This window comes from Colletes gigas, unplaced genomic scaffold (genome assembly GCF_013123115.1).
Source record: "Colletes gigas isolate AHSC1104 unplaced genomic scaffold, ASM1312311v1 Colletes_gigas_Sc00009, whole genome shotgun sequence".
Taxonomy (NCBI): Eukaryota; Metazoa; Arthropoda; class Insecta; order Hymenoptera; family Colletidae; genus Colletes; species Colletes gigas.
In genome coordinates this window covers 6,796,333-7,084,690 of record NW_025106638.1, presented here as the reverse complement: position 1 = coordinate 7,084,690, position 288,358 = coordinate 6,796,333, and the positions used below count along the sequence as shown (strand labels likewise).

The 288,358-nt window shown below is 34.8% G+C and overlaps 15 protein-coding genes across 31 annotated transcripts in view; 5 read left to right on the top strand and 10 right to left on the bottom strand.

The window, feature by feature from the left end:
• LOC122397364 overlaps positions 1 to 2,335 on the top strand; it is an 8,379-nt gene extending 6,044 nt beyond the window's left edge. Inside the window, exons 5-6 of the mRNA XM_043396485.1 lie at positions 1,878 to 2,039; positions 2,180 to 2,335. Of these exons, the coding sequence (XP_043252420.1) occupies positions 1,878 to 2,039; positions 2,180 to 2,335 (318 nt within the window). The remainder of the gene's footprint in view (positions 1 to 1,877; positions 2,040 to 2,179) is intronic.
• A 43,531-nt stretch (positions 2,336 to 45,866) lies between these two features.
• LOC122397455 (malate dehydrogenase, mitochondrial-like) lies at positions 45,867 to 49,241 on the bottom strand. Its single transcript, XM_043396607.1, has 7 exons — positions 49,194 to 49,241; positions 48,551 to 48,611; positions 48,190 to 48,485; positions 47,019 to 47,276; positions 46,342 to 46,474; positions 46,039 to 46,241; positions 45,867 to 45,947 (listed from the first exon to the last, which is right to left on the bottom strand). Exons 1-7 carry the CDS (start codon positions 49,239 to 49,241, stop codon positions 45,867 to 45,869), a joined length of 1,080 nt encoding a protein of 359 aa, XP_043252542.1.
• A 74-nt stretch (positions 49,242 to 49,315) lies between these two features.
• LOC122397454 (cytochrome b5 domain-containing protein 1) lies at positions 49,316 to 51,185 on the bottom strand. Its single transcript, XM_043396605.1, has 3 exons — positions 51,164 to 51,185; positions 49,612 to 50,000; positions 49,316 to 49,552 (listed from the first exon to the last, which is right to left on the bottom strand). The coding sequence occupies exons 1-3, from the start codon at positions 51,183 to 51,185 to the stop codon at positions 49,316 to 49,318; spliced, it is 648 nt and encodes a 215-aa protein (XP_043252540.1).
• LOC122397223 (GMP synthase [glutamine-hydrolyzing]) lies at positions 50,852 to 56,266 on the top strand. 3 transcript variants are annotated; one of them, XM_043396242.1, is made up of 9 exons: positions 50,852 to 50,982; positions 51,970 to 52,238; positions 52,332 to 52,544; positions 52,627 to 52,924; positions 53,174 to 53,651; positions 53,776 to 54,017; positions 54,099 to 54,269; positions 55,601 to 56,032; positions 56,105 to 56,266. In XM_043396242.1, exons 2-9 carry the CDS (start codon positions 52,018 to 52,020, stop codon positions 56,204 to 56,206), a joined length of 2,157 nt encoding a protein of 718 aa, XP_043252177.1. In that variant the 5' UTR covers positions 50,852 to 50,982; positions 51,970 to 52,017; the 3' UTR covers positions 56,207 to 56,266. The 3 variants fall into 3 exon arrangements, with proteins under 3 accessions (XP_043252177.1, XP_043252178.1, XP_043252180.1); XM_043396243.1 differs by lacking the exon at positions 50,852 to 50,982 and adding an exon at positions 51,050 to 51,315; XM_043396245.1 differs by lacking the exon at positions 50,852 to 50,982 and adding an exon at positions 51,777 to 51,898.
• A 5-nt stretch (positions 56,267 to 56,271) lies between these two features.
• LOC122397222 (DNA repair protein REV1) lies at positions 56,272 to 61,045 on the bottom strand. 2 transcript variants are annotated; one of them, XM_043396240.1, is made up of 7 exons: positions 60,525 to 61,045; positions 59,027 to 60,458; positions 58,495 to 58,936; positions 57,236 to 58,421; positions 57,113 to 57,118; positions 56,879 to 57,021; positions 56,272 to 56,705 (listed from the first exon to the last, which is right to left on the bottom strand). In XM_043396240.1, the coding sequence occupies exons 1-7, from the start codon at positions 60,609 to 60,611 to the stop codon at positions 56,552 to 56,554; spliced, it is 3,450 nt and encodes a 1,149-aa protein (XP_043252175.1). In that variant the 5' UTR covers positions 60,612 to 61,045; the 3' UTR covers positions 56,272 to 56,551. The 2 variants fall into 2 exon arrangements, with proteins under 2 accessions (XP_043252175.1, XP_043252176.1); XM_043396241.1 differs by lacking the exon at positions 57,113 to 57,118.
• Positions 61,046 to 61,628: 583 nt separating this feature from the next.
• LOC122397226 (mitochondrial 2-oxoglutarate/malate carrier protein-like) lies at positions 61,629 to 63,575 on the bottom strand. Of its 2 annotated transcripts, none has more exons than XM_043396257.1 (6): positions 63,349 to 63,575; positions 62,711 to 62,926; positions 62,458 to 62,588; positions 62,225 to 62,392; positions 62,046 to 62,145; positions 61,629 to 61,964 (listed from the first exon to the last, which is right to left on the bottom strand). In XM_043396257.1, exons 1-6 carry the CDS (start codon positions 63,405 to 63,407, stop codon positions 61,763 to 61,765), a joined length of 876 nt encoding a protein of 291 aa, XP_043252192.1. In that variant the 5' UTR covers positions 63,408 to 63,575; the 3' UTR covers positions 61,629 to 61,762. The 2 variants fall into 2 exon arrangements, with proteins under 2 accessions (XP_043252192.1, XP_043252191.1); XM_043396256.1 differs by having other exon boundaries at positions 61,634 to 61,964; positions 62,225 to 62,395.
• Positions 63,576 to 65,805: 2,230 nt separating this feature from the next.
• On the bottom strand, positions 65,806 to 68,085 carry LOC122397254 (zinc finger protein 277). Its single transcript, XM_043396305.1, has 9 exons — positions 67,800 to 68,085; positions 67,485 to 67,707; positions 67,234 to 67,411; positions 66,927 to 67,129; positions 66,687 to 66,849; positions 66,391 to 66,603; positions 66,172 to 66,314; positions 65,996 to 66,097; positions 65,806 to 65,919 (listed from the first exon to the last, which is right to left on the bottom strand). Exons 1-9 carry the CDS (start codon positions 67,810 to 67,812, stop codon positions 65,907 to 65,909), a joined length of 1,251 nt encoding a protein of 416 aa, XP_043252240.1. The 5' UTR covers positions 67,813 to 68,085; the 3' UTR covers positions 65,806 to 65,906.
• A 301-nt stretch (positions 68,086 to 68,386) lies between these two features.
• Positions 68,387 to 69,247, top strand: LOC122397161 (ATP synthase subunit g, mitochondrial-like). Its single transcript, XM_043396104.1, has 2 exons — positions 68,387 to 68,533; positions 68,908 to 69,247. Exons 1-2 carry the CDS (start codon positions 68,497 to 68,499, stop codon positions 69,165 to 69,167), a joined length of 297 nt encoding a protein of 98 aa, XP_043252039.1. The 5' UTR covers positions 68,387 to 68,496; the 3' UTR covers positions 69,168 to 69,247.
• Positions 69,248 to 69,336: 89 nt separating this feature from the next.
• Positions 69,337 to 75,158, bottom strand: LOC122397160. 2 transcript variants are annotated; one of them, XM_043396102.1, is made up of 10 exons: positions 72,392 to 75,158; positions 71,865 to 72,094; positions 71,574 to 71,790; positions 71,318 to 71,470; positions 71,077 to 71,241; positions 70,706 to 70,894; positions 70,447 to 70,621; positions 69,833 to 70,161; positions 69,621 to 69,757; positions 69,337 to 69,562 (listed from the first exon to the last, which is right to left on the bottom strand). In XM_043396102.1, exons 1-10 carry the CDS (start codon positions 75,134 to 75,136, stop codon positions 69,412 to 69,414), a joined length of 4,491 nt encoding a protein of 1,496 aa, XP_043252037.1. In that variant the 5' UTR covers positions 75,137 to 75,158; the 3' UTR covers positions 69,337 to 69,411. The 2 variants fall into 2 exon arrangements, with proteins under 2 accessions (XP_043252037.1, XP_043252038.1); XM_043396103.1 differs by lacking the exons at positions 69,337 to 69,562; positions 69,621 to 69,757 and having other exon boundaries at positions 69,986 to 70,151.
• A 1,419-nt stretch (positions 75,159 to 76,577) lies between these two features.
• Positions 76,578 to 77,499, top strand: LOC122397360. The gene is made up of 3 exons (XM_043396482.1): positions 76,578 to 76,719; positions 76,884 to 76,967; positions 77,207 to 77,499. Exons 1-3 carry the CDS (start codon positions 76,687 to 76,689, stop codon positions 77,405 to 77,407), a joined length of 318 nt encoding a protein of 105 aa, XP_043252417.1. The 5' UTR covers positions 76,578 to 76,686; the 3' UTR covers positions 77,408 to 77,499.
• Positions 77,500 to 109,076: 31,577 nt separating this feature from the next.
• Positions 109,077 to 113,500, bottom strand: LOC122397550 (squamous cell carcinoma antigen recognized by T-cells 3-like). 2 transcript variants are annotated; one of them, XM_043396789.1, is made up of 7 exons: positions 112,951 to 113,500; positions 112,699 to 112,880; positions 111,744 to 112,621; positions 110,740 to 111,370; positions 110,521 to 110,668; positions 110,150 to 110,419; positions 109,077 to 109,291 (listed from the first exon to the last, which is right to left on the bottom strand). In XM_043396789.1, exons 1-7 carry the CDS (start codon positions 113,396 to 113,398, stop codon positions 109,206 to 109,208), a joined length of 2,643 nt encoding a protein of 880 aa, XP_043252724.1. In that variant the 5' UTR covers positions 113,399 to 113,500; the 3' UTR covers positions 109,077 to 109,205. The 2 variants fall into 2 exon arrangements, with proteins under 2 accessions (XP_043252724.1, XP_043252723.1); XM_043396788.1 differs by lacking the exon at positions 109,077 to 109,291 and having other exon boundaries at positions 109,300 to 110,419.
• A 5,416-nt stretch (positions 113,501 to 118,916) lies between these two features.
• On the top strand, positions 118,917 to 131,483 carry LOC122397113 (serine protease gd-like). 9 transcript variants are annotated; one of them, XM_043396001.1, is made up of 7 exons: positions 118,917 to 119,287; positions 120,463 to 120,556; positions 125,508 to 125,732; positions 126,208 to 126,373; positions 126,731 to 127,132; positions 127,897 to 128,276; positions 130,310 to 131,483. In XM_043396001.1, exons 2-7 carry the CDS (start codon positions 120,509 to 120,511, stop codon positions 130,580 to 130,582), a joined length of 1,494 nt encoding a protein of 497 aa, XP_043251936.1. In that variant the 5' UTR covers positions 118,917 to 119,287; positions 120,463 to 120,508; the 3' UTR covers positions 130,583 to 131,483. The 9 variants fall into 9 exon arrangements, with proteins under 9 accessions (XP_043251936.1, XP_043251940.1, XP_043251941.1 ...); XM_043396005.1 differs by having other exon boundaries at positions 120,463 to 120,702; XM_043396006.1 differs by having other exon boundaries at positions 118,917 to 119,412; positions 120,522 to 120,702.
• A 206-nt stretch (positions 131,484 to 131,689) lies between these two features.
• LOC122397112 (PAX-interacting protein 1-like) lies at positions 131,690 to 143,504 on the bottom strand. 3 transcript variants are annotated; one of them, XM_043395999.1, is made up of 9 exons: positions 143,277 to 143,504; positions 142,555 to 142,739; positions 139,903 to 142,361; positions 136,701 to 137,145; positions 134,975 to 135,159; positions 134,609 to 134,850; positions 134,040 to 134,309; positions 132,165 to 132,369; positions 131,690 to 131,991 (listed from the first exon to the last, which is right to left on the bottom strand). In XM_043395999.1, exons 1-9 carry the CDS (start codon positions 143,370 to 143,372, stop codon positions 131,924 to 131,926), a joined length of 4,155 nt encoding a protein of 1,384 aa, XP_043251934.1. In that variant the 5' UTR covers positions 143,373 to 143,504; the 3' UTR covers positions 131,690 to 131,923. The 3 variants fall into 3 exon arrangements, 2 of the variants coding, with proteins under 2 accessions (XP_043251934.1, XP_043251935.1); XR_006259082.1 differs by lacking the exons at positions 131,690 to 131,991; positions 132,165 to 132,369; positions 134,040 to 134,309; positions 134,609 to 134,850; positions 134,975 to 135,159 and adding exons at positions 136,095 to 136,308; positions 136,464 to 136,606; XM_043396000.1 differs by lacking the exons at positions 131,690 to 131,991; positions 132,165 to 132,369; positions 134,040 to 134,309; positions 134,609 to 134,850; positions 134,975 to 135,159 and adding an exon at positions 136,463 to 136,606.
• A 626-nt stretch (positions 143,505 to 144,130) lies between these two features.
• On the bottom strand, positions 144,131 to 284,502 carry LOC122397492. Its single transcript, XM_043396667.1, has 9 exons — positions 282,647 to 284,502; positions 229,247 to 229,467; positions 221,677 to 221,907; positions 206,641 to 207,534; positions 173,067 to 173,397; positions 158,653 to 158,876; positions 154,807 to 155,968; positions 151,478 to 151,951; positions 144,131 to 148,195 (listed from the first exon to the last, which is right to left on the bottom strand). The coding sequence occupies exons 2-9, from the start codon at positions 229,378 to 229,380 to the stop codon at positions 147,602 to 147,604; spliced, it is 4,044 nt and encodes a 1,347-aa protein (XP_043252602.1). The 5' UTR covers positions 229,381 to 229,467; positions 282,647 to 284,502; the 3' UTR covers positions 144,131 to 147,601.
• On the bottom strand, positions 242,037 to 242,951 carry LOC122397453. The gene has a single exon (XM_043396604.1). The coding sequence runs from the start codon at positions 242,949 to 242,951 to the stop codon at positions 242,037 to 242,039; it is 915 nt and encodes a 304-aa protein (XP_043252539.1).
• Positions 284,503 to 288,358: the final 3,856 nt, after the last annotated feature.

The window sequence follows — 288,358 nt, the reverse complement described above, 5'->3', positions numbered from 1 at the left end:
TTGTGTTAAGAAACGATATTCTGCCAATGAAGAATAAATTGTATCCACTAAAAGAAGGAAGAATGACAGAAAACTGATTTATTCTTGTTTCATAACTATAAAACCGGAATAACGGGGTATTCTTATTAAACAAATTATACAAATATTACACTGAGAATACAATTGAAATAAGTTGTAACAATAATTTAGTAACATATTGAACCTACCTTATTTTCAAAAATTTCAATTAGTCGATTTTTCATACTTCTTACTAGATTTTGCATTACTAGATTTACCTGCGGTTGCAATTGCGTTTTTTAATTCGGATATATTTTGATACTGTTTATTACCAGCATAGATTTTTCGAACAACAATACTCCAAATGTTCTCTATTGGATTCTGGTTTGATAAACACGCTGGCCATTTCAAAACATCAATGTATATGAACGGCGGCGTTGTCTTGTTGAAAAGTCCAATTTGTTTCTTTATTTTCATTTACATATATATAAATGGTAACAATCGATTGTTTAATATTTTAGTATATTCGTTATTATTAATTTTCGTCATCGGGAATGCTAGAGGTAGCCATACAAGCAGAAAACTCCCTAAACTATAAGGCTACCACCACCAAAGTTTCGCCTTAAAAAATATTGAGGTTCCTTTCCGGAGGTCTCTTCAACACGAACGATGACCAACAAAACCGTCTAAATTAAACTTTTTTTCGTGGGAAAACATCATCTACAAAGTGATTAAATAAGTATGCAAAGAAATAGTTTTAATACGTAAAGTCAACGCGTTTAAATTTTGTTACATTATTCCAACTGCGATCAATGATTGTGTATGCAAACTCCCGTCTAGCTTCTTTATGCCGACTTAATTAATAATTGTGAAGCCTTAATGAAATTTTATCTTCTTATGTGCTTCTTAAGCGTTTTACTGGGGGAAAGCTTCTTCTTTGGTTTCCCTTTTTTTATTTTGTCCACATTGATCGGGATTTAAAGAAAAATTCATCACAACAATGTGAGAACAATTAAGTCTACGTACAATTTCACGTATTTTCACATTATATTCGCGAAAAGCTAAAATTTTGCCTTTTTCCTGCTCATTTAAATAACTTCCACGTGGCATTATTAACCAAATTAATATTATTACACTTCCAACACACTAGACAAAACAAAACTGACGAAATATCGAGAGAAAACAACATTCGAATGCTTGATTCTATAATTATAAAATAGTAACAAATCAGTTTTCTATAGTTCATTTTTTTAGAATAAATATAATTCAACTGTTTCTAAGGAAACATAGATTGCTAACGTGATCTCAAATATGGTATATTCCGTTTCTTCAAATTTCAACAAGAGTATACAGTGACTGTCACTTAAAATCGTACACCTAGCGGTTCAGCCGATATTTTTTCAATAAAACATGAAAATTGTACTAAATTATTGAAACTCGTATAGAGGTACATATGTAACGCTAACGTCTTAGTAGAACAATAATGGTGTTTTAGAATTATTTAAATTGAAATATCCCCTGAACTACTAATTTTTCGACGTCACACAGTTAGTACTTTTTTATAACGATTGTCCAGCTGAATCGATCGATGTATTAAAAAATATCTCGTTCCATTTAAAAAAACAAAGTTGACCTTTATATGACCTTTACGCGTCCACTCACGAAAAAACTAATAACATCAGAATATGCTCCACTCGATACCATTCAAGCCTCCGCTGAAACATTTTTTGTTACGAGTAACAATAGCGAGAAAATCAAGATGTCAAAATCGGGTGAGACACCCTGTATATAAAATTGAAAATTTTAGATTGGTTTTATAGTTACGACACGCAGTGTAGTAGAATTATTGCATGGGAAAAAAAAATATTTGTTTCGTTTAGTTGAAACGCTGGCTCCAGGCAGTCGCCGTAACCAGCGTATCGCCGTCGATCGAACTGGCAAACGCAACTCGCAGCACCGAGACTATCGACTGTTGGGCTTACGAGCTGTTCTTTCATCTTAAGTACCTTCAAGTGAATCGCGCACGACGGACCACCGACAAAGTAATCCTTAACGTTAATTGCAGCTCTTGCGTATCGTTGCCGCGGTGAATGCGTTAATTTCCCTTTCGAATCAACGCGACCGTAACAACAATCTTCAATTGCACTTTCAACCTTGTTAATGAAACTCTCGATTCTACCAGGTAATAGCCGGAGCTGGGTCAGAGCCTACGGACATGATTCACATCAACTTGTGGCATCGTTTGGTTCAACTTCGCGACAACTATATTATATTGTACGAAACGCTGGAAAATTATGAAAAAATTCGCGATCTCGAGCCGGAGAAGCCGCGAGAATAATCTGCGGCGGTTGTATTTCAAAAATTAAAAAAAAAAAAAAAAAAAAAAACACATTCCCAACGAACGCGTCGATTAATTTTCGTGCACGGAGCATAGTTTTTCCAATGTACGTTAACGCGAGCCGTACAACGAGTTCAACTCGAGTAGAAGGCCCTTCTATCGAACCCCTCGGCCGTTTCTTTCGACACGATTCAGCTGACATGGCACGCTATTGTGGCTAACATTTAAACTTCGTGCCGAGGAAGGGAACGCAGACAGTCTACGAGATTTTTGCTTCGCCGTGATTGCACCACCCGACCTGCAGTCGCTGCTCGCTCCGTCGACTTCTTTTCCACGAGTAATAACGTAACCTACTTTGTCAGATAAAACGTCAAACCCTTTTTACGGTAAAGCAATACTATCGGACAATAATATCTACGATTGCCCGATACATTACGAGGCTCGATATCGCTCGATTCCCGGTGTACGAATTTCGATCGCAACATATTCCGCAACGCGACTTTTTCTCGGCTCTCGAACGGAGAAAATAAAGGTTGCTCGGTAAGCGAATAAAAATGCGAAAGATCAACGTCTTACGACCTTTCCAGCGGCGCTGCTAAGAACCAGTCGTTGAACGCGATAGTATTATTAACCGTTGTGCCGCGGCGAACGTATGCTCGCCGCGTGCATTTGGGTTTTAAGCGTTCTTCGAGATCGTCTGTGATTCATCGGACGTGAGCAGCACTTGTCATACATGGATAAAAGGTCGATACTCCATTAAAATCTAATACTGCCACGAACGTTCTACGTGTGGGCTTTTAACTGTAACAACTGTAAATGTTTTAAATACCGCCAGTTAGAAAAAATCGTACGATTCTCGCGAGAGAGTCGAGAACTGAAAATAGACTATAATCACCCGATTCAAAGACACGCTGCATTTTTCTTTAGTACAAAGGATCTAATGTGGATTATACATAGTAGATATTATCGCTTATAAAATTTTAGCAAAATAATTCATTTACAATACGCTGCAGGGATAATTTTAGACTTTCTAATGATTGTTTAATTATATCTGTTTTTGTGTGTACGGAAGTTTGCATGACTAATCATTCTATTTATACAATTCTGAAATCCAAATGTTGTGCGGTGTCTTTCAAAATAAAAGAGAATGTGATTTCTTAAATATTTTGGTGACACATGCAAAGGAAACGATTGAATAATCATTGGACATGAAATATGACCTTTGATTAGTTTACTTACGAACATGATATCGGTGATTTTTCTTCTATTATTGCAATGTTTGAAGATTAGTATTAATAAGTAAGTCATTATAATTATGCGATTCAAGAGGCATAGGACAACTACTATGCCTATCGTTATCAATATATGATTTCAAAATAAGGAGACCAAATTATGCTACCATATTCCAGAATAGGTCTTGTCACAACACAATATAGAATGTTGAGTGTATTAGTTTTGTTGGAAACTCTATGAATAAGTCCCAAAGAGCAGAGACTACGCGAAATAATTTTTTCAGAATATACTCTGAAAGATAAGTTAGAAGAGAAAGTAATACCAAGGTCTTTAACATGATTAAGTAAAGCTAGTAAAATACCATTTAGAATATAATTGTAAACAATATTATCTTTCTTATTACTAATCTTAACAATATGGGGCACTTATTGAGGGACAATTTATTTAATGAACACCAATTCTGAAGCCTGTCAAGATCATCTCGAATTGATTGGGCACTTTGCTGATTATAAACATATTTATAAATCTTAAGATTATCGGCATATAATATAAATTTAAAGTGCTGGAATGCCTTGGAAATGTCATTAATATACAGGGTGTTCGGCCAAGCCTGGGAAAAATTTTAATGGAAGATTCTGGAAGCCAAAATAAGACGAAAATCAAGAATATCAATTTCTTGACTGAGGCTTCGTTAAAAAGTTATTAAAAAATTAAATTAAAAGTTTCAAATCATTCATGGAAAAATTATTTTCGATTGCGGGGGTCATTTACAGTCATTTTTTATCAATAGACATAACTTCGAAATACTAACCATTTTCGAGAAAAAAATTCGATAGCCGAATTAAAAAAATTACTTCCCTACATTTAAATTACGATATCTCTAAAACGGAAAGTGGGATCGACATAATCCGGAAAGCATTTTAAAAGGGAAGCTTCGTCGCTTCATGGAGAAAATACTAATAATTTCGAAACTGCACGTAATTAAAATTTTAGTAATTTCATTACGCCTTAATCGATTTTTGTTTAATGAAGAGTGGAATTTTTAAAATTACCCCTTCATTTCAATTCCGATATCTCGGAAACGGAAAGTCGAATCGACATAAAACAGGAACTATTTTAAAGGGGAAGCCTTGCCGCTTCTAACAGTGGTTCAAATATAGATAAAACATTAATAGTTTTGGAACTGTATCTGTGTAAAGTTTAACTATTTTTAATACGCGTTGTTAGACTGTTCTGAAACAGTGCAAATAGATTCTAGAGGCCAAAATAAGACGTAAATCAAGAATATCTATTTGTTGATTGAGGCTTCGTTAAAAAGTTATTAAAAAATTAAATTAAAAGTTTCAAATCATTCATGGAAAAATTATTTTCGATTGCGGGGGTCAATTACAGTCATTTTTTATCAATAGACATAACTTCGAAATACTAACCATTTTCGAGAAAAAAATTCCTTACTGAAAATATACCCCAAAATTTCTTGCGTATCTCTAAAACGCCACAACTTCTAAACGGATTGAAAAATTTTAATGTTTCAAAATACAAATAACGCGTATTTTAGTGAAGAATATGTAGAAATTCTAATAATATTGAAAAAGTTGTTCCTTAACCCCGTAAACTGAGAAAAACCCCATAAAAGTGGCCCAATATTCAAACAGCCATAACTACTACAATAGTGAATATATTTCAATGAAACTTTTTTCTGGAGTAGAGCTCATAGGTACCTACAAAAAAGTACTAACCAACTTTTCTGTACAGCTCCAACTAAATTTATTAAAAATGATAAACGGATTTGTAAGAAAAATCGACAAAGGGGTTCCCTAAAGTTTTCGGCGAAATTGAAAAATTTTAAATCGTTTTGGAAAAATTATATTTAGTTACAGGGGTCAATTACAAGCATTTTTTGTGAATAGACATACTCCGAAATCTTACACACTTTCGAGAAACAAATTCTTTACCAAAAATCTAGCTGCTGCACAATAAATGCAGCGGCAAATCTTTCTGTAGCGTAGGGAAGTGCCGACAAGTATCACGACGACTGGCATGATCGTACGAGTCATGGACCAATACTAACAAAGAGTCAATGTTACCTTTAGATTTCGCTGGGGCCTGGATAAACCGTCGAGTGGACCAATTATTCTTTCGCAAGATTGAGCTTGCGGCGAACCAAAGAGAGCTTATATCTCAGACCAAATGGATTTGTTCTTAAATTGCTTGTAATTAGGATTGTATCTGAGATATCGATCGACCGCGTGGTGCCGCGGTAAACTCGATCGCGACAAGAATGGATGACAAATGGGATCGGTAAATCAGTAATAAATATGGCGGCTGTCAGCCGGAAACCCTCCGGTTGCTCGGCATAGGGTAATAGAGAGAAACGCTAAAAACGAAATACGTTTCATCTTCGTGATCGTCCCTTGCATTAAAAGTAATAGGTCTTAAAACAATAGTATAGAAATTTTCAATTTCAATATTTTACAAACATTCATTTAGAGGCGTGTTCCATTTGTTTCATATGCAAAAATTTCAATAGAAATTTGAATATGCAAAATATAGTTGTGAGACTTTATATAGGAATTGATTTAATAATTTTTGCATGTGCCAGCAATGAAACTTGCCCTAATGAGCATGCATAAAATTCGAACCAGTTTGTGAGAGATTATGAACTTTTCGAAATGCAGTCACAGTTCCATTAAAGAGTTAACATTTTCAAAATATAGTATCATTTTGAGGCTTTATTGTTTTTTTATAGTAAATTATATTGGCCTACCAAAATGTTGTCTTTCTTTTTTTTGTGTACTCCTAGAAAAGTTTGTCCATCGCTGACGTAGAGGATCTTATCAAGTTATTAGTATCGAAATGTTGATAAATGTAGATGGTGTAGCTTAACTTTGCCACCTTAAATCCGTCTCTGGTTTTAGACGTATGAAAGATTTCAAAGGAATCGAAGGCAGATGCTTAAAACCCCTCGGCGAAACATAAAAATGTTTGAGAGTAAATATTCTCGGGAAAGTTTACGGATGATCACGATGCAAAAACGCTTTTCCCCATGGACTGATGGGACAGGTATCCGTTAACACATCTAGCTAAAGGTAAAAGTGTTAAACGAGTACCGACCCCAACTAACCTATGATCTTGGTTGATAGTTGATCGCGAGTTAAGCCTCGCTTCATCCATAACAGCCTCGAACGAAATCCCTCGTGTGGCTCCATCGTGCGAACGAACGGTAGTCACGACTCTGATTACGGACCATGTAAAACATCGGAGAACCGCACGAGAAGAAAAACAGCCAGCAGGCGCACAGAAGAAAGAGGCCCTGCGATAGAAGGAGAAAACTTAATACGAAATAAAGCTGAAGATCGGCGAAACTTTATTCCAATAACAGATAACGCAAAGTAGTTGATTCGCGATTAACAATGGAAAAAAAATTCTCAAACGTGAATATCTACAAACTAAATAATCGTATATATGTATAAAGAAAATTGTATTTATTAGAAACTACACTGCGGAGCATAACTATAGCACCACTAAAATTTTTAACATTTCCGACCTGTAAGAAAATAATTTGGAACAACCAATTATATGGTACGAAAAAGCATTGTGAATAATGGATTTTAGGTGAAATTCATTGAAGATGTCTACTTATATTTCAAGATTTAATCGATAAACGTTTGACGATCGGTGCAAAACAATAGAACCAGTTCATTTTTAACGCACTTCAAGGGTTTCTGTTGGAATTATTTTAGTAAACCCGGGAATTCTTAATTAATTGATACAATGCCACGTGGCAGCTACCTTAATGAACAAGAGCAACGTGCAATTTCAGCGTACAGAGAGCAAAAAATGGGGATACGTGAAATCGCACGTAAACTCGGGCGATCTCATAAAGTTGTACTGAATTTTTTACGCGATCCTACTAAGTATGGGAAAAATAAGAAAGGGGGACCTAAGAAGAAGTTATCCCCTAATACTGAAAGGCAAATTGCTAAAGTTGCGCGCAATACGTTAAAAAGCTGTAAACAAATTGTGAAGGAATGTGATCTCGGCCTTTCTCGTTGGTCTATCCAACGTGTCCTTAAACATAATTCAAATATTATAAGACAAAAAATGATATCCGCACCTACACTTCTGAAACGTCAGAAAATAGCCAGGCTTGAATACGCGCGAGAAAACAGGAGCAGAAATTGGAATAATGTAAGTTAAATTTAGACATTCGTAAATTGAGATTTTAGCTTCATATTCGATATTCCTTATTTAACTTACAAGGAACCATCGCGAACGGTCCGGCTTCGATTTTGATGAAACTTTGTACACTTATAAAACAGCCAAAAATAATCGACACGTATTTTTTTTTGACGCCCTACAAAAAAGTTGGCCAATACTTTTTTGTAGGTACCTATGAGCTCTACTTCAGAAAAAAGTTTCATTGAAATATATTCACTATTGTAGGAATTATGGCTGTATGAAGATTGGACCATTTTTATGGGGTTTTTCTCATTTTGCGGGGTCACGGATCAACTTTTTGCATATTTTTGCGATTTCTACGTATTCTTGATTAAAATACGCGTCGTATTGGCCAACTTTTTTGTAGGGCGTCAAACAAAATTATTAAAAATGAAAAACGAATTTTTAAGAAAAATCGACAGGTGCCTAAATTTTTCAGCGAAAAAAAAAAATTTCAAATCGTTCTAAAAAAATTATTTTCAGTTGCGGGAGTCAATTTCAATCATTTTTGGTCAATATATATACCCCCGAAATCCTACGCACTTTTGAGAAAAAAATTCGAGAATGTGTGAAATTTTTCAACAAAATTAAAAAATTTCAAACCATTCTGAAAAAATTATTTTCGGTTGCAGGGGTCGATTACAATCATTTTTGGTCATTACACATTCCCCCGAAATCTTGGGCATTTCGGAGAAAAAAATTCAGTACGGGCGGAACTTTAAACGTTAATAATTTCTTAACGAAGCCTCCATCAACAAATTGGTATTCTTGTATTTTTCCCGATTTTGTCCTCTAGAAGTAGTGCAAGCCTACAGTGCTTCATTAAAATCAAAGTTAGAACGGCTACTACCATAATGGATGTGCGCGCAAGATGTAAATCATCAAAATCTGCAAAACTGTAGGAGGCAATTTTAAAAAATCGCATACCAATGGATTTGGAATAAAATGCTCGTCATTTTTTGTCATTATGAAAATTTCAATAAAATGAAAAATTAAGTTAATAAATTTTTTTTTGTTATAAACAAATTGTATTTTTTTAAATTTTTTAACACCATGTTATTGTACATAAGAAACCATCAACCTCGCCGATTAACAATTTTTTTGTATGTCTTTCCGTTTTCGAGATAGCCATTTCGAACCAAAACTTCAAGGGGTGGTTTCACCCCTTAAACTCGAGTTACCGCAGCTAAAAAAAAATACGTGTCGATTATTTTTGGCTGCTTTATAAGTGTACAAAGTTTCATCAAAATCGAAGCCGGACCGTTCGCGATGGTTCCTTGTTAGTAAAGGTTATTTTCTCTGACGAAAAAGAATTCAATTTGGACGGTCCGGATGGATTTGATTCATATTGCAGGGACCTTCGTAAAGAACAAAAATACTTTTCGAAACGTAATTTAAGTGGAGGGACACTTATCGTGTGGGGTGCATTCTGCTCCTGTGGCAAGCTCAGATTAGCTTTTCCAACTACACGAATGAATAGCGCGGAGTATATTGGAATACTCGAAAATCATTTATTGCCTTTTATTCATGCAAACAATCACATTTCATGGACTTATCAACAAGATAATGCTCCAATCCATAATATCCGACAAACCACAGTTTGAAACGTTTGATGTCAATGTATTGAAATGGCCTGCATGCTCCCCAGACCAAAATCCAAATGAAAACATATGGGGTATCATGGTACGGCATATTTATGGAAATAATCGACAATTTTCGAACATTTCGGAGCTAAAAACAGCAGTTATTGATGCGTGGAATCAAATTAGCGAAGAAACTTTGAAAAAACTCATTACAAGTATGAACAATCGTATTTTTGAATTAATACATAAAAAAGGAGGTCCCACTCATTATCAAAACTGCTCGCTTTAATAAACTGAATTAGAAATTTAACACTTTATAGCCATTTAACCTTATTATTACGTTCCAAATACATTGGTGCTATAGTTATGCACCATTGCAATATTTCATTTATTATCATACTTCATGTTAAATAAATGTTATTTTTGTATTTTTTCCATTGATTATAATTTTTTTCTAGTCCTTTTCACTTGGTATTATTAACATTTAGAAATCATTAGTTAAACTACAAAACTCTTGAAAATTATAGTGGTGCTATAGTTATGCTCCACAGTGTACATCCCATTCATATGAAAACTTGACCACAGCAGAAGTAATAAAAGAAATTTCAAATGAATGTTCCGAATTAAACTGCAATTAGTTTAAAGCGTACAATAAGTCTTCAGTAATCTATTATATATTGTCTTTTATTTTACAAGGAAGGTATATCTTCGACTACAGCCGGGGACAAAAATAAGTGGACAGTTACTGGAAATTTTATTTATTATTCAGGGTATTTCACCTAACTTGACCACCTTAAATATATCGCTTATTTTGCACGATAGAAAAAATGTCAGGGGAGAAAATATTCTGTTCGAAAGCGCCAATACGGTGATGGACCGAATTTTTTTTCTCAAGGTCATTTTTTTCTAGTTTTCAAGGTCATCGTATTTTGTTTAAATGGGACTGTATATTTTCACTACAACAGTCTTATAGCTTATAAAAAGACGAATCCAACGAGGTGCAATATGTTGACCTTCACTTGATCTTTAGCGAGGAAATTATGAAATGTTTGTCAGTAACTTCAGTACGCGTTCGGGGACGGTAAATGAAGGAATTTCAATTTCATTGAAACAATCTTAAGTTAAATCTTTATTTTAGAAGGTTTTCAAAATGTGCACCATGAACATGGATACATTTTTGGTGGAGGTAAATAAATTTTTGCTGTACATTTGCTGTAGTTTGTTGCATTTGTCTTAACAATTGCTATCATATTATTAAGAAAAAAATATATGGTTTCATTTAAAAAAATTAGTTTGACCTTGAAATCTCCCCCACCATTCTACCTGTACAAAAATTATTTATATCACATAATTTGCGCCTTTAAATAAGACAACTTTTGTAAGAATACTTTTTTGATATCTTCATTACCTCATGAGATATTCCACCATTCGCGCTTAAACGTGACACCTGTATACATTATTTAGCGAATAATTGAAATTGATATTTGCATCTTTGTTGAACACGCTGTACTTAACGAAAATGACAACTATTTACTATAAGATAAAAATAAGTGGGCACTTAATAAATGAAATTAATACTTGGTATTACTGCCTTTTTCCATATAATCCTTCTAAGTTTTTCAAATTCAAACTGTAACCTTTCGAAAAAATCAACCTTTTTATTTCGCTACTCCAATAAAATTTTTGCGTTTAATAAACTTCATAAATTCTCTATAAGATTCAAATCGGGGCTCTGTAAAAGTAATTTAATATTGGAATCCTAAAAAAATCGTTTTTTATTCATTGTCTTGGTGGAAGGCAAATTCGTCGTTTTACTATTGCTTCTTCTAAATTTTCACTTGGAATATCAATATATTTGTCTGCATTCATTATTCATAATTCAAAGCACCCTCACACCACTAATGATCCACCACCAAAAACTATGGGTGTAATAAATGCTTTTTTATACATTTCATTTTTTTTTCTCTAGATTTGGTGCTTCTTTTTTAATAGCCGCAACTCAAATTTACTTTCGTCGTTCCAAACTATATTTTGCCAGAATGTTAGTGGAATATTTAAATATTTTTTTGCAAATACTAAACGTTTTTTCATATTAATTTTATTAATGTGTGGCTTACGTCTAGCCTTGGAACATCTTAATCCAGCTTCGAGCAGTCTTCGTTTTATTGTTTTTGTTGAAACTTTGAATCCAACTATTTCTGCAATAATTCTTCTTGATACAATCGCTGAATTCTGACAGCATTTATGTGCAATTCGACGGTCTTCTTGTATGGTGGTATAACGTTTACATCCATGACCTCTTAAATTTTTTACACTGTTATGTAATAAATATTTTTTATAAATCTCCTCTACTGCATTACTTCCGAGCTAATTACACGGTAACTTTATTTGTTACAGCAGTCCAAAACGATTAAATGGCGAATTCGATTTGAAATTTCTTCCGTTTTTGATATTCTAAAGTTTTTCTAAAAATACTTTTACTCGTACGAATTCTGAGTTGGTACTCAGTGCATATAAACGTGATCTCTGCCTAATGTTTGCTTGCAATTAAGACTAAAATGTTACATAAAAAAAAATCCATAAATGCTTTGTTAAGAAGTTATAACAAAAATATGAACTGTGAAGGATATGATAACACTGTTTCTCTCAGTTTAATATAGAAAAAGATCATTTCAACATCAATTCAAATGCAATGTTTGTGCATGTGTTAGGCTTCTTAGGTTAGGCATATGTGTTGACTTCTTAATCGGACCTATTTCCTTCCTGAGCGGTTCACGGGTTCTAACGTTTTTAACAAATGATCTCCCGCCATTGTTAGAAGATGTATCTTTATCATTCCGTCAAAACGGCTGCATGCAAAGATGGATGTCTAGTACATTATGACCGTCGTGTAAATTTCTTGCCCTCCCCCCCCCTAGGTCATCTGACCTTGCCCCTTTAGATTTTTACTTATGAAGCACTCTGAAAGAGAATGTTTACAATACAGAAATACGTACAAGAAATGAATTAATTGCAAAAATCAATATCGCATGTGAAGAGGTACGACAAAATCGCAATCATTGGAAGTCAACAATAAATTCAATAATATGTCGATGCCAAAAGTGTCTCAATAAAGGCGGGCGTCACTTTGAAATGAAAACAGGCAACAGAGTTTGCATCACATTTCATATTTTTGTCACAACTTCTTAAAGCATTTATGAATTTTTTTATTATATAACATTTTACTTTTAGTTTTACTTGTAAAACACACTGGCAAAGTATGTACAGAAAAATACGGAACATCCTGTATAATAAATAAAACTGAAGTTTCTAACTGTTATGTTAATTCAATTAAACTTCATCTTTACCTATTTTCAATAACTGTCCGCTTATTTTTATCCTCGACTAGTAACTAGTCTCAACGATACACCTACGGAAGAGATGAAAAATGCGTCGTTATTCGCCTTAGCGACCAACTCTTATCTGTATCCCTAATAAATACTTGGTTCCCAGAACCTTACCAGAACCTATGGCAACAGTGTTCGATATAATAGTAAATATTTTATTTGAAAGAAAACTGAATTAACCGGCTCGAGCGCGAGTCGTCCGAATTGTCTGAAATACACGAGTTCAGTTACAGCGAACGTTTCGTTCTAACGGTACGAAAACCGAAAACGTGGTATCGTCCGAAAGAAATCGTTTGATACATTTTGAGATTAAAATAGCAGATAGGAAGAAGCGTTCTCAAGCCCAAGGAAGAGCAGAAGATCGTGGTCGTAAGATCATAGACGAGACTACCAAGATCCAAAGGAACCGTTAGAGTTAACGATGAGTTCGCTTTCCTGGCTGTTCACGATCTTTACGCCTCGCAATTCCACGTGTGGATATGTCCGCGATACCACGGTAGCGCGTGGAGGCGGTTAACAAGATGAACGATCCGTCTGGAAAGCAACAACAAAAGAACATGATCGTATAATTTGCTCCGGATTTCGAGATGCTCGGTAAAATCGAGCACAGTTTCGTTTCGGGTCGCGAAAAATCCCCGAGCGTTCTCGAAGCGTTGTAAGCTCTTATCGGCCGTGGAAAATCTCGACGAAAAAGATCCCAGCGATCGTTTCCGTCGCACACCGATGTGTTCCTTTTTAAGATTTACGACGCGAGGTGAAAACGAGTACACGATAAAACAGCTAAAAAAAGAGCACGCCGCCGCGCGGCGGTTCGTTCTTTGTCCAGCGCGCTGTAACGTCGGAAAGAGCAAATTGTAGAGTCGAAGATAAATCTCGGCGAGATTTCATACCCTCCGGCACGCCCAAACGATGAAAGCTAAAAGCCCTGTCATTCTCGAAATCAAACCTTTGCTCTTCTCGTTCGTAAAACCACTGTTTACACGTTACCGCGTGCCACGGGTGATCCTAAAACAGGTACGTTAAATTTACCAGTCGGTCTCGTAAGTATTCTTATTTTTATCGTTTATAAAAGAAAATTGATACGTGTACGATTTATTATACAGTGAGTGTAAAAAGTATTCGTACACTAGTCAATTTGAACAAAACCTTTGCAGAACTTTGTTTATTACAGAAGTATGTTAACAAAAACATGCATACATATTCTTAGAAATCTCTGGAACAAATGTCATTAACAACAAATTATTTATTTATATTTATTATGAAAATATTAACAAATTTCCAGAAATTGACCTAAAATATACGCGTAATAAGTATTCGTACACTTCTAATTTTACAACAAAAACTATAAATTTTAGTACATAAACGTAACAAAAATCAGTCTATTTGCTATTTTAGTATCTAGTGGGATTTCCTTTAGATTGTATAATCGCTTTAAGCCTTTGCGGCATTGAATTTACTAAATTTTTGGTTATAGTACTAGAAATTTTGTTCCATTCCTCTAAAAGTGCATTTTTTAAATCTTGTTTCGAAGAAATGTGATGGTCTCGAATTTTTTCTTCAAGATGACTCCATAAGTGCTCTATCACATTTACGTCTGGAGACTGTGGAGGGATTTTTAATTGCTGCGGCACATTATATAGGATCCACAGACGTGTATTATAAGCATTATGCTTTGGACCATTATCTTGTAAAAATATATAATTGCCCTGTAACTGCATTTTATTTGCACTAACCTGAAGATGCTCTTTTAGAATATCGATGTACATTTTGTGATCCATGATACCATCGATAAAATGGAGGGATCCAATCCCGCTCGCACTCATAGAGCCTAACTGCCAAACTGTGACTGATCCTCCTCCATGCTTTACGGTCGGCTTCAAATTTCTTTTTTCGTACTCGGTATTTTTTTTCCGCCATACTGTACATCGTCCATCTGACCCAAATATGTTAAAACTCTCATCGGTAAATATAATACGGTTCCAGTGCTCCATAAGAACATTAACGTACTCTTTCGCGAATTGCAATCGTTTCTCTCTATTAATTTCATTTACGAAATATTTCTTATGAGCTACTCTGCCGTGATATCCTCTTTCCCGTAAAAAATTACGTACTGTGCTACTGCATACATTAATGTCCATATCATTTTTAAGTTCAGCTGTGATTTTCACCGCACTTATCTTTGGATTTTGCTTTATTTTTCAAATTATCCATCGGCTGGTATACTCGTTTATTATTCGTTTACGTCCGTTTCTTGGATTAGTTTTTACAGTTTTTCGATCGCCATATCTGTCAATGATTCCTTGAATCGTGGATCTCGGTCTATTTAAAACTTTAGAAATTTCACTCAGTTATTATGTACTTATTATGTAAATTTATAACAATTTTCCTTTCTTCTTCAGAGGTTTCCTTGCGTTTTCGTCCCATTTTACTGATAATTTCGTTGATAATGTTTGAATTCAGGATACTACCTATACCGACAGCGTCTCCAGACATACTGATGCTAAGTATGTTTACATATGATGGATTATCTTGTAATCGTTCTATGTGGAATGTTACGAATCAAAGACTGTACGAATACTTATTACGCGTATATTTTAGATCAATTTCTGGAAATTTGTTAATATTTTCATAATAAATATAAATAAATAATTTGTTGTTAATGACATTTGTTCCAGAGATTTCTAAGAATATGTATGCATGTTTTTGTTAACATACTTCTGTAATAAACAAAGTTCTGCAAAGGTTTTGTTCAAATTGACTAGTGTACGAATACTTTTTACACTCACTGTAAATGAACCGCAGACTATATGGCTTTTCAAAAAGGATTTTAGAAGAAAGCATTCTACGGTGCCGAAATTTGACGATGAAGAAAGGAGGAAAAGATTGGACAGAGTGCAAAGGGAGTACTTAAAAGTGGATACTGAATTTGGATAGAAACGCTCCTAACTACATACGTCCTAACAGAAGAAAGCAAATGCGAAGAAATAAGCAGCATGGCAGCGAAGAGGGCATTATGTTATGAAGAAAAATCAAGAAAGTCAGATAAGATGTTGGTGAAGGAGTGTATAAAGGAAATCGAACAGGAAAGGATAAGAGAAGAGTAAAATAAATGGGAGAAAAATAGGGTGGATCGACTAAAGAGCTATCAGCTGGAGAAATGCGTTATGGCTAGAATAAGAGAAGAGAAAGATGAAGAGGTGAAGAGGGTTGTGCAATAAAAAGAATAAAAATCAAAGAGAGGGAGGAAAGGAGAAGGAAGATAAATGAATCAAACTATAATAGAGAGTACAGCAGAGTAATGGTGGAAGGTAGGCCGGAATATTTGGTAGGCAAGAGAAAGAAAAAGGACAGATGTTTAATTGCGAGATTCAGATGCGGGAACGAGCTAAGAGGAAGATAGCACTGCAGAGAGGAAGAGGAAAGAAGGTGTAGAGTTTGCAAGAAGGTAGAAGAAAGTGTAACGCATGTACTAAGGGAATGCCAGGAAACTACGGGAGACACGGAACAAGAAGAATTTCTGTGCAACTAAGGAGTAGGTCTTAAAATTATAAAGGAAATAATACTAGGATTAAATAAATAAATAGATTCAAATATTCTTTATACGGATGCGCAGGACCACACATCTGGACCTATAACACCCAATATTCTATTTACATTTTGTATTTTACATGTTGGTTGTAATTTCTTTATACTCATGTTTATTTCTTTATACTCTTTTCGGGTATTAATCTTCCTATGCTTATTTCTAACTTATTTCTATTTCTTATAACTATTGTTTTTACTCTTATTTTTAATCGTCGTCTTCTAAAGATAATTTTATATATTATAAATCTACGCAAATATAGAAAGTATATAAACTATACAGTTGCGGGTAGAATTAAGTGGACAGTTAAAGGAAATAAGTATAAATTGAATTTAACCAAAGTAGTATAACTATTATGCACTTAAGTTTCATATGCAAGGAATTCGGCCATCTCTGGGAAAAATTTTTAATGGGAGATTCTAGAGGTCAAAATAAGATGAAAATCAAAAATGCCAATTTATTGGTTGAGGCTTCGTTAAAAAGTTATTAACGTTTAAAGATCCACCTGTAGAACGGCAATCTGGGAACAGTTGCATGCACGCGATAATGGTTCTCACTCACTTACTGACGTATCGACAGCCTTACAATTTTATGAGTGAAAACCACTATCGTGCGCACGCAGCTATTCGTTGATTGCCGTTCTACAGATGGAACTATAAACGTTAATAACTTTTTAACGAAATCTCAATCAATAAATTGATATTCTTGATTTTCGTCTTATTTTGACGTCTAGAATTTCCCATTAAAATTTTTCCCAGGGGTGGCCGAACACCCTGTATTATACATCTTTATGAGACATAGATTATTTAACGTATAATTGAAATTAATATTTGCATTTCTGTAGAAATAAGGTGTATTTAACGAAAATGGTTAATTGCTGAGGGACAAAAATAAGTGGACAGGTAATAAAATAAACAAAAATATAAAATCGATATTTAGTATGACCATTTATTATTTCATAAAAAGTCGATAAAACGTAACGGAAAAAAAATATTTATATCTTGAAATGTTAAAGAATATATGTGGAAAGTGGCGAAAAGTTTCATCAAGGTTTTCTGTTATAAAAAAATTGCCAAAGATCACCTCTTGTTTTAGCATTTTACTTGAGTCTCCCCCCTTAAGTGCATAATAGTTATAGTACTTAGATTAAAAATTCATACCTATCCACTTAATTTTGTTCGCATCTGCAACTATAGGAATATAAATGTATAAAATATGAATATACTATAGAAATATTGTCCTTAATTTGCAGGTACAAAAAGAAAATAAATAAATAATAATAATAAAACAAACTGCAGACGATGTAAGAACACTATGGCCTGGCCACGTTCCTATCAGAGACACACGAAATCGAATCGTTGTCGATTGTCGGTAGGGATAAAAGGTAAGCTGACCTCGTTCATTATTTGCACTCGCGAACACAGATCGGAACTGTCGTGCGCGGCGCGTAATTCCGCGCACACTATACTATCGTTTCACGAACGGCAAGCATAACAGGCGACCAACAATGCTCCTTTACATGGAGGCTCGTGCAACGGCACAGTAGAAAGGAAAATGATTTTATAATAACCATCAAGGCCTGCGCGTTGTATCCGTCTTCTACCATGTAGCAAAACAGAATCGTGGGTGTGTTCCTCGGGCATGCTGTTCAGGAACAATGTGACATTATGGTAAATGACTGAGACCATTGTCGTCAATGAACTCTTATCGTGTACTGTTACGTTTCGCCTAACAAGACCCGTTCGAACCTTGCCGAGCACTCGGAGCGTTTACATCAGAACCGTGGTAAGAACGGAAGCGCGTTGCTCCAGATTATCAAAATTGTTCACCTTCCTGCACGATTACTCGCACCTCCGTAGAAAGAATTCTCCTTCCAAGCAATACTCGCTATAATACTTTCTATAATGGCGGTGCACTATTACAGAAACCACGCTTCTTTTCCGCGGACAGTGGAATAATTTATTATCCAGGAAAACACGAAGCGCGGATCTCGAGTTTCAGTTGGCCGTCCAACCGCACTCGCGTCTCCTCATCTGCCGCGTTGCACATACGTATACGCAACGAGTGGTCACTCAGAGATACATACACTGTGGAGCATAACTATAGCACCACTATAATTTTCAAGAGTTTTGTAGTTGTAACTAATGATTTCTAAATGTTAATAATACCACGTGAAAAGGACTAGAAAAAAATTATAATTAATGGAAAAAATACAAAAATAACATTTATTTAACATGAAGTATGATAATAAATGAAATATTGCAATGGTGCATAACTATAGCACCAATGTATTTGGAACGTAATAATAAGGTTAAATGGCTATAAAGTGTTAAATTTCTAATTCAGTTTATTAAAGCGAGCAGTTTCGATAATGAGTGGGACCTCCTTTTTTATGTATTAATTCAAAAATACGATTGTTCATACTTGTAATGAGTTTTTTCAAAGTTTCTTCACTAATTTGATTCCACGCTTCAATAACTGCTGTTTTTAGCTCCGAAATGTTCGAAACTGTGGATTATTTCCATAAATATGCCGTACCATGATACCCCATAGGTTTTCATTTGGATTTTGGTCTGGGGAGCATGCAGGCCATTTCAATACATTGACATCAAACGTTTCAAACCATGCTGTGGTTTGTCGGCTTTTATGGATTGGAGTATTATCTTGTTGATAAGTCCATGAAATGTTGACTGTTTGCGTGAATAAAAGGCAATAAATGATTTTCGAGTATTCTAATATACTCCGCACTATTCATTCGTGTAGTTGGAAAAGCTAATCTGAGCTTGCCACAGGAGCAGAATGCACCCCACACGATAAGTGTCCCTCCACTTAAATTACGTTTCGAAAAGAATTTTTGTTCTTTACGAAGGTCCCTCCAATATGAATTAAATCCATCTGGACCGTCTAAATTGAATCTTTTTTCTCAGAGAAAATAACCTAAGTTAAATAAGGAATATTGAATATGAAGCTAAAATCTCAATTTACGAATGTCTAAATTTAACTTACATTATTCCAATTTCTGCTCCTGTTTTCTCGCGCGTATTCAAGCCTGGCTATTTTCTGACGTTTCAGAAGTGTAGGTGCGGATATCATTTTTTGTCTTATAATATTTGAATTATGTTTAAGGACACGTTGGATAGACCAACGAGAAAGGCCGAGATCACATTCCTTCACAATTTGTTTACAGCTTTTTAACGTATTGCGCGCAACTTTAGCAATTTGCCTTTCAGTATTAGGGGATAACTTCTTCTTAGGTCCCCCTTTCTTATTTTTCCCATACTTAGTAGGATCGCGTAAAAAATTCAGTACAACTTTATGAGATCGCCCGAGTTTACGTGCGATTTCACGTATCCCCATTTTTTGCTCTCTGTACGCTGAAATTGCACGTTGCTCTTGTTCATTAAGGTAGCTGCCACGTGGCATTGTATTAATTAACTAAGAATTCCCGGGTTTACTAAAAAAATTCCAACAGAAACCCTTGAAGTGCGTTAAAAATAAACTGGTTCTATTGTTTTGCACCGACCGTCAAACGTTTATCGATTAAATCTTGACATATACAGTTACTCACAAAATTGAGCGTACACCTATGTAGTTAATAAAAACTTGTGGGAAAATGAACATAAACAGACATATTTAAAAGTAAAAACGCATTATACATTTTACTTGTACATTTCAGCAGATAATGCGTGAAGAAACTTTTAAACAATATTGATTGTTCATCTATGTTTAACAAAAACTTCAAAAGTATGCTTATTTTATCGTCACAAAATTGAGCGTACAGTTTATTAGTAACTAGAAAACTAACTTTTGTAATACTTCTCATGGTTTACAATTCATTCGATTGTATCTAGTAACATAGTTCCGTTGCTATGATACGTTTGATTTTCATTTGTCATTGTTTATTAGCGAAAATTTGCACTATGGCTTCACAAAGATCAGAAACTGATATTTCTGTGCGAAAATTAGTTGTTAAATTGTATTGTCAAGGTAAATCTCTAAGGCAAATTGGCAAAATAATAGCTAGAGCCCACTTTACTGTACAAAAAATTATTAACAATTACAAATACAATGGTACACTGCATAATCAGCCAGGACGCGGAAGGAAAAAAATTCTGACTGGAACTGACGAGCGGTACATAATACGATAAATTAAAATTAATCCAAAAAGTAGTGTACCAAAATTAACAACAGATGTTTCATCGAGGATTAGAAAATCGATATCGACAGAAACTGTTCGTAGGGTGCTACGTGATAAAGGCTATCACGGTAGGGTAGCAAGGAAGAAGCCTTATATTTCTAAGGTGAATAGAATCAAGCGTTTGGAATTTGCAAAAAAATATGTAAGTTGTGATATAAAGTTTTGGAAGAACGTAATATTTTCCGACGAAGTTAAAATTAATTTATTTAATTCGGATGGAAAAATAATAGTATGGAGACAACCGAATTCAGAGTTCAATCAAAAGAATACGGTTCCTACTGTAAAACACGGCGGAGGTTCAATAATGCTGTGGGGATGTATGGCAGCAAGTGGAGTCGGTAATAGCGATTTTATTGAAATAACTATGGACAAACTAAAATATCTCGATATTTTGAAAAAAAATTTGAAATCGTCAGCTCTAAAATTAAGCATGCCAGTCATATATTATTTCTAACAGGACAATGATCCTAAACATACATCGTATATTAATAAAGAGTGGCTGCTATATAACGTGCCAAAATTATTACACACTCCACCACAATCGCCGGATATTAATCCCATTGAGAATTTGTGGCGAGAATTAAAATTAAAATTAAATAATTGTAGTTTTAGTAATAAAACAGATGCTAAACGCAAAATTGTAGAAATATGGAATAGTATTCCGTGTTCGACTACAGAAAAGTTAGTCGAGTCTATGCCAAAACGTTTGAAAGCAGTTATAGATGCAAAAGGATTTGCAACAAAATATTAAAATAAAATCTGTTAGTTATTTTTGTTTAACTTGATCTGCTGTATGCTCAATTTTGTGACAGTAAAACAAGAACAGTTTTGTTGCTTTTGCTAAATAGAAATGAACAATTAATTTTATTTAAGACTTTTTCCACTAATTGTCCTTCAAAATATATGAACAAAATAAATATTACGTTTTTACTTTTAAATATGTCCGTTTATATTCATTTTCCCACCAGTTTTTATTAACTACATAGGTGTACGCTCAATTTTGTGAGTAACTGTAAGTAGACAACTTCAATGAATTTCACCTAAAATCCATTATTTACAATGCTTTTTCATACCATATAATTGGTTGTTTCAAATTATTTTCTTACAGGTCGGAAATGTTAAAAATATTAGTGGTGCTATAGTTATGCTCCGCAGTGTACGTATACGTAGTCCTAGACGTGCACGAACCCATTCTAATCCGATCTGTGAAAATATGAATCGAACAATTGACGATCGATCGCCAAACCAACGGGTTTCTTTAGTTTCTTAGCCTTACGTAACCCCGTCTTTATTGCGCAATCAATATTTCGCGAACATAAACATTGTTATCTGCGTCGGCGCAAATCCCCGATCCGATGGCCCCGTATCATTTTATCCCCCTAACGGAACACGAATCGTAACAGTACTTTGTTTACCGAGGTACAACGACATTTTTGACGCGACCGTTACTCGAAGAATTGCCTCGAATATTTTTGTCGCTTTTTCATAAACATGCGAGTTCTTCGTCTGTAAGAAGACGTATTGCTACCGCAAAGTCAATGGCTGTTTAACAACCGGTGTAAAAGTAACATGCAAATCATGCTACGTGCACCAAGGTAAATAACAAACGAGCAGAAAGAGTATTGGCCCGAGTACTTATACTATGATTAGACATTATTATTATTAGCATTATGATTATTATCTCTGTTATTATAGCGGACTTCGGAAACCATCAAAAAGTTGATGACGGTGGTTACGCGGTAAGCCGCAGAGTACCGTGCACTCGAACTCATTGACAACCTATATCAGTAGTCATGATGCAACCTGAACTCGTCGAAGTGACGTGTTGTAATTCTAGTAAAGTCCTTCCGAAGATGGGCGTTTTTTTCAAAATATACAGGCTGAAAATTCGTTTCCATGCCCATATAGGTTTATTACATTAGGTCGTTAAGTACGAGGCTCGTTCTTAATTTGAGCCCTTAGAAAATCCAAGACCTGACACTCGTAGCATCAAAAATGGTTCGTTTTTAGTAAACATCGTCACTCACTAGACAACTGTTAAAGTTTCAGTTATATCCGCTAGATGGTTTCATTTTTATTGTCGATTGTAGCAAGGAACTTCCTCTTGCATCAAGACTGTACCGTTTCGATGGCCAAAATCATAGAATTAAAGTTCGAATTATTACAGTATCCACTGTATTCACCGGATTTGGCCTCCAGTGACTTTTTTTTATTTTCAAACTTAAAAAAATGGCTCAGAGGACAACGGTTCACGTCGAACGAGGAGGTCACCACCCAAACAGATGCCTATTTCGAGGACCTTTCGAAATCTTACTTTTTAGATGGCTTAAAAAAGTTGGAGAAACACTTGGAAAAGTGTATAAAGTTAAAAGGAGATTATGTTGAAAAATAAAAAAAAATCTACTTAAAATAATTTGTTTTTCTATCTTTTTCTAAGAACTTATTGAACGATCCTCGTAGCCGTAACTTCTATGACTTTTCTGTTTGAAAATATTTAAGTATTCCACATACAATATCACACACTTTCCTGGTAGTTTACTCCTTGCATGCAAAATAAGTGACATATTTTAAACCGTACTTTGGCGATCTAAAAAAATGATAATCTGATGATACAGCATCCGAAGACTACTGGCACATGCTTTCAATTAATCGTCGATGCCGATTTTGTCAAATTGAAAAAGAGACAATTTTTCAAATAAATTCTATTTAATTCAATATTTTATACGTAGAGTAATTATTTGTTACTTGAACAATTTTGTATTCGGATAAACTTTTATTCGAAAATAAAAAGCTCAAATAAAAATGGTTGAATAAAATTTTACTCAACTTTGATCAAATGATATTATTGAATGGAAAACGGAAGATATAGAATAAAAAAGTAAATTGTTTAAAAGAGGAGGAAAAAAACTTTTTTTTTGTATCTAACCGTTTTAGAGATACAGCTTTTGCCAATTTCGTGGGACACCCTCTATACAACCAAAATTTCAATATATTTTCCTTGATAGTGTTACTAAGGTCTTTTGCACAAACCATCTATTAGTTGTTTACATAATATATTTACTTTACAATAAAGTAACCATTGTCAAATATATTTCTTTATACATATTACAAATATGTAATAATAAGATACTATTGGCAACATTAATCCAAATATATATAAACAAAAGTCTTATCTACTTAAAAACTGTACACATATACAGATTGTAATAGTATTACAATACAAACTGCCACAGCGCTAAAAATATTAGTAATTTGTATGAAAACTGATATAATGATCCATTTTTACATTATACCATTAATAGTACTGATTTAAACTGATTTATTTACAAAATAATTGCTGTGATATATAAAAAAATACCGTTTTTATATTTAAATATATTCATAATAAAATTCTTTTTTTTCTAAGACAAAGTTGTGTGCAAAATATTTTTTCACATACCTAATAAATGAGAAAAAAGTTGTGTAAATTGTACTTTCATTTCGATTTGTCATGTTTTAAATGATTCAATTTTATTTTACGCACATCAGTCTTTGATTTAACTTCAATTTACTGGATATCTATACATGGTGGTCGGCATCTGTATGTCAAAAATTTAAGAGGTGATTCTAGTGGCCAAAATAAGACGAAAATCGAGAATACTAATTTGTTAATTGAGGCTTCGTTAAAAAGTTATTAACGTTTAAAATTCCGCCTGTAGAACGGCAATCTGCGAACAGCTGCTAGTGGTTTTCACTCACAAAACTGTAAGGCTGTCGATACGTCAGTAATTCTCATGTTAAGTGAGAACCACTAGAACCGACCAGTCGCGACTGACAGATTGCCGTTCTACGGGCGAAAGTTTAAACCTTAATAACTTTTTAACGAAGCCTCAATTAACAAATTAGTATTCATGATTTTCGCCTTATTTTAGCCTCTACAATCTCCCATTAAATTTTTTCCAAAAGGTTGCCGAACACCCTGTATAAGGGCGATCCGCAAAACTCGGTTAACGATCTGATAATGTAAGATTATAGTGTAGCCGCTGCATTGCTGTATATGTGTTGTACATCGTTTTTACGCATCTACGTTGGCTAACAAATCGCTCGATTGACAGTAATTATTGTCCTCGGTAATACAACACCAGTATCGAGGCACGGAATACATACCGTTACAGAGACCTCATTAGCGTAGCTGATCTATAGCTGTAGAAAGATAACGGTGGAAAACGTCCACGCCGTGAAATGCAACACTTTCCACGTTACCGGGGAACGCATTGCGCAACCACAGGTGTATATTTCGCTAAATGTTCATAGAAAATCGAGTATCTCCGCGGTCACACGATCACGTTTATTCGTCGGTGCAAAATCTGCTTCCTGATACATCGTAACAAAATCGTTATCTAATGTCATTTTTCAATCGGGCCAAAGTTTCAGATACCTTTTGCTTTTCGTTATTACCGAGAGTTTCAAATAGAATAATTTATTGATTTCCCTATGGTATTATTTATCTTACAAATTGGTACTCCGTACATACCGCATTATACCTACTGGAAAGTAGAAACTCGAAAAGAGAAGAGCAAACGTATTATGTTAACCCTTTGCACTCCGAATTATATTTCAATTTTGTTACCAGCAGCTCTCAACGCTTTTAAGTGTTTTATTTGAAATTTACCTGTTAGAATATCTGTTTTATTTACACTGTTGTTGTATTTTGTAATTTTCAAGTGTACGATATCTCTTTGGTTTGGACTTGAAAAAATGTCGAATGGGACTTAACGAAGGAGCTCCTCAGATCAAAATTGATGTCGAAACACACTCGACATAGGAGTGCAAAGGGTTAAAGTAAAGTTCGCGGGAGACAAAACGTTCCTTGCCATTGTAGAGCTCTTATGTTTTCGAGTTAGTATTCTCGTTGCATTGTTCGTATTTACGCTCGAAGCTTCGCAATTACAGTTGTCCATGCACCTTGCACATTGTATAGAAATATTGCACGGTAGTTGCAAAATTGGTATTCGCGGTGGGGTCCCCAGTGTTGATCTTAAATTACGCGGATCCTTGATAAAGGGACACCCGTAACTATCGTATTGTATAAACATTTTTTGACGTTTTTATCGTGTTAGAAGCTAATCATTATATTATTTTTAGCATCTTTAACTTGTTTACAGTAGTAGCATTACGAAAACAAAATACGATCGTGTAATGTTCGATATTCTCGTTTTGTGAGAAATTTATTTTTCCCATGTAGGATTATGAGAGCATGGAAAATGGCAGACGATAGATTCAAATTAACCGAGAGAGACGACGGTAAACGCTCCATTTGAAGATTCATGGCGTCGGAAATAAATGAAAAACCGATGCACATTTTTATCGGACGTTTTATGTTGCTCAATTAGGAATGATGTAATTAACGTTGTACTGTTTTTCTCTAATAAGATGCGCATGGATAGTAAGAAAATATTTTCACTTACGTATCGCCATAGAAAACATTATTTTCGTTCTAATATGATTCGAAAATTATTGACAATAAATCAGGCGAAGCATCCGCGTTGTTTGCATAAGTTTATTCCAAATAAATATTCTCCGCGATATAATATCATGTATCGTGCGTATCTCGATCGTTCAGTCGTTGAACGTCTAATAGAGTTATATGCAAGGTGGAACAACCGGTCCTAAGCGCCGTAATAGAATATCGAAAGCTGAAGACGAAACAGAAGAAGATTCTTGCAAAAATTAATTACAAAACTTGACTATAAACGTTTTTGCGACTGTTCCCATAATAATCAATCATTCAAACGCTTCTCGCGTCGTAAAACGTAAAAAGACGAAGAAAATTGCTATCAGAGGAAGCATTGAAAGTCAAACGCTTAGCCAATTTCCTTTCCTTTTCAGTTTTACTCGTAATAGGAATAGGGGACCTTTTATCGTCGTATGGTCACGTGTCTCAAAAAAGGCTGCAGGCTTCTCATTTCTGTATTTTTCCAAAGTGGAGGTTGCCTCGCTCGATTAACACAAAGTTCAATATTACGAAACGAACATATCTATTTACGAACTACAGTGAGTGTAAAAAGTATTCGTATACTAGTCAATTTGAACAAAAACTTTGCAGAACTTTGTTTATTACAAAAGTATGTTAACAAAAACATACATACATATTCCTTGGAAGAAAATCATAACTTTGCATCTGTGTAATGTTTTCCCTTTAATTCTTTTTAATTCAAATATAAAATAGACACAGAAACAATTTCTTATCTTGCAAATAAATAAAAGAACATTATTTTATTAGATTAATTCCGATTCTGATTCGGAGCAGATATCAGTACTTCAATAATGATTTTGATCATTTTCTCTGTTTCGGGCAAATTCGGACAGTTAAAATTGGCGTTATTTTTTTTTAAATCCAATTCAAAGTTAAGAAACATTTAACATCAAAAATTGGGACCAATTATTAATATTGTAAAAAGATTGTTTAGCAGTTTGGAAGGTACTATAATACTGTATGTAACTTGCAAAAATCAAATTAAAAACACAAACTTTCGGTAAATGGCACATGTTTAAGAAAATGTACCGTAAATTGCAATAAATTTTCGGCATCGATTTCAACAACTAATTGGTAAATTCGGTAAAACTTATGGATAGTGTTAAAATCTACATTCCTTTATTATCATTTTGGGATATAAGCATTTATAAAACATAGACTTTAGTTTTTTTACTTTTGTCCATTGCATGCCAAACGCGGCAAAAAGTGGTTTTATACAAATATACCCACAATGAAATAATGATTCACTAATCGTTAATGGGACACATGAGCCATGATTTAGTGTGATTTTTTTTATCATTTGTCGATTTTTGATACGACTACATGATTTTGAAACGTTCAATCTTAAAATCATCCAAAATTATAATAAATCGTTTATTGTTGCTTTGATTCTTCAAAGTAAATGATGAGTAATTGAATTAAATGTACTTAGTACGTATTTAAATTACACCAAAGTACACTTTTATATCTCCAACATTTTTTGAGTTATAACTAATTGAACATGTTCAGTTTTCATTTTATTTTTTAATTATGAATGCAGTGTGATTCAGTGTTCATTTTAGTTGCGTTTTGTAGAGTGAAGCCTTACCTTTTTTTTTTTAAAAAATTAGCTGCTACTAGCTGCTACTGCGAAAAATATAAAGATGATCAACTGTTTCGGCACGTGCGAGCGTCGGCGATTGCGAGTATTGTTACGATTCTCAAAAATATAGGGTTATCCAAATTGAGTGTCGCATCTTTAAATTGAAATAAAATACAAACTGGTTGAGATATTTCAGGTTTCTTTATTTTAATATAAAGTCCACTTCGAAACATTAATCGTGGAATACAATATCATTCAAATGACCGACTAGGCTGTTTTTCATGAGCTTGACTCATTTTGCCCAATTGTCTATTACACTATTACATAATTGGGGTTCTATTTCATTAATGGCGGCTATAATATTGTTTTTTAGCTCCACGTTGATACGTATCACGTGTTACATTACAAACTGAGCAGTCTCTTTGAAGTTATTCACAATTTGACGAATTGTTTTGTCAGAAGGTTGCTTATTTGGACCAAGAATTTCGCGAAGCGCACGAAAACAAACTCGAACAGAAATTGAACGTTTCTAATCATTTTCAACAATTTGTACACGTTGTTGCACAGTGTAGCGTTCCATCATGATTTGTTTATGCTTAGTGATGGCGTGTGTGAAATATAACAAAGAACAATCAAACCGTTCAGTAGTCCCATCTGTTGAAAGATGTGACACTCAATTTGGATAACCCTATACATCAAAACTAGGAAACAATGCATACATTTCATTGTTTTTGCTTCGAATGTTATAAAAGCATAAAATGATCACGAATTTGGAGCATTTGTCGTTTGACGTTCCTAACTTGTATGTTGTGAGTGAAATATTTAGTGTTAAAATAATGGAATTTCCAATTGAAATAGGTAGGTACAGATATATATATTTAAATTTCGCCATTTTTCTTCAACTTCTATATAGTTTGTTAATACAGTTTTCGTAGCAAAAGTTTCATTTTAATAGGGTGACATTTTTTTTAAATCCTAAGGTTCATCAGGAGTACGTGTGTTTTTAATGATGCAGTTTTATAACATCATGACACAGCATCAAAATCATGATTTTGAAAATAAACTAGAATTTTTAGAGTCTTCCTTAATGAGCCAGGATAATTATTCTGTGGAGTACCAGAAAATTTTGAAAACAGAAATTGCAACTTTGAAGTCCCGTTTCAGGAGAAGATGGCAATTAGCGAATAGACGCCACGACCTTTACGAAGAGAAAACGAAAGAATTTATGAATCTATGAATGATTCTTCATCTGATTCTTCATTCGTAATTTAAATACGTACTAAGTACATTTAATTCAATTACTTATCATTTACTTTGAAGAATCAAAGCAACAATAAACGATGATTATAATTTTGGATGATTTTAAGATTGAACGTTTCAAAATCATGTAGTCGTATCAAAAATCGACAAATGATAAAAAAAATCACACTAAATCATGGCCCATGTGTCCCATTAACTATTAGTGAATCATTATTTCATTGTGGGTATATTTGTATAAAACCACTTTTTGCCGCGTTTGGCATGCAATGGCCCCACTGTGCGTCGGTCCTCCTGGGTATCGTCAAGTTCAAGGATGCCTTCGAGGTCTAGGTTCACCAGAAACGGTCCCGTACAGCCGCGCGAAAGACAGAGCGAGGGATTCTTTTGTTTCTGTTCCACTCTCGTGTTTAAGGTTCGCGCGGCGATGCCACGAGCTGATACGTACATTGTTTGAAAAGTGCGTAGTAAATTGTCTTGCTACGTTCGTAGCGAACGACGAGATGCATTTCAGTGAAGGCAAGGCCGCGGTAGAGATCCTTCGGCTCGATGTTGCTGAAACTTTTCTACGATCCAGTATTCGAGTATTATATTGACGACGTAGGATTCCCATCCTCTCACCCTTGCCGGTCGTCAAGTTCAAGGATGCCTTGGGAGAGTAAGAGCAGCACCGCGGCGCACCGAGACCGTAAATGCACGAGCTGCAAGGGAAGATGGTTCTCCTAACTACACTTTTTGCGTTTCATCGCCCACCGTGAGTAGCATTCAAGCACCGATGCTGGAAGAAGATAATTATATTGTATCGGGCCATTGGAATTGAAATTATACGAAATGGGGATGCTTAGAAGCGATATTTTTACTCAACGACCCGCATAATTTTCCCATTCGTATCCCGAATACTCCTATCGACGCTACGGTACGGTATACTCGAGTTAGAGGGCCTCGATAATGATATTTATCGCGTCACTTTTCAACGGGTTGCTCTATCGCTGACTTACCATTAGCAGAGTATTACCTTTCACGAAGGGAATGCAAATTTATGGTAGCATCAACGTGCTGATGCCTATACGTACAATTACGGGCAAACTTGAACAAGGTTCGACTAGATAGTACGAAATAGTTTGCAAAAACAAGAACTCGTGCATTCCTTGACATAAAGCGGCTGTAAATTCTACGAGAAAACGAGACTCGAAAGCGGTTGTCAATCCATCGAGGTTGAGAAACGAGCTAACACCTGCTGCTGCTGCTTCAGATTGCTCGAGAAAGATCACTTTCAAGATTGTTGTTGCGTCAAATAAAAGGTGAAGAATACCAGAACGAAGGTAGTACACGAATTAAGAAACTAACGGATCATAATCGATGGAAAATAAACCAATAAAAGGAAACTGTTGGACAAAATGAACAGAAAAACAAGAAGAAACGAATATGCCTAATAATTCGTCCAATCGTTGCTACATCTACGCCATCTCAAATTTATGCATTATTAAAAAATTGATCGAGTGCACGATGCAGTAATTCGGGTACTACTAGCCAAATCGAAAGACTGCGCAAATTGAGTGTTACAGCATCAAAGAAGATGCAATCAAACAATTTAAATGGCATTGTTCAAATATTAACTCTTGTAAAAAATTTAATTACCACAAATACTGGAAACTACACTACCGTGTGATCGATTTTTTAATTAATCTTGCATATCAGTATATGTATACAGTGAACGTCAATATAAAGTTAACACTTAAAATTTTCAACTTCTCTTTGAAATAATTTAAAAGGTATGAAAGAAAACAGGAAAAAGGTGTATGGTATTGAAAGCTCAATTTGTCTTCTATAAAAAACATTTTTCTTTTCTAGTAATAATTTAACAATAAGCAAACATATAATGCAAAGAACAAAAAAGTCCATTTCCCTTGAGTCAATATAAAGTTACCATCTATAGGTATCAATAACAATTTTTCCTTTTTTTTTGTGAAATTAATATTTTGTTGAACGTCCGCTATTTTTTACAACTTCGGTCAATCTATTCCTCATAGATTTGACCAATGAAGAGGTATAATTTGCTGGAATTTGATTCCATTCTCCTAAAATGACTTTATTGAGAGTTTCTTTCGACGTTACCTTTCTTTTTCGTATTTTTCGATCCAGATAATCCCATAGATTTTCTATGGGCTGAAGGTCTGGAGATTGCGGAGGATGTTTTAATTGTTTTGGTGTCCTGTAAAGAAGCCATTCATTTGCCATGCGTCGTGATGTGTGCTTCGATTCGTTGTCACTTTGAAATGTCCATGTTCTTGATAAATTCAATTTCGTAACGGAAGGCTCTAAGTTTCTCCGTAATATTTCAACGTAATCCTCCTTTTTCATTGTATCTTCAATGAACACGAGATTTCCAACCCCGGAATCAGCCATACACCCCCAGACCATCACAGATCCCCCTCCATGTTTGACTGTATGGACTAAGTTCTGTTCCTTCAAAGCACTATTTTTACTTCTCCATACTTTCGGCGGTTTTCTGTCTTGATAAATTTCGAATTTGCTCTCATCAGTAAAGGGAACATCATTCCAGAAAGATTCATTATATTTCCGGTGATTTTTAGCATACTGTAACCGTTTTTTCCGATTCATCTCAGAAATCTTTGGCTTCTTCCTCGGAACTCTTCCAAATAATCCTGCTCTATTCAGAGTTCTACGGATAGTACTTGCACTACCGTTTTTTTCTTTGGATTATTCAGTTCTTCCGCTATTTTTACAGCACTCAAAAAAGGATTTTGTTTTACTTTTCTACTGCCTCACATCACTCTCATTGAGTTTTTTTGGTCGCCGTTTATGATCAATACTACTTAATAATCAGAGATTATTATATTTGTCAATGATCTTTTTCGCAGCCACATGGCATCCTTGAGCAATTTCTCTTAAGAACTGTCTATTTATATGCATTTCGATTGTTATTTGACGCTCTTCAACAGTTGTTTGTTTACCCATTTCAAGATTACACAAATAGTATCTCCTTCTGTTATTTTGCCATGGAAATAAAACACGGGAATTCCCCAAGATCATATTACTAAACAGTGATACCAGCATAACCAAAAATTGTTGCAATAGTTGCAACTATGTACATAAAATCAGGGGTTTTAACTTTATACTGGCTCAAGGAAAAGGGACTTTTTTTGTTCTTTATATTATATGTTTGCATATTGTTAAATTATTACTAAAAAAAATATATGTTTTTTATAGAAGACAAATTGAGCTTTCAATACCGTACACCTTTTTCCTGTTTTCTTTCATACCTTTTAAATTATTTCAAAGAGAAGTTGAAAATTTCAAGTGTTAACTTTATATTGACGCTCACTGTATGTACATACAGGGTGTTCGGCCACCCCTGGGAAAAATTTTAATGGGAGATTCTAGAGGCCAAAATGAGACGAAAATCAAGAATATCAATTTCTTGACTGAGGCTTCGTTAAAAAGTTATTAACAATTAAACTAAAAAATTTCAAATCATTCTGAAAAAATTATTTTTAGTTGCGGAGGTCAATTACAATTATTTTTGGTGAATAGACATACCCTCGAAACCCTACCAAGTTTGAAGAAAAAAATTCCTTACCGAAAATATAATCTGAGGTCTGAAATACAAATCTTTAAAATGTTATAACTTCTGAACGGATTGGAGAATTTTAATGTTCCAAACGGCAAACATCGCGTATTTTGGTGAAGAATATGTGGAAATTCCAAAAATATTTGAAAAGTTATTCTTTGACCCCGTAAAATGAGAAAAGGCCCCTGAAACTGGTCCAATTTTCAAACGACCATGACTCCTACAATAGTGAATATATTTCAATGAAACTTTTTGCTGAAGTAGAGTTTTCTGTACAGTGCCAGCCAAATTTATTAAAAATGAAAAATGAATTTTTAAGAATAATCGACAGCGGGAAGGTAAGTGCCTAAAACTTCAAATCGTTCCAGAAAAATTATTTTTGGTTGCAGGGGTCAATTATAATCATTTTTAGTGAATAGACATACCCCCGAATTCCTGCGCATTTTCGAGAAAAAAATTCTATACGGGCGGAACTTTAAACGTTAATAACTTCTTAGCGGAGCCTCCATCAACAAATTAGTATTCTTGATTTTCGTCTTATTTTGGTCTGTAGAATCTCCCATTAAAATTTTTCCTAGGGGTGGCCGAACATCCTGTATAATACTGGAACTCTGATATTGATTGTTAACGATTTCTATCAATTACACGTGTAATTGCGCAGTTGTATACGACTGAAACCGTTTGGATTATTTCAGGTGTTTTAACGCGAAAACACCGCCTCGCTCGATTTCAATCGCGAACGTTGAACGGTTCGTCATTAGAGGAAACGAAGGGTGTAAGCGGACAAACGTCGTTTGGCAAAACGTCAAGGCACGCAAAACTCCAAATTTAGATACATTCCGCGTTATTATTAGAGACGAAGTAAGACAGAAATAATCTTTGAGTATCGCGAAATCCTGCCAAGCGTCCCAATGATTGCAACCAAGGAACCGTATGCGAAGAGCCACGCCATTGGCACGCCGAGGACTTTTAAATCGTGAACGTATATCATCAAATTGCATCGCGAAAGGAGAGTTCGTTGCACCTATCCGAAGAATGTCGCACCTGACAACGAGAAACGTTGATAGACGAAAGATTACCTTTCCGCGGGTACGAGCGTCGAATCCGCAACGTACACTCGACAAGAATAACGAAACCGCACGCGGTCACCGCCACGCGACACCAGAATTTTTATCAAGACAATGACTATTTATTCGCGCGTGTTGCCTCCGTACAGTTACGCGAACGACCTCGTGAACCATGATGTCCGGACAAATTCTAAATTGCAAATATTCTTTCAGTAAGTCTAAGTATGGGAGATGCAGAGATTCGCAGTTCTCGCTTGAATCCACTTATGAAGCCATCGATTACCTTTCGTAATACGAATAACTTGCACAAAATTAATCGAAAAAATCTATTGTGTTGGACGTTCCCGTATCTCGAACAGTTAACAATATATTCACCTTTCCTTGCCAGATATAAGAAAGCATGTTCCTTTCTTTGTTTATCCAAATCTGACAGCAATACGCAGCATGTATTTAATTGTAGAATATTAGTTTATTGAACATGTAAAGATATACAAATGAAGTGCGTGAACAATAGGTGGAAAAATAACCGTATATTATTAACAACGCGATGCTTGTACTTTCCTGTATCGCCGCACAGTGGGGCCATTGCATGCCAAACGCGGCAAAAAGTGGTTTTATACAAATATACCCACAATGAAATAATGATTCACTAATAGTTAATGGGACCCATGGGCCATGATTTAGTGTGATTTTTTTTATCATGCCAGAAAATTTAGTAGAGAAGGGTGCAATATGGATGTTTTGAAAAGGTAGGATTAAATATCGACTATAAGTTACTGCAATACGTTACAATTAACAAAAAATCGAATATTATTTAACTATTTTTATTATGAATAGGCTTCTAGTCACGTCGGACCCTTTATTATCTAGCTTAAGAAAAAAAATTACAAAAAAATCAGAACCATACACAAAAGAGGTTACAGAAATGTTCCTCCCAATTTCGGAAACACAAGAGGAAGAGGAAGAAGAAGATACGAATGAAGAATCAGATGAAGAATCATTCATAGATTCATAAATTCTTTCGTTTTCTCTTCGTAAAGGTCGTGTCGTCTATTCGCTAATTGCCATCTTCTCCTGAAACGGGACTTCAAAGTTGCAATTTCTGTTTTCAAAATTTTCTGGTACTCCACAGAATAATTATCCTGGCTTATTAAGGACGACTCTAAAAATTCTAGTTTATTTTCAAAATCATGATTTTGATGCTGTGTCATGATGTTATAAAACTGCATCATTAAAAACACACGTACTCCTGATGAACCTTAGGATTTTAAAAAAATGTCACTCTATTAAAATGAAACTTTTGCTACGAAAACTGTATTAACAAACTATATAGAAGATGAAGAAAAATGGCGAAATTTAAATATATATATCTGTACCTACCTATTTCAATTGGAAATTCCATTATTTTAACACTAAATATTTCACTCACAACATACAAGTTAGGAACGTCAAACGACAAATGCTCCAAATTCGTGATCATTTTATGCTTTTATAACATTCGAAGCAAAAACAAGGAAATGTATGCATTGTTTCCTAGTTTTGATGTATTTTTGAGAATCGTAACAATACTCGCAATCGCCGACGCTCGCACGTGCCGAAACAGTTGATCATCTTTATATTTTTCGCAGTAGCAGCTAGTAGCAGCTAATTTAGGTAAGGCTTCACTCTACAAAACGCAACTAAAATGAACACTGAATCACACTGCATTCATAATTAAAAAATAAAATGAAAACTGAACATGTTCAATTAGTTATAACTCAAAAAATGTTGGAGATATAAAAGTGTACTTTGGTGTAATTTAAATACGTACTAAGTACATTTAATTCAATTACTCATCATTTACTTTGAAGAATCAAAGCAACAATAAACGATGATTATAATTTTGGATGATTTTAAGATTGAACGTTTCAAAATCATGTAGTCGTATAAAAAATCGACAAATGATAAAAAAAATCACACTAAATCATGGCTCATGTGTCCCATTAACGATTAGTGAATCATTATTTCATTGTGGGTATATTTGTATAAAACCACTTTTTGCCGCGTTTGGCATGCAATGGCCCCACTGTGCGCCGTTCAGAACCGACTAACCTACAAATTTAACTAAAGTGTAGGCTTCGATTCATAGAACGCTCTCATGTCGATCATTCATTAAACAGATCCGAGAAAGTTAAGCTCACTTTAGTGGTATAGTTTTCGCTATACTTGAAAATTTTATGTTTCTTAAATAACTTAAATAAATTTAATAAAGCGGAGAAGTTACTAACAGCCTGAAGGAGAAAATTGGCAACAACTCGAAAAACGTTTCTGTAGACGGGGACAGATCGATGCGTTCGATAGACACGAAGAGCATGAGTTCCACGACAATGAAAGCGTCGAGCCCGCGGATATTAATCTCGGTGGAAAGATATCTTGTTACCGCGATGCCATAAACAAGTCGATCTCGTAGCAATTCAGACACATGAACTACACCTTTGCTCTTAAGGGCTCCCGGCAACAATGCTCTCGCGTTGGCCGAAACGAACAGGATCTCCGTGGAGGATCGCAGAGGCGCCAATGGCGATGATGTAGGTGGATCTGAATGCACCATAGAAAGAGGGAGGTAAATAGTGAAAGGGGAAAAGAGAGAAAACTAGTGGACGATCTGCGAGCTTAGGCGCAGCCGCGGTGCAAAGTCACTGCACTCCTGTGCCCCGTTGCGCACCGTTGCGAGAACCCTGCGCCGCGCCGCACCGCGCCAATACGGCGAGCGAGCAGCCGTATTGCCGAGTGCAGCCGGTTTGCTAGCTCGAGGTATTTTTCATTGACAATGAGAGAAAATAGGATACATACCCCGTCCGCTAATACCCAGAGAGGGTAAAAAGTACGTTCCGTCTATTATTAGAACCGTACTTAAATAAGATTATGTGGATTGTAGGGACAGGTATGCGCGCTGACGGCGCACTATCTTCCGCCGCTCTATGGCAACCGCACGGTAGATAACTCTGCGAGTAACGCCGTAACGAATCGACTTAATATCGCCACGAAACACACCAATAACCGACCCGCGAACTATCGATTTCTCTGCGATGCACACCGTTCGACTTCGATTTCGCTTTATCGTAGAGAAGGAACGCCGACGGGGTAGCGAACCGAGTAGAAAATGCACGATCGTGTTCCGTGGACCAAAGTATCTCTGCGTGGTACCTTTCCGCGTTTCCTGACGTCGAAACGGCCAAAGTACGTTACCCTATACTCTATCCTTGTGCATCGAAACACCGTAAGCTCTTGGCGATATTCCCGTGCATCTAGCCTCGAGTGCTCCTCTGAACGCGGAAGCTTGTTGCGGGGGAGTGCGCATGCAGGATCGCGTCTTACGGCCGGTCGACCGGCCTCCTCGGAAGGTCGTGCCATTCAGCGGCCGTTCACCCGTCATCCCTTTCTTTTTCTGCTCTTCCCCTTCTTCTTTTTCCTACCTATCTTAGGTATAGGCAATACCCGCCATTGTTACCACATATACGTAACGCTCGCCGCGCCGCACCGCGCACCGCCGTGCGCGTAATCCGTCCGGTAAAAAAACGGTTCTGCTCGTCGGACGAGCTTGCACCGAAACTATTGTCAACGTTTGAACACCTTGACTCTTGGTTCGTCGCGATGAAAATTATTATTATTGAATATTTGTGTTTGGGATTTACACATTACAATGAACTTCCACAGTTACATCTCGAGCTTAATTTAAGGTTTAACGTAATATAAAATCGGTCACAGAGCAGTAACAAGATTAGCAAAAGGATTAAGACTAACCTATAACTATACACCTATCAAGCTAACTTAAAGACTAGATATAAATTGTCGCTAAGGTAATTTTGTCTTTGGCAGTAACTTTGGCAATTACTCATTGATTATGAAAGACCTAATTCTTAATACTGCAGACATATATAAATTCTTGATAACAGTGAAGTCTTATATTACAATAAATTGGACATACGTACAAAATGTGCTCCAAAGTCTCGTCCGCGTTGAGATTACAAATTGTACATTTTTCATATTCGGAAATTCTATACCATATCTTTCCACATTTTACATGAATTGGCTAACATGGGCTGATCAAGCAACAGGTATTTTTCAATGCCTCTGTAGCCTAGGTTCTTTACGTCTTTATAAAAGTAGCTGAAAATGGAGCTCAAAATCCTATTTACGTCCTTTTCGTGATTAATTTCCCTTAAAATCCTTAATATCTCAGGTCACGATGAAAAGTATAAAACATAGAATATATGTATAACGACGATTTAGGACAGGGTACAAAAGACGCATCGCGATTAGGACCTATCCCATGGACGATTCGAATGCAACAGATACGCACTGGCAAAATGGATACATTCAGAATAGCTGTCAGCTGATACGATTAGCGTCTTAACGCTTTCATACTTGGTATATCAGCAAATGGACTTAGCACGGACGTTCACCTCTCATCCATTTGTTCTCCTGCATCCTCTTATTTTCCTAACGCATCCTCATAACCGGTCCTAAGAACGTGTTGATCGTCCGAGTGAACGCCTACGGTGACGAATTGCCGGAGATGAAAAATTATCGTCGCGCTAATGAATTCGTGTACCTGACGTTAAATAGAAAATACTACGTTTCTATACCGCGTCATCTGTGACACGAGCATCGTTCAATTTCTTCGTTGAGAAAAGAACAACATGGAAATAGAAGATTAACGACGAACAAGGTGCATGGTTAGACAAGAGCGCTACCGGAGGAATTCGATTCCGTAGATTTTCTCACGAGCCACGCTAGCAACACGGGTTCTTCCTTGACGTTCTAGTACACTTGATGCGATTTCTCTTCTTAATCGCGACGTATGTCCTCCAGTCTTCGTCCTTGGCCAGAAGAACGCACGATCGATACTGCGCAATCTTCGATAACCTCTTTGATTAGAAGAATTCAATAAGAAAGAGAGCCAGACGGCGCCAGTCGTTGCTAAGAAAAAGTGGTCGTGTGAGGCGTTCTAATGCTCGAATACCAACAGGCTTATATATTTCTAGATGGTATAACCGTTCGTCGTTCGATCGATGTTGACAGTTATATCGGGGTATACGCGCGCTGGATCGCTCGGCCGATTAAAGGATTTTGCCGCCGCAAACTGTGTCGTAAAAATACCTAATCCCGAGCATACAAACACGTCGAAACTATATTACGACAATGTAGACAACGACGCGTGAGCAGGATTTAGAAACGAATGTCTCCGATTCGCGTTAACCAACAACTCGTTTTCGCGTTCGCGTGAAATAGTTTCTAAGAAACCGCTGCTCGTTAAATGCACCATTTAACGTCGGTTTGCTGCCATTACGCGACCGATTATATTTGTAATATTTCATAAGCCGTTATCGTCAATGTAATGAAAGCAATTATCGATAGACGCCACGTTTTTGATCTTGGACGGATGAAGATCGCGGAGGTATGAGGCGGGCAGGTGGGTATCGCCACTATTATGTCGTGAGAAACTATGCGATTAATTTCCTGCTCCGCGAGTTACCGGCGCTACCGACATACAAGCTGTAGTGGCAAGAACCACGCAGATACGTCTAGGCTATCCGCGATGAGCCAAAAGGAGCATCCGGTTTTTCAACTTACGCCAAAAACATTCCATAGCATTAAGAAATTTTACCGCTCGGAGCTCGCCACCTTCTTCGTCTTCGTCCAAGCAATTTTCATTCGCAGAAATTATCATAAAGATTAAATGCGAGATATAATGAACGAGGAGAGTTCATTTAATGCCTAACAACCCTAATAACTACCAAACATTATAGATGTGCTAATTCCGACCACTTTTTTAACATGCAAATTAGACTCTTAATCGCTAATCGTATGAAACAGACACTAGATTTATAAATAATAGACGTATTAGGTCGTCCCATAAGTACATGCCGTTTGATATTCTGAAATTGATCAGGATAAAATTTGTAATCTAATAAAAAACAAAGAAAATTTGTCAGTCGAGGTGACTTCTGAAATTTCAAACATAGCAACATCAACAATTCATAGAAATTTGAAACAAATAGATATTATGTCAACGTTCGAAGTTTGAAATCCACCCTAGCTTATGGAACAAAATTTTCTTGATCGCGGTAGAGTCTGGTCGCGTAAATATTTCTGTTGGCATATAATAAAACCGAATCTTATAAGGTATAAAATATAACAATCTCCAGGCTTATTAGTGGATAAACAATTTGAAAATGTCAACGTTTTAATGAAAAACGTTAAACTAAATTTGAATAAAATATCAAGCAAGTTTTGGAGCGACGATACAATGGCTTTGCCAGAAGAAGGGGAAGGTGCTGTTGAACGAGAAGAGGTTTACTATTTTTCATAAAATTCCATCATATGTTTAAAATATTATTTCAAGTTGCAGTAGAAAACTCGGCACGGATATATGGGACGACCTAATACAACGTACCAAAAGTCACTTAATGACTGATTGTGTTTCATCGTATTTTGTAATAAGTGAGTAAAACAAGTATTCGATATGATTGCATATGGGCCTAACAAGAACGTCCACCGTTCGCTTAGTTATTTTAACAATATGTACTCGAGTTTAATATACCTTGAAAACGGTGACGACAATTAGAAATCTGTATATTGCACCTAAAGAGTCAAAATATGATTGTTGATCTTTTCAAACAACATACAGAATAAGGCACGAATTAGTCCTCGCGATTTTGTAGCCCCTTCCAATAGGCTGACAAAAAAAATATGATGTTAATCAGTATTTAATCGACAAGAAACTGCAGTTGCTTAAATTTAAAAATAAATTGATTCTCGATAAAAAAAAATTAAGGTCATTGTTATATTTTTAAATGGAACTAGATATTTTTAACTTCATAGTATTGTAAGCGACATCGAGATGAATTCAACGACCTGCTACGCTATGACCTTCAGATGACATTGAAAGAAAAATTGTCGTGAATCGATTGCCACAATATTTGAAATTATTCGGCTATACATGACACCAAGACCTCGCATTTAGACGTAAACATTACGAATGCTCATTTATTCCACTTCAGAACTTAACACACAAAGTAAAAGGAAAATTTATACAAAATCTATAGAAATGTGCAAACAAGTTCTCTAATTGAAGCTATACATAAGACTTTATTACAAAGAGTAGAACTGTGCGTCGCAGAAGGTGGAATGCAGTTAGAACATTTAGTTTAATTATTAATTACATGCGTGTTTTCAGTTTGGTAGTGTATAAATTTTTATTTTATTTTGCGTGTTAAATTCTGAAGTTGAATAAATGAGCATTCGTAATGTTTACGTTCATTCGTTTACGACTAAATGCGAGGCCTTAGTGTTACGTATCGCTGAATTATTTCAGATATTGTGTATCTAAAATTCATCGTGAAGTAGGTCGTTGAATTCGTTTCGATGTCGCCTACAGTACTATGAAGTCAAATATATCCAGTTCCATTTAAAAATATAACAGTGACCTTAATTTTTTATCGAAAATCAATTTGTTTTTAAATTTAAGAAACTGTAATTTCTTGTTAGTTAAATACTGATTAACTTCGATAGGAAACATTTTTTTGTCAGACCATCGAAAGGGACTGAAAACCCGTGCGGACTAATTGGTGCCTCACCTTGTAAACTTTATGATTACACGAACGTCTTATCATTTGTTGACTTTTAAGTGTTTGTCGCTAAAAAAATTTCCCCTATATTTATCTTGCCATATTGTCCGCTGGTTTATTACATTTAGTGCGCGGACACCACGTTCGTTACCATCGAGGCAATCCTGATCGTTTATATTATCAAGGCCGACCGGTGCGTCCACGGTAAAAAGATGGATCGTTGCTCGAAACTATTTAAGACGCGCATTAGTCATGATCGATGTCTCATTAAAAGCGTCGAGTTATGCTTCGCGTCCACGCGCGAACGTGACGAAATCGAAGGAACGAATGACGCGATAAAAAGAAAAGTAAAACAGTCGATGGAACGTTTGATTGCGCGCATTCGCAAACGAGTTTAATAATCGAGAAAGTGTGCGCGTACCGATAGCGCTGGCAGAACGAACGAATTTGTGTGTTACGTGGTACGATTCAGCAAACGGTTCCGAGTTAAGTGAATAACTCATATTAATAATAATACGAGCTGTATAAACGCCAGATTTCTCTGATGTAACCGTCCCGTCATACTACTGGCCGCTCGACGTAGCTAAGGTTGAATCGCGTTGGAATGTAGAGAGTTTAAGACACGCTCAGACAGGATTTGCGATAGGCAACACCCGCGCCTTTTCCCTCTTCGCAGCTTCGCAATAATCCCTTCTGCCAAAGAGTTGCCAGCTGCAGTCGTCCGTACCTTGTCTGCAGTCGCCGCGCACACTTGGGAACGCCACGGCGTGTCGGGAATGCGGAAAGGACGAGTTTCTTCTACTTTTGTTGCACGTATCTACCTGGTAACCTGAGACGCGGTGATGCGGTGGCTCTTCGAAAACCGCGTCCACTTCTAGAATCTTTGAGACCAGATTGTATTTGTTCTTATCAGATCCAAACGCTTCCTTGGTCAGGCGACTCTGGTCATGTTGCTCGTTGTTATACATATAATAAACGAGTAAAACTCGTGCCGCGGTATGAAACCTGTGAGGATTTCTTATAATTAACGCACCACCGTTAGAACGGTGCAAAAATTTCGATATACAGTGGTGGACATAATTATTGGCACAGCACGCGATTTGGTATAAAAACGTTAAAAACTATTGAAAAAATTGTTTGTATCGCTTCTTTTTTGCATGTACCTTTATTTACAATATCTCATTTACCTATACACAAAGGCAGGACAAAATTAATAAAATCGAGAATAAATACTTAATTAATGAAAATCTGTTCTGTTATCGTCTGATACTTATAATTTAATATTTATTTTTTTTTAATAAATATTAAATAATTTAATCTAATTTAATCTAATAATAATTTAATATTATTTTTGATTATAATTTAATATTTTGTAACATGTCTTCTTCGTTTCACTATTTCTTTTAATCTATTTGGCATAGAATGAATCAACTTCTTTGTTAAATCACTGTAGATTTTAGACCATTCTGCTGAAATTATTTGTTTTAATTCCGATTTATTCGAAATATGGTGTTTACGAATATTTTTTTTCAATTGATACCAAATATTCTCAATTGGATTAAGATCCGGACTTTGGAGAGGTGTTCTTAAAGTGTGTGCTGTGTTGTAAACAATCTATTGACGAGCTGTATATGCCATATGTGCGGGCGCATTATCTTGCGGAAAATAAAAGTTTGCTGGTAACTTTAAGTTTTCTGTACTTTTCTTTAAATTCTCTTTTAAGATATTTAAATAAGTTTTGACATCTACTGAGTCTTCAATGAACACTAGTTTCCCAAGTCCGGATGAGGACATGCACCCCCATATACAGACTCCACCACCTCCATGTTTGACAGTAGCTTGGAGGTTCTTCACGTCCAATTTGGTGTTGCGTTTCCTCGTGCGTATAGTGGGTAACATATCGTAACATTTTTGTGAAATCCATATAATGTGGAAAATATTTACATATAGTGGCTAACGAAAGTATTCGAACGCTTACACCTACAACTTTTAGCACATCAAACATGTATATTAAACTAAAATGTTTAATATAATATGGTATCTATAGCAAGGAGAAGGTTTCAGCATTGTGTTAGGAAAATTAGAGAACAATTCAACGATACGTACAATATTTACAACATATTTCTTACAAACACGCACCAATGGATAACAAAAGTATTCGAACCTTGCATATATCGTTACATTAAATGTACATTAGTATTTTGTTGCATCACCTTTAGCGATGATAACTTCTCTGAGTCGACGTTCCCTACTATACACTAGTTTTTTTTTACGATACTACGAATGTATTTCCATATTTCGATTATTTTTTCTTTTAACATCTGTGTTGATGTAATCTGATATTTATTAAGTTTTCCCCAATTTTTGCCCACAAATATTCAATGAAATCGATATTCGAGCTTTGTGGTGTAGTGCTGAATGTATGGTGTATTGTAAAGCAACCATTTTTTCGCGATCCAAGTTGTACGCTTAGGATCGTTATCTTGCTAGAAATGGAAATCTTCCAATAATCCTAATTTCCGGGCGCTATCTCTGAAATTACTTTTTCGAATGTTCATATATCTATATTTATCGAGTATGTCATCAATAAATACCAAATTTTCTGTGCCATTAGCTGTCATACAGCCCCACACCATAACACTGCCACCTCCATATTTCACTGTTTGATTTAAGTGCTTTGTTTGTAAGTCTCTATTTAGCTTTTTCTATATGTATACAGGATGTTCGGCCACCTCTGGAAAAAATTTTAATGGCAGATTCTAAAGGCCAAAATAGAACGAAAATCAGGAATATCAATTTGGTTTCCGATGCTTCGTTAAAAAGTTATTAACGTTTACAGTTCCGCCTGTAGAACGATAATCTGCGAATAGCTGCGTGCGCACGATAGTGGTTCTCACTCATAAAATTGTAAGACTGTCGATACGTCAGTAACTAGGGTTTCTCATGCTGAATGAGAACCACTGTCGCGCACACGCAGCTGTTTGCAGATTGTTGTTCTACAATTAACGAAGCCTCAATTAACAAATTAGAATTCATGACTTTCGTCTTATTTTAGACTCTAGAATCTCTCATTAAAATTTTTCCCAGAGGTGGTCGAATACCCTGTATAATTTTGACCGTCCAAGCTGAAAACATTGAACTTAGATTCGTTTGAGAACATTATTTCCCCCCAAAAAGCATTAGCCTTGTTAACATAAGTTTTTGCAAAATGTAATCTCTTCTTTTGGTTTGCCTTACTAATGTAAAGTTTCCTTCTTGGTACTCTAACGTGAAAATTATTGTCCCACAATATCCGCCGACAGAATTGAAAATGAACTTTCTTATCGAATACTTCAGCAACCATATTTGACAATTCGGGAACGGAAGTAGCAGGATTTTTTTTTTATTTCACGAATTATAGCTGTTCTTTCTTGTTTCGTCAATTTTTTGGGACGATCAGAACGAGACTAGTTTGCAATGGTTCCTTGGGTTTCTGATTTTTGTATTATGTAATGTATTGTAGACTTATTTCTATTTAGAATTTTCGCGATTTGATTATAAGATTTTCCATCCTTATCTGATTTAAATATTATTTCAAGTTCATACTTTTGCATTTTTGACTTCTTAGTATTTCCATTCATTATTACACTGTACAGTTCAATGTTACTCTTACTCAAGCGACGATTTATGTCTGAATGTCTGTTGTTTAAAGGTGCTTTACTATAGATATACCATATTGTTTGAAACACTATAGTTTAACATATATATTTAATGTGCGAAAGGTCGTAGATCTAAATATTCGAATACTTTCGTTAGTTACTATATGTTATTTCGATGCTGTCACTTTCTTTTACAATCTCTTTTTTGTTCATTGATTTAAATCAATTTAAATGTAAACGTGACGATAATTAGAACAGTGTGAGTGATAATTAGGTTCGCCTCCCTCGATTCGTTACTTTCTCGTGAAAAGATCGTGTTTTACTCTTTCTTTGAAAGCTAGAAGTTATTTAAGTGCTGTAAATGCAGAATCGATAAATAAAGCAGCTGGACGTCAATGGAAAGCTTGTCGTCTTTTGAGCCATAATGAAATAAGGTTAATTCTAATAGGTGGTACAGCTGGATAAGATCGTAAATCATTTCAAGGCTACCTCCCGCGTGTCTTGCAATAACTATCGTCAATAATGATCAGCATGAATGAAACGGTAGAGGCACGACGGGTGAGAAAAGACGAATTTCCAGACGGAATTTCAAGATCGACAAACCGTCGTTTAAGATTGTTCGGGTCGGCCGACTCGAGTCGGAGCATGGTCATTCCAGAGCACTGTAAGTTACGAACGCATTCCAATCGTAAACCGCGAAGAAACATAAAATGTTCTCGTAGAAAAAGTCATTCGCCTCGTCCACGTTGTACGAGAACAACAAAGATTACAGCACGGCGCGAAATTTACGCGGAAAGACAGTAACACGTACTGTGCGCGGCTGTCAAGATGTTCCATAAAAGGAATTCAGGTTTGATTGGTTACTTTGCCCAGGTTGAGTATACTAATCATAAAAATAGGAATACCTATTGGCTGAAAATCTCACATTTACAAACAAGATCAAACAGAATCGCGTGTCGAACTCCTTTTATCCCCCTGCAGTCCCGTGAAACTTCTTATCAGCCGTGCATAATATTTATGTATTTGTACAAATAATTTCGCTCGTCATTTCAGTATTACAAAATTATTGCGGAGAGTGTGATACACGAGGTGTATTTGTGCAATTCTCTTCGGGTGAGATGTTCTCGTGACCAAGAGCAAGAGCCTGTAATACAATAAAGAACGGTATCTAATTTTTTCTCATATCACCCAAAGTCTCGTAAAACTTGTTAGCAAAAGAAACATAGATCCTTTACTTCTCCAAACGTAATGGCGTTTCTTAAAACGGGTATAGCTGCTTTAAGGAGCTTACACTCGTAATCGTTCAAAGGTGGAATACCCAAATGCTTCTGAATTCCATCCGGGCCTAATTCCAAAGGAGCAGCAAAGTACGTTACCTCTGGTATCGCACATGATCGAACATAGGCGCATTCCACGATACCACTTTGGTGGCGTAAAGCTAAGAGATCGGGCAATAACGAAACGTAACATTTTATATCCAATTATGAAACAAATCCCGCGTAAAGTGAAGTGTACGAGCACGAATATACTTTGCATACCTTTGCAAAGAGACATGCAAAATCTGGCTGCTCCAAAACCCATAGCAAATGATGTACTTTCTTTACCTGTACTCATCTTCGATATCTCTTCGTCGGTCGTTCTTACCGCGTTTGTCAATCTACTAGCTTCATCCTGATCAATGAATAAATACATCAGTTTTAGTATCAATAAGAATATTAAGATACGTTAACGAGGGATAGTCGACCTGGTGTAAATGTTATCGAAACACTTGTAATTTAAACCAAGACAAAATTTATTTTTTCAAACCATGTCAAGTATTTGATTATTCAAATAGCTTGAATATTTGGTAAAATTTCACAAAATTCAATCTGTTCAAATGTTTAAACAGCTTGGTTGCGTTCAAGTTACATCATTATCACCAATAATAACAATTATTACTTAGTGAGCAAACGTATTGAGTTTTTTTTACTCTTTCTTTCCTTTATGTAGCAACAACTGTATTTTGATACCCTTTTATTCTAAACTCGACAAAATTTTAATTGAAATAAATTGTTGTTCTTTCAGAAAATTTTCTTACTTAAATGTAATATTATAATTAAGTAAAAATAGATAATCAAGTTTACTTGGATAATTTGAACATTCAACTGTTTTGTTTTAAACGATTCAAACTAAGCTTAGCACCGATTGTATGTCCAAACTACTTGGACACATCTACCTGGGATATCTTGTTGCAAGGCTTTGCCTGAGAAAATATAGGAATACATGTCTTCGAGCAACTTCCACCAATCACAGGCACTGTCATGCATTCTGGTTCGATGCCTATAACTTCCGCGGCGAAAGTATTCGCTCTGAGACAGTCCAGACTGATTACGCCAAAAAGGCGGTTGTGTTCGTAAACTCCAGCTGTTTTGTACATTTCCATTGCCAGCGGTATCAAGCTGTTTATCGAATTCATTGCTATCGCGACCATAGCCTGAAAAGAACAAGATTAAAACGGCAAATAAGCACTTGACACGACGCACAGTGGTGCCATTTCCCGAAAATGCGGTAAAAAACATTTTCTGACTGATCACATACACTATCTTACGATGTATTGAAGATATCAAAAAAATGTTTTTACAAAAGTTGTTTTATTTAAAGGGGTGCATTATTTGGTATAAATAATTTTTGTGTAGGTGGAGTGGTGGGGGAGATTTCAAGGTAATTTTTTTTAAATTAAACTATATATCTTTTTGTTCATAATATGATGGTGGGGGAGATTTCAAGGTAATTTTTTTTAAATGGAACTATATATCATTTTGTTCATAATATGATAGCATTTGTTGTTATAAATTCAACAACCTACTACATGATATCATTACGAGTCAGATCAACGGAAATCACTAGTCATTTTTGCAGTAGCAGCTAGTAGCAGCTAATTTTTGTTTAGAAATGAAGGCAAGACATCAGTATTCAAAATGAGACCAAAACGAAACTTTCAGCTCGCTTCAGTCCTGATTAAACAATGGAATGAAAATTCAAAACGTTCAATTAGGCATAAGTCAAAAACTATCATACATATAAAAGTGTAATTTGCTACAATTCAAGTACATACTAGGTAAAATTGATTTCATCGCTCATCATTTAATTTCAAAAAACAACACAGTTATAGAAACTACATCGACTGGTGCAGTTAAAAATGTAGGTTTCCATGTAAAAAAAAAAGGTGTAGTTGCATCAATGTACAAAAGTGCATAAAATTAGTTGCATATTACGCATCGTCTGATACCATTTAACTTTGACTTAGAACATATTTTTCTATTCCCAACCGTTCAGGAGGTATAGCCTGTTCCAGTTGCGTGGGACACCCTGTATACGTTATAATTGTTAAGGTTCTGTTCGCTTACCTGGGGGCAAAATTTAATGACGTTTGGTAACAAGTCCGACAATGTATCAGCATTGTCTTTCAATATTTCATCTGGATTTAATTCTTTCCCGATTTTTCGATCTGCAACGATCATTACTATTTTCGCCCCTTCGAGCGTCTGTTTCAAACATGTTTCGGATGGATTGCAAGTGCTAACCTTGCATCCCGTGTCGATGTAATTTAAATCCAATGCGAGGCCATAGGTACATTTGTTATCGTAAATTGCCAATTCGTCGATCAAAGGCGATTGTTTTAGAAATAACGAAAGACAATTTCCTACGGTACAGTAATGTAATAAATATAAGATGAATGATTAACCTGATATAACCTAAATTATTTACCCGTTTTACTCGCAGCGCCAAGAACGGCTACTTTCATAGATTTCGTAGAAAAAGATTTAAACTGAGTAAAAAAACATGTTCTTAAAGTGGACTGCTTCGTTCTTACAAACAAAACAGTATTTTGTTCGATCGATGAACGAAAAAACCCTCCGCGGAGGTGTAAAACCAAGTTTCGAGATGTTCGAATTGCAGTCGGAAACATATTACTATAAAACATTTTCTTCTTACTGTTACTTCAAATATTCCTGAAAGATACTCAACATTATTTACCGATGTACATATTTGACACTTCGAACAAGTGATTGTAATTCATTGCATACGATTCTCTTATTCTTATGTTAAATTTCAAACATGATGCGAAATATGTATAAAACAAAATCAAATAAATGGACGACATTCTATGAACAAATGTCAAGAACAAGATAATAAATGAATTTATATTCTGGTACCAGGGTGTGTTTGTAAAAGTTCACATTCAGTGATAAGAAAACAATATTCTCCCAATAAAACGAAACATGTTGCACTTGTATGTATGTATGTACAATTTCGGACAAAAAAGGCTATCCGATAATGAAAAATAAATTTAGATAAATTTTATACACCTATTGATTTTTATAAATTTTATTAGAGTCCAATGTGTTACAACAAGAGGCCGTGGTGCCATCTTCTGTGTTCGATCTAAATCTCGCATGATGATACTATAGGAAACTTTTCTTAAAACAATAATTTGTCCTTAACAAATTTAGTGCGTCTCTTCCTAAATTTTTATTCTATGCCACAAGAACATTCGTCATTGTAATAACACATAAGACATGGAATATAGTAATCTTCAGGAAGTCTACAAGCAACAAAACGATCACGTTCGTCTGGAATGCCATTTTCTGTTAAGGTCAAATCAAGATTCAAATTTTTTCCTTCGAATTTCCATGTATAAGACTTTCCGTTTGCATTGTAAATAAGGCTGCGCTTTTGAATACGTTTGATGGAATCTTCTTCACAAACCTTTATTAAAGTCTTTCGTCAACTAAACCTATTTTTTTTTTCTAGTAAAGATAAATTACCATTATAACAAATTGCGTTCCAGTGAGCACGTTTAAAATTCTACATGGTCGTGCGTTTTTGGTTAAGTATCCCTTTCGATACTTTCCATCGAGCCACCAAGGACATTTGTAAAATGGCCGCCAAGTAGTCGTAGGTACCACGTGAGGTACTACATCCGGTATCGGTCCATGGGGACAATAAGGCACTTTGACTCCAGTAACGGGATGTACGTAATATTTTATATCATTTTTCTCATGATCAAACCAGTGACTTATATCCTTACCAGCGTGAGCCAATATTGGCTGGATTTCTTTTCTCTCAGCCCAAATTTTACAAAGATCAGTCAAATCATATACTCCACCATTATACGAGACCCAACAATCAACATGTGTATTATGTACCGCGATCTCTGTTGGTAAAAAAAATTCGTTATTATTACAAATATCGTTCATAGCGGTCATATGAATTTTATTGTTTGTTTCACTACAAGGAAAAAAAACTGAATCACGGGTGACATTTTGTAGAATCTAATATTTTCGTTTTCCTTTTTTATTTTTTATTTGAAATTCTGATTGTACGACTTTCATTTGAATTTAACACGTAACAGTGTACAGATGCCATTAATGCTGATGCATACTTCCATTGATTTATACTTAATGTAACATCAAAAAAATTACAAGAATATGGAATATTTTAAGATATCGTGTACTAATAATTTCAAAACCTTTTCTAAACTGTTGGAGCTATTCATTAATACGATGACATACTGATATATGTTTCCCTTTAAAATATATTCATTAATTGACCTATTTAGTGTCATTGACTTCGGTACGAATAAACAGAAATATTTACTTAAGAAATATGTACGTTTTGTCATATGTTACAGTTGCTAGTTATTTAAAATTTACTACATTTTTGTATAGTTATGTTATAGAAATACATAAAGAAGAATAAATGTAATCCTTAAATATGCCCAAACAATGCTGCTCAATAAATGTTAGATTTTGCTAGCTTCATGTTGTTTCCACTCTATAAAAACTAGATAGGTCATAGGAATGTTTGGTTATTAAACAAATGATTTTAATATAAAAGATTTTTAGCGATTAAATATTTATTTTGCATATAATTATAGCGTAAGCGTAATGAATATAATAACGTTTTTATATAAACGACGCAATTAATTTAGCGAATAATATATATCAGTAGTAACTTTTACGTTGTAACGTTGGATTTCCATGTTATTTCCAAGCTGAAGTCAGTCACTGTATTGTGGCTATTGCAGGCGATTGAATGGCTGCCTCGTCTAGAGAGTGCACATTCTGTTTTGCTGTAATTAATTTTACGTTACTTGGTGATTTACGTGTGAAATATTCCCTGCCTCGTATAATTTGGTAAGTCTTTCGATACATTTTAGTTACCTTTGAAAAAATGATTCGTATGTTATATGTATTAGTATAATACTTTCGTTTTTAAGAAACGTGCTCATAAAATTTACGGCCGGTTATTTATTTTTTGCTAAATATCATGTTTGGTAGTTTTTTTCCTAAAGATTGTCTAATTTATCCATCAAACCTTCCGAATTGTGCGCATACATCCTTTCAAATAAATTTAGAAGTTGGCTCCAATATCCATAATATACAGTTGTCAGAACTTATGCTGGGTTGTGACATACCCCAATAGCATTTTATACTTTCGTCCAGTGATATCATTAATTGTCGTTCAAGGTTTGTCAATCTATTTAACTTCTCTACTCGTGAAAGAAATAATTATGCAATATGTCTTTATTTAATTGTATGTAATATTTCCAAGTATTATATATGGCTTAATTGTACTCGCCTGTTTTCAATAGAATTACACTAGAAAAAATGAAATAATTAATACATGATGAAGTTGAAGTGATTTGTATAATTTATTTACATCATTTTCTAATAAGATCATAATGTTATTTTATATTCTGATGTACGGTAATCGTCAAAGACGATATATGTCTTTGTATTTTGAACAAAACATCAATTATGGAGTTCTTATTTTATCGCAAAATATTCAATACAACTAAATGTGTATAACAGTCGGCAAAGATTATTTTTCAACTTATCATTCCTAAACATTCTTTTATTAACATATTTAAACGAAAATTGATGTTTAATTATAGCAGTGCCCCTACCACTGTATAATCCTTCTATCTTTGTAACAGGAGGGTATTTATAGTACATTATATGGTTTTTGAACTTGAAAACACTTTTTTCAAATATTTGTTATTTGGCATTGAGTTACAACAAACTGTTGATATCTTTAGAAACGCTAAAGGTATTTTAATAGTAGTTACTTGATTCTAAATACGTATTTTATTTCTCATTACATTTACTAAATTCTTGTAGGGTTATTGAAATCATAGCAATAGCAATAGCAATACACAAAATTTTGAAATGGAAAAGAGCGCGGACGGGTTATTGTTTTGCGCAGAGAGAAATAATGGAGCTGACGAAGGAGCAATGAATATGGTATCAGCTGATGAAAGAGTGGCCATTTTGGATGCAGGTGCACAATATGGTAAACTGATAGATCGAAAAATTCGCGAATTATGTGTTCATAGTGAAATTCTGCCCCTTGACACACCTGCATTTACCCTTCAAGAGAAAGGCTACAAGTAAGAGTATTATAACTGCATATTAAGCCATTTCAATATGGCAGATAAAAAACATTTATAAACAGTTATTATTATTTTAATTACAAAATGTAGAGCTATTGTTATTTCTGGTGGGCCGAGTTCAGTATATGCAGAAGATGCACCTAGATATGATGCGGATATCTTTAGAATAGGAGTTCCAGTACTAGGCATTTGTTATGGAATGCAAATGCTTAATAAGGAATTTGGCGGTACAGTAATTCGAAAAGAGGGTAGAGAAGATGGTCAGTTGCCAATTGAAGTAGATTCCAAGTGCCTATTATTTAAGTAAGTGAGTTTAATAAATTTCTCTGATTTAGTATTCTAATCTTTGAATCCAATGTAAAAAAAGAGACTAATTATGTCTTAGGGGCTTGGAGAAAGCACAAATGGTACTGTTATCACATGGGGACACTATAGGTAGAATGGCTGATAGTTTTCGTATAATCGCTACATCACCAAACTTTATAGCAGGAATAGCAAGTGACAAAATGAATTTGTATGGGGTACAATTTCATCCAGAGGTAGATCTTACAACTAATGGAAAAATAATATTACATAATTTTTTGTTTGATATTGTTGGCTTCACGGGTAACTTTACACTTCATGATCGAGAGGCACAATGTATTCAGTACATCAAAGATACTGTTGGCAACAAAAAAGTTTTGGTAAGAAATAAATGTGTAACGACTATGTTTCTATTTGTATGCATAAAATTATTAATTTATAATAGCTTTAATGTAATTTAAATTTTGAACGCTGTTAACACAAATACATTGCACAAGATTCACAAAATCGATATAATTCTTAATATTTAAGTATGCATTATTATGGAAGGTGTATAAAAGATTAGAAATGTAGTATACCATAGGTATACTAAATGTGATTATCTATTAAAATAAAAAAAACGATCGTAGTTGTTAGTGAGCGGAGGTGTGGACTCCACAGTGTGCGCAGCACTATTACATAAAGCTTTAAGCAAGGAGCAAGTCATAGCTCTGCATATCAATAATGGCTTCATGCGGAAAGGAGAAACACAATTTGTGGAACAAAGTTTGGCACAATTAGGAATTCAGTTGAAAGTAGTCAATGCTGGGCACTACTTCATGCAAGGAACAACATCTGTACCCTTAGATAATGTCACTCCAGTATCCAATGCAAATGCTATAAATAATAAAGGAATATGTGGAACAGGAACTAGTCCAAGAACTAGATTAACCAAAATGTTATGTGCAACAATTAATCCAGAAGAAAAACGAAAAATCATAGGAGATGTTTTTGTAAAAGTAGCAAATGAAGTAATGGCAGAAATGGGTTTAAAGCCAGATGAAGTCTTTCTTGGACAAGGCACCCTTCGGCCTGATCTTATAGAAAGTGCGAGTGCATTAGCCAGTGGTAAATTGACATTTATAAATGCGTTATTTATATTTTAAAAAATAACATTTATTTACTACTTTTTTCCATACTTATCTAAGAAGCATCCAGTCAGATTTACATAAGATGCAAACGTTTCTGCCAGGTAAAGCAGACGCGATAAAAACACATCACAATGATAGTGAACTCGTCAGAGCATTAAGAGCACAGGGTCATGTAGTAGAACCCTTAAAGGACTTTCACAAAGATGAAGTGAGACAATTGGGACGCGATCTTGGACTACCGGATTCGCTCGTTACTCGTCATCCGTTTCCTGGACCTGGGCTTGCCGTACGCATCCTTTGTGCAGATGAACCTTACATGGACAAAGATTTCTCAGAGACACAGGTATCCCCTTTTGTAATACTAACGCAGATATGATATCTTACACTTACTAATCAAATTCGAAACATTTTTGTTCGATTCAAGGTGATAGTCAAAATAATGGCAGAATACGAACAAATGCTTCAAAAGAAACACGGACTACTAAATCGCGTAGAAGGGGCGACCAGTGAATCCGAACGGCAGCATTTGCGACGAGTCTCGAGTCATTATCATATCACTGCAACACTGTTGCCTATACGCAGTGTAGGAGTGCAAGTACGAAGATTTTATCATTTTCCGGCGTTTCTACAATACCGTAACTAATATATATACAGGGTATTCGGCCACCCCTGGGAAAACTTTACATGAGCGATACCGACGTTATCGACAGCCTTGAATTTTTGTTTGCTTATGGAAATACGAACACCTTACGTTGAATAAGATTCAAGGCTGTCTTATGAAAATCCAGAAGGGAATATCAAAACTCGCCCGACAAGATTTTCACAACGAAAGGGTGAATACACAATGTTGTGAACAAAAATTACCCACGATTGTCCACAGTGTCCGCAAGTGTCGACAAGTAATCCCTTTAGGCACTAACCACTATGCAATTAAATAAACACGCACCGCGACTATGTTATTCGTGAGTGGCTATGTATACGAGCGCCATGTTTCTCCCGAGTTACTTACGAATAGAACTGTTATTAATTTTTCAAATATACTTTAATTTAAAAATGTGAAAAGGAATCGTAGGATAAATGAAATTTTCGCATCGATTTGCGTTCACGTCAAACAATGTAACGATACTAGCAGCTGACTGTGCCATCGATCGACGAGGTTCATCGGCACATGTTCGGCCAGCTAGTCAGTCGTAAAAAAGAATCAGTCAAGATAGTTCACGCGACACATTTTAGACATATTTCATTCAGTTATGTATTAAGTAGCATGTAAGAAATACAGTGATATAAACAATCAGCGAATACTTACTAAATTCCTTTTTACATTCTTAAATTAAAGAGAATTTGAAAAATTAATAACAGTTTTATTCGTAAGTAACTCGGAAGAATCGTGGTGAACTTACACATAGCCACTCGCGAATAACATAATCGCCTTTAAGTTAGTGTCTAAAAGGATTATTTGTGGACTCTTGCGGACACTGGACAATCGTGAGGTGTGGGTGATTTTTGTTCACAACATTGTGTATTCACCCTTTCTCTGTAAAAATCTCGTCGGGCAAGTTTTGATATTCCCTTCTGGATTTTCATAAGACAGGTTGAATCTTATTCAACGTAAGGTGTTCGCGTTCCCATAAGTGGACAGAAATCTAAGGTAGTCGATAACGTCGGTAAGTAGAGATTTTTCATGCTGCGTGAGAACCACTAGCACTGGCCTGCCGCAACCTTCCGCGCGAACGCAGCTGTACACGAATTGCCATTCTACAGGCGGAACTTTAAACGCTAATAATTTTGTAACGAAGCCTCCATCAACTAATTGGTATTCTTGATTTTCGTCTTATTTTGGCCTCTAGAATCGCTCATGTAAATTTTTCCCAGGGGTGACCGAACACCTTGTATATATATCTCTAATAAATTTAATACATTCATTAGGGGGATCGAAGAAGTTACAGCTATGTAGTAGGTTTATCTAGCGAAGTAACCACGTCCGAAGGAATAGCTTGGGAAGATTTATTGTTTCTTGCAAAATTAATTCCGCGTGTATGTCACAATGTGAACCGCGTGTGTTATATTTTTGGTCTTCAATTGCATCATCCCGTAACGGATATCACACCAACTCATCTTACGTCGAATGTAATAGCTACACTTCGAGAAGCGGATCATATAGCAAATGAAATGTTAGCTTCTGGCGGTTGCATGGAGGCAATCAGTCAGATGCCAGTAGTTTTAATTCCCTTACATTTTGAACGTGACGCTGCTTCTCGGATACCTTCATGCCAACGTTCAGTCGTTCTTAGGCCGTTCTGTACTAACGATTTTATGACTGGCACCCCGGCTATTCCAGGCAAGGAATTGCCGATGCATGTAAGTATAATGAATTTCGATTAATTAAATTAATATATTGTAAATGTCAATCATATTTTTTTTCTTTTATAGGTGATGAAGAAAATGGTGATCGAAATATCTTCAATACCTGGTATCTCGCGTGTTTTGTACGACTTAACATCTAAGCCGCCGGGAACTACCGAATGGGAGTAGTAAACGCTCATCCCTAACTCACCCCTTTCTATTTTTTCACCATCCCTGCGCGTAACGATTACAAAGTAAAAAGTATATTTAAAAAAAAATATATATATACATATATATATATATATATTACAAAAATACGTACGAATTCGAGGTTTATGACTTCTTACCGATTTATATGAAACCTTTGAGCAAAATTCTTTCAAAAACATATGTTCTTGATTGTAAATTAATATGTTATCTAAAAAAAATACTGATACTGTGTTCAATAAAATTGAAGGTAAGTATCATGTTTGCTTGTAAATAGGTTTCTTATTAATCATTGTAAAAATATTAATTTATTAAATTCCGAAAAATTTACATTACATCATTGTTACACTGCAAAAGGTTGCATTTGATTGATGGTACCATTAGATTGCTGTTGTATTCAATCTGCATATAATGTTGAACGTATTTTACTGTTTTCCTGTATGTCCTATGCCAAATGCAATTTCCAGTTTTTGTCATACATCTAAAAAATATGAACATAAATAAGTTAATGTATTATGTCTTAATATCATTTTTATTTATCAATCGTAACCGAGTAAAACGATATCTATCCCTTGAAACTTATGTGTTATATTACTTAATATCCACCTATTATAAGGGTGAATATAATGAATCTTACATAAAATATAGATATACCTATGCATGGTTTTCAACAAGACGTGTAAATCTTCGATGCGTTTCTTCACTGGAAGCATGCTAAGAAATGTTGCAAGTGATAAGAAATCGACCTCATTCACAATTTTAGAATTAGTGACCCAGATTTTTATTTGCATCTTCACCTGCAACCGTATATTTTATATTTATATTAATCCCGCAGAATGTATTTGCAAAGAATAATATACTATAACGAGCATGCATCCCTTATACTACCTGAAACTATATTGAAATTTAACAAGATATTGTCACTATAACATTTTGTATGCTTTCCGATGAAGACGTTTCATGAATCAAATACAGTAATCTGTAGTGATAAAAATTAATCATTAACACTACCTGTTCTAGAGGTAAATTAAGTAAGCGATTAACAAGATCAATTAAAATGTCTTGATGCCCAATTGCACTTTCATTATCTTCCGTTATAGTTCGATTATGAGAAAGGATGGCTGCAGTTTCGTCTGCGCTAATTCGACTTTCATCAGATTCATTCCTTTTCAGACAAGGTATTATAGGATTTGAAACACTGTTACTGATTTTTTTATCTGATGTACTTTCACGCTCATCTTTATTTTCTATACTTTTGAACGCAGCCTGTATACCTTTCTTTCTGTTATGTTTGAAACATGTTATTTTAGAATTTTTACTATTATTCTTTGTTTTCGAAATACGCTCAATCTTTTTGCTTTCTTTTGTAATATTTTTAACTCTTGCCTCTCCACGGTTACGCAATGTTTCATCTTCTTTTATTTTTGGATAACGTTCTGCTTTTTTAGCCTTACAGTACATTTGTACATCGTGTCTTAAATCTTCGGATAATGCAGCTAAAAATTCTGGATCGACTTGTGAAAAAGATATATTTTGTTCTTCATTGCGACGAAGTTTTGTGATGTCTGATGTGCATATCGAAGATGCACAGTTATCGTCTCGATTTATGTTAATATTCAGTCTATTCTGATTCTTTTTAACACTATATTCATTAAGTATTTCATTTCGTATATCTTCAGGTAGTTCTATTAAAACGGCCATATCGATGTCTTCTATTGGTGGCATTTCTACTTTTGTTGATCTTGAAATACCAGGTTTAGTTTGCTTAAAAAAATTTTCATGAAGCGTTTGTATACATTTTTCTGATTTCTTCTCGTTAACTTCTAATGCGCTACTATTAGATTGTTTTTCATTATTTGTTACAGTAATGTAATTCTTGTTTTCATTAAAATCTAGAATTTTAGTTTGAATTTTTTCTGAAAATTCAGAAGGAACTACACTAGTCGGAACACGTATTTTTTGCTGATTATCAAGAATTACGCTTTCATGGACGAATGCGATAGAATTTGGATGTACTGAAGATTGAGTTTCACTGCTTCTATTTATTTTATCACATTGTTTATTTTTATTAATAAAACTTGTTAAGCGTGTATCACGCGATTTATTTTTCAGTATTTCTAGTCTGGTTATCTGTATGCCAATGCCTCTTGCATCTTCAGGCACTTTTTGTATTTGATTCCAAAGCGTGATGATTTCCCTAAATCGTATGCAAATAAATTAATTCTTCATTTACATACCTTACTCGAAAGTACAAATACACTTTAACTCACTTCGTTATGATATCAACGTCGTCGATAGCAGCGATAAGATTCTTTGATTTTGTTATATAATCACACAATCCGTGACCCATAAATTTTGCACTTTCTTTTGGCGCTTCTTTAGACCTAACTAAAAGTTTTAATGTAATACATCTACCTCTTGCATTAATGTTCTTCAATCGATTGCATACTTCTTCGGACAACTTTTTCAAGAAGTCTATTGCATCTTTATTACTTTCGAATCTTATTCCATAATTAACTTCAGCGGAGACCGATTTTCTAACATGTTCTAAATTAAGTTTTGAATTGTCTATACCACGACCCATATTATACAGCATTTCCCCCATTTTTTTACCAAATGTCTTTTGTAACATTGTTAGCGAAATCGCCTGTAATTCTGCGCAAGTATGCACATTAATACTATTTAATTTTTGTGTTGTTGTCCACCCAACTCCTAATTTGAATAATGAAATAAATTATTAAAGAATTGGTTTATTCCTACTGAATAATAATACTACACATAACAGCATCCATAGAATACTACCTGGCAAGTCTTGTACGTTGAAGGTACCAATGAATGTTTTAACATGTTCTGGTTTTATATAATACTGGCCATCAGGCTTAGCTTTTCTAGTTGCCAACCTTGCTAATAATTTATTGTTTCCAAATCCTGTTGATACAGGACAACCTGTTTTTTTTTTTATTTCTTGCCTGATTACAGCTGCAAACTCGATTGGTGTTAAACAAGATTCATGAAGTATTAATGCACAGTTTGCATACATTTCATCACAGCTGACTGCTTCGATATCTAATGTATACGATGCTACAGTATCATACAATGTGTAGGAAACTTCTCTGTAGCCTTCAAAATCATATGTTATTGTTTTTAAATTGGGACATATTTTTAATGCTTCCCCTAAGAACATGCCATTTTTTACCCCAGCTTTCCTTGCCTCGTAGGAACAAGATGCTATTTCCGACATTGAACCATGTTCGTCATTTTCATTTTCATTGTTGCTTGAAACTTCCTTACTACTACTTGCAGAGCGTTTATTACCTTTTGCATGCGTTACTGCAACAGGTAGACCTTTTAATTCTGGCTTATCTCTAAGACCCACCGAAACAAAAAAGCAATCCATATCAATATGCATTATAATAGATTCTTCATTAATTTCTGTCTTATTCTCCTCTTGTAAATAGAGCATTTCATTATTAAAACTGGATTGAGTGTCGGATAATGATCTAGTTAATTTTATATCTCGTAATTCTTTCAATCTAGTTAACCCAGGAAATTTTCCATTGCCTTTATCTCTTAATTCATTAACATATTCTTTAAATGTTGCTCCCATTGTTGAGATGTGATGTAATCGAGAATGGTTATAAAATTCAGATAGGAATTCTGAATTTTTTGTAGAAAGAACATCTCTTGAATTGAGAACTACTGGGACATTTGTATTATCTTGATTGGTACTAATACTTTTTATTATTTCACTTTTCTTATCATTATCATTTTTTGACATGTTGTCTGTTTGCATCTTATCATGTATATCAAATTCAACATTTGTCCTAGTTTTTGTAGCTTCTATTTTGTATTTCAATTGGGGTTGCATGTTTGTACAATTAGAATAAAGTAAATAATTTTGAATATTTAAAATCCTACCAGCCATTATACTATCTGTGATCCATTGAGGTTTACAAATAGGAATTGGATGTTGACTTTTTCTATACATTACTATCTTAGAATAAGGTAAATTAGATGCAATGATATGGGTTGTAGCTCCTGGTCTCATATAGTGGTGGTATATACCTCCATATTCCATCATTAAACGACGAAGTTCATCTGCCGTTGGATCTGTGTAACCATTTACAAAAATTGCAATTCCATTAAATAGATTCGATGCATGCTTAAACTCTTTGTTTGCAACGTTCCGAAATTGTTCCTCCAATTTTGCTTGCTTAGCAGCCATATAGCCGCCCTAAAATCATTATAGGATAGAAAAATCTATTTGGTTAGCTTTGTTAAATATATATTCTTTACATACCCAATCTTCAAATCCATTTTCCCCCCAAGCATCGTCTTTTTTCTTTTTCGACATTGTGATAAATATTAAATAAAATAAAATTACCATGCAATTTTTAAGTGTATAATTTTAAGACGTAATCATCATACTGATTAATATATATTATGTCTTAATTTGTTAAGCGTTATAAATTAAATAAAATGCTTCTTTTACACGGTATTTATAGAGCTCCACTTTTTATAACCTTCTTAAAAAAAATACTTCGTGAAACATCTCTATTTAACTCAAAATAACATTTAAATCTGTAAAAAGAATATTTAAAAAAGCGTAAATATGTTATCGTGACGCATTAAATAAAAATTGTTTATTTCAGTAACGTTTCAATTCCGTTCACACATTCGCGGCCGGTGTTGAATGTGACACAAGGTCACTTCATTTTAGCTTTATTAGCTGCTTTACTGAATATTCAAATTACATGATTTCCTTTCGAGTACTATTTTAAACCTATTTATTCGAATATCCGATGTTATAATGAAAACACATTAAGATACAAAAATAACTTTGTTTGTTTATTCAACAATTACTCATACAGTTTAAATAGTATATATTAACGGTAACTATACATGTTGCTGATTACTATAGTTTGTACGGTTCATTGCATTTTTATTTATATAAATTCTATAAAATGATATTTGCTGTATTATACACTTTAATTAGGTTTGTAATTTCATGATAGTAAACCTTATACATATAAACATTACAAAATAATAAAATATACATTTGCTATAGTAATAACAAGTAAAAAAAATCGTATCAAACGATTTATGACTATAGAAGAATGTTAATAGAATATATGTACTATTTTTGTACATCAAGAAAAAAATTCAGATTTCTCATTGTAAAAATATGCATGCAATGAATTACATGTGCAATTGTAATGTAATGTATGATCAATTTTGAATGAATCATTACATAAAATTCCAAGAAATAAAATATTTAACCAATAATAATATTTGTAATAAAGATAACATTCCACAAATACATTTTTAGCATGCATGTATGAAGCAAATAGCAAGTAACAATATAATATGAAATCTGTATTGGAAGAGCAAATGTTCTTCTATAAATATATGTTTTCAAAGAACTTGTTATAAAACAAGGCATTAACTAAGAATGATGAAGTAATTGTTTGGAATATTTTTGGAGATGCTGGTTTACTATACATATATGTATATACCAAACTGAAGTGTTATTTATAGTTATGCAAAATATGTTTTATACATTGTGTTCATTTGTTCTAAGAAAATAAATGTTAAAACAGTATGTGGACCTAAACGAGCATAATAAGGAAAGAAACCTTTCCACAATGAGAACAATCCCTCGTTTCGACAAACTCGAACTATGACATCTATTGCACCTTTAAATTCAGGCTTACCATCCACGATTTTCATATTTTGTATTCTGTAAGAAATTAATGATTCAAATATGTGATATCATTTTGAAAAATTATATTGCTAGTTTGAGCGCATTCACAATATTTACCTTGTTTTAGCAATATCAACTGGCATAGAAGCAGCAGTCGTTACTAAACCAGAAATCATAGAGCTCACAAAATACAATGGAGTATTGTCTTTGAAATACCCTATCCAAACGAAGAAAAGGCAATGCTATAGCAACTGATCTTTATTAAGTTAGCAATGTATGTTTATATGTATACAAACCAGTATTGATTAAAATTTCTTTAGTTTGAGAATAGGATGCCAATTGAGCTGCATTTACAACCATAGCTCTTCCCATTGTTGGTACAGTACCTCTCCATAATACTAAAATACCTTCTTCTTTGATTATACGAACCAGTGCATTAAATACATTCTTATAATTGCGTCTCTCTTCTAAAAATATAACACTGTTCAGTATTGACAAATTTCTAACAATGAACAAATTGTAGACATACCAAAAGGTAGTCTGCCATCAGCAGTCATTCTAATTAAAACAACTTCAGCAGGAGTACCCACAAATGCTCCTATACAACCTGCAGTACTACCTATCAATGCTTTTAGAAGAAAGCTGGGATGACTATCCTTTCTGAATATAATGATCAAATAATAACAAATGATGTATAACATATCTTTATATGTAAGAATTCTTATCTCTTTTATCAATGATTTTTAAAAACATAGTGTAACTATTAACAAAAGTATACTCACGAGGCAACTTCAGACAGCCACGAATTTACACCAAGTCTTGTAGTCGTATATGTACTTTGGCGTAATAACCCAGCAGACAAACCCGCATAGAAAGCTAGGAAACCTTCCTTTTCTATTATTGAAGATACTATTTTCATTGTTGAAGTTTTTGTACCACTTAATTGCATACGATTTTTTATTAAATCTATTGGTTGAACAAAACATGTTGCAGCCATTCTAGAATGGAACAATTGACTTCAATGGAAAATTTAAATTTTACTAGCAAACAAATAAAGAGAAAAGTAACCCGATACAAGTAGAAGCCAGAAATAAAGTGTAAAATACACAAAGTTATTTTTAATTTTATAAGTATGGGAGCTAATGTTACATATTTTGATATACCATATTCTAGAATTACATTCCCTTCCATGAATGAAAAATTATAAATCAATATGTAAATTTTATGATAATTAAAAAATTATATACGTGTACTATCTTATGATTTGTTTTTTGAATAATTATAACTAACAACTTAAAATAAAATTTCAAGTAAAGCAATTGTTTAGTAAGTATTTATTTTATTTGATTTTTTTTTAACATCGTTATTTCATTTACCATACAATTATTTGTAAAACAAGTAAAAGAATTGCAAAACAAACCCTGCAGTCCCTCCTATGAGAAAATTCACTGCATTTGGCACCGTCTTTTGGTTACTCATAATGACAACTATGTATGACACTTGAACTGTCAGTTAGATATAAATTCTTTAAATTTGATTAATTTAAAATGATTTAAAAAAATTAGTTATATTTTAATTGAACACGACGTTCGCGAGACCTTATAAACCGAGAAGACCAGCTTCGATACAGACCGCTTACGAGGCATGCAAAAATTTTAGTGAAAGATTATGAAGTGTTCTTGAACTTTTATCTTGTATCGACCATACGTAGAATTCCAAAATTGTACATTCAACGACATCTTGTAGTATATGAATTCAACCATGACTAGATTACTATAGTAAAAAGAAGTCGATAATATAGAATTTGTTTATAATTATAAAATTAAAATAAAGATATAATTCAAAAATTAAATTTTCAATATTTTATTTTTAGAATTTAATTTATAAATTTTATTTTTTTCAAAAAAATACATTATTATTAAAAATATTATTAATAGCGTACATGCATATAAATTTAATCAATTTATAGGTATTATTTATGGAATAAAAAAATGAATATAAATATAATATTAAAAAATTTACATTAGAAGTAATTGCTAATTATTATAATATGGTTTAAGAAAACAATTCTTGTATTTCTATTACATTTTCTATAAACTTTCAATACGTGTTATAGTATAAAATTTCAATATATTAATTTAAACATTTGACTATATGTATACTGCATAGCAATGTTACGATTAGATACAATTTTTTACATTTTTTATAGACATGATTCGTAAGTTGAACATTTCTATCCTTCTTAGGAATATTCTATTCTATCTCTCTAGGAACTAGGTTCATCAGCAAACGAACTGTAGTGTGTGACTTTCAATCGCATTCTTTTGTATTTTAATTCGACTGTGATACATGTCTGACATAATAAATACCACAGTGTCGACAATATATATGATGAACTAGACAATTCAATGGAAGTTTGTCTTTGATAAATTAAAATATCAGCCTTATAAGTATAGTTTCATAGTGTACTCTGCATATAAGGATTATTTCGAAAATATTTCGGGAAACATAAAAATATGCTTGTAACGATGAAAATTTTTAACCTGCATTTTTTATTAGAAGAAACATTTTACATCTATTGAGACAATCGATAACTAGTCGATACCGGATATCGGGAGCCACGAACCGTCAGTGGGGAGACCCCCCCCCCACTTAATCGATTGATTATTTCAATGAAATTAATCGATTGATGCTCAATTCTGAGCCGTACAGCTTTAATTCCGTTAAAAAGTAGTAGAATTTCTGTAATTTCATTTTCTACCTCACTTCCTCTTGTGTTTATTTCTAAATATTTTGGTAATGTTGCGAGTGACACGAAAATGATACTGAAAAATGGGCTGAAAGATCTACTCGTATACCTCGTGTGTACGTAGACTCTAAAATGAAATCTGACCGCACTATTGGAGGAGGTATGTGGCGATACCGTCGCGGTCGCGGAGCCGGAAGCCGGAAGCCAGAAGCAGGAGCTACGGCCGCGCCTTCTTTTTGCGCTTGCGATGGAGCGAACGGTTGAAAATAGTAGCCGCATCCCGTAGTTTCGCAATTGTTAATCGATCGGTTTTTGTTCGTAACGGACCTGGTTGCTACGCAAAAACTTCGATAGATTTATTCCGAGTTCGTCACGTGTCGCAAAATTATCGCCCGCTTCGTCACGGTCGCAGCCTCTGCATTTTACTGTTTTCCGTTATTCGTTATCGTTATTGTTACTCGTTTGTTCGTTATTTGTTGCACGTTTAATTGTTGTTATTTGTAGAAATAAACGTTTTGTTATCTGTTATCTGTCGTGTATGCGTTCGCACTTCCGACAGGTTCCTCTTTGGTTCCGTTCTCACGCGATCTAATGAAAAATAGTCGCAGTCAAGCGCGAGGTTTTCTTATCCCCTAGTGTATGTATATGTACATATATGTGGCGACACCGTCGCGGCTGCGGAACCGGAAGCAGCAGCTACGGCCGCGCCATCTTTTTGCACTGACTTTGGAGCCAACGGTCAAAAACGGTTGCTGTGTTTGGTAGTTTTCCGCAATCGTTAACCGTTCGATTTTTGTTCGTAACGGACCTGGTCGCTACGCAAAAACCGCGGTTGAGTCATTCCGAGTTCGCCACGGGCCACGAAATCACTGCTCGCTTCAGCACGGTCTCGGCTTTTGCATATTACCGTTTTCGTTATCCGTATCGTTATCGTTATTGTTATTGTTATTGTTATTGTTATTGTTATTGTTATTCGCTGTTCATTATTTGTTACGCGTTCGATTGTTGTGTTTGTGAAAATAAACCCTTTTATTGTCTGTTAACTGGTGTCCGCACGTTTATACCTCCCGCCTTCGCTTTCTGTTCTCACGCGACCTAGTGTAAAATAGTCGCTATCCAGGGACCCGACATATACATACGTATTGTAATAATTTATTATGATAGAAATTTGAATACATTTTTCTTGACTGTAAATATTTCGTCGTGGTTAATAATTATAATCACCTTGCTTATAAATTCATCCTGAAAACAAATAAGTTTGATATTATATTTTATCATGCTTAGGAGATATCTATTATATTTCATGCATATTTCATACATTGCTTCTGTAGTACTTTCAATATCATTTTCTTCATCGCTACTATCACTTATATCCAAATTGTATAAGAAGGAATCATTTTCACACATAGGAAAATAATATCTGAAATTGTATATTGATAAATAAACTTAAATTAATTTAATAGATTAAAATTTCACATTGTATATGATACTAACTCTGGTTGATCCCAAATCTTTTGCATAGGTACTTTAAAATGATTTTGTTGCTTCATGTGCTCCAAAACATTCTCTACTTTTGTTTCACAGAAAACACAACGTTGTAAATGAATTTGCCTTCTTATATAGTTTACCACTTTCACCTATGTTAAAATTATGGTTTAACAATTTGAATTTAAGTATTTTATTACTTTGTTTACCAAATGTATTAAATCTCACTTTTTGATAGAATGTTAAATTTCTTGAAGCATCAATAAAATCAAAATCGTGATCTGTTTCCATATGCGTACAAATAAGATGAAAATGTTTATTGTTATAATTGCAGAACAAACATGTTATACCAATATCTTCATCATTCCAGTCAGACCATGTTTCTTCATCTTCGTTTTCGCTATTTTGATCCTCTATTGCATCATTTTCTTTTGAATTAGTCTAAATGTATTAGAAATTATATAAAAATACTTATACGTATGTATGTAATAGACTATTACTAAAAATTTTAATCAATAAAATACCTGTTTATGCCTCCATGTTTTTCCAGGTTCTAAATAATTATTTATATAAAATTTATCGTATGCCTTATTATTAGGATTTATACGTTTGTGCAGTTTCTTACGCATGTGCTCTTTCAATGCTGTTCTGTCTTTAAATAATTTTTCGCAATATATGCATACCAAACTGAAAAAGTACTTAGAATATACCAATGTAATGCGTAATTGTTTTATGAATGTTTCCCCTTACTTGGTTCACCTTACTTTTCTATAGTGTTCTGAATCTTATCTAAAAATTCATCTATGAATACCAAATTATCCGGTTTTCCCAAGTATAAATTATGTTTTTGTGCCAAATGTTTTACATATGTAATGCGTAATCCTGAAAATTCCATTCGACAAAAAATGCAACCACGTTTAAAATTGGTATCTGTCCTTTCTCTGGATTGTTCTGTTAAAGCCCATTCCTTAAAGGGATACATTGTCTAATTATTCTTTACAAAATCTTACATGGCATTATGCAAAATCATGTGAAAACTCATGTAACCCATCAATTATAAATTTTTAATACCAATTTAGCTTGATGTATTTCGTCTCTCAATGTTTTATCCTCCGAAATGCAATCAGAAAGGAAAAAATATGATTCATTTTTACTTGGTTTTCCATCAGGTGTACAGTCCATCAACATTATTGTACAATATTTAGTTAATGGCTCTTCTTTAAATTTAAAACTCCAGTAATGTATATAGCTAAAATAAATTAAGTCATAAAATTCTAACAAATAAAACTCAAAATAAATATCTATATGAAAAGAATTTATACCTTTTTAGACTAGCAATGTTACAGACATCTCCTATTATAAGTCGATGTTGTTCAAACAAATGAGTTAAAAAACATTTTTCATTCTCAGGAAGAACAAACTTTATATCACATAAAAGACATTTTGTGGCATAAGGTTTATCATCTAACTCAATAAATTGAGATTTAAGTGTGGTATGGTCTTGCTTACAAACATCGCCAGGATACGATGAATCTTTATGTTTTTCTGCAATACAAAGTTACACAAACTATTCACAAATTTATTATTTTACACAGCTATTCGTCATAAAAATAATTAAAACTAAAATAAATATGTACCTCTGAGATTCATAACTACTGCAATTTTGAAGCTAAATAAATTATGCACATTAATTTATAAACTTTGATTTAAGTTCTCAAATTGCATACGTAAATAGGTTAGTTATCGAAAATCTTTTATAATACAAAGTTATCTACATAGTCAAATAGAAATAGCATTTATTTTTTTATTGACTTTGTTTAACAGATATATTTTTTATAAGTACGTGTTAATTAAACACAAAAAGATCAGTAACATCATCGCATGTTACCGATCAAAACTTAATTCTCTCAGAAAATCGTACAATCTGTGATCTGTGATCAATCACGTGTTTTCATTCGGTCTGTCAAAATAAGAATTTCCTATTGGACAGATTGGACTATGGACAGACACATAGTAGACTCTACACGAGCTATGCTGAATGAGAAACAGTAAAACCGCGAGAGTCTGATTTAGTCTGACATAGATGTAACGATTATATTAAATAATGTATGAAAGTATGAAAAGAAGTAACTGATATAGAATTCAAATTTCCCGTCACGCATACCCTACTCCTGCCCCCTATTGCTCTACATCGATATTTAGTTCCATAACAGCTTGCATTCATGGCGCTGCAAAGGACTTTGCTAAATCCTGAGAGCTGGTAACTCTGAGGTCTCTGACTTACCCCTGTTGTGCCGAAGTTCTATTTGACCAGGTTGCCTTTATACGTAAAAAATGGCAGCAATTACAAAAACTGTAAAATTGTGCAAGTGTATGTACATTATTTTTTAAGCAATTTATTAACAAATTGTAAACCATTATCAATATTACTTTCGTAGACGTTAAATTGATCATAATTTACTTACAACTAATTATTATATAACATCAATACTCACTTCATGCGATTAGAAAATTAATTATTTCTTTAAATACAAATCATAATTTGCACGTTAATAGCATTTCTTATAAGATTTAAATAAATAAGTCATATACATTTCTTTTGTAAAATATACTTTTGTTTAGTATTTTAAAGGTTATATAGCATTAATATACTGATTACTTTTATTATTGATGTATTTAATTATTTATGTAATTAATTTAAATGAATGATATCGATTATTATTTATGATTGTATATTTATTGCAGCTGCTGTAGTGGCAGCAAAGCCTTTACTTTCTTGTATGCAGTATTATGCAAAAGTAGAATTGGTTCCACCAAAAATTAGCGACATTCCTGCCATTCGAAGTGGTATCAATCAGCTGATCACCTCTGCCAAAACTGGAGCATATCGTAATCTTACAGTACGTGAAGCTTGGCTGAATACTTTGGTAACCATTGAAGTCTGGTGTTGGTTCTTTGTTGGCGAATGTATTGGAAAACGACATCTCATAGGATATAAGGCTTAAGAATGTGTTGTACTACAATTCACATAGATATAATTTCTGTATAAATTAGACATTCTCATAAATATAATACACTACAAAAAATTTAGGTTTTATAAATGTATTTTAATACCATTTGGTTAATCGTTTTCCCATATCAATTATATTCATTTTACACCATTTTTTTTTGTGTCTACTAATATATTATTACACAATATATAAAAATAGAAGATTAATTATAATTATTTACATGAATTCACAAATATAATTATGTTAATGTATGTTGTTTTGCATATTGCCATATACATATGGCACCACTGACATGAACATTTAATGAACGAATCACACCAACTTGTGGTATTTCTATACAAGTATCAAACAAAGGTATTAAATTGGCAGGAATTCCATCCTTTTCATTTCTGAAAATAGTATTTATATAACAATAAGAAAAATCATTAAACTGGTTTAATTACTTACCCTAAGACAAGAATTGTCTGTTTTTTAAATTTCATATTTAGTAAATTTGTACTATTAGCTGTTTGTTCCACACCTACTAAACACCATCCCATATCTTTCTTTCGTAACAGATATTCACTTAATTGATGAGGTTTTATCTAAAATATTTGTAAGTTTCTCGCTTATGAAATATAATTTTTATATTTTGTTGTAAAACATCATGCACAAAATACCTCTGTAATAGTTATCCAATTTTCAGCTGATACACTGAGACTTTTAAATTCTCTGTCCTTAATTTGATTTAAGTTAGCAAGAACTAATTCTTTAACATTGAAAATTTCACAAGTACGAGCAAGTCCTCCCAAATTTGGAATACGATCAATGAGACATGCTACAACTATAATTCCGCCTTCGTCTGATAATATTGTTTTATGAGAAATGAATTCTCGAATTGTTGGAAAAATGACATTATGTGACAAAGTCATGGCCATTGAAGGATTAATTTTCTTCTGAATATCGCTCAGTTCTTGGAGATGTATTTCAGAATATTTCCTAGGTGAGTCTGCATTAGTTATATTTTAAAGTATTAGAGTTTAATATTCTGTAATTGTTGGTAATATACAGATACAGTGTGTTTCACAATGCGTGATATACAATTTAGAATGATTCTATTTGCAGAAATAAATTAAAAACATAGAAAACAATATTTTTCTCCATTCACGTTAAAATTCACTAATCAAATACATTTATATTTTATTATTTTTTTAGTATTCTCAAAAACGAAATCTTTTCAGTATCACACCTTGTGAATCACTTTGTACATTGATCAACATATTTATCAAAATACCTGTGGATTTCGTTAAATACGAGGATGTTTCAGTTTCTGATAACAATGTGTTTAAATTATATAATCGAAGAGGATGGTTATGAGTTTCTTTAAAGTTTAGAATTCTAAAGAGATCTGGATCAATCCATTCGCTTTGATCCATATCCGTCAACCGAGGAAGTTCAAAATATAGTGTCTACAAATGCAAAAATTACTTACTATCTGTATCCCATAGTACTTACATTTCAATAGTTTAAGATATAAATTTTAATAATATTACCTGTAGACTGTAGTCTTGCATAGGATGAAAAACAGAAAGATAAAAGTCATCTTGAATTTTGCTAGAGTTTTTCATTAAATTTCCATCTTTTAAACTTTCGATCACAGTATTGTATAATCCTTTGTACTCCCATACGACACGATCACAGTTTAACTTTTCTAATATTTCATATAATTTTACAAAAATAACCTACATTAAGTGTAAATATTAATGCGTTAATAGAAGAGTTTCATAAAATATGAAACCCACTTCAGTAGTACATGGAAAACACAAAACATTGAAAAAAGTTTATAAAGTTTATATAAATATATGCTCTATTTGACTTTATTTTTGAATTAACAAACTATTATATATCTTACTGCACAGTTTACCTGGCTATAAAGACGCATATTATACTGCTGTCCTAAACAACAACGTGCAATGTATTTTATTCCTGTTGAAATAAAATTACTTTGAGAGTTATTAGGAAGTAGCTTTGAAATGTGATACACTATACATGCTACTGAACTGACACATCCTGGACGTGTTACGATCATCTACATGGATAGTTTATTAGTTAACATCATATAGATAAGATATAATCAATTTATATGATAAAATTTGTTTAAATACCTCTTCAAAAAATTCCCATAATTTATAATGAAATTCACTATTTTCTACAAAAATTTGTATTAGTATCCATTCTTGCATTAATCGCACACTGTGTTGATTACTTTCCAAGAGCATGAAATTACAGAGAAGTTCTTGCAATGTAGCAGTGTCTGTCTACAGAAAGAATTACTTAATATAAAATAATATTAATTTTAGCACTCCCTGTATAATATGTTTGTTTACTTATTATTTGCTCAATTATACAGTATTTTATTACCTTATTCAAAGTTGGCTGTAATATTAATAAGATTTGCATAATTCGATGCTTTATCTTATGTATGTATGAATGATTGAAATATCTTTTATTTTTATACTTTTCTAACTTCTGTAAAACAATTGGAAGAAATGTTGATGTATATTCTATGTCTGCACTTATTATCTTGTGTAGTAGTATTACAGAAAGTACTCTGATACTAGTATAATTATCATGACCTCTGTTTAATCAAATAAAAAAAATTAATAGTACAATGGTACTTAGAATAATATAAAATAATATGAAAATACTCACATCATTGATATATGTTGCGGATAATAGTTTTTATAATGTTTTGTAATGTATAAATATGTTTGATTTTCTACTTGTTCATCTCTTCTGAATACTTGTCCATGAAGAAGACATGATAACAATGATTCTTGTAAATTTCTTAAATTACATACATTTAACAATTTCATTTCATTTAATAAAATTTTTTTTAATTTTGGTGTATTGTTACTTTCTTCGATTAACTGATCAAGAAACTAAAATATGATAAAATGATTAATATATTAAAATTATTAGTATTAGATACCCCAGAAAGTTTGTGCAGTTTTTCTCAAGCTATCACTTTGGCAGATGGTGATCAGATATTTTATTACGTTTTACTGCTTTTTTAATAAAGACTCGAAAATAACGTGTAAAATGTTTGCTACAAGGTTACGTGTTGACTATGATTGAACTGATTAAATTGATATTAAAACATACCGCAATTTCTAAGCTACGAAAACCATACGAACTTTTTAGGTACTTAATATTTGGATAATATTTTATCATCTTACATGATTTACAAAGTTCATAGCATCAGGGAGTACCAAAAAATTGTTGTTTATAATGACTCCTATAAGATTTTTCATTGCCATAAAGTATACCTTATTCTTTGTACTTAACAATGTAGATCTCCAACAAATAGTAAAAATAGATTCTACATTCAATTTATTTTGTGAATCATTTATCCCTCCCTTTTCAACAATTGTCTTTAATATCAATGCTATTTCTGGTACAATTTCATTCCCTCCTACCTCGTAAAGATCCAATATATTTTTGAACCAATCAGTTTTTTGTAGCCATGATTCTATTTCTACTTTTGATAAAAATTGATTTGTAAGTTTTGCAAATAGTAAATAACAATCTGATGCGATTTTTCCTTTAGAATGTATTTGATCTTGATCATTCTCACATATACGAATATAAGAAATATCTAATAAAGGTAGTATGTAAAATGATGCAGGGTTTATATTCAAAATACTTTGAGTATAATGTAAAATGTATAATGCATACATATAGTGCACATTTGAATACTGTTTTATATTTTCGAGAATAGTTATACTTTCGTTTCTAAACTTTTCAATATAATTTAAAATTTCTTTTTGTGGTAGTATTAGATTTCCATTACTAAGAAATGAGATAATTACAGTCAAATAATTCTTTACTTCTTCATAATTGAATTTGTATGGTATACTTTTATTATTTTTAAGTAAAAATTTTAAGGCATCGTTAATATATAGAGACAACAATTGCATGAGACTTTTATTCATGTTTGTTGCATTTAAATTAAGTAAATGTGACATAACTTCTATGATATAAAAGATATGTGCAATATTTGCATAAGGTCTTATATCAATTCCATTAAGTGATGATAGCCACTTATTTAATATGCCTTCTACAGGGCATATTTTACATTCCAATATTAAATTTGCATCATGTAATATACATATCATAAAAGCAAACTTTGCTGGACTAATTCTAGATTGTTTATTGTGATACAAATTTTCTTCGCATATTAATTTTACAAAATTGATAACATCTGTTTTTATTAGCACATCTTTTAACCATGCTGTCATAATATTCCATGAATACGAGCCTCTAATGAGAGCTTCTTCAGGAGGAAATTCTGATAATACATCTATTACAATTTTCAAATCATTTATTTTCTTCGATGAAAGAGAAATTGTGTTCAAAAGTTCAATTTGTGATGCGATTCTTAAAATGTGGGAATGTGCATTTAAATTCTTCTGTACTAAGAACTTAACTCTAGTTAATTCATTATTTTCCCAATAATTTGAAGATTTACTTGAAACTATTCTTAAAATTAACATCATATAAAATATTGGTATTGGAGCCCACATTTCATTGTTTATTATTTGAAGGAGTTTATCAATGAATTCAATTTGTTCTTCTTTGACACGTATAAATAATGTTATAATATCATTTAATATTTCTGGTTCTTGTTGATAAGATTTGCATTCATATAAAAATGTGTTATTTAAAACATGTACAAACAATTTCAAAAATTGATAATCATGTATAATTGTATGTAATTCGCAAACATATAATATTCCTTGCTTTACTATAATATTATTTTCATGTTTCAATATTCTTTCGAAAAGTAGTTGTAGCCAACAATTGTTAAAACAGTCATTACATGATACATGTTCTTTGTTTCCTCTTATTAGAGCTGTTATATGTGTCAAAGCTGGCATTATTAAATGATACTGCTTCTCCTCTAATGCTTCTAATATCAAAAAAAATTTTTGTTTGATATTGGTTATTGATACATTTGTTTCATCTGATCGATTACAAATAAAAGGAACAATTGGTGGTTTCTCTAATTTTAACACACTTTTGTCTACAACACTTATAAAATCAGTTATTCGTTTCATTACAAATAATGCTTGTTTACGATACTGTTGTATAGGACATTTTAAACTGTTTATTATTAATAACCATAATCGTTCTGAGTAGCATAAATTGTGATACGTAGTATTTGCCTCTTTGTAATTTAATGAAAAACAAATATCTGTTATTATACTCAATGCATCAAGTGAATCTTTTAAATCTTCAAATTTATTTAAAACAAAGTCCCATATAGATGGCAAAATATTATCAGGGCCAAAAGTATTTATTAATTTCGGAAAAATTGAAGCAAACGATCGCCATTCTTTATTTTCTTTTATTTGTAGCCATAGTATTATATCTTTCAAATACAATAAACTAAAATGTTTCAGAAAATTTGATTCTATATTATTGTATAAAAATTGTCTTAATCGTAACGATTCTAAAAAACATTCAATTGTTTTCATATAAAAAATTCTACTTTCATTACTAGCGAAGAAATCAACATTGGATTTTTGAAAATTTAGTAAATGTTGTTCAATACATTTAAGGTCGCAGTAGAGTATTGTATATAACAATATAATATCGTATAAAATTAGTAAATCTGTAGAATTTTGTAGTTGCTTTTTCAAGAATAAAACATTTTCTATTGTTTTGAAACATAAGTTATTTGGAACTATTCTTGTACATTTATTTTGAGAATTAAATGTAAGCTGATATTCATAACATAGTAGCATACGGAATGTTTCTAACTTTGTTACATCTAAACTGTTTTTTATTATCTCTGCTCCATAATGTTGAATTAAACGGTGTAGCAATGGAAATGGATTATCTTTAAATGCTGTTTCTAACAATTCCAAGATTGATAAATCTGTTGTCGGAATATGGACATACCGGTCGTGTAAATCCATTTTAATGCAATACACTCGGTAAAGTCACAGATAGAGGTACTCTCTAGGTGCTCTCTCAAACTATGCCAGATCACGCGTACGTGAGCTCGTGGAGTTTCGGAAAGTCGACAAAGGCAAACTGACGCATGCCCTCTTTCTCGATTCTCCGAAGCTGCCCGAACTAATTTCGGACTGCCTCGTGAGAGTCGAGAGAGAAAGGCTCACAACGGCACACAATTTGAATTCTCGAGCCGAGACTGAACACTTAGACTGAATAAATATTACGACGCTGTACTCTAGTCGGTAGCCAAATTACCAATAATGTTTGAAGATACAGATAAGCGTACAATGTGATTGAATGTTTGTTTATCTTTTGTGACCCGTGTCACGTAATACACACACGTGATACAAAAGTATTCGAAAAATACTCTGAGACAATTTATTTTCTATTGCAGTTGACTTTGGGGGACCTTGAATGACCTTCATAATAGGTCATTGTATTCACCTTGGAACACTCTATCAGAATGTAAGTAAAAAAATATACTGTTCCATTTAAAAAAACAGAGTTCACCTTCATATCTCCTTGACGCCTCCATCTACAGAAAAATTGGTAATACCAGATTATGAGCCCTCCGATACCAAGTAAGTTTGGTCTAATTCATTTTCTTCTATCTTCAAAAACAAGCGAGTTATTCAGGTTATGCCCTTCCTTGTCTTACAATTGAAAAGACATAGAAACGCCGATCTTGTCTGTCTTCGTTGTTTTCAATTGCAAGACAAGGAAGAACATAGAAATGCACGTCGTGCCGCTTCGATGCTCGTGTGACCCCAGCCTAAGACCGCAGCGCAAGCAAACTGAACGGTAGGAATTATAACTGATTGTAGCGCATATCAATTATTTTAAACATAATTACAAGTGACTACAATCAGGATCGACGTGTGACGTGGATATGTATATGAACCACGAACAGAGGATATAGCAAGGAACAAGGTTTATTAACCCCTTGCCTTACAATTTAATTTCCAACTGTATGTGCCAAAAACGACACCAAAGTTTGGCTCGGTAGACTTATCACGTCTCTGAGACTTCATTGTAAGCTAAGGGGCTAAAAATGATATGTGTCACGAATACATACTCTTTGATTAACTCTAGTTCTTGTTAGCGTCACAGCTGATTTTAGTATTAGCCATGCGAAACGAGAAACAACGTGAGAGTCTGATTTTTTCATTTAATAAAAAGAGCATTTTTATCTATCCAGTGCAAAATTTGACTCTTGCAGCTTCATTGTCTCTCGGTCTGTATAGCTTGTACTAGATTTGACCTGTGATTTGACTGCGATTGTACCTCAATTACGATTGAATACGGACGCTTGCGCTTTTAACATGTAGCAGATGCTGCCACCATGTGTCGTAACTCTTAAATAGAAGTTGCAACCGCTATTCACCGCTTTTCAAACGTGCCCGAGAGCGCATATCGATTCTAGCGTGGTAAAGTAATCGTCGGTTTTGCACCAGCGTCCTGTTAGTAACGTCTTTTCGTATAAAACAACCAGTTATTTGTAACAGTTAATATGGAATCTGCTATTGTGCATCTTGAACAAAGTGTAAGTGTATTTCTTAACAATTTTTAAATTGTACGTTTTAAATGTCATTCGTACTTTACGTCGATTAGATTTCGAATTTGATCAACTTGAAAATGTCAAATGTTAAATTGTCATTCTCTTGCTATTATTTATTTGATGATTATGTAAACTTTTTGTCATGACAGGTTCAAAAGGCTGACGGGAAACTAGATATGATTGCGTGGCAAATTGACGCCTTTGAGAAAGAATTTGAAAATCCGGACAGTGAGGTATGTTTTGATTTAAACTGTTCGGAAATGAAACGCAACTTAAATTTTTCTCGTGCTTCGTGTTTTAGAATAAGTTTAAAAAAACGAATTCATAGTCAGTAGGTATAACTATGTTTCCTACTGTTGACTCTCAAGTTAACGAAAACAAAGTATAATGTAACTGATTCTTTTGCCAGTCACTAAGATCAACATTTAAATTGCCATTTTTAAGTTGCTGTTTGTTTTGTGCTTTTTAACAGATCTCTGTGCTTCGTCTATTACGGTCTGTTCATCAAGTTACAAAAGATTATGAAAACCTTCATCGAGAAATATTGGAAGTTCAACAGTTACAAAAACAACTTTCAGATTCTCTTAAAGCGCAATTGTCTCAAGTTGTTGGGCATTTTAATTTGCTACGTAATAAGATTGTAGGACAACATAAAAATCCACAATTAAAATAAGATTGGAACATTTAGTAATATTTTCTTTTTACTAATTTTTCAAATTCATTTCATTTGCTTGTATAAATTCTATTCAAATCTTTAAAAATATATGCAACGCTTTAAAGAAAATTTCCAATAATATCAATAATTAATACAATAGTTCACTACAACTTACGTAACAGGTTCATTTTTTGTACTATTTTGCTATAGAAGAATCAACAGTATATGACATTATTATCGGTAAAAGAAGAAATAAGTTGCTTTATTAATGAAATTAATAACTATTTAACTTTTAATTTAAGTTTATTTGAAATTAATACTTACGTATATATAGCATATTAGTAATAATTTTATTCATACTGTATTAGCATTTATTTATTAGAATTTCACAAAGCAATTATGATACATGCAATATTTTGATTTATTTTTTACTACAATAATAATTATAACAAGCTATTTATTTAAAATGGATAAAAGAAATATATGTTACAAAATTCATTTGCAACTTATACGATTTCTTGCCATTTAAAGACAGCTAATGTTACTATATTTTCCAGTGACCATTCACACATGGCCATATACATCTAAAAATTATTAAGTTGCAAAATATATTGAAGCAATTGTCCAAATTATTTTGATATCTTTATACCTAGTAGTTGATAGGTATTAGTCGTGCAAAAATATTGTTCCCACGATCAATCTATTATTGCTATAGTGATTTATTTGTAGGTCTTATTGCTTGTTTTAAATAGTATGGGATCAACAGGTATCGTCGACAAATAATTTATTTAACTTCCTCTGTGAGTGTGATATTGGGGCCAATCTATATGCTTGTATGTCCACACAGAATAGGAGAACCAGTAAGATTAAAAAACGTTACTTTTTATTTTATGCAAAGATACTTTATACACATTTTGATGCATCAATTTTTAATTGATATCAAGTTTTCATACCAAATGTATCATTTAGAATCATTATATTCTATAGAGTTTATTAGGAAATTATCGTATTTTAAAATAATTTTAATATTCGAATAATCCCTGCACAATATGTAGTATTTTATTGAATTGATAGAAAGTCTCTTGATACTTTGGATAAGATTATTTTAAGACTTCCTTTTGTATTTAAATATGTTTTATGACTCGATTTACATAGAATATATAATTATAATGCCAAATATAATATAATAATTTGTTTCTATCTATTACATACTGTAGTATTTGAGAGCTGAACATATGTATATGTATAATACTTATATACTGGGTGACAGCATGATAATATCTATATTTCAAACAAAATTTAAATTAAATTTTATTGTAACAATCTTCAAAATGAACATATAATATATAATTTCTACAAATGTCTTTGATAATCTATTAGCAATCTTTTCATTGTATATTTTATGCAAACAAATTATACTAATTAATTGAAAAGATCTCAATAATACATACTTTTACTCTTGGATAAAAAGACAGAATACAAGCGTGTTTCTGGTAGCATTTAATTGCATCAAAGACTCTTTACATAGCAAGTAATAGTATTCACCCTGTATGTAGTTACAGTATTTTACTTTAGTACAATACTATTTCTTTTCCAATAATGATTCTAATATTTCTTGCATTGAATGCATCATGTATACTTAAATATGTAAAAATTGAAAATAATTATTTGTAATCAAAAAATTAATTTTTCGAATTGTAATGTTAAAAAAGAAAATCTTTTATGTGTACAGAAATGATATTCGTTATGATTTGTAAAATTTTGTTTAAAATAGATTACATTTAGTGTATGTATGTACATGTATAGCATAGTAGATATGGCGAGTGTATTTTACAACACGAGGGTGATGAAAAAATGTGCAAAGCCAAGGGCGTGCATACATTAGGATATGGAGAATAATATTGCCTTAAGATACAGGTGTGCGTTCAACGAGCTGCGTGATCTATGTTGAAGTTAAGTGCACACTATTATGATACGTGTAAGTCACAAGTCTGTTGTTTAATAATATAAAGAGTAATGTATTTCCAATAATATTATTCGATTAACTATGTGCGTTTTAAGAAAAATGCTTTTATTCGATTCATTTAGGACGAAGGAAATAATCGTTGCCTTCTAAGTAATTCAGAATTAGCGTGTGTGAAATTAAATGTTTGGTTCTATTGTGAGCTGGTTTTAGAACATGTATTCAGATATAAAATAATTCTCAATTCGAAATCGAAGCAGGATTTATATATAAGAAACGAAAATCAAAATCTTCTTTAAAGAATGTTTATACAAGATTTACGTGGAATATTTTTTCTTAGCATTATTCTTCCATTCGTCGCTTGTTTATTTCTTTTTTAGCGCTTAAATAAGAATAGAATAATACATGTGTGTTCGCGTGACATTTTCTTGAATGGAGTAACTGAGTTTCATAATTGTGGAACTGTTAGCTATCCTCTTCGAACTTAAAAATCGATTACCTATTAAACGTAGCCACTCTGTAAGAAACTCCTCTAAGTCAATACTAATAATTCAGAAAAGAAAATATTTGTGATACTCAGTGACTCGTACGTTTATCAGAGCTAATTTATATTTCAGTTAACCAGCCGTGCGTCTCATTAGCACCAAACAAAAGGAACTTAGTCGTTATCGCAAAGCGTGTTAACTGAAAATATAAATAAACTCTTAGATCAATCAACCTCTAGCCTTTACCTAAGCAATTAGATCTGGTCTATACAAAACTATTTAATACATATGTACGTATATGTTTTGTAGCGATATCTGTCACAGCCGCGTAAGTTTTATTTTAATTGCAAGTATGAGGGCTTTGACGAAGATGAACATGTTATTAAAGTTAATGATTCGATTTTCTGAGATTGTGTAAAAGTAGAGCAATGCATCTTCCTCTATTAAACTCACTTTCTTCCTGTGCAAAATGTGTATTCATTTGTAACAGTACAGTATTAGAAACAATGCTTAAACAAAGTTAAATCTTTATATTGAAAGCTTGTGGTGCTTGAACTATACAAACTCTGCAAACTTCTTTTTTACGAAGATGAATAGGTTTATTTGTTTAAGTACATATTCTGCAAGGGAAGACTGAAGGAATAAGGTGACTTTTCTTATAGGATGATGTGTTGATATTTGGATCTTGAAAAGAATTTGGAACTTCAAGTTTGTATGTTCATCCCGTTAAAGAATAGCGAACAAACGAGTATTTATAAAAATGTAATGGCATGTTGCTTGTACAATTTATAAAATGTTACTTTTTAAACATGCGTGACTGTGATTAGATGATCGGCAGTTTAGTGCTCGTTAAAACTGTTTTTAGAATAGACGTAGGAGGTAAGTCAAGAGAAAAATGGTCTGGAACACATTCAAAACGTGCCAAAAAACATTGGTCAATTAATATAATGTACCGTTTAGTTTGTCGAACACAGATTTTTGAACATCCGTTTTTCTGTATAATCTACATATCACGTTTTCACATTTTTCGAAAGTCTATTTCACTTTTTACGCGTGATATTTCTAAAAGTACTCGTTAATCCTGAGTTTAAAATTAAAACAAATGTTGTCACTTGTGCAAGGAGTTTTTTATTAAAAACGTAACACCGTCGTTACCTTTAGATATATAGTATTTTTTTATTATTCTTAATGTAAGTCTTCAGTCTGTTAATAGAATTATTCTATTATAAGTCATAAATTAGAAATATATTTATTTTGACAATATTTAATATATGTCACAGAAAAGTAAATTAGATTTTGCCTTGATAATATCTGTACCTAATACCTGTTTTCTAATCTCTATTATTTCTACGATTGTGATTCATAAGTACACGGAAAAATTAAATTTGAGTACAACGAGCTTTGTTTTTAATCGAAGTCCTTGCACATTTACGTGTTTCTACAACTGTTAACAAATAAAACTTTGATGCATGTTGCACGCTTAGATAAAACAATACGCATAACTTATCGATCATTACGTTGTACAATTTTCATTCCAGTCTGGATTATTAAATATATTATTAATGTGACATTTTCTTTTTAATTTTAAGTCGTTTACTTGCTAATATTTGTAAATAAATTCTTTCATATTTTTAAAGCACGTTCATTAAAATTTTCAGACTGGAATTACGCAATACAATGTTCGAATCGAGTGTTGAAAATTTATTAACCGTTTAACCATTGTATTATACACGATTGCTCAAATACTTCGATGTATATTATACAAAAATTACGACACAAGAAAATTGTATCTTTTTAGATATTTATCACACTATTATGTAATAAATTGTTAACTCTGTAGCAAATCACTAATGAGAAGTTTTTTCCGTCCCCGATCATTCGTTCTACTTGTAATAATAACGCAATTTTTTGCATTTGGCACAAATTAGAAACTAGAATTTAAAAACATATCGTTAACAATAAAAATGATTCTTCGTTAAAAAAAAATCTTATTTAATGCATATTCAAATCACGTTAATGCGTTATTTAACAAATTTATATGTTGTAAAATCGTTGACAATGAAAAAAACCTTAATATTTGTAAAATTGTAAATAACTCTACTGTTATTGGGAATGCTATAAAACAACAGGTACACCATTTAATTATCGAATATTTCTATTTTCTTCGCTACAGATATCGAGACTACAGTATCGACTATATCGACACGTTAATAACGTATAAATGTTTCAATTAATACTAAAACTACCGATAATTATGGTGTATTTATTTGTACCAAAGAAATTAAAACGATAGATACCTGAAGAAATGTCTAACGCAATGAAAATAAATGTTTATTTATTCTTTTATAGAAAACTACGGTAAATTTTCAAAAATTCAGCCGAGTATTAACTTTACAATTTTTATTCGAAATTACGAATCGAAAATTTCGACCACTTCGATAGTCCTAGTGTTAATAAATTTATAAAAATATTCTTTCGTTGAAGTAATCATTATCTTTGATTGAAATAGTATAAAAGTGACGCGTAGGAAAGTATTTCTATCTGTTTATTGTATTCGTGACCAAAATTCGATGCAGAAAATGAAATTTTTCCTCCGATCTAGCGAATAAGTAATAGAACGGAAAATGCGGAATATTCCGAGGCCCGTGATCAAAGTGTTATACTGACCCGGAAACGACGCAGACGAAAATGCAAGAGTGGATGCACGAGGCCAAGGAAAGTGAGGTTTGCGAGCGGAATCGATCGGTCGGTCTTTAGCCCGAGGGTGTTGGCCGAGTGGCAGCGTTTATGGTTGTGAACGTACCATCGCGATTCATCGTGGCGAACCTTCTGAACCGGTCATCCGGTTGAATCACTCAGTCTGGTTAACAGGAAAACTGCGGGCGCATTGTTTCTCGGCACTCGACGAAAGTAATAATTCTACGATGGAGAACTCATCCGATTCGATTTGCTCGAAGAAATCGTTTTCTTTTTTTTTGTGAAACTGAAGAATATACAGGGTGTTCGGCCATCCCTGGGAAAAATTTTAAGAGGGAATTCTAGAGGCCAAAATAATACGAAAATCATGAATACCAATTTGTTGATTGAGGTTTCGTGAAAAAGTTATTAACGTTCAAAGTTCCGTCCGTACTGAATTTTTTTCTAGAAAGTGGGTAGGATTTCAGGGGTATGTGTATTCACCAAAAATGATTGTAATTGACCCCCGCAACCGAAAATAATTTTTCCAGAATGATTTGAAATATTTTAATTTCACCGAAAAATTTATCTATCTACTCGAATTTTTTTCTCGAAAGTGGATAGGATTTCGAGGGTATGTCTAATGACCAAAAATGATTGTAATTGACCCCCGCAATCGAAAATAATTTGCCCAGAGCGATATGAAATTTTTTTTTTAAAAATAAGTTTTACATTTTTAATAAATTTGTTTGACGCTCTACAGAAAAGTTGTCTAATACTTTTTCGAAGTACCCATGGACTCTGCTTCAAAAAAAATTTCAATGAGATACCTTTACTATTGTAGGAGTTATGGCCGTTTGAAAATTGGACCAGTTTTAGGGGGTTTTTCTCACTTTATGATGCCAAGGAACAACAACTTCAATATTGTTAGAATTTCTACATATACTCCACTAAAATATGCGTTATCTACATTTTGAGAAATTAAAATCCTCCAATCCGTTCAGGAGTTGTGACATTTTATATATTCGCATGAAATTTCAGGGAAGCATTTCTGGTCTCACATTAGATTTTCGGTAAAGAATTTTTTTCTCTAAAGTGCGAGGATTTCGGGGTATGTCTATTCACCAAAAGTGCTTGTAATTGATCCCTGTAACTAAATATAATTTTTTTAGTATGATTTGAAATTTTTTAATTTCGTCTATTTTCAGTACCTGCTCGAATTTCTTTCTCGAAAGTGGGTAGGATTTCAGAGGTATGTGTATTCACTAAAAATGATTGTAATTAAGCCCTGCAACCAAAAATAATTTTTTCAGAATGATTTGAAATTTTTTAATGACTTTTTAATGGAGCCTCAGTCAAGAAATTGATATTCTTGATTTTCGTCTTATTTTGGCCTCTAGAATCTCCCATTAAAATTTTTTCGAGGAGTGGCCGAACACTGTATAATAATACGACAGTTTGAAAAACTGTAACAAAATTTGATTTTATTCGATTCAAGTGTTTGAGATGAATTATAATTTTTTTTTAGTAAGAATACAATGGAACTCCATTTAAAATATTGGGTTGTTTCCGAACAAGTAATTTCGTTTTTCTTCTTCGTGAAAAGGTACAATTTTCTTAAAATATATAAATATTTTACTGAATTATGTACTGGCCATTTTGATCCAACACCTTTTGCCATCTTCCTGGTAGTAGCATGATTCCATGCTCATAAAATTTCTGACCTTTATTTATAAAAAACTGATGCAAGTGATTTTTGGCATCGTCGCTTTAAGTAAATGTTTTATCGTTTAAGAAATTTTGTAAAAACTGGAATAAGTAAAAGTGCCGGATCTGGCGAGTATGGTGGGTGTGGTAGCATATCCCATCCAAACTTACGTGAGGTCTGGTATTATCATAGTGGAACCCAAATGTCGAGCTTTGCAACGAAACCAAGTCGTTTCATGTGATCACAAACGGTCGAATTCGACAAATTTAACCTCTTAACAATTTCTCGTGTTGTTATTCGTCGATTTGCTTTAACCAATACCTTTATTTCGCTTTTGTATCTTGCATATCAAAGTTGCAGGAACGAAATTTTGCGAATGAGTTTTGGCACTGTCATTCTGTTAAAACATCTTCTCCATACACGTCACACAATTTTATTCTTACTCGAACGGCATTCTTACCTTTTTGGTAATAAAAAAGCAAAATATGCCGAAAATGCAGCTTCTGATTTTCCATATTTGACGGGACACCAAAGAAATACAATTGCACAGAAACATACAAAATCTTTTATAAACAAGCCTTGAAGTGTCAGCTGTGAAAATATAATAAATAATGAGAATACGATTTAGAATAAAGTTGGCTGGTTCAAAATACAATTAACGTGTCTGTTGGTAAGAAAACGAAACTACTTTCCGAACAACCCAATAACTTAACGGGAGACACGCAATTCATTTGATTAGATAGGTTCTTATAATAGAAGTCCATTAATTACAATAATAACGGAATTTTCGTTCGGGAAATATTTTCGTCGACTTTAGCTATAGATTTTACTTTCAACGAAGGTGTTTACGGAAGTTAACGAGTAGATTTTAGTCATTAAACTTTAATTTCGTTCTGTAATACGGCCTCGCGATTTCTCCATTGTTGAATTTAGCTGAAATTGGAGGAAAGTTTCCTCCTGCATCGAATCAATGAAAGTTTGTAGCTTGATTTTACATCGTTCGTTAAGTTCATACTTCGATCTCACGGCAGTGATTATATTAGGTCGTCCCATATGTTCGTGCCGAGTTTTGTACTATAACTTAAAGCAATATTTTAAACATACACTGCGGAGCATAACTATAGCACCACTAACATTTTTAACATTTCCGACCTGTAAGAAAATAATTTGAAACAACCAATTATATGGTATGAAAAAGCATTGTAAATAATGGATTTTAGGTGAAATTCATTGAAGTTGTCTACTTATATGTCAAGATTTAATCGATAAACGTTTGACGATCGGTGCAAAACAATAGAACCAGTTCATTTTTAACGCACTTCAAGGGTTTCTGTTGGAATTTTTTTAGTAAACCCGGGAATTCTTAGTTAATTAATACAATGCCACGTGGCAGCTACCTTAATGAACAAGAGCAACATGCAATTTCAGCGTACAGAGAGCAAAAAATGAGGATACATGAAATCGCACGTAAACTCGGGCGATCTCATAAAGTTGTACTGAATTTTTTACGCGATCCTACTAAGTATGGGAAAAATAAGAAAGGGGGACCTAAAAAGAAGTTATCCCCTCGTACTGAAAGGCAAATTGCTAAAGTTGCGAGCAATACGTTAAAAAGCTGTAAACAAATTGTGAAGGAATGTGATCTCGGCGTTTCTCGTTGGACTGTCCAACGTGTCCTTAAACATAATTCAAACATTATAAGACAAAAAATGATGTCTGCACCTACACTTCTGAAACGTCACGAAATAGCCAGACTTCAAGTTTAGACATTCATAAATCGAGATTTTAGCTTCATATTCAATATTCCTTATTTAACTTAGGTTATTTTCTCTGATGGAAAAAAATTCAATTTGGACGGTCCAGATGGATTTAATTCATATTGGAGGGACCTTCGTAAAGAACAAAAATACTTTTCGAAACGTAATTTCGGTGGAGGGACACTTATCGTGTGGGGTGCATTCTGCTCCTGTGGCAAGCTCAGATTAGCTTTTCCAACTACACGAATGAATAGTGCGGAGTATATTGGAATACTCGAAAATCATTTATTGCCTTTTATTCATGCAAACAATCACATTTCATGGACTTATCAACAAGATAATACTCCAATCCATAAAAGCCGACAAACCACAGCATGGTTTGAAACGTTTGATGTCAATGTATTGAAATGGCCTGCATGCTCCCCAGACCAAAATCCAAATGAAAACCTATGGGGTATCATGGTACGGCATATTTATGGAAATAATCAACAATTTTCGAACATTTCGGAGCTAAAAACAGCAGTTATCGAAGCGTGGAATCAAATTAGTGAAGAAACTTTGAAAAAACTCATTACAAGTATGAACAATCGTATTTTTGAATTAATACATAAAAAAGGAGGTCCTACTCATTATTGAAACTGCTCACTTTAATAAACTGAATTAGAAATTTAACACTTTATAGCCATTTAACCTTATTATTACGTTCCAAATACATTGGTGCTATAGTTATGCACCATTGCAATATTTCATTTATTATTATACTTCATGTTAAATAAATGTTATTTTTGTATTTTTTCCATTGATTATAATTTTTTTCTAGTCCTTTTCACGTAGTATTATTAACATTTAGAAATCATTAGTTACAACTACAAAACTCTTGAAAATTATAGTGGTGCTATAGTTATGCTCCACAGTGTATGTATAATGGAATTTTATGAAAAACAGTAAACCTCTTGCTACAAAACTTCGTTGATTTTTTATTAAAATGTAGTTCAACGTTTTTCATTAAAATATTGACATTTTCAAATTGTTTACCCACTAATAAGCCTGGAAATTGTTGTATTTTATTTCTTGTAAGATTCGGTTTTACTATATGCTAATAAAAATATGAATTGTTGATGTTAGTATATTTAAAATTTCAGAAATTCTCTGAACTGACAAATTTTGTTCGTTTTTTTATTATAAATTATAAATTTTATCCTCGTCAATTTCAGAATATCGAACGACACGAACTTATGGGACGACCTAATATTTCATCGACGTTTTACCATTATTTCAATGTTAGTCTAAGGGGTAAATTAAGTTGTAAAAATGAGGGACGGACGAAAGTTAAATAAAGGTAAACCAATTTACTTCTTCTACACCAGTTCCATTCGTCTGTTTTGATTCTTACATTTTGCAGATAAAAATCGGTTAAACCGTGAAGTGTACGATTTTAAGCGTTGTTCGGCGTATATGTACTCTGTGATGACGAAGACGAACAGTCCAATACTATATAATCAGCAGCTCGAGCGGATCCGCCGCGCCGATTAGAAATTCGCGAGAAATCGCGCGGACAGGGCCAACCTCCAAGACGTTTTGCAATTTCCTTTTCACAGTGTCTGCGTTGCACTCAAGAGCAAGGTACTTTCCACTCAATTTCCATCGCGTGTCGCGTGAAAGCGCAGCACTTCGGTATACAATGACAACGAACCGCTGACTGCTTGATTTGGTTGTTCTGCCGCGAAGAGTGAACGATCTCGCGCCGACGGAGCAGAGCTGTTACGTTCACGCAAGACTGACTAATTCGCGGAAAACTTTCTTCGAACCAAGTCAAACACAGTTCATTGAATTTTCACAATTCCTACCCAGCTTCTACGTTCCGCGATTGATGCGGTATTCTAGTTAGAGATCATACTTTTGAACGCATATTTTATTGTATACAATATACAGGGTGTTTCCTTAACTTTTGCCCACCTTTTTTCGAGCACTTCTGTTAATCTGACAAAAAAATGTTTCCAACAAAAGTTTATCAATGTCTTATGTACTACAAGATAAAGTAGTGAATTTAAAAAAATTATTATTTTTTCAATAAGAAATCGAGGACAACTTGATTTTTTTAAATAGCATTGCATATTTTTTACTTCATATTATTATAGCTTGTGTTAAGACGAATTCAACGACCTGCTATAGCATGACCTTCGGATGACCTTGAACTGAAAAAATTGAGTTCAATCAACAGAAACGAAATGCGTAATGAAAATGTTGTATGCCACAGAATTCCGTTGCGGCTTTACGATAATCTACTATTTACTTTCATCATAAGGCTGTTATTAGATTTTCAACCATTTACTAACTTGCTGGCAGTTTAATAGTGTAAGAAAGAGTGTATGCATGTGTGTATGTGGGGCGAGTGTGGACGTCCGAAGGCGGGCAACAATAGCCAAGGAGAGAAACAAAATGACGAGCGGGTGAAACAAAGGTCAAACGAGAGGAAAGTATTATTAATCCTGTCGTAACCCAGTCGTAGTATCGTGTGCCTTCTTATAATGTATCGTATAAAAATGAATAAGTTTTCAAAAAGAGAACGATATGGCATGTTAGCTGTTTTCAACGAATGTGGAAGAAATGCACGCAAAGCAGTAGTTTTATACAGAGAACGGTTCTTGAACAGAGTTTATCCTTCCACGAATACTTTTCGTTATCTTGAGAGATCACTACTTTGCTATCACTACTTTGACAAGTAGCGAACGAATTGAACATGTCCGTAAAAAGTGTTGATGTCATTTTGAAGAGGTATAAGTATCATCCATTCAAAATGACGTTAGTCCAGCAACTACGTGATACTGATGGACCTCGACGGTCGACATTTTGTGCGTGGCTATCTACTATTTTGAAAGACGACCCTGAAATATTAATGAAAATTCTGTGGACCGACGAATCATGTTTTACAAATAACGGCATCATTAATCGTCATAATCAACATCATTGGGCTGTCGAAAATCCACACTGGATACAAGAACGTAATTTTCAAGTTCGAATTAGTGTCGATGTCTGGTGCGGAATTTTATATGGCTATCTAATTGGACCTTATTTCATCGAAGGAAGCTTAACAGAGCAGCGATATCTTAACTTCCTGCAAGAAAAACTCCCAGGCTTATTAGATGATATTTCTCTCAATATCAGAAACAGCATGCATTTACAACAAGATGGATGCCCTGCTCACAATGCCCGCATAGTTCGTCAATATCTCGATTTTAAGTTCAGAAATCGTTGTATAGGAACACATGGTCCAATTCGCTGGCCACCGCGTTCTCCAGATATATCCCCCTTAGATTTTTATCTCTGGGGACATCTGCAGTCCATTGTTTACGAAAAACCAATTGACAACGTTCAAGATCTTCGAGAACGCATAATACAGTCATGTAGTAACATAGATCGGAATGTGTTAATTGATGTGACAACTAGAAGTGCAGTACAGAGAGCGGAGTTCTGTGCTGTAGAAAAAGGATTGCAATTTGAACATAGGTTGTAACAATGTTGTCACAAGTTATTATGAACTGGATTATCTAAACTTTAAAGATTCATCCTCATAACCGACCTGGTACCCTTGTTTTCGTTGAGTTTATTTAACCCTTGTGTAGACAACCAAAATATTCACCGTAGTCGTACAACCGGGGTACCCGGGTACCCCAAGTATTCTATTCTGATATATGACACTTGTAGTGATGATTTTACTAGCATTTATTTCCGATGCTCTTTATTTTTCGTTCTTTTCCTTCTTATAACACACCAAGTACTGTTTCAAAGAATTTGAGCGAAAAATTATTTGAAATTACAATATAATTCCATGATGAAGACGCCAGTGTCATTCGTATATGTGTATGCGTTTTCATCCTGTCTCTCTACGTCGGTGATTGGTGTGGCGCCGCGATGAAGGGTCTCTTATCTCGTTTATATAAACAAGTGTACGAACCCACGAAACAAAGTAGAGACTAAAACGAAGAACTGATCAGTTTGAATCAGCTTTTGGTACGAGAAGATTGTGCATCTTGGAGAAACTATCGTGTGTAGTTCTGTTCTTGAACATTCAGTGCTTTGTGAAATATAGTTCACAATTTGTGAAGGTGTAAAAATGGAAGAATTGACAACAGAAGATTATCCATAAGACTACTTTTTATATGTAATTCATTCCTAAAAAACATTGTTTATTTCGAATTGATGTCGACAGGACTAATGAAATACATAAATAAACATTGTTTTCTTGAATTGTGTATTTTTTCAAAAATCTGTCGTGTTGGTACTGTGTAAAAAAATATGATAATCGTTGGTCCTTCTAATGTTAGTATGCCATAGTAGTACAATGAACACATGTGCGTATTTTTTAGATTATCACGTGTGGAACAAGATATTTATTTAGCAACATTATTGGGAGAAGAACCTTCTTCGAACAGAAAGGGCAGCTCATGATAAAGCAGCTCCCATACGGGATATATGGGTAATGCTAAACGCGAATTTGGCAAAAGCGTACAAACCCTCAACGAATCTAACCGTTGATGAACAACTTTTTCCATATAGAGGTAGGACTAGGTTCACGCAATACATGCCATCAAAACCAGCTAAATATGGTATCAAGATCTGGTGGCTATGCGATTCGAAAAATTGTTACCCATTATCTGGCCAAATTTACACGGGAAAATCTACGTCAGGTCGCGAAATAAACCAGGGTGAACGGGTTGTAAAAGATTTGGTTGTTGCGTATAAAGGGTCGGGTAGAAACATTACCATGGACAACTTTTTTACAACTGTTCCCTTAGCGAAAGCTCTATTATCTTGGAAGTTGACGATTGTAAGCACAATAAGAAAGAACAAAAAATACATTCCCAAAGAAATGGTACCATCCAAATCACGCGAAGAGTATTCTTCCTTATTTGGGTACCATGAAAATATTACACTTTGCTCGTACGTGCCGAAAAAGGAAAAAGCCGTTATATTATTGTCAACGATGCATACTGGCAATGCTGTTTCTGGGCCAAAAAGGAAACCAGAAATTATTGAATTCTACAATCAAACAAAATCTGGCGTTGACACAATGGATCAAATGTTAGGGAGGTATACCACAAAAAGACGAACTACTCGATGGCCACTAGCACTCTTTTATAACATACTAGATATTGCCGCTCTTTCCTCCTACATTATACATCTCTCCAATAATAGCATGTTACATAAGAGAACAAATGACCGTCGTATATTTTTACGCCAATTAGGAGAAGAACTTTGTATTACAACCATTCAAAATCGAGCCTCAAATATCCAAATAATGCGACACTTTTCTACCAAATTAACAATAGATAGTATATTACTTCCATCCCGCACAATAAATGTTCCGTCTACGAGTTCTGCACAACCGTCGATTTTATTAGATGCAAGTGGAAGAAAAAAAGTTGTAGGATCTTGCCATATATGCCACGCAGATCCCGCTAAAAAACGTAGGAAAACTAGAAAAAATTGCCAGAAGTGCTCACAACCAGTTTGCGATGAGCACGCAAACACAATTACAATATGTAAAAATTGTTCTGTTGTTAATTAATCATTGTAATTTAAATTTTTTGTTTTAATAAATAAGTAGCATTAAGAATTGTGTGTCCTGTATAATTTACTTCTAAAATTTCCATTTATAATTCGCCTGATTATAATATATCCTATATGGGTACCCGGGTACCCGGTTGTCCACATAAGGGTTAATGATATAATTTTTTGAAATAAACTTATGAATTTGGCAATTGATGTATCTTAAAATAAAGCAATTTTCATCTTTGATCGTTTTTGCTGATTGGAGTCAATTTTCTCAGTTCAAGGTCATCCGAAGGTCATGCCATAGCAGGTCGTTGAATTCGTCTTAACACAAGCTATAATAATATGAAGTAAAAAATATGCAATGCTATTTAAAAAAATCAAGTTGTCCTCGATTTCTTATTGAAAAAATAATAATTTTTTTAAATTCACTATTTTATCTTGTAGTAGATAAGACATTGATAAACTTTTGTTGGAAACATTTTTTTGTCAGATTAACAGAAGTGCTCGAGAAAAGGTGGGCAAAAGTTAAGGAAACACCCTGTATTTTACACTCAGGGTGTTCGGCCATCTCTGGGAAAAATTTTAATGGGAGATTCTAGAGACTAAAATAAGACGAAACTCAAGAATTGCCAATTTGTTGATTGAGATTTCGTTGAAAAGTTATTAACGTTTAAAGTTCCGCCTGCAGAACAGTAATCTGCGAACAGCTGCGTACGCGTGATAGTGGTTCTCACTCAGAAAACTGTAAGGCTGTCGATACGTCAGTAAGTAGAGTTTCTCATGCTGAATGAGAACTACTATCGCGCACACGCAACTGTCCGCAGGTTGTCGTTCTACAGGCGAAATTTTAAACGTTAATAACTTTTTAACGAAGCCTCGATCAACAAATTAATATTCTTGATTTTCGTCTTATTTTGGTCTCTAGAATCTCCCATTGAAATTTTTCCCAGAGGTGGCTGAACATTCTGTGTATGGGAAGTCCAAATAGAAACTTACAAAGCACTTAAATCAAACGGTGAAATATAGAGGTGGCAGTGTATGGTGTGAGGCTGAGATGGTTAAACACCCTGTATATTAGTGTGGTAAAATTATTATTTACTTCGTGTAATTTTTAAGACACGTGTATACGCGTACTATTAATATTTTTATATGTAATTATTGGGTTGAGTCATAAGTAATTGTCGGTTCAGGTAGTGGATCATAATATGTTTCGGGAATTCTAAATTACCTGTAGCTCGTTTTCGCCGTTGTGCTTACCTTATTTTAGAGGGTTGAACAGTTCAGAAATAGCAGTCGACAAGCTCAAATCAAGTACTAGTACGATTTTTTGTGTAAGTGAAATGGAGTTCCAATCTGGTAATAGTGCGACGGCTGCAGCAAAAAAAATATGCGACGTTATCGGTGAAGGTGTAGTATCAGAACGTACAGTGCGAAATTGGTTTGCCAAGTTTCGTTCTGGAGATATACCAGTCTTCAAAACGAACCTAAACCGGGACGGTCAACGGATATCGATCACAGCATTTTGAAGGTCCTAGTGGAGCAAAACCCACGTCAAACAACCAGAGAATTGGCAGATAAGTTGAAGACATTCCAATCTACCATTTGTCGCCGTGTGGAAAAACTAGGAAAAGTCAGCAAGCTTGGCGTATGGGTTTCGCACAATTTATCGGAGAAGAACAAGGTGGATAGGATGGCGGTTGCCACTTCGCTCTTGTCAATGAACAGAAATGACCCATTTTTGGACAAACTGATTACAGGAGGTGAAAAATAGGTCGCGCACGAAAATGTTACTCGAAAAAGACAGTGGGTATATGAAGATAAACAACTTTTGCCAGAACCCAAAGCCACTTTTGGAAGCCACTTTGGAAAGAAGATTCTTCTTTGAGGTATGGTGGGATCGAAGAGGAATAATCCATTATGAGTTGCTAAAGCGTAATGAGACAGTTACAGCAGCCTTGTATACTGAACAATTAAACAGGGTCCAAGAAAAATTACAAGAGAGACGAACAGCACTTACCAATCATAAGGGCGTCATGCTTTTGCATTACAACGCTAGACCACATATGGCAAGAGTTACCCAGAAAAAAATTTTTGAATTAGGATGGACCGTGTTAGCTCATCCTCTTTATTCACCGGACCTAGCCCCTCACAGATTACCATTTATTTCAATCCCTACAAAATTCTTTAAACGGACAAAAATTCAATAGCGACAACCATGTACAGGAATTCATTCAGATGTTTTTCTTATCAAAACAAGCTGACTTTTTTGCATCAGGAATTGATAAGCTACCAAATAAATGGGAAAAGGTTGTATTTAATAATGGAGAATACGTTATAGACTAAGATGTTGTGTAACTCTTTTAATAAAGAAATAAAGTTAGTGCGAAAAAATGGCAATTACTTATGACTCAACCCAATATTTTATGTCAAATTTAAACGACGTCTTGGAGCAATATTACTGTCAATCAGTGTGAAAAATTCTATGCCAAAAAGATGTGCCGAAGTGATAAAAAGATTATCGGACAAAGTATTGAATTAAAAAGTTTTTCATTTTTTCTGGACATTACGTAGACGATTACTTTTTTCCGTCTAATTTTCCTAATAATACCAGGAACAAAATTAAAAATTTTTGAAATACATAAACCGATGACTGAGTTATTACTAAAATCAGAAAATTGTATTACATTTCGCATAAAAAATAAATAGCTCCTTTTTTTCATTTCGTCTGGATCTTGACTACGCTACTGTAAGTAGTACGTTAAAGAAATGTTCGTCAAGGTTGCTACATCCACACCCATCTAGGAAGCGGTTAGAAACGCGTTCGGAGGCCAGCTTTTCACTGAAAGGCGTGCAACACGCGCGTGGAGTCGTGCCGTGAATACGAGCGAATATGTACTTGGTTCTAATGACCTACTCCCACGTCGCCGGGGTCTGTGCTCGGCTCCGAGCAAAGTCGAGTTCAGTCGTCGGCTGACCGGGGTCCGGGCCTTTTCCGTGGGCCTTATACACTCGATGCTAGAAACGTGCACAGTGTCTAGAGAGCTGGGCCTTCGTTCCTTTCCCGCAAACGGTACGTGTTCACACAGACTTTTCAACCTCAACATGGGTTCAGTGCCGTGGGAATTGTCCAGATCTGGACACCTATCTAGACAGTGAACAAAATTCTCAAGGATAATAGTAATTATCAGGGGCAATGATCGTTATCATTGAATGGTTGAGACTTTGAGTGATCTTTAAATTATTTTTAGTGGTGTACGACTGCTTTGTAGAATTTTTACCAAACATTTTGTTTTCAGGGCATCACTTCCCATTTAAACTTTGTAGCTTTTAATAGTACTCCACGAATTGGAGTACTATTAGAGTATTGTATAGTTTACTTTAACGTTGTCTTGTTTATAGTTGGATCAACGCTGTTAGCATTCCTTAGTATACTTGATAGCTGCAATTATGTCTTTCGTCTTTATTCATCGAGTACGATCAAAAAACACGACAGTTTTTTAAAAATGTGGTGCCCCAAGGCAAAGTTTGACCCCAATCACAAAATACTTATTATCTCGGACAAGCAAAGCCTTCGATTATTTTAAGCAGTGTAAAATACTCGTTTCGTTGGATAACCAAAAGCAAAAAACAAAATTCGTGTTTTTATAGTGTATGACAGTGTTGTAAAATTTTTACTGAATATTTAGTTCGCGTATTATAAGAAATTCACGCGATACTGGTTATCTTGTTCCAGTATGCGTTCCTTTAATTATTCTGAGCGACGTATAACAGTGCTGCAGAATTTTTATATTTCATATTGACTCGTATAAATTTCGGTTATTTCGTTCAAACAGCTGAATCACCAATTCTGTTATTTACACAGTATATAGTGGCGTTTCAGAATTTTTGGTCGACTTAAAACATTGATCATCTCTCTCAAGTACCCGTTTTTCTAATTATGTTAGACAGCTGTTTACACATTCTAAAATAGAAACTTAAAAAGTGGTTAGCCACCGCCGCTCGTTTCTTTAACATACTTTTTCCAGCAGCGGTCTTGATTACAGATAGATTGGCGAATTCTTAACGAGAATAAGTAGAACATGTATTCTCTATGTACGTAGTAATTCATCTATAGTGCATGTAAAATAGCGCACACAGTATTGCACTCTATTATTCTGTATTATACTGTACAACGTAATTTCAGAATAATATTTCGCTTTACAGCGCGTCTGCGTAACGTTAATTACACGAAACTGTAGACTACAACGAATATTTTATATTTTCGTTTTACGTATTATTTGTGAAATATTCCATACAAAAAATTTTTAAAACAAAAGGAATTTTAGTATCCGTCGATGACCTACATTATACAGAACTTGTTAATTGAATCTGATATACTGGAATCGATTTTCAATTCCTATGGCTCCCGGAAGTATACGACGCTCTTGTTTATGGAAACTAACTTTTTTCCGCTGTTCATGAAAGCGTGTATTTGTTGCGTAGGCGTTCGCTCGTTTCCTGAATAGTTAATTAAACCGCGCCAATATATTACCATTACTTTACCTATATGATCGACTCGTGCTCTTCAAACTACCTAGTGATTCCATTCTTCTCTAATTCCATAATTCTCAGACCAGAATCGAAATTTTAGATTCATTTATAAATTAAGTTCCGATATTTTAATATTTATTAGACCAACAAAAAATAAGAATATCCTTATGGTTTATACAGGGTGTTCCGCCACCGCTGGGGAAAATTTTATTGGGAGATTCTAGAGGCCAAAATAAGACGAAAATCAAGAATACCAATTTCTTGCTGGAGGTTTCGTTAAAAAGTTATTAACGTTTAAAGTTCCGCCCGTATTGAATTTTGTTTTCGAAAATGCGTAGGATTTCGGGGGCATGTCTATTCACTAAAAATGATTATAATTGACTCCTGCAACCAAAAATAGTTTTTTTAGAACTATTTGAAATTTTGTTTTCGCCAGGCATCTACACTCTGTCGATTTTTCTTAAAAATTCGGTTTTGATTTTTAGTAATTTTGTATGCCACCCTATAGAAAAGTTGTCTAATCCTTTTTTGTAGGTACCCATTATCTCTACGCCAGAAAAAAGTTTCATTGAAATACATTCATTATTGTAGGAGTTATGGCTATTTGAAAATTGAACCATTTTTATGGTGTTTTTCTCACTTTACGGGATTAAGGAGCAACTTTCCAAATATTTTTAGAATTTTTACATATTCTGTACCAAAATACGTGTTGTTTGCCGTTTGGAACATTAAAATCCTCCAATCCGTTCAGAAGTTATGACATTTTAAAGATTTGCACTTCAGGCCTCAGATTATATTTTCGGTAAGGAATTTTTTTCTCGAAACTGGGTAGGATTTCGAGGGTATGTCTATTCACCAAAAATAATTGTAATTGACCCCCGCAACTAAAAATAATTTTTTCAGAATGATTTGAAATTTTTGAATGTAATTTTCTAATAACTTTTTAACGAAGTGTCAATCAAGAAATTGATATTCTTGATTTTCGTCTCATTTTGGCCTCTAGAATCTCCCATTAAAATTTTTCCCAGGGGTGGTCGAACACCCTGTATAGAACCCAATTTTGTGTTGGAACGATGCTAAGGACTTTTTTTTAATTAACATTGACCTGTTATGAATTCACGTCTAGATAGCTCGACTTCTTTTACATTATCGACCTCCACGCTATCTCGTACGGGTAGAGAGCACGGTTCTCTTGTTTTCCGTGAAAACTAATTTATAGCCCTAAATTTCCATTTTCCCTGCGCGTGCTGAGTAACTCGCGGATATTTCAAATTCCTCTACACGGTTTCGATTTGTTTTCTCGTTACTCGCATTCACCATGCGCTGTTTGAAGCCAAGGCTTCAAGTTTCTCGTAGAAGAGATATCACGCTCGTCGTCCAGACTTTTTCATTAACTTTAATGTATTCCAAATGTTTCTCTAGAAACGACTCTCAGAGCGGTGAACTTTTCCCGTATCGGGACCAACGGTCTAAACCCCTTCGTTTTCTCTAAAGCCTCGCAACGTTTTTTGCATTGAATGCTGCTACCTACCGATTCACCCATTTCACTGCCCAACTCACCGCAATTAGGTTTTTCTTTACTCTTTATCCATCTATAAATACAACATGATTTTAAAGTTACATATTATCTGCACTGACCCTCGAAATTGATCAAGTACTTGCCTTTATTATATTTTTTATTTAATCAAACTGTAATCTCTGATTATAAATTTTTGGAAATGTATTTGATATGTACCTTGAAGTTTTACATCAATACAGAAGGTTCTGAATATATTGAACATAGTATTTATTAAAACAATAATTAAACGATAGGCATAATGTTGGTCGTGATCAATGTTCTTTGCATTTTCCAAGAATAATTTCATTTCATTTTTCTAATACATTTTCTTATAGTACTGATAAATTTTAATTTGTTTTTTTAGATTTGGCAATTTCTTGTTTTAATTGACACCAAAGATTTTCAATGATATTTAAATTTAAAGCCTTTGCGACCACTCTCTAGGACATTAAACTATTTATTTTGAAGACATGATTTGATCAAATAAGCAGTGTGTTTCGGTTCGTAATCATGCTCAAAGATAACATCCCTTATAGTTACAATTAGTCTCGAGTTTGCATATGTCTTACCATGAAAGCATTTTAAAATGTTTACATAGTCCTTCACAGTCATACACAGTCATACAATCCCATCGTTTGAAGTAAGGTCAAAAATATTGTCTTTAACTGCAAATAGTTTCTCTACTAATTAAAAACTTGACCTTGTCAAAAAACTTGTTGAATAAATTAAGCCAATCAAGTTACGCGGTTCGCCTTGTATAATGGAAAGGACATGCATAACAATCTAAATGACTCATGTAAATAGCTCTTGAATATCGAATAGAAACTTAATTCAAATAATTATTTAAACATTTATTCTACTAACTCTATTCGTAGACACTTCGTTAGTCTGATAAATATTTCACCTGAGTCGTCATGCCTTTTATCTTGCCGTTCTATGAGTTTGCTTTCTAGATTCTGAATCATCATAATCATGTGCTATAGTACGGGCTACGAGCACGATATAGTGAGGTCGTAAAATCGGTCAGGCGTTAAAGTAAATATGTTCCAGCTACCGAAACAAGCTTTGCAATATATGTATATCAATACTTACATATCTTATGAGAAGATTATAGCGTAAAACCATAGTGAGGATTATATGAAGAAATTCTTTAATCAAGTGTCGATGTACCTTGTATGATACCGTTAGCGATTAGACAATAACACACTTAACGCGACGATTGTTGGAACTGTTGTGAGGCAGCGTAGATTCGGGTTACCTACTTTGGAAACTTTCGATAACAATATATTAAAGCAAAAACTTGACTCGCATTACAATTGTTCTTTCTCGTTCTTCAATTTGCTCTCATTATTTATCATTTATATTTGTCTTCGATTTTGACTATTTTATTCACAGCCTTTTCTCAATTATGCGGTTTAATATTATTTATTTGTTCCTTGATTAATTCAACATGTCGGTAGAAGCGTCGATATTTATTATGTCTTCTTAAATTTCTTGTGTGATACTTTAAAACAAAATGCAACGCACTGCCCTGAATGTCGCAACACCAATCGATGCCGATTCTAAAGAGTTTGGTTTACGACCTAGCTATGTATATCGTGACCCGTACTATACATCTAGTATTAGATTTATAATCTCGCGATCGTGACTACACTTCTGTCGACGGATTTTCGCAATGCAAAATTAACGCAATCTTAAGCTGGTATAATCAGAATTAGAGACATCCGTTCGCTTCTGGTGCTCGCGAAGAAGTATACCTCTCCTTTCCACAGCTGCTCGTCACGCCATTTGCACCGTTGCAGCAGGCCCAAACAGGCCAGACCGACAAGAAAAAGACTTTAGGCTAATAATATGTATACATATATATAAGGTGAGTTTGGTAACATGATGATTTCAAACAACTCATAAATTATTTGTAGCGCCAAAAAATGTTTTAAATAAAAGTTAAATATTTTTTAGAGGGATATACATATGTTAAAAATTATTTATTTTGGACCCTATTTGGTATAATACTTTTTCATGGAGAATTTAATGCTTTATCTGAATGCGAAAAGAAATATTAATAACCATTATATTTTAAAAACTGAAAGTGATCTTCATATCTTGATAAAAACAAACAAAATAACATAAGACACTATATGTATATCCCCCCTAAAAGACATACAACTTTTATCCGAAACATTTTTTTGTACAACAATAATTTATGAGTTATTTGAAGTGTCATGCTACAAGACTGACCCTGTATATCCATTTTGTACTCGCGTGTAAAAATGTTAACTGTCTATATCTCGAAAACGAAGCCTTACATCGTAAAATGATGGAAGACTTTCCCATTTCACTTCGTAACAGGAATTTACACGTTTCACATTATCTCATCGTTTTTAAACACCTTGCGTATCAAGACTTAGGCGTAGAATCTAGTATTTTATTGACTATTACCAATTGTGAACAAAATTACATATAAACAACCACAATAATTATCTAAAGCGTCATTCGACAAATTGAGCCGTAGTTAATAGTCGGATGACGGAGCTGGGTCGCTTGTGACCCACGCTTTCAAGCTTGCTAAACGTCGGAGAATGAACATTAGCAGATTTTTGTTTTCAGTGAATTTTCAATTGGCTGTAATATCCACGTTGTTCCACAATATCAGTCATAGCCACTCTGCAATCAGTATACGTACACAGTTTCCATGTTGGCTCCGATAACGTGTTCGTAGCGATGGTGAGCTCGTGGCAACCGGTTTGCCAGTTTCTCCTTTGTGACTGGTACTTCGTTGCCTTCGAGCGAGGAATGTCGTCGGGTTCCGCCTCAAAGCTTTGTTAAAATTGTGTTTTCGTATAACATTGTTTTGTCTATTACTGCATGTTGTTAGGTACAATGTTCATTCTCCTGTTACCGTGGAACAAACGATGAAATTACGGTGTACTAGCTAAACGAGCATGAAGTTGCTATTGCAATGATATTGTGTTAATTAAGATAAATCGAGAGTTTCCGTCGCGATAAAGTACACATTTCGGGAAATACAAGATCGTGATTGGTCGAAGAACATTTTACTCGAACGTAAGCAACTAGCATTGAACCATATTTCATTAAGATTCGTTCGTGCGTAATGGATAAGAAAGTAAAAGGAACTGTTTCATCGATGGCTCTTGGGGGTTTTCATGATCCCCAAAAATATTTCCTTTATAAATGAATAAGATAGCTCGTTTATATCTTTTTACAAATAGTTGTCACTGTCGAGTCGAAAGAAGTGAGCATGACATGGCGCGAACAAGTTGTGAATCCGCTTTCAATGAATATTTTCTCGATTTGTGCGAATTGAAAGCCACTTCGACACTTTTTCTAAACAGTTTCTTCTTTAAAAATGTTTTCACAATCAGACGCCGTGTACAGTTTTCGTATCAAGTAAAGAACTTTTCGTAAATATGCAAAAATATTGTGTAGAAAGTACTTTGGCTTTGTTTTCAACTTTAACCATCATTTAACGTTATTTAAAACCATAACATATTCTAACTAACGACAGTACCATATGTGGCAATCTCTCTTCTATCTTTTAAGCCAAGGCAGACCTTTCTAACTTTCTTAGTCTTCGCGCAATACTTAATTTTATTTCAAATTAAAGTTCTTTCGTTCTCGTTAGAAATAATAACAAAAAGATTTTCGAAAGATTAATATTACGTGACTCTTTTGATTGGAACCCTAGGCAAATGCTATATGATAATGCACTACTGTTTGTGGTGTTAATCTATTTACTCTTTAAGACCTATCTCTTATTTTTAGGACTTAACTATGTTAAATTTAAATTAAACAAATATCATCTGATTCTGAAGAGAAACATATTTTCCACTCCGCAATGAGCTTGTTATATGTTCTCTTTTCCCATGATCCAAGGATGGTAACTCTAAATGCGAAGGGAATTTTGTAGTGTTCTTTCTGCTTCACTCGATTTATTAGTCACGACGCCCACAATCACTCTTTTACCGTAATGAAGTTCTGCTCTCGCATCGTCTAACTGTTGGCTTCCACAAGGTTCGTGGAGCCGAGTTGTGTAGTACATAGATAGGTACAATAACTATTTACAAACACCTTTTTATTAACAAAATATGTATATAAAGATAACGTGTTAAAAGGTTCGTAAAGTTCTTAAAGTCTACTCTGTTCAAACTTGCGTTCTCTTGTATACTCTGGTAATTGTTCGCTTGTAACTGATGTAACTTGTAATTTGTAACTGACAAGTTCTATTGTAACTAATTGTTCTGTTCGTCCGGTTCTTATACATATACGGAGTTCAAAAATAGGAGGAGATTCTATTAATAAATCGAAAGTTTGCCCATCCCTCGTGGGCCAGTCCTCCCGAGACTCCAAATCCCACCCACTGAGGGTTCTACGGGGGTAGGTGTCCGCGGTCCCAAGGGGCAGGTAGATGGGCCCAAATTACCCCTTGAAACTAATTAAGTATGGCTTAATGGCTTTAGGATATGGAAATTCCTATTGTCAAAAATGATGACCAAATTAAGTAATTTTAGTAATATTGAAACTAAATGACGTGTCCTATAATATAAAATGTTTGGAATTCCAAACACTAATCTTAACCTTAACGGTCTCCGCGGCAATCTACGCGTAACGCGCCAACATTTGAATTGGCGGTAGAATGTCTACAATTTATTCGCGTAATAACGAAACGATGTAAAATTTCAGGGGCCAAGTTTTCATCGTCGTAACTATGGGTCTCCGGACTTTTAGTTTAGTATTGTTCGTAAGCGTATTAGCCATAAGAGAAGCTTCGTCCCATGGAAGACTGATCGAACCGCCCTCGAGAGCCTCGATGTGGAGGTACGGCTTCGATACACCACACGATTACAACGACCATGAATGCTACTGCGGCGGATTCACCAGGCAGTGGCAACGAAATAAAGGAAAATGTGGAATCTGCGGAGATCCATGGGACTCGTCAACGGTAAGATAAAAACTGTTAATAGAATTGTTGAAGTCAAATTCCATTCATAGGTAGAAGAACAGTGAAACATATTCATGTACAAGTCGCATTGTCTTATCTATTTCCAATAAAAACATGCATTTGTACGAAGATCCGCAGTCTATTTATAATTATTTAGGACTAAAACCAATTAATAGACTGTATACCACTATATTTGACAAACTCTCTATCTTTGAAGACCAATTAGAATCTTCTGACGTTTTTACTTTTTGTGTACAGTAATGATTCTTAAAATGTGCCCCAGACGTGATTTGTAAGTTGAACATTTGTATCCCTCCGAACTTAGGGGATCTCCCTTAGAATCCAGTGAAACGTGAAAGACGACGCTTTGTGAAAAGCGACCGGTGCGCTAACTGGCATTTAAAAACTACAGCTTATTAACTCTGTAAAGATATTCATAAACATATGATATTTACCACGTTAAATTATTTAATAATATAATAGTAAATGATAAATATGTATCGCCAGTTGCATTAAATTCTGACTAATTAAAGTAAATAATTACTATAAAGTTGTTTCAATGTTATTTAATTTATAAATTTTTACTAATCCATGTTTATGGATTTTCCGAAAAGAAATATTGTTTTAATCCTTTTAAGAAGGAATGTACGAACGGTAGTTCTGTTGTGATATTAGCCGAAGTGAACGTGGTAACAGCTCATTGTGTGTCTAAAAAGTGATTGATTTATCGTAAAATAACACAAATGTTAACAATTTCATTAAATCGCTGATTTTAAATGGATAGAACAGGCGAAAAATCGTAGTTCTTTTTTTTGATTGCCGTTCGTTTTTCCCATTCGCTTTCTCTCATTCCTTTTCTTTGGTTATCGACTACGGCTGTCGGCAAAAGATATAGGCGAGGCTCAATGACATCGTTGTGTATAAATACCTGCTAGCGTAAAAATTCGTTTCAATTATATGAGAAATGAGCATGACAACCCTGGAGTGACGTTCATTTTAAGAATCATTACTGTAATACAGTGAAAACTTGATAAATGTTCTCAAGAGTTGTTCCGTAAATGATACATTTTTATCTCCACCACTAGGGGGATCCCCTTTGAATCAGGGAGGCGAAGTGTAACCGGAGACGTAGCGGATTTTTTTAAAAATCTTTATTGCCTTCGTCACCTTCGTTTAAATGTACTGTACAGAAGTTTTTTTATTTTTTACTTTTTGTTAATAGAAATTTTACTACCATGTGGGGGAAATTTCTCTGATTAAAATAAAACTAAACACGACATAAATGGGTTTATGTTTATTAGGTCATAAGATTGAATAAAAAATAAGTAATAAGAAACATTGTAATTTCACCCTTACTTTAATATGTACATTTCTGAAAATATTTCAGTTTGAACGAAATCTGAAATTGTATGCAAATATGTGTTCAATTTCGAATGAAATGTCTCAGTGGAGTTAGGGAAAGGTATATAATGGCACCTCCAAAACATATACGTACTCGTATCTTCGCAAGGTCAGTGGATAGTACATTTGAGCCGTTTATTTTGAAAGTGGCCTAAGTCCATTTATCTTCATATCGAGATATTTAAAGGTTTGTGTTTCAATGAATTTAAAAATATACGTATAGGATACTAATGAGTCATACTGCTTAAGTGTATCTAAGGGTGTTAAATTTATAGTTCCTATTAAAATAGTGGCAATTATTAAGTGAATAATATGCGTTTTCTTATCAAGAATGGAGTTAGGCCACTTTCAAAATTAACAACCGAATTCATTATAAAATTTGAAGGTGCCCAAGTCCATTCAACATAATTTAAGATGCTTCAAATTGAAAAAAACAATACTGAATTTATTTTACATATCTTTAAAACACTTTGGAAACAAAATTTATGCCATTCAAAACATTTTTAAACTACATAACGTACAAAATTACAAACATAAATTTATTACAAAACAATTTACTACTCATCTACATTTTGTGCGTGTGAAAGGGATTTGAAGAAATCATGATGTTCCGGTGGTATATATCGTAATAGGTCAGTTATGTCCTTGAATTTTACTGTTGTAGTTTGTTTGATATTTTTATACAGTGGTGTCAATACAATATTTTCCAACTTTCTTGGTCTACCCCCACGTGGTAATAAATTCAGGACTTTCAAATTTTCATTCTCATTCATTGATGTCTTATAGAAAATTTTATACGGTTCATTTCTGACAAAACGCATCCAACATATTTTTAACCAGTTTATTGATTCTCCATCAGAATTCTTTACCCTTTTAAAAATTGCGTCTTCGAATAATTTTGTTGATACAAAATCTTCTTGTCTTGTTTCATTTACAATAAAATTATTACCTTTCCGACACTTTTTAATAATCTTGTAATAATCTCGGGGAACGAACAGTAAATTATTTTTTTTTAATGACATTTCTACCACGCCAAAATCTCTATCATTTGGTAAAAACGAATGTCCTGATATTAAAAATTTGTGATCTATGATTTCCACATTATTTTCCAAAGTTTGGATAATTTTTAACCACATTAAAGCTACTTTAATGTTTCTATTTTGCCCGGCGCACATGTCACTGTAAGCTATAATGTGTCTTTCACTTCTTAAATTTTTAACATGTTTTAGGATGCATGAAACAATTTCTCGAGCACCTCTGGATGCAATAGTTTCATCCCAAACGTACATGTAAACATTAAATATCTTGATTTAAGTATAAATGGAGTTAGGCCACTTTCAAACTACACGGTTCAATTATTGAACTAACTCTGAAAACTTATGTGTCAAGAATTATCGTATTTGCTCGGAATATAAGCAACCTGAAATGCTTTACTGAAAAATATCATGAAGTTGTACATGTAACCATGGTAACCGGAAAAATTGAAAAATGGAGTTAGGCCACTTTCAAAATAAACGGCTCATTTATTGAACAGACGTAACTAACGAAACCTCCTATTTGTTTCCTGTTTGTTAGTTTGTCAGTTAGTTGGCTAGTTTTCTTTTAGTTAGATAGTTTGTCAGTTAGTTTCTTAGTTTGCAGTTAGTTAGTTAGTTCGTTTGCAGTTAGTTAGTTAGTTTGTCAGTTAGTTCGTTAGTTTGCGGTTAGTTAGTTAGTTTGTCAGTTAGTTAGTTCGTTTGCAGTTAGTTAGTTAGTTTGTCAGTTAGTTAGTTAGTTTGCAGTTAGTTAGTTAGTTTGCAGTTGGTTAGATAGTTTGCAGTAAATTAATTAGTTTGTCAGTTAGTTAGTTAGTTTGTCAGATAGTTAGTTAGTTTGCAGTTAATTAGTTAGTTTGCAGATAGTTAGTTAGTTTTTCAGTTAGTTAGTTAGTTTGCCAGTTAGTTAGTTAGTTTGTCAGTTAGTTAGTTAGTTTGCAGTTAGTTAGTTAGTTTGACTTTCAAAATAAACGGCTCATTTCTTGAACAGACGTAGCTAACGAAACCTCCTATCTCATAAGTGTTGCAGTTTCTGGTCACTTACGGGCCAGTGGAAGTGTTCCGTTTGAAAATAGCTACCTCTTATTCGATAAATATACCCAGCACCTCGATCCGTCGTTCTTTGATCTTTCCGAAGATAGAAAAGGACAGCACAAGAAGGATAAACAAAGAGAGAAAGACTCGCAAGTACAATATTTAATTAAATATTATGCTACCAAATATTGACCGATTTATATCATGTTTAGTCTCGTTTTAATCAGAAAAATCTCCCCCACATGATAGTGAAATTTTTATTAACAAAAAGTAAAAAACAAAAAACTTTCTTCTATGTAGTAGTGTAGTCACACTGACACGGATATTTAAACTGGGGCGATAAATCCAGTTTTCAGTCCCTCTTTCTTCTTTAGCTACTGACTCTTTCTATGTTCGAGACGTCGGCAAACTACAATAAAATTCGAAAAACGATTCTCCTATTCCATAAGTGTTTCTGACCGGACCCAGAGTAGTGACATTTATCGAGTTTTCACTGTATCTCATCTTTATCGAAAAGCAAAATTTTCCGTTTCACCAAAAAATAGGTAATTAAATGATCGTTGCATTGATTTTGTTACAGCCACGTGCTCACGAGACAGGTGGAAAATACGGAAACGGCGTGATAGTAAGAAAATATCGAACCGGTTCCTTGATACCAGTCCGAGTGGAGCTCACGGCGAATCACCATGGCTACTTCGAGTTTCGTACGTGCGCGATGACCTACAGGGACAAAGAAGTCAACCAGGATTGTTTGGACCAATATCTCCTCCGCGCGGAGAACGGGTCGATCAGATATTATCCAGGGCCAGGGAATAAGATTTTCGAGGCTTTCTACAAATTGCCAGACGACCTGACCTGCACTCAATGCGTCTTTCAATGGAGATACATAGCTGGAAATAATTGGGGCGACTGTGGAAACGGAACAGGTATTGCTAAAGCTGCTACGTCAGCAAATCTGCAGAATGAATCTCTCGTTGAAGTTCGTAAATGAAAGTACGCGAGAGTTATCGCGAGAATTACATTTACATAGGCGAAGCCCAGGCTCGGGCTTTAGATAAACGAACTAGCAAACGACATTTTGAATGACGAACTTCTGTTCTACTTAACTCCGGATCAGTGTACTCCTCTTATTATCAATCTCATTAATCGAAAGAAAGCTCCGATTCGCACGAATCTTGTTACAAATCCTAAATCTTGAACGATATTTCAATTCGTTCCATAACGAACTTCCAAACATATCAATTTTGAACATTGTTTTTTTGTTTTGGCAACACGTGACATTTACTTTTTATTGTTTTTGGAGACTTGAATCCATCTTCATATTTGCCACTGCACTGGGACACTCTGCATACGCATAAACCAACATATTATTTTATTATAAAACAATTTATTTTTTTTATAAATACCGATGATCGCATAAAAAATAATGCGAAATAATGTTAGTATTCTATCACGATACAGTTGGAAAGTTTTCTTATTTTGTTTGCATGTAATGAACATTACACAATTAGGATGGGCATTGCACGATTGCTTCATGATTATTAGTATTCCGCATGGTTCTGCATGCATCATTTTATAACTTTCAAATTTCACACACAAACATTATTAAAAAATTTTCAATGCTGTTTTATACGTTTATATCGGGAATTTCAAACTACTACTTGTTCCAAAAAAATTCAAATTTATTTTTACTTCAATTGTTTCACGTTTACATAAAATTGAGAAAAATAAATTAAATGCATCTCGATTTGAGTAAATATGTACATCTTTGGTACATATTAAAAAAAAAAAAGTATTTGCTTATAACTGCGCAATGTACTAACCCTGATTTTATTATAGTAGCGACGTAAACAATGCACTTGTAGGAGGCAATTGCTCTTTTTTTTAATGTAAACCCATACACTGTTTTCGCATAATCTGATTCATCATTTTACATACAAAAATATTAAATTACAAATATCGAGTAGTGAATAAGTATGTTTAGAATTATATTTGAGAAACAAAGATTTATATCTATCATACAGTTGAGTCAACTTTTCAACGCGAAAATACTATGTATTAACAATCCATCAACAGTGCCAGGTCATGTCTACCCCTTAGTTGTAATAAGAATAATACTAAAACATTTGTATGAAATACCTTTAATTTGGCAATAAGTATACAGAGTGTTCGGCCACCCCTGGGAAAAATTTTAATGGGAGATTCTAGAGGCCAAAATAAGACGAAAATCAAGAATACCAATTTGTTGATCGAGGCTTCGTTAAAAAGTTATTAACGTTTAAAGTTCCATATGCTGCTATAGTGGTTCTCTCTCACAAAACTGTAAGGCTGTCGATACGTCACTAAGTAGAGTTTCTCATGCTGAGTGAGAACCACTATCGCGCGTACGCAGCTGTACGCAGGTTGCCTATTTACAGGCGCAACTTTCACCATTAATAACTATTTAACGAAGCCTCAATCAACAAATTGGTATTCTTGATTTTCGTCTTATTTCGGCCTCTAGAATTTTTCATTCACATTTTTCCCAGGGGTGGTCAAACCCCTGTATATTGCTTAAACGTTTAAAATTAATTTTCAATTCAATAAAACCTTGTACACTTTATTTTATAATATCTGAGTACACGAATTTGTCTTGGGTCAAACGTGACACGGCACCGTCTCACGATTGTTAATATCGTATAGAATAAGGAGCAGTAGGTAAAGTACGTGTATTTGTGTATTAACATCATGTATTAAAATTCGTGCAACATTAATATCACCTATACATGTTTTTCTTCTATAAGAAAATCGACTTTAATGGTTCGGTGTACGTACGTGCATAAATGATAACCTTCAATTCGTCTGTATGGAAGGTAACGTTTAATAATTTGTTCGTAGGAGCTGTAGGTTGTGGCCCGCAAGAAGAATTCCGTTCTTGTGCCGACATCACAATCGGAGACGATGTGGAGCCCTTACCACCGAGACCGCCAAAGGAACCAACAGATTTAGTTCCTGGCGAAAAATCACCAACGGAGCCAACGTTGGTGCCGAAACCAACTGGGCCTTATTGGTTATTCAGTGTCGTTATCGCTGGTACGTGCCTGCTGGTTGTGCTGGCGGCTATGGCATTGCTTTACTCCTACTACTATCACGCTGGCAGAGCCAAAAAGTGGCTTATGGCGAGGCGATTACTGGCACCTGAAAGTCCACCAGTCGCTCCACCAAGGCATAAAAGACACACATCCAATGCACCATTGCAGCTGTAGAGAGACATTATTGGTATTTCACGTAGAACGAGCATGAAGAATGTAAAATGGATGAAAAAATTTAACGTATCCTTGTGACAACCGTTCTGTGAATTCCATGTCAAGAACATTTTATAGTGATTTTATTATAGTTTCGTAAACGAAACTAGAACGAGATTCATCGTTTAGAACGATACGAATGATGGTCCTGATTTGTTATTACGATTTACTTACAGTGTAACTGCCCTCGCTTATTTTGAACGATTTTTCTATCGTGCGCATTTCGAAATATTTTTGTAACACTGTAATGTCTGTATGATAGGAAAGTTGTTTCCAATTGCGTTTAGTGTAATGCGTGCACGCGCCTGACACACATTTTTATCTTGTGTATATAAATTATCTTACATTAAATGTATTTATTTTCTATCAAGTAGTGGTTCCTGGTTTCCCCATTTTATCCTTAACATTTCTAACTTTATTACCGAATACTTTTTGTAAATATACACGGACAGTTAGAAGAAAGAATTTCATGGAGAATTTTTCTAGTGCTTTGCTAACTTTTTGTACATCACGTAGATTGTGTTTAGAAAATGTGATATCACGCGAAAACTTGTGCCAAATATGGCAATTTGTGGTACACGTATCTTAAAAATCACAAATTCAAATAAACAACATGTTTAAGAACCACTTGTACGGTAACAAATTATTTTTTATTCAGTAACATGTTTCTAAAATCTTGATTACTCATTTTATGTGGAACACCATTTCCAGCCACATTTGCACTGCCGTTTGTGGCAGTGGTTTTAACAGTACGAGGTACCATAGACAATAACGTTTTAGGCATACCAAACGTTCGTTTTACTGTGGTGCCACCTAGAGACTTAATTAAAGGCGTTTCTTCCATCGTTTGAACCTTCTTCCGTTCAGGTGGTTGGCTTATAGCCACGCTTATAACTTTGTCGCCGATTTTCATTCCATCGGTAGCTAGGAGAGCCTTTCCGGCAGTAGTTACATCTTCATATTCAACGTAAGCTAGTCCTTTTGAATGACCGTTACGGTAAGTAACTATGCGAACTTCTTTTAATGTTCCATGAACTTTAAAGACTTCCTCGAGCTCCTCTTTTGTTGTCGTTAACGGCAAGCCTGTTTGATTTGTAAAAAGAAGATTTATCTAATTTCTTATTGTAAAATTCAAATTTTTATCTTGACTATGAAACTACAAATTTAATTTTCGTATGTTATACCTTTAACAAAGAGTTTATTCTTTTCGAGGGAGTGACTGTATTTAAACCCTGGCGTTCGCGTTGTTTTGTTTGGATCACATCTTGAAACAAACATTGGTCGTCCTTTTATAGGAGTTCTATCCAATTTTAAAGCCTTTTCAACCGCTTCCTATAAAGATTATATTTGCACGAGATTGTACGTAACATATAATTTTTTAATAGAAAGATAATAGTTCATACCGGATTGTTTAGCTGCACATAGCAATAACCCTTGCTACGTCCTTTATAATCTCGTATCATCTTAAACGATGTAATGGATCCAGCTGGTTCTAAAGCATTTTTGACTTCCTCCTCGGTTGCAGTGTAGTCTAAATTACTTACGAAAACCGTGATTTTATCATCGACTTCCGGAGTATTATCTATTTCCATCTTATCATTCTCTGGCGCTTTGAAACCAGGTGGTGGAGCAATCTTCGGCTTTTGTTCTTCGTTATCATCGCCGATCTTTTTTACAAAGTTTAAACGGCTTTCTTTTAATTTTGGTTTTATTTGTGTTTCGACTTTCGTAATCTTTGTAGGCGAACCTCCTAAATTTTTCCATCTACCACCATCGTCTGGTTTCCTTTTATTAGTCTTTTTGTTTTGCAAAGGTGATAGCTTATGATTTGAAGTTTGTTGTGTTTTCTGTCTTTCCTCTGCTACTTTCTCTAGTTTCTCTTTTGTTTTTACCTCGCAATGTTCCATTTGTTCCAGACTTCCTTCGTCCCTTTCAAAGTCTATCCAAGTATTTGCTATGCTTTCCGGCCAATCTTTTACAGAAGCCAGAGCTTTCTGATATAATTTCCTTAAATGTTTTGTATCTCCATAACATCTGTACACGAAACAATATTGTATTGAATTATAGAATATATTTTGAGAAATTTCTTCTAGTTTAAAACAATATAAATGAAACTAAAATCATATATCAGAAAAAAACACAAGCTGTAAAGTAGAATTATAAGAAAGTAAAAGATATCATTTTTGCTCCACTCATAAATCATATATTTTTGTTAATTTCTAAATATGGTTTCATATCACAAACTGAAAAGTATGATGCTTGTAAAGGCTTCGTAAAATGTTGTATTCCATTTTAAATATAAATATGTACATTATATCATGTAAATGTTAAATTATAAAATATTACATATTGTTACGTTTGTAAAATACAAAATGTTACATATATTTAAAGTAAAGTAAGGATTTACCTTTCTAAAGAAATATATTCTAACCAGTATGATGCTGTTCCGGAGTGTCCTTGCGACAAGATATCAGCCCACAATGATCTAGCTTTTTCCATGTTATTGGCATGTATAGCTTCAGTTCTTGCCCAAAATTGTAATATAATACAATTCGGGTCTCCTTCTAAACCGAAGGATTTTGCTAAGTGTTCGCAAGCTCTATTGAACGTATTACGTAATATATCCAACTGCTTCTCTTCGTCGGTGGAATCTCGATCGAGTTTCCGTCGTAAATATTCCAAATACGCTATCCACAGATTTCGATATTCTTCTGCAGTAGAAAATCCAGCTCTTAAAGCATTTTCTAGCAATGCTTGAACGTCTAATGTCGGTTTTCCCCATTTCTCGTACGACTTCATCCATTTTTGCCATATTTTTGCACACCAAGGAACATTTCTTGAAGCTCGTTGATATACTTGATCTAACACAGATTCAATTTTTATATTTTCTTCCAAATACGTAAGATAATTGAGCCAAAGTGACACTTCTAAACTGAGGTCAGTGACGGCTCTTTCATACAGAACACATATTCGTCCTGGATCTCCGTTTTGTTTTTCATGTAACAAATATGCTTTATATGAATCTAAAAGTTCGCTTTCAGCATCTGACGAAACAATTTTCTCTTCATAAGGTAAACGAGCATTGAGCTGCGCGGATGCTCGTTCGTATCCTCTGATTACAATTTTATCGTCAATAACAGCTTCTGCACCATCCCCGCTATGCCAAATTTCATACTCCTCATATGTTTTTTCCATGCCTAATAGAGGACAAGCTAACTGTCTTTTGAATAAATTCCCAATACGCTCTAGCTGCTCTTTCCTTTCAGCTTGATTTGTGGAATCAATCTAAACATTTGAAATCTAAATATGAAAATATGCTTTTAAACGGAAATGTAAAACATTCTGTAATTGGTTATACCTACCAGTGCATATAAAACAAGTTCGAATTCTCTAAACGCCTCCCATATTATGGCACCTTTAATAGCGTGCAATCCAACATCTGTTAATGCTCGCTCAAATAATTGCCGGACATTCTTTGTTGAATCTTTTTCAGTGCCCATATTACCAATACTGAACTGCAAGTATTCTAGCCACACTTCTACGGCTATAATAAAAAATTTAGTTGTATAGAATACAGATAACGAACGTAATGAAATTAATAAAATCATTCTTACAGAGGTAATCTTTGACAGCACGTTCGCATAGTTTTACTATTTCGGCTCTCTGTTCCGGCGTAGTGGCTAATTTAATTTCATCCCGAATCCAGGATAACCAGAGTTCGGGGCTCAAGGGATACTTGGAGCTCATGTTTTCTCTGGCGGCACGTAACCGTTCCAATTCACCCATTCTTTGCAATTTATTGATAATGGCTACATGACTCGCGTAATCATATGGATTCTGAGCAAGACAGGCCTCCAAAACTTTTACCTCCGCCTCGTCGGCATCCTCTTCGTCGTCATTTTCTTCATCATCATCTTCGTCCTGTTCATCGGTAGATTCGATGATTCCTGTTTCTTCGGTTTCATTCTCAACTACTTCTAACTCGTCGCCTTTGCTGTCGGATAAATCCTCGCACGAACTTTTATCGCTGTTCTTTTCATTTTCCACATCCATCTCTTCCATTGTGTTTCTTTACAGCAAATGCTAATTTTAATGCGCACTTACGAAAATCAAGGAAGGACACTATTCGTCAACAACTTTAAAACGTTGAAGGTTATGTTTAAATGTTTTTATGCGAAATTCTTTAGAAATCTCTGACAGATGATTTCGTTGCGCATGCGTATTAACGACAGCGCGCTGTTTCAAATTAAAATTATTGAAATACGCGCGAAGAATCATTGCACTATATTTAAATGAAAAAAACTGGAATAAAATATTTCTTATTCGACAAATACATTTTTGTTTTTATTTTTACTCATGTATTTATTTGTATTCATCTTAAACAAACTGGTATTATTGAATTTATATCCCCATACTATGAAACATTGTGTACAGAATTCTGTATACAAATTCGCCATTGGAGCATCGTATTTGCCATTGAGGTGTCGTAAACATCTCCCGTTTTACCACGTCAAAGGTGTATTGTAACTTGATCGTGATCCACGCGCGTTCAAGTGTTCCGAGTTAATCATGAATAATAAATCGCTTACATATGTTTCATACATTTGACTATGTTATTCCTAGAAACGGGAAGAAAAGGTCGCAAGACAGGAAAACGGAAGTTCGTCGAGTGTTCTAGGAGTTGTTTCAACCGCTGCCAGACACCATTAAAGTATGCTCACAAACATGTCACGCGTAACCAAGTAAGTCAGAAATTATTTACTATGTACTATGTACTAGTACTATCCTTCCTAATAGTAATTTTGATGTTTATTTTGAACCTGTCCGTAGATTCCGTTTCAATGATGTCGACTTTTTGTGAAGTAATGCATTTCGCTCGATGCAAATATTATTTGGATATCGTTGAAAGAAACAGTGGCAGACATGTCCGGGTGAGTACCTTACAATGTATTGTTTCTTCTAGTTTAACAAATATTATTCTATTACTTAACACGTTGACTGTCACGCCAAATTATTGGATAATTTAATGGTGTTATTTTACAGTATTCCCAATTAAAGTAGCGTTATCTACAATTTTACAATTATTAGGGTTCGTCGATTATAAACAATATTGGAACACGCAAGTTTAAAGTGCCGGTCATCAGTGACCATCGTGTCAGTCAACATGTTAACTGACGAAAACGAGTTTTGCCGGTTAGATGCTTTATCGAGTCTTTGTTTATTTTAAATTATAAAGAATCCAAGCAATTTTTGTTTGCTCGAGTAAAGACCGGCTCGATCGGTTAAGATTATAAATAATGATTCGTTGTTTTAAACGATGTCTGTAACTCACGATCTGAAATTAAATACAAAAAAGAATGTTTAAATTGAACAAAGAGAGAAATAAGTAAAAAAGGAACGAACGGGAAGAACTTTGCGAAGGAAGATTTTTCTATAATAAGAATATATGCTAATGTGAAAAAATGGCCGTGACCTTCAAACCTCGGAAAAATGACCTTGAAAAAAAAAAAACACGAATCGTAATATCTTTAACTTTGAGTCAAATTTCGTATCGACAAAAATAACGGAGGTACAAAGATACTAGAAACATCCTTATTTATATAATATTGTTTATCCGTGATAAGAGTGACGAATGAAAAGTATAAATTTCCCAGAAGACGTATTTTCCTCCATTTTTGTGAATGTAATTATGTATACGTATTTACTGATCAAAGTATTATATATACGCATTTACTTGTACGTCTGCAAGGAGTTTATCGATTTTTGTATAAATTCGAATTTAAGAAATTTTAAAACTGTGTGTCGCATTAGTGTTATTATTTTAAACAAAGTATTGTTTTTATATCTTTGAAAACAATTTTGATGATTATACTTAATCCAGACCTAATAGCATTTAGAATGTATTACATTTTCGAGACATTCGTATTTAATATAATTCGCGATTAATTTATAGTTGTCTATCATTTATTCAAGTTACTGAATGTTACATATTAATAAAAAGTAGATGAAAGAACAAGGGTAGACAATTTTTACTAATGTGGAATTCTATGCTGTATTTTTCGCAGACATTATGAAACAATTGCCATACAATGCTAAGCGTCACGTGCAAAGAATTAAAAAAAAAAAAATCGTTTGGAACGCGAACACGTGTCATTTCTATTGCTTCGCGTGAATAGAGAATTCTTCGCATATATTTCCACGATAGAAGTATGTGCGAGACTTTCGTGTCATATTTTTATTCACTGAACTACACAATATTTTTTCTAAATTTCTGCTGCGAATAGAAAAATAGGAAAGACTGAAGACATAGAGAAAGATAATTAGGGTAAGTTTCAAATAACATTAAAGATTAAGTTTATCGTAATATTAATTTATTATATTCACGAAACAATTTCTCCTTAATCTTTATGTTTCTTTAAAAGTTGTACTCATGTTTACAGAACAATTAATATATTATGGTACTGTAGTTAAATATTAATATTAATAATTTATGTTACAATTTCTAAACATGTATCTCATTTCTTATGTACGATTTTTACTGATAAGATCAATACATAACTGTAAATTTTATTTAATTTGCTGAATATTACTAGAATTTGTGTTAAATTTATGTTACGTATCAAATAAAGAAATATCAGACTATATTCCTGTATATGAATTCCAAACATTTACTACCATTTTCGTGATTTATAAACAAAAATGAATCGAATAACTAGATGTACGATTGTAAGTGGCAATTGCTGTATACATATATCGAAAGATAAATTTTTTCGCGATAAATGTATAATAATATTGAAATTTACGTTTTCCTTGGTTTACTTATTACCGGTAAGTGCTATATTTGTGGTTTTGGGGATTCCCAGTATATCGCCTTTAATAATATTATTGCAAGAGATAGATATTTTTGTATGGGATTATGAACCAATCCGTTCTGAGAGATATAATATTTTTTCTGAGTTTGATGATTCATTGCAAACTGATCAATGAGACATTTGCAACATTGACACCTAAAAAATCATTGCTGTCACGGAACTTGTACCAAGATTGTATAAGCACTTCTATGTATTTAATAAAGGTTGCAATAAAGTTAAGGGAAGTTAGTGCAACGAATAATGAAATTTCCTTGAGAATCAATCCATTTAAATCAAATTTTATGATTGTAGTATAACACATTTTAAAATTCTGCATATTTTTACGAAGTATAGTCAAACAAATGTCTTAAATATCATTAGACGAATTTTGTTCTAATACAGAATAGAAATGTTGATATGAATAAAAATTCATATACAGTTCAAAAGTTTTGGGAACGTGTCCCATAAAGTGTGAAGCAGTTTCATACTTAAATAAGCCACGATTATATGTTAACAATTTTACGGGGAAATTTTTCATTAGCGAACACTTAAGCGTATAATCGTTCGTGAATGACGTAATATTGTACAATAATAGTGTTCGTCGAATAAGATTCAACAATCTTGATTTGTGTTGTCAAGGTACAGGTTTTTTATGCAACTGTTGTCTAAATTTCAAAGCGTTATTTGAAAAATTGATATGTCACATCGCAAATACAATGTTCATAAGAATAGTTTTCCACGTGTAACAATCGATCATTTTCGAAAGAAATTAATTAAGCAAAGTAAATTAGAGATTCAAGAACGTTTTAAATTAATAATATAATAATTGATATATTCTAAGCATATATTATATTTATGCATTTTATTATATCGTTTTTCCTAACTCAAAATATAGTATCTTCTTGTTTGATTGCTTATGTTTTAGATAAAAGTACTACGTAGCATAATTAGAACTTTTAATAGCCAAGGCCAAATCGGCCATTTGTTTGCCACTACTATTGTAATAATAATAACAAGTTTATATAATTCTTTGGAAATGATTTTACATTTCACATGCTTGTCATTCTTGTAAGTACATAAAAATAATTAATTATGATATTAGGATATAAAATACGTATACTATACATATAATAATCTTAAAGTATTTCGTGTTTAAAAAGGGTTCGTTGCGTAGGTTGATACGTTATGTTAAAATCAAGTGGTACGACTTCAAGTATTATATTTACTGGAGATTTGCGTATGGCCAACTTTAATCATGAATATCATGGGGCCCATAACTCGCCATCTTATGTCCAATGGTATTTAAGGAGGCAAATGAAAATACAAATTAAAGTATGGAAACCTATATTTCAACATTTAATTTATCTATTTATTACTATATGTATAGGGTGTTCAGCCACCCTTGGGAAAAATTTTAATAGGAGATTTTAAAGACCAAAATAAGACGAAAATCAAGAATACTAATTTGTTGATGGAGGCTTCGTTAAAAAGTTATTAACGTTTAAAGTTCCGCCCGTTCTGAATTTTTTTCTAGAAAGTGGGTAGGATTTCAGGGGTATGTGTATTCACCTTAAATGATTGTAATTGACCCCCGCAACCGAAAATAATTTTTCCAGAATGATTTGAAATATTTTAATTTTACCGAAAAATTTATCTATCTACTCGAATTTTTTTCTCGAAAGTGGATAGGATTTCGAGGGTATGTCTAATGATCAGAAATGATTGTAATTGACCCCCGCAATCGAAAATAATTTTCTCAGAACGATATGAAATTTTTTTTTCGTCAAAAAATTTAGGCACCTCGATTTTTCTTAAAAATAAGTTTTTCATTTTTAATAAATTTGTTTGACGCTCTACAGAAAAGTTGTCTAATACTTTTTTGTAAGTACCCATGGACTCTGCTTCAAACAAAAATTTCAATGAGATACCTTTACTATTGTAGGAGTTATGGCCGTTTGAAAATTGGACCAGTTTTAGGGGGTTTTTCTCACTTTATGATGCCAAGGAACAACAACTTCAATATTGTTAGAATTTCTACATATACTCCACTAAAATATGCGTTATCTTGTGTCTTCACCAAAAGTGATTGTAATTGAGCCCTGTAACCAAAAATAATTTTTTCAGAATGATTTGAAATGTTTTAATAACTTTTTAATGAAGCCTCAGTCAAGAAATTGATATTCTTGATTTTCGTCTTACTTTGGCCTCTAGAATCTCCCATTAAAACTTTTCCCAGGGGTGACCGAACACCCTGTATACAATCTACGTTGAATCTGTGTTTGAATTGTCAGAACTTAAATTAATTATAGATGAGTCAGTGAATGTATCAATATTATGATTCAATTGCCAAAATTTGTGTTCAATAACTTGGATAACATGTCCAATGCATTTTCTCCAGTTTTCAATCGTAACATGTTACAATTACTCGTGGAATACATTTTTTACATCCGCAAATCTAAACGTTGTATTATTTGCTGCAATCTAATTTTTAACTTGCGATCAAACCATCTCGATTGAATTTAACGCGTCATGTGAAGTCCCTTTTATCTGTGCCCGCAGCGTCGATCATGTGAACTTTTTGTTTATATTTCCTACCAGTTCTCGTTGAACCTGGATAATTAGCTCAACGTAGAAAACTGTCGTTGACAGCGTATTTTTATTTCACTTTATTCAAAAATTATTCAATGCGCACAGCTATATTGTACATCGTACGATTTCGGAATTGTTGTTTTACGACACAAATTAGGCGATCGAATAAAAAATAGACGGCATCGTCGCGGGAAAGATGTCAAACCGCTTTTCTTCCTTCGTTCTGCTGGTTTTCTGTACGCAGCATCGCGGATATTCCATATGAATGAAGCGATTAAGCGGAGGCGTCATCGGGGATGCCCCACTACCGCGAAACATGCGTCGTATAGAGCCTCTGGGATCGACGCCAAGTCGCATCCGTCGTGTTTTTTGCAAACTAGTCGACGGCTGAGGTTGTGCATATTAAAGTGATCATCAAGTCGCGTGTTTTACCAAATCGGACTGAAATTAAAGAAGTTCGAACTTGTCGATCGACGCGTGTATAGCGAATTTATTCTTTTCGCGACAGAAAGTAAACTGACTTGAACATACATGTTTAAACTTTTATTCAAGATTTAAACTCGTTATCTTAGTTTGGACAGAGAATCGCTCGAAGTCGATGCTCGGGGCGGTTACAGTGATTCTGTGTGCGATCAGGTTTGGTTGCGTGTTAACAAAGGACAATGTTAAGTCATAGAGGGGTTTACTGACCCAAGAGCGTACAGCCTATGCTATACACCGTTGGAAAGGTCTCGCCAAGGCGAATCGACTGATACCGTTTTTAACTTCGATATCAGATGGGATCATGTCGAAAAATGGCCTTAAAGTTCGAGATTTTGCGGTTTTGAACAAAAGAATCCGGTCGTAAAAGCCCATCCGGCCCGAGGGACCTCGGGTAGGCACCTGAGGGAAAACCGAGCGGTGTAAGCGATACTCTAGCAGATTGGGACGGCAAATGTGCCCCACCACCTTCATTTCAGTGCCGTGTTGGGCCTGCGTTTGCCGCATGGGCCCCGTTCGAAATGCCCAGGGCGAAATCGCCAATGGATCAGTTGTTTTTCATGAACATAATATATTCATGATAGACGATTCGCAGGTATGAGTTGGGAATGTGCAGGTTATTATTCAGTATTCACATCATTATGTTTCGTTCAATCAATAAAATGTCACTCCATTCACTATTGTAAGTGACGCATTAGTCTGAATACTAACCTGCACATTCCCAACTTATACCTGCGAATCGTCTATCATGAATATATTATGTTCATGAAAAACAACTGATCCATTGGCGATTTCGCCCTGGGCATTTCGAACGGGGCCCATGCGGCAAACGCAGGCCCAACACGGCACTGAAATGAAGGTGGTGGGGCACATTTGCCGTCCCAATCTGCTAGAGTATCGCTTACACCGCTCGGTTTTCCCTCAGGTGCCTACCCGAGGTCCCTCGGGCCGGATGGGCTTTTACGACCGGATTCTTTTGTTCAAAACCGCAAAATCTCGAACTTTAAGGCCATTTTTCGACATGATCCCATCTGATATCGAAGTTAAAAACGGTATCAGTCGATTCGCTTTGGCGAGACCTTTCCAACGGTGTATAGCATAGGCTGTACGCTCTTGGGTCAGTAAACCCCTCTATGACTTAACATTGTCCTTTGTAACGATTGGTTCGATGTGAAATATGCATTGTTCAGAATTTTGTATATTCAGAGTCAACGAAAGACGCTCTTGGCGCGTTTCGCATAAATCGTAAACGATGAGAAATTTAGAAACATCGGTAGTTGGCAACGGAAGAAAGAAGATTGTAATTATCTTTGATGGAATAAGTTCTGGTTCACCGTTGAGTGCTGTCGAAGTCAAACGCAATGATTAGTGCCGATTTTCCTTCGAATGCGATAACCGCGCGCGGAAGCGTGATTTTTCTTCATTGATAAAGGTTATCGGAAAGAGGTAAACATCGTCGTGTCGCGACGCGACTTTTGATCTTGATCTTCCGTGCGTTTCGTCAGAGTAAAGGAAGTGCAGCATATTTAAAATACCAATTTGTTTAGGACGAATAACAACATTATGGCACAAAACTAATAAACATACTAGACTTCAAACTTTCAATAATCGACTGTAGACACTCGCGTTGCGACGTTGTTACCTAAGATTACGGTAGCAATAGGTAACAGGTACCACCTGCACGGTGGTTCGGTAACGACTGACTCCTGGCCTTACTGGGTCGGTCGTCAATCCCCACTCCACCACGCTGGTCGTGCTGTTTATTATTCAATCTTATCTACAGTCCCTGGCCATCGAATTAGGACCACTACAAATTTTAAGCATTTTTCGCGTTTTCCGTAAAATTAAAATGCTTTTTGAAATTGTAATAATATAATTTATTAACTACTGTACATAATACTGTTAACACACGTTAATATCTTGTATTTCCACCCTTTGCTTTGATGACAGCTTGTATCCTTTCCAACATGCTCCGTATACATTGCTTGATCATATGCTTTATGTCTTCATTATTTTCCCATGTATCTGTAATTTTTGTTTTCAACTGTAGTAATGTGGTGCTTGGAGATTCATAAACTATTCTTTTAAGTAGGTTCCAGACATTTTCTATAGCATTCATGTCGGGAGAATTGCCTGGCCATGGGAGCAAAGGGATATTTTTTGATGAAAGCAAGGTTTTAACGGATTTGGCTCTGTGACATGGTGCTCCATCGTGAATATACGTATATTGTGATCCTACAGATGTGTAAAATGGAAGCAATCGGGGCTCTATGACATCTTCGTACTGTTTGCCATTCATAGTTCCATTAACAAAATAAAGTGGGCCTGGTCCTTCAATTGTTATACAGGACCATATCATCACTGCTTGTGGATGTTTTACCGATTGCACCACACAATCTTGATGGAATTGCTCATGTGACCTTCTTCGGACAAATTGAGCTGTTTCCGTAACCGTTTCTAACCGTGTTTCATCACTGAAGATGACCTAATAAATATGAAGAAATTGTAAAAATTTGAAAATATAGTTAGAGTCGTAAAATGATTTTCTTAAATTACCTTTTCCCAATCTGCTATGCTAAGATTGGAATGAGCCTCTGCCCATTCCAATCGAGATTTTCTCATTTTTGGCGTTCATTTCGGTCTTTTTACTGGTCGCCTGCATCTGATATTGGCTTCGTATAAACGTCTTCTGAATGTTCTCTCAGATATATCCACTCCATCGTTCTTAAGACGTTGCACCAGTACTCTTGTAGTCGCGTGACGGTTTTCTAGTGCAGTTTTTATAATTTTTCGGTCTGTTCTCGGTGTGGTTTTTCGTTTACCGCGACAGGATGACCGTTTGTTTGAAAACTGCGGCCCATTCTCCTTCATGCATTTGGCGATTCTCATCACTGTTTGATGCGAAATATTAGCATTTTTCGCAATTTGTCGCTGCGAAAAGTTGCCACTTTTCAGAAGACCACATATATAGGCCCTTTTCTCACTAGTAATGTCCTGTCGTTTTCCCATATTTCATAAAATGCACTTACTAAAACTCTTAACGCTGACTTGTTATGAACGCTTCAACGATTCAGTCTCAACTGATTCTCTTCTTCGTCATTTGAACATTTAAAGATCTCTCATCCATATGTGCAACACATTCTCATCATGTATATACAAACAAATCTTGAATTCTCCAAATCTGACCTCACGCGTTATCGACACTTGAGTCTAACGTAGCCGCTGGAGCGGACCTTAATCGCTCGTCACCCACACAATTTGATTATTACCACGATAGTAACAAATCAATTGTTATGTAAACATCATTATTAACGTATTTAGTAATAATTTAAATGACCTAAGACAATTTTCCATATATGACACACTGTTATAGGCATAAAAGTGAAATTTTCGTAAGTGGTCCTAATTCGATGGCCAGGGACTGTACTACAATGACAAATTAAGAGTGTCTAAAACTTTGACCTGATTGAAAAATTAGATAAAGCAACAATTTTGTTAGGGTGTAGGTAATTTGGAATAACCAAATTATAATAATTTGCCTTCGCTTTATAAAATACAAAAAAATTAACAGTAATTATTAGGTGTACAAATGAATAATCCAATTTTTTTAGCCACATTCAATGTTTATTTTAAAAGAAAGTAAATTGAATTGTTTAATCAAAGTATTCGCCGTTACTTTCTATAACTTTAAGCCATCTTTCAGGTAGCTGATGAATTCCATCTCGGAAAAATTTTACGTTTTTGGACTCGATAAAGTCGTCAAGCCATTTTTGGATCTCATCCACTGATTGGAAGTGCATATCGGATAAGACGTGTTGCATCGACCGGAACAGGTGATAATCAGATGGAGCAATGTCTGATGAATACGCCGGGTGCTGCAAGACGTCCCAACCAAGACTTATTATGGTGTCTTTTGTATGGGAGGCAATATGCGGCCTGGCGTTGTCATGCAACAATTTCACTGGACGTACTCCTTTGCCAGTATACGAACGTTTTCGTTCCAATGCTTGACTCAAGCAGATTAATTAACGTTGGTAGCAGTCCATAGTAACTGTTTCACCCGGTTCCAACAACTCATAATAAACCACGCCCTTGATATTCCACCAAATGCAGAGAAGAACCTTCTTTCTGAAGCGATTGGGTTTTGCAACCGATGTTGATGCTTCGCCGGGATTTACCCATGACTTTCTGCATTTTGGATTGATATAGAGTATCCACTTCTCATCGCCCGTAACGATTTTCCACAAGAAAGACTTTCAACGCTGTTTATTGAGAAGAGAAAGACACGCTGCCACGCGTTGATTTTTGTTGGTTGCAGTGAGTTCATGCGGAACCCATTTTCCTTCTTTCTGAATCTTTCCCATCTCACGTAGGCGTTTGGAAATCGTTTGCTGGGTTACTCCTAACTGTTCTGCAAGTTCTTTTTGCGTTTGTGCCGCATTCTCAGCATGCAGTTGTTCCAAATCATCGTTGTCGCACTTCCGAGGGCCTCCAGGGCGTTGTTTGTCGATTAGACTCAAATCACCGCTTTTAAACCGCTTAAACCAAAATGTGCACACATCATACGATACAACACCTTCATCGAGAAAGGAACAAATCGAATTCGCATGCTCATGCAACATTTTTCCCTTGTTGGAATTCGTAAAGAATGCAGTGTCGGATATGCACCTTATCTGTTGCCATTTTCGAATCTACTGAATTGAATACTTTTGAAAGTTATGTTGGGCCTTTCGCTAAACTATCTTTTGTTTTAACTAGCTGTATGATTTTATAACTGCCTAAGAAAATTTGGATTATCCAATATATTTGTACACTTAATAAATTATACAATTGGTAAACCTTACGTTTAGGGGAGGTAGCTCCGATGACTTTGACCTTGACATATGTTGTCAAGGTCAACCTCCTGAGTAACATCCAAGAGGTTTTAGCCGTCGCTCGTTTTTTTAAAAAGTTATTAGCATATAAAAATAAACACAATTTACAAGATAACATATTTATTTAAATAAAACGATTATATTAAATTATATTTTATTAAAAATGGGTGTCGGTATTAGTTAGTATAGTTTTTAGGGGAGGTCTGCCCAATCAGCAAAACGAATTTAATATGATACTGTTTAATTCGTGGGGTATGTTTTATTTTACGCTTCGCACGGTTCATGGAACGAAATTCCATGTTCTTGTTTTTTATTTCCGGTAATTTTTATACTAATAACTTTTTAATGAAAAACGAGCGACGGCTAAAACCTCTTGGATGTTACTCAGGAGGGTAATAAACGTAAGGTTCACCATACAATTATGCAAAATTGTTGCTTTATTTAATTTTTTCTTATAATCTAATCACGTGTAATAGTTTTAGGTAAATATTAACTCTAAGTTGTAAAATTTACGCACAGTAGTTCAGATGTAACTTCTGGAGTGGTAATAAGCATATTCACACAGTAACACCTTTCCCCTCTTTTGTCTTTGTTGTTTCACGTTTCAGGAAATGCATATAGCATCTTTCTCAGCAATATTAAAATCTAAAATCTTATGTCATATTTTATATTCTCCAAATTATCTGATTGGAACTATAGAATTAATATACAAACGAGTAAATTAAATGATTTACTATAAAGTTTTGACATATTTTAAATATTAGATCATACTATAAAAAAAACTAGCAGAGATTGATTCGAAAATGTTAAAATGTTAGTCCACGTATATCATTGGTGAACAGGTAATTCGTAATTTTCCCCTATTATTTGTTGCGTTACAAATTAGATAAAGTTGGTAGTTTTTCAGATATTTCGGTATTTAAAATGTGCTACAATTTCTTTATTGTTACAAATTTCTAATAAATACACTATGTTATTAGTTCAGTTTAATCATTCGTTTATGTCAGGATATGAAATAATCGTTGAAACTTTTATCGGAAACATAACGAGGAAACTATGTTCCATTTTCTACGGTTAAACGTCGAATCGTCCGATATGTAGATTGTGTTTTCTCTATTTTAAAATAAATTCTGATAAATTTTATCGTGAGATAAATGCTCGGGAAACATTTAATTAACGCGATTTCTTTAAGAGCGTTATCATTCTTATTGATCGTAGAACAATTAATTTCCAATGTCTGAGTCGCATCAACTTGTGGACCAAATTTCTAAAAAATATTCAATTAGTAATTCATTTAAAAAAAGTGATACTTTTGTTGATCGTAAGACAACGCTTCTACCGAGATTTAATTCGATAAATTGTTGGCGTGTGCTGTAGAAGTCCAGGATGGTCGGTGTCATTGTCAAGGTTGCACTGTTGGTGCACTTTCTTCAGTTGATCGTCGAGGCGGCTGATCGCACTGTATGCGTTCCCAATTACTTCCGTTACATGAAAGACGACGAGACAGATATATTCAACGGACGTATTGAGATACCATCACCGCCAAAAGGAGTTGCTCTGCATCTTAGCATAAAATTGAGCATCGCCGTCGTGTTACCCACGGTGAGCGAACCTTTTCTACTCAATGAACTCGTTTACGGTTAAAGGAGCTCTCTTGCAAAATATTGAATTTGATTGACATTTTGAAAAACTCCATTAAAGATATAGGTATATAATTTAGTAACTCTTTGTACAGATAAATGCTTGTTATCAATTTAACATTAAAAATAGTAAAAGAAAGAAAAGTTAGAGAAGTATAGATTAGAAAATAGGAAGGAAGATAATAAAAATAACGAAACGATATAAAATGTATAACATTAATTAATTTTTAAAAGAAGTACACGTAGGAATATTATTTTACGTGGTTATTTCTACTAATTATTGATTTCTTGTAGATCATTTTTTTAAAAGATTCAAATATTTAAGTTTATCTTAAATTAAATTTGTTGTAGTAAGTTTTAGTAATATGTACAAATTGTTTATGTTACAAAGTGTACAAATAAATATACATACATATACTTTTGCTGAATTGTTTTAGAAGTACGTTGGCCGATTAGAATTGGCGCAGTCGAAAGAGCAATCAGTAAAAGCTATCCAGCAGGGCAGGTCCCTGAAGTACAACATCCATTTTCCTCTTCGTCGTCCAATACCAACCGTAACTGCTTTGTGGTTCAACAATGAACTACTCTGTTCCGGTCCACGCGGTACGTAAGCTTCTTCCAGTAACAAAATTTTATAAAATGTATCATTTTTGAAAAATTTATTTCAACATTTTATTATCATCATAGTTGGGTTTATCAACGCTTCGGGAATTGTAAGTCGATTCGAATCATCGATTCTAACACTTCGAACTTCTTGAATTCTGTTAAAAGTTCAAGAATAGATCGAAGATAAAGTATGCAAAATTTCAAGTAAACTAATGCAGCTAATCGGATAAGAAAACATTTCTTGGAAAACATTTTAAGATCATTTTATCGGTCGAAGATGTTATTATCACTTTTTATTAATGATTAATCACAATATAAATTGTCAGGTTACAGTAACCATTTGTTTCGTTTCAGCAAGTGGGCAAATTGTCACCTTCATCATGCTGAACCATACGTTGTATCCACCAGGGGTGTTAGTAGTCCTATCGAACGAAGAGAATGCGATTTCAACATATTCCAAGTTAGACAACGCGTTTCGACAACCTGTGGAACCCGTTTCAACTCCGCCGCCAATCGTTCAACCACCTCCAACTCAACCGACGACCATTCAACCCGTTACATCCAATCCAAAATTGAATAGTATCAACGAGGGTTGTGGTCGTCCATTTGCCAATAGCAGAATTAATCACATGGTAGTAAGCGGTGGGAGAACGTCACCGGGTCAGTGGCCTTGGTTGGTTGCAATATTTATCGTCAGGCACAATTTCGACTTCCAGTGTGCGGGATCGCTTGTGACGAACACTCACATTATTACAGGTATGCAAATCTTGGACAATGACGGAATTACTTTTTTCACGAGAGTAGATAATAAAAGCTAAATTCAATTTGGAAAGAAAGACCTAAAAGAAAATGTCCCTGCAGTCATATGTAAACTCGTACGCAAAAATATTTGAACGCTTATGTACGTTTGCAATTTCTAACGAGTGAAAACGTCTTTACATGCAATTGTACTTGCAGTTAAGGATGTGTCATTTAAGTAATGCCCTCCGCTGACTTGAAGCCCCGTGGCAGGAATGCGAGAAAAGTAGAAGGGATACACTTATTCCCACGTACACATTGAACTCACAGTTACCACACACATCTGGACTGCCTGAGAGCAAGGGAGCAAGATAGATAGATGGGCGGTATTTCGTCCCGCGGGACTTCAAGTCAGCGGACCACAGTACCTTTCCTCAATGATACAAAGTGTTGAGAGGACTAATAATTCTGTGATTGTGTTAATCAAACGGTTGTAGGCATAATAGCCCAGGTACATCAAGAGTCAGGACCCAGAGCAACACTTATTATGCCTGAAAACTAGAGATCCCTATTTCACGTGTATCTAAATGTTGTGTGTTGCGTGGGCAGCGCGTGACACCTCGCAGAGAAAGATAGTGTTCTATTATACAGTTCTTATACCCGACCCGTTCACGTGTATGTTAATATATCCGTGTATTTTTTAATCGTGCTAATCTGCACGGATCTGACATCTTGTTCCAAATATAAGTGTCCCATTCTATTATTGGTCGTTTGTTTTTCAGCCGCGCACTGTTTTCAATTGGGAAACACGAGCGTGCACGTTGGGGCTCTGTCGATTTCTTTGGGACGTTACGAACTGCGAAAGTGGAACGAAGAAGGCTCTGTAAACCGACATGTGGCCGAGTATAGACTTCATCCCGATTACAGGCCTCGAGTCAACGCTCAATCGCGGACTAATTCCGATTCCGATCTGGCAGTGTTGATTTTAAGAGAGAGGGTGGAATACAGCGCGACGATCAAACCGATTTGTCTTTGGACAGCATCCACGGATCTGGATGTCGTTGTAGGAAGGTCGGGAGTCGTGGTGGGCTGGGGACGCGATGAATTTGGAAATTCCTACGTCCAGGAGCCTCGAATGAACGTATCTCCGATTGTGTCTCAGGTGACATCACTTACCATATCTATGTATATTTATACAGGGTGTTCGGCCACCTCTAGCAAAAATTTTAATGAGCGATAGTAGAGGCCAAAATAAGACGAAAATCAAGAATACTAATTTGTTGATGGAAGCTTCGTTAAAAAGTTATTAACAATTAAATTCAAAAATTTCAAATCGTTCTTGAAAAATTATTTTCGGTTGCGGGGGTCAACTGCAATCATTTTTGGTGAGTACACATACCTCCGAAATCCTATCTACTTTCGAGAAAAAATATCGAGTAGGTGCTGAAATTTTTCGGCGAAAAAAAATTTTTCAAATCGTTCTAAAAAAATTATTTTCGGTTGCGGGGATCAATTACAATCATTTTTTATCATTACACATACCTCCAAAATCGTACGCACTTTCGAGAAAAAAATTCCTTACTGAAAATCCAATTAGGTGGCTAAATTTTTCAACGGAGAAAAAAAATTGCAAATCGTTGTGGAAAAATTATTTTCGGTTGCGGAGGTCAATTACAATCAGTTTTTGTCATTAGACATACCCACGAAATCCTGCCCACTTTCGAGAAAAAAAATAGAGAAGGTGTGAAATTATTCGAGAAAATTAAAAAATTGCAAATCGTTGTGGAAAAATTATTTTCCGTTGTAGGGTTCAATTACAGTCATTTTTGGTGAATAGACATACCCCCGAAATCTTGCGCATTTTCGAGAAAAAAATTCAGTAATGGCGGCACTTTAAACGTTAATAACTTTTTAACGAAGCTTCCATCAACAAATTGGTATTCTTGATTTTCGTCTTATTTTGGCCTCTACTATCGCTCATTAAAATTTTTGCTAGAGGTGGCCGAACACCCTGTATATCGTCCTTCCACGAGAAGAAGGCACAGCGTGTTTACATCCCCACTCTTGCTGCAGTCCGCTGATTGGCCGCCACCCATCTTCGTCACCGTTTTCGACCAATACCTGTGAGTCAACAGACTGCAACAGGATGTAAACACACTGTGCCTTCTTCTCGTGGAAGAATGGTACTTTTAATCTTCAACATTTATCTCACACTACTGTAGGAGATTTGTATTGAATGTTTGTGCCACGCTGTAGTTTTGTTCAATGTTAATTTATGTGGAAAAGAGTTGAAAGTGTTTTGTTGAAGAAAGAAGGGGTTACTAGGAACAGCGAGACAACAGGGAGTGAGAAATGAGTGATTGTGAAAGACAGACGTGATTTTAATTTGTGTAAAAAGATTGTGTGCTTGGTGTGTTTCAAATTCGTTTATATAATTATATCATTTGTACATTTGTTCCAAATACAATTCCCTTTTTTAAATCCTACAATACTTAATCTTTCCTTAGTAGAAGACATGTTCTTACCTTTCTAAATTATGACACTTGGTGAAAAACTGATATTTGCAAAATTTTAGAACGATTGGATAATGGAAACACAAGTATTTTATAGTGATTGTATGTGTGAGTGTGTTGACAAATATCTTTAATTTCTATCAATCGTTCCATGATTAATTCAAATTCTTCCTGGAATAAAAATATTTTTAATATACATATATGTACATAGATATCTTTTGAAAGAGTTTCGCCAACAAAAATAATCACAAATTGTATATATTCAATAATGAAAAATATGTTGGAAAATATCTGGTCCTCTTGCATAGAAACTGATTGAATAAATATATATGGACAATATTTAAATGTTAAACACAACCACCTTAATTACTCTTTAGGTATTTATAGTTTAATATGAATAAATTGCAGTAATTGCGATGCTGACTATGTGGCTCGAACAAATGAATCCTCGTACGATCTTCAACCTTATTATAGGTGTCGTAATTTGGCCGTGTGCTTATTGCCGCGAGGTTATGAACGGCTCAACAAAATAATGGATAATTTTGATTTATTCGTTGTTCGTGAATCACACTAGTCAGTTTATTTGCCGTTTGTAAATTACAAATAAATTGAATTTATTCGTTGTTGTAAATAACTTTTGCTCAACACTGCTGAAAATACTAATCGTTTGAACGAATTGCAGGAGGTTTGCCTATGGAGCAACGCCGAGTTCGCGTCCATAACTTCGAACCGGACGTTCTGCGCCGGCTTGAGGAACGGAAGCGGTCCTTGTAACGGTGACAGCGGAAGTGGCTTCGTTATGTACGATTCTATCACGGATCGCTATTACTTGCGCGGTGTCGTTTCGCTATCGCTGTTGAATAGAGCCAACATGTCCTGCGATTTGTCTCAATACGTGGTTTACACGGACGTCGCGCAATACATGGACTGGATAGAAGCGCAGCTTTCTACGTAGACGTTCGTTCCACGATTGTGAACATGGTAATCGATCAACATTTAAATTATTTTCGTAACACGGGACGTTTCGAACAGTTGGTTCCAATATGCAAAGTATCAACGAGCCAATCAACAGGTCCACCGATCATGTATTCTGTGTTAACGTACAAGTAAATCTATCGAACGCGTTTCTAGTCGTCGATATCATCGACAGAGCGAATAAAATGTACTTCGAAGGCTAGGTTAGTTTTATTTAGATCGTGTTTCCAACAACTCTCATTACATCAGTATATGCGATATTGATGAGGAAATGTACAAACCTATACAGACCCCGATCTGTTTATTTTATTTGTAAGGATAGACAGTGTATGCAATGTATTTTAATTCTTCCATTTATTCGTATGCGTAATATTTATTGTTAACATAGATTTAATTAATAGCATACTTTGTTAAATAAGTACAACGCGTAAATCTATCGCACTAGCATGTAAATTGAACTGTTTCGTCTCGCGTACGGTATCCCCTCTTTATAAATAATTGTATCATACTTTTATATTTTTAAATGGCAATATGTATATATTGTTAGATGGAAGTTTGTTAGAAATTCATTGGTCATATGATCGATCGAGATTCATTCTATGTTAATAAAACTTTATACTTTCCTTACGTTCGATTTGTTCTACAATAAAATATCGCCGATACGCTAAATATAAATAAATCATGTTTATACAATTCACAAACTGTGCACAGAGAGTCTTAGAATAACTGTCGCCGATAAGGCTGAAAATAACGACGTCCCGACATCAGTAAGAGAACATAATGACGTGTATTTTTCTTTATTTGCAGTTATACACACTTACACATAAAATCATTTCTTACATATATTTATAAAGACAGCATAAGCGGACTTATTGAATGGAGGAAAATAAGTGTATAATATAATATAAACTAGAATGATATGTTTATATGTATATATGATAATATGCGATAAAAAGTGACGAGTAATGCGCGCTTAAGATTGTCGTGTAAAAAATAACTACAAAATGCTAATTAAAACAATACGTTTCAATTGTAATGAGCGATACACAATATAGCTAAATATGCTTCTACATTAAAATCAAATCTATAAAAATTTGTTCGAGGACGTTATTATAAAATATGCGTATTTAAAAAAGCAGCATGAAAGGAGAGGTTTGGAATGCATTAGTGAAAATAGTTCCTTCTGTATCATAAAATTATGTTCTTTATTGTCCCATTGAAGAAGGTAAGCAAAAATTTCATCTCTAAAATAGCTTACTAAAGAAATTTAGTAAGCTCGTATCAGGGATTAAAATGCAGTACACAGAGAACTGCGTTGTATTCATACTTGTTCAGGTTGGAAGTATTGTCGTGCAACTGCTCCTAACACGATTTCTGCACTGAACACACCTAGAAATATTCCAAATGAATGAGAACGTATAATTTTCTATTAGAAAGAGTGTTTCGTTTATCTTAACAGCAACAGAGATATTAAGGAAGTTTAAATAAACGAAACACTCTGAATTAATATTACGAAGTATTATTCCAACAAATTAACTAGAGAATTATGTAGAATCACTTACTGATATTTGCACGTAAAACGTCGGAAAGAAGATGAAGATCATTCTCATGAGTGACGATGACATAAGTTAATTTATTACTATTCATTTCTTGGATTTGCGCGAGAGACCTCCGCGTTTTTTCCATCGTTCCTCCGGCGCTTTCGATAATTTCTGCGATCGCCGATGGCGATGGCACCACACTTGGTGTGACATAAAATATTTTACCCTGTTTGATAAGAAGATGTATCAAACAAATGTAAATTATATCAACACCTTCATTCAATATTTTCTATTTTGCCATGGGGGTAAGAACAAATTTATAATGAATCTTCTATTTCACGTAGAATTAATTGCAACTTAATATTTTGACCACTGCTTTTGGTTCTTTTCAAAATCACATATTTTTTTTTCATTTTTCCTTTGCTTAATTTTGCCTTATAGAGGATGTTCGGCCACGTCTGGGAGAAATTTTAATGGGAGATTCTAGAGGCCAAAATAAGACGACAATCAAGAATACTAATTTGTTGATGGAAGCTTCGTTAAAAAGTTATTAATGTTTAAAATTCCGCCAGTACTGAATTTTTTTCTCGAAAATGCGCAGGCTCTTTGGGGTATGTTTATTCACCAAAAATGATTGTAATTGACTCCTGCAAACGAAAATAATTTTTCCAGAACGATTTGAAATTTTTTTTCTTCGCCGAAAAATTTAGGCACCCCCTGTTGACTTTCCTTAAAAATTCGTCTTTCATTTTTAATAAAATTGTTTGATGCTGTGCACAAAAGTTATTTAATACTTTTTTGTACGTATTCATGAGCTCTATTTCAGAGAAAAGTTTCATTGAAATATATTCACTATCGTAGGAGTTATAGCTGTTTGAAAATTGGACCATTTTTGTGGAGTTTTTCTTATTTTACGGGGTCAAGGAACTACTTTTTCAATATTGATAGAATTTCTACATATTCCTCGCCAAAGTACGCGCTGTTTGCCGTTTGAAACAAAAGTTTTAAAGATTCGCATGAAAATTCGGGTAGATATTTCTGGCCAGAAATTATATTTTCGATAAGGAATTCTTTTCTCGAAACTGAGTAGGATTTCGGGGGTATGTCTATTCACCAAAAATAATTGCAATTGACCCCCGCAACCGAAAATAATTTTTTTAGAACTATCTGAAATTTTGTTTTCGCCAGGCATCTACACTCTGTCGATTTTTCTTAAAAATTCGTTTTTGATTTTTAGTAATTTTGTGTGACACCCTATAGAAAAGTTGTCTAATACTTTTTTGTAGGCACCCATTATCTCTACGCCAGAAAAAAGTTTCATTGAAATACATTTATTATTGTAGGAGTTATGGCTATTTGAAAATTGAACCATTTTTATGGTGTTTTTCTCACTTTACGGGATTAAGGAGCAACTTTCCAAATATTTTTAGAATTTTTACATATTCTGTACCAAAATACGTGTTGTTTGCCGTTTGGAACATTAAAATCTTCCAATCCGTTCAGAAGTTATGACATTTTGAATATTTGCACTTCAGGCCTCAGATTATATTTTCGGTACGGAATTTTTTTCTCGAAACTGGGTAGGATTTCGAGGGTATGTCTATTCACCAAAAATAATTGTAATTGACCCCCGCAACTAAAAATAATTTTTTCAGAATGATTTGAAATTTTTGAATGTAATTTTCTAATAACTTTTTAACGAAACCTCGGTCAAGAAATTGATATTCTTGATTTTTGTCTTATTTTGGTCTCTAGAATCTTCCATTAAAATTTTTCCCAGGGGTGGTCGAACACCCCGTATAAATCACCTTAAAGCAATGATCTATTTGTGTTTAATATTTTTAAAGGGTTAAATTTTAACAATTATTAATTGGTAAGGTAATGCAAACGAATCACCTTAAGTACTGTTCCCCGGTTACAGCTCGCCAGAGCCTTTTCAATATTACAATTAAAATTCTTCTCGAATTCTGGATCACCAAGCATGTATCCACTTTCATCTAAAAACGTGTTCCTCGCCGAACAGTCGAGTAGCCATTGCAACGTGACAATATATTTACAACGTGACAGGCAACATAATAATTTTACAGTCCTTATCGGTGCTGACATTACGAGGTGAGTAGCGTCCCGCCAACTGGCTGCCAGTGCACCACCTAATTCCCGAATTCTCTGTCAAACGAACATCAAAGATTAACAAGTCACCTAACTCTAACAGTTACCACTGTCGCATTGTTATTCTTTAATCCCCGTTCAGCGGACTTGGGGTTCATTTGAACTCATGCAAACTGTCTATTTCAGTGTTGTGAAGTGCTAGTTTTTAATAAATAACAACAATAATAATAATAATAGTAAGTGATTGAATTTACAAATACAGCAACGCAAACATTCGATCAGAAACCTTGTACAGGAGTACAGAATAATAAGCGAGCGAGAGATTTTACTGTGCCAGCATATTCGATGCACGTTACCTTCGCATGTTTTCGAGGATTGATACCGGAGAATAATATTCTCGGTTGTTTATCCAGAGACGGAGGATCGGGATTACTGACGACTATAGGTTCGTCTAAACCCAGCAAATGTGGATCTTTGTTTAATAACGGACCGTCTAATCGCGGTTTTTTATACTTTCTTATCGAATTTGGACCCTGACCAACCTGCTTTACTTTATCGTAAGACTCTTGAGTAATATTTATTGGCATCTTCCATGCAGCTGAAAGAAACATTGTTTTAATATAGCTATCAATTCAAGATTTATGAGAAATGCAGGCAATAGTAGGAAATAACTATGATCTTTTATCGTAAGGGAACAACATAATCTGCAATGTTCACGATACCCATTAAATGAGGCACTAGCGAATAATCCAATCTAAAGGGATTGCTCAGGCTATATTGTTGATATTTAGGGTTTTCGGTCTGATGAATAGCATTCATTTGTCCGCACAACAAGTCCGTTAACCACTGAGCATTTACAACCCCAGTTTGCCATTCCCGCGCTTTTTTATATTTTTGACCGTCCGGTCTGAAATGTTTTTCATGAAATGAGAGTATGTTAAAAAGCGTAACAGACGCATATACCATCAGCCATGTATATAGAGACGACTTAAGTTTATAGAATATTTTTATGAAACAAACGCAGGCGCGTCTTATTAATCCTCGTTTCGACTCATGCAAACTATTTCTTTCAAACCTTTGAAATTTTGGTTTTTAAGTAAATATTTATAAATAGATATTGAAACAAATAACATTTATGATGTTAATAAATAAAGAATTTACAAATACGATAACGCAAAAATTCAATCAAAAACCTTTTACTAAGTACAATATTGCTCCATTTTAATATTGCAAACACCACTGGTTACAGACTTTTAATTGACAATTGCAAAATGCATTCAAGAAGTTTCTTTAACCAACGATTAACTTATTCATATATTGAGTATAAAATTTTTAAGTTTATATCCCCTTATTTATAACTGATACATACAAAATATTAATCTTGACAATGATTATTCTAAATATTAATTTTACTCCAGAGTTAATTCGAATATAGGAAATACAATTGTCGAATAAATAAATGAAATTACGATTAGCGACTAAAATAAATTTAAATATACTTTTGTAATTGCTTTCAAATATTTAAGAAGTGAAATAAGAGAACGTTGTGTGTTTTAGTAATTTGAAACTTATTTAAAAGCGACCTATTATTCGTTTCATATTGTTAAAAGTAGAGAGATTAAAAGTAAGATGAAAAATACATTTATAGTTATGTTTCCTGGATTCGATGACGGTTTTTTTTAACTCTGAATGGTAATAAATTTATCTTAGTTACTTCAACGAAAACATAAAAATTTGCACTAATAACACCAGAGATTATAAATTTACTGCCGTCCCTATATATGTACACAAATGGCTAGTAATGCAAGCATAGTAAAAATAATAATTAATTATTACTTGTGATTAAGTAGATCTTTCGCAAAAACCTTAAACAGGAAAGACCAGCAACTATTGCCATTTTAATATCTCCGAAATGTAGAGTACAGAAGTGGGAGTACAGAAGAACTTTTACAAATTCTCTGCAATTGCACCTTTACTATCTTATACTGCAACGAAATCTACAAGATAAGAATTTGAAACTGCCTTCAACGACCCATTCATGGATCCTTGGAGTTTTCTGAAAAAAACCTTTATCACAGTATTAAGGACAAAATATATCATTCCGTTTACGTGAATAAGTTTTTATGTTGCATTTTTTTTTTTTAAATAACGGTAATTTTCTTGACTTTGAAATCTTCTCCACTACTTCACCTAGAAAAAAACTATTCATACCATATAATGTCCACTTCTATCTCAAACAATTTTCTATTAACTTCCTTGAGAGATATTCCATCATTCTCGATTAAAGGAACCACCCTGTACATCGCCATACGACGACCTCGTCGGCCCCCATGCAATTTTCACATTCGACTCTCCTAATTTCAGAGACATTAAGATGGCAATAATTATTGGACCAACCAGTAGAATTGCTCGACAATTGTGCTAGCCAGAAGAAGTTAATGTCGCTACCTTCTGCAAACGAGGAGTGTGTTATGTCTCGTGAAGTAATTGGTGACCTTTGATCCCAACGCTTCCAGCATATACTTCACTTTCGCGCGTTCCTCGCCCTCGAATCCGGACAACGAGACGATTTGCTTCGCGCACGGCAGTTCCGTCAAACTGAACGGCGTTGGGAAATGCAGCGCGTGCCATGGTGGCAGTACCTGCTGTTTACTGACAACGTCCGACAGCCAGTGAGCGCTGACACAGCGCTTCCCCTCGCGCAGTGCCTGCACTACGGTCGGATGTTTCTGCGTGATCGCCAGCACGTGAGTAGCACGCGTGCAATACTGAGGCTCGACCTCCCCGCCGTGTCTCTCGATCACTTGCTTCCATATGGAAACATCGTTCGGACGTTGCACGTCGTATTCAACGATAACAAAGATACAACCTAGCAAAAATAGATCTGGTGGCACTGAAAATACAAATAACGAAACGTCATTTGCGAAAGAGCCATTCCATGCCAAATCGAGCACTTTTTGGTACAACAGTTCGTTCACATAATACGGTCTTTTGGCCGATTCGATCAGTTTACCACCATACAACGGTTATTCATGGTCAATTTTTCGACTTTCATATCTTAACTAATTTATTTTTCTATTAAACAGGGAGTTGGAATACAAATTATTATTAGGTCTTTCAGATAACTCTACGATTAGATATACAGGGTGCCCCATGAAACTGAGACAAGCTATACAGTATTCCCACCTTAAGTGTGCGTTACTTGGGTTAAAAGTCATATTTAACGCAAGGGGACAACGTTCTTTGTGTTTTGCTATTCGCTTCGAACATAGAAAGAGATATTGAGGGATAGTAAGCGAACGACGAAGAAGGGCTAATTGTAAGGGTCGTGTTCGGTCTCCACGTAGTATAGTACAATCCGGTACGAATATTCTTTTTGGTAAACCTTACGTTTAAGGGAGGCAGCTTCGAGACCTTGATATATGTCGTCAAGGTCACCCTTCTGAGTAACATCCAAGAGGTTTTAGCCGTCGATCGTTTTTTATTAAAAAGTTAGTGGTATATAAAAATCATATAACATATTTGATGAAAGTTTGTCACACATCCCGTAGCGTGCGCCTGTGAGTATGTGCAGAGGAGTGTGCGCGAGTGAGAACGCGCGCATGAGTGTTGCGTCGCTTTCCACCGAGATTGTTGTGTGGTCGTCGTGCGTTGTTGCGTGCACCAACATGTATCACTTCTGTATTGTTCATTATTATTAAACCGTTATATATATATGTATCCAACAATCTAACAATATTTATTTAAATAAAACAATTGTATTAAATTATATTTTATTAAAATCAGCAAAACGAATTTAATATGATACTGTTCAACTCGTGGGGGATGTTTTATTTTGTGCTCCGCAGGGCTCATGGAACGAAATTCCATATTCTTGTTTTTTGTTTCCGGTAATTTTTATATACTAATAACTTTTTAATAAAAAACGAGAGGTAGCTATAACTTTTGGAGGGATGCTCAAGAGTGTGATCTTCATAAACTGTGTGAATGTCAAGCTCACATTGAGTATACGTATACGCAGATTCTAGTCTAATACTAATAACACATTTTTATTAATAACTTTTTAATAAAAAACGTGCGACGGCTAAAACCTTCTGAGGGTCCTTTTTGCATAAATTTTTTTTAATATATTTGTGACATTTTTCTGATTAAAACGAAACCAAACACGACATAATTTGAATAATATTTCCATGTTCCTCAGGTATGCGTTCCCTTGGTCCCTAGAATCACATTTAACGCAAGGGCAAAACGACCTTTGTGTTTTACCGGGCGCTTCGAACGTAGAAAGAGTTTAAGAGGGATGGTAATCTCTTGTTTAGATTCACATTTATCGTTGGCCAGAAACGAATTTCACAATCCAAAATCAAAAGAAGATAGATAGATACAGGGTGTTCAGCCACCTCTGGGAAAAATTTTAATGGGAAATTCTAGAGGCCAAAATAAGATGAAAATCAAGAATACTAATTTGTTGATGGAGGCTTCGTTAAAAAGTTATCAACGTTTAAAATTCCGCCCGTACTGAATTTTTTTCTAGAAAGTGGGTAGGATTTCGGGGGTAGGTCTATTCACCAAAAATTATTGTAATTGATCCCCGCAACCGAACACAATTTTTTCCAGAACGATTTGAAATTTTTCAATGTAATTTTTTAATAACTTTTTAACGAGGCTTCAATCAACAAATTGATATTCTTGATTTTCGTCTTATTTTGGCCTCTAGAATCTCCCATTAAAATTTTTCCCAAGGGTGGCGAACACCCTGTATAGTATTTTCTGTTCAACCCTTTTTAATAACAGAAATAATAAACAGAATAAACAAATAAACAAAGAGAATAAATATACGCGCGAAAATTAAATTTTCGACGGAAATATAGAACTGCGTGAACGTTGTTTTTAGTTATTTCCGATTTAGTCCAAAAACCGTATTCTGTGAACGGACTGTAACATTTTGAATCTCGATGGAACTCGGATGTGAAATATCTTATAGCAACGGTTAAACGCGTTCCAAAGAATTTTGAAAAATGTTATTTACAGAAATTAGTTAAAGTTTTTATATTCAATATCTAGCCCTCAAAAGAGGTGTAAGTTATTTATGTGAAAAGGTGCCGTAAATGTACAAAATTTGTCTGTAAAATGGATTGTATAGTCGCTCGTGCAACGAAAGAAACATTTAAAATCTTTGAATTGTCAAAATTCCTTCGAGATGTGTTTAAATACCATTAAATGCTGCAATACATCCAAATTTCAGCAAGGTCCAAAATGTTACATCGAAAAGTGTTTAATTTGACACAAAATGACCGAAGAAAGATAAAGAGCGTCAGAGGTAAGAAGCAGCGAGCGACGAGATAACTTCAGAAGCCGTTCGTCCGTATCTAACCATTTTCATCTGTTGTGAATAGGCATACTAAAAGAACGGCAGTGAAGAGTTCTTTTACAGTAATTCTTAAACATCACGTCAAATTGCTATTAGTTTCTTACAGTGACTGTTATGGTACATATCCAGATATATTTGTATGTCTACGAAATTCCGCAATTTTTCTAAGGAAGAAAATTTAAGAGCTTCAAAAAATTTAGTTAGTTCGGTAATGTGTAAAGGTTTTGTGGCGTAAAAAGTCCACATCACCTTGTGCGAGAGATTGTAAAGAGAGCATACGTTTTAGATTTGGATTGTGTCCGTAGAATTGAGCTTTAGCCTGTGTCATCACCGGAGCGTATTGCATCTTTATCGGCGCCCCGGATGGTGTTCCGTTCGTAATGTTTCCTACAGTTCTTCGTTGGTAAGCAGCAAGCAGTTGAGGATCTTGTGAAGGTGGAGGCGGTGGTCTATGTTGTGCTGTCATTAGTCTCAGCTGACCGGCTGCACTGCCCTCGGCTGCGCTGCCTTGCAATCTGTTCGTCAGCATGTTCGCCAATGCGGTTTTCGTTTTAGCATTGACGACCAATTGTTGGTCAGGCGGTATCTGAACGTTATTAGATAACGGTGTCAGAGGTGGATCTGGTTGTGCACCTTGCTGCTGCTGCTGTTGCTGCTGCTGCTGCTGCTGCTGCTGCTGCTGTTGTTGTTGCTGTTGCTGCAAATGCTGTAATTGTTGCAATCTTGCAATTTGTTGCTTTTGCATATGTAACTGCGCTATGTGCTGAGGTGTCAAAGGCTGTCCTTGTTGGAAAGTTTGACTATTCTGAGCTGTTTGTGGTCCTTGTACGGTTTGTCCTGTTTGTACTATCACTGGGTTGGTGGAATTCAGCGGTGTCAGAGCTGGCGGCTGAACTACAGGATGTACTGGTTTTTGGCTGGGTGTTTGTGCGATTTGTGGCCCTACTATTTGAGGTCGTGGTTGCTGAACCCACTGTAAACCGCCCGGCTGTACTGGCTTTCCTGGACTTCTGATAACAGCAATATGAGCTCCTTGTTGAGTTTGGCGATTTTGCATTTGCCTTTGCAGTATTAAGTTCTTCTGCTTTTGAATCTTTTGAATAAATTGGGCTCTTTGTTGTGGATCCATTTGTTGTAATTGTTGATGCGTTTGTGCATCTAATTGAATCAACTGCCTTGGCGGTTGGGGCGGCTGTTGCGTCCATTGTCCGCTCGGCCTTTGAGAACCAATTTGTTGTTGCTGCTGTCTTTGTAATTGTATGTGGTACTGTTGTTGTTGCCATTGCGAATCTCTTTGCACGATAAAGCCCTGTTGATTCGGTCCCATTATTTGTTGATTTTGAGGTTGTTGCTGTAACTGGCCATCCCTTATAACAAATTGCTGAGCACTTTGAGGCGCTGATTGTTGCAACTGCTGAGAAATTTGTTGAATCTTTTGTTGTTGTTGCTGCTGTTGTTGTAATAATATAATCTGTCGCTGTTCTGTTGTAAGCTGTTGCGATGGAGATGGTTGTTGATTTAATTGATGTTGCTGTTGCGTAGGAAGTTGCTGTTGTTGTTGCAGAACTATTTGTTGCTGCGGCGATAATTGCACTTGTTGTTGTTGAACTAGTTGTTGCTGGGAAGTAATTTGCTGTTGCTGAGATAAATGTTGTTGCTGGGAAAGTATCTGGTGTTGATTTAATTGTTTTTGTTGTTGCGTAAGCAACTGTTGGGAGGATGACAACGGATGTTGAGGTAGTTGTGGATTTATTTGTTGTTGTTGCTGTTGCGGCATCAATGTCTGCTGTGCAAGCGACTGTTGTTGTGCTCCTATTAATTGTTGTTGCGATGCTAACTGAGGTGATTGTTGTTGATTTAAAAGTTGTTGCTGAGTATACGTTTGTTGCAATTGTGGATGTTGGACGAGTTGTTGCGACAGTTGTTGTTGTTGACTCAGTTGTTGCTGCTGCTGTTGTAATAATGAATGTTGTATATTAATCTGCTGCTGCTGCTGTTGTTGTTGTTGCTGCTGCTGTTGTTGCGGAGCTATTTCTGATTGTTGTATTTGTGACACAGATTTCAACTGTGCAACATTATTTTGTTGAGAAGCTTGCGGTAGCCAACCAGTTTGCGTAACATTTTGATCAGATACAGAAGACACGATTGTACAGGCATTAGACAAACTTGTAGTTGCAATTGGACGTGAAAGATGTTGCTGCTGCACGTTAACAGTATTCTGTCCATTTGTTGAATAAGGAATTGTTGTTACAGTTATATTAGCTGTATTAATACTATGCGATGTATTGGAAGATACAGGTGGACTTGGTTGATTCCAAGGCATACGTTGTTTAAGTTGTTCCAACATAGCTTTAGTTCTATCCTGTTCTTCTTGCGCAGTACTATTTTCCGTGTCTTCGTCCATAAAGCCAGTAATCATAGCTGTTGAACTATTTGAAAATATTAAAAGTCTAGGATGATACTCGACTTCACTTACGATACTCCCTTTTCTACAACATTCTGTTATCCAATCTGGCGTTACAATTTGAATGGGATGTCTAGTAGCAGTTTCGTACTTCAAGCCAGCAGCTTTTCCAGTAATTAAGTGTGTGCAATACCGGTCTAAACGTAATTGACATTTACCACCTTGCAATGTGATCATTGCCCATAGGCTTTTACTATCTGCACGGCTTACCTGAGATACACATGCTCGCACGTTCGAAAATAATTGTGTATTTTCAGGTGAAAAATAGTGTGGTCTATGTTTATGATACAGCTAAGGAAATTAATTAATTTATACTGTTGAAAAATAATATGTAATATATATAAGTTAATTCTCTTTATTAGAGAATATATTATTATTATTATTTCAACATTAAACTATTGTAATGCTTTTATTAATTAAATAATTGCATTACTTAAAAACAAATAAACATTGTTTTAATAGGATACGGCAGAAGTTTGTTGCATTTGACAGAGTATAAAATCCAGTTCTGCGTAACTGCTGGTATTTCATAGATATCCTTAGCAGCAGATATATCATTTTCCAATGCATCATAGCCTGCTATTAAATGTGTAACAAAATCACTAAAATAATTTGATCTTTCTGCACCGCCCTCTTGTAGTAAATTTAATATCTGTAAACAGTTAGAAAATGTTTGTTTGGCTAACAATTTTTTATCTTGACAATATAGTTATGCATTATCTACTATTAAGCTTTTATTTTTCAAAAAAGCATACGCATACAAAAATACAATGTATTAGGACAACCAACTATTAATCATTTTATGCATTTTATACACAGATTATGAATTATGTTATATTAGTTGAATCGTTGCATCATTAATGATGAATTTTGTACATATTGGATTGTGATTACAAATAATAACAATTGAAATTACTTAAACTCAACTAATTTGTGATAAAAGAACTGCATATTGGAGAAATTCGTAGAAATCCGAATTTTTAAAAATCTCATGTTTCCATACAGTGTCACAGTCTGTTAAATTTGACTCCATTTTATAACCTCTATCGCACGTATCGCGATTAGTTTCAAATAATTGCGAGCAAATTGCAATTCACAATGGTTACGATGCACTAATGTCAATATTGCGAGATTGATGACATTACATCAAAGCAAACGGAAAAACGCGGGAAACGGTGAAATGACAAACCTTGGGATCACCTTCGCCGCTGACGTAGTATTTAACGTCGGCAAACAGAGCCCCGTCAAGTTTTAATTCCTCGAGACCGGCCCTAATGTCGCCCATCCTTGGAAAACTGCAGATGAAATCACGTTTTCCACATCACAACAAAACGCCGCGTTTTCGGAAATCACTCGAAAACTATGCACAATATTTGATAACAAAACTCAGCCGCGACGCTTTTGTTATTATTATGATTGCAAGGTTATGTAGCGACTCTATAGTCGAACTTAGTCACACGTCGCGTTCGATATATATCGCGGTTTCGAGTGCGCTCTATTTGAATATCGAAAATACTTTAGGTATAATACTCACCGTAACAAATTTCAAATTGGATCTACGATTAATGATAACATCGAAATAAATAGGATTCACGATCTCCTTGAGTGTGTTGAAGAAATCAAGATTGTCGAACAAATAGTATAAGGTAATAGCATCGTCGATAATAACCTTTAGCGACGTTTAACTTTAAAAACTTCACTATCCTTGATTACGTGTCAGTAATATTAGGTTGTAAATTAAATTTCAACCCTATGACACATAACTCTGTTATTTTTTAAGCTATATAAATTTAGTTTCTTTTTTTATCTGTTAAAGTGTCTTGTTGCATTTGATGTACTATATGCACATCATGTTTAGGAAATGGAATTTTTAATTTTCATTTACAATCTAATATTTTATAATATTGTCATGTCGGGTGACACGAAAGAAAAATATGAGACTTGAAAACATTGTTTACTTTATTATATACTCTTTTCATTCCCGTAGTAGGTACATATCAGCATCTAAAATGCTTTTCACCGTATAGTCCATCGAAACCCCTGCGCATCTTTTATTCTCCCCTTTCTCGCTTTCGTTTTCTTTCACTCGCACTTGCGCGCGCTGATCTCACTTCCTCTCCCTTCGTTTCTTTCTCTCATTCGCACGCATACTCACTCACGCTAACATATCGTAATCACACCTTTCCTACTTTTCGTCATACTCTAAATCAACATTCGCTCTTTTCCTCGTGTTCATAGATAAATAAATTATAGGCTAGTATGTACAAGATTTTAATAGATTTCCTCTCTTACATAATAGTCATTTGTCACTTAACAGATTTATTCACCTTGTAAAGACTCTAGAAATATTGAGCTTGGTCTGGTCAGTATACGTCACATATTCCCATTAAGTTTTATCGTTTTAATTAAATTATATGCGTGTGTATGTTTGTGTGTATTCATATATACCACATTTTCGAAATTATTTTACTCGTCGCCTCGTGGTACCGAATATCTCTCTGTTCGATTGTGGTGCAGCTTTTCAAAAATGTAAATGATCGTGGAAGGAATGAGGGGCCGGGAGGAGAATTAAAAATTGCGCAAATTTTAGATCTACGGAAAAATTTGCAGAATTCTTAAGTAGTGTTTTGATATCTTAAAATTAAAATTCTTCGTTTATACGTATGTATGTACATCTGGGTATTCGCGTGTCCGTGTATATATTATATGTATGTATAGATATATCTGTTTGTAACAACAAATGTACAGTTATTTAAATCTTATTAACAAAGATTTTATGCGAGGATGAGAAATATAGGACTACGTATTGCTCTGTAAATGAAAAGTATGCATAATTACAGAAATTGATAACGATCGAGGTTTCCGGGCGTAAGTCGTGTTTCATTGAAGAAAGTATTCCGACCTTTTACCAACATCGCTAACTTTCTCGGGGATTAAACGACACAGTAATTCATTCGAAATCTAAAGAAGCTAATTGTAATGTTGGCGAAACATTGAATCAGTTTCCTCAAAGGACATGATTTACACCTGTAAGCTTCAGCCAGTATCAAATATCAGAACCTGGGCCCTGAAAACCTCAAGCATCTTATTACAGAAATTGATGATACGTTATGTTTATTCATTGTAGCAGACAAATTATTCAAAAGAATTGTTTTACGATCGAATAAATTTTTCGTGAAATCCTAGTGTGGAATAAGAGCTTAAATTTATCGCTTAATGTCCGTCCGGTGTACACAATTACACATTGAAATAGGTGCTTACATTTTAATTCTAAATATCCCAAGTATAATATCCTCTCAGGCACCTGTGATTATTTACAATTCAAGGGCTGAATAATTCGAATAAAATGTAAATTTCGAGCGAATTATTTATGGAACAGAAATTTCACGAAAATCAATGAAAGTTATAAATCTTAAAACTTCATTTACATATGACGGAAATGTTTGTGTAATTAAAATAAAAAGGTATCGTTAGCGTTGAAGTAAAAAAAGAGAAACATACAATAACTGTTTTTAATTATATAAAATATTCTATTGAATCTTATTAAATCGTAAATTTATCAGAAAATGATAAGTAAAGCAGAAGCAAAGTTAATTTCCAATGATAAATTTCACTAATTCATTCGTTTTTGCAATTAAGAGGATAACTATACTTAGCCACTTATTGTGCACATTAGGTGATAAAATAACTTAATCGATTGTTCCAGTTGAAATTGTAATCTGCTATTTGCGCATGGACAGGAGAAATTTGGTAAAACATTTGAAAATTAATAAACTCTAACAGCTGTGAGAACAGAAAAAGGAGGAAAAATTACTTGTAATAATTATTCGTGTTACTGTTTTAAAATTTTTTAAATCCACGGAGAAATCACGTTATGGAAATTAAATTTCATCTTCTATTGTTTTTACACCGTGTATACTGAACATTACAAATTCAAAGTATACTGACAATGGTAAAATCAGTAATTACTGTAAAAATGACTACGATCGATCATAATTAATGATGTCGAAGGATAACTAGAGGAATATAATATAAAATAATCGTAATTTGTACCATACACGCGATATCTCATGAGATAACACTACATATTTCTATAGGGTGTTTTGTAATATGTAATATAGCCGAAAAAGTAGCAAATTTTTTAGCATTTGTTGGAAACACTTATTATACATTGACGTTTCGAAGGAATGGATATCATTTAATTTTTATTTTGGTAGTGCATTAAAAGAATTGTTTACGCCGAGAATATTGCAATGTTTTCGTAATTGTATATAGGAAAATTGATGAATCAGAATTGTAACGCATTAACGTTTGCTCGAGCGTGTTTAATCGACCAACTCAATCCGTGTTATCAGAACTAACACTTTGTAGCTTTATCAATGTTTGTAAATACAGATCCATCCGTCTGGCTGAAATTACAGAAAACCGATGTTTTCATATACCATCGCGAAACAAATTTTATTTTACATGTATTTTTTAATAAGAAACCATCCCTTTTTCGATTACACTACGAATTACTGAACAGCCTGTATAGTCGCGGGATCGTTAGGGAACTTTCAGTTTTACCGAATTAATTTCCGGGATCTATTTGAACCCTTTGGCATCCAGTCCTTTACATGGACAATCAATGCGAAGTTATCGACAAAATTTAAGGCAGATAATCGCGAACTGACAATTAATTTTAAACAATACGGTGAATGTAGTCTCGCTAGTACACGTTCCATAACGTTTAGAAATATTTTCTTTATTCCTCGATAACAGTAGTTGAAAGGATTCGTAATTTATTATCTTTAGTTAAGTCTTTATAATAGATATGAATATCTAAATATAAGTTTAAATCACTATGAACTTTAAAATTGGAGAAGAAAATCATAACGTTACTCGCTAGACACATTACAAGTATACGTACTTTATTTTCATTTCTCGAAATTATTATATGCATAAGTACTTTTATTAAATCAAGATTCTAGCGATGGGTGTAAAATTTTAATATCGTTTCAAGCGAAATAAATATCGTCGAAAAGAATCTTAGAACCTTGTTAAAAGACGCGAAGGACATCGGTCTCGGCTAAAAAATGTGAAAGAAAAGAGGTGGTTATCGGTGGTCAAAGGCTCGTTAGAACTACACCACGACAAGTAATTGTCGTATCGGTGTATACACATAGAGAGAGAAAGAGAGCGTAAGAGAGAGAGAGAGAGAGAGAGAGAGAGAGAGGGCGCGAATAAAATGTAAATTACATTCATGATTTTACAGGCATAATGCTTAACGTGTTTTTGGCCTCGAGTCTCGACGTAGACGGCCAGAGTCATAGAAAAGGAACGATCTCCACGATTAAGACAAGATTACATCATAGTCTCGCTACAACTGGTCAAACTATCGAAGTCTAATTGTAAGTAAGGGCAATCATTTTCGCAAAAAGCTGCACTACCGGCTGCAGCCGGTTGGTTGCACCAGCCTTCGGGGTGCAATGTGCTCGTGAGGTAACACAGTACATCTAGGATCTCGTTAATACGCTAGGAACCCGGGCTGGAGCTTTCGCTGCTCCTCCGCCTGGATTCGAGTTCCTGAGCGAGCATCGCCACTTCCCAATTATTGTGCCCCCCCTGGTTCATTTCGTCCTCGTCGTCCTCGTCGTTACCGCTGTCGCTTCTTCCGGCTCTATAGTCCAGCTCGTCCTCCGATCTGCTGCTGTCGCTGTTCGATCCCAAGTCGATCGCCACCTCGTCCTTCCACAAGCTCTGAGGAACGATGGAGCTCGGTAGTTCTTGGAGCTCCAACGTCTCCTCCTCGGAATGCTCCTCCCAGGACCTCCTGTTATGAGAGGCGGACTCCATGGACGAGGAGGACCGCTTGTAATGGGGACGGGTGGTCAGAACAGTGTCCACCGAACCGTCTCTCATAAAAGGATGATCCTCCCGATCGTCGTCCAAATCCTCTTCCAACGAAGCGTCGTGTTCCGTGCTGTCGCCGAGCGACTCGTCCGCGTTTCGCTCTCTTTGCTCCAGTTCTTGTATCCTCGTTTGCAGCTGAGATATTATCTCGTCCCGTTTACGAATCTCCAGCTCCAACGACATGAACTGTCGCTCGAATTTTGACTGAATGTCCTCCTGAAATTTGCGTCACATGGATGGATTAACGCGACGGGAAACGTTCGTTGGAAGCTGAAGTTGAAAAGATTTTTTAACCCTTAAGTGGATTATTGGGGCCGCTGCGGCCCTCCGCAACTTTAAACTAATAATTGTTTAATATATTAGGTTGGGGAAAAGGAAATCCATTATTTTTCACCTAGATGGCTGTAGCGATATACTTAGTATGATAGCGGTATATCTTGTAAAGTATTGACCAAACAAATTGAGACTTGTGGTTGTTGGAAACGTGACATTCTTTTACAGTTTTTCGGTTGATCGATTCAGCTGTGAGTTATAGAATGTAAAAATGAATGTTAACAAAAAGAAAATTCGGTATATTTAATATATAATGCGAGCCAGGCAGCTGAAATTGTGAATGGTGTTTATGGTCTCGATACTGTCACAGCCAATTACGCGCAATTTTGGTTTCGTCGATTTCGTTCCGGTATTTTCGATGCTAAAGATGCACCTCGCACAGGTAGGCCCAAGGTCAAAAATGTCGATAAAATCATGGCGATGATCGAAGAAGATCGACATGTTAGCAGTCGACCATAAAACAGTTTTAAACCATTTACATAAAGCTCGATTTAAAAAGAAGCTCGATGTTTGCGTGCCACACGAATTAAGGGGCCATTCTACCTTGTAGGCATGAAAAATACGTGTTTCTTTGTGATTTTTTTTTGCGGGTTATTAAAGAGCGATTAATTCCGGATTTTGTAGATACATTTATTATATATTTAGCTATATTTACGAATTTTTGCAACACATAATATCTATTGATTACGCTGTTTTTGTTAATCATCAAACAACAGTTTTTACGAACGGCACCCGACTGCGTACGTGATATCTTGCGAACAAGTTATTCGAAATCCTAAAACCAACGATATTCTTAATATAGATGAGTGTGGTTATAGCATGAACTAGGATCTTTTCAAAAAAACAAAAAATGGCAAAATGGCAGCTATTTTACGAAAAAATACTGAATATTTTCATATATTTGGTTGCTTTTTTGTTAATAAAAGAAAAAGTATTGCATATATCGCAATTATCCTAGTTCATGCTATAGGGAGACCAGTTCTGAAGATACTGTATAAATTTGATGTTGATATCTTGAATAGTTTTTTAGTTATCACGCACGCAGTGCCGAAAAATGTAGTTTCGAGAAAAACAGCTTTAAAGTTTCACGTCCAGTTGTTATACCTCCGCGCGGTACATTTCAGCAGGTTATAACTTCGTTAGTTTTTCAAATTTCAATTTAATATTTGGTAGATATATTTTCGAGACAACATACTAAAGGAAAATGCAAAAAAAAAAATATCGATTTTTTTAATCCCACAAGGTAGAAAGGCCCCTTAACGGAAAAGAACATGATGGATCGAATTTCCATCTGCGAAGCCTTGGCCAAACGGAACGAAATCGACCCATTTCTTAAACGGATGGTGATTGGGGATGAGAAATGGGTCATATACGACAATGTGCGAAAAGGATCGTGGTGAAAGCATGGTGAAGCGGCTCAAACGGTGGCCAAGCCAGGACTAACGGCCAGGAAGGTTTTGCTGTGCATTTGGTGGGACTGGAAAGCTATCATCTACTATGAGCGGCTTCCATATGACCAAACACTAAATTCGGGCCTCTACTGTCAACAATTGGACCGTTTGAAGTTAGCGATCGACCAGAATTGGCCAACAGAAGGGTACATGTCTGTAGTGACTCGCCAGAAACTCCGGAAGCTTGGTTGGGAAGTTTTGATACATCCACCTTATAGTCCGGACCTGGCACCAAGCGATTACCATCTTTTTTTGTCCTTGAAAAATTTCCTTAGTGATAAGAAGTTGGTATCAAGAGAAGATTGTGAAAATCGCTTAGTCGAGTTTTTCGCCAATAGGGACCAGGGCTTCGATGAGAGAGGCATTACGAAGTTACCTTTAAAATGACAACAGACTATAGAACAAAACGGTACCTATTTGACCCAAGCCGGAGAATCCGAACCATATTAAATAAAGTCTTGAAGTAAACTTAAAAATAACGGATTTCTTTCTTCCCGACCTAATATTAGATTGGGGAAAAAGAAATCCATTATTTTCACATTTACTTTAAGACTTTATTTAACATGATTCGGATTGTCCAACTTGGGTCAAATATGTACTGTTTTGTTTTATAATTTGTTGCCATTCGATTTCATTCCGTTTGGCCAAAGCTTTGCAGATGGAAATTCGATCAATCATGTTCTTTTCCGTTAATTCGTATGGCACCCAAACATCGAGCTTCTTTTTGAATCCAGCTTTATGTAAATGGTTTAAAACTGTTTTATGGTCGACTGCTAACATGTCGATCTTCTTCGATCATCGCCATGATTTTATCGACATTTTTTACCTTGGGCCTACCTGTGCGAGGTGCATCTTTAGCATCGAAAATACCGGAACGAAATCGACGAAACCAAAATTGCGCGTAATTGGCTGTGACAGTATCGATACCATAAACACCAATCACAATTTCAGCCGCCTGGCTCGCATTTTCGCCTTTTATTAAATTCCATCTTTTACACCCTATAATTTACAGCTGAATCGACCAACTAAAAAACTGTAAAAGAATTTTTTTTAGTACGGAATGTCACGTTTCCAACGACCACAAGTCTTAATATGTTTGGTCAATACTTTACGAGATATTCATCACTACATCCATCTAGGTGAAAAATAATGGATTTCTTTTCCCCCAACCTAATATATTGTATAGTAGAATCACTTCTATTTAACATTTTAGCAATGTCTCTATATGATTTATTATTATTAAAATGATAAATCACAAGTTCACGTTCTGCCACCATCGTCTGCCTCATATTTCAATTATTATTTAGTCGAAGAACCACCTTCAACTTGTACAATGATATTCGACTGAAGCCAATGAATAGAGAAACAAATGAAGAACAAAACATTGTGTGGCATTTGTTCAAACAAACGCGACATTATTACGCAGTACGATTTTGACTGTGACGATGATTTTACGCCTAATGTTGTTATTGTTTCTTTCATCAATAAAGAATAATTAATTTTGTATTCTTCGTACGAGAAATGACCAAGCATTAAGTTATAGATTACTAATTTATTCTCGACCAAATTTCTTATCCCATAATTATACCGAGTCAGTACTTCTTACGATACAACCTGTACGATTTTCAATGTGAGTGACTGTACTTCTATTCGGTACCGAATAAAATTGTAAATTACGAAAGAAAGTCTTTTGAAGGAAAATACGAGAACGTACCAGGCGAGCTTTAATAACTTCTCTGATACCAGACACCAGATCCCCTATATATTCCTCTTCTCGTGGCCGAGATACCATTTGCAGGATACCTCCGCTGCCCAAAGGACGGAAACTGAGTTTATTGGGCGGTGGCAGTGAGGCCTGCTCTTGGGAGTCGGACAACTGAGCCCCAAGTGGATAATTTCCTGGAATCTGTTCGGACGGCGGACTTTGCAGCGTATACTTATTAAACGTGACACTCTTCGAGAGCTTCGAATGTCGCGCGGCGTATCCTTCTATAGTCGGCGCCCTCATTAACTTCCTCAATTCAGCAGTGGCAGCCTCGCGATCCGGCGTGCTCGTCGCCGATGTTTCGGAACTGCCAGTCCTGCTACCGGCCGACAATTTCTTCAGAATGCTCTTCAAATTCCGCCTTTCCAGTGTCTCGTTCTCGGGTGACAGCTGATCCGTCGGTGACAATTGACCACGTCGACTCTGAAAGATGCCCATTTATCCTAGAATTCTGTTTATCGGAAGTTCATCTGATTCAGTCAACTTCTGCTGGTACGATTTTAATTAAATTTTTTTGTTTAAAACTTAGCATGTTTATTTACACTTACGGATTCTCGCACAACGTAAACATTTTTTATTTCCATTTCATTTTTCAACTCAAAGGTCACTTCAAGGTCATGTAATGTACATATCTGAATTTATTTTTACATTAGATATACGATGAAATAAAAAAATTATACGCAAAAAAGCATCGATAACCTTGTAAACTTCGAAAAAGTTACCTTAGAAAATAAATATTTTTTGCAATACAATGGTTTTTTCAAACCATTCAAATAGCATACAAGATATTTTTTGTACCCCCATAATTAGGGGAGATATTTAGGTGAACCAACCTGTATTAGGAGATATTTTAATTTAAATATTGCGGAGTAGTGGCACAACTGCAGCTATGTTGTTTTTACCACTTACCAATGGAGTTTCAGTTTCACAGACGAGGTATACGAGTAGACCTTAGATTCAATGTATTTTTTCGACCCATTTTTCTGGGGCTCTAGAGCTCCATTACTATTTTCGTGTCACTCACAACATTATTAACAGGTTACACAAATTAACACAAGAGGAAGGGAAATAGAAGATGAAATTACAAAAATTTCATTGTTTTTTAACAGAATGAAAGCTGTACGGCCCAGAATTGGGCATCGATCGATTAATTTCATTGGAAATATAAAATCATTAAGTATGGACTTTAGACTTCATCATAGTTTCTGTTAACTATCATTCTTGGAGTAGTACTGCTTTAATGAATTTCTTGGTGTTTCTTAAGATTATAAAAAGATTATTCTTTTATTTCCTAATCTTGGCATACACTCCTTCAAAGTGGAACATAATGTTTACAAGATCGTGTCGCATCAAATTGAAAACGGATCGTTTTAAGAAAGCTTTAGTCTTCGACTTCGTGATGGTTTTAATAAGTCATTGGTTATTCGATGGTCAACAATGGTTGGATCATGGTCACAGATGGTCAACAATGAGGTTGACATCAAGGTAAGCGATCTAACGAAAACTAAGGAAATGCCAGGAGGTAGGACCAATGAAATACATTCATTATTGTAGGAGCTATGGTCGTTTGAAAATTGGACCACTTTTATGTAGGTTTTCTCACTTTAGAATTTCTAAATATTTTTCACGAAAATACGCATTGTTTGCGTTTGGAAATATTAAAATCCTTCAAACCGTTCAGGAGTTATGATTTTTTATATATGTATACGCATTTCAGGGAAACATTTCTGACAACACATTATATTTTCGGTAAAGAATTTTTTTCTCAAAAATGCGTAGAATTTCGGAGGTATGTGTATTCACAAGAAATAACTGTAATTGATCTCCACAACCAAAAATAATTTTTTCAGAATGATTTGAAATTTTTCAATTTCGCCGGGAAGTGTCTGCACCTACCCCGTCGAGTTTTTTTTTTTTTGTTTCTGATTTTTAATAAATTTCTTTCACGTTTTACGGAAATGTGATTTAATACTTTTTTGTAGGTATTCATGAGCTCTACTTCATAAATAATTTTCAATGAAATATACTCACAATTGTAAGAGTTATGGTCATTTGAAGATTGGAGCCATTTTTACGGGGGTTATTCTTAAAAATTTGTTTTTGATTTGTAATAAATTTGTTTGAGGCTCTATGGAAATGTTGTTTAATATTTTTTTGTAGGTGTCCATGTGCTCTACTACATAAATAAATTTCAATGAAATACATTTATTATTGTTGGAGACCATTAGAATAAACTACTTTTTGCTCGAATCTCCGAAGCTATGCAAAGCATCAGAAGTCATATACAAGGTGGCTATGCATTAGTCTGTGTAAGTGGAGGGGCAGTTTCCTTCGGACACTGGTCTGACGTCTGATAATATTGGATTGCCTTTTTCAATCCCTCCCATAGTCTACTGACATGTATTTACGCACATACTACAGCTGTCTGCCCATCAATACTAATTTAGTGAATAGTTTCTCGAATTGGACCGTGAAAGTCCATAAGGTGTAAGGTCTACTCGTATACCTTGTCTATGCTAGTTTTAATCAGAATTTCATCGATATTTCAGATTAGATTTCATTGTTAGATTATATATTACGTTTTACTTGAATTTCTATGCAAAGGTTATCTATAGTAAACATAATAATACATAAAATAGTACAGATAAATCCTACTCTTCAGTCTCTATCACTTTTTAGAGGAAAATATCCCTTGTAATTGAAACAAAAACATGGCTGCATTTGTACCACAACTCCGCAATATTTAAATTAAAATATCTCCTGAAGTAAAAAGGTTTTTCACATTGCTTTTTTGACATTCTGAATCGATTAGTGTATCAAAAAATGTATATCTCCATTTAAAAACACGTAATACATAATGTAACAGCGCCGATTATAACAATATCGATAAAATTCTGATTAAAACTAGAACTCCATCGGTAAGTGGTAGTAAAGACGTGACTGCAGTTGTGTATGTACTCCGCAATATTTAAATTAAAATATTTTTTAATATAAAGGTTTCTTCGAAATAACTAGCTTTGTATGTACTTTCTTAGAGAGAATTACAAACTAAATGATTTCATTTAAAAAAACAAACTTGACCTTCAAATTTCATCTATGCCTCCACGTACAAAATTAATAATTACATCAAATAACGATCGCCTCGAAATCATTCAAGTTTTGTCTTTTTCAATGCAATCAGCAGTTCAAACGGTTTACGGTGATATGATATGCCGTTGGAATGTTCACAATTCGCTGCCGAATCGGAAGAACTTGAGAAAAGTGAAACGCGCATGTACCTGATTCAGTTTCTTCAATTTCCTTGCGTACTCGATGGCGCAGGCTTCTGAATGACTTCTCGTTAGATTCCCGTCGAACTCGAGGTCGGTGTTTTCGCCGCAATCGAGGCTGGAACTTCGTACCGCTCTCTCGAGTTCCGCCAACTTCTGTCTCTCGTTAAGTATCTTGAGCTTCTTGACGAACGGCAGACCGCAGTACTCCGGCGAGAGATCGTCCACGGACGCGTACATTTTAGTTTGCTGTCTCAGGTGCACAAGACTTTGCCTGATGTGCAATCGTCTGTTTGGCGGGCTCCTCTGCGGGGAGTTCTCTTTATTCGTTAACGACGCGTCTTTAAGCATGGCCCAGGGTTTCTTGGCGTTGGTGCTGTTCGTGGTCTCCTCGACGGAGGTTGTCGGTGGTTTGGTCGTCTGATCGACGGAGACTTGCGTGGGCGACTGTTTCGGCGGCTGTTTCAACACTGGTTTGGGCGACAGTTCTTTGGTCTCTTCCGGTATGACGTTCTTGGGGAGCAGAGGCTCCTTTGTGGGCGCTTCCTTGTCGGCTTGGGCTTCTTGCTCGTTCTTCGCCTTCAACAGTAGTATTCTTTGGAGAAAAGGTAAATTTGGATTGGTCGGGTTCTGAGCCTCTTGTGGCGGCGGTTGCGGTTCTGGCACGTGAACCGGCGTTTCCATTAAGTTACGGCGTTCCTCGCGTTCCTCCTTCTCCTTTAGTAATCGCAGCCTAGCGAGCAGCGGCAAACCAGCGCCCAATGGCGACACAGGTGGCTCGTGAACGTTCGACGCTGACGGTTCTTGAGTGTCGTCGAACTTTTGTTGTCTTTTCAACGTCGCCGCTTTTAGCGTCAATGGCTGCAGCTCGAGGCTCTCCTCTGGCCTGGTATTTCGTCTACTCTTCCGTAACACGTTTTTCAAACCCTTCACGTCGCTCTTTAACTTCTCGACGATCCTCTTCCCGGTGCTGTTGTCCGACGAATCGTGACCAGGCGATGTTGGCTGCCGCGTCGCTCTCGCCACTTTCTGCGCTTCCATCAACCGTTTCCTCCCGAGATTCTGAAGGATCTCTTGCGCTTCCGGGTAATCCTTCATTGCCGCAAGAACGTCCTCGCGCGAGAGGCTGAACAGCTCGGAGTAACCTACCGAACGAACATCGGCTGTGCGTCTGCAATTGCGAGTTTCTTTGTCAAAAGTAACACAGGGCAATTTTAATAATTTATACTTTGTCGTACCCATTTTTATAAATTTTATTTATAATTTAAGGAGGCAGTCTCATGTGAAACCTCAAAAAAATCAATTTTTTTTATTTCAGTTATTAAAAGTATACAGGGTGTTCGGCCAACCCTGGGAAAAATTTTAATGGGAGATTCTAGAGGCCAAAATAAAACGAAAATCAAAAATATCAATTTCTCGATTGAGGCTTCGTTAAAAAGTTGTAGAAACATTTCCGGCCACACAGTATATTTTCGGTAAAGAATTTTTTTCTCGCAAGTACGTAGGATTTCGAGGGTATGTCTGTTCACAAAAAATTATTGTAATTAACCCCCGCAACCGAAAATAATTTTTTTACAATGATTCGATATTTGTTAACTTCGACGAAAAATTTGTCCACTTACTGAATTTTTTTCTCGAAAGTGCATAGGATTTCGGTTGTATTATAATGTCTATTGACCAAAAATAATTGTAATAGACCCCCTCAGCCGAAAATAATTTTTTTAGAACGATTTGAAATTTTTTAAATTTAATTTTTTAATAACTTTTTAATGAAGCTTCAATCAATAAATTAGTATCCTTGATTTTCGTCTTATTTTGGCCTCGAGAATCTCCCATTAAAATTTTTCTCAGGGGTGACCGAACACCCTGTACATTTGTGTTAATCCGAAGGTAATAAACAAACTTTATTAATAAAATTGTGTTTTACTTCATTAGAGAATGAAATGTCTCATTAGAAAGTAACACTTATTTCTTAATCACAACCTGCCCCGTGACGGGGTAAGAAGTCCCGCTTCGACTAATCACAAAAAACGAGTTTCTATGAAAAACTTAAAAAACTTAAAAATAGAATAAAGTTAAAAATAAAATAGTCAGGAGTGAAAAAAGTAACTACATTATTTCCTAGTCATTTTTTATGTTTCCTCAAATTGGTACTTCTAGTCCCGGTCTCCCCTACACACATTCGTGTACTAGCAATGTGGATACTTAATGAACAGCGTTTTTTCTTTTTTAATATTTTATTCAAAACTTCTGAACGAAATATTGACTGTCAATTAAAATTTCTAAGCAGATTGTTAGTCAGAATTTTTTAATACACACTTACTCACGCTCGTATTCGTACACTATTTGCGATGATTCGTACTTGTTTCTTACGAATTCTTCCCATTTATTTTTACCACATTTTGTTTATTACACTGTGTTACCTCAATTTATCAGTTTTTGTTTGTTTTTCATTTATTAAAAGAATACCTCTCATTTGTAGTTCTATGTAACAGTAGATACTCATAAAGTATACTTTATCGATAAAAATATTTGACAATTTTACTATCTAAGATGGACAGGATCGACATTCTGATAGTTACGAATCGAGTCCGTAAATTTCGAAGCACGATCGACTTCATATATGTTAATTATTCAACAGTAGCTTAAGGCTATCTTTGCTTTACTTTAAATTCGTTATATTCTTAGGTTTTGTAATTCAATTAAGTCTACTCGATTGCGGGACAAAGTTGAAGAAAGTTCATTTTCAGTTCGTCTCTTTATCAAAGAGGATTACTCGTAGATTGAAATATTAAACCGAACAATAGCATATTTAGATAATATGCTTTCGCATACTTTGCAAGTTGATAATTAGTCGGTACTGTCGTAAATCTCCTTTCACGTAATTTATTGGTATTGGTTGAAAAAAAAAGTTATTTTCATATGTGATCATCTCGTTGCAGATATAATGAAGAACAAAAAATACATGTTGCTGTTCTTTTTTTATGGAAATGATTCAAGGATTTTCTCTTGCGTTGAAAATAAATCGAACAATTTTTAAAAATTGATCCATCGACGCCTCTGGGAGTCGTTGAGATAGGAAATAATTTTCGAAATATATTGCGTCCAGATATACAAATAGTGAAACGAGAAAGTAGGACGAGCTATACATATATACATATATGTCAGGGTTATGAAACGAGAAAAATGAAAAAAGGACAAAGTTGAAAGGTGGTTTTATCGATTCAATTCTTTAAGCGTTATCGCATTTTCATCGCAGCAGCAGTTTCAACTGTGCACTTCCTGGATAAATTTCCGTAGTTTCGATTCATATACCGTATAAAGCGGTCACAGAACTTGCACGTCATACGTTCGCGAAATTCTCAGTCTGTTAATTTTCTGGCAAACAAAATAACGAGGTGGAAATACAAATTTTGTATAACTTTTCCCATTTGTCAGTCTCTATCCAAATTTTTGTTTGTACGTTCCATATTTAAACTATTATATTAGAAACTTTATGCTCTCGAGTAATTACTTCAAATAAATTTTGTATGCATCCGATAGCAACTACTTCTTTATGACTACTTTTATAACTTAAACATTAATTATTTATCGTTATCATTAATATTTATACATAAAATCATGGATCGTTATAATTTTATAATAACTTAAGTTATCGCAGGAGTAAATTACAACTTTTTTTAAGTATTTTTATAGGGGTTAATTCGTTAAATATTGAAATAGTTTATTAAAAAGTGTGTTTCAAAAGCAATCTCGTGCACGTGGTTTTTCTTGAAGAGTTTAAAAAGTGCAAGATGGAAAGAGTAGGCGATACTCGGTTCAGAAATAAGGCGGTGAGTAGTTGAAATTGCTTACTTATTTAATCCGTCCAGATTGAGTATTCCAATCTCTCCAAAGAAGTCCCCGGCTTTCATAGTAGTTAAAACTCGGCCCGTTTCGCTAATTACCTCTAAAATTCCGTCCGCTATTATGAACATTTCTCTGGCTACTTCACCTTTCCGACATATTGAGTCGCCAGGCGTGAATATGTAAGCCTTCATCTTTAGGACAAGGTCGTGCAGAAATTCGGGTTGACATTCCTGAAAAACATAGAAAAAAATGTTGGCGTCAACAATTCCCTGTATACTTGATTACTTTCTTTTTGCTAATTTCTCGCGAATAGAGAACAGTTTCACAAATTGTTCGTTCGAAATCGTTTTGCGTTTCTCTTTAGTTACCTTCTGATATGGCGGGTTGAGAGTCATAGTGCAAGTCCAAATTCATCAAATTTGAGTTAACACTGGATTTGAAACGTTCAAGCTGTTTTTTATTTATCATCAAAATCGATTTACTTGTAAGTTCATACTTTGCCGAGAAATGGCGAAACGTGTGTTTGACACTAAACAAAGTTAGCAAAGCATTTCGAACCATAATAGTGTAAGTCCGCCTTACGCCATTCATCTTGTTTGGTAAAGCATATGTTCATGAGGTACGTGGTAGAAGTTGAACAGGGTAAGAAGAAATAGTTTACTCGAGATAACCTTTTATAAGAAAACTGTATTTTGGTACATCTCTCTCACGTGTCGCAAGACGTACTAACAAAATCAAGGTGGCGCATGCGCTTGCATTATGGTGGCGCCCTCACCGATCGATTACATGGCGTTTTGGATCTACGATCGACTTCAATAGTATATTAAAGAGCATAAAAAAAACATGTGATTATCTATAGCGATGCATGCACGGGATAAAATCGTACTCAGGATATACAGTTACCGATAAAAGTATCCATACATAGCAATACGTTCAGTTTAAACAATAATAACTTTGATTATAGAAGACTACTTAGCTATGAAAGACACATATGTAGTTGGGAAATTAATTCAGCTTTCAGATAGTATGAATTTGGTTATGATTTAAATAAAAATACAACAGACAAATCTCAAATATCGAATGAAGTAAGAAAATCAGCGAGAAAAAGTATTCACACGTGACATCTATTGACGAAATATACCAATAAAACTCAAAATCATGGGAGAATCTCGTCTTTCTTTTATTTCTAATTCTTTTGTTTCATAGCATTTCGTCAATTCTTAGCGTGGTTTGTTAAAAAATCATAATTTCTATCACAATGAGTGCTAAAAATAAGGAAACTACAGTAGAGGAAAGAAAAATTGTAATTGAATTATGGAAAAGTGGGAAATCACTTCGTGAGATTGGTGAAATGGTAAAAAAGAGTCATGCTAGTGTACAATATATAGTTAATAAGTACAAAAGTACAGTATTAATTGAAAATATGCGTCGTTCCGGGAGACCGAGTAAGTTAACTGAAAGGGATGAAAGATTTATTACAAAGAAAATAAAAGAAAATTCATTTGAAAGGGCACCTAAAATCGCAGCAGAGTTAGAAGCAAGAACTGGTAACAAAATTTGTCCGAAAACGATATCAAACAAACTTAAAGAATCAGGGTATTTCGCACGAGTAGCGAGGAAAAAACCTTACGTCACTAAGTTGAATAGAGAAAAAAGACTTAATTTCGCAAAAATTTACACGAATAAATCATCAGATTTTGGGAAACAAGTTATTTTCTCAGACGAGAGCAAGTTTAATACTTGGGGTTCAGATGGACGAAAATTAGTATACAGAAAAAAGGGAGAATCTTTAAGGCCCATAAATATTAGACCTACAGTCAAACATGGTGGAAGTAGCCTTATGGTATGGCTGTATGGTTGTATGACCGCAAATGGTCTCGGAAACTTGCATTTCAATATAAATATTTAAATATATAAAATCAAATTTGAAAGACAGCACACAGAAATTAGGTCATTCTGACAATTACTATTTTCAGCAAGATAACGTTCCCATCCACAAGATTCATTTAATTAGAGAATGGCTTTTATACAATACGCCTCACGTTTTGGAAACTCCTCCGCAATAGCCGGACATAAATCGAGCATATATGGCGAGAATTGAAACATCGTTTGCAAAAATATAAAATTACAAACAAGAATGATTTAAAAAATGCTTTGCAAGAGGAATGGCAAAAAATAGAGGGAAATGTAACAAATAATTTAATTGAATCTATGTCCAGGCGATTACAAGCGATTATTGATAATAATGGGTATTCGACCATGAGTCACAAACAAACAGAATTCTGTATGAATATATTTTTCTCGCTGATTTTCTTACTTAATTCGCCATTTGAGATTTGTTTGTTGTATTTTTATTCAAGTTACAATAAAATTCATATTATCTGAAAGCTGAGTTAATTCCCTAACTGCATGTGTCCCTTCTATAGTTAACTAGCCTTCTATAATCAAAATTTTTATTTTTTAAACTGAACGTGTTGTGGTTTATGGGTACTTTCTTCGTTAACTGTACATAACAGTAGAATTAATAGATCACAAGTTTATGATATCTGGCCATTCGTATCTTACGAACGATCCAGATTTCAGTGTTATTGAGAAAGCTTATCGAAATAAAACTATTTATGTTCCTAATGATTAAATTGAGATAGAAAATAGAGATAGAAAGTGCTAAGGGACAAAATAAAGGGTATAGCCGAATAAGGGGGTTAAATGTGCCCCAAAACCAAATTGAACGAGCGATGAGTCGTTCGATAGCTTATCGAAAGGAAATCTTTTGTGCCAATTTTTAACCCGAAATCTCGACGGTGGAGGTTAACCAATTTACATTATCTCCTTCGACGTTTTTCTTCCTTCTTGTTACAGCTTTTTCAAGAGCCTCAGTGCTACAAAAGTCATCGTTCTGCATTCTTATGGCTATAAAATAGCACTGTGGCTCTTGAAAAAATAGCCATAAGAATGTAGAACGATGACTTTTGTAGCACTGAGGCTCTTGAAAAAGCTGTAACAAGAAGGAAGAAAAACGTCGAAGGAGATAATGTAAACTGGTTAAAAATGAAATGATTTCGCTATCAAAAAGACAGGCCATGTATAATACATTATAAATATAGTCTAAATGAAAATATCCCATTCAATGAACTTAATATAAAATCTAACAGGCGAGGTCGACCAATGACTCTAGACAACATTGTTCAGGAGAAATTATACGAAAATGGACAACGTGAAATTAACTATTTAAAAAAAAAGGGGATATCACCTTTTTAACGCTATTAAGAGCTACAAGGAAGTCCAAGATTATGGTCGATCTTTTTTTTTTTGACGAAACAGAAAATGATATAAATCATTTATAATTCTATATTATTAATACTTTTAAATAAAAATTAAAGAACATATTATATTATACATATAGTATTGTATGTTAAAAATTATTATTCATTAAAAATGTATTCATTATTTTTCACTTCAGAATTTAAACATCCTTCAATTATTTTCATAAACAGATATTTTTTAACACGTTTTTGAGCTTGTAGAAGTACTTTTGTAACTTTAATATGTGTCTGGATTTTTTTAAACAACGAACGCAAAACATCATTTTACGCAAAATAGCTAAAATGTGATTTACACCACTGAGGCTCTCAATCCGCCACATCATTTTAGAATAATATTATTTTTTCGTAATGTTTGTAAGTTGCGGATAAGGAGTGAACAGATTACAACTTTCTGTTAAATTTTTTAATATTCTAAGTGTCATGATAACTGACTTGATAATTGTGGGATTCGGGGCACGATAGTCAATTATGAACTCGATAGGTAATACTTACGTTATGGGACAATTATGCATTCGTATATTGAATTATCTTAGATTTATAGAGCCTGGCAGCAAAGTTGGTCATCATTCGAATCATTTTGAATAGATATTTATCCGAATAAATTCGTTTCAGTTGAATATTTCATCCGTAATAAATTATTCGTTATTTACTCGAGTAAATAAAGACACGTAATTCTTTTGTTATTATTTACCGTTATCGAGTTAGCTCTTGGAGGGACAATCTTTGGAGGGTGATTTTCCCTCTTAAAATTGAGTTACCGCAAAAAATATTTTTTGATTGTCTTTTAAGGGGACCAGGCAGTCAGATTAAGACTTTTTATAAAGGTTTATTAAAAAAAAAAAAATGGTTAGGTATAAATAATTTTATTCTTACTAGATGTTTTGGTAGCTTAAAATGTATACGAATACAAATTTTGTATTGCAAAATCTTGTTAAACAACCATGTAGCGAGCACTTAAACAAATACAAATTATTTTTATTTTGCAGTGATTTTTCTTTTCCAGGTAAAGCGAATCGAATGTACCAAACAGCAAAATAGTCGGAATAACCACTGCTTTGCACCGACCTATTTAAACATTAACAAAAATCAAAATTATGAAAATGGGGCATTAAATACGGAAAATGGAGATTTTAAGGTAAGAAGCTTGTCTTATAAATGTTTTTCTGGAAATTAGAAACTTTTACAGGTTCATACTGAGGTTCAGTGCATAAAGGAATATTTTCTACGTATGTAAAAAAAGTGCAATCACTGCAAAATGAAATGAAAACAATTTTTCGAGAAAAACGCGTTTAAAGTTTAGAGAAACTTTTGCTTGCGCTATTACATATCTCTTTTAAAAACTTCCAGCAGAATAATACGATGTTTCCAGAGCTTCTTCAGTATCTGTACGTTGCTGTTTAAACAATCCTATTAATTCAGTTCTCTTTGGATCTATTCTTCATACTCATTTGGGATTCGTTTAAGCGCCGTTCATTTTTTTTCCTCGCACACTGCCTCCGCGCGTTGTGCAATTGCAATACTCAAATTTTGCAAAAATTGTAATAATGATCTTGCGTCATTAGTGAAGATACGTATCGATAAATAGGCTGCAATTTCAACAATTTCTGTCCCGCTGAATAATGTTTTTGGAGCAATTTTACAGACTAAATTATTAAAGCTTTCGTTTTAAAAATTTTAATGGGATATTCTAGAGGCCAAAATAAGACAAAAATCAAGAATACCAATTTGTTGATGGAAGCTTCGTTAACCCCTTAACGTACAATTTAATTGCACATAATTTTTTAAATGTGTACTATTTAATCTTGCTTAAATTTGTTCGTACATGGAAGGGCCACGAAAAAGAACAGATTTGTTTTACGAATATATCGTGAATGAAAACATGTGTTTGATTTTAATATGTAAAACTCGATGACGAGTGAGTAGCCTCATGATTGTGAGACTTGACATCAAGAAGTTGTCAGACTCGTTATTGTACGACAAGGGATTAAAAAGTTATTAACGTTTAAAGTTACGCCTGTATTGAATTGTTTTCTCCAAAATGCGTAGGATTTCGGGGGTATGTGTATTCAGCAAAAATTTAGCAATTGGTCCCTGCAACTAAACATAATTTTTTCAGAATAATTTGAAATGTTTTAATAACTTTTTAATGAAGGCAACAAATTGATATTCTTGACTTTCGTCTTATTTTTTCAGGGGTGGCCGAACACCCTATAGTATAGTCACCAATACATCGCTCAAGTAGCTTTTCATTGCTCAAGTCTTCATAAATGGGTAAAATTACTTTAAAAACATCATCAGGAAGTGCTGGTTTATGTTTATAGCTGTCCAAATTATTTTTTAATAAATTATTAGGTCTTTGCGTTATCTGCCGCTTGACTAACTGTTTCGACACCTCCGACTTCCACGCTCGACATTTTCATCTCCCAAACCGTTATTTTTTACCGCAACGTCATTTTCTTTGGCATTTAATTTCTGAATAATGTTACTTTCGAAAACAAAACTGAAAAAAAAATCGATTATTTGACTGTCTGGCCCCCTTAAGCCTACCAAGTTTCGTTTGAATCACGGCCTTTTCTTGTTTTAAGGAAAAATGCCTATTTAAGCGATGATAGATTCCACACAATCGAGTATTTTCACGCATATTAACCAATACGACGTTGGACGCAAAGTGACTGAAATTAGCAACCCTCTTATTGATTCCTTGACGACGACCTTGTGGTCTCCGGTCTCGTACGCGATATTAAGAGAAGGCTATCTCAAAGTATATTACCGGATGCTTGTCATTGTCAAAGGCACTCAGGGGCGCACACGCTCACGCTCACGCTTGTTAAGTATAAATAATTATCGGAAATCTAAGTGTGACGTAATTCATTCAGACACGCAACTCTTTTATTACTATTTTTTATCTAGATATTCTCCTGTTGCCTTTTTTTCCTTTTCTATTCACGAGTCCATCCAACAGTCTGCCATTCATGGTTACGATTTAACATGGCAGACAAGATCCTTTAATTACAGTCTGTTCGACGACTTAAGAAACGAGACAATCCATGAATTTTTATACGTTTATTTATTCAAAAAATAAAAATGTTCCGTTCCTCGGACAATTGTTTTTAAATTTTACCGAACTCCTAAATTATTTATAGCACCGTATTTCACTTTCCAGTGATTTTGATTAGTTCTATGACTTTAAAAGATAATTGGCCGTGCGAATTACTGCATTTAACAAATTTCTTCTAGCAATTGTCGTTTCTTTCGATCGGCGAGTGTGAAATTAGAGCGAATTTAAAGTGAGATTGAAAACGAGTTTCTTTTTGTATTTCTTCTCTTCGCCTCTTTTCGCCGGGTCTGCTGAAGATGGTTCGGAATCGACTCAGGATAATGGAAATTCTTCGGATATTATTTCCACGATGATGTCTGAAGTTCTTTTCCCTTTGGCTGGAAGATCTCCGATCTCCTTTTCGAGTCTGTTCTCGCGTCATTCCGTGGTTGCTCGACCGCATCCGGACAGACAATCCCGCGCTTCTGATAAACGAGCGGTTTTGCAACGGACATGCTCGAAGATCGGGGAAAAAATGTCGTCCGCGACACCTTACGCTGCCAGATATTTTTGATATCAACCGTTATCCGAATCTAGGACGGACATTTTTGTCGCGTTTCCGTGAAACGTCTCCCTCGTTTCTCGTGTCATGCTCGAATTCGATTTCGAACTAAAATACAGAGACTCCGAAGAGGCAATAAGAGAGTCCAATAAAACCATAAAATTCATCTCAACCTTGAAATTTAGAGTGAAAAACAAAATTTCTACGTCTTCAAATACTTTTTTAACTTTTTATCTGTTTTTTTTTTCAATAGAATACACGGGAAATAAAAATTTAACCTTGTATTACACGACTTTTAACAAATATCATTCGCTTTAGAAAAGTGCGATAAACACATTTTTTTCGTCCCAGCACCAAACTCTTTCATCGCTCCATTTTACGAGTCCTTTTTGGCGCGCAATTTCCGACACCCAGGACAAGTTAAATTACAGTTCGCAATTATTCTGTGAATGTAACGAACATTGACGCGAAAATTCGTTCCGCAAATCACTTTTCGACGCTCGTATAGGTAGGGCGCGCGAAACTTTTACAGTTTCCGACGGTAACATTTGCTGTCCCGTTCTTGTACAATGGAATTCGTTGGTTTCTATATTTTATGGTTCCAAAGTTTGGCATCGCGAGCGTCCCTACTTCGCGCAGGTGTCACGTTGGGACATTTTTTTCTTTAACGCAAGCGTGCGTTCCTTTTCTTTTTACTAGGAAATATTCCACGCGCGGAATACGGAATTTTTAAAATTCCGCAACTCCTCGAATACTTAACGCGCCACGCGTTCATTATTCGACGTATCGATACTGATTTCTCGTTTCTAACCTAACAACTTCTTAACCTATTTACAGTGGCTCACAGTGAAAGTCGTTCACCACATTCGCTTTCTTAATTTTGGCCAAAATACGCATTATATGAACATGACATTTTTGTAATTAACGTAATAATGTTTCATCTCTATTGTTATTTGTTTCCATATAAAAAGAAACCCAAATATTAGCAAATGATTGAAGCAAAATGAATATGTGTAATGACATCTACACTGGTGGACAAAATGATAAGGCACCGTTGTACACATAAGAAATTCCAGATGTATTTAGTAAAATCTTAAAGTTATTAGCAGTAAACTATGTTATAAGTGAGAAACTTCCTTTCAAGGCCACGTACCAGTCTAGACAAACAAAACACGGTGCATTGTGGTCTTTGAGTTTCATTGTTTCGAAATTTCAGGTGGACAAAATGTTAAGGCACTTGAAGTAGTCTGTTAGAAAACGTTGAAGTGTGCAGTTCTCTGCAAGTTTATCTTGTAGAAATTACTTATTAATAGTTAGTTTATAAGTGTTTAAATACTTTTTAACCCAAAATTAAATTATGGGACGAGGAACAGCATTAAGCGAAGATGAGAAGATTAAAATACTCCAGTTAAAGTCTAATGGAGAAAATCAAGTACAGATTGAAAAAAAACTAAAAAGAAGTCGGTGTGTTATACAGAATTTTTTACAAAACCCCGAAAAATATGGGAAACAGAAGTCAAAGGGAAGACCTGCAGCCCTTTCTTCAAGAGAAAAAAGATTAATTTTGAAAAAAGCATCGAATTCTGGACTTACGCCTCGACAAATTGCAGTGGATTGTGGAGTTAACGTATCGACTAAAACAGTCAAAAGAGTAATTCAAAAAACAAGCTATTTAAAACGGAAGAAATTTACTATAAAGCCGCCGTTAACAGACAAACATAAGACCGCCCGATTAAGTTTTGCAATAGAGCACATTCAATGGAAAAACCAGTGGAAACGAATTATATTCACGGATGAAAAAAAACTGAATTTGGATGGTCCAGATGGATATAAATACTATTTCCACGATTTAAGAAAGGAGCAAAGGGTATTAAGTCGCAGACAATGTGGTGGTGGTGGAGTAATGATATGTGCAGGTATCGGCTATAGAGGAAAAACGGAAATAGAATTCATTCAAGGCCGTATGAATAGTGCTGGTTACTTAAATTTAATTAAGAGACACATAGACACTTACGCTCGCAGAATTGCTGGGACAAAATATATATTTCAGCAAGATAATGCAGCTGTGCATACCGCTCGCATAGTAAAAAATTATTTTGAAACGGAAAATGTAAAGGTTTTAAATTGGCCCGCAAGATCTCCTGACCTAAGTATTATCGAGAATGTTTGGGGAAAACTCAGCCGAACATTATATGAAGGTGGAAAACAGTATAATACAGTGTCCGAATTAAAATCTGCAATTTTAGGAGCTTGGGAAAGCTTGGATCAAAATTATATAAAGGATCTGTACAGAAGTTTACCAAGAAGAATGATTGAAGTGGTACATCGTCAAGGGCAGTCGACACATTATTAAAACTTAAAAAAACTATGTAATCTTATTTCATTTTAATACTTTTGTAATTTTATATTGAAAGTGCCTTATAATTTTGTCCACACTCAATTTCATTTTCTTGGTATAAATAATAAATGGATTGAACGATTTATTTAATTTTTTCATATATTATGTCAAAACTAGTACCTTATTTTGTTGTGTATTCATATTCCACGTATATGTACAAATAGATGTTCATTTCCAAAAATTTTGAGGTGCCTTATCATTTTGTCCACCAGTGTATGTCACACTAAAAATCGTCCATCTACAGGGTGGTCCACGCAATTGTTTCAAGTCATAACTCCGTTATTATTGCATTTACGCAAAAATACCAAAGGAGAAAGATAAATGGTTCGAAGAGCACTACATCTGTAGACCTTTAAATTTTTTTTAGATGCAGCAATGCATGTGCAATTAACAATTGCATCATTTCTTTAAATAGAAATGCATATTTTTTTTTACACATATCGATTCTTCTGTTCATTCTGCGTATAAAATGATTAGGGTACCATGGCGAAAAAATTATTAGATCTCGAGATATTTTCAAAAAATGTCTTTATTGAAGAAGATACTCAAACACTTCATGACTATGTTGTAAAGGTAAACACCCTTTCGACATTGTTATCATAACAGAAACTCATTTGTATGAGTAAGCATTTCATCATTCAGTAGCAATTCACATATCGTAACTCGAGTACGAAAACTAAGAACTTGAAAAAGTACGTTTTCTAAAAAATAAGTTTTGCAATAAAGTTATCGCAACAAATACATCAATACGTTGGCCAGCTCGTTCACCTGATTTAAGTCCCCTTGACTCTTTTCTGTGGGGTTATTTGAAAGATAGAATTTGTTCAAATCCCATAGATTCTGTAGAGAATCTGAGAGAAAGAATCATACTGGAATGTGCAGCAATAACTGCAGATAATTTAAACGCAGTTATGCAAACAATAAAGAAACATTATCAGAAATGTTTAGAATGTAATGGAGAAGCGTTTGAGCATCTTCTTCAATAAGGACATTTTTTGAAAATATCTCGAGATCTAATAATTTTTTTGCCATGACACCCTAATCATTTTTTACGTAGAATGAACAGAAGAATCGATCTGTGTAAAAAAAAATATGCATTTCTATTTAAAGAAATGATGCAATTGTTAATTGCATATGCACTGCTGCATCTAAAAAAAATTTAAAGGCCTACAATTGCGTGGACCACCCTGTATAATATTCGTGGATTTCCCTAACTAACATATGTGTGTTCAACTGTTTTTCACATTTTTTCGCTTAGTAACCATTAGATGAACATAGTTTTATCATACTGTTTCATTAATTTATCGATTTGGAAAAATAGAATCTCAAAGAAAACGAACAACAATGAAGATACGAAAATTAGTAATTTTCCATTATAATGAAGGTAAATTTTAACATGAAATTGTACGAATTATAAATAGAAGTCGTACTACAATAGAATACATTCTTAAAAGATATAAAAGTGAAAACCGAATATCAAATAAATTAAAAAAAAATAAGAAGAAGATTTTAAACGATAATTATGAGCGATATGTTTTGCGATAAATTAAGAAAAATCCCAGGAAAAGTGTCCCAGAAATAGCTGCAGATGTTGAAATACATTTAAATAAAAAGGTGCACCTAGAAAATATTCGTAGAATACTACGGAAAAATAATTATTATGGTCGAGTAGCAAGAGGAAAGCCATTCATCAGTGAAAAAACAAACTTAAAAGAATCGAATTCACTCGGAAGTATATTAATCAAGGCTTTTCGTTTTGGAAAAACGTTCTGTTTGCAGACGAAAGTCAATTTCACATTTTTGGTTCAGGTGGGAGGGTCACAGTCTGGAGGAAACCGAACACAAAATTAAATGTAAAGAATATCTTACCCTTACATTTAAAAAAGGCGGCGGTTCTGCCATGGCTTGGGGCTGTATGTGTCGGTGCATTACATTTTATTGAGGGAAATATGGACAGATGGATGTACTTAGATATTCTAAGGAAGAATTTGAAAGAAAGTACCGAAAAATTAGGCATTTTGAATACATTCCACTTTTATCAGGACAACGACCCTAAGCATAAGTCTGCAATCGTTCGGGAATGGTTACTCTATAATTGCCCAAAGGTAATTGAAACACCACCCCAATTGCCGGATTTAAATGTTATTGAGCATATATGGTACGAGTTAGAGACCACAATTCAGCAACGTTTCATAACAAACAAAGAACAATTAAAAGAACCGTTCAAAATAGAATGGAATAAAATGTCTTCTGAATATACCGAAAAATTAGTTAAATAGATTTAATAATAGGCTTAGAGAAGTAGAGAACAGTAAAGGAAATCCGACCAAATATTAGAAATAAAACTTTTTATAATTAGTTTTTGGTTTATAACTAGATGGACGATTTTCATTGTGTGGTTCATTTCATACATGTACATTTAAAATGCTGTAATGTAACTATCTTTTTACAAAAATTTGTATTTTTGGGTTATATTACGTAATAATAAAAACAAAATAGTTCGCTATTCACAATATGTACATATTTTTTACTTGTATTTAGACTTTTATAAAAATTCATACATACTTAACCACGGTGGACGATTTTCACTGTGAGCCACTGTACAGTTAGTTTCATTCGCTATTTATAAAAGAAATTTATCGAAACTATGTGCTGCGTTTAAAATTTTACGATAAACTTTTATGCAAAGATTACTCGTAAAATTTCTGCAAAAGTATTCGTATTCTGCTTAGCAGGAGCCATTTTGTTTTATTTATTTTAAAGCGAATTTTAACGATCTATTTTAATTCGAAACATTGTTGAAATAACATTGATAATTAGACGTTAACGTGTAAAAGAATTTTTAAATTACATAAAAAATGATATATCGTTAGTTTCGAAGTTCTTGGACATTTTCAACAATAATGTGTTATTTACCTCTCTGTACATCGATACATCTACGCAATATCAATGCATACTGTATTTGCTTCGTTTGACCTAACGACCTACTTGATAAGTTGCAGATATGCAGTAGCTTCGTATGCTATCCAAAACCTTTAGCAAAGTAAGTATAGTGTGCATTAATAATGCGTAGATGTATGTAGGTCGTATCGAACATTTGACGTAGATTTGTGTACAGAAGTTGAATAATACTTCGCTATTGAAAATGTCTCAAAACTTCGAAACTAATGATATTTAAACCCATGTTTACTAAGTACGACATGGTTTTGAGACACCTGGCATAGAAAACTCAGAAAATTTATCACTAAATGCACGTACAGTGAGTGTAAAAAGTATTCGTACACTAGTCAATTTGAACAAAAACTTTGCAGAACTTTGTTTATTACAAAAGTATGTTAACAAAAACATGCATACATATTCTTAGAAATCTCTGGAACAAATCTCATTAACAACAAATTATTTATTTATATTTATTATGAAAATATTAACAAATTTCCAGAAATTGGCGTGAAATATACGTGTAATAAGTATTCGTACACTTCTAATTTTACAACAAAAACTGTAAATTTTAGCACATAAACGTAACAAAAATCAGTCTATTTGTTATTTTAGTATCTAGTGGGATTTCCTTGAGATTGTATAATCGCTTTAAGCCTTTGCGGCATTGAATTTACTAAATTTGTGGTTATAGTACTAGAAATTTTGTTCCATTCCTCTAAAAGTGCATTTTTTTAATCTTGTTTCGAAGAAATGTGATGGTCTTGAATTTTTTCTTCAAGATGACTCCATAAGTGCTCTATCACATTTACGTCTGGAGACTGTGGAGGGATTTTTAATTGCTGCGGCACATTATATAGGATCCACTGACGTGTATTATAAGCATTATGCTTTGGATCATTATCTTGCAAAAATATATAATTGCCCTGTAACTGCATTTTATTTGCACTAACCTGAAGATGCTCTTTTAGAATATCGATGTACATTTTGTGATCCATGATACCATCGATAAAATGCAGGGATCCAACCCCGCTCGCACTCGTAGAGCCCCAAACTGTGACTGATCCTCCTCCATGCTTTACGGTCGGCTTCAAATTTCTTTTTTCGTACTCGGTATTTTTTTCCGCCATACTGTACATCGTCCATCTGACCCAAATATGTTAAATTTACTCCCATCGGTAAATATAATACGGTTCCAGTGCTCCATAGGAACATTAACGTACTCTTTCGCGAATTGCAATCGTTTCTCTCTATTAATTTCATTTACGAAATATTTCTTACGAGCTACTCTGCTGTGATATCCTCTATCCCGTAAAAAATTACGCACTGTGCTACTGCATACGTTAATGTCCAGATCATTTTTAAGTTCAGCTGTGATTTTCACCTCACTTATCTTTGGATTTTGCTTTATTTTTCGAATTATCCATCGGCCGGTATACTCATTTATTATTCGTTTACGTCCGTTTCTTGGATTATTTTTTACAGTTTTTCGATCGCCATATCTGTCAATGATTCCTTGAATCGTGGACCTCGGTCTATTTAAAACTTTAGAAATTTCACTCAGTGTTTTACACTTATTATGTAAATTTATAACAATTTTCCTTTCTTTTTCAGAGGTTTCCTTGCGTTTTCGTCCCATTTTACTGATAATTTCGTTGATAATGTTTGAATTCAGGATACTACCTATACCGACAGCGTCTCCAGACATACTGATGCTAAGTATGTTTACATATCATGGATTATCTTGTAATCGTTCTATGTGGAATGTTACGAATCAACGACTGTACGAATACTTATTACGCGTATATTTTAGGTCAATTTCTTGAAATTTATTAATATTTTCATAACAAATATAAATTAATAATTTGTTGTTAATGACATTTGTTCCAGAGATTTTTAAGAATATGTATGCATGTTTTTGTTAACATACTTTTGTAATAAACAAAGTTCTGCAAAGGTTTTGTTCAAATTGACTAGTGTACGAATACTTTTTACACTCACTGTATCTTTGTTCAAGATTGTAACGTATCGTTCGTTCGCTTTAAATAACAGTAATTCCCAGTTGTGTTCCCAGCTCGAGGGATTAATTCGTTCGATGGTAAGGATTAACAAATCGATAAAATAGATAATTTGAATTGTTTCGTGTACAAGTCTGTATCTGACCTGGAAGATGGTGACCTTCTTCAGCACCGAGAGATTAACGTGTAACGCCAGCTCGGTCTTCAGCTTATCCGGAAGCAGACCCAGCGCGGTGTTGATGTCGCCGCCGCCCTGTATCCGTCCGCGCGACCAGCTGTAGTCGTACCACCTGAGGACCCTTCTTTTCATTCCTCCAGGCACTTTATGGTGTCTCATGTAGGTCTTTGCGCCGTCGAGCAGCCTCTCGAACTCCAGCCGGTTCGCGTTCCGATTGGTGATCACGTTCCCGACCTGTCCGACGATTGTCGCGAAAATGAAGACGCCGATCAGGTAGCTGACTATCGTGAAGACGTACCTGCGGATCAGGAAGCGAGAAAAATATCCGATCAGTCCAAGGAGGATGTGAACGATGTCCTCAGTTCATGGACGAGCGGCCCCCGCCGGAGCCTTTCTCCTTTTTTTTTTTATTCCTCCCTTACTTGCCTCCTCTCTTTCTTTCGTACGTTTGCTCCTTCACGTTCGACCATCTTCCTTCCTTCCTTCCTTTCTTCCTTTTAACTTAACGTGATTACTTACTTGCTCTATTTGCTCTTTCACTCCTCAATCGTGACATTCAGTCGCGCCCAACCTCTTGCTCTCTTCTCGCCCAGAAGAATACAGTTGCGGACAAAATTAAGTGGACAGGTGGGGAAAATAGGTATGAATTTAATTTAATCAAAGTACTATAACTATTATGCACTTAAGTTTTGTATATTATACAGGGTGTTCCGCATTTTTCTATACACACCTCAGCAGTGTGTTCTACAAGTAAAACTAAGATTGAAATGTTATATAACAAATTCCATAAATGCTTAGTTAAGAAGTTATAACAAAAATATGAGTCGTGAAACTTGATTGATAAGTATATATGAATAAAGTAAAATCAATCTTTTGTAAGTATTCGATATTGTGAGTTTTTGTGCAATTTATTGAACATAAACTTGAACAATAGTTACAAATTTTATGACAACAAACAGTTATCACCGAAAGAAGAGATATTTCAGCACACAAGATAAATGATAGAAACTAAACTCTGATAAAGAAATGTTTAAGTTATCTACATAATTCTACGTTAAAAATATTTTTTCGTGTCTCAACTAGCAGTTGCTCTCTTTAAACAAAATTTTAGTAAATTTGTTTGTTTAGTAAATAAAAGAACAACTTTTATATACAACATTTTATGTTTCTGTCATAACTTTTTAACAAAGCGTTTATGAATTTGTTGTTATATAACACTTTAGTCTTATTTTTACTTGTAGAACGCACTGCTAAAGTGTGTACAGAAAAATGCGGAACACCCTGTATCTTTATGGTAGATAATTTAGCGACTAATTGAAATTAATGTTTATATTTGTGTTGAAATAAAGTATACTTAACGAAAATGTTGATTGATCGCCGAGGGACAAAAATAAGAGAACACTCGTTTAAGATGTTATTACAACGCGAAAAATGTGAACAATCGCGAAGTATTCAAATGAATTATTTGGTCGATGCAGAAGCTTTCCATAAAACAGATTATTTGTAAGGAAACAGCAGAATATTTTGTAAGAAAAAAATTTTCAAATCAAATTCGTAATTTGATTATAGCGAACTGTCGAAATAAATTAAGTTACTGTATAGTAGCAAAAAAATACTGCTTTTCTAAAAGTGCGGTTGAAAAAGTTTTATATGCCACCGCGAGCGAAGATCGTCAAATTACTCGTAAATGTCGACAAAACCCAAGAATCTCAGCGCGAAACATTGTTGAAATGTTAAAATTAACTGTGTTATTGAAAATAGTACAATGAAGGTTGGATGAAACGGGGTTAAGATACTATAAATCCAAACGTAAACCGCACATTAATAACATCAACACGAGGAAACGTTTAGCTTCTGCTAAAATATACAGGGTGATCGGCCACCTCTGAGAAAAATTTTAATGGTAGATTCTAGAGGCCAAAATAAGACGAAAATCAAGAATATCAATTTCTCGATTGAGGCTTCGATAAAAAGTTGTAGAAACATTTCCGGCCACACAGTATATTTTCGGTAAAGAATTTTTTTCTCGCAAGTACGTAGGATTTCGAGGGTATGTCTGTTCACAAAAAATGATTGTAATTAACCCCCGCAACCGAAAATAATTTTTTTACAATGATTTGAAATTTGTTAACTTCGACGAAAAATTTGTCCACTTACTGAATTTTTTTCTCGAAAGTGCATAGGATTTCGGTTGTATGTCTATTGACCAAAAATGATTGTAATAGACCCCCTCAGCCGAAAATAATTTTTTTAGAACGATTTGAAGTTTTTTTAATTTAATTTTTTAATAACTTTTTAACGAAGCTTCAATCAACAAATTAGTATCCTTGATTTTCGTCTTATTTTGGCCTCTAGAATCTACCATTAAAATTTTTCCCAGAGGTGGCCGGACCCCCTGTATAAATATATCAGTATCATTCCAGAGAAAGATAATATGGAGCGATGAAAAGAAATTTAAACTGCAGCAATTAAAAAAGAGGCGTCATGTATGGAGAAAAAGAAATGCAAGCATAAAGAAAACCGTTTTGTACTATTATGTCAATTGTTTAATTTGGAGGACGATCATTAATGTTGTGGGGGTGTTTTTTGTGGAAGGTACAGATTGACGGAACAATGAATGCAAACAAGTATATTGAAATAATAAACGAAAATTTAGAAGAGGCAGTTACGAAAATGGGACTTAAAGAAGAATTTCTTTTGCAATAGGACAACGACCTGAGACACACTACTAAAAGAAAAACAAAAAAATTTCAGGATTCCGATATCAAATTATTGGAATGGCTGTCACAAAGTCCAGATTTGGATCTAATCGAAAACTTATGGAGCGTACCGAATTCAAATGTACGATTAGAAAAATGGCAGAACAAGAGTAATTGTTTTAAATATTTACTATTGACATTTGGAAATATTAATAAAAATTACATTGAAAATATGATAAATAGCATTCCACGATGTTTAAAAGCAATTATTGCTACAATGAGTAGTCATACTACATATTGATTTTATATTTTTGTATATTTTATTACTCTTATTTTTGTCTTTCGGCAATTATTTCCGTTAAATATAACTTATTTCAACACAAATGTAAATATTAATTTCAATTATACGTTAAATAGTCTATGTGACATCAAAATATACAGGGGGAGGCACGAGCTGACAAAAAATGTTTCCTATCGAAGTTAATCAGTATTTAACCAATAAAAAGTTACAGCTACTTAAATTTAAAAAGAAATTGATTTTTTATAAGAAATTGAGGTTACTGTAATATTTTTAAATAAAATTAGGTATTTCTGACTTCATGGTATTGTAGGTGACGTCGAGACGAATTCTACGATCTGATACACTATGATCTTCAGATGACATTGAAAGAACAATTGCTATGATTCGATTGCCACAATATTTGAAATTCGGCGATTATAATTATATCGGCGATACAGGCCTCGTATTTGAATGTAAACAAATGAACGTAAACATTACGAATGCTTTATTAGTAGCATAACATTTATTCAACTTCAGGACTTAACACACAATATTAAAGAAAAGTCTATACAAAACCAAACTGAAAGCTTGTTAAAAAGGTGCATGTAATTAGTAATTAAATTAAATATTCGAACTGCATACCACCTACCTCAACACAAAGTTCTATTCGTTGTAATATAGTTTTATGTGTAGCTTCAATTAGAGAACCTCTTTCTACATTTCTACACATTTTGTATAAATTTTGTATAAATTTTCCTTTTATTTTGTGTGTTACGTTCTGAAGTTGCATAAATAAGCATTCGTAATGTTTACGTTCATCTGTTTACGTTTAAATCCGAGGCCTTAGTGTTATGTATCGCCGAATAATTTCAAATATTGTGGCAATCGATTCATGGAAATTTTTCTTTCAATGTCATCTGAAGGTCATAGTGTAGCAAGGTCGTTGGCTTAGTTCCATTTAAAAATATAACAGTGACCTTCAATTTTTATTAAAAATCAATTTGTTTTTGAATTTAAGTAACTGCAATTTCTTGTCGGTTAAATACTGATTAACTTCGATAGGAAACATTTTTTTGTCAGATAGTTCGTGCCTCACCCTGTATAAAACTTAAGTGCGTAATAGTTATACGTACTACTTTGTTTAAATTTAATTTATACTTATTTCCTTTACCTGTCCACTTAATTCTGTCCGTAATTGTAAACGCTAAACCAAAGCGTCGCGAAAGTGCTACAATAAATTAGAATAACCGTAATTTCGAACGAAAATTCTTAACCATTTGGGGCACTGTTTAGATACCAAAACACTTGGCACAGTTCTTGATCGTAAATAATTTTAAAAACATCAAAAGGAAAGAAATAACTTTTCTCCTTCACGTTTTGACCATTTGTCGACCGATCGACGGAGCAACGGATTATCGCCGCCATGTTTAAGCGGCTGTATTCCTTTCGAGTTTACCAAAGGGAGAATTAATTATACATTATATTACACCTATTACTGATTCGATGCAATATTATATTTTATTTTACTTATTAGTAATTTGATGTATTGTTTAAAAGTGTTTTAAATTTTATAAATTATACTTTCTCTCGCGAAGCCCACCATTTTCCGAATATTCTAGGAAATAGGTTTTTTTATATGTTTAAATTGTTACTATAATCGTGTGCAATCAAGAACCGTGCCAGGTTTTTTTTCTTGAAATTGCGTCGCGGGCTTGAATTTTCTCCAAAACTTCTACCACGAATTTAAATAACCACTGATCTGAGGAAATGAATCCAGAAAAATCCTGAATCCCCTCGTAATTTATGAGATCTGATATCGCGACGCGTTGCAACTAGTTTTCCGCTATTTTCGAATCGTTCGCTTCGTGAAATGTTCGTAGGGACTATCGACAGTTTGAATCTAGAAATCAAGAGATGTCTTTTTTGTTAATGTTCAACAGTTTATTAAAAGATGCTGTAACGTCAGCAATCTCTTTGATATTTACCTATGAAACATAATTGTTTTTATCTTTGTAAAGCTGTCACAGCGATAAATTAGCAACATGATTTAGTTTTTCTCAAGTGTTCTACTTTTTTTTACATTCTCATGTTTAAAACTAGAAAATGATGGATGTTCTTTTTATTAGTTCCCAATTCACAATGTGATACTTTGTAGTATAAAATACAAAAAAGGTTTTTTTAATTTGCAATTCAGAAACGAACCTCTTTCTTAAACTTCGACATCTATTTTGGAATATAATCAATTGCTTTCATTTTCTCGACTGAAATAAAATAAATTTCTACGATCGAGATATAGATAAATTAATTTAGCGATGGGAAAGACCATACAAGAATAGCACTCCATGAAATATTAATACACAGTATGTCGGAAAAATAACGGAACTTTTTAAATTTAATGAACACTACTATTAACTACATCTATGTGAAACAATATGTAACCTGAAAGCTGTATATTTCCTCTAGAAAACAAAAGCATCATTATTGGAATCGACTAACGGATTGTCAAGTTATAACGATTAAAGTGGCAGTACCTTTTGTCACTTCGTCGCAGAAACACAATGGAACAAAGAGCAAATATTAAATTTTGTTTCAAGCTCGGGAAAACTTTTACAGAAACATTTGAATTGATGAACAAAATTTATGGTGATGATTGTTTATCCCGTACACGTGTGTTCGAATGGTATAAACGATTCCAGGACGGTCGTGATGCTTTGGAAGATGACACAAAGCCAGGCCGGCCAAGAAAGATAAATCGCGATGAGTTGGTGGAAAAAGTGCGTGAAATGATTACCTACGATCCGACTTCAAGTGTGAGATGGATGGCAGAGGTACTAAATACGACTAAAGACATGATTCACGAAATTTTGACAAAGGACTTAAACAAACGGAAAGTCTGTGCTCGATTTGTTCTTCGCGCATTAAATGAGGTACAACAGATTGTTCGCGTTGAACATTGCAAGGATCTTATTAAAACAGCCAGACGGAACTGCACATTCCTGGAATCGATTGTGACTGGAGACGAGACTTGGTGCTTCAAGTACAATTCACAAACAAAGCGCTAAAGTGCAATATGGAAGTCCCCAGACTCTCCGAAATCGAAAAAATTGCGATTCCAGAAGTCACGAGAGGAGACAATGTTGATCTGTTTTTATGATGCTGAAGGTATTATACTTCGGGAATTCATTCCACAGGGTCAAAATATTAATGGTGAATATTATCTGGGTGTTATGGAGCATTTGTAGAAAAAATTGTTCGAGTGAAGCCATCGAATATCGAGCGCAAGGAAGTTGGTTTTTGTTGCACGATAATGCACCATCGCACAGGACTGTCGCTGTTCGTGAATTTTTGGTGAAAAAAGAGGTCTGTGTGCTCCAACATCCTCCGTATTCGCCGGACTTATCTTCATGTGATTATTTCCTATTCTCAAAACTCAAACTGGCTATGAAAGGAACGTTTTATGACAGAGTTACACAAGTCCAAGGCGCGGTGACAAGAGTCATTGTGGCGATTCTGCAAAATGATAAAACAAAATCTATGCTGGCACTAGTCGAACGTGCCTAGCGGTGTATTGATGCAGAAGGGATGTATTTTGAATAAAAAAAAATAATTTTAGCAAAATAACTAATCTTCTTCTTTTAATTTAAAAAGTTCCGTTAATTTCCCGACATACTGAGTATATCCGATTAATCTGTATATATTTTCCTTGAATATAATTTATTTAAATAAACGATACAATTATTTTCTCAGCAATTGATACGCATGCGAAGCCTTCCAGACAAAAATTCATTCAAAGATGATTTCTCGTTGAACAATTTCCGAACTCCGAATTTCACGTACGAAGTTTGATTATAACAGAGACGATGTTTCGATAAATTCAAGCTCGCAACTGGGACGAAAATTTTAATATACCGAAACGTCATTCGCGAACGAGATTTGATGGCAGTTTTATTTTTGTTTCTCGTATTGGAATTTTGCTGTTCTCCCCTCTATTCCGTGGCGACGTACATTTCTCTGAGCGGTCTCTTACCATGTACAGCCTTCTATTCCTCTTTTTTCGCTTCAATCACGCCTAACTATGCACACCAATCATCCACGATATTCGAATACATACGCACGCACAAAATACACGCACACAGACAAGGGAACAGATTTTCACGTTCTTTCTCTTCAATTTTCTTAAGTATCCTTTTTCGACAAAAATCTTCATTCGTCCATATTTCTTTTTCTAGAATTCTCATATTTGGATCTTCCATTTGTTATTGTTATTCTTTATCCATTCGTACCTCTACTACGTTTTACCATTGTTTCGACACGACATTCGCGGTCACAGATAATTTTAATAAAATAAAATTTCACTACTCGTCAGACATACTAATCTTACTTAACTGCGTTCTGGATCTCTTCGTTTGCAACTTTCTACTTCTAACGTGAAACGTAACGTATTAAGTTATTATAGATATATAATTCCATTGGTTTGTGTTTTCATTGTTTGCTTCAGAAACGAATCCAAAACTTGATTCGATCGAGACAATCTATTCGACAACTTCAACGATCATCGTTCACGCGTGTGAATCGCGCGAAATCGATCGTTCGCTCGTTACCCTCAAGTGGCCATCTTTGATGGCAGTAACAAATTACAAAAGTAGAGTGCTCGGTAAACTATCTCCGGCAATCCAAAGTCTCGCCTCGGGGGCTTAAGGTCAACGGCAAACGAGGAAATTCGATTTGCGATTCTCAAGGTATACTCCCGAGCCAACGGCAGATTAAATTTGACCCCTTGATCGAGATTCCTGATCGTCGATCCTATTCCACCCTCTACGTGCACTCGCTAGACAACTTTAGTGTCTCGTGTATTAACTTTAGAAAGACTGACAAGGAATATTGTCCAAACGATGCAGCCAGAATGGGCGCTTATTACGACCTAATGAAAGTTAACACTAAACCTACTACGACCGGTCAAATGACCGTTTTTTAAATTTTCTTTAGAATTTCTAACATTCAATGTTATTTTAGAGCTATTTGACTTTATGACTTTTCTTATAGTATATGTACAATGAATTTTTCAATATTCACTTCTATTCTTATTGTTTGTTTTCTCAGAACAATATACAGGGCGTTCGGCCACCCTTGGGAAAAATTGTAATGAGAGATTCTGGAGGCCAAAATAAGACAAAAATCAAGAATACTAATTTGTTTATGGAAGCTTCGTTAAAAAGTTATTAACGTTTAAAGTTCCAACCGTACTGAATATTTTTTCTAGAAAGTAGATAGGATTTCGGGGGTAGATCTATTCACCAAAAATTACTGTAATTGACTCTCGCAACCAAAAATAATTTTTCCCGAACGATTTGAAACTTTTTAATTTTGTCAACTTTCACACCTTCTCGAATTTTTTTCTCGAAAGTAGGTAGGATTTCGGGGGTGTGTGTATTCACAAAAAATGATTGTAATTGATCTCCGCGACTAAAAATAATTTTTTCAGAATGATTTGAATTAGTTTGCATTTTATGTATTTTCCATTTCTTAAACTTCAATAAACGTATCTACACAATAAGTAAGCTCTTACACTTATGTCATTAACTTTATTTTCAATCATTTATAGTAGAACCTTACGTGTCGACATAAATACCAACGCTGATGTAATTCATATTTTTCCATTTAATTTGCTTCAAAGTACAGAAACTTATTTGAATTTTATATAGGGTAGGTTGGAACTGTTTAAATTCTAATTGCGTAAACACGACGTGCAAAAATAGCATACTTAAGAAATTAGTCACTTCGTGTACCTATATGTATATGTACAAGTAAAGTTATTTTTAGATGCGTTTTTATTCTTTACTCTATACAAAATTTGTTGCTAGAAATCGGTAATATTTTAAAAATATTTTTATTTTTAAAGACGATGCTTAAGGTTGGTTGTTTGAATACATGTTAAATTTAAATAAATAACTTATTATGACACAACCATTCGAACGGGGGGAAAAGCACGTGATTATTATTTTATGCATGAATCTCGTGCACTTGGATCTCTACTTATATTTCCATCGGTGTACCGCTCCAATCAAATGGTTGTAACTTCGTTGTTTCTTTGAATTTCGATATAATATTTCACAAACAAATTTTTCGTGAAGTTTTAAAAAAATGTCATATAAAAAAGGAAATCGATTTCTTTGACCCGAAACGAGAATATCCTCTTAAGTTTCCTCGAGTGCAACTGCATCTCCGGTCATTAAGCGGTCGCGTCGTTAGGCGTGCTGCCAGGACCCGAAGAGCTGGAAACATCCGCTGGGTCAGCCTCGATGCCCCCAAAACCCCACAAAATCCGACGAATACGAAGAAAAAAGAAATTATCCTCGAGGAATGTGTTTCGCCTTTCATCGCGTCACCCTTTCTCCCTTGGTGTATTTTAACGACCAAAGCCATTTCACTCCGATATACAGTGGCTAACGAAAGTATTCCAACGCCTATATTTATGATTTTTAAAACGATACGTCTCAAGGTTGCGATAGTAAAATTAGGAAATAATTCAATGGTCTATTATATTGTAAATGTACGCCATTTTTTAAATCCTCAGGGTTTAATTTACGCATGTTTTCCACAAACTTGAAGTTGAACATTTTTTGGCAAACGTCCCAATTATAAATATAAAAATCATGTAATAGTTGTAAAAAAAATATTCTTAAATTATTCAAATATCACTGTGCAGATTATAATTCGAGAAAAATTGCAGCTTCTTTTTTGACCAGTCGATGCTCATTGGGACATTTACCGTAAGTTTAATCTAAAATTGTCTAGTTCCTGCCCCTATCGACGCGAAGGACTGCAATGCAGCAGGTCGTAAAGATGCCCCAGGATTTAGGGAACCGTCCTAAATTTCTATCGGCATTTTGTCAGCCTCGCAAACATAGTTTTCCAAGGTATCTTGGAGGGAAAAGATATAGTACTCTGCAATCAGAACGAAATTTACCTTCGAGCTAATAGCCAGGAATCACGTCGACTTTAATTGGACGAATTATTGGGGCCCACGAACAGTCAACGTTTGTTACTTGTTAATTGCCTTTTCATTAATTGGAGGACCTACTCTTTAAACGCAAACCGTGAGAGCGTTTTATATTAAAATCAGCGACGTACTCCTCTATGCAAATGGCGAAACGGAAGGGCAAGAGCCACAGGACGAACGAAACAATATTAATGTGCATTCCGCGAAAGTATGGTCGAATGTTATTTGCGAGATCCGTCTCGAACGACGAGGAAATTAAAGCGAAAGGTTTAGCGGATTGCTAAGTTCTCATTCCTATTCAATTGGAGGCAAAATATCCTGGTTAACCTTGACCGGGAACTACCAGCCTCGAGAATCTTATTCGGTCTGGATTTCCAATATTTTAATCAAAGCAATTTCCCCGCCTTCGTTTCGCTGAAATTATTTTTCCAAGTGCCGCGGCGGAGAGCCTCGAAAGTAAGAAATCTCTCGAGAAGTCTTCCGCGTTCCGCGCTGTTAAGTAGCCAGATTTATATTCTCGAGAGATCGGCCTCTTTCAGGTCGGAGTCGCCATGACACTTCGCCAGCTTGCTCGTCTTCTGCGGCTCTCGCGAATACAATGATCCTCCAGAGACGTTTGTCGCGCGTCAATCAGGGTTAGGGCTATTCGAATAATTTTATAGCCAAGTGGAACTTCCAGGATCCAAATCATTGGGCTTTGAAGTCCCCAATACCGCCGCCAAAGAATGTCGAATTACTACGAGTGACAAAATGAAAAAATATTTCCTCAGAAAATGCAGAGAAAAATAGCATCCTTACAACAACAACAAGAATATAGGTTATCTTTTGAATATAATCGGGAACAGACTCTTCCCATTCTTTAAACTGTTTAACCGAACAATTAACAACAGCTACGATTATTAACCAGTGACCCATGACACGAGATTGATAACCAGTGATCCATGATATTGAGCAGAGGCACCTTAAATAGACTTAAACTACACAACACGCGTTAGTTAAATTCTTATACTAACATGTTACTAATCAAAAAATACCAAAATAATTTGCTGAATGTCCTTACTGGACAAATTGAAATATAACTTGGAGTTATGGACAAAAAAAAACTTTCACACGTCTAAGTAGAATTTGCTCGAAGATCCTTTTACACGAAAAAGCGATTAAGAACGTATAAATGGTTTTGGAAAAATTTTTCAAATTAAAACGGTTCTTGAAAGTTTGAAACATTATTTATATAATTAAAATCAGACGCGCGAATATAAAGGGTTCTACTTTTGAAATGATCCTAGAGAGATTGTTGTACGACTTGTCTTCAAGTAGTTAGAATGGTCTAAATATTGTCAGTGACATAAATATTGTTTAAATCAAATCCTTCTCCGATTGGAAAATTTTTAGGGACTTAGATTTTGCCATTTACCGGTTACTTAAAAATTTTGTATTAAATTCTCAAGCTTGATAGCGTATAATTGGTCCAATTGCGGATATTATTTTATTTCTGTATTGCACAAAGCAGTGAAATACAGCAGCGTTTAAATTGTTCTCCGCCATTAAAGACTTTCGACTAGTTGACACATCTGCTATTTATATTTGCCGTAAATAGGGTTGTATAGAACGTTGATTTTTTCACGGCATAATTTTCTACAAAATTTGTTGGACGTCCTCCACATTTAAGTTCCTTAATTATGTTAATTTCATACTGAATCATTGTGAACAGATTTCATCCCATAAAAGGAAAGAAATATTTTGTGTATGTTTACGTATAGTACTGTAATTGGTAATATACTGTTTAATAAGACAGAAGGTTCAACCTATGTGATCTATTGTAAAAGTGGGTCACAAAACCTTCTCAACTGGGTCGTTTCACGAAACTGCAAAGCGTTCGTTGATAAAGTTTTAGGTTTAATTAATATTAGTTTTATTTAATTATTTATGATTATTCTAAACATAAACTGAATGTAAATTTTTCACAGATCGTATTTCCGTAAGCTAATTTTCAAAACACTTCAAACGTCTCTCGAACATCCATTCGTTACGTTCCATGTTTTCTCATGGTTTTATTACTCGTAGTGTAAACGAATATGTCATTTTAACAGATTACCGACGAGAAACGAGCATTCTCGTTTTACAAGTACATTTTTTCTAGTAATTTCTCCGATAACGGTATTATTTATGACAGTGGTGCATTTTTATATTTATTCTATGAATCTGGAAACGGAATTGCTGTATCACCCTCAATTTTCGAAAAACACAAGTTTTTGTGAAAACGTCCAATTTTGGGCAAAAACGAGGTATTACGCGAAAATTAAAAACATCAGACAGTTCCACTTAATCTTAAAAGATAGAGGAGAGATTCCTGAATATGCTAACATCGATAGTTATAATATTTTGTGCTTTTGAATGGTTGTAAATGATCGCCAAAGTTTGAAAAAGTGTCGAAGTACGTACTTTATACACAATACTTTTGCATATTTACTAAAAGTTCTTTACCTGACACGAAATTTATACACAGGATCTGATTCTGCAGACATTTCTGAAGAAGAAACTGTCCAACAAAAGTGTAGAAGCCGTTCTCAATTGTCACAGGTTGAGAAAATGTTCGTCGGCAACGCGTGCACGGCGTTTTACCGCCACGCGGCCATCGCTAGCCTACCTCGGTTCGGCAGTGCTGTAGCTACGCATAATGGATGCGACACCGATCATTTCTTAGGCTCCCAATTCCTGTATATGTTTATCATTTTTGATTTTTTAATCTGTTTGTGGATTTGTAAAAAACATTTCTCGATCATTTCCATTTCTAAACAATTTCGATGTTCATTGTATATATATGAATGGTTTTTTAAATATAAAGCCGTAAAAAAATAAAAAACATTTTATTGTTGGGTTGCCTCACAGAATAGGAATAATATTCCTAAGAGCAAAGTGTGAATAGCAAGGATTTACTCCAGATCTTTCTAAGAAAAGCGTACATGATCAAGTGATTCCATTGATAAGTTTACATGGATTTTGAAAATATAATTCAGTGATTAGGATCCCAGAGTATACAAATATATTAAGCAATAAAAGTTACAAAAAAAATTAAACATACTATACAGGGTGTTCGGCCACCTCTGGGAAAAATTTTAATGGGAGATTCTAGAGGCCAAAATAAAACGAAAATCAAGAATACCAATTTGTTGATTGAGGCTTAGTTAAAAAGTTATTAATGTTTAAAGTTCCGCCTGTACCGAATTTTGTTCTAAAAAATGCACAGGATTTCGGGGGTATGTCTATTCACCAAAAATGATTGTAATTGACCTACGCAATCGAAAATAATTTTTCCAGAACGATTTGAAATTATTATTTTACGTCGAAAAATTTCACACCTTCTCGAATTTTTTTCTAGAAAGTGGGTAGGATTTCGAGGATATGTCTATTCACCAAAAATTATTATAATTGACCCCGCAACCTAAAATAATTTTTCCAGAACGATTTGAAATTTTTGAATTTAATTGTTAATAACTTTTTAACGAAGCCTCCATCAACAAATTAATATTCTTAATTTGCGTCTTATTTTGGCCTCTAGAATCCCCCACTAAAATTTTTCCCAAGGGTGGCCGAACACCCTGTATACAGAGTGCATGCCCTATTGCACCATTATACCAGTTTCGCTTGTAGGTAGCTACGGCACTGCCACGCCGAGATAGGCAAGCGATGGCCGCGTGGCGGTCAAACGTCGTGTACGCGTTGCCAACACACATTTTTTCGACCTGTGACAATTGAGAACGGCTTCTACACTTCTGTTGGACAGTTTCTTCCTCAGAAATGTCTGCAGAATCAGATCCTGTGTATAGATTTCGTGTCAGGTAAAGAACTTTCCGTAAATATACAAAAGTGTTTTGTATAAAGTACGTACTTCGACACTTTTTCACACTTTGGCGATCATTTACAACCGTTCAAAAGCACAAAATATTATAACTATCGATGTTAGCATATTCAGGAATCTCTCCTCTATCTTTTAAGATTAAGTGGAACTGTCTGATGTTTTTAATTTTCGCGTAATACCTCGTTTTTGCCCAAAATTGGACGTTTTCACAAAAACTCGTGTTTTTCGAAAACTGAGGGTAATTCAGCAATTCCATTTTCACATTCGTGTTTAGGAAACAGAGCTCTACAAGAATCAGCTAGTGGGTACGGAAAAACAAAATTCGTGTTGAACAATTATTGGTCGTTTCGATAATCGATGTTCTACCGTAACGTGTCGATAGTTGGTTCATTTATCTTACGCGTACGGTTGTTCGATTATTAAGGCGTTACCGCGTCGAGCAACGTAAGTGCATTTCACCTTCGTTCTTTTCATTTTTACCAAGTCCATCTCAAGGCCAGTAAGCAACGGTCACGAACACACGGTGGACCGCGCAATTGTTCAGATACGACGCCCGAACGATGTTAGAAAGCTGATATCGCGTTTACGCCATCGCGTTTTCCGCTTGCTCGACCCCCTTTTCTCGTGGAAAAAATATAACCCCGCCGACCACTGTGTTTTCCGGCGTGTTATTAATTCGGCTGACGCGATCCTGATGCGATCCGAACGCTGAAATTTACGCGTACGCGAGTCCAAACGTTTTCCGAGACGCCGTTGAAAACTGCGGGAAGTTGCGCGAGAGCTGGAAATCGTGCAGAAGTTATGACAAACCGAGTTCGAAACTCTGTTAATTTTACTTCGCTTTGTAAAAGTTTGATCGTAGCGTCCGCACGTTCACGCGATCGCATTCTTTATACGTTGGAAGCGCTGATAAAACATTTCTCCGCAATCTCTGCGTCGGTAAACGCGGCTTCATATGTTTCTCAAACTATGCAACAAATTTCGTACGATGCTCTTGTCACTGTTGCGTCCCGCGATATTGCTACCGATATAATATTCTGCTGTCGTTGCAATCACTTCTTGAACAAAGTTAATTTTTCATTTATGTTTCGCGGTATAATAAGAAATTATATTTTTTTAATATAACATTTTCACAACAAATCAAAAAAACAATATTCTTCCTAATTGTCTCGAAACATTCTATTTTCGTTTGTATTTTGAAGACGCTTCTACCATTATAGATAACTAAATTATTTTTTTTAAAGTTTACAATACTCCTAACTTCCTTATACCTTGGTGAAAAAAAGTTAATACCAAAATCAGATTCTACGCCTCAAAAAGTCATAAAGCCGTTTCATTTGCAACGAAGAATGTATAAATAATAAGGCTATTAATTTAGTGGGCGTTTTTGAAGACCCAAACCATTGTGCGATGTTCATCGATCACTTGAAGCGCATTATAGGAAGGCGTTCCCGTGCGTGTCGTTGCAGCATCGACACCTATTTACTGATACCTTTCCCGACAAAGAGTAATTGCCAGCTTTACATGCTCTTGTGTGCTGTCGTCAAAGCCAGCGCCGACCAGAGACCATGAATTGGTTCTGATTAGCGTGCATGAAAGCCTTCCGCGGTGGCCGCGGTGCGTGTGCGTCGCATAAATTCACGGAATCTGCGAATAACGTTTGGAAACCGACTCATCAGTGCGTTTGCGCATCGAAAGTGAACGAGTCTCCTTCCGTTTTGTCCGTTCACTTAATATAGTGCAACCAAACGAAAGATAAATAGCAATGACGTACTCGTAAATTTAAGAGAAATGCAATTACAAATTAACGGAGACGAATACATCGCAACATTTCCTGACACTTTACAAAAATTTATTACGGGAGTTCCCCTAAAACCGGACAGTAGCGATATCTTTAAAGTGTGAAACGCTATGCGATCGTTGTTTCTCTCACTTCACGGTGTTAAGGAACAACTTTTCGAATATTCTTGGCATTTTTACATATTCTTCACTAAAATACGCGTTAATTACCTTTTCAAACATTAAAATCCTCCAATCTGTTCAGAAGTTATGATATTTTAAACATTTGCATTTCGAGGAAACATTTCTGGTCAGAAATTATATTTTCGGTAAAGAATTTTTTTCTTGAAAGTGCGTACGATTTCGAAGGAATGTGTATTGACCAAAAGTGATTGTAATTGACCCCTGCAACCAAAAATAATTTTTTAATAACGATTTGAAATTTTTAAATTTTGTCGACATTTATCCACCTATTCGAATTTTTTTCTCGAAAGTGCGTAGGATTTCGGGGGTATGTCTAATCACCAAAAATGATTATAATTGACCTCCGCAATCGAAAATAATTTTTCCGTGAATGATTTGAAATTTTTTAATAACTTTTAAATGAAGCCTCTATCAACAAATAGATATTCTTGACTTTCGTCTTATTTTGGCCTCTAGAATCTCTCATTAAAATTTTTCCCAGGGGTGGCCGAACACCCTGTATATCCGCACTGAACATTTTCTGTTAACTCGTTCTATGTTTATATATTCGAATTGTTAATAAATTATTGTGTTAGCAAATAAGCGTTGTTTTCTTTTCTATCTGCTAAATAATCGGCTTCACGAACTTTGTGGGACCCAACAGTAAGGATAGAATAAACAATGATTAAGTTTCGCCATGTTCTAGTCGCACGTACATACATAGCTAAAAAAATCAGAAGATTGTTGCGCCTAACTAGAAGCTAGTGTATCACAAATTATATACTACTATACCTCTCAATTTTTGTAATGAAAAACGCGTGAATGGTATTATTATATCTTTAGGTAAGCACTTTTTTAATTACCTTTGTATTTTGTATACAGGGTGTCCGGTCACCACTGGAAAAAATTGTAATGGGAGATTCCAGATGCAAAAATAAGACGAAAATCAAGAATATCAATTTCTTGACTGAAGCTTCATTAAATAGTTATTAAAAAATTAAATTAAAAAATTTCAAATCATTCTGAAAATATTATTTTTGGTTGCAGGGGTCAATTACAATCATGTTTGATGAATACACATACCCCTGAAATTCTACCTACTTTCGAGAAAAAAATTCGAGTATGTACTAAAATTTTTAGACGAAATTAAAAAATTTTAAATCGTACTAAAAAAATTATTAATTACACGGGTCAATTGGAAACATTTTTGGTAAATAGACATACCCCCGACATCTTACGCATTTTCGAGAAAAAAATTCAGTACGGGCGGAACTTTAAACGTTAATTACTTTTTAACGAAGCCTCCATCAACAAATTGGTATTCTTGATTTTCGTTCTATTTTGACCTCTAGAATCTCCCATTACGATTTTTCCTAGGGATGGCCGAACACCCTGTATAGTGTACTGGTTTTTATAAAACAAACCTTTTTTTATGGCTTTGCTGTCCCCTGGTTCCGGACAGATCATCGTCCCCTATTACCGGACACTAAAAATCTAAATTTTGCTTATTCATATTCTTACTAATGGCTTCAAATGTACTGGAATTTATCCTCTGAGGAGGAATATATTCTCAGACATTGATTATATAGGTTGTAAAATGACAAATATTCCACATGAAGAAATGAGGAATGAGCAAAATTTGACTTCTACGATGGGATCTGAAGATCCTAGAGAAAAAGATGAGAAGACATTAGACGTGCAACCATCTACTAGTTTTGCTGATAATATTTACAAAATAATTCTGAAAGTATCTCCCTTACCTAATGCCAAGAAAAAGAGAATTGAAACAAGAAGAGTAAGAAGATGTTAAAATAAATAAATAAATTATTGATCAAGGAGAAAGGAAACAAAACAAGATTGGAGGAATGAACAAAGAATTTGGGAAATAAGCGTAAGAAAACCGGAATATTCAAACTACGAGAATGAAACTTGGAAACTTGATTCAGCATTGTAGCTGTGAAAAAATAGACACACGAAGCTTCTGCCAATGTCCCTGAATGTGTGCATAACTATGTTTACGATCGCTGTAAATTACATTGAAACTGTTTTGAGTTACATTCTGAACTTTTGCTGTGTCTGGTACTAGGGGAGACCCAATGATCTGTTCAAATTCTATACCAAAGTTTAACCAAAGCTTCAGTTAACTATTATAATACTATTATTTATTTTGTTGCTTTATATTGATTTTTAATATCGTTAAATTATAAATGAAACAGTATAGAAGGCATAAAGTATTATATTTTTTTAATGATTTAAAACAAATTTAAGTGTCCGGTAATAGGGGAACTCCCCCTATTGAAGATAGAAAAACAGTTTCTTAATGTACGAAATATTAAGTTGACACATAACGTACACTGCGGAGCATAACTATATCATTACTACAATTTTTTAGAGTTTCGGAGTATTAACAATAGAACTACCAAAGCAATCGGATTGACCCATTCGTAATTTCTAATAAAACTTCTACAAAATTTACTCGACAGAATTTTTGGTAATTTACCGTAATTTTCTGTAAGAGAATGAATAAACACTTATTTCCATTGCATTGTACATTTCTTCACCCATGATTTTATCATCGTTTTAATTTCTTTGATACAAATAAATACACTATAATTATCGGTAGTTCTAGTGTTAGAAATTAGGCTAAAATGAAATTATTGCAATGAAAGAGGGGCGAACATAACATTTATTTAAGAGAAAATATAACAATAACGTGAGTATTTTACTGGTGCACAACTATAGCACCAACGCAATTATAACGTAATAACAATATTAAATTACAATAAAGTGATTAAATTATAATTTGTGGTTGAATTTTTGAATTTTAATAAAGGACGCTACATGGGAAACAATAATACAATGCCATCTCTCAACTTATTAATTTTAAGATTAACTTAATCTCAAATACCCTTGAAGTGTAATTAGAATGAAAATGGTTGTTTTGCAGCAATTGTATAATGTTTTTCAACTTTATCTCTATACATACGCAAACCACTTGATACTATACAATTACTTTCTTTGAATTTTTCTTTTAAAATTCAAAAATCTTAAAAGTGTCAGTGGTGCTATAGTTATGCTCCACAGTGTAGAGCACAATACAGGGCGAGTTTCGTAAAAAAAATACACCGAGCCTCGTCATTCGAACCCGACAAATCAGAGTTCTCGTCGAATATTAGGGTTGTAAATTAAATTTATTCCACCTATACCTATGCAAATTCTAGATTTCGCTCTAACTCGTCTCTATTCAGTTCGACGCGGGAAACTTGTAATTTGGCCGGGCGTACGTGTGAAATTATTTTCTTCGTCGCGTTTCCCGTCTACTCGTTCTCTAACCACCCATTCTCTCTCCATCATCAATTTCATCCATTCTTCCGACACCCGTACTCTAGCTCTCTCTCTCTCTCCTTCTATCATTCCCTCTCTGCTTTCCTTCGTTCATCGTTTCAGCCTTTCTTCTCACGTTTTCGCCCCATCGGTCTCGCGCCACTTTTATTCCCGATTGTAGCGCCATCTCAGCCAGTCTAACCTCGCAGCATTCGTCCGTTCGACCGTTCAATCTCAATTTGAATCCCAAGCCGTGCTTCATTTACGCGATCGTTCCCTCTCACTCCTCGTCCTAGCATTCTCTCTCTCTCCGTTTTATATATATATATATATATACAGGGTGTATCGTAACACGTGGAACCCACCTCAGCGACGGATTTGGGACGCAAACACGACGAAAAGGGCTCGCATAAACATGTATCCTATTTGATTTTGTCACCGTAATTACAGTCATCTCGATGCTTTGACCAGTTTTTATCAGAAACTGAGCTAGCACAACAGATGTTATCTCTGGACCTTGTCGACTATTCCACTCTACGAGTCAGTTTCCTTCATTCTCTTGAGAAGAGCACTCGATAATTCGACTTGTGGATAGAAGAAACGAAACGAGCAATTGAAATTAGAAAATGGCGGATATGTACTCGGTGTCTAGACTCCCTGAATATAATTCAGCCGAAACATGGCGTTTGTATGTAAATCGTTTTCCCGATGTCTGCCAAAGAACAAAACATTTCAGAATATGCACGAATGCCTTTGAGGCAAGTTTATTTAAAAAAAACATGTGCTAGACGGTGGTAGATAAATCAGTATCAGAAACGTTCGTCTCGAGGAGAGAATTCCAGATTCTCGAAGAATAATAGCAACGAAGAACGTGGGAAATGTGATAGTATAGAGAGTATAATGATACCATTTTCTTTATTCCCATTATGTTCAGAGTGTACAGACATTTAATGAAGATGATTTTACCCTGAAATTAATTTTCGTACTCGATTATTATAGATGTCTGTCGTCCATCAACATCTTTCATCCGTCATATTGTTTTCTGATGTAGCTGGATATGGACGTAATAAACATTTTTATGCAATCAAACGAATCTGATTGAGCGACTATAGGTTTGCATACAGGTTGAAGGAGTACACGAATAGCTATAACTTTGGGACAAAGTCAAATAGGTCACATGGTTATACGAATCTTTTTCATCGTTTTGTTTCCCCAATCCAACGTTGAAACAATTCCTATGCGTTGTGTTACACTCTATACACCGTTCTTTCGTCTTATTCTCTCGGTTATTTTTATTTTCCGGTTGTTCGTTCTATATTTTTGTTTTTCTTTTTCTTTTTTGGAAACGATACAGATACCCTCCGTTATGCTTGAACTGCAGAAGCCGGGACAGTCGGCCACGACGAGCGAGGCTCCGGGGATTGCCGCCCGCTACGACTCTGCCAACACAACAACAACAAGGCCGCTTCACGAGTCTAATTCCTAGGCATCTAGTTCGCTAGAGACTTGACCCAAGAGAAAATGGAAGTACCCCGCACGCGTTAATAGCGATCTTTTCTTTGTCGCGCCATCTACCGTTCAATGGCAGAATCAATATTAATATGCACTGATAAATTCATCCATTTGAACACCCAATTATTATTTTCTCTTTCATGATCGATCGAATTGATTTGATCTCTGATCTTTACCGACATCTGAAGGAACATAAATGATATTTTTATAGTAATCATGTTATATCCAAATCTAATATAGTAATCAAGCTTATCCAAATCTTGTGCAAGTAAACTTTATTATTAAAGCGTAATATTACAGTTAAGTAAGAATAAATAATGAAGTTTGCTTGAATAATTAATTTTGCTTGAATATTCAAGTAGTCGATTTGGTTTGAACGATTCAAACTAATGAGATTGTATTTTCACCTCTAATAGCGACCATTCACTATGTGACAACGAAGTAGAGTGATTGTTTGCGTTGAAATTGAATCGACTCGTATAGCGCACCATCGCTCGTAATGCTTAGATTTGTTAATGATAGCAGAGAATGTCCACCAGGTATGTATCAGAGCGTTTACAGGGCTCGAAATGCATTTGTCATTTTTAGCATTACGAAAGAGGTGCACTATCATACCACAGAATAGATATCGTAATTAACGTCGTGGAAATTAGTTATTTAGTTTGAAAATTCGTTTCTACTCGTCGTCCGTTCTTTGCAATCAGTTTATGCGAAAAATCTCAAAGTTCCAAAACGAGGAATCTTTGATCTTTCATAGCAGATGTGTCAACGGTACCAAGCTGAGCAAAGAAAAAATTGAATTTTTATCATAATCGTTAACCCCTTGCCTTGCGATTTCATTTGTGATTGTGTACCTTTATCGATCAACTAGAAGACTATGTAAGCGAAACTAGATTGTTTGAAAAATGAAATCTTTAACAAAACATCGTACTAAATGTACAGAATGTAATTTTACTACGAATGTGACTCGATATTATAAAGCAAGAGATTAATATCACGATTCGTCCGTGATAAGTTAAAGTTGTCCGTTTTAAGTAAATCCAAATCTTATTTTAATGCATCGCTTGATATTAAAAAGATAAACGAGCATATTCGTGTTTAAGCACAAGCTCGAGCATAGGAAAACCTTAGAAATGCACGAGAATGATTACGTGGATGATAATTATGCAATGACGAATTTCTTTGACGCGATGATTCATTGGAGCTTATCTACGCGTGCAAGTATGCTGTGCACGATGCTCTAAAAGTGTATAAATACTTGACAGTATTTTGCGTGTAAATTCACAATTTATCAAGAACTTTGTACAAAAGTCTATTATATCATCGGTCGAAAGTAGTGGCTTAAATCTTTCACAGCGGACGTGTCAACTAGGTCGACTTTAAGTGTTTAGGCTTCTACCTCGTAGCAATGGCTTCATTAGCTTTGCTAATGTATTCTACGTTGCACTCTTATCGCTAGTGGTCGTGTCTATTTTAAGATTACAAGTTGATAATGTTTAACCGATCTTGCAGAATAATTTAAATTATTCGGTCAAGGTGTTCAAAAATTAACCGCAGAAAGTGGAATAAGTCGTATATAGGATAAACAGAGACAAATTAATCCTTTGTCCTCGATAAATATTTCAACGTTTCGCAACTATTTTAATATTAACTCAACGATTGAAAAGAGAGTTCTTATTATTTTCGTTGTTCAGTTTTATTCTGTTTCCTTAAACGGTATTCATACAATTGCGTTTCACAATCTATTTCCTACCTTTCTTCGCCTTCGTGCAATTCAAATTGAATATTTTCGCGTAATTTTAATTTTTGTTTACATTTTAAATTGGAGCATTCAATGACAATTAGTAGAATATTTGAAAGCTGTGGCGTATTAGAGTTTAATCACGTTGTCAAATTTATTGGCAAAACGATTTCGAGTGGCGATCGACGAATGAAGGACTATAAAAAGCCGATAATTGGATTCACTTTTCTGTGTTCATCAATTCTGTCCGATTATCCAGCTTTACTCGAGCTTGTTTGCTTTTGTTGTAATCTAAAAAGACTTGATTCGAACTCGATGAAACTTTAGAAGCTGATCAATTTTACGAATATAAAATTTTATGGAATTTAAAGAAATACAGTTACCGAAGAAAGTATCCATACACCGCAACACGTTCAGTTTAAACAATAAAAACTTTGCAGTTAGGGAATTAACTCAGCTTTCAGATAATATGAATTTTATTGTAACTTGAATAAAAATACAACAAACAAATCTCAAATGCCGAATGAAGTAAGAAAATCAGCGGGAAAAAAGTATTCATACAGAATTCTGTTTGTATGTGAATCAGTCATATTTACAATAATTAATATTTTGTAGGATATCCGTTATTATCAATAATCGCTTGTAATCGCCTGGGCATAGATTCAATTAAATTATTTGTTACATTTCCCTCTATTTTTTGCCATTCCTCTTGCAAAGCATTTTTTAAATCATTCTTATTTGTAATTTTATATTTTTGCAAACGATGTTTCAATTCTCGCCATATATGCTCGATTGGATTTATGTCCGGTGATTGCGGAGGAGTTTCCAAAACGTGAGGTGTATTGAATAAAAGCCATTCTCTAATTAAATGAGTCTTGTGGATGGGAGCGTTATCTTGCTGAAAATAATAATTGTCAGAAAGACCTAATTTCTGTGCGCTGTCTTTCAAATTTGATTTTAAAATATTTAAATATTTATATTGGTCTACTATTCCATCAATGAAATGCAAGTTTCCGAGACCATTTGCGGTCATACAACCATACAGCCATACCATAAGGCTACTTCCACCATGTTTGACTGTAGGTCTAATATTTTTGGGCCTTAAAGATTCTCCTTTTTTTCTGTATACTAATTTTCGTCCATCTGAACCCCAAGTATTAAACTTGCTCTCGTCTGAGAAAATAACTTGTTTCCAAAAATCTGATGATTTATTCGTGTAAATTTTTGCGAAATTAAGTCGTTTTTCTCTATTCATCTTATTGACGTAAGGTTTTTTCCACGCTACTCGTGCGAAATACCCTGATTCTTTAAGTTTGTTTGATATCGTTTTCGGACAAATTTTGTTACCAGTTCTTGCTTCTAATTCTGCTGCGATTTTAGGTGCACTTTCAAATGGATTTTCTTTTATTTTCTTTGTAATAAATCTTTCTTCCCTTTCAGTTAACTTACTCGGTCTCCCGGAACGACGCATATTTTCAATTAATACTGTACTTTTGTACTTATTAACTATATATAGTACACTAGCATGACTCCTTTTTACCATTTCACCAATCTCGCGAAGTGATTTCCCACTTCTCCATAATTCAATTACAATTTTTCTTTCTTCTATTGTAGTTTCCTTATTTTTAACACTCATTGTGATATAAATTATGATTTTTTAACAAACCACGCTAAGAATTGACGAAATGCTATGAAACAAAAGAATTAGAAATAAAAGAAAGACGAGATTCTCCCATGATTTTGAGTTTTATTGGTATATTTCGTCAATAGATGTCACGTATGAATACTTTTTTCTCGCTGATTTTCTTACTTCATTCGGTATTTGGGATTTGTCTGTTGTATTTTTATTTAAATCATAACCAAATTCATACTATCTGAAAGCTGAATTAATTTCCCAACTGCATATGTGCCTTTCATAGCTAAGTAACCTTCTATAATCAAAGTTATTATTGTTTAAACTGAACGTATTGCGGTGTATGGATACTTTTTTCGGTAACTGTACAAATGAAAATTTAGCATTACATTACTTACTTTATTCTCAGTTAATACCATTTCTCGATCAGAGTGCTTCAAATATGAACACATTCGAATATTGATTACTCGATAATTACGTTAATTCTGTTTCAATGAATGCAGAAATAAATTATATATATTTAGTTTCTAGCAAGTAAAATACATGTATATTACAATGTGTTTTGCTCGTTAAAGAATAAATATATCTTTATATATAAGCTAATATTCCAACTATTATATTAGTAAAAACTATAAGAGCTCAATAATAGCAATAGAATAATACATTTATGACTGCCCAATTTATTTTTACCCGCCCAGTATTTATTTTATAAAATGAATAGTTGTTTCAGTTGAACCGACGATACGCAATAACATCGATATTGCATGTGACAGTAAATTTTTGTCCACTAAGGAAAAGGGAAATGCAACCAAACATTTTGAATAATCTGAACGTTTTATCATGGAAACGTGACAAATGAATAATAGCTGTGACACCCGTTGCGTAAGCAAAAAGCTCTGTATTCCGTTTTTTCAATTATTGCTGTCGGATTTTTGCTAAGAACATGAAATAAATTATATTTTGATTTGTTCTCCTTCGAAAACTGGTATTTCATAATATCTAATGAAAGTATCTCAAAGAAATTTTTACAAAACAGCGACTTTTCTATACTTTACACGAATTTTCATTATCGTTCTATTAGTCGAATAACGATAGAATTGCCCACTTTCATTGTTTAATATTTCTAATCTTTGTGAAAAATTCAATAAAGAGTATTGACAAAGATTCAGAAGGTAGAAGAAATCGATAACGCGAGACTTTAAAGCGATGTACTCTTCTCGTCTAGAATTGAAGTCGACTTTTGTCTCAGAAGAACATTAAAATGATAAAATTTTTTAAATTACAACGACAATATTATTACAATTAATTACTATTTTCAAGCAATAGCAAAATTTTTAATTTTCTTTAAAAGAAATTCCAATTAATGTGAATTCGAAAATTATTTGCCATTGAGTTACAAAATGCTGAACTTTTCAAAATTCTTTCATTTTTAGAATATAAGATAATGATGTTAAATCATCGAATGAGTACGAAAATTTTTGTAGAAATTAATAAATCACTAACTAAAGTGTAATCGCGATGTGATCATTGGATATTACAATTTTTCCCGTACAATTCGACGGACATTTTATAATTTAGTACATCGCTTTCGTCCATAACGTCTCTTTCTTTAGTTTGTACCATTCTAATATTATTCGACAAACACTCTCGCTCTCATAAATGATTAAAAGACACTGACTGATTCGTTCAATCAACAAATGCACGTAAGCGCGATTATCCCTCGATACAAAGCAACGTGTTAATCGAGTGTCCACTTACTTTTATCCCTCTACAATTGTGTTTTCCATTAAAAAAAATTTACATGTATAAAAATGTAAATATTTTCATCAATTCTCTACCATATGTATAATCTATTTTCAGGTCGTCCAATAAGTTCGTGTTATCCGGCATTCTTAAATCGACGAGGATTGATTTTAAACTAAAAATGTAAATTGGTAGGAAAAAGAAAAGGGTATAGCCGAATAAGGGGGTCAAATGTGCCCCCAAACCGAATGGAACGAGCCCGGGGTCATTCGATAGCAAAAAAAAATAACCCATGTGTGCAAATTTTTAACTTGAAATCTCGACCGTGGGGGTAGTAATGGGGTGAAAACGAAAATCATGTTTTTGAATTATTTCTCTTGACCTATTGAGTAAAAAAATGTAAAAAAATTCAGAGACATTTCGGGTACCGGGGCACATACTTTGGGAGATTTTCAGATTTTTTGATTGAAGAACCAGGTAGTGAAAAATAAAAAACAGCAAAAAATGCCGAAAAATGCCGATTACGTATTGAAGGAGGCCCGGAACTACTTTTATACTTTTACAGTAAACAGGTATTACTATTACTATTACTCTCAATTTTTTTCAGATTTTTCATTTTGGTGCGCCGCAGTGAAAAAAAATAAAAACCGAGTTTTTCCTCGTTTTCTGCGTATTAGAGTAACTTACACGTTGAATTTTTATGCATCCTTCAATATATAAGTGTTTTTGTAGACTGTTTAATGTTTCTACACTAAGCAGAATTACATAACAATTGAAACAAATAAAATAAAGCCAACCGTTAAGCGCAATATATCCTAGAAAATCAACGATATTTTCAACGGCGTCGATGGGGCAGTTGGTAGAGTGTCCGACTGCTGAACCGCTGCAAGTTTTTTTACCATAGGTTCGAGTCTCTCTTCTGGACTTAGGATTTTTTTTCCTTCATTATTTTTTTTTTCAAATTCTAACTATATAACAATGCTTTATATTTATTTATAAATGTTCTGAAAGCATTTTACAAATATTTTAACCTGAAATATGTATAAATATAGTTTTGGAGTGTTTTTTTCGTTTTTATTTTTTTTGTCAACCACGATTATTGTTTAACATCTCTTACACTGAAATTAATGTGAAATGTTAGTTTTCAAATCTCTTACCTTTGACTACTGTGAATGGATCGGAGCAGAAGATTGTATATTGGCTTACTATTACTTCTTCTCGCCCTTCGATCAAGCAGATCTTTCCTTCTTTTTCTCTTTCTTTGATAAATATGAATGTTTGCTACGGCTTCAGTATCTAACGTAGACATGTAAGGGCCATTCCACGCCAAATCTATTAACCCACTCTCTGCCAATGATACTTTTTTCTAATAAACCCATTTTTAAGTACCAGTTTGATCGTTTCATGCTTATTTTTGAATGAAGTATCATTGCTCGATGGAAACCACGGGGAAAAAATTCTATTTACGGGAACATACCAATTATCACAAGCCATATCTTACTTAGCGGAAGTTATGGATGAAGATAATAATTTTATTTGTTCGTTGCCTTAAGCAGACAAAAAATATTATTAAATGTGAAGTGAGATCGCGTCACATCAATAGTAAAACATATAGATGTTACATTAACTACGTACCAAATTCAATTGGTTACTCCGGGATTAAACGCTATTGTTGCGAATGTGCGAATGGTAACCGTACTGTCGGTTGCTGTTCACATGTCGCAGCAATAATTTATTATTTATCGCATGCTCGGTACCTTTCACGAATTGTACGTCCTGCAGAAATTCTGAGTAAATTATTTAATATCGAACAAGTAAATCCCGTAATTAACGTCGACAGCGACCAAGATTGAGCCATGCTTTTTTTTATTTCCAACACTTATGTCCGCCATTTACTCTCATCCGATCCATGTAATCACTTCTAACCCATCCTTCGCCTCTCCTGATGGAAGAAGCCCACCACCTTCCCGTGGTTTCCATCGAGCAATGATACTTCATTCAAAAATAAGCATGAAACGATCAAACTGGTACTTAAAAATGGGTTTATTAGAAAAAAGTATCATTGGTAGAGAGTGGGTTAATAGATTTGGCGTGGAATGGCCCTTACATGTCTACGTTAGATACTGAAGCCGTAGCAAACATTCATATTTATCAAAGAAAGAGAAAAAGAAGGAAAGATCTGCTTGATCGAAGGGCGAGAAGAAGTAATAGTAAGCCAATATACAATCTTCTGCTCCGATCCATTCACAGTAGTCAAAGGTAAGAGATTTGAAAACTAACATTTCACATTAATTTCAGTGTAAGAGATGTTAAACAATAATCGTGGTTGACAAAAAAAATAAAAACGAAAAAAACACTCCAAAACTATATTTATACATATTTCAGGTTAAAATATTTGTAAAATGCTTTCAGAACATTTATAAATAAATATAAAGCATTGTTATATAGTTAGAATTTGAAAAAAAAAATAATGAAGGAAAAAAAATCCTAAGTCCAGAAGAGAGACTCGAACCTATGGTAAAAAAACTTGCAGCGGTTCAGCAGTCGGACACTCTACCAACTGCCCCATCGACGCCGTTGAAAATATCGTTGATTTTCTAGGATATATTACGCTTAACGGTTGGCTTTATTTTATTTGTTTCAATTGTTATGTAATTCTGCTTAGTGTAGAAACATTAAACAGTCTACAAAACACTTATATATTGAAGGATGCATAAAAATTCAACGTGTAAGTTACTCTAATACGCAGAAAACGAGGAAAAACTCGGTTTTTATTTTTTTTCACTGCGGCGCACCAAAATGAAAAATCTGAAAAAAATTGAGAGTAATAGTAATAGTAATACCTGTTTACTGTAAAAGTATAAAAGTAGTTCCGGGCCTCCTTCAATACGTAATCGGCATTTTTCGGCATTTTTTGCTGTTTTTTATTTTTCACTACCTGGTTCTTCAATCAAAAAATCTGAAAATCTCCCAAAGTATGTGCCCCGGTACCCGAAATGTCTCTGAATTTTTTTACATTTTTTTACTCAATAGGTCAAGAGAAATAATTCAAAAACATGATTTTCGTTTTCACACCATTACTACCCCCACGGTCGAGATTTCAAGTTAAAAATTTGCACACATGGGTTATTTTTTTTTTGCTATCGAATGACCCTGGGCTCGTTCCATTCGGTTTGGGGGCACATTTGACCCCCTTATTCGGCTATACCCTTTGTTGCAATCTAAACATTCTTTCGTTTTTTTTTCTGAAAACTAAAACTATAACAATTGGAGATGAGAAATGAGTTTTGTGAAACAGTCTGCAGTCTTTATAGTGGATAAATGATTTGAAAAAATGTCAACAGACTGAAAAACAGCGTTGAACAACGATTTTATGTAAAGTCAACATTTTATGAAAAAAAGAGGAGGTATTTACTGATTTTTGTAAAATGCTTTAAGTGTTGGAAGAAGCGATGACGCAGGTAACTGTAATTCCCTTGACAATGTAAATCAACATCGTCTGGCGTCTGATGAACCATTGTTCTACTTGTAAAACGGAGCTCAGCGTGGTAAGTTTCGATCTTTTTATATTAATAAAGTTATACAGTAAGGAGCAAAACTGAACACACATATGACATTTAACAAAAATAATTTTTTATTCAATATTTTGCATGTAGAATACAAAAAAGATAAGATACTTGGTATTATCTATCATTCTCTGGCTTTTCAAAACAAATTTAACATTTGTGATACCATTATTATTTCGCTTCGTACAATTTTTATTCGTGTAGTCAATTTTTAGTAAACATTTCAAATTTTGGTACACTTAATATTTCGTCCATAAACCTTTAACCTTGATAATTCCTTCAATACGTTTAGATATACTTAATACTACATTTTCGCAATTACTCTGGTGCAATAGAATCGCATCAATATAACGTTATGAAAGCACTATCTAAAGATATAAAGAATAATATAATTTTCCAATTAAAATTGAGTTTGTCAACGCAAGTAATTCCTAGAAAATTTGCTGTTAGTCGGGGAGTTGTACATAAAATACGAAGGAAACGTAATGAAGTCCCTGCATCTTTTGGAGGCTGTCCAAAATTATTATCTTGCCAGGACAAGAGAAGATTGACAAAATGCATTACTTCAGAAATTGCAACGACAGCATCAGTGACTGCAAAGCTATTAGAAAGCGATGTTGGAAAGGAAATTAATAAGTAGACAGCTCGAAGACCATTAAAAGAAGCCAATTTTACAGCAATTACGAAGAAAGAAAACCTATCCTATCAAAAAAGAATGTCAAGACCTGTCTGAATTTTTCAAAAAAACATTTAAGCTATTTCCAACGAATCGAAAATCAATCGAATTTCATCGAATGGATGTTGTTGGTGTTGGAAAAAGCAAGACGAACTTCTATTACCGTATCATGTGAAGCAAACAATGAAAGGTAGTGGTTCACTTATGGTGTGGGGGTGTATTATTGCGTATAGTGTAGGTTCAGTACATCGAATGGAAGGTACGGTGAACCAGTATACGTATAAGGATATTTTAGAAAAAAATTTACTAGAAACAATTCAAAATATGCCAGTACCAAAGTGTGATGTATTTCAACATGACAACGCTCCATTGTGCGAACAGTGTGAAGAATTGGCTGCAAACTCAACTATTTCAAACCATGAAACGGCCTGCTTAAAGCCCAGACATAAACCCGATTGAAAATACCTGGGCATACTGAAAAATGAAGTTAGAAAATAAATATAGTGCTTCCCTAGTAACGATAACTGATTTGGGGCATAGAGTACAAGAACAATAGTATTCTATTACACCAGAGTATTACGAGAATGTAGTATTAAGTATGTCCGAACATATTGAAGCAATTATCAAGGTTAAATGTTTATGAACGAAATATTAAGTGTGCCAAAATCCGAAAAATTGCACGAAGCAAAATAATAATGTATTGCAAATGTTAAATTTGTTTTGAAAGGCCAGAAGATTGTAGATAATACCAAGTATCTTATCTTTTTTGTATTCTACATGCAAATATTGAATAAAAAATTATTTTTGTTAAAATGTCGTGTGTGTGTTCAGTAGGGTGGTCCTTAGCTACAGGGGTCAGAATTTTTTTTTTACGCACCCCCATAGACTGTGACACTTGATAAAGAAATCATTTATGCAAAATTCGTATATAACATAGGAAGTGAGTCATAATTCGTGGCTTTTCCTTATGTATGAAAACTAAAACCGAATGTAGGTGTGCTACGTTTTGCCATACGATTATTTTCAATCGAAAGGACAAGGAGACACATACGATCGTGTGTCAAAAAATTACGTTTTTTTTGCATCGTGCTAGGAAAAGGTTCTTTTCCTTTTTTCACGAGAATTAATAAAAGCCGCTTGATTGTTGGGTTAGTAGAAGAAGAGATCCCAGAAACCATTTTTCAAGTACATAGTCATAGTCTTCTGTTCTTTTTGTACGCCAAGTTTCATGCAATGCTAATAGTTTTTGAGCTTTGCTCACGATCACGGCAATTGTCTTGAGATCCAATTTTATTTTTCGTACCTTGTAAAATAACACACACAATACTTGTCTATTACTAGGAAGCTTTGTTCCAATAATTTTACTTTCGTCATGCTCGAACAAATATATTTCATCAGAACTTCTGATCTCCATTTTTGCACACATTCAATTTCTCTATGAATAATATTTTGTGAACTGCACACGTTGAACTCTTTACGATGATTAAATAAGAGACGCTTCTTGTTTCTACGGCCTTATTGTTGAAAGTAATATACAAATATTATTAATTAAATATAATTTTATTGTGTTATTTTAGAAGTATTAATGAATATTTTTAAATAGAAGTATAATTTCTCAGATATACAGGGAGTTCGCCCAACCTTAGGAAAAATTTTAATGGGAGATAGTAGAGACTGAGGCTTCGTTAAAAAGTTATTAAAAAATTAATTTAAAAAATTTTTAATCATTTTAAGAAAATTATTTTCAGTTGCAGAGGTCAATTATAATAATTTTTGGTCATTAAACATACCCCCGAAATCTTATTCACTTTCGAGAAAAAAATTCCTTACCGAAAATATAATCTGAGGCCTGAAATGGTTCCCCGAAATTTCATGTGAATCTTTAAAACATCATAACTCTTGAACAAATAGGACGATTTTAATGTTTCAAAATGCAAACAATGCGTATTTTGGTGAAGAATATGTGGCAATTCCAAAAATATACGAAAAGCTATCCCTCGACTGCGCGAAATGGGAAGAACCCCATAAAATTAGACCAATTTTCAAAAAGCCATAACTCCTACAATAGAGAATATATTTCAATGAAACTTTTTTCTGAAGTAGAGCTCATGAGTACGTACAAAAAAGTATTAGACAACTTTTCTGTAGGACGTCAAACAAAATGACTAAAAATCAAAAACGAATTTGTAAGAAAAATCGACAAGGTGCCTACATTTTACGATGAAAAAAAAATTTCAAATCGTTGGGGAAAAATTATTTTTGGTTGTGGGGGTCAATTACAATCATTTTTGGTGAATAAATATACCCCGGAAATCCTGCGCATTTTCGAGAAAAAAATTCAGTACTGGTGGAACTTTAAACGTTAATAACTGTTTAACGAAGCCTTCATCAACAAATTGGTATTCCTGATTTTCGTCCTATTTTGGCCTCTAGAATCCCCCATTACAATTTTTCCCAGGGGTGGCCGAACACCATGTATGTCTGAGAAATTATACTTCTATTTAAAAATATTCATTAATACTTCTAAAATAACACAATAAAATTATGTCCTAAATTGACGTGAAATTAGCTATAATTTAAAAATTTTAACTCAAATGCGGCACAGGTTCCCGTTTTCCAATCATTCTCAAATTTTGCACATGTTATTTTTTCTCAAAATGTCATAATTTAAGAGGGTAAGACCGAACAAAATCGGAAGTCGAAAAATAAGGGCCAGCATAATATGTACTATACTTTTTTACTCCAGACGCTGCATTGTATAGGATTCTAAATATATTATAACAATGAAAATCACACTTACGTTATTGTTTTAGGCATAAGGAATTATAATTTCACTAAAAAATATCAGTCGACAACTTTGGTATAAGATAATATAAGTGAATCCTTCTCTATGGCGAAATCATAAAAATTTCAAAACTTTAATTTAAATGCGGCACGTGATCCTGTTGTTTAATCTCGCTGAAATTTTGCACAGAACTTTTTTTTATCAAATGTCACAATCTGAGGGGGGAGGGGTAAAAAAGTAATCGAAAATCGAAAAATAAGGACCACCCTAATGTTCAGTTGTGCTTCTTGTTGTTAAGTCAAAATAATAGTGTTCGGATCTGACAGTAATCCTTAACATTAATTTCCAGGAGAAAATTCGGCACGAACTAATGGGACGACCTAATACCATACAGATACGTAATAAATAAAGGTTAGGTACGTAAGAATAGTACTATTTGGATGAATCTCAATTGACAACTATTTCCACAATCCGTCCACTTACTTTTGTCCCCGACTGTACAAAGAAAAGCGACTAAAGATCGTCGAGGTGCCCCCTAAAGTAAATAATTCTCAAACTCCTTCTAGGAATCGGATCCCCTCCACCCGCAGGCCAGCATGCCGGCATTCCATTCTCTCTCGAGTCTCAAGTCGATGGGTGAAGTCTAATACAGTGGCCTCGGCCTGGTGACCAGAAGAACGCCAACCAACGGGACGCGCGGACAAGACGGGACCGAAAGAAACGTGTGCGTGTGTGTAGAGTCGAAGAGAGATATCACTCACTCGGCGTTGGTCTCCGGCGTGGGTAGGTCGCCGATTGTCGTCAGAGTGAGGGTGGACCAGTACAGGGAGCCGAGGTACTTCCTGGTGAGGGACGCGTACTCGCCGGGTCTGTACGGATAGACCCAGTCCCCTTGGAATCCTTCCGCCTCGCTGAGCAAGTAGTAAAAGCAACCGAACCAGTGAGCCAGGATCAGCAGTATATGTATGAGATTCAGTACGCGCCACAAGTTTGGATAAACCGTACGCGACTCCACCATGTAGTAGTAGTTGTAAACACGGTAGATTTTCAGAAACCTCGGGAACCTGAGCATAGGATTACTGCCGAGGTTCACTTGGAGCAGGTCTAGCGGCAACAAGGCCAGCAGATCGAGCACGAAAGACTTCGATTTTAGGTAATGGCCCGCCAGTTTCTTGCTGTTGTAGACCATCAGGCCCTGCTCGAGGTAACCGGTGCGGAACTGCACCGCCACGTCCAGGAAAAAGACCAGGTCGGTGAAACCGTCGCAAGCGAGCCAGGTAGCCGGCGCCAGCGCCTGCAGTTCTGGCAAACTTTGCCTCACGATCAGCGTCCAGAGATTGTAGAGGACGCAGCCGGACAACAACATCAGCCAATAGTAGTAGAAATTTTCGTCGGGATTCACCACGGTCTTCGGTGGTTTCTGCGGCCTTCGCGGACGTCTGCGACGACGACCGCTCGAATCCTTGTCGTCGTTCGCGTCGCCCTCGCCTTCGCCCGTGTCTAACGTCTCCTGGCTCTCCGGGATCTGTCTGGTGGAGAATCTCTTAAGGAACGAGTCCTCGCGTTTCAACGGCGGCTTCTTCTGGATCGTCGATATCGCGGAGGACAACTGAACGGTGGTGCGCAGCTTCATCCACCGTTGATTGCTCTTCGTTCTGGGAACAGAAAGAGGAATAGATCGACAGTCAAGGACGGATTTAATGGTTGCAAAGTAGCCCACGACGAAGCACCAAGTCCCGGGACAATTTGGCGCTACCGATACGCGGGCTTTGACCTCGATCGGGCCTCGAACATCGTGTGTGCTTACCTACAAACATTTTCCTCGTTTAATATTTCACTGAAAGTTTACGATCGGCGTTATTTTTGGAGAAAATAGGCGTTCCTTCATCGTTTATTTGTTCGTAGACGTTTCTTTTTATTTAGAATGTATACATGTATTTGCTAAAACTGTTCTAGAATTACTTTAGGTTGAGGCTTCGAGAAATAGGCAGTTGCAGCGGCGATAGCCGATTTTTTGGCTACCTCTTACAAAGGGACCTTACGGTAGTGGAAATTGCTTTTAAAACGGTAGTAGGTACAATATAGTACGTACCTAGTATTAAAAAAGGATTTCTTCAAAATGGGTCTTCGTTTTCGAGATATTTTGATTTAAAATTTTGTACGCACCTAGTAAATGAATTATTTAAGGGGGGGAGACTCATGTAATATGGTAAAACGAGAAGTGATATTTGGCAATCTCTGTATAACAGAAGACTTTGATGAAACTTTACTTAACATTTCAAGATACAAATATTTTTTTTCGTTACGTTTTATCGACTTTGGATGAATTAATAAATGTTATTTCTTATGTCGATGGTGTTGATCGGCGTACAATCTAACATTTGTTTCCCTTCATCCAGTTTTCTTAAAAAATCATTAGTAAAATAGAAGTTTAAAAATGCAGTATTCATGTTAAAACTGATGATTTATTTATCTATTTCACTTGAAGGGGAGTCATGTAAAATGGTAAAACGAGAAGTGATATTTGACAATTTTTTTACACCATAAGGGTTTCATAAAACTTTTCGCCAGTTTCCACATACATGTATACACATTCTTTAACGTTTCAAGATACAAATATTCTTTTCTTCGTTACATTTTGTCGAGTTTGGATGAAATAATAAATGTTATCCCTTATGTCGATGGCGTTGATGTAGAATAAAAAATCGAACGACATTTTCTTCATAATAGTACTACGCGTCGTATGAACTAACATCCTTCACAATAATAATTACTTAAATTATGTTTATTGCATAATTAAATTAGAAATTGCAAGAATCATATTTTTGTGTTCAGAGTTGTGTATCTCCGACAATTTTGCAATTTTTTTAAGGAGGATTTTAGTGCATGCAATGCGCAGTACTATTATGAAGAAAATGTCGTTCGATTTTTTATTCTAGATCAACGCCATTGACATAAGGGATAACATTTATTATTTCATCCAAAGTCGATAAAATGTAACGAAAAAAAAATATTTGTATCTTGAAATGTTAAAGAATAAATGTGGAAAGTGGTAAGAAGATTCAACAAACTCTTATGCTGTAAAAAATTGTCAATTATTCTTTCTCGTTTCACCATTTTACATGACTCTCCCCTTTAAGTGATATACAGTCTGTTTTATAAGAGCGTTGGAGCGATTTTTCGAATGACGGAGCTAGAAGAGCGGTAACATTTATCAGATCTACTTCAGATGTTTATAAAGAGTATCGCGTTACTCGACTCGCGTCCCATACTCAAGCAGTATTCGTTTGTCAGCCCGAGCGATCGAATGCTTAAAAATGAGTGCGGCGTACGCTAGGCGATACGAAGCTGTATTTCTTTGTACGCATCCGAAAGTTCCAAAATTAAGCTTTTCTGCGACGGCTCGTTATATGAGGAAATCGACAGAGTTTGTTAGAAAGTGGGTGAATCGTTATAAATTAGTGAAAAACGTTGATGACTTTGAAGGAAGAGGGAAGAAAGGTGGAACAACAGAGCGACAGGATAAAGTGATTCTAAGACTGTTCGAAAAAAATCCGTCGCTGTCATTACGACAAGCTCAAAAACAGCTTGAAAAAAAGGAATCAAGCTTGCCGTTTCAACAATAAAAAGGCGATTAGAAGATTCCAACGTAAAATATAGAAGCACGCTGCGAAAGCCCTTGCTCTCCGCGAAACACGTCAGTATGCGATACGCTTGGGCCCAGAAAAATATTGATTGCAACTGGGACAATGTAATCTTTTCTGACGAATCCTCGTTTTGGGCGTGGGTACCTAAAAAGAAAGCCTGGACCTGCAAACATAATCCAATGCTACAACGAACTGTTAAACATCCAGTTAAGGTCCACGTTTGGGGATGCTTTTGTTCCCTTAGTTTTGGAAATTTGTTTCTCTTCACCGAAAATTTGAATGCTGAAAGAATGGTAAAAATTTATGAAAAATGCTTGTTGAAATCAGCTAGAGTGTGGTTTGGTGACAATAATGCTTCGTGGGTGTTACAAGAGGACAATGATCCGAACACCGCATCAATGTTTTAAGCTGGCCCTCACAGTCACCGGACGCGAACCCCATTGAAAATGTATGGGCAATTCTTAAGATAAGGCTTCAGGGAAAACAAGTATACACCCTGAAACAATTATGCCGCCGAATAAGAATTTTATGGAGATCATTACCAATAGAATACGCTGAAAACCTCGTCAAAAGTATGCAAAAACGCTGTGAGGCTATACTACAAAATAAAGGAGATTTCACATAATATTAGGTATTTGCGACGTAGTATTATAAATAAACTTTGATGCCCTCTATGAATTTTTACAAAATATTTACTTGTTGTTTAGATATAGCTCCAACGCTCTTATGAAACAGACTGTATGTAGATCGCATTATAATCATTAATAATTTATTAATCGTCAGTTTTAACATGAATGCTGCATTTTTAAATTTCTATTTTACTAATGATTTTTAAAGAAAATTGCTTGTGACTTTTTTAAAAGATTAAAGTGTTATTTTGAATAAAAATTGGTAAAATAAAAATTTATTTATTATTGTTATATCATGAATTTAATTATAAGGTTTAGAAAACAGTGTTTCAGAGAATGTCAATTCTTCTTGATTAAAATAGGACAAGTAATGTTGCGTAATGTTAATAGCTTTGAAAATAAATAGTAAGGAATCGCCTTTACCGAATCACTACCTGATTTCGTCGTTGCCTACTGTCTACCTCACGGAGTTCAACCTAAAATAATTCGACCCTAGGTATCGTACTTGTGTTTCACATTTTAGATATCTAAAACGTCTCAAAGTTTTAAAAATCACCCGAATTTTTTATCAAAAATGTAACTAAAATTGAACGAAGTTTGCGTCGTATTGCTTTCTTTCATTTTTAATAAAAAAGGGTGCAGATCTTGTTTATACTCGGTTAATATTCAGACTTTCGTTGATTGGACATTTTTCTTTTGTTCTTGATATTACTACGTGCCCTTAAATTTTTCAATCTCCCTTTTAAATTACTCTGTACGTACAGTTTGGGCATAACAAAGGGGTTAACGGTGATTCAGCTCGTAATTTGTACTTTCAGCTTCCATTTTAATTCCTCGGAGGCTCCGTGAATGCTAATGTCAGGATACTTATTGCTCCCGTCGCCGTTAGAAGTATACTTTACGTCGCGAGTTCCCTTCGAAAGTAGTAAATTTAGGTTATGCACGAGCTGGTATAGGTGCGGACAAAGACGTTCGAAGCGGCAAAGTCTGCACATTATAACCGCCTTCGAGTTCAAAAACGTAATACCGTGTAACCCCAAGGGACTGTCACGATCGCTCGGTATTCGCAATTTCAATAAATAGCGTTTTCGTTTTGATTGTTCTTTCATTTATTGTTGCGGGGAAAGACCCAATAAGACTAAATAAATTCTCACGATCATTTAATAAAACTATAACGAGCTCGGGTCACTGGTTCAAACGCATCTTCGTATGCAAGCTTATAACTTTTATATTTACACGTTAATAATGGAAAATTCACTTTGAAATTATTGATTTGCAATACTAGGTTGACTAAGAATTGTCTACACAGTTTGAAAAGTACTGCAAGACGACATTTTTTTAATCTTATTTAACTGGGAATATATCAAGATTCAGTTTAAATTTTTTTACAAGGAAAAAGTAAACACAACTTAAACTATTGCATAAGTTGCAGGTGTGCACGCGAAAATGCTTGACGATTAAAAATTTATAATTCTTTCACTTCTACAAGTTGGAGCGTAATTAGTAGTAACGTCGAAAATGAGGAAATTTCTCATGCAAAAGGAAACCCAAAACGTGGAATGAAATTAATATACAGGGTGTCCCGTAAATAGTGTAAGAACTGGAAATGAGGGGTAGCTGAGACGATTCTGAACAACAATTTCCTTTGCAATGAGATTTTTGAGAAAACCAACATTGAGAATTCTTTTACTTTATTATTTCTGTTTGTGATTATATTTGTAAGTTACGATTGAAATTAATATTTTGTAGTTTACTAGTTAAAAAATAATTAAAAGCATTGTAATCATTGTCAGATAATCTTTAATACTAGGCCATGCATTATTAATGCATATTGACAATGTTAGAATATTCAGTTTCAATTTCGCGCCTTTGTGTTTATTATTAAGTAATGCCGCTAGGTGGCGCCGTAATAGGTTAAGTTGTTTTTCATTCTTTCGTTTTTGTTGTATGTGTGTGTGGTTCTTTTGCTGTTTGATGGGGTTTGCTGTTCGGCTGACTTGGAGGTATTGATATCTGTACGAAATAAAGTTTAATTATCAAACAGATAATACGATAAAATTAGGTTTGAGAACTGTAAATATGTAGTGGGAGCTCAAATGTCGCGTAGACCAATTTACCACTCAATTTGCGTATTTTTGAAGCTTTACAATTGTTTAATGTTTAAGATTATCTCTTGTTAATATCCACGTGTGAATCAAGAAAATATTCTCCGAAAAAGCAACTATTCAAGTTGCTTTCGCGCGAAGTGTATTGTGTTTTCCCCAATTGTGCCACGAATTACGCTCCACCCTGTGTATTATTGAATAGAACAAGTACAGTTTCCCGAGCTATTCTTAAAGTGTCTACTCGCGAGAATTTATGATCATCTTTACATGACGCGGGAATTTTGAAGCCGACAGCGACAAATGGTTTCAATTAAAATTACCTTCTCTTTTCCAAACTTATCTTCACCTGTTTTTTTTTTTTAACGCGAGAAACCGCGAGCGACTCGATAAGCACGAACTTGAGCACCGAAAGCAAAAGTCCGTCGTAATTTATCGAAAACAAGTTAATCGATTATTCAAGTTCCGTTCGAAAAGTTTCGTACTGTTTCCGTGCGATACAATATGCTTCACACGTTTCTATCGGGATGCATCGTGCAAACCGATTTAACAACAAAACAGTGGTGTGCGATGTATTATAAACCTTCGGGTCGTTTAAAGCTCCATGGAACCTTTTGCAAACCATGTCCATGCATGATACGCCCATAGGCCTATCGCAAACCTTGCATCTCGTTCAACACCTCTCGCTAGGAAAAATACATACGTATACATATCTATGCTTGTTGCAAGCAGACAAATTAATCCTACTTTCGTTCCATTCGCCAAAAACCCACTGAAACGAAAGAAACACACCATTCTCTTGCGAAACAATCGACGCCGCTTTGTCATTATCATTATTATTATTATCAATACAATTTTTTTTTTTTGTTCCTTAATCTAATTCTATGTGAGACAGATGGTAGGTGATTCTTGCTTGAAATAAGAAGTGAGCGAGAATCGAGTAAGATCAAGTTCAGTATCAGAGCATCGGATGGATGAGAGGCAGACAGACAGACAGACAGGTATAGACAAACAGACAGAGACAGAAACATCGAGAGAGTTGTCAAGTACGTTAGATAGAGGCAGAACGAAACTAAAGGTAAACTTTTTTATGCCACTACGCATTCTTTAATCATTAATACACCCATGTTATGTGTATTGTCGTTGTAACGTATACGCGTGTACGTTTGTGCGTGTTTGTTTGCGTTTGCGCGTAATGTGCGTGCGTATAGAGATGTTTGACGATAAATTCCGGTTGTTGGTGTGAATCGAGTACGTTTGGGAATCGGTTTTTCGTCTCTAATCGAACGTAGCTGGTAGAAGGGAAGCAGTCGAGACAGCGTCAAGCGTCAGCATTCGTTCGGAAACAACGCTATACTCACACCGCCAATCCGGAGGATCTAATCTAGAACACTCAGAGATTAGTTTTTTCATTTACGTATTCTTTCTCATAACAATTTAAGAGCGTTTTTTCGATCAGAAGGTTTACGTATTTCGTTGCAACTACACAATACTACGTTTCTTGCATTCTAATTTCTCATGCAGATGGATACGCTTTGCGTCGCGGACACTTTCGACGCATTGCCGACGATCGAACGAATAAAAATGGCTTCGTTTGGTCGCCAAACGAGGAATACAGTACCATCCAATTTCTCGTTCGTCGGTTCGATTGTTTTTTTTTCACCGAGACTATCGCCAAGATAGTCGGATATTTTTCATTGGTCCGGAAATGCGTCGAAACACGTTTATTAAAATTTTCGGGATTCTCACGGGGTGGATGGAAATGAAACGGAGGTACAAAGGACGGTATCGTTAGAGGTACGAATATTCATCCATTATCCCCCTGGGAAAGGATATCTCCAATTAATTTGTCCGTTGCAGATGGTATCTCGATAAAACAGCCACTGTTAATTAAAGATCTCTTTTTGAACGTAACGGTTTGCAATCGATCTGTAAATATTTTGTTGCTAACTTGAAAAGGTAGATGAATTCGAATCCAGCGAGACGTTGAAAGGTATCATAAATTATAATAAACGGACAGTGCAGACAGATTTCTATACATTCTGTTTCATAAAATATGTATGTCACGAGAACGCAAGAACAATAAGGAAACTTTAAAAGTTATTTTTTACTGCAGACTTAATCAAAATAAATTTTGTAGCTAGATCAAATCATTTCAATATTGATATTTCCAAGTTAGTAAACTCGAGTACCGTCTGACCCAGACGGATAACAACAATTACAAATGATTCGTTCCCAAAAGGATAATATCGCCGACAGCGATCTCTCCTCTCCATCCTTCTTCGTTCCACAACAGCGAAAAGACTTTCAGGAAGTATATTGTAATTTCCAGTCGATTGGATTCCATTTTCTCCCTCAAGAAAGGAAACGAATGAGGATCCCTTTATTAATCCATGCCAAATGCCAGAGAATGCTTGCAATCCAATTTCAATGCGTGCAATCTCATCGAATATCTTCTTATCATTCTCCAAGCACTCACCCTAACGGAGGTACGGAATTGGATTCTTTCTACCGCTTCCCAATTACCAAAATTCTCACGACCAGTTGTTTTAACGATTCGAAATACCATTGGTTTCCTCTAAATTGTCTTTTAACGACGATACACGACAATCGCGAGGAAAAAACTGTTCCCTTTGGTTTTGCTCGGTCTCTTTCTCTTTCTCTTCCTCTGATGTTCGCTAAAATCAGCGGTGCAGGCCGCTAAAGATACGAAACGGACAGTGATGGATCTTTATCGTATTCCTCCGATGATCGTAAAGCTCCGAAACTTCGCGCTGAGGGGCTTAGAATCTAAGGATTCCGACACTTTCTAATGTGGAACCACCACAGTTCCATTATTCGAATTAGTTATTATCATTCTGCCAGAAATCATTTTTTTTATTAAATTTTATTAACGTTCAACTAATACGTTAGAGACGAAATTATAACTGCCCTCTGTCGACGGTTTCCAACGTCAAATGTAGTTTTGTTATTAATAAAATTATTATTAGTAGCTAACGCTAAATTGATACGTTAAATATGTTACAAATTATGACAGCTATCTATTACACATACCAAAACTGCACATTTTCAGCTATCATCAAAATATGAAATGTTTTGAATTGGTAAAACTGGAAAGTCGAACTTGTTGTTTAATTTCAATGTTTTATAATAACTTCTTGAAGGAATTCATTCACTCTTGTAGTGAACTACGTTCGAAAATAGCCATTTCTCGACACGCGTATGCACACCCTAAGGTATCAGGGTCTGTTTCTGAAGTAATTATTCAAGAAATCATTCGTACGGTCTGTGAAAAGTCCAATAAAATGGAAACATCTCAAAACTGTTAATAGGACAAATCATATTCCATCATTGAATTGACTAGTTAATTCTCCGAGACAACAGTTTTATCCTTTCTTAATTTTAATGGATTTTCTACAGACTTTCCGAACGATTCCCTGAATAAATAATTCTAAAACGGCGAAGATGTAGCACATTAATTGGGGCAATTATATTAGCTACGCCATTCTGATTTTGATGCGTATTTGTTACAACTTTTCCACCACGCATCGATAAAATAACTATTGTTTTCTGATCCTTTAGGGTGTAATAATTGTCTCTTTTGACGTGTATCAAAAAATTGTCAAGCGTACGATCGTAATTTTATTTCATCTAATTTCTGTAACTAGGTCAAATGTCGGAGATATTTAATAATGTATAATACTCGATGATCCAGATTGCCTGGTCAAAGCGTATAAATGGTACCAATTTTACGAAAATTTCAAATACAGATAACATTTTGGACGTTTGGTTAAATACAATTTGACGGTATTTATCGATCACTCTGACTGAACAGATTACAATTAAATAATTCGCATTAATCTTGATATATCAGATAGCCATAATTATATTTATTTCAAAATTTAACTCTGTCTATTTAACACCTTTTTTTAAATTTCGTTTAAAATTTCTAATATACAATGTTATTTTAGCACCATTTAACTTCAAGACTTTTCTTATAGTATATTCACACTGAATTTTTCAATATTCACTTCTATTCTTATTGTTAATTTTTTGAGAAAAATATATAGTCTGTCTTGCCACCACGACCGATCATTTGACCTGCTGAACGATTTCTTTATCTTCATTTCTGTGTAAAAAAGCGGATAAAATTTAGTATCAACTTTTTGTTAGCTTCCGATGTACATAGGAAATATACCATATAGCAAAGATGAAAGAAGAGATTCTTCAGTTTCCGCTGTCTTAGAACAATTTAACAACGCGTATTAAAAATAGTAAAACTTTACACTCGTGTAGTTGTGAAACTACTAGTGTTTTCTTCATAATTGAACCACTGTTAGAAGTAGCAAGGATTCCCCTTTAAAATGGTTTTTATTTTATGTCGATCTGACTTTCCGTTTTGGAGATATCGTAATTTTAATAAAGGAATAATTTTTAAAATTCCACTCGCCATCTTATAAAAGACTATTAACGCGTATTGAAAATAGTCAAACTTTACACGAGTGCAGTTCCGCAGCTACTAGTGTTTTCTCTATAATCGAGCTACTGTTAGAAGCTGTAAAGTTTCCACATTGAAATGGGTTTGGCTTACGTCGATTCGACTTTCCGTTTAGGAGATAACATAATTTATTTAAAGGGGTAATTTTTTAAAAATTCTGCTACGGCTCTTTCCGTGTTAAAACAGACTACTAACGCGTATTGAAATTATTAAATCTTTAATTGTGTGCAGTTTCGAAATTATTAGTATTTTCTTCACGATTAAGCCACTGTCAGGAGCGGTAAAGCTTCCTCTTCGAAATAGTATTTATTTTATGTCGATCTGATTTTCCGTTTTGGAAATATTGTAATTTAAATGAAGGGGTAATTGTTTAAATTCAACTATTTCTGTCTCCATCTAACGCGTTGGACCTTTTTCTCGCACGTGAATCGTGACAGTCGTGACCAAGTGACATAATATTTACTATTTACTACGAGCACGTGCGGTCAACAATCTTGCGACGGCCGTATGGTATGCGATAAGACTGGATTATAAATTGTTTATTTAATTGAAAATGTATTTAAATTTGTACACAGAATATTTGTTCGTAAATAATTATTTTTTCCGGAACTGGCTACGGTATCGACTTGAAAAAATTCATTTTCAAGGGCGTTTTATCCGCAATCCGATGAAAGTTAAAAAATTTCAACGTAGTTTGAAAATCTTCTGTGTGAAGTTAAAGTACTAAATATGCACATTTAAAATAAAATTATTGAATATTTTTGTATAGGTTTTTTGAAATATGCGACATAAAAGACAAAGATGTCTTACGAATAGACTTCAAAACACAACTTTCTAAACATATAATGCAAAAATTAGAAGTACGTTGCCTCGTAAAAGAGAAAAAGGAAGGTCATTTGACTGGTCATGGTAGGAATGGGTATACTTGAAGTGTCGGTAGGTTTAGTGTTAATGTATTACCGTGTGTAAATAATGTTATAGAAATTCAGATTTGAATTAAACTTTTCAAAAATAGTAGAATACTTCCTTAAGTTCCATACCACATATAATTTATACTTTATATTTATATCATTAAAGTAATATTATAAATAAAATTTCTATTATATTATACTCTGAAGATTACCTATTAAACGTTGGGAATCGTTTACATTTACAAATAATAATATTTACTTGTCAATATTCATTTGCTCGTTCGACCAAATTTGAACGTTAATCTGATCGTTATTTACGAGTTTAAATTTCCCTCAGCAACGAACGCCCAAGTTTCCCGATCTCCGCTAATTTGACGATCGATATTCTCGTTGTGACGAGTGACGTCCGACAGAGAAGTACATACTTTTAACCGAAACACGAAGGAACCCGAGCTGTCCGCTTCTTATCTCTACGAGCAGTCTCTACTTTTAAGTAGGCGCTGAGAATCGCTGAAAAAGTAGGTACAACGATCGGCCATCAGCCATGTCATCTAATACAAAGTGGAGCGTATGTACTATGCAGTAAAGTCGACGTTACAGACTAAGATAGAGTGGCGAAAAGGATGGCGTTGCGGTGACCAGCGGATAGCCAATACTTTCGTGCGGCCACGATTCCACCGGATGACGCGTTCACCAAGTAAAAATGGACGAAATCTGAACGAAACGACGGTCCAACCCTTGTCAAACCTTTACGAAACGTAGTTATACATCTGCGTTAAGACTCGTGAGAAATGTGACGGTTCGATACACCCAACGAGCCCCGAAAATACAAATTACCGCAGACATTAACAACACCTTTAACCCTTTCTAATCCGAATAAATTATTTTAATAAAAGAAAATAATTCGCTCGAAAGCATCTGTGCGATAGGATCACGGAACGCATTTATACATCCAGAAATATTAAGAAATTCGAAATTTAACTCTTTTCATTTATTGAAATAAAATATCATGCTACGAATACAATAAAATATGTACTTCTAAATTATCAATGTGCATGCTCCGACGTAAGTAATGTTCAATTGTTATAATAACACAACTACCGACTCACTATAAGCAGACACAACTTACGTTTCCTAATGTCACTATCTGTTATATTGTTTAAATTATTAACCTCAACGTTAGAGGTGCTCTGTGGAATTGATGGGACAGAAAGGATTAAAGAGGCTTCTTTGCATCTCGGGTAAGAAAAACGAGCAATATTTGCAACTTCGTCCAGAAAGATAGCAAACCTATTAAACTGAACCATTTTGTGTTACAATAAAAAAGGAAGTGATTCTTTGTATAAAAATAAGTAAAAAATTGCCAGTACAAATTTTTCATTCTTAGTTTTCGAAAAAATCTATTTTTAAAATTCCTTAACACTAGATTGCACAAGGAAGTCATTTTGATTGCTTTTTAATTTCAATTAGAAAAACAATTATGTATATAATGACACAATTTCTTAAAATTTTGTGACTTTTTGTACAACATATAAATGCGTTTATTAATAATTGCAGTTACCTCCCCCCTCCTTCATTTAATGTGTTATACCTATATTGCCCAGAAGCAGTCATTTTGACTGCTTGGGAAATTTTAAATAATCAAATGACTCTTATTATTGAATTGAGTTTTTTTATATGACCAGTTCGGCTCTGTATTGAAATAACAGTTTTCATTTTTTTTTCGATTACCAACACATGATAAACTGTCAATTTGGGCGTATACTTGATAAGTTGTATGTAGTTTCTCAATAAGCTAAAGTAGTATGTACTTGTTATTCGAATCTTTATGCAATGATAATTGTTCTAACAAGTTGTTTATTTTATTTCTTTTGCAACCTAAATTCATAATATTAAAACCTAATATTAAAAATTAATTTTAAACAAATTTCTTTACACATTAGTTATTCTTTCACAATACAGTCATTTTGACTGCTTTTGGGTAATATAGGTATATACTAAGTTTCAGTCTTTCTAGTGTTAAGGATGTATCGAATGATACTTTAGAAAATTCTTGCGTTTATTTACATGTAAGTATACAACTTGATAATTAAAATTTGATAGATTATGAAACGCACTTAAAATATAATTAATGTATCATATACAAAATTCCTGAAATTGGCCCATTTTACAGTCATTTGCTTAAATTCCTCAACATTCTAGATTCTATCTCGTATTTTACTGACTCTGATCAATTAATCGTACAAAAATGTATAAAGAACCATAACAATTATCTAAAGTGTTGCTTGCGAAATTTAACTACAAGCGTATTAATAATCAGAAGAAGTTGCAGTTTAATACGTTGTATACTTTCGTTTCAAAAAAGTCCTAATGATACACCATTTTTCGGGTCGAGACGCGAGGGAACCCCTTTAAAGTCTGTTGAAGCCAGCCCCGCCATAGCAAAAGGAATTCCAGCGACGTAATGCCAGCAGGAATTCTCCGTAAACGTCGCTCGGGGAATATCGTTGGCAGAGCGGCGCGACGGGGACGCGTAACGCGGGGAAAACAAAGTAGCCCCGGGGCTTGGCTACGGTTTCTTCTTCTTTCGCGAGTCTGGGCCGAGACCCGTTTCGTTCACTGGCTTCCGCCTCGACGAATCTCCGGCGTCAGATTTACATCGTGAACGGGGCCGAATGGAATGTGTACTTGCGTACTCTTGTCGGTGTGCGTACTGATAAGAGAAAGAGAGAGAGGGGGAGCCACGTATGCGCAGTACAGGGATGTGCAAAATGTTTTTCGAAAAGTATTCGCACAACGAACACTTGACTCTTCGTAATCCGTTTCTGGTTGAATGCTTCATAGTATTCGGTATACATTTATTTCTTTGTTCGTACAATAGTCGAAAAACAACTACTGATATATACACGTATGACTTGAGACAATATTTCTGTTCCTTGCTAATTAAGTACCGAATACAAAATAGTGTATTTGGAAAATTAAATCTCCGTCGAAACGTATGAACACTGTCCATCCGCTATAATTCATGTAATAGGGATCAAGGAATTGATGTCTTGTCGTTATATTTTTTGACGTATCAGCGCGATGACCTTATGCCAGTTAAAAATTAGTGATTATATCGGTAAGTCGGTTTACCGGTAAAATCACATATAATAATAGCACAGATGAGGTATACGAGTAAACCTTTCACCTTATGGACTTTTGTGACCCAATTTGATTGCCATGAAAATTCGGAAGTGATTTTATGCGTTTTATCAAAAACTCATAACTCCTGAACGGATAGGAGGATTATATGTTTGAAAATGCAGACAAAGCGTATTTTGATTAAGAAAATTTAGAATCTTTAAGAATGTTTGAAAAGTTGTTTCTTAACGTAAAGTGAGAAAAACACCATAAAAATGGTCCAATTTTCAAACGCCCATAACTCCTTCAATAGTGAATGTATTTCAATGAAATTTATTTCTGAAGTACAGCTCATGGATATCTACAAAAAAGTATTACACAATATTTTTGTAGAACGTCAAAGAAATTAATCGATTGATACCCAATTCTGGACCGTACAGCTTTTATTCCATTAAAAAAATAATCAAATTTCTGTAATTTCATTTTCTGTCTCAGTTCCTCTTGTGTTCATTTCTAAACCCGTTGATAATGTTGCGCGTGACACGAAAATGGTAATGGGTCTCGAGACCCCCCAAAAATGGGCCGATAAATACATTGGGTGAAAGGTCTGTTCGTATTAGTCGCGTGTGATGATAGAGTAAGCATAAATGATCGGTAAACCAGTTTCCATTGATAGTTTTACCGAATTGCCATCAAATGAAAACGTTGGTAAGTTTAGAATCCCTATTACAAACCGATTCGAATTGTGCTCACCCCTGGTGCGGAACCTGTTCTGTTCGTTCGTGTACTGCGCGTGTATACGTTTATTTGTACGTGTACCAGTGTAACGGCGGACGTGAGAGTGCAGTTCAGAGGTTACCGTCCATATCGAGCAATGACGGGAGTACCTCTTGATCTTGCGTAGAGAGGAATATAGCGCCATGACAGCGCGTACGTTACTCCATTTTTGCGAGCCCCTCGTACTACGGGGTCTCCTGGCGGTAGCTGGTATCTCGGTATCGAGGTCATTGCTCTCCAAGGAGTCCGAGGTTGTTGAGGTTGTGCTAAGTCCCGGGGCATCATTTTCCAAGGACCCTCCGTGGCTCGAGGAGGTGCCTCGACGGTACAGCTCCGATAACCTGCGAAGAAGACAGAACCCCGACGGGTTGCCTCTCTCACTCACTTTCTCTCTCCCTCTCGTTTAGCCCATTCGCTCTGCCATCCGGGAATTCCTCTCTTTCATTTTTTACAGTCCCCACCTCTTGATCGTCTCTTTACTTTCCCACACTTCAAATTTATCTTCATTCCTTGCTTTTACTCGTTCTCAGTCTTCATTCGTTTGCACGCATACTCTCTCTCTCTCTCTCTCTCACTCTCTCTCTATCTACACTCCGGTCATACTAGACTTGAACAATTACACGAAGTTAGGAAACACGACGACAGATACGAAGACAACTTGGGACAACTTTCTCGTACCCAAGTTTTTTGGTTAAAAAAGTAAAGGTGACAAAGGCTTGTTTGAGAACACTTAAGGGGACAGTCTCATGTAAACGTTGCAAAATTTAATCATCTCTTATTAATTTTTTTTATGCAAATGTTACATCTAACGCTATAATTCATTTCCGCTGTTTACTTAACTATCCTTTGGGAATACAAAATAAATATATCATTTTTATTGACTTTTCATGTTGTTATCACGCCCCCAGTAAACATGTGTTTAAACACTGGTGTAGGTGATTGCAGCTCTCAAGGTTGACTAAATCAAAAAAATTAGAAAGATTTTTATTCGGTAGGCTTCCTGTTATCGCCAAAATGGCAAAAGCTTAAATTAAAAATTGCAAAACTTTGTAATTTTTCCGCAACTTTTTAATAAAAGAACATGATACATTCATTATAAAATAGAATGTAGGTTCGGGCGAGAGCTATTAGTATGTGGAACAACGTGCAAAAATTTCAGAGCAATCGAATATATAGTTTTTGAGATTTTTCTTCCAGTGTTGGCACCCAAATGGCGTAAATGCTAGAATTCCGACTTTTAAAAATAGCAGATGTCTCTTGATCCTGCCTAAACCTCTCGAAATTTTTCGTAATTACCGCGAAGGCTATACGAAATATGAGACTGCCCCCTCAAACGACGAGGCGACTTTTTTTATCCCACGATAACTATTGAATTTTTTTTCTTATTGTACTTTTCTTGCAATTTGTCATAACAAATACTTTTCTCGAGCTTCTGTAATTTCGAAGATATTTATGTTACATTAGTTACCGAATTTTGTCCTGTTTTGTAATTAATCATCGACAATGAATGAGATTGTCACGATAATACTCGTTATTTAATTTGCTTGTCTAACAATAAGATGCGCGTTGCGTCTTAAAGTGGAAGTCGCTATCTTCGAGGTGGAAAATTGTGCAATGGTGGTGCCCAAGAAATGAATATTTTTTTAGAAACTTAAAACTCGTACCGAGAAAAGTAGACATTCTAACGAACTCATAGTTGAAAATAAAAAGAATTCCTATTTTTAATTTCTCGGTATATATTTGCGATGTATTATATTTTAGATTTTAGTGTTTAATCCTGTTTTTTCTGTTAACCTCAAAAGGTAAGAATTTCAAGTTTGTTATAATTTACAGTCGCATTGAGAATTATGAAAAATTACTGGACAAAACGTAAAATATAAACTTCGCGACGAGACAATATATGGAGAAGCGATCGGAGCTTCTCGAAGCTTTTCTACATGGAAGAAAATAAGAATCGCCTCGATCAATAATCCGCTTCACGAAGGTTCTTCGCAAGGAAAAAATAGAATTTCATGAATTTCGATGAGGTTTCAAAAATAAGTTCTATGGCAAATGTTGGGTTAAGTGGTTTCCAATTGTTTGAAAACAAAATGGTGTACTGGTTGAAAACTTTACGAATACTAATTGAAATAAAACTTCGAACCTCGAAGCTAAAAAAGCGATAATTTTATATAAAATTCTAAAACTACGGGTCACGAATGATAAAGTTACTTTTGCTACAATAATTAAAACTCTAACCGATAAGAAAAATATTTTTATAAATGGTAATAAATGAAAGTCTATTACAGAATTTAAATTATATTTTCTAAACTATCGTGTTCGCCGCTTCCATGTAAATTTGAAAATGCTTCGTGCTGTAATTTTTCACGCGAACTTTCCAAAGGTTTACGCATAACGGATTCAAGAATCGTCCGCCGTTGAAAAAAATTAATTTTAACGTCAAGAAAGTTGTACGGGAAATAGTAATTGGCCTCTTTCCTCTACAAAGAAGCGATACTTCCGCGTAATTTTCAGACAAGCGTAGAAAAGCTGCCCCTCAGGAAAGAATAAACAAATTGCACTCTTTCCATCCGGATGTCGATACTTTTCCGTGAAAATATTCCCCCAGCCTCGTTATTTCGTGCTTCTATCTCGCTTCGAGTACCGAAAGTGCGAGGGAAAGCCTCGAGCCTTTGATATTTCAATGGCGATCGTTAACAGAGCAAACAATAAAAATTTATCGTTCATTCTCACTCTCTCTCTCTCTCTCTCTCTCTCTCTCTCTTCTTTCCATTTTCACGATTTTTTCCACGCTGTTTTCCTCTATCGTACATTCGCACGCACGCGATCACGCTCATCATTTCTCTCTGTGTCCGTCTGTCCATCTCCATCGCATTGTACAATATCGAGGTCCTCTTTCCTACGGCCAACCTCACCGGGATTAACGGGACATCGTATCGATTCGTTCCATGAACGAGAATATAATGCTTGCACCTTTTCTTCTCAAAGAATATTCCAAAGATGCGACGTTAACCGCCGCTTCTCGAACAGAGAAAACGATCGTCGGGAATCTTTCTTTCTTGCATGTACTTCCGTGACCGTAAGACTCGTCGAGATCATCCTTCGACCGAGTTTTTTTTTCCGGTACTCGGGACTCTGTGGTAAGAACCTAATGCCTCGTGTATTATATGGGAAGAATAATGAACATAGAGAATGTTCTACTAGGAAGAGGATCGCTACTGTTGTGACTATGAAGGATCGATTCTTGATTCCTTGTAGAGGATACTGTGGTCAAATGTGTTCATAGAGGATAAATCAGGGCTCACAACATCAGACAGGTTTAGTAGCCACGTAGTATCACGTATCATGATGTCTACAATCTGTCCTGCTTTGTATCTTTCGACAAATGTAAAGTAGGATCGATGCATGGATCGAATGTTACTCCCACTATCACTCATCGAGGGTCACTCCGCCCATAATCGCCTTAGACGAGAGTGGGGAGAGCTTTCACGATGAGCTATAGTGCTGCGATGGAAATGGAATAAACGTGGTAGCAAAGCGTGACTACTGAGCCGCCAGTTGTGCAGTCCTGGCATAAATACGAGTAAAATCATTCTGCGTGAAAAATAAATCAAATATATAATCTTTGTTTGTACTTTGTTTTTGAGAAAATTGTTTTTCGTTAGAATATCATTAATTAAATAGAGCCTTTCTCGACTATCATAACAGTTTAGAAACTTATTAAATTTTAATATGTTCCAAAAGATAGTCTAAAATTGTAACTATAGTATTTTGATAAATTTGTCGATATATAATAACTATGTGTAAGTATAAGTGATTATAAGTTAAAAGAAATTACTTTCAATAAGTTTTTATTTTTATATCGTTATACTTATAAATGTATAAATTACTGTGATAAATAAATTATTACAATATTTAAGACACAGTACAATATAATAAACCTTACCAAGTTGTTTTGGTTTTTACTAATTTCGTTTAAAAAATAATAGCTACATTTTTTAAAGAAATATCCATTGCACGTAAATGGAAAAGCGTTTGACTTAAAAGTAGCATACTTTGTACATAAATGAATTACAATTTTTATCATTTACTTTCTCGAAAACGACGGACAATGCAAACACATTTTATTTTTAAATTTCGATTTATTTTTCCACAGAGAATTACCTATTTCTTGATATATTCTATAAGGAGAAACCCTAATATACTCGTTTCGAATAACGCATAAATTACGTGATAAATGAAAAATTGTTGGATAATTTTGAAAGAAGCATTAAACAGCATTTATATTTTGTTTTTTACTTTTTTTATAAGTGGTATACTTTTAATTTTGCTTTATAAATGGAATGTCATATGGATAACACCAAAATTCGAAAGAATATCAAATCATGAATGAAAAATGTATTGATTTCGAGTTATTGGATCCAAACCTAGTAGTTAATCAAGGATGTTTATCCTTTGTTTCTCGACAATTTGTTCAGCGTAACATCATGCTGAAGACTTGATATCGTTAAAGATATCAGTCAAACAAAGATGTTTACCTGGCAGTGTTTATCGACGCCAGAAATGTTATTTTACTGCCATCGTCGATTATGCTTGCCACTAGCTACGGAAGATACAGAAGCATACAGAAATCTTTGATGACATTGATCTTGAACTTGATATTATGCAATGCAAATTTTCGAGAAACCGAGCAAAATATCTCGTTAAATTGGGTTTATTTCGAATAAAAAATAAATTAACTTTTATTTAAAATTCGAAAAGGAAAATAACTAAAATTTTCAAAGTGCAATTTTTATTTACCAAAGTAGGTCATATAATTTATAATTTATTTAAAATGAGCATGCTAGGTATTCCCCTATGTAGAATATTTTTGAAAATGTAAAATAAAGAAATTAACACAGGTTATTTTAAGCTAACAAAATATTCCTTGTAATTCAGATAAATACTTCTCGTAATCTACTATCTTTTATTTACTCGTAACATTCTTTCAGTTTTAGATACTCTTCGTAAGACTTACAAAATTTCATAAAGCGTGGATATCCGTTTAATTATGCAAGAATACAGAGATAATAGAAATATTTCGTTTATATCCGTCCCTAAGAGTCAAAATTCGAAATTAGCCGCGGCTATTGCTTCTGTACGACCATTTCGCATCAATATTCTAACAATGTTTTTTCAATAAAGATCTAAAATGGAACAAATTTATTTAAAATGGTTTTTAACAATAAAACGAATACGAATATTATCAGATATTACGAGATTATTAAATCTGTCCCAACGATTAAATTTCATTTGAATTCAAGAGGCAGTAATACTGCAAAATTCCTACCTGCAAAAGTTTTCAAAAAGAACATTTTGTTAGCCAACTTATACATATAATAATAAACTAATTTCCTTCTTCATGTTCCTGGAAATTATTTCCTTTACCAACTTAATATTAGCTACCCAGAAAGGTTCTTGTAGATTTTTGTTAATAATAATTTAAAAAATTCCGTTGATTAGAAACTAACATGTGCAACGAAACCTAGAAAATAAGTTATTAAACTGTTGGAAGGATGTTTTACATTACGAAGGTTCACATTATGACGAATAAATTCATTTTACAATCAAAATATGTTTCTTTAATCGTTCGCGTAAGAAATAGGAAAAATTTTTCTGAGTACCTGATGTTTTGTCTGTTTTCTCATTTATTTTGACAGCTTGTTAGAGAGATTTCCGCGCGCAAAAACGTCGTTGACTCGACTTGTACCAGTCATAAATCAGCACTGATTCTTAGCTCTCATCGCTCGATGCGGTTGCGCTGCCTTCCATCGGATTTATCGTGGTAATAAATTCTAGCTGAATTTAAATACATTGTGCAAGACGTGTGGGAAATTCACGCAGAGACAATACGTCGCGCGAAACAGAGAAACGGAACGTTTCGGAATAGTAAATTCGACTCGCTTCGTATAACCGAGAAGTTTTATCTGCGTTTCGATTGTCGAGTCTTTCGCGCCGCGTCTGCGCACAAAGAACCAAGTCTGCGGAAGACAATGCCACAAGCTTTGGACCATCCAATAATATAAAAGTCGCGAGATTTATCCGAAAAATTACGCAAATGCTATTTTGATATTTCGAAATGCTTATTTAAAAAAAATCATTGACAGAAACAGACGGTAGTTGCGAAAAGAAAGGCTAGAACTGTAATAGAATATGGTAACACTTTCCATTCGTCATCCTTTACTCGTCGAGAGTTTATTCACGTAATCCTTTATCCCCAATGACGAATGAACGCCTTGAAAATTACTCGTATTCTAGCGTTTCATTACATTTTATAAATCGCTTAGATTATTTTTGTAGTGTCTTTTCGTTCGCTGAATCTCCCTCGCAGATGTTAATTTTACCGCGACTGGATTATCTAGTTAAAACTCGTGGTTTTGCTATCTTTATCTGTATTATCGAGAATGGAACTAGAGAATTTCTTTATAAATAATAGTAGAAAATCGTTTCGAATTCAATTCTTCATAAAATCAATGCAAAATGATTTATCGAATCGTCGTGCAATATGTTATGTCAAACATGACGGTAGCTCGCGACAATCGTTTTGCTGTTCTCGTTGTACCGACATTCATTTTTTACTGATTTTTTACGACCTCGAGTTAATATTCCGTATCGTTTCATGCTTCGTGCGAATTATCGTCAACGTATCGGATAAAATATTTCAATAAACGTATCGGACGCGAGAATCGAGTCTCTCGATTGGAATTTCTTTCCAGGAACGTGGAACAAAGAAATACGAACGCCAGAAAATAAAATAGAGATATAATGTCCAGCGTGTGCATGGGTGACGTCGAATGATTTAGGATGACACTTGGAACTCTGTGTGTACACGAAGGACTTAACGGTAAGGTTTCCTACGAACGAGGAGTATATGTACACAGTGATCTAGTTACTGGGGCAGGGTATAGCTCTGTTCTAAACGGAGACAGAGTGAAATAGGAGAATATTATGTACGGGTAATGACAACCATTATTCTTTCGGAAGATTCTTTCCTCAAGTACATCGGCGTGATTGTAATTTTTTTTCGTATGGAACGGTCTAATTTTATTTGCACGCAAAGATTTAAACTATTCTGCGTAAGAAAGATACGAACTAAAGTTATCGAAAATAGAATAGTTTAAACGATATTTCATTATTTCGTAATCACACATTTTCTGATATTTTTCCTTATCGTTCGCTAAGAAACTGTACCTTTTATACGCAAGATGATTTATGCAAACAATTAGACAATCCCATTGCACTTTGCAACCGCTCAGATATATTTGGGAAGAAATCTAGAATTTTAGAATAAAGTTATAGGCTGACACCGGTTAGCGGTACCACCGCCATGACGAAATCCAACGGAAGAACGAGAAAAATTCGTGTCGAGGCGCAAGAAACTTTACCAAGGAAATGGAGAACAACGGGAAACGTATCGATTCTACTAGGTGCAATCGTTCCACAGGAATAGACGTCGAGTCCACATCGACGAAACCTCCTCTGGGTAGATCTCGGATCGATCAACGATGGAAACACGAGGACGCGATCCTCCGTACGGAGTGCTCATCACTCGGTGCACAGGGAAATGTGTGGTGTTGGGACAACTATCAGGTAGGGCACGATTATTCAGGACAAAGGGTCCAAGAAATTGGATTTACTCACCGCGTTCCTGAGTGGCCATTTGATCGTCTCCCGCTGCTCTCCTCGTCCTCGTCGTCCTCTTCGTCCCTCGAGGTCGCCAGCGAGTGGGGAACAGAAGAGGGAGCACTGCTACCGGAATCGGGCCCAGGGCCCATCCTCGAACCGGAAGCACCGCTGCAGCCCGCCGAAGATGTCGACAGACCACCCCCTCCCTGGCCCTCCTCGTTCACCGCACGATCCACCTAAAAATAGAATATAAATTTGCTAACACGTTCACTGTCCCGTGACCCGTATACGGGTCACCCATAGGATCATGTGCTCTCGAAGCTTACAAGTAATTTTTTATGGAGAATAGGGTGGACCTTATTTTTGATTATCGAAATTTTTATGTAGGGGAGACCGGGGTTAGAAGTTATATCTTTAAGATGAAAAAAGATAGCGTTGTGCTTACAATTATTTTGAAAACATAAATTGATCACGCCATGCTGTCGAACATTTTAATAGCGTCCGTGACAGCGAATTGTAGTTTTTGACAAGAGGTAGTTTCGTATTACGTAAGCAAATATTTCGTAGTCATCATGTTTTTATCGTATTCAATTATTTAATGTCAATATTGTTTATTGTTCTGTCGTTATAAATCAAATAACATTTGTAATAGCATTTATTAGAACATTTAAACATATAAACAAAATATTTGTAAACATTGCCACATATGTCAATTGGGGTTAGTTGTTCCGATGACTCGAGGTATCTTGTTACCGTAACAACTTACCCCAAATTTATTTTTTACAAATGTAAAAATAATTCTTTTTTTTTATTAGGTGTACAAATGAATAATTCAAATTATCTTAAGCAGTTATAAAGTCAAGTTTGATGTCAATAGATATTCCCGCTCTTTTGCGGTCATATAGTGTTGACATATCGCTAATTAAAACAAAAGACAGTTTAGCGTAAGGCCCAACATAACCTTCAAAAGTATTCAATTCAGTAGAGTCGAAAGTGGCAACAGATAAGGTGCATATCCGACACTGCATTCTTTACAAATTCCAACAAGGGGAAAATGCTGCAAGAGCATGCGAATCGATTTGTTCCTTTCTCGGTGAAGGTGTTGTATCGTATGATGTGTGCGTATTTTGATTTAAGCGGTTTAAAAGCGGTGATTTGAGTCTAATCGACAAACAACGCCCTGGAGGTCCTCGGAAGTGCGACAACGATGATTTGGAACAGCTGCTCGCTGAGAATGCGGCACAAACGCAAAAAGAACTTGCAGAACAGTTAGGAGTAACCCAGCAAACGATTTCCAAACGCCTACGTGAGATGGGAAAGATCCAGAAGAAAGGAAAATGGGTGCCGCATAAACTCACTGCAACCACCAAAAATCAACGAGTGGAGCGTGTCTTTCTCATCACAATAAGCAGCGTCGAAGGTCTTTCTTGTGGAAAATCGTTACGGGCGATGAGAAGTGGATACTCTATGACAATCCGAAACGCAGAAAGTCATGGGTAAATCCAGGCAAAGCATCAACATCCGTTGCAAAACCCAATCGCTTCGGAAAGAAGGTTCTTCTATGCATTTGGTGGGATATCAAGAGCGTGGTTTATTATGAGTTGTTGGAACTGAGTGAAACAGTTACTGCGGACTGCGACCAACGTCAATTAATCTGCTTGAGTCAATCATTGGAACGAAAACGTCCGTATACTGGCAAAGGAGAACGTCCATTGAAATTGTTGCATGACAATGCCAGGCCACGTATTGCTACCCATACAAAAAACACCATAATAAGTCTTGGCTGGGACGTCTTGCAGCACCCGGCGTATTCATCAGACATTGCTCCATCTGATTATCACCTGTTCCGGTCGATGCAACACGTCTTATCCGATATGCACTTCCAATCAGTGTATGAGATCCGAAAATGGCTTGACAACTTTATCGGGTCCAAAAACGTACCTTGGGAGGTGGTGTTTTTTGAGGTTTGTCTCTTGTAGGCAAATGATGGATGGGTTGTGTTGGTTAAGAAGGGGCTGTAGTTGTTTATATTACGTGTGAAAGCTATTTATATTCCATTGAATAATATGTTTCATTGTGGTTAAGAGGAGTCACTCTCTATTTCCGATGACCAATTGGTGGCTGTTTTTGTTGAGGAGTTCTGGATTATTTTTTTATGCAGTCTGTGTAGTCTGTTTTTCATACTACGTTCATTAAGCAAGGAGTGGATTTTTAGAATCATTCTAGCTAAGGCGAGGGTGTTGGTTGTGTATGTTTTTGAAATTTCTAAAGGGTTTGGGACTGTGATTGAGTTTTCTAGGAAGCTTTTAAATTGCATATAACTTAGCACGTGGTTGTTTCCTTGGTCTTCAATGTAGTTTTTGGCTGGTTCCAGCATGTCGTCGATTTTGTCTAGCGAAGAGGCGGGTGATGGGGGCCGTTTTGTTTTCTTAGAGACTGGTTCAGGGTTCCTATGGGGGTTTTGGGGTACTGCGCCTGGTGACTTGAATTCACGATCGCTTAGTTTTACTGGTTTTGTGTTACATTCTTCTGAAGTTGTGGATAAGTGTCTTTTGCTATTTATTTTATCTGCAATCGAGTCATCTAATGTTCTTGCTGTTGGTTCTGTTGTGTTAGAGTCGTCTAGCGACATTGGTTCTATGTGTTCAGGTGTATTTGGCATTTCTATTTCTATTTCCGTTTCTTTAGGCCGATCTTCGGTGTGGGGCGATGGGAAAGGTTGAAGGTTGGCATTTTTTGGTGGGCTGGTTCCCTTTGGATTTTGGTTGTTAGGGCATTGCGTGGCAATATGTCCTTTTTGGTTGCACCTGAAACATGTCTGTTTTTCCGTGGAGGCGAATATTCTGTAGGTGTTATTTTCTAACGTGATAAGAAAGGAGCCCGGGATTTGTGTTGCACCTTCTGGATCTACGTAGACTTGTCTCCTGAAGCTTAGAATATACGACAGGTCCGGGTCGACGATTCCTGCTTTTAGTGGGGTTATTTTTTAGTACAATTTGATATTATTTGTTCTGAAAACGTTTTCGATAGCTGTGTTGGGAATTATAGGTGCGATATTTGATAATATGATTTTTATGGCCGGTAATACCATTGGGCGGATTGCTATATTTACGTTATTTATTGCTATTGTTTTTGTGGGAGGAATTTGGTAGTCAAATTAAATGAGCCTCTTTCTGTTTAACAAATTAACGTATATATATTTTTCACAATGTTCTCTCCACGTGTGCATCACACTCTCTCCATACATGGGACTTCCGCGCGTCCCCCTCTCGCGCCCCAGCGTTGCCAACATCCACACTCATTCATTCCCCACTCACTCACCAGGCATACCACACAATAAAAATAACCCCACAGTTTTGTGTTTAAAAGTTACGTTTCTAACCGTTTCTTTGCTATCTAGGTACATACAGATTTTCCATTGGAGATCCTTCATAGATATTTTATATGTAGCTTTGGGTCCTGTTATGTTACCGATTGTCCAGACATACTCCTTAATGGTGATTCCATCGATTGATTGCAGAATAATAGCTTGATCTTGGGTTGGTATGTATTCATATGAGGTTTTGGTTTCGGTCATATTGAATGTTTGTATTGCAGTTGAAGAACACGATTCGTTTGTCAGGCCTGTTAGTATTATTATGACTAATATTCTTCATGATACAAAGCTGTCATCGATTTCAACCGGACTGTGAACGTGTTAAACAAATTAATTATTATCTAACCAAATTCTACCACTCTGTAGAGTTGGGCAAATTTCAAATTGAACGTTTCAAATTTACATTTCATCAAAACGTTTAGAACGAATGAACGTTGATACACCTGTTGAACAACATTACTGTAACCAGGAATAATGTGAACTAATAAGTACACCATTATACCTTTACTAGCGAGTAAATCTTTCACGTTTGAACATTTCATTTATTTATGTGAAAATATCTAGCTTTTGCTGGGTTGGTATGATTGGTGAGAAGGAAAAAAAATGTGTGCGCGATTGGGAAACAAAGGAGAAGCGTTTTTTAAGCGAGGTGCGATGTAAAAATTACAATAAAAAACCCAACAATTTATTTAAGAGAAAAGATACCCAGCAATATTTGTCTCTGTTTTATTTAAATTGCACAATTTTTCTAATAGATATAGAACTAAGCGACCGATTCTAGTCGTTTCTTGTGTTTTTTAAAATTTAATTTAAATTTCACTGATGACATATATATTAAGATTAATTTGAAATAATACAGGCAATAGTATAATTCTATTTGTCTACTGTATATACGATGTACTCAATAATTATACAAAATTTAATTTACAAGATACAAGAAGAAATACCTCCATCGAAAGTTTCTGTGTATAAATATACAATTTAATTGTGTTTTTGAATTTAATTTAAACTTCACTGAGATACAGGCAATAGTATAATTCTATTCGTCTACTGTATGTACGATATACTCAATAATTATACAAAATTTAATTTACAAGATTCAAGAAGAAACACCTCCATCGTAAGTTTCTGTGTATAAATATACAATTTAATTGTGTTTTTGAATTTAATTTAAACTTCACTGAGATACAGGCAATAGTATAATTCTATTCGTCTACTGTATGTACGATATACTCAATAATTATACAAAATTTAATTTACAAGATTCAAGAAGAAACACCTCCATCGTAAGTCTGTGTACATAAATATGCAATTTAGTCGTGTTAATAAGATAATCGGTAGAATCAACATTTCAAGAGTATAGTGTAGCATGTCCGTCTATTCACTGGTGAACCAGTTTACCACAAGGCATCCGTACAAACTACTGTAATTTCAATTGAGTCCTGTGTGTAGAAGGGTTGTACACATTAGTGAGCGCGGTTAACAGTTTAACCCATTCCATAAAGTTCGTTCAGTTACAAAATCCTGGTTTCGGTACACTAACGTTAATCGAGTTTGTATGTTACGTATTTCGATCAGAACCATTGTGTCTGAAATGGTTTGAAATAGTTATTCTCGGAATCATCTTAATCTCTGCGTGAAACAATGTTTTGTATTAAAAAAAAAAATGAAAGGAAATATTAAACGGTGTCGTCTGAGTATCTCGAAAAAGAGGAACAGTTTCTTCTTGGCGAAAGGTGCTTTAAAACGTTCAATTTTAAATAAATAATGATTTGCATGGTGTTTCGTTTGAACAGAAAGCCAATAATGTATTCACGCGCCAAAGCATATAATATTATTGTTAGGAATAATATCGCGTTCGAGACATTAATTTGTCCGATGAACGAACAAAACGGCTTTTGTTCACATTCTACGGTTGTCTGCAATTTGTCTCGTTCCCGTATCAACGGCGCTTACTAAATTAATTATTTCCAGCAGATGCTGATAATGGTCAGAAGCCAAGAGAAACAGGATGTTGCCTCAAGTTATAATGCATTCAACTAATAACCGTGCTTAAATTAGGTCAACGGGTTAAAGTAATTTAATTGTTCTCTCGAATTATCGAGGGGAGTCACTTTTCGATGAAGCGTCGTCGCTCCTCGAAGGACTTGTTAATGGCGACATTAATTAGCATATACACTTTTTAGACTGGGTCGTAATTACGGCGTTGGATTAACCAATATCGAACCAATTTTTTATATTGCTCTGTTCTTTTTAAAAGAACGTTGTTAAAGAAGTTTGCAAAACAGTGATTATCGATTTAGAAATCACCGAAACTCCAATGGAGTAAAAAACGAAGCTTCGAGGAAAATGTCGATAGATCACGTCGCTGACAGCCATCCGCCGTAATGGACGCTTTACCTCAAAGGCGTCGCTTCATCTATCAAAGATCAAAAAAAAAATTTCAAAGCAAGTATCTTTGGCACGTAAAAAACTTATAGAGAAGTTAATACGTCACCATCTAAAAGAAAGCAAGATCAAGAAAGTAAGGCTAATTTTAGGAATAGCAAGTAATTGAATGAAAGTAGTTTTCACACATAATGGTCCTCACGAACGAATCGATTGAAATGTTTTCGGCAGTAGTCTCTCTGGACCACGTAATCGAATGAAAGCAAACGAAGTCGATATCTTCGTTGATTACTGAGATAACAGTTTGTAGAATAACATTTTATTTGGAACAGATAGTATATTTTTAAATAGACAAAGAACTAGATGACGATCAATTCACCGGTATAATTAATGGAGTTAATCCGTGAAACAGATTAACGTAATCGTGCGAAACGATGAGCTCTTCGATCTTTCGATCAAGACGAGATTAGCGCCTAATCGGTTGACCTACTAACTGTGTAATCGTCTAAGGTGCAGTTTCGATTATGGGCTATAATGTGTTATATTTACCAATGCTATTACTACGTCACGACTGTAGACCCATAAAGTCGAAAGGAAATATATGGCAAAGTTTGTGGATTAATGTAGTTTCGAGCGTTTATAAATGTAAATGGAAAACGTCCAAAAATGATTTATTGTCTAGACGATAAATTTACTTACCTACCTTGCGGTTTGAAAATTGTCTGACGATTCAGAATCATGCTTTGTTTGCCGAAAAGTTTGCACAGATTTTTCAGAAACAAGAGCAAACAACTGGATCACAACTATTTTGTTGAAAGTTTAATCTAGCCGTCGGCCAGTAATTACAAAATGCATAATTAAATGTGTTCCAATTTAATTAACCTTTTGGTTTCGCTAAGCTGGACCCAAGCAAATCGTAAGCGTAGCACGAGAAAAATCAAACGATTGTAACTTATAAATAATATGTAGCTACATTAATTCTCCAGTTTTTTTACTGTTCATATTTCTTCCCTTTTCATTCTTTTATTCGGTGGTACAATTTCACATACATATTCTTTGTATTCTTTCTTTTTATCTGGGCTTTCTTGCTTTTACATATTCTTATCGGCGTTAAATTCGACCCAGTTTTTGTTTCAGACGCAATTCCACCACCAGCGCCGTTATAAAATTAAACGACACAATAAAAAGTTATCTTGAGAAAAACACGGCGAGGAAAAATTTTTCATCTGTTTTATTTTCGCGTCTACATTTCATTTTCATTCATATGCAAATGCGACGCGTCGTGGTCGTGTGCTGCAGCATATTACATATCAACCCCGAAAGAAGAATTTTATAACATACTATACATAAAATACTTAAATGTATATCTACATATGAAAACTGTACAAAACATATATATGTATTAATAATATAATTACTATATATTTAATTATAATTAATTAATATGTACTTTTTGATGTTTCCATACTGGCATATAATACAATATTACATGTATACATTTGTCTCCGTTTACATCGTCTTAACATTCCATTCCACGAGTTTTGTATTATTTTTCGGAACAGAAACAATTTTTTCTTGATTTATACAGGGTGTTCGGTCACCCCTGGGAAAAATTTCAATGGCAGATTCTAGAGACCAAAATAAGACGAAAATGAAGAATATCAATTTGTTGATTGAGGCTTCGTTAAAGAGTTATTAAACAATTAAATTAAAAAATCTTAAATCATTCATGGAAAAATTATTTTCGGTTTTAGGGGTCAATTACAATCATTTTTGGTCAATACACATACCCTCCAAATCTTACGCACTTTCGAGAAAAAAATTCCTTACCGAAAATATAGTGTGAGGCCAGATATGGTTCCCCGAAATTTCATACAAATCATTAAAATGTCATAACTAGACTGCGGATCTTTATGCAAATTCACATTTTTATTAATAGAATTAATGAAACGGAAGCTTCGCAGAGGGCTGTCTCAACCGCTAAATATAATAATTCGTATCTTACTTTAAGTATTTCTTATATTTTTGCATATTAAATGCATTCTGTAGTTTTTTGAGGATTAAAATTTCCCACAAATGCATAAACATCCGCAGTCTAGTCATAACTCCTGAACGGATTGGAGGATTTTAATTTTTCAAAATGCATCCAACGCGTATTTTGGTGAAGAATATGTGGCAATTTCAAAAATATTCGAAAAGCTATTCCTTGACTGCGCGAAATGTGAAAAACCTCACAAAATTGGTCCAATTTTAAAAAAGCCATAACTCCTACAATAGTGAATATATGTGTATTTCAATGAAACATTTTTCTGAAGCAAAGCTCATGGGTGCCTACAAAAAAGTATTAGACAACTTTTCTGTAGGCCGTCAAACAAATTTACTAAACATGAGAAACGAATTTTTAAGAAAAATCGACAAGCGGTAGGTGCCTAAAGGGTCTAGCCAAATAAGCATGGTAAAAGTGCCCCCAAACCCCTTTTGACAAAATGTTGGCAATGTCGCGGATGCTTTACCAAAATGATCAGCGCCGCGCCGTGGCGGTTCTAATCAACAGGAGTTTGGTACCACATGTATTTGAAACTACATATAGCAACCAGTTAACTAAGTATGTATAAACAAATATATTTTAACTATATCGATTTTAAAAGCATGTGCGGCCCTTTTCCGTATGAAAAATTAGAAAACATGAATTAATAATTCTTTAACAATTTTTCCAAAAAATCTAAAAAAATTACGCAATAATAGTCATAATGTTGCGCTATAGCTGTAAAAATATGAGCATTATCACGTAAGTAATTAAGGCAATATAAAGCTTTTTCATCATTTTTAAATCATTTTTTATTTTTTTTAATTACGTTCCACTCCTTCGAAAAATCTGAAAAAATTAGAGACTAGTAATTCGTTTGAGAGCTGTATACTGTATAAAAACAAACGTGATCACTTGATAACTTCGACAAAAAATCGCCGGTTAAAATATTTTCGAATTTTTTAAAAATCGAATTTGCATCCAAAAATTCTGAAAACATTTTTGAATATGTACATCAGTCGATAGAATAACCATGATTTGTTCCATAATTTTTAATTGAGCAGAACGGGAGATATTTAGGATAAACAAAAAAATGATCTTCACCCCGTAATTACCCCTGTAGTAGAGATACCGGGTTGAAACTCTGTGAAAAGGGGTTTTTTCGAACCAGCTATCGAGTGGTATTAAACACGTTCAATTTGGTTTGGGGGCACATTTACCATGCTTATTCGGCTAGACCCTTTTTCGATGAAATTAACAAATTTCAAATCGTTCTGGAAAAATTATTTTCGATTGCGGGAGTTAAGTACAATAATTTTTGGTGAATACATGTACCTCCGAATTCCCACGTACTTTCGAGAAAAAATTCATTACCGAAAATATACTGTATCGGCGGAAATGTTGCTATAACTTTTTAACGAAGCCTCAATCAACAAATTAGTATGCTTGCTTTTCATCCTATTTTGGTCTCTAGAATCTCCCATTACAATTTTTCCCATGGGTGCCCGAACACCCTGTATATTTATGAATATTCATCGACACTAACATTAAACAGAAAGAGCATACGTAAAAAATGTTTCTATAAGAAAACTTCGTGCAAGTAGCCCTTTTATTTTATCACAATAGTGTGTAGCGTTCTAAAAACTCCAAAAATCATGGGAAAAAGTTAAAGGAAGCGGGAAACCTCGTGTTACTTCGAATTCTAAGAGAACTGCAATACAGATCGAGGAATAAACGTGAGTGCAAATAAGTGTAAGAAACTTGTACATCGTATTTTATATAAATGGAAACATAAAACACAAGAATCTAAAGCAACGGCTTCCTTTAACGGTCTAATATTTTTGTCCAGTACGTTCATATTTCAAGTTTGACCATTTAACCCGGTAGAACGTAGTGCGCCGCATTGAATCTTCTGAAACCGAAATTTAAAAGTCCAGAGGCTCGAATTATTTGGCGTATTGCATTAAAGATGAGAGAGTATTTATTTTGGGGAAAATCAAAGGGCTGTGACACGTAAGGAGCAAGAAGTGGCAAGTGCTATTCTTAAACATCTGTCGGTTTTAACAGTCACATTGACTAAAAGACGTATTGGCTCATAGGAAATTCCGATGCACTCTCATTTCTCGATTTACTTTCTGCTTCAAGCAGTATTTTCTCTCCTCCCCACCTTCGTACCAACTCTTCCTAAAGTTGGTGTATCAAGCAAAGAATTCAATACGTTTCGCTTTATTTTTCCACGGATACACCCTCATAAATCTTTGTACTGCAGAAACGGTTTACTCTGGCTACGCGAATTTCACTCGAAAATGGCCGCCATTGTTTCCACAGGCAATAGCAAATATCGATATTGCCTCAAGGGTGTCTTCGTTGTTCGAACGTTTTCTTTTCAAGCGCTTTATTATCGAAACACTGATTCGTATATTGATACAGGATTTTTCTTTGTACATTTTATTTATGCAATAAACGGGAAGCCCCATTAGTGTACAAAGTAGTAGAACATGATAACCAAGATAAGGTTACGAAGGTAATTTAAAAAAAATGTTACAATTATATGTATATAAGTTACATATTTTATATTATATAAAAGTATAATTATATTTAATTTCATATAATATTGAAACTGATTGACATTTGGCATGTTATTTTTGCTTTTAATAAAATTGAGTTGAATGTTTCTATTCTTCACGTATTCATTTTATACTGGCCTGAGTGTTATAACATTTAATCTGCCAATAAACGGTTGTTATTATTAATAAGTTTATTTTGTAGATTATTTAAACAGGGTCCAATACAGGGTCAAACACGTCAAAACTGTTATTGCATTTACAAAATGATATTTATATGAATAGGTATAACAACATAATTTGAATTTGTTATTTAGATAAAAACATCTGTTTAAGTGCCAACAGATACACTTAGCCTAACATTGGTAACATTATTATTATTGGGCATTACTTTGCTTTCACATTTAGTAAATTATTTGCAAAGATAAATATATAATTTGTCATGAGGCGAATTTCAAGAAACGAATATTCTCAGCTGCTTAGTTTGTAGAGTTTGAATTTTTCAAGGAATTTAACAGATCCCAACCATCAGGAATCCGTGTCCAACTTTGTAAATGCCAACCGAGTTTCCAGCAACGTCCTACTTTCCGTCGACTCGAAATTTAGAAGTAGGTTATCCATGATTCTGAAACTTTCGTGTTTAGGTAAATCCATGAAACGATACGTCGATTTAAAGAAAACTGAATTCGACAATGACGCTATTGTTTGCTTTAAAAATCCCCGATAGAGCAATTTTCAAACACGACAAACAAATTGAGTGCAGAAAACGACAGTGAGATTTGGAATAAGCTACACAAAAAGAGCTCGTAGTCTCTTTAGAGAAGAAACAGACCCAATTTACAGTAGTGTTCAAAGTATTTATTTTCAAAATTATTAACTCATCAAAGTCTAATGTTACGTATCGATAGTTGAATCAAGAGCATTTCAGAAAATGAAAATTAATTCCGTTTTCAATTATTCCATTTAAGCTAGAAACAATAGACACTAAAAAATTTTACGGCGTACGTTAAAATTAATATATCAACTTTTACAAAAGTTTCAGTTACACGAATTTGTGAAAACGGGCGAAAATGTGCTTTGAATTTTATGGCCAACGTTCGGAGCAAATATCTCGTGACAAATAAAGAGCTTTTGTGAAAAAGAAAAAATGTTGAATTTGTCAGCGTGTCGAGTATCAAGAGCGTAAAAATACGAATCCCCTACAACGTGGGTGCTTGGAAAGGACTGATTTTTGTTCGTTTCAATTTGCTTTCACCTCCGCCGCTGCGTATGCGTTCACGCGATTTCGAAAATAAATTCAACTTGAAAATATTTCTTTCGTGGACTTTATTCGAATAAAAGCGAGCAACGATGTAAATGCTTAATCTTAGTATTTTATTACTTTTAGGTACGATAATTTCGAAGTCGTTATGGAAGTTAAATTAGATGCTTAAAAAAAATTCAATTTTCGCTATTAATTCTGTTTTAAGTGTAAAGTTATATTTTTGATGTTCTTAAAATCGATAAAAAAGATACGCCTCGGTTTTAAAATAATAGATAAAGTAAGCTGCTAATGTTTAGTAACCACTTTAATAATTTTGTATAATTTTCTTTGTTAACATTTTTGTTCGTATCATCGAAAAGGACTCGGAACATCAAGTTGAAATGTAAATGTGCTTACTCAGGATTGAAGATCGAGAACATTTTTAATATCATTGTTTTCAAATTTTTTAAATAAAATTCGAAATACGCTGCACTTTACTGTTTCGCGATAATGGACTGAAAACATGACAGCGTTTCTATACCAGGATAATATTTGTCTACTTCGGTTGCTTTTCCCGAAAAGTCCAATTATAGTAATACTCTCTAAAATCAGTTAGCAAACACGTGGTTCATCTCCTCATAGACCCAACCCGTGAAGTCGAAGTGGGTCAATAAGTGTTCCGGGGGCGAGCAACGAAATTACAAATTCCCGTTATAGTCTCGTGTAAGTTGCAAATGTTAATAAAGATTTCTGATTGTTCGCGTATTTCAGCGGACATAATCGTTCCAAGCGAAACGAGAATATCTCGTTTAACGCCAGGTCTGCACGCGTTCCATTATTACTCGTGGTACCTGACCACAGTGAATAAACCACTGTAAACGAGCAATTAACTTAGTCTTGCTCAAATACATATGTGGCTGCATTTTCGCAAGTTAAACGCCTCGTAATGAGCACAGCATTCTTAAACGGTCTGAAAATATGAAATTCGGACGAAAGTAATGTTCGTAATTGTCCATGTCGAGGTGAAATAAAGTGTGTTCTTTTGTGTCTTATTGTGAGCGACGACTGTCAAATGATTTTGAGTCGAGAGAACGAAATTTGAATAATATAACTACTACAAACAACTATTTATTATTTTTATTTGGTGGCTTATTTACGCCGCATCCACTGCGAGGTTATTAGCGACGTCGGTCAGGTGGTTTTTTTCCTTATATTTTGTCAATTAATTTTGTTTCTTTGATGAATCCCAGTAGGTTGTGTAGCTTTCTGTTGGTGAGGTTTTCTTTAAGTTGAGGTTCCAGCTTGTGTTTACGGCGAAGAATATTGTGTTTTTGGCAGTCAAGGATTAGGTGGTCCGTTGTAATTGTTGTGTTGCAGTGTTCGCATATTGGGATGGGTTCCTTTGATAATATGTATGAGTGGGAGATTTTGGAGTGTCCAATTCTTATTCGGGTTATAGCAGTTTGCTCTTTTCTAAGTAAAGTAGTTGCTGTGTTTTCTGTAAAAAAGGCGTCATCTATGTTTTTGATGTGTGGTGGAGCTGTGTTTCTCCACTCAGATTCCCACTGGCATTTTAACTTGTTTCTGATTTCTTTGATTAAATCCTCTTGGGTGGGAATATTTTGGTAGTTAATTGGTGAGTTGGCTACTTGTTTTGCTATCTGGTCGGCTTTTTCATTTCCTGGAATGCCTACGTGTCCCGGTATCCATACGAGTATTATTTTGTGGCCCTTTTCTATGATTTCATGGTTTGTTTCCTGAATTTGGAGGAGGATGTCATTATCCGATGGTATGCTGCTTAGTGCCTCTAAAGTGCTCATTGAATCAGTGAAAATAATAGTGTATGTATAAGAGTTTATGTAAGAGATTTTTATAGCATGGTTGATGGCAGTTGCTTCAGCCGTAAAAATTGATGTATATGGTGCTAATTTGGTTGAAAGTGAGGATTCCGGGGTGATTACTGCGTATCCCGTGCCGGTTTCAGTTTTTGATCCGTCAGTATAGATATGGATATAGTTTCTGTAGCAATCTATAGTTTCAGTAGTTAGGTTACGAAATATTACAGGATTGGTGTCAGATTTTTTGTATACTGTTAAGTCTATGTTTACTTCGATGGGGTGCATGACCCATGGTGGTATTGTGGTTTTTCTTCGTGGAATAGTAGGGAAAAATGTTATATTGAGTTCCTCTTTAAGTTTGTGGACTCTATAATAAAAAGGTTTGGGAGTCAGTTTTTTATTATTGTATTTTGTGATGTAGCGGTCTGAAAAGGTATTTTAAAGGAGGATTTATTTGGGGTAGTAGATATTTTTATCGCTTGTGTAATGCAGAGGAGTTTTCTTCTGAGTTTGAGCGGAGGTTCGTTTGCTTCTTTTAAAATGCTTAGTATGGGACTAATTCTAAAGGCTCCAGTTATTATTCTCAGGGCGGTGTTATGTATAGGATCCAGTTTTTTTTAGTGTAGATTCCTTTCCTGAGCCATAAATAATAGATCCGTAGTCTAATTTGCTTCTGATGGTAGTTTTGTACGTGTTTAATAGAACCGTCATGTCTGCTCTCCACGTATTGGCTGCTAGTGTTTTTAAAATGTTTAGACGGTTGTTACATTCCCTTTTTAGATTAGATATATGGACATTCCAGGTTAGTTTATCATCAATTTTCGAAAGGAAAACGTAATAATGGGAGAATCGTATCTCGAGTGTCGTGTTAATTTTAAAACTTAAACTAAAAGAGAACTGTGAGAAATATTAAGATATTTCACTTATTATAAACACGATCAAATTACATTTTAGTGACAATTTGCCAAAAAAATAAAACTTTTAATAATCCTTCATCAGAAAAACTATTCTTCTCCTTCAAGATACCCCTTTTGTTTTTAATTCAAAGTACTATTTTTTGTTATGAATTAACATAGTCAACTAAAAATTACTGTTCAATGAAGTAAAAAATACTGTTAAAATTCTTTATGATTTTTAAGGAATATCTTATGAATCCCCAGTGATTTTGCATATTTATAAATCAGAATATTTGCAATACATTTTCTCGTCTGTAATTATGCAAGATACTTCGTCCTACTAAAAATAAGCAAATGTAGATTATATTTATATGTACAAATTCAATCTTGTTGAAGATTTTGAAAGTTGAATCTTTGGACAGAGGTAGAAATTACAAGGAACAAGATCTGGCGAATAGGGTAGATGTTCAAGCACAGTGATGTTTTCGTTCGCCAAAAACTGTTTCACAGATAACGATTGCGAACTGGAGCATTGCCCTGGTGTAAAAACCACCTGTTTCTTCAACTTCAATACTCCTGATTTACTGTCTGGCCATTGCAAAGTGTTTGGTTTATATTAATAAATGTTGGGGTGTTGAATAATTCCACTTGCACACATAACTTAATATGTTTGGTTATCACACATAATACAGATATGTATACAGGGTGAGTCACTTAACGTTTGCACCTGAAATATCTTTGTTATTTTTAAAGATAAAAAAAATTGAATGGTACAATGGGTCTCGCGCGATGCCAAAAATATTTTTATTTATATGTCATTTTTTTTAAAGAAATCAAGGTCACCTTCATTTTTTTAAATGGGATCACCCTTTTTGAAACACCTACAATTATAGTCCCTTCCATTAGGAATTCAGTGACTATAATTATTCAAGGTCATGATCGGGGAAAATGTGTAAGATTTAAAATATGAAAGCAGAATACCTGTATTTTATAAGTGTTCAAAATGATGGCCATTTACGTCGACACATTGCTGTAAATGGGCCTAATAACAAAGGAAAATGATCGAAAATGTCCAAACTGTAACGTAAATCTCAAAATGAAACATATTATATATGAATGCAGTGATTTTTATTATAGTAGAGGAAAACATAAAATTAAAAATAACATGAACGAGGTAATGAAAACATCGATTGAAAATATAATGAAACTTATCAGTTTTTTAAAGGACATTAATGTATATAACATGATCTAAAATAAGACTATGAAAGTTGTCGATGGACACTCATTAGCGTAGCTGTTAATACATATTATTAAAACTTAATTGTTTTATAGAAAATATTCAAACTTTTCTTTTGATTAGAAAAGGATTATTTTTTAATATCACATTTATGATTCAATAGTTGAATAAAAATGCCACTGAAATGTTCACAATAACTTAGCAAATCTGTGGATGAATCTGTGGATCAACAAAAATTTTATAGACCTTTGTTTATTGTAAAAAAATGTCAACAAAAAATGCATACATATTTTTAGAAATGTTAAGAACAAATTTCATTAAAAATGAATTGTTCATTTATATTTTCTGTGGAAATATTAACCAAAGTCTTGAATGTGGATGAAAATACAGGACTAATAATTATTCGTAAACTTTTAATTTTGTAACAAAGGCCTGCCTATATTGATAACGTCTCCAGATATACTGATGATAATTATGTTTACATTCCCTGGATTACCTTGTAATTACTGCACATAGAATGTTATAAAACAGGAACTGTACGAATACTTATTACTAGGCTGCGGATCTTTATGCAAATTCATATTATTATTAGAATTAATGAAATGGGAGCTTTGTAGAGGGTTATTTCAACCCCTGAATATAATAATTTGTATCTTACTTTAAGTATTTCTTATATTTTTGCATATTAAATGCACTTTGTAGTTTTTTTAGAATTAATCCCATAAATGCATAAACATCCGCAGTCTATTTATTACACATACATATTCGACCACATTCAAGACTTTTGTTAATATTTTTAATATAAATAAACAATTTATTTTCAATGAAATTCTTTCTTAAGATTTCGTAGAATACGTATGCATAGTACATCGGTACTTTAATGAATTTGGAAATGTAGTAAAATAAACACGATTAACCCGAAATAAAGTTTCACGCGAACTCGATACACAGGATGGAACATATACCGCGTAAGGTGACAATATTATTATCTTAATACAAAATGACGTTTCTCTAAATTCGAAATGCTACGAGAACTTATCCCAATGTACATTGGCAAGGGTTGAGTCTTGTGAAAGGTTTATGCGAACACGGCCCTCACAACGCCGTGCTAAAGCGCACCCTCGTAATCACCAGACTGCAGCTACGCAGAACAAAGGAGACCGGATCTACACGTCGCACGTAGCAACATCCTAAATAGAGACGCAGCTTCCATTCCTGCTTTGCAGCATCGAGTCACTTCGGCGACATTCTCTGCAACTTGAGTATACGTCATCCGAAGCCGTATCAAGAGTTTGCAACACGAAACAAGAACGCGATTAACTATTTAATAAACCGACCTTACTTCGCGCAAAAATGTCAGAGGGAGAGTCAAGGGGAGGGGGAGGTTTTAACCCTCAAGCACACAATTGGGTCTGTAAAACCCGAGGCTTTCGGAAAATGCGTGATATACACTCCCAGCCATAAAGATAGCACATGTGTGCTATCTTTAATTTCTCACTGACACACGTACAATTTTGGGTTTGTAACGTATAATATAGTAAGCTTACGAGCTCAGAACATGCGGATCGTTGCAAAGAGGTCGCGGCATCACGGCGTTTTGTTTACAAAACAGAAACAGTGTTGTATTCTAGGAACGAAATGATAGCACACTCCGTCTACATGTTTATAAACTGCTTAGTATTTCGCGATCTCTTAGGTATTCAAGACGCGAAAGTATTGCCTAGTAATTTACAAGAATGAGACGGGGGAAAAAATTAACGACATCAGAAATAAAGCATATTCTTGAACTGAAAAGGCAAAATTGATCAGTATCTAAAATTTCGAAAATAACTAGCAGAAGTCGAAAGGTAATTTATAATTTACTTAAAAACGTGGAAAATTATGGTAAAAAGAAGAGTAGTGGAAGACCATCATCGTTGTCACAACGGGATAAACGAACTGTTTTGCGTATAGCTTCCAATACCTAGTGTACAACAAAACAAATCATGCAAAAGGCTGGCGTCAATGCAAGTGTTTCAAGTGTTCGTCGTGTATTACAATCATGCAAGCACATTAGAAGACTAACAATAAAAAAGAAACCTGCATTAACTCCACGGCACAAACAAGAACGTTTACAATTTGCCAAAGATCGAATACACTGGAAGAAGAAGTGGTGAAAAGTGATATTTTCCGACGAAAAAAAAATAAATTTAGATGGACTTGATGGTTTAAACTATTATTTCCACGATCTAAGAAAAGAAAAATTGTCAAACATTGAGCGAGCAATGGGCCGTGGTGGAGTAATGATGTGGGCGACCATCGGTTACTTTGGTAAGACGGAAATAAAATTTATTCATGGAAAAATGAACAGTAAATATTATTTGGATTTGATAAAGCAACAAATAACAAAGCATGCCCTACGTATATCTGGGTCTGGATTCATTTATCAGCAGGATAATGCAGCGGTACATACTGCAAAACTTGTAAAAACCTATTTTGAAAAAGAAAGGATACGTGTTTTATCATGGCCTGCGCGTTCACCGGATATTAATATTATCGAAAATTATTGGAGTCAACTCAGTCAAGCAGTTTACAGACATGGGAAACAATACGAGAATGTCCACGAACTAAAAGAAGCTATTGTCGCGGAATGGAGCAATTTAAATCAAGAAAATATTCAAAAATTATATAAGTCGTCACCAAATAGAATGATTGAAATCATAGAAAATAAAGGAGGATGTACTCATTATTAAACAATTAATGAATAATTATATAGATTGATAATAAATTAAATAAATGTTTATTGCTTTATAAGTGTGCTATCATTTCGTCCTTCGTATACAACACTGTTTCTGTTTTGTAAACAAAACGCCGTGATGCCGCGACATCTTTGCAGCGATCCGCATGTGCTGAGCTCGTAAGCTTACTATATTATGTGTTACAAACCCAAAATTGTACGCGTGTCAGTGAGAAATTAAAGATAGCACACATGTGCTATCTTTTTGGCTGGGAGTGTACGTACCTACAAGGTAAGGGTGAGGAGGTCCGAACCTGGGGGGGAAAAAAGTTCGAGGGTTCTACCAGGTATTTCACAACATACTAGCCTTAGTTTTTGTCAAGCTGCTAAAATACTAAGAGCACAACCTTAAAAGTGGATCTGAGAGAGTTATACCTCAACGTCAGAAAATGAAAAAAATGTTTTGTTTTTCGAGTTTTATTGATAATACACGGTTGTGAACGGCATGCCGATTGTTTGCAGCAGCTTTCTTTAAAGAACAGCCATTTTAAAGGTAAGTAAGAGTAAATAAGATTAATTAAACAAAGAGCAGAATGGAAAGACACCACAAAACAATGTGCCAAGAACATGCTGCTAAAGACTGCTGCAATTGTGTGGAGAATAATATATAAATTTTCTATCTTATGAATTATTTAGTAAATATTAATAAAGAATGCTTTAGAACTTCGTATATTGCACTTTTTCATTCTTTTAAATCTAATTTTCATGTAAAAACTTCTAACATTTTAAGGTATTTACAACTTTTTCAGGTTTCCGTGGTCGCCATTTTTATTTGTCAGTTTTAATTATTTTTTACAAATTTTGTTCATACTGTTACAAGATTAGATGTTCGTTTATTATAAGTTAAAAGAATATAAGATAATAAATTGGAATCACACTCGTCTCTCTCTCTTTCGTATCGCTCGTTGGTCTTCCTGCTCGCGACTGCCGAATTTCGAGTATCGACTAGTTATCGATTGTCTCAATACTTAGAAGATATTGTATTAAACGCTACAAGCGATTACTTGCACGTTTTCTTATTAAAAACATCATTTTTACGTATGAAAACGGTAATGACGTAAACGTGAAAATTCATCTACTTTTATTCTAGACAGAAATTATAGTTTCAGCATATTTTTTTTCATGAAACACAACTCATGACCTTTTCACTATCGTGTGGTAAAACCCTTTTATCACTTATCAATAAAAAAGATATGATTTTTTGTTTCATTTTATCTTTTATTTTTTGATAAACGTGAAAATTCTACTTTCATTCTAGAAAGCAATTATAGTTTTTGCAACGAGTCGTTTTTGCATATTTTTTGTAATGAAATACAACTCACGACCTTTTCACTTTTAGGTGGTAAAACCCATTTACAGTTAAGGACAAAAGTAAGTGGACAGATGATGAAAATGAATATTAATGAAATTTAATTACTGTAGCATCATAATTACAAGTTTAAGTGTTATTTAACATTTATCTTTACAGTATATAGATTACTTAAATAACATTTAAAATAAATATTAACAATCGACGTAAACCGAAATTAAGTTAAAACAAGAAATGATCCAATTTCAGAGAGACAGAAGTAAGTGGACACTCACAGTTGACATATGTATTATTACGAGACAAGAAATGTATACAAACAGTATACGAAGGTCGTATTTACACATAACGGCATCGAACAAATTTTCCAGTACTTATTCAGACTTCATACAAGTAACATTTAGCGTTGAACAATATACAGGATGGTCCACGCAATTGTTTCAAGTCATAACTCCGTTATTATTGCATTTACGCAAAAATGCCAAAGGAGAAAGATAAATGGTTCGAAGAGCACTACATCTGTAGGCCTTTAAATTTTTTTTAGATGCAGCGGTGCATGTGCAATTAACAATTGCATCATTTCTTTAAATAGAAATGCATATTTTTTTCACACAGATCGATTCTTCTGTTCATTCTGCGTATAAAATGATTAGAGTACCATGGCAAAAAAATCATTAGATCTCGAGATATTTTCAATCTTTTGAACATTTCATATGTCGAATTCCATCTTGTATCTACTTCCTGTATTAATTCTATATGTTAACAAACATATTTATATGCTTTTATGTTCTTATTACTATCAAATACCCAACAAATAGTCGAACCATAGCGTCGAGTCGATTGGTCGAGTTCTTCAACTCGGCTGGAACTCGAAATGTCGGTCGCTCGCACATCCCTATTAAATAAACATGTAATTGCAATGCTATATTGGTAAAATTTCACTTTCCATTGATATCCATTTTCATCGTCGGTCCACTTACTTTTGTCCCTGACTGTATCTCTTATCAATAAAAAGATATGATAAATAATTAAAGATATGATTTAAAGAAAATGAAATTTCTGCAAAAATGTTTCACTTTATCTTTCACTTCTTGATAAATATCTTTGCTGTGCAAACTTATCCGACAATTTAACCTGTGCAGTGTTATGATTAAAAAAAAGACACTTGAATCCATGCAGTACAACTCGAGATACATATAAGCGATTAAAGATGCGATGGGTCTCACAGACCCAGTTATGTCTCTACGTAAGTATTTGAGCGTGTGTGCTTAAGGGTTAAAACGCGTTCCTTGGTAAATTAAAATTCCGAAAGTCGTCCGATTGTTTTCCCGATTACGAATACTCTTCTTCCTCGCAGGTTCGAAAATAAAAGATAGATCACAGAACTAAATGAACACTCGCGATCTTCCTCCCTCGAGATCACGAATACAAATGAACGTTCGAGTTACGGTAAATACGTTGCAGACGCGTTGTAATTTTAGCCTATGACACCGTATTTGACAAGGACGATCCAACGTCGGTAATATCGAATTTGAGATATATCTCAGCATGTTACTTTGGAAGATTAGGGTCACAGTAGACTGACATTTCAGACGTATGAGATCTTCCCTTGGGTTCGCAATATTTCATCAGTGACTCGAAGGTTAATCGCGATGTATAGGGTGTGGCCGAGTTAAATGCTCAAACTTGAGACACGAGTGTATAACAGAATGGTGAACGCGATATTTAAATTTAGATGAACGTTCCTACATTCTGATAAATAACTTTAGAAGTACATATACCTCCGGAAGAAAAATTTGTATCACAAGTTTGAGCATTTAACTTAAATGAACAGTTACAGGTTTTGGATGAAAAATCAGAGGCTGTAAGGATATTCTATTGTAAACCATAATTATCAATTTTCTGATGCTCATCGCCATTTTCGCGGACGAAAAAAGTACGAAACAAGCGAAGAGCTTGGACATAGAATTTTGCACATTTATTTTTACAACAGAGAAGAAACGATTTAAAAGTTAACTATAAAGTTATTTAGTACAATTGTGCAATATTAGATAAACGAACGTAAGCTCAGATCGTAAAAATTGATCCGTGTATGGAATATCGGTAGTAACAATTGTCTGTTGTCAATCAACTGACACGACACGAAAGAATACATAACCGATGTTGTTAAAATCTGTTTTCTCGACAAGCCATAAAATAAGACGAATATTCGCTGCACTAGAAAATGAAGCGTGAGTGTAAGGAGAAAATCTATCGCTAAAATGCGAGTCGAGGCGAACGTAACGTCAACAGGAACGTTTTTTGCATCGTTCGTTCTTTTTGACGTTTTCCAACGGAGCGAAGGTAAGAAAGACGTCAGCGTACGCGTCGGGATATATTGGAAGAAAAAAAGGAAGCAATTTGTTTCGGCGTAACGTACGTTCACTATACTTCATGCCCCAATAACCTACTTCCCCGTAAATTTCTTCCGTAGTCTGATCATCCTTAAACTCCGGTTCCTGCGAAGATCTACTTGGAACCCGTCGTGGATAAAATAATGGTCGAAAACGAGAAAAATTTTTAGTACTCGCCGAAGAAAAAGAATTTTTGCGTAATTCTTTTAGACCGCGGTACTGTCATTTTGAGGATCTCGACGAAGAAAGAGATACGGTTCTTAACATGTTCGCGGACAATAAAAATTTTAATCAGCTGCAAAAATGGATAATTTATTCTTTAGCCATTACATTAAAGTGCATAATAATTTTAAAAGACAAAAACTACACAGGGTGTTCGGTCAACTCTGGGAAAAATTGTAATGGGAGATTCTAGGTGCTAAAATAAGACGAAAATCAAGGATACTGATTTGTTGATTGAGGCTTCGTTAAAAAGTTATAGAAACATTTTCGACTACACAGTATATTTTCGGTAAAGAATTTTTTTCTCAAAAGTGCGTAGGAATTCGGGGGTATTTGTATTCACCAAAAATGATTGTAATTGACCCCCGCAATCGAAAATAATTTTTCCAGAATGATTTGAAATTTTTTAATTTAATTTTTTAATAACTTTTTAACGAAGCCTCAATCAAGAAATTGTTATTCCTGATTTTCGTCTTATTTTGACCTCTACAATTTCTCATTAAAATTTTTCTCTTATAAATTTGAATGTTACAGCATTTGCGTCACTTTGCGTTACAATGAAACTTAATGTTATAACATTCACGTACGCGAACGCATTAATCACGAGTAATTTATTTTTCATTCTATTTCATTATTTTTAAGGTCTCCCACATACGTCGAGCATTTAGAATATCTCGAATAGAAATGTTGTTCGTTTGAAGAAGCACACATGTCGTAATGAGAAAAATTTTTGTTTTCATGGTCATACTTCTCGAGATTTCAAGGTCATCGAAATTTTGTTAAAATTCGCTAAAATTAAGCAATCGATGCATTAATAAATCTTATTTAATTTATTTAACTTCGAGGTATCAATTCTTTTACGAACGATACAGCCTTCCGAACGAATGAAATTGTTTTATAGAAGTGCCACGAACAAAATGACTAACCTAGTTACGAACAAAGAAACGGGAAAAGAGCTGTTTCTACGGAATGCACAATTACGTAGCTCTCGCTCGCGGAAACGTGTGTATTCGACGATAAGGGAAGTACAAACGCCCCGTGCGACACGCTGTTTGCATTTCACGATGAGTTTTTTTTTAAAGCACGATCGTCCGAAGAAAGTGTTAACGTCTTGTAACTTTAAGGTAATCCGAAAGACGAACGTGGAAACACGTTGGAAATCGAATAGTATTTTCTTACGTTTAACAGTACGCGACTTGTATACTTAATGGATGTGGAATAAATGAGCCGTTTATTTTGAAAGTGGCCTATTTATCTTCAAATCGAGATATTTAAAGGTTTGCGTTTCAATGAATTTAAAAATATACGTATAGGATACTAATGAGTCATACTGCTTAAGTGTATCTAAGGGTGTTAAATTTATAGTTCCTATTAAAATAGTGGCAATTATTAAGCGAATAATATGCGTTTTCTTATCAAGAATGGAGTTAGGCCATTTTCAAAATTAACAACCAAATTCATTATAAAATTTGAAGGTGCCCAAGTCCATTCAACATAATTTAAGATGCTTCAAATTGAAAAAAACAATACTGAATTTATTTTACATGTCTTTAAAACACTTTGGAAACATAATTTATGCCATTCAAAACATTTTTTAACTACATAACGTACAAAATTACAAACATAAATTTATTACAAAACAATTTACTACTCATCTACATTTTGTGCGTGTGAAAGGGATTTGAAGAAATCATGATGTTCCGGTGGTATACCGTAATAGGTCAGTTATGTCCTTGAATTTTGCTGTTGTAATTTGTTTGATATTTTTATACAGTAGTGTCAATACAATATTTTCGAACTTTCTTGGTCTACCCCGACGTGGTAATAAATTCAGGACTTTAAAATTTTCATTCTCATTCATTGATGTCTTATAGAAAATTTTATACGGTTCATTTCTGACAAAACGCATCCAACATATTTTTAACCAGTTTATTGATTCTCCATCAGAATTCTTTACCCTTTTAAAAATTGCGTCTTCGAATAATTTTGTTGATACAAAATCTTCTTGTCTCGTTTCATTTACAATAAAATTATTACCTTCCCGACACTTTTTAATAATCTTGTAATAATCTCGGGGAACGAACAGTAAATAATTTTTTTTTAATGACATTTCTACCATGCCAAAATCTCTATCATTTGGTAAAAACGAATGTCCTGATATTAAAAATTTATGATCTATGATTTCCACATTATTTTCCAAAGTTTGGACAATTTTTAACCACATTAAAGCTACTTTAATGTTTCTATTTTGCCCGGCGCACATGTCACTGTAAGCTATAATGTGTTTTTCACTTCTTAAATTTTTAACATGTTTTAGAATGCATGAAACAATTTCTTGAGCACCTCTGGATGCAATAGTTTCATCCCAAACGTACATGTAAACATTAAATATCTTGATTTAAGTATAAATGGAGTTAGGCCACTTTCAAACTACACGGTTCAATTATTGAACTAACTCTGAAAACTTATGTGTCAAGAATTATCGTATTTGCTCGGAATATAAGCAACCTGAAATGCTTTACTGATAAATATCATGAAGTTGTACATGTAACCATGGTAACAGGAAAAAATTGAAAAATGGAGTTAGGCCACTTTCAAAATAAACGGCTCAAATATTAATCAACAGTGTGAATGTAAACTATGAAATCAAGCTAACACTTATCTATTCGTTATGTTACAAAAGAAATGTAACGTACAATAAGTGTCATTTAAAATCGTACACCTAGCAATTTGGCCGATTTTCAGTTAATAAATCTTTAAATATGAGGTAAATGGTGTTAGAAATTTAATATTCATAGATAATGGACAAACAGATCTATGTGAATATATTAAAAACTAATTTAAAACAAAGTGCTGAAAAAATAGAACGTTTAAATAATTTTAAATTTTATACCGACAACAACTCGCAATATAATTTTTACGTGGTTTGAACTTGGCTCTAAAGTTCTTGAAACAGCTTCCTAATTATCCGACATTTATGCAATAAAAAATCTGTGACTACATAACATTACAAATAAGGAAACTTTCAGAAAAACTTTAGAAAAATTTAGTTAAATCCATGTCTCAACGACTACAATCTGTTGAAAATGCACGTGGATACCCTACAAAATATTAACAAAGGCCGTATATAGTGACAATTTGCATTTGTTATGCTAACAATTACTGAAAGTTTCTGTATTATAGTTATTTACTGTAACTGCATTTGCTATACTAACAATTACTGAAAGTTTCGTTCCACTTCTGTAATATATTAAACAAAAAAGCATTAAACCATATACCTGTATTTGTATTTTAGTTATTTATTGTAAATTTTACAATTTATAAATGAATATCGACTGAATCACTAGGTGTACGATTTTAAGTGACATTCATTGTAGATCGTAGGTATATTTTACTACACTGTGGATCATAACTATAGCATCACTACAATTTTCAAGGATTTCGAAGTATAATCAATAATTTTTAAATATTAGTAGTATTACGCAAATCAGGCTGAAGTGAAATTATAGTAACAAAAAAAGGGCGAACATAAAATTTATTTAAGATAGAATATAACAATAAAATAAGTATTTTACAGGTTCGCAACTATACCATCAATTATTATAAGGTAATAACAATATTAAATTATAATGAAATAATTAAGTTATAATTTGAATAAATAGAACGGAAAATTTTAATAATGAGTAAAATTGCAATTCTTTTTCGGTAAGCTATTTACCACGTGGAATTATGTTAATTAACAATAAAAATCTACGCCGAGTCAAAATTTTATGACAAACACCCTTGAAGTGAAATTAAAATGAAAATGGCGCTATACTTTTCTAATGATTGTGTAATGTTTTTCGTGATAATGAAGTTCATTATTTATTTCTTCATGTCATACAATTACTTTCTTTGAATTTTTTTTACATTAAAAAAATCTTTAAATTGTGAGTGGTGCCATAGTTATGCTCTTCAACGTAAAATATCAAGGAATTTTTGTCGATCTATAACTGCAAAAATGGCGAAACGTGAGCGCCTGAAAGTTGTGGATCATTTATTCACGGTTTGCTTTCGGGACTGCAAACCGCGGCGCACTGGAATTGCGGTCGTTGCTGCCAGACATCTGGAATTGCTGGGAGTTCCTCGAATTTCCCTAGGAATGCATTAAAGCGTGATCGGGCTGCGTCTGGAGGCTCCAGGAACATTTTCAGGATCGACATCAGCCGACGTTTCTTCATTTCGTGATTATTATTCGTTGAATGTTCGAGTGGTTTATCCGCGGTGTCCGCCAGAAAGTTTTCCTATCAAGAGTCACTATCAAAAATAAGACTCTCTGATGGGTGCATTATCGAAAGTGGGGGTTCACAGAGTGCACACACACACGAAAGACCTGAGTGGCGAGGCAATTTGCAGCACGAAGGTTCTTCCGATTGCTCGTTGCCAAAGAACTTGTATTCTCGATATCGAGTCTCATGAGTAAAACTCTAAAGTGGACTATGAATATGCATTCTACGCCGCGCAGTGGGGAAACACGAAGTTTCTGTACAAATTGTAGAACTTTTGACAGATATGAGATGGAAAGTTGACTTTTTTTTAAAGTTTAAGCTAAGGTGTAAAGTAAAAGAAAAATGTAGAGAATTCGACAGACACGAGTTTGTACTTTGAAAACGCGTGCCAGAGTGGAAACTTTTGCGTGAAATTCCATTATCGAGCAACTCTGTATCTCTCCATGACGATTTGTAAACTGCTACTAAATAAACGACGGCTACCAGAATTGAAAGTTCGTTCCGAGGAATCTATATAACTTCCTTGATCTTGAGATCAGGAATATGATCTCTCCCTAGTGCATCGTCATCAGAAGAAATTGAACTCGGAATAACTAGCTCCGATCGTTATCCGAGTCGTAAAGGAACAGATCCATAGGTCCCAGCAGACTCCTGGTCGGCGTATGGAAACATGCTCTTAGGTCATTTTTGTCCCTAAAGTCCAATACAATTTCTCCATGGGCAGAACCCTTCCTCAAGCGGACACCAGGTATTACGAGCCATAAAACGATACAGCGATCGTTGTCTGCTCGTATATGGCGCGCGAGCGTAACGACGTTCGCTCTCCAACGCCGAGAGGGTAATAACCGACACGTAGTTCGAAAACTTGTCGTCTTCGATGCGATCCAGGAGTGGTAGGTTCGTATGCAAGGATCGAGTCATGGAGTCTGGATAGATTAAATTCCTTCGACGTCGAGGCACAATCGAAAACCACGACCCGAGTATACGAGTTGGATCGAGTAATTGGGGCGTCTTATATCTTGAATTTGATAAAAGACAAAAGATAACTCCATCAAAGATTAAATAAATAGTATCTATTATTTGATGGTTCGTGTTTTTTGTAAGATGCTTCTGAAAAATGTTTTCAGAATCGAAAACTACGACCCGAGTATACGAACTGGGTCGAGTAATTGGAATGTTTTATATCTTGAATTTGGAAAAAGACAAGAAATAGCTCCAGCAAAGATTAAATAAATAGCATCTATTTCTTGATGATTTCATTTTTTTTTGTAAGATGCTTGTTTGGATTTCCAAACATTGTTATTGTCGAACAGTTTAGGACGCGTTCTTTATACTTTTCAAATATTGTTGTGTATATATATCTTTCATTATTGTGTTGGCAAATAAGTGTTGTTTTCTTCACTATTTGCTTAATAATTCGCTTCACGAACTTTGTGGGAGCCAACAATGCGTCTGAAAAATATTTTTTTATGGCACACGTGCATTTATCCGTGTTTTGATCCATTTTATTCCGACATCGTCGTTACACCGACCCTAATTCAGCCTCGACGGTTACAAAGGATGCACAACTCAGAGAACTTTTGTCACATTCTCTTAGGATAATGTCGCTTTCTCTCCCGATTAACTGCAGTTCCGGATGTGGTTCTTAGCACCTCGGAATTACACCCCGAAGAAACGTAAACTTTGTCGCTCTGTAGATCGCAGAACTTTTCAAATTACCGACCCACAAACGTATCGCGACTTAGTGAATAATTGAGAAGCCATGAAAGGAAATTTTAGCGCCGCAAGTTCTACGATGCGCGCGGATAATTTTCAAACAATTCCAATGCATTATGTTACGGCGCGAAATAACAATCAGGATTTATTCTGCGTTGCAGCGTAACAGTAAATTCATGAAGCCAGCGGATGTAGAGTCATACCTTCCATACAATCAAGTTTTGCCTATAACCAAGTGCCATTAAGGCGGCCATTTAATTATTAAATTCATTCAAATCTGCATGGCCCTCCAAATCCAGACGTTCTATGACTTTACTACCTGCAATAACATCGAAAACCGGTGCCAGATGTTTTATGGCGAGTCGGTAGCTTCTTGGGCAACCCTGGCCCAGACGACAGATCAAAATTGACACTCAAACATAACTCTTCAATAGTATATTCTAGACTTTGCACATTTCGGCTATCCGACGAAGAATAGATTGGTTGTTACAATATTCGACTGACTTTGATTAACGTATTTATCTTCCGTATACCACAAATATTCACTCGTCAAAAGTTAAAGTTGGCGTATAAAGTTGAGCATATCAGAAAGTTTCTTTCACCAAATGTAAATTATTTTGCCCAATCCCTCAATACACTACATGGAAAAAATTAATGACCAAGTATTAAAATTTCAGACGTACGATGCAAGTTTTAGATGCACCAGAACTATCAAAAATTTCAAGAAAGTATGTAATTCTAAAATACAATGTAATAAAAATTTTCAGAATTAACGGGAAATTATGTACCGATCCATTTCTTAATTGGGATAAACTTCCAAAAAAGACATACTTTCGATTTTTTTTATACTCTGGATTCTTACGTATTTTGACGTGCTGATTACGAGTATGATAGTGAAAATTTTATTTTCATAGCGGAAACCATGAAAAAACCATAAAAATCATAGTTTTTTTATTTACTTCCGTAAATGATGAGAATTTTGAAGAATACTTCAAATAAAACTTGTAGACCTCATCAAAATACATATTTTATGTCTCATTAATTTTTGTCATAAAGACAATAGTTTTTGAGAAAAACGATATTAAATGTTCAAAACTTCATATAACCCATCCATCACAAATCAAGTTTTATTGTTAATTTCATTAGAAAGGAATACAGCAAAGCTCCTCCCCCCACCACGTGGTGTCTGTATCACTGAATGTATAACTATACTTCACGGAGTATAACGGTGGCTGCAGCGATAAATGTATCATCGCATAGATAATGTGTCTGATGTTTTGTCAGAATAACAGTATAGCAAAAGGAGCTTTTTTTATTCAATTTTAACTTATTTCATTTTAAAATAAATATACCAAATTCTTGTAATAGCGATTTTGGATAAACTTCCAAAAAGGACATACCCCCGATTTTTTTTATACTCTGGATTCTTACGTATTTTGACGTGCTGATTACGAGTATGATAGTGAAAATTGGCGCAAAATTCATTTTCATAGCGGAAACCATGAAAATTGAAAATGAACCTATGAAAAAACCATAAAAATCATAGTTTTTTAATTTACTTCCGTAAATAATAGGAATTATGAAAAATACTTCAAATAAAACTTGTAGACCTCGACAATATACACATTATATGTCCTATTGATTTTTGTCCTAAAGACAACAGTTTTTGAGAAAAACGATATTAATGTTCAAAACTTCATGTAACTCAATCAATACAAATCAAGTTTTATTGTTAATTTCATTAGTTAATACTAGAAAGGGATACAGCAAAGCTTTTCCCTTGCCCAGGTGTTTTCTATATCATTGGATTTTTAACTTTCAGACCTAAGTCTAAACCTAAATTTAAACATTAAATTAAACGAGTATTCATTATAAAAGAAATGAAGCAACCTCATATAAACTAAAAAATAAACCTATTTGTTCTAAAAAACGAAAACAAAGCGGATAGAACAATATCATGAAAACTAAAAAATAGTTTGCAATAAAAGAAAACAAAATAAAGTGAGATTGCCGCACGAAAACTAAAAAATAAAGGTATTCGTTTCAAAAAATACAAAAATTTAATCTCTGCACAGTGTAAAGGACATTTCAATCGAGGGTGGCTCCGTATAAATGAATAATTACCTATCATTATTTTCAGAAAGTATTACTTTTATGGCAAAAATCAATAGGACATAAAACATGTCCTACAACTTTTATCTGAAGTATTTTTCAAAATTCCCATTGTTTACGGAAGTACATAAAAAGACTGATTTTTATGGTTCTTTCATGTTTTCCTCTATCAAAATAAAATTTGCGTTAATTTTCACTATCATACTCGTAATCAGCACATCAAAATACGTAAAAATCCAGAATATAACAAAAATCGGAACTATGTCCTTTTCGGAAGTACACCCCTTAATTGTTTCGAAAAAAGTACATATTTAATTTCTATGTATGCATTTATGTATATTGTAGCAAAATTTATTACATTGATACTTGTGACGTTTGTCCAAATATTACAATTAATATAACTCAAATACGTATCATAGAATTTTCGTAAGTTTGTCAGACATTTAAAAATTATTTCATCGAACAAGTCATGGCAAAGAAAATCTAATCGAAGAACTACGTTTCGCTGAAGTATTTCCACAATCGAGGTACAAAATTAGAGAAGCTCTTAATCGTGTGGCAGTAGCAGGAACATAGATACAACAGTCTATTTAATAGATCACGAGGGCGCTATAATTAGATTAGTTTCCACCAAAGAAACGGTGCTTCGAAGTCCTCGGTATCAAAAGAAATCCGAGCACGAAGAATAGGTACGACCATTTCCTTTCTGCTACCACCTTATCTGCGAAAAAGAAACGAACCAACGTCGATACACCGGGGAACTCTTTCTTGTTTCTTTTGCCTTGGTAGAAGAATCGAGAAACGATAGACGTTCCCGCAGCAAAAGATTCGTCTCCTTTGACAACCGAAGCCGAACGCGTTGAAAAAAATTCCCCAACACGAAATGAAGATTTTAGTAAATACGTACAGGGTGTAAGAACAGTATTTGCTGAGACTTTCGCAAGCAAGTTGACTAAATACTGAATAATACAACGTGTCACGAAAGAAGCGTTACCCTTTTATCCCACCGCCATTTCTTTTCTATTCTAAGTTACGTCAGTTTTCATTTTCAATCGTGTAATTACAAATTACCAAGAATAATAGCAATCTCCGGAATAAGAATAGTGACTGTAATACCTGCAATCGCCGGCCTATCGGTAAATTTAAAAAAATAACTTCAAAGATTTATCGGTAATTTGCCACTACTTTATCGATAATGAAATACTTATATCAGAAAAAAAATGTCGGCAAATTATCGGTAAAGCGGTTTTGATCGATAGTTTCATTACAAACGAAATATATTACATTTTTTTTTTTTTTTTTTTTACGAGTTTTACGTCGCATCGACCTATGGGTCATTAGCGACGATTAGGATCTGTTTCCTTCTTTCTGTCCGGTCATATGCAGTGGTAGATGTTGATGTCCTTTAGGTAGTTCAGGGTATTTTCTATGTGCTTTTTTGTCGTCAAAACTTCTGTCGATGTTATTTTATATTTCTGCCTTTGGGTGTTAAATCTCCTGCATTCGAATAATAGATGGTTGGTTGTAATGGTTTCCTTGCAGACAGTGCACATTGGTGGTTCTGTTTTCTTAATTAAGTATTCATGTGTGAGTTTGCAGTGACCAGTTCTAAGCCTGGCCATGATTATCCTGTCTTTCCTTCTCATATTGCTGCTAGGCATTATTTGGAAAAAATCTTGGGTAACGTCATGTGTTTTTATTTTCTTGGATGTGGTCCATATTTTATTCCATGTTTGTTGTTCGATATGGCGTAATGCAACGATGAGGTCTTGGTGTGGGACTTGTCTGACGATGTTATCTGGTGGAAGTGCTGTTGCTTCATTAGCGGCTATGTCGGCTGCCTCATTTCCTTTGATGCCTTGGTGAGATGGAACCCAGGCTAGGGTTATTTGTTTACCGTTATTGATGAGATCCGTATAGGTATAATGGATGTTTAGAATGACTCCATGTTCGGTTCCGCGATTTACATTTGCTATTGCCATGAGTACACTCATTGAATCGGTGAAAATGATGGAGGGTTGGACATTGTGGTTACGTATGTGGTTAAGAGCTTCAAGAACTGCCCAGGCTTCTGCTGTAAAAATGGATGAGGTTATTGGGAGGTGGAATTTCTTTGTCGTGGTGTCGCAGACGATGGCAGCTCCTACTCCCTGGTCAGTCTTTGATGCATCAGTGTATATCGTTTGATGGTTTGGGTATTTGTCATACAGTTGTTGGAAGTAAAATCTATGTTCTGTGCTGCTTATTTGGTCTTTAGGAAACCTTGCGAGGTCGACGTTGATTTCTGGTGTTTTTAGAATCCAAGGAGCTAACTTCCTGAATTTACATGGAATAGTTGGTGTTGATATAATCACAGTGAAACTATCGCATTTGGCAATTCTTCCATAGAATGGGTTTGGAAGCTTGGGTTTTTTAGCTTGTAGGTGGGTATATCTGTTTGTAAATATGTTGTTGTATGTGGGATTATTTGGAGTGAAGGACATTTTGGCTGCGTATTTTATGCTCAGGTATTTCCTTCTTTGTTCTAATGATGGTTCTTTTGATTCAAACAATATGCTGTTTATTGGACTAGTCCTGTAGCTTCCAGTGGCTGTTCTTAGAGCGGCGTTATGTATTGAGTCGATTTTTTTCAGGGTATTGGGTTTAGCCGAGTTATAAACTATTGACCCGTAGTCGAGTTTGGATCTGATTAAAGCCTGGTAGGTTTGTATGATGATTTCTTGCTCAGCTCTCCAGCTATAATTTGCCAAAGCTTTAATGATGTTCATTTTTTTTGTACATGTAGTTTTTAGATATTTCATATATGGCTCCCACGATAGCTTATGGTCAAAGATGAGTCCAAGTATTCTAATGCTGTCTACTTTTTCGATTACAGTATTTCGTATGTAGAGATTAGGGGGAAGTACGATTGTTTTGCGTTTCCTCGAAAAGATGATGTATTTTGTTTTTTGGGGAGAGAATTTAAGTCCTGATTTTTCGGACCATGACAGAAGGTCGTTGATGCTATCCTGTAGGAGCTCAATGATAGTGGATTGGTTTTTCCCGCTGCAGGTCATTGTTAGATCGTCCGCGAACAGTGTTCCTTGAATTGGTGGCTTGATGTTATTTAGAACGTCGTTAATTACTATCAGGAAAAGCGTAACGCTGATGACCGAACCTTGTGGAACTCCATTGTGTATGGTGGTTGGTTTGGAAAAGGTTCCGTTCGTTCTCACTTGGATGGTTCTGTTTGTCAGGAAGTTTTTGATGAAAGCTAATATGTTGCCGTCTAGCCTAGCTTTAGTTAGGGCCTTGATAATTGTAGTCTTTGGTATTGAGTCGTATGCTCTTTCAATATCCAAACATACTGTGATAAGGAATTCGTTTTTCAGAAATGATTCGCATATGCTTGTCTCTAAGTTTATCAGTACGTCAGTGGTCGAGCGGTGCTGTCTGAATCCGTATTGGTTAGGTGATAGCATATTGTTTGATTCGAGGAACCATCTAAGCCTTTTGTTAATTATTCTTTCTAGAAGTTTACACATGCAGTTTGTTAAGGCGATCGGCCTATAGCTTTCGGGTTTGTTTTTGTTCTTACCTGGTTTAGGTATGGGTATAACTGTAGCCTTTCTCCAGTTGTCCGGGAATGCATGGTGCGTCCAAATGCAATTGAATATATTGAGGAGATGGTTGATGCCGATTTGTGGTAGTTCCCTTATCAGTTTATTAGGTATATTGTCGGGCCCAGGTGCAGAATTGTTTGAGCCCCGGAGAGTGTTCATTAGCTCTTCTAGGGTTATGATTGAATTTAAGGTGAATTCGGAAACGGGGCCTATTAGATGGTTGTTGTCGTTTTTTGGGTTTGTAAGGGGCGGCGAGGGTATGTGAACTATTTCTTCGTGGCTTTTATTTTCTGAATTTTTTTGGAACGTCTATGCAAGGGTGTCGGCTATATCCTGAGGATTAGTTATAGATTTGTTATCCCCTAGATCGAAAAATTGGATTTCAGTGTAAGATTCTACTCCATTAATATTTCTGATTTTTTCCCACAGGGTATTTATTGGTGTTTTGTTTGTAATGGTTGATATATATGATTGCCAAGAATTTCTTTTGCTTTCTTTTATTACCTTGCGAAATTTTGCTCGAAGTTTTTTGAAGTTGACTAAGTTTTCGGTTGTTGGTTGTCTCTTTGCTTTGTTAAAGGCCCTATGGCTTTCTTTCATGACTGCGTGGCAATTTTCGTTCCACCAAGGAGTATTTCTTTTTTTTGTGCTTTTTGGTTTAACTGGACCAGAGGATTCCTGCGCTGCCTTTTTAATAGTTTTTTCCAGTAATTCGATTTCTTGGTTGATGTTGTTAGGATCGATTACGCTTTTTGGGGCTTTTTGGAGGGTATTCATGATTATTATTTTGTATATACCCCAGTCTATTTTTTTAATGCTCCATTTGACAGTGGGGTTGTTTTGCAGTTGTGGGGTAGAATCTAGGTATGTAACTTTTATGGGAAAATGATCGCTGTTATGGAGGTCTAATAAGGATTCCCATTCTAGGGATTGCGTCAATTTACTACTACAGAGTGTTAAATCGATCGCACTCGTTTTCCCCGTACTTACTGTAAAATGTGTTGGACTGCCTGAGTTTAGCAGAGTGATGTCGGGGTCTTCTAGTAGACTCTCAATAATTTTCCCGCGGCCGTCTATCTTGTGCGATCCCCAAATATAATGGTGACTATTAAAGTCGCCCATTAGTATGAAAGGTGTTGGAAGTTGGTTTGTAAGCGTTTCTAAGTCCGTTGGGGTTAGAGTATGGCTATTTGGGAGGTAGATGTTGCATATGTGTATCTTGCTTGGGAGTAGCACTGTGATTGCGATTGCTTCTAAGTTTGTGTTTAGCGGAATTTCAACGGCTTTGAATTTTTCAGATACTGCGATGAGTACTCCCTCACTCGCGTGATTATCGCCGTCTCTATTTTTGTTGAAGATGACGAACCCTTTGAGTCTTGGGAGGTGGTGTTTGTTGAGGTTTGTCTCTTGTAGGCAAATGATGGATGGGTTGTGTTGGTTAAGAAGGAGCTGTAGTTGTTCGTATTGCGTGTAAAAGCTATTTATATTCCATTGAATAATATGTTTCATTGTGCTTAAGAGGAGTCACTCTCTACTTCTGATGCCCAATTGACGGCTGTTTTTGTTCAGGAGTTCTGGATTATTTTTTTATGCAGTCTGTGTAGTCTGTTTTTCATACTACGTTCATTAAGCAAGGGGTGGATTTTTAGAATCATTCCAGCTAAGGCGAGGGTGTTGGTTGTGTATGTTTTTGAAATTTCTAAAGGGTTTGGGACTGTGATTGAGTTTTCTAGGAAGCTTTTAAATTGCATATAACTTAGCACGTGGTTGTTTCCTTGGTCTTCAATGTAGTTTTTGGCTGGTTCCAGCATATCGTCGATTTTGTCTAGCGAAAAGGCGGGTGATGGGGGCCGTTTTGTTTTCTTAGAGACTGGTCCAGGGTTCTTATGCGGTTTTTTGGGTATTGCGCCTGGTGACTTGAAATCAAGATCGCTTAGTTTTATTGGTTTTGTGTTACTTTCTTCTGAAGTTGTGGATAACGGTCTTTTGCTACTTATTTTATCTGCAATCGAGTCATCTAATGCTCTTGCTGTTGGTTCTGTTGTGTTAGAGTCGTCTAGCGACATTGGTTCCATCTGTTCAGGTGTATTTGGTATTTCTATTTCCATTTCCGTTTTTTTAGGCCGATCTTCGGTGTGGGGCGATGGAAGGGGTTGAAGGTTGGCATCTTTTGGTGAGCTGGTTCCGTTTGGATTTTGGTTGTTAGGGCATTGCGTGGCAATATGTCTTTCTTGGTTGCACCTGAAGCATGTCTGTTTTTCCGTGGTAGCGAATATTCTGTAGGTGTTATTTTCTAACATAATAAGAAAGGAGCCCGGGATTTGTTTTGCATCTTCTGGATCTACGTAGATTTGTCTCCTGAAGCTTAAAATATGCGACAGGTCCGGATCGACGATTCCTGCTTTTAGTGGGGTTATTTTTTAGTTTAATTTGATATTGTTTGTTCTGAAAACGTTTTCGATAGCTGTGTTGGGAATTATAGGTGCGATATTTGATAGTATGATTCTAATGGCCGGTAGTACCATTGGGCGGATTTCTATATTTACGTTATTTATTACAATTGTTTTGCGTTTAGAGGTTAAGTTTGTAACCGTTTCTTTGCTATCCAGGTACATACAGATTCTTCCATTGGAGATCCTTGATAGATATTTTATAGCTTTGGGTCCTGTTATGTTACCAATAGCCCGGGCATACTCCTTAATGGTGATTCCATCAACTGATTGCAGAATAATAGCTTGATCTTGGGTTGGTGTGTATTCATGTTTTGTAATGTTGGCATATGAGATTTTGGTTTCGGTCATATTGAATTTTTGGGTTATTTGGTTATTTTCCAATTGAATATTTTGGTTCTCGTTAGTTTGGAAAGGATACACCGATTGGGATTTGTCACTGTATCGGTTTACTGTCTGTGACATGGTGATACGTACGGCGTACGAATACCTATGTCAGAGGTTTCTGTAGTGGTGATTGTATCACCGCTACTTTGTTTCCGAGACGGCACTCACTAACACTAAAACTACGGCACACGTGACGGTACGAGCTAAACAATAACACGTCCGATCGGTTCCGCGGTCACATCGAGACTCTATATTACATTTTTCTGGGGCTCCAAAGCCCCATTATCATTTTCGTGAAATAAACACAAGAGGAAAAGAGACAAAAAATGAAATTATAGAAATTTTGTTGTTTTTTAACGCAATGAAAGCTGTACGGTCCAGAATTGGTTTAAATCATTAAATATGGCCTTTAGACTTCATCACAGCTTCTATTAACTATTATTCTTGGTGTAATACTGCTTTGATGAATTTCTTAGTGCTTTTTACGATTATAAACAGATACTTAATAGTATTAGAATAAGCATGAATTCAATATCCAGTGATAAGTATAATACTAAATTATGTCTATGTATGCCTTATTGTGTCGATTATCCGGAATGTCCGATTAACATTTATTCTTTTATTTCTTAGCCTTGAAATACACTCCTTCAAAGTGGAACAAAATGTTAGGAAGATCGTGCATCAAATTTTAAGGGGATTTTTATGGGGTTTTGAAATAAAATGAAAACGTTGATAACGTAACAATTACTGTTATCATAGACTACTTACTTTTTCAATCAAACTTTAATCAATACTGAAAAACTAACCTTACCAAGGAGGAAATAGACAACATTGCTAAGTTTCTAAAAGAATTCAAGCTACTGTGCAAAATAGAGTGAAATGGTCTAGTCGGGAGCAAGGAAGCAGTTGACGCGACTTTAAAACCCAAAAAGAACAGAAGAAATATAAGAATCGTTTCGATTACGCCATTGTCATGGAATAATTCCTCGAAGCCTTAGCGCCATTAGAAGAAAAAGAGATGAAACGTCTTGTAAGGCGTACTCGGGCAGAAGGAACTTTGCGCCATGACAACGTTTACTTTTGCGGAAGAAGGAGAACCGACGAAACTAACGACAATCTTTTGCCCAGAAAAAGTGGTTAACTCGACACCATTCGTTTTTCTTTACATCACGCGGTTAAATTGAGAACATTCTCGTCGACGAATGTTTTGCCATCTTCGTTGCCAACAGACAGCAAGTCAAGACCAGCCAAACGAAGAAATCTCCGGCAAGATATTCTTTAGCGAAATTTTTAAGGGATGAGTGTTGTTATTTATGAACGAAGAGAGAAGACGAACAAGTGGTCGGTGACCTTAAGGAGACTCTTAATTACCCGTTCCACAGTTTAGGCCAGGGTCACACGATCGTCGAAACGATGTCCGTTTTTATGACCTTCCCTGTCTTACAATTGAAAAGACATAAGAACGCGAATCTTGCCTGCCCTTGTTTTCAATTGCAAAACAAGGAAGAGCATAGAAACGCATGTCGCTTCGACGGTCGTGTGGCCTTTAGGGTAGTCGTTATTTTTCGATTTTCGATTACTTTTACTCCCCCCAGATTGTGGCATTTAATGAAAAAAAGTTCTGTGCATTTATCCACTTATTAATTTTTTTTCTCGAAACTGGATAGGATTTCGAAGGTATGTCTATTTACCAAAAATGATTGTAATTGGCCCCTGCGAATGAGAATAATTTTTCCAGAGTGATTTAAAACTTTTCAATTTCGCCGAAAAGGAGCATAGATCTTATGGAAAATGGCCCCCGGTTAAATTAGCGGAACTTTTAATATAATGTAGTTCATGATGTCTTGATGAAAAGATCCAATGGGCCCAAACTTGTAAATTGAACAGTTCCCGAGATACGGGCGATCAAAAGTCAATAATAGTACGCCTTATTCTAGATTATTGCCATCCGAATATTTGACATGCTTTTGATGACGAGCAAATCCTAAAAACCTTAAAACATTCTGTGCGCATGTATCCAATGTTTTGGCACCAGATTGACAGATGCAGTAGTAACCATATATTACTTCCTCTTCTAGTTCCAGTTCATTTTTGGGAATGTGAGAAATAAGAACTTGATATTTGGTACGATACCGAAATCGTGAATAAACTTTTAGTCTTCTAAGGCTGCTATGCACCAACGAAGTGCCAATCTGCGCAATAGAGACCATCAAGACAATATGAATGTTGAGATTTTTATGGTCGAATAGAGAAAACTATAAAAACTATAAAGAAGCCCTCTTCAGGGTCACATGGTGTGCAAAATTCGATCGGGCAACCTCCTCCTGGTGCACACTGGGTAATGCCAATGTCGATGGTGCTTCATGTTTGTACAATGAAAAAGAGAACCATTTTTTACCTTTTTGGCGTTTTTTTATTTTGACTCCTGAATGGGAGTCAGAGGGTCAGGGGGTCAAGCGGTAATATTTAAGGACCCACAGTACTACTATTGGATTTAAGGGGTCAAATAAATGGACAGTGTACAACAGTGCTTCTTACACTCAAATATGCTCAAACGTGATAATCTAGAATAAGGCACACTATTATTGACTTTTGAAACTGTTCAATTTACGAGTTTGAGCCCATTAGAACTTTTCATCAAGACATCATGAACTACATCATATCAAAAGTTCAGCTAAGGCACCTACCCCCTGTCGATGTTTCTTACAATTCGTTTTTCATTTTTAGTAAATTTGTTTGACGCCTTACAGAAAATTTGTCTAATACTTTTTTGTAGGTGCCCATGAGCTCTACTTCAGAAAATTGTTTCATTGAAATATAATCAGTATTGTAGAAGTTATAGCTGTTCGAAAATTGGACCATTTTTGTAGGGTTCTTATTTTGCGGGGCCAAGGAACAACTTTTCGAATATTATTAGAACTTCTACATATTCTCCACAAAAATACGCGCCGTGTGCATTTCGAAACATTAAAATCGTCCAATCTGTTCAGGAGTAATGGCCGTTTGGAAATTGGACCAGTTTTAGGGGGGTTTTCTTATTTTACGGTGTCAAGGAAGAACTTTTTCAATATCGTCAGAATTTCTACATATTCTCAACTAAAATACGCAATCCATTCGGGAGCTATGACATTTTAAAGATTCATATGAAATTTCGGGGAACCATTTCTGGCCTCACACTATATTTTCGGTAAGGAATTTTTTTCTCGAAAGTGCGTAGGATTTGGAGGGTATGTGTATTGACCAAAAATGATTGTCATTGACCCCTGCAACAAGAATAATTTTTTTAGTATGATTTGAAATTTGTAATTTTGTCTAAAAATTTCAGTACCTACTCGAATTTTTTTCTCGAAAGTGCGTAAGATTTCGGGGGTATATCTATTCACCAAAAATGATTGTAATTGACCCCTAAAACTGAAAATAATTTTTCCGTGAATGATTTAAAATTTTTTAATTTAATTTTTTAATAACTCTTTAACGAAGCCTCAATCAGCAAATTGATATTTTTGATTTTCGTCTTATTTTGGCCTCTAAAATCTCCCATTGAAATTTTTCTCAGGTGTGACCGGACACCTTGTATAAGCAGAAGCCACAAATTATGACTTACCCCCTATGTTATATGCCATGTTTAATAATAAATTGAATGATAGTATTGAAGATCACACATAATGTTATTATTTTACACTAAAGGAATTATATTTCACCAAAAAATATCGGTTAATAAATTTCGAATAAGACACAACTACATTCGACTCTAATGCAAAATTATTATAATTTCAAACCTTCAATTCAAACGCAGCACGTGTTCTAGTTATCCAATCACGATAAAATTTGGCAAAAATGATTTCTTTATCAAGTGTCAATCTATGGGGATGCGCAAAAAAAAAATAAAGCAAAAATGTTGAACCCTGTAGCTAAGGACCACTCTAGTTGCTCCTAGTCTTTTAGTCTGCCATAGACGCAAGTCAGGTCAGCGCATTTGAACTTCTAACATGGGAACAATTAAAGCATAAGCAGTCAATATTTATTAAATTTTTTTTACAGAACATTTCTCTCAAAAATTTTCAACGCATATTTTCATTTTACAAACAACAGTACAGCTCTCAAAGGTCGACGCGAAGAGCACTATTAAAGGCAGAAATAAAGTTTAACTTCGAAAATTGTGTATTTAGGAACGACTATTTTAATTATGTAACTAGTTTTTACAATAATCTGTTATTCGTTTTTCTTGTACAATACTAAACTTTTTTAATTTTCGCAAAAAAGGAGGATGCTAAAAAAATGGTCGTTCTACCGTATATTTATTCTTAACACTAAACCTACCGGCATCTCATGCACACCCATTCCTACCATGACCGGTCAAATGACCAGTCTTTCTTTTTCTCATTTACGAGGCAACGTACTTCTAATTTTTGCATTATATGTATAGAAAGTTGTGTTTTGATGTTTATTCGTAAGATATCCTTCTCTTTTATCTTAAACAATTTTTCAATTTTCATCGGATAGAAGATAAAACGCCCTTGAAAACGAATTTTGTTCCAAGTCGATACCGTAGTTAATTCTAGAGAAAACAACTATTTAAGAAAAAGTGCTGGCTAGTAATTACACAGACATTTTGTATTTAAATTCATTTTCAATTAAATAAACAATTTATGGTCCAGTTTTATCGTATACTAGTCGTACGATCAGTAGGAATTGCTAAAACTTCTTTAGATATGTAGCGTCAAAGAAAATTTCAAAACAAACATAGAAGGTAGCAAAAATTATAGTAGATGATATGATCATTAGGTAGAGGATGAAATGCCATTTAAAACGAGCGTTTGAACAAGTCGACAGTTTTATTAGTTCCGGAGATATAGCGATTTCAATTTCAAGAGAATGCGGTGGCTGGTTTCGGAGATAGGGTTTGTTTACGTTTCGTTGTTGCGCTCGCGAGTTCATTGATCTCGCGCGCGCGTAGATAGTAAACAGTGCGTAGTAAATTCTTGGAAATACTACGCCGGGACTGATTGTGAGTCACGACAGTCACATACGCGGGGTAGGTTAGCACCACGCACGTAAGACAAAGAGGTGTGACGCCTAAGACGAAGACAGAGATAAAAAAATTACCATTTACATAAATTACGATATCTCCGAAACGAAAAATCGGATCGACAAAAACCAGAAGCCATTTCAAAGAGGAAGGTTTACCGCTGCCAACGATGCGTCATTTATAAATAAAACATAAATAGTTTCGAACTGCACGCGTCTAAAGTTTTAGTATTTTTAATACGCATTAATAGCCTTTTCTAAGACGGGAAGCGAGACACAGCGAAATTTAAAAAATCATCTTTTACATAAATTATGATATCTCGAAAACGGAAAGTCGGATCGACAAAAACCAAAGACCATTTTAAAGGGGAAGGTTTACCGCATCCAACGATGGCTCAGTTATGCAGAAAACATGAGTAGCTTCCAAACTGCACGCGTCTAAATTTTAACTATTTTTAATACGCTTTGTTAGACTGTTCTAAGACAGTGGAAGCTGAAAATTCTATCCTTTCGTCTTTGCTATACATATATTTCCTATTTACATCGGAAGCTAACCAGAATTTGGTACCAAATTTTGTCCAGTTTTTTACAAAAAAATTGAAATCATTCAACCGGTCAGATGACCGGTCGTGGTAGGCAAGACAGACTACATATTTTTCTCAAAAAACAAACAATAAGAATAAAAGTGAATATTGTAAAATTCATTGTACATATACTATAAGAAAAGTCGTGAAGTTAGATGACGCTAAAATAATATTCTGTGTTAGAAATTCTAAACGAAATTTTAAAAACGGTCATTTGACCGCTCGCGGTAGGTTTAGTGTTAATTCGCTAGTTGAGAGTATTTATAATCAGTACTAAATATATTTATAGAACATTGAAAAATGAAAATGATTGAAGTTCTTAGATAATAATTTAATGTAAAGCTTAATAGGATTTTCTGTTGAATGCTTTCTAAACTTAATATAGTCGATGCTACTCGATTTTTAAACACAATTGGCGCTCGGGAACATAAAGAATACGACGAAACTAACTCGACGATACGTTCGAAACACGTTCAAGCAAAGCGGCACGAATCTTGTATAGTCGAGCGTATCTATTTTTCTTCCGTTTCGCCGAGCATCGAGGATATATGTATAATACATAGTAAGCGTGACTATATTGCAAGCGTGTGCTGTTCTTTCGAACAAAATCTCCGTGGAGAGGGTCAAAAGCAGCACACCGGAGCAGATATGAAATTAACTTTGTTTTTTCTCGAGATTACCTTGTGGGTTGGATAAAGAGCAATTATACGCGGAAGTCGAGAAATAATACACACGGGCCGATACGTTTGGCCTTTACCATTTTAGTAACATGTTTACTTCATAGTATTAATAGCAGCAAGAAAACAAAAGGTGATAACGTTAACTTCGTCGATAAAATGAAACCGAGTTTTAATTTACGTGCATTGTACGATCCCTAAAATATACATTCTCAGAAGAAAGACTTTCGAGGAATACAAAATCGGATTTCATGCAATTTTGTAGATTCGTGGAGGGACCAAAATTGTGGGACGAATAATTGTTTTACTCATTACAATTCGAATTCAGAGGATGTAACTACTCTCGAAAGTATAAAGTTCGTTTGAAATAACGCATAATTATTTCAAGTAAACAAACAAAAAAAATAATATGTTATCTTAGCGATTATTTTTCAAATAATTTATTTGGATAACGACTAGATCTGGCATGAACCCTTTTGAAAACTAATAAAAATATAAAACAATTTTTGTGCAAGTATTGTATACCTTTCAGTAAAAAACATGATTTATATACCGGTTCAAAAATTTGTACCTTTGAACGATTTTAAACAGAGTAGTCGAAGGAGAACCGTGTGTGGTTGAGCATGCAAGAGAAAATAGTCCCTTAATCAAACCGGTAGAATACTGACTGCCTTTGGGCATAGAAGTATAATGAGACCATTTCCCAGTCAAACAAGGGAAATAATAGTTTAAAAATTTGTAATCTCTGATAAATAAAATTGTTCGAAAATTTATAATCTTCAAACGAAGACGAAAATGAAAAGTTGTAGAATACGAGACCACTAATTTTAAAACTTAATCTCATTCGTAGGTAATTCTAGTCTGAACGTGAAAAAAGATATTTTTGAAATTTTATAAAATAAATCAGAGATACAAACTTGACGTTTAACATCGTTATTTATGTACATATCTTGTTAAGTTACGTCAGAATTTTTGTATACAAAAATATGTATCAGTTGCAAAGATATAGGCTGCTCGAACAATCGAACGAAAGAAATTATTTAACTAGAGTGTAGTTATCGCTCAAACTAGAAAACATTGAAAAATTGATAAAAAAATTTACTATACGTTTTGAAGATTACTGTAAGTAGATGGGTCGTGAAATAAAGAAGAAAATCCCTGTGTCAAACTGCGGATAGAGAAATGTTGGAATATAGTTGAGAAGGGATAATGCAGTATCATTTTTTGGCAAATAGAATGTGACAGTTTCGCCATCGTATCGATTCGCTGGGCTTAGCGGAACGTTGGTAATGCAACCACGATTGCAACTGTGGCCTACCTGTTGAACAGATAAAATGGAAAACGCTTGAGAAACGATCGAACGTACGAGATTTCACGCCGCAACATGTATCAACGTAAACGAAGAATTTCGAAATGGTCGAGTGCACACATTCACGGGAGAAAAGGTCATTTAACAGTGTACCATTTATGCGCCAGCTGTGCTAACTAATCTGTGAACAGAAATGAAACTAGATCACCTTGCTGCTATCCTAACAAGAATTGTAAGTTTGCTTCCACGGGAAGCATTTAATTGGGAAATTTGGCAACTTGTCGACCCTATTAAAACTGATTAAATATACAAAAAGATATTTATTATTTTTTACTAGACTCTGCGTATAATTAAAATTCATGATATTTCCGTTATCATTTAAAGACTTTTACGAGAAGGTTTTACCGATTAAAATAGTAAAAAATACAATTTCAATGAAGAACATTGTAAGATTTTGAAGATAAATAAATCGTATTTATCGTGAGTATTTCGAAGAAAATATCTAAATATGCAATGTGATCTTTGTTTCGTAAATTCTAATAGTTCGTACGTAAACGAAGAAATAGAAATGTTTCTTCGCGAAATCGTTTGAATTTTACTTGTTCTCTGTAAATTTCCACTAACGTAAGTCTAGAAATATTGTCTGCGAAACATGATTCTTTTTAAAAGTATTCACAACATGGATGCAACATTAAATTAAAAACACAAACTTACGTAGTTTTAATATTAACACTAAACCTACCGCGAGCGGTCAAATGACCGTTTTTAAAATTTCGTTTAGAATTTCTAACACAGAATATTATTTTAGCGTCATCTAACTTCACGACTTTTCTTATAGTATATGTACAATGAATTTTACAATATTCACTTTTATTCATATTGTTTGTTTTCTGAGAAAAATATGTAGTCTGTCTTGCCTACCACGACCGGTCATCTGACCGGTTGAATGATTTCAATTTTTTTGTAAAAAACTGGACAAAATTTGGTACCAAATTCTGGTTAGCTTCCGATGTAAATAGGAAATATATGTATAACAAAGACGAAAGGACAGAATTTACAGCTTCCACTGTCTTAGAACAGTCTAACAAAGCGTATTAAAAATAGTTAAACTTTAGACGCGTGCAGTTTGGAAGCTACTCATGTTTTCTGCATAACTGAGCCATCGTTGGATGCGGTAAACCTTCCTCTTTAAAATGGTCTTTGGTTTTTGTCGATCCGACTTTCCGTTTTCGAGATATCATAATTTATGTAAAAGATGATTTTTTAAATTTCGCTGTGTCTCGCTTCCCGTCTTAGAAAAGGCTATTAATGCGTATTAAAAATACTAAAACTTTAGACGCGTGCAGTTCGAAACTATTAATGTTTTATTTATAAATGAGGCATCGTTGGCAGCGGTAAACCTTCCTCTTTGAAATGGCTTCTGGTTTTTGTCGATCCGACTTTTCTTTAAAATTTTAATTATTATAATTTTAAATTAATTATTGTAATTTTTTTTATCTCTGTCTTCGTCTTAGGCGTCACACCTCTTTGTCTTACGTGCGTGGTGCTAACCTACCCCGCGTATGTGACTGTCGTGACTCACAATCAGTCCCGGCGTAGTATTTCCAAGAATTTACTACGCACTGTTTACTATCTACGCGCGCGCGAGATCAATGAACTCGCGAGCGCAACAACGAAACGTAAACAAACCCTATCTCCGAAACCAGCCACCGCATTCTCTTGAAATTAAAATCGCTATATCTCCGGAACTAATAAAGCTATCGACTTGTTCAAACGCTCGTTTTAAAGGGCATTTCATCCTCAACCTAATGATCATATCATCTACTATAATTTTTGCTACCTTCTATGTTTGTTTGAAATTTTCTTTGACGCTACATATCTAAAGAAGTTTTAGCAATTCCTACTGATCGTACGACTAGTATACGATAAAACTGGACCATAAATTGTTTATTTAATTGAAAATGAATTTAAATACAAAATGTCTGTGTAATTACTAGCCAGCACTTTTTCTTAAATAGTTGTTTTCTCTAGAATTAACTACGGTATCGACTTGAAACAAAATTCGTTTTCAAGGGCGTTTTATCTTCTATCCGATGAAAATTGAAAAATTGTTTAAGATAAAAGAGAAGGATATCTTACGAATAAACATCAAAACACAACTTTCTATACATATAATGCAAAAATTAGAAGTACGTTGCCTCGTAAATGAGAAAAAGAAAGACTGGTCATTTGACCGGTCATGGTAGGAATGGGTGTGCATGAGATGCCGGTAGGTTTAGTGTTAAATAATATTTGTAATATCGATAAAAGTAAATTAGCTAAGCAAAGTAGATATGAATCAACATTTTGCGAATTTCAGACATATTATACAATAAATACAAATTACATTTTGTTCCATTCTCCATCGCAATCTCTTTTGTGCACATTTACAAGAAATATTTTCCAAGTGACGAATATCGATTATAATAAACATTTGCATCATAAAATAATCAATAGTAAATACGCTAATTTGTTTGAGTCGTTACGATAAAAGTTTACGTAATAAAATTATTCTTAAGATGTTTAAACCTACGGTGTTTCGCTTTAAACTATTGGGGATAAAAGAATGAATATTGGTAGAATAATTAGACGAGAAATTTAAATAATAATTTTTTGTTGTTTTAAATTTTTCACAATATTTTTCTGACAATCGTGTATAAGATGGTTTCTGATGAGAAAAATAGAATGTGATCTGACAAGTACAGAAAATCATATCACCTTCGACAAGGGAGATAAGATCCCGCAGGATCAGTCATGTAGAATTCATTTTCAGGTTGACAAGTAGAATAGGATCCGGCTTCGCCAGACAAGAGGAACTGATTCGTTTTAGTCAGGCGCGTAGAAGTTCAGATTCTAGCTCGCCCTTTAGAAAAATATTAACAACTTCGATGACAAGAAGCACTAGAACTGATTTTTTAAAACTTTTCATTGCGTTTCTCGCCGTACATTGCCTTATTTTTATTAAAAATCATACAATATTCGTCCGAACAACTTTTTCTTCTCCCTAATAATTTTAAAAATAGCTACGTAGGGGTGAAAGTTTGATGGCTAATTTCATCCCTTGAACTTGTGTTATAGCAGTTAAAAAAATCGTGTTTCATTTTTGACTTCGCCTCTACTCACTTTGGAAATATTTTACGTTCCTGTGATAACATTCTCCCGCAAATATGATAAACATAAATGTATCAATTTGAAATTCACTTTGAACGATCCTGTGTCAAAAGTCTAACTAATATTTTGATCGTAGTTGTAATTCGGTTTAATAATATATATGATCTCGTTATGGTCTCGTTCGTGTCATACAATTTTTGCGTAGAAAGCTTTTACTGATAAATGTTACTATAAATACCTACAATATAAGTTTGGAAAAGAATAACATCCTTAAAATGGTTTTCATCTTGCGCAAGAAATTTGAAATGCAAATTATCGTACACATTTGCAACCGAAATAATAAAAAGAAATCGTTAAATATTAAACACACATCGAAATTGCTACTGCTAAGTTCTTATTTGAAACCTTTAGTTTTCATAACGCGTTACAGATAAATTCAATAACAAATCCACATAATAATATTTCAGATCTTGTTTCTACTAACAATGTTACCGCCAATTGTATCTTAGATATTGATATATTAATTAATCAAAGTCTGAGAATACGAGTGTACAAAGAATCAACTATTACTATTACAATTTTAAGCGTGGCAATTATCGGGACATAAATAATTTCTTTAACGATATTTTATGGGATAAAATGCTGTTAAATGCCGATGTTGAGTTCGCTGCCATTTTGCTTTATGATAGTATCTACACTGTCATAGAGGTTTCTATACATATACAATATATGACGTATAATGCTATTTTATTACTGTATTTGTATTAAAAATTTAAGGATTTTTGTCTTAATACTTATGTCATGTATACATAATAAATAAAATATATTTTTGCATTTCAAAATAATAAAAGAAAAAAAGTAACTTGGTGGGGATTCGAGAACCCACTACCAAAAGCTTCGTAGCTAATCGCTCTACCGACTCAACTACATCTTCCTCTCTAAAATAAATATATGTAATTTTTTTATTAGATGTATGCCAAATATTAAATCAAAATATCTGGAAAACGAAGGCCCATTGTGAAGAACGCTATTAAGGGTTTTTGATACTATGTGTATACTAAAACTTGCATCCACCTATCATTTCAAACGCAATGCCCACGACTGTAAGGTCCCCTTGTGAAAACAAAGGATTTCGGAACGCTGACGCTATTTGTTTGCTTTATATTATTTTGGTTCGTCGTTCGTTAGAGTACGCCTCCATAAATAAATTAGAATAATTGTAGGTGTGCAGCATAAATTCTTAAGATTTTATACATATATTCTTCGCCTGGACACCCTTAAACACCAAAGGATAATCGCTATTATTGTTCAAATTAGTAAATAATAGCATAAATTGTCCATCATTGTTGGCATTCGCAAATTTCTACACACCATTTTTTTTTTTTTTTATTGAATGCTGTGTAACCTTCTACAGGATTATTAGCAATGCATATAAATGCACAACACGATTAGGATATACATTTAGATTATCTCTACCCATTTATCGATAAAAAAATTATATACTACAGGAGGACAGCAGTTGGTCTAGATTAAATATACAGGGAAAAATTTTAATGAGGGATTCTAGAGGCCAAAATATGACGAAAATCAAGAATATTAATTTGTTAATGGAGGCTTCGTTAAAAAGTTATTAGCGTTTAAAGTGCCGCCCGTACTGAATTTTTTTCTCCAAAATGCGCAAAATTTCGGGGGTATGTCTATTCACCAAAAATGATTATAATTGACCCCTGCAACCGAAAATAATTTTTCCAAAACGATTTGAAATTTTTGAATTTAATTGTTAATAACTTTTTAACGAAGCCTTCGTTAAAAACCAATCAACAAATTGGTATTCTTGATTTTCGTCTTATTTTGGCCTCTAGAATCCATTATTAAAATTTTTCTCAGGGGTGGCCGAATACCCTGTTTACACAATGCTTCTCTAGAAATTTGAAAATAACCATTAGCGAGGAGATACTTGGTTGAAAAAGAAAAGTGTTAGTCATGTAAGGGGGAAAAAAGTTTAATGAACGTAGTTTAGCAATCATTTCACTTCTGCCAATATCAAACTGTGGGCATTGCTTGATAATATGATTAGGCTCTTGTTCAAGATATTCGCAACTACATTTGGGATCAGAAGCAAGATTGATTTTATAAAGAGGGAAGGCCAGTTGAATATGGTTAAAAGTAATAAATTTTTTGGAAAGAGATTTGTTTGTGAACCATGGGACCGATATATAATACTGTTCGGAATATTTTGAACCTTTGTAAGTGACTTATGTATACAAGTAAACGACTTTCAGATTTGGACTTAGCCGACCTTTTAAAGCTCTGAGAGTAGTCTGAGTACGGGACTAAAATGTCGCGTGAAATAATAAAACTCCATAACATCGTGAACCATTAAACTTTTATATCTCAAACTCTCTGTAAAAATAACAAATAAGGCATACTTAATTGAGAAATGAAATGAACTGAGAATAAATTAACGACAACATTCTGAAATCTTAGAATCAATATGCAAATACGTAGACCTACCGCAGATTTTTTTATTCAGTTATAGTAAAATTCAATAAAATTCATAAAACATTTCTGACCACACATTATAATTTCAGTAATGAATTTTTTTCTCGAAAGTACGTAGAAAGAGTTAAAAAGTCATTAACGTTTAAAGTTTCGCTCGTACTGAATTTTTTTCTAGAAAGTAGATAGGATTTCGGCAGTAGGTCTATTCACCAATTATTATTGTAATTAACCCCCGCGATCGAAAATAATTTTTTTAGAACGATCTGAAATTTTTTTTTTCGCTCCCTGTCGATTTTTCTTAGAAATTCGTTTTCGATTTTTAGTAATTTTGTTTGATGTTCTACATAAAAGTTATTCAATAGTTTTTTGTCGATATCTATGAACTATACTTTCTCCTAAAATTTCAATCCAATATATTCACTATTGTAGGAGTTATGGCCGTTTGAAAATGGGACCATTTTTATGGAGTTTTTGTCACTTTACGGGGTCAAGGAACAACTTTTTCAATATTGTTAGAATTTATACATATTCCTCGCCAAAATACGTGTTGTTTGTATTTTTAAACTTTAAAATCCTAGCAGGAAGACTAGAGGCCTCCTTTGTCAGTTTATCTACTTCCTCATTAAAACAAATACCAGAGTGAGCCAGAATCCAATAAAAGAAAATTTTTGTGCCGCGAAGGAAAAGATTCAGAAGAATTACTTTGATATTAATAAGAACGAGATTTAATTTAACTCCACAGTAAGGGTTGGAGATTGAGAGCAAAGCACTAAGGCAATCTGAATAGATAAAGATATTTTCATAGGTGTGCGTAGAAGCGAGTTCCAGGGAGTTTTTAATTGCTATGCTCTCTGCGGTAGAAGATGAAATAAATTTATTTAAACCTAAACGAGGTGAAGCGTTCAGTTCAGGAGAAAAGAATGCAGCACCGACACGTTCCAGATCATGATCTCGACTCCCATCAGTAAAGAAAGAAATTTAGTTGAGTGATTTAGAGTTCCAGTGGTCCATAAAGGTGATATTGGGCTTAGGAGAGTTTCTAATGAGAGCCCCAAGCTCGATGTCTAGATTAGCTCTGGAGCATAAAACCTTATAATTCATGGTATAGGAAAGGAAGTTAGTTTTGACCTTGAGGAAGTCTTTAAGGGGAAGAAGCGAATTAATTTGAGTTGGAATCATAGGAAGAGATTTTTGAAGTACGTTGTTCTAATGTGGAGATCTCTAGAGTCCGTTTATTACTTCATATAAATCGCATTTTCTGTAAGATAACTTAATGATGAGGAATTTATTACACAGGAACGCCGCCCTATCCTGGAGGAACCATAATTTGGATTCCACAAGGGGGGTATTAGTCGGAGTACTAATTCTGTACCCCAAAGCGACACGAATAGCTGCAAGAGTGAACTCTTTCAATCCGTAGAAGATGAGAATCACGTTTAGGAAAGTAGATAAAACAATTATATTCAATAACGGAACGTATTAAGCTTTTATATGTACATATAGCGCAATTAATGTGCCTGGGTCAGATCCCCATCTAATACCGGAGACAAATTAAAGACATTAAGTCTCTGAGAAAAACTACGAACATGAACGAAAGTCAAAGGAAATACCTAAGAATTTGACTGTCGGACTCGATATAATTACATAATTTTCTACCTTAACGGTACAGGAACCAGGTAAAATTCCTTTTCCGTTGAGTAGAATTAGAACCGTTTTTTTGGTTGAAAGGGATAGACCCAATAAGTTTAGCCTACTACTGACTAGAGAAATAGCTCTTTCCATAGATTTTTTAGATACAATAGGGATATTAGAGCGTGTAAAAAGAGTGATATCATCTGCAAATTGAGAGATTACTGTCTAAGTTTTGAGTGATGTCATTAGCATATATTAAGCAAAACAAAGAACTGAACACCCCACCTTGAGGAACTCCTCTGTAGACTTTACGACTAACAAACACACACACCATTTAGATATTTGAGAAATAGAGCAATGTTTGCATTATATAATACACGTATGAATGAAATAGATCTTTTTAATGTATTTTGTATTGCTAGGCACCCTCAAAAGGAAAATCCAAAAAATCTTACGAGTGGCGAAGGTATACTACATGTCTGTTACTATATTTTTGCATTATTTCAGTATTTTGTATTCTGTTTTAGCTGTATAGGTTTGTAAAAAGAGCATTGCTCGTTAAAATGTATTATTCAATTGTAAGAAGTGTATATGTGTTTGGGTGCTGCTCCTTGAACGTGCGTAGTAAAAGGGGTCCTCCGTATCGATGAACTCATTTGTTTAGAATATGTACATAGATAGGAATCGAGAGGGTTCGACTTTGACAGCAGAAAGTCATTCTGCATCGAACTCTGGTCGAGAACAGTCACTTATGGGGTTTACGCTCACGTTTTTATGTTCTTTTATGTTAAATAGTTATAGTAATATTAAATAATATAGTTTATATTCAAGTTAAAAGTGTCCGAATATTTAAATCTGATCACATGCCAGTTAACCATCCTTGACATCCTTACGCAATATTAAGAATAAGATATTCTGTACACTGATATTCACGAGAATAGAAATAAACGTTTTTCCTTTATTCGTTTATTTGTTAACGGTAAAACGGTTAAACATTTGAAAATCGACCAATCTTCGAGCCAATGACGTAACAATGTTACAAGTAAACCAAAACTACCATAAATCCAATTTCTTTCGGCATTCTCGGGAATGGAATTCCATTAACCGCTGGAGCATCTCGAGCGCGTGCGCTGCCAGGTCGAATCAGTTCAGTCAACCGTTCTAAAAACATCTCGTCCCCCCGAATTTCTCCATTCGAAATTAAAACAACGCCGCTGGTGCCAAGATCTATGAATCAGGTTAACCAGGTTCCCGCGTTCGGTCTCGATGAGAAAAAGAGAAACGTTGATTCGTGAAAAAGCCATCGCGGTTTCCTTTGTATCTATTCTCTGGCCGCAAAAGGCGGGCCCCTGCGGCTTCTCGGGCCGAGATGGAACACGATCAAAGAGTCACGCGAACGTCAAAGCTAACGATCGTCACTCGTACAAGAAGAAGTGAGTGTGTCTTTCAGCTATTCTCAGGCACCTAAGCGCAAGCTGTGCTGTACTGAGACCTTCCGTCTATACCAGCAGATGTTGAAGGCGATAAACACCTGCCAAGTTACGAGACATGGAACTACTAACCCTCTCAATGATTTGCCATATCATTGAGGTAGGGTAGTCACCAACCCTTCTTAACTCTAAGCTATTACTGCACTATAAGGACTTTTATTCTATAGTCTTATCTCATCCTGGAACTAAAGATTCCCGTCCCAAGACTGTACTCGACCCATTCGAACAAGAAGCAGTACCAACCTGTACGAGCGACAGAGCTGCAGCTCGATCGCCACCGATCCGTGGCGACGACTCCGTGGTTCCTGCTGGTGATCACCGCCAAAGACAATCCTGGATCATCGTCCAACGAGCGTTTCACCAACCGAGATCGAAGCGAGCACCGTGCTGCTCGCGAAGTACGGAACACTGTTCACGATCCCGTTGCCAGTTCGATCGTCCTGTCCTCGCGTTAGTGTCAGGAAGTTGACTCTCCGACGCGTACGATTCCCGCGGGATTCTGGGGACGACGTCTGACCGCCTTGCACCAAACATGATCGTACCGCGAATGTAGGTTCCAACCGAGGTGTTCACGATTCGGATTCATCGTAGAGCGAGTACGATCCGATGCTCCGTGACGATTGGTGCATCAACGGGCGCCAGAGTCAACAGTTTCTGGAGCTTAGTTTACTCGGATTGCCAAATGCTTCGACGGCTCGAAAGTAAGACGTATTTGTTTCAACGAGAACGATCGAGTTCTCCGAATTTCTCCGGAGCACTGTTTCTATAACATTTTTTAATTATTCCTCCAATCGTCGTCGAATGGATTGTAAAGAATTCTAGTCAGTCGAAGAAAAGTGATCTCGAACCGCTCGATTCGTGAAATCCAATTACTGCTTCCTTCGTTTCATCGACGCTCCATTACTTCGGACAGTTCTCAACGTCGCCAACATCTTCTGTAATGACTGAATTCTCTTTGGTAGATCGACTACTGTTTGATTTTCAACATATAACTGGACCAGTACGTTTCACGATTTTCCTTGACTCCTAATAACTTTGCAATAATGCTTTAAAATTGTTTACTTTCCTTGTTTGTTTTCATTCTCATTTCTTTTTGCTTCTAACGACTTTGTTTACGATTAATTACTCACAGATCGTCTAAAAAATTAATATCCATTTCTTTCGTTAATTTTCACGTTGAGCGTCACGTTGGTTAAGAATTCGTCAAAGATCGACTAAACGGTCGTTATCTGCTTATTTCGTTCATTTTCTTCATAATCCCGTGCACTCCGATAACTGTAATGTATCGTCGATTTGCTTCTGCTTCTAATGGCTCTGGGGTAGCTTGAGCCTGAACAAAACAATCGCTAGTTGTCCACGCGATCCTAGTGCCGTAGAGTGCCAACAGCATTCAGAGTACAGCCAACGGAGCCACATGAAATCAACGACTATGAGCACCGCATCTAAATCCAGCTGAGGTGTAGTGTGTCTGCGTACGTGAATGTTATCAGTGAACACAGAATCCCTAAACGCTCCTATTAAATTTCGTCGCGCGTTAATTCGACCCGTCGACATCAAGCTATTTCGGATGCGGAGGCTGGCGAGAGGTTCGATTTAATGTCACTTGCACGTTCACTGGAAATGATCACCTTCTGCTTGAGAAACTATCGTTACACTGGATATGTGTTTCGTTTTGAAGCAAATACAGTCGGATCCTCGGTAAGTCGAAGTTTAAGGGAGACGACAAACATTTCGGTTTTCAAGTAGCTCGGTAGGCAATTTTTATTTACAATTACGCACCAAGATCAAACATTTAATGTTTAGTCCTATAAAATCTAGCGCAAAGTTGGCGAAATTGCATTGCGACCTGTAGGTTCGATTATCTTTATTTACTTGAATTTTATGAATTTAAATGTCTCGTAAACTTAGAAGTTTCACCTCCCTCTTTATAAATGAAATTATGTTGGCGAAGAATGTCATCGAAGACGCAAACGTGCAAACGGATGTGGCCTTTGAAGGTAGTCGAGATCGTGATCTTATCGGATTGTTTAAAAAGAGAAAATACGGAAAGAAAAGTATAGGATAAAAAGGCTTTCCGCACGTTCAAGACGCGTCTCTTGAAAGAGAAATATTTCCTTCGAAGGATTCATCAGTTTTTTTTTTTTATTATTCTGTTTTATTTAAAGTGATATTTATTCGAGTTATTAATTAAATTGTTACTTAGTTAAAAAAAAACGAGTAACAGGACAAGGAAAAATATTAATTTTTATTTGCTGTGGGAGAGGAACGAGATTTAACGTTCTCAAACAAATTCGATACCGATATTAAAAGTTTGTACCACCGTTCGGATTTAATATTACAAGTTTTTACTAAAACGGAGAATCGACTGCAACGCAATTAGACATTGAATGCTTGCTACGAGAACCAACGGAGCGAAATGTAGCACAAGGCGACTTGTGCAATGTAAAGGAAACAGAAACAAATTACAGTCGATTGATGTCCGGGCCATTAGGATTCCGCGAACCGTCAGGATGCGCGTAATTGTGTTTCAAGCTGCACAGACCAATTTATATAAATTCTGTTTCTGTTTAAGTTATCGACAATTTATAAAGGGGAACGAATACAGCTTCGACTTACAGAGGCTTTCAAGTCGAGGATGCACGACCGTGCATCCACTCGTGTTTATGGTTATTGCTGCAAAATAATCACACGACACTTTCACAGAAAACTCTAATTAATTCACGTGCGAGTCGCTGATATTTCCCCGACACTTTTCATCGAATCAATTTTAGGAAAACCGAACAACTTTCACGAATAACATAAAAGCAACTTCGATGCCATCCGCTGGATAATCAGTCACGTGCTCACAGCCGAGGTTCCGATAACTAACCCGTTGAATTCCGTGGGTGGAATTCCGTGCCGGGGAAGCGTTCGTCAGAGTCAGGATGCACGCGAGGAACCACGGAGGGATGTCGTTGACCGAACCCGTCGCATCACCAGCAGCAGCGATTTACATTCGTGGTCTAACTCGCGGTGGTGAATGCCAAAGATGCGAATGACGGGTTTCCGCGAGTACTGGCGGATCGAAGATGGATCGCGTGCTCGTTCGAAGTCTCGTGGAGGGTATCGTCCCGTGTAAGGCTGGTCCCATGAGGATTCGTCACGTGGAAGGCGCGCGAGTCACACCGACTCGCTGGTAACGGTCCTTCTGCATCGATCCTCCGGGCTACGCGGCGGTTAGATCGACAAAGAAAACGACGAGAACGTCGGTGCTGAGACGACGCCAGCACTTTTGGACCACGCAGACACGACGGCGAAGGCCAGACTGCTGCACCACCACCCTACTGGAATCGATACGTCAATCGTCCCTCCGGACGGGACGAGAAAAGCGGCAGAGGGCAAGAGATGAAGGGAGGAACGGGGACAGATGAGGATAGGCCGAGACTGCAGGGAGAATAAAGAAAGAGGGGGCAGCCAGCCCGTGATACACATTAAAGCTCGGCCGCTCGGGCGCTCCGGCGCTCGGTTCAAAGGGCGAAAGCCACCCTTCAGGGACGCTTCGCGCGAAACTGTCAACGAGACGGATCAACGTCCGTCCGCTTCTTAATCATTTTTCTTTTTCTTCACAGGTTCTTTGCAACGGACGCTAAACTGCCCCTTCTTCTACTCCTCATCGAATTTTCTTTCTTACGTTACCTACCGGAACGGAATTTTTTCTGGAGAACAATTTCATTCCTTTAACACGTTCACGGACGTGAATGCTATAAGACTCAATTTAATGGAGACGCAAAATTACATAAATGCCATAGAAATCATTCTTATTGTGATGCAAAATGATATAATTACCATAGCATTCATTTTTACTGTGATGCAGAATGACACGAATGTTATAGCGTTTATTTTTATTGTTATGCAAAATGACTTAAATGTTTTAGCGTCTCTTTATATTGTGATGCAGAATAACAAATGCTATAGCATTCATTTTTATTGCTATGCAAAATGACATGAAAGCTATAACATTAAAATCCATAAGTCACGTTATAATGCATTCAATTTTATATTGTTATTATTTTTTTAAATTATTATTTACTCTGAATATTTTCATTTTATTTTGTCTTTGTGTATTTAAAAACTTCTTTTATCTACTACATCGCGTGAATTAAGAAGGATTGCATCACTTTACGTAAATCATTTGTCTATTTTTGCAGTTTATTAAAATTTTGTCTGTCCGTGAACGTGTGAATACGAGATACCACCAGCCATATTCCGGTTTTTTGTACGACTTGGTACATTGGTAGAGCACTGAAACATATTAGACACCAATATTTTTTCAGCTGCTATTTTTTTATTGTTATTATTTGATCAGCACGAAGATGTAAACTCTTATAAATTTTGTAAATTTATACGTGTTACGACAATGTTACCGCAAAATTCTTACATTTTTCTATGAAATATTATGCTTTTTAAATTTAGAAATTATGTCCAGGATCTTATAATCCATTCGCTCATAAACAAAGATAATATTATAATAATTGTCTTCTTAACATGTAGTTCATCTTGAACTAAATCGTAAAAAATTAACCCATTCGCTGTATGCTCGCGTAACTAACTTAAGTAAGTAACTTAAATATGTTATAACATAAAGTCTTTTGAATTTGTAAACCTTTTGTTGCCACAGACATAAGTATAAAATGCGCGTAAACGATTATTTACGACAAAATATGTGTACCTATCAAGAAATAACAAAACGTAAACAATAAACTCAAAACAGAAATGGCAATAGGAGCAACTTCCTATAATTTAGGCTTGGCAGCGAGTGGATTAACGAAAACTTTTTGCATACGCAACTGTAATATTGCAAACAATTTTTTAAATGTCTTAAAGAAAGTATTCCGTTGACATCATTTTTATTGCCTGAAGCTGTATGATTAAATGATATAAACTAGTCAAAATATTGTTCCTGCCTCACACATGTGTTTAGCAATGATTAATATTAGCATCAATGATTTTGGTACATTATTTCTGCTGGCCACTCGTCGGTACATTTATCTGGATGTTTATAAGTTCCCAATTTAAATACGCAGCCTGAAATCCAACAAACTGACTGGTTCCCTAGGTCTAACGTTCGACAAAAAATTACCGTATTCTTTCTCCACGATAGGGGAGTTTTTCGGACCAACGAGATTCCACTCGCTTCGCAAGCAATTGACCGTCCTGTCATTGACATTTTCGATGACTACTCCAACAAGACACTTGACGATAAAGCTGCGTGCATGTGCTCGCATACCTGTGGCTCCTATTGATTAACTGGGACCGGTGCCGACTGCCGCAGGAAGCACCAACTATTCCGATAATACTGATCATCGACCGCACGGAAACGAACGTTCCTTGTACGGAAAAGGGCAACGAGTTCCGTTCGACATTAGCACTAATTAGAGGAAATAATTGACGAGCTAGCCGTAGTTCGGGAGGAACGGTGCCTTAAAACGGAGGAAGCTTTCCGTGATGCTTCAACAGTTGCTTCAGAGACATTTTTTATACAAGGTGTTTGGCCACCTCTGGGAAAAATTTTAATGGGAAATTCTAGAGGCCAAAATAAGACGAAAATCAAGAATACCAATTTATTGATTGAAGCTTTGTTAAAAAGTTATTAACGTTTAATGTTCCGCCTGTAGAACGCCAATCTTCTCACGCTGAGTGAGAACCACTATCACGCATACGCAGCTGTTTGCGGATTGTCGTTCTACAGGCGGACCTTTAAACGTTAATAGCTTTTTAACGAAGTCTCAATCAACAAATTGGTATTCTTGATTTTCGTCCTATTTTGGCCTCTAGAATCTTTCATTAAAATTTTTCCCAGGGGTCACCATACGCTCTGTATATACGGCACGAAATAAATCGAGAAACATTGAAACAGCAAGCTAATTAGCTGGAAAGAAAAGAGAAGTTAACAAATTTTTATTCCACATTTAAATA

Bases quoted from the DNA above. Each gene is read 5' to 3' on its own strand.
- LOC122397492 (XM_043396667.1), bottom strand. From the start codon at position 229,380: ATGGGCCCTGGGCCCGATTCCGGTAGCAGTGCTCCCTCTTCTGTTCCC. The intron at 173,398-206,640 runs GTGAGTGATATC...CCTGATCCGCAG, and splicing joins ACGCCGGAGACCAACGCCGA to GTACGTCTTCACGATAGTCA. The intron at 151,952-154,806 runs GTACATGCGCGT...GGCATCTTTCAG, and splicing joins AATTGAAGAAACTGAATCAG to AGTCGACGTGGTCAATTGTC.
- LOC122397160 (XM_043396102.1), bottom strand. From the start codon at position 75,136: ATGGATTTACACGACCGGTATGTCCATATTCCGACAACAGATTTATCA. The intron at 71,791-71,864 runs GTGAGTATTTTC...TTGATTAAACAG, and splicing joins CCGCAACATATATCAATGAT to AGGTCATGATAATTATACTA. The intron at 70,622-70,705 runs GTAATATTATTA...TTGCATTTGTAG, and splicing joins TGCAAGACTACAGTCTACAG to ACACTATATTTTGAACTTCC.
- LOC122397360 (XM_043396482.1), top strand. From the start codon at position 76,687: ATGGAATCTGCTATTGTGCATCTTGAACAAAGT. The intron at 76,720-76,883 runs GTAAGTGTATTT...TTGTCATGACAG, and splicing joins TTGTGCATCTTGAACAAAGT to GTTCAAAAGGCTGACGGGAA. The intron at 76,968-77,206 runs GTATGTTTTGAT...GCTTTTTAACAG, and splicing joins TTGAAAATCCGGACAGTGAG to ATCTCTGTGCTTCGTCTATT.
- LOC122397453 (XM_043396604.1), bottom strand. From the start codon at position 242,951: ATGCACCCCATCGAAGTAAACATAGACTTAACAGTATACAAAAAATCT.
- LOC122397550 (XM_043396788.1), bottom strand. From the start codon at position 113,398: ATGGAAGAGATGGATGTGGAAAATGAAAAGAACAGCGATAAAAGTTCG. The intron at 112,881-112,950 runs GTAAGAATGATT...TTTTTATTATAG, and splicing joins TGCTGTCAAAGATTACCTCT to CCGTAGAAGTGTGGCTAGAA. The intron at 110,420-110,520 runs GTATAACATACG...CAAATCAAACAG, and splicing joins GAATAAACTCTTTGTTAAAG to GCTTGCCGTTAACGACAACA.
- LOC122397112 (XM_043395999.1), bottom strand. From the start codon at position 143,372: ATGGGCGACATTAGGGCCGGTCTCGAGGAATTAAAACTTGACGGGGCT. The intron at 142,362-142,554 runs GTATCCTATTAA...TCATAAACATAG, and splicing joins AAATGCAACAAACTTCTGCC to ACCACACTATTTTTCACCTG. The intron at 134,310-134,608 runs GTAACGTGCATC...TTCGTTTGACAG, and splicing joins ATCCTCGAAAACATGCGAAG to AGAATTCGGGAATTAGGTGG.
- LOC122397254 (XM_043396305.1), bottom strand. The intron at 66,604-66,686 runs GTATTTTATTGA...TAATACATTTAG, and splicing joins AAACATGGAGGCATAAACAG to ACTAATTCAAAAGAAAATGA. The intron at 66,315-66,390 runs GTGAGATTTAAT...ATTTTAACATAG, and splicing joins ATTTAACATTCTATCAAAAA to GTGAAAGTGGTAAACTATAT.
- LOC122397161 (XM_043396104.1), top strand. From the start codon at position 68,497: ATGGCAGCAATTACAAAAACTGTAAAATTGTGCAAGT. The intron at 68,534-68,907 runs GTATGTACATTA...TATTTATTGCAG, and splicing joins AACTGTAAAATTGTGCAAGT to CTGCTGTAGTGGCAGCAAAG.
- LOC122397454 (XM_043396605.1), bottom strand. From the start codon at position 51,185: ATGTATGCGCACAATTCGGAAG. The intron at 50,001-51,163 runs GTTTGATGGATA...TTTTACCAACAG, and splicing joins GTATGCGCACAATTCGGAAG to AGATCGCGGTACATAATACA. The intron at 49,553-49,611 runs GTAATTTATCTT...ACTTTAATAAAG, and splicing joins GAACGCAATTTGTTATAATG to GTTTGTGAAGAAGATTCCAT.
- LOC122397222 (XM_043396240.1), bottom strand. From the start codon at position 60,611: ATGGTAATTTTATTTTATTTAATATTTATCACAATGTCGAAAAAGAAA. The intron at 60,459-60,524 runs GTATGTAAAGAA...TAATGATTTTAG, and splicing joins AAAATGGATTTGAAGATTGG to GGCGGCTATATGGCTGCTAA. The intron at 58,937-59,026 runs GTAGTATTCTAT...TATTCAAATTAG, and splicing joins CAACGTACAAGACTTGCCAG to GAGTTGGGTGGACAACAACA.
- LOC122397113 (XM_043396001.1), top strand. From the start codon at position 120,509: ATGAGAAATTTAGAAACATCGGTAGTTGGCAACGGAAGAAAGAAGATT. The intron at 120,557-125,507 runs GTAATTATCTTT...CGTGTGCTGTAG, and splicing joins GCAACGGAAGAAAGAAGATT to AAGTCCAGGATGGTCGGTGT. The intron at 125,733-126,207 runs GTGAGCGAACCT...GAATTGTTTTAG, and splicing joins TCGCCGTCGTGTTACCCACG to AAGTACGTTGGCCGATTAGA.
- LOC122397455 (XM_043396607.1), bottom strand. From the start codon at position 49,241: ATGCGAGATTTAGATCGAACACAGAAGATGGCACCACGGCCTCTTGTT. The intron at 48,612-49,193 runs GTAACACATTGG...TTTTTTACTCAG, and splicing joins TGGCACCACGGCCTCTTGTT to TTTAAATCTTTTTCTACGAA. The intron at 47,277-48,189 runs GTAAGCGAACAG...TGTTCTTTTCAG, and splicing joins TCATTAAATTTTGCCCCCAG to GCTATGGTCGCGATAGCAAT.
- LOC122397223 (XM_043396242.1), top strand. From the start codon at position 52,018: ATGGAAAAGAGCGCGGACGGGTTATTGTTTTGCGCAGAGAGAAATAAT. The intron at 52,925-53,173 runs GTAAGAAATAAA...AAACGATCGTAG, and splicing joins TTGGCAACAAAAAAGTTTTG to TTGTTAGTGAGCGGAGGTGT. The intron at 54,270-55,600 runs GTACGAAGATTT...TACATTCATTAG, and splicing joins TACGCAGTGTAGGAGTGCAA to GGGGATCGAAGAAGTTACAG.
- LOC122397226 (XM_043396256.1), bottom strand. From the start codon at position 63,407: ATGAGTAACCAAAAGACGGTGCCAAATGCAGTGAATTTTCTCATAGGA. The intron at 62,927-63,348 runs GTTTGTTTTGCA...GTTCCATTCTAG, and splicing joins CTCATAGGAGGGACTGCAGG to AATGGCTGCAACATGTTTTG. The intron at 61,965-62,045 runs GTAAATATTGTG...AATTTCTTACAG, and splicing joins GTTGATATTGCTAAAACAAG to AATACAAAATATGAAAATCG.